The sequence below is a fragment of the Agelaius tricolor genome, unplaced genomic scaffold (genome assembly GCF_023055355.1).
Source record: "Agelaius tricolor isolate 1412-34295 unplaced genomic scaffold, bAgeTri1.0.p SCAF_12, whole genome shotgun sequence".
NCBI lineage: Eukaryota > Metazoa > Chordata > Aves > Passeriformes > Icteridae > Agelaius > Agelaius tricolor.
The window spans coordinates 19428025-19682862 of NW_027269272.1; the positions used below are offsets into that span (position 1 = coordinate 19428025).

At 41.2% G+C, this 254838-nt stretch overlaps 5 protein-coding genes across 22 annotated transcripts; 2 read left to right on the top strand and 3 right to left on the bottom strand.

Annotated features, from left to right (window-relative positions):
• Window positions 1-54462: 54462 nt before the first annotated feature.
• On the top strand, window positions 54463-156223 carry PEX5L (peroxisomal biogenesis factor 5 like). Of its 14 annotated transcripts, none has more exons than XM_071438001.1 (18): window positions 54463-54697; window positions 55596-55681; window positions 115302-115367; window positions 117128-117232; window positions 118534-118572; window positions 129074-129185; window positions 131018-131227; window positions 132291-132417; window positions 132931-133027; window positions 133453-133527; window positions 138522-138617; window positions 144053-144169; window positions 145064-145207; window positions 146066-146136; window positions 146940-147137; window positions 148468-148633; window positions 149020-149177; window positions 149814-156223. In XM_071438001.1, the coding sequence occupies exons 2-18, from the start codon at window positions 55661-55663 to the stop codon at window positions 150016-150018; spliced, it is 2007 nt and encodes a 668-aa protein (XP_071294102.1). In that variant the 5' UTR covers window positions 54463-54697; window positions 55596-55660; the 3' UTR covers window positions 150019-156223. The 14 variants fall into 14 exon arrangements, with proteins under 14 accessions (XP_071294102.1, XP_071294105.1, XP_071294101.1 ...); XM_071438000.1 differs by lacking the exon at window positions 54463-54697 and adding an exon at window positions 54768-54921; XM_071438004.1 differs by lacking the exon at window positions 115302-115367.
• Window positions 156224-158430: 2207 nt separating this feature from the next.
• USP13 (ubiquitin specific peptidase 13) lies at window positions 158431-208707 on the bottom strand. 5 transcript variants are annotated; one of them, XM_071437996.1, is made up of 21 exons: window positions 208188-208696; window positions 199220-199345; window positions 195171-195231; window positions 186119-186240; window positions 185554-185696; window positions 185169-185353; window positions 180104-180198; window positions 178313-178500; window positions 176757-176828; window positions 176393-176486; window positions 173129-173254; window positions 171083-171236; window positions 169643-169817; window positions 169174-169262; window positions 168692-168814; window positions 167269-167295; window positions 166404-166547; window positions 165273-165439; window positions 164614-164776; window positions 162952-163036; window positions 158431-162319 (listed from the first exon to the last, which is right to left on the bottom strand). In XM_071437996.1, exons 1-21 carry the CDS (start codon window positions 208338-208340, stop codon window positions 162226-162228), a joined length of 2586 nt encoding a protein of 861 aa, XP_071294097.1. In that variant the 5' UTR covers window positions 208341-208696; the 3' UTR covers window positions 158431-162225. The 5 variants fall into 5 exon arrangements, 4 of the variants coding, with proteins under 4 accessions (XP_071294097.1, XP_071294098.1, XP_071294099.1 ...); XM_071437999.1 differs by lacking the exons at window positions 158431-162319; window positions 162952-163036; window positions 164614-164776 and adding an exon at window positions 166088-166126 and having other exon boundaries at window positions 165300-165439; window positions 208188-208706; XR_011680858.1 differs by lacking the exons at window positions 158431-162319; window positions 162952-163036; window positions 164614-164776 and adding an exon at window positions 166088-166320 and having other exon boundaries at window positions 165330-165439; window positions 208188-208707.
• A 1898-nt stretch (window positions 208708-210605) lies between these two features.
• Window positions 210606-214951, bottom strand: NDUFB5 (NADH:ubiquinone oxidoreductase subunit B5). The gene is made up of 7 exons (XM_071438017.1): window positions 214776-214951; window positions 214229-214317; window positions 213263-213329; window positions 212524-212585; window positions 211442-211548; window positions 210689-210881; window positions 210606-210648 (listed from the first exon to the last, which is right to left on the bottom strand). The coding sequence occupies exons 1-6, from the start codon at window positions 214915-214917 to the stop codon at window positions 210761-210763; spliced, it is 588 nt and encodes a 195-aa protein (XP_071294118.1). The 5' UTR covers window positions 214918-214951; the 3' UTR covers window positions 210606-210648; window positions 210689-210760.
• Window positions 214952-215126: 175 nt separating this feature from the next.
• Window positions 215127-219290, top strand: MRPL47 (mitochondrial ribosomal protein L47). Its single transcript, XM_071438016.1, has 7 exons — window positions 215127-215280; window positions 215970-216115; window positions 216692-216752; window positions 217390-217486; window positions 218072-218202; window positions 218475-218570; window positions 218995-219290. Exons 1-7 carry the CDS (start codon window positions 215195-215197, stop codon window positions 219110-219112), a joined length of 735 nt encoding a protein of 244 aa, XP_071294117.1. The 5' UTR covers window positions 215127-215194; the 3' UTR covers window positions 219113-219290.
• Window positions 219291-220466: 1176 nt separating this feature from the next.
• ACTL6A (actin like 6A) lies at window positions 220467-230117 on the bottom strand. The gene is made up of 14 exons (XM_071438015.1): window positions 229920-230117; window positions 229041-229117; window positions 228668-228842; window positions 228198-228298; window positions 226860-226957; window positions 226079-226173; window positions 225746-225852; window positions 225571-225660; window positions 225323-225384; window positions 224863-224977; window positions 224435-224515; window positions 223399-223494; window positions 222304-222390; window positions 220467-221737 (listed from the first exon to the last, which is right to left on the bottom strand). Exons 1-14 carry the CDS (start codon window positions 229942-229944, stop codon window positions 221657-221659), a joined length of 1290 nt encoding a protein of 429 aa, XP_071294116.1. The 5' UTR covers window positions 229945-230117; the 3' UTR covers window positions 220467-221656.
• Window positions 230118-254838: the final 24721 nt, after the last annotated feature.

Sequence of the window (254838 nt, forward strand, 5' to 3'; positions counted from 1 at the left end):
AAAAGGACTGCAGGTAGTGATGAAGCAAGAAGATTCAGTTTAAAGTAGGGAAGATGAGGAGATGTTCACAGAGACAAAGGAAGGAGAAAGGAAAGAGGACAGCAGGGTTTGGGGAATGCAGCCACTGCATTTCCCTCCTTGTGGCCAGCTCAGCACCAGGGTTTCATCTGTCTCACAGAATGGATGAAGGCAACAGGGTAGGGAGCAGGGAGACCAGAGGCAGGTTTGGCAGGAAGATGTCTGTGCACAGAGGTGTGGAAATGGCTGAGAAAGCTGAGCCTGGACTGCTCTGGGCTCTGGGGGCATTGCCCTCTGCTCTGCCTGGCAGGTTCATTGTGCTGTGGCAGGGCTGAGGGCACAAAGGGTTAAAACAGGGGTGCACCCCCTTAGAGCCCTGCACATTAAATGTCTGCTGTGCCCTGTAAGCAGCCTCTCCTCAAAGAGAAAACCAACCTCAGCTTCAAATAAAAAGACTTGAAAGAAGCTGGAATCTTCTTTTTTAAATATACCAGGACTAAACTATTCAATTATTCTCCAGAAAATAATCCTATTTTTTCTGTTATCAGGAATTATATTAAATCCTAACTTTAATTAAACTAAAAATACTTTTTTTTGGTGAGCAAGTGATTTGGTTAATGGCACCCAGCTTCATCTGTCACCTGTTATTGTAGTTAAGAAATGGTATATACCAGCAAACACTCAGCAGGGAGATTCATTAGATGGGGCTCGAAGATTTAACAGAGTTTCTCCTGTTTGTAGGAATAAAAAACCCTATGAATTGCTGCTGTGCACAGAAGAGCCAGCTAGGAGAGGCTCCCTATTATTTTCTGCCCTGGACCTCCAAGAAGAGCCTGAGGAAATGCACACACAGCCAGCAGTGTGAGAATGGGAACTTTCCCTGATTTACAGAGGTTTATTAATGGGCCCAGACGGGAGGAGAACACAAGAGACAAGAATAGGATCTAGCAGTGGATGGGGAGCCCTGTTAGCAGAGCCAAGAGAGGCTTTCCAAGGCTGTGAGGAGGAGGAACAAAGCTGTGATCACAGTGAGTGTGCAGTGCCTGTGGCTCTCAGGAACACCTTCCTTGGAAAAGCTCATTTCCAGCACAGGGTTAAACCCAGAGCAGGGATCAGCAGCCACCCCAAATGTTTCCTCAGTGTGATACAGCTCATGACAGCCACTGCATATCCACAGAGGAGACTGAGTGTGAGCTTTCAACAGATCTAACAGCCAGCCTCCAAAGGCAGGGACAGAGCAAAGAGAACACAACAAAATTACACACCAAAAAAAGAAGGTACAAACCCACTAAATGTAGTAGAACAGTAGCGGATATCAAAGTAGCCAGCCCTTGTATGTTTAGCTGTTTTAGGATAAGTGAAAAGTCATCCTACATCGTGGTGAATCATTAAGAAAATACATGGACACAATATATCCTAACCCCCTCTATTACTGTTTGTTTATAGTGATGTGTCAATATAGATTTCCATTTTATATTCTTCTGGCTAAAGTCTGAAGGGACATCGTGTTCCTGAAGGGGTTGACAGAGCTGTAGTTTCAAAATAACTTTTTAGACATTCTTTCCATGGTAAAAGTTGTGAAGGTTGTTGTTTTAAAAAAAATCAAGATAGTTTAGTAAAGTACAGATAAATAATAGATGCTAAGCATAAAAAATGTCTGTATTTTTCTCTCAAACATGTTAGCCAAATGCAGAAAAGTAAACCCTAAGGAGACTGGGTCATAGTTAATTTGGTTGTCAAGGGAGAATATTAAATGATGAAATCACCTTTTCACCTCCATAAAAAATGCAGGAAGGATATTTACTTTGCATGTATAAATTACACAATTTATTGTTCTATTTTAACATTTCTTCAGACCACCTCCAAGAAGGTTTCCATAGAAACCTAAGAAGAAAAGCAAAGAGGAACATAATTTTGCTCAGTTTATATTGATTTTAAATACCACTGCACTTACACCAGCTATGTGTCTTCTGCACACATTTTTTATCAGCTGACAATCTAAGTGTTATAGTTGATTAAAATAGCAATTTAGATTTAGCAGTTATCAAAAACACTGTTTTCAGTTCAGTCTATCACCTACCCAAATTATGGCATTGTAGAACATCAAAGATGAGTAATTTTTCAAGCAACTGTGATGAGCTTGATCGAGATGAAAACTGCTTGGGAACAGCTCTAGTCCTCCATTCTGTCTGCTCCTGCCTAGGGCTGATTTAAGGTGCTATAGGCAATGTATTAAATCTATAAATTAATCTCCAATTTCTGAGCCTGCCTGGCACTGGTGATTAACAGGATGATTTCTCCTGAGAGCCTGACCGCTGTTCTTTCCAAGAGATGTGACCTGGCCACCGGCTGGGGGTGGCTCTGATAGTGCTGGGGCAGAGCCTTTTTGCAACTTTAATGTCTTGATTTCTTTCCATGGGTTTTATTCATTGCACGGGCTTTTGTTGCTGTTGCTTTGTTGGTTTTTCCTTTCTCATTTTAAAATCTTCTTGCCAAAGCCAGAAAAGAAGGAAAAGTGAAGAAATCAGCGTGTTTTAAACAATTCCCAAAGGATCCAAGGCTGCCTCTTTCCTGCATGCAATTACTTATTCCTGCTGTTCACTCCTGACTCATTTCTATGTGCCTGAAACCATTTTAGGATCACCTGTCCAACAACAACTGAAAGTTGTATTCTGAGAAGGAGCCTCATGCTGAGGTGGCTGAAGATTCTGCATCTGAGCCTACAGGAGCCCTCAGGAGCTTTCACTCAGAGACCTCACTGGCTTCTCAAGAAGCTGCAAATTAGCAAACCCTTTCAGGATTCCAATTTCAATACATTTTTTTCCTGTTTACAGAGAGAGAGCTGGAACCTGGGGACCTCTCACACTGTTTATCCAAAATGGCAATTGCTGGAAGTCAGAGATGTCTCAGTGGCTTTTACTTCTGGGCAGACCTAGCTTTGATATTCATTAAAAAAAAGAAAAAAAAAAAGGAAAAGAAAGAAAAATAATAAACCTGTTGTGGTATGAGGCTAAAAAAATAAATTACTTCAGTTTTTCTCTCTGGGATCCATTATTTCATTATTTTCACTTTTATCAGGTCTGGATGAGCGAGCGCTATGTATGCAAATACAGCTCCACACACTTGTGCAGACTGACCATGGGGAGATGAAATTCTGTGCTCCCTTTGGATTGCCAGGTGATCAGCAGAGATGACCCGTGACATGGAGCTTTTGCTCTTAATTTATTTTTCATCATAGCCACCTTAGGAATGGCAGGGTCTTTGGGTCTTTTCCAGTCTGCTTCAATGAAAAGCTTTTTTTTTTTCCCTCAGAACATCCAGAGGATGACAGAACTTTCCTTGAAGAGCAAACACAGGGGATTAAACCTTGTTCCCTTTCTTTACTCACAAAAAACAAGATACAGGCAAGAAAACAGAAAAAACAGCAATGTGATAAGCTTCAGCACCATTTCTTGGAAAGTTTCAAGCTTGATTTCCAAATTGTAACCCATTCTAAGATTGTATACCACATTATTTTCATAGTGGAGCAGTTTCAGATTTTCTGTGTATGGGGTTTTTTTAGGTCAGGTCTGCTAATGAGCTCAAAGTGAGCGACAAAAATCCCCCTGATGAAATGACATAACCAAAACGAGCTCTGAGTGTGTCCCCCACAATGGGTAACGATGCTGGCACTTGAATGAGGGCCAGAACAGGCCAAATTTCTGTTCCTGCCATTTTAAAAAAAGAAACACATTAGCCTATCTTTCCTCATTCTCCAATAGTGAAATGTAAAAATAGAACTATGCACTCCAGAGGGCTCCAAGGGCTCTTTTCATTAATGTGAAAAATCCATAATTTATAGCTCTGCGGCGTGAATAGGTTTGGAAGACATTTAATCACTAGTGAAAATGCCATAACCCCAACCCCACTCCCACAAAAATATAGAGAGCTCCCAGCTTCTCATCTGGGCTGCCTGGGAGCTGCTCCAGGGCTCCATGCATTCTCCCTGGTGGCTGAGAGCAAAGGAGCACCTCGTGAGAACTGCTGGTCCAAAACACAGCTCAGGCTGAAAATACACAAAGAATCATTTCAAAAGGCAGACAAGTGATATCAGTTGCTTTCTAAATAGAATACATTTTGCCTAAGTACTCTCCAATGGGGATCAGGTCACACTTTTGATGCTGTCACACTTCTAGGTGTGATATGTGGCCAATGGGAATGCAGCTTCAGGAAAATCTGCCTTGGTATTAAGGATGGGAAGGGTTGCATTCCAAGGATTAATCTGTATTAAACTTCAGACCCCTCCAAAACCTGATTTGAAGGCTCTATGTAGCTTTTTCCTTTCCAGGTAAGGAAGATAGAAAATATTTTGCTGTGAAAATCATCTGTTTTGAAATGTCTCTTATGTTTCCAGAGTGATCACAATTAAATTAATCTACCTTATTGTCTGATTACACTCATAGATGGATCTACTTTTGCTATAAAGCAGTTTAGATTTCTACAATTTCTCCAGATCTACTCTCCCCTTACAGTGGAGTTCAAAGGTGGGTTAGATACTGGTGAGATTTACATGATTCTCATGATGTTCAAAGCCACCACAGATGCTCAAAAACTGCTTCCATTTAACAAAATTTTATAGAAATCCAAGTCCTCTTTTCAAGACCTGTATCACTGAAAGGCTAGGTATTGATTTTGAAAATAATATGAGTGATATGAAATGTGTGCTTCTTAAAATTGATGAAGGGGACAGTAGTTAGTGCAAGTATTTAACATAATGGACAGCAGCTTCTATTCCATAACTCAAAAATTACTCATCTGATTGCATGAAATGAAAGAATGCAGCTTAGAGAATATAAAAATAAAATCAACCCAAACCAGAACTAAAATGTGGGGCAGGAATTAAGATGATATCCTGGGTCATTAAATCCAAATCTCACACAACCATATGCTATTTTAAAGAGACTAATTTTCCAGGCTTTCCATTTCAACAAACCCAAAGAAGGATAATTGTGGTGTCTCATCCAGACAATGCATTAATCCCTCTTTAGATCCCCCAGCACCAAATCAGAAATCCTGTCAGCACATGAGAAACAGTGGATATGTTAGAACCAGCTATTGCTTTTTAAAATTAGTTGCAAAAATCTCTTTGGCTTCTGTTGCATTGGCAGGCTCTGTGCTGGAGCTGGTGTTACCTGGCTGTGGCATTCCAGCTTCATCTGGCCCTGCCTGTGAAGCAGAAAGCAGAAAAGCCTCATTAGCTCAACCCTGTGCCAGTATTAATTGGGTACAAATTCACTGTCTGTGATTTCTGCACGGTTTTCTCTGTTGCACTGAAAATTGTTGCCATCCTGGTTTGAGATGCAGCAAAGGGCACAGGGCTGGGATGGCTCCTGTCCCTCTCCTCTTCCCACCTTTCTGCAGTACAGGCAGCTGGGGAAGGGAAGATGCCCTTGGATGCAGGTCCAGACTCCCAGGGTGGAGCTCCACAACCACCTCAGCTGGAGCACATCTGCCTGAGGAGGCACAAACACATCTCACACACACCATCTCACACACATCCTCTCACACACACCATCTCACACACATCCTCTCACACACACCATCTCACACAAACACATCCTCTCCCATAGCCCTTTTTATCTATCTATACAGAGTACACCTCAGTGAAATATACCAGCTGCTTCTAAAAAGAAAGTAAGGATCACAGAATCATGGAATGGCCTGGTTTGGAAGGGACCTGAAAGATCACTTAGTTCCAACCCTCCTGCTGTGAGCAGGAACACCTTTCACTGGGCCATGTTTCTCAGAGCCTCATCCAATCTGGCATTGAACACTTCCAGGGATGGGGCATCCACAATCTCAGCCTCCCTGGACAACCTATTCCACTGTCTCACCACTCTCACAGTGAAAAATTTCCTGCCCATATCTAATCTAAACCTACTCTCACTCAGTCTGAAGCCATTCCCCCTTGTTCTGTCACTACATGCTCTTTTAAAAAGTCCCTCTCCATCTTTCTTGTAGGTTTCCTTCAGGTACTGAAAGGCTGCAATTAGGATACCCCAAAACCTTCTCTTCTCCAGTATGGAAAATCCCAATTCTCCCAGCTTTTCCTCTCAGGAGAGGTGTTCCATCCCTCTGATCATCCTGGTGGCCTCCCCTGCACTTGCTCCAACAGGTCAATGTTCTCTTTGTGCTGGGAACCCCAGAGCTGGATGCAGTCTTCAAGGTGAGTTGCTGTTGTTTTTCTATCACTTTTACCATACTGAACTTCTGATTTCAGATCTATTTATTATTGTGGTCATGCCAAAACCAGCCCAAACAGCTGAACACTTCACTGGATGTTGCACACACGCATGGTCCCACTATCTGGGCACACATAATCTCACACACATCATCTCAAATACATAATCTCAAATATATCATCTCAAATATATCATCTCAAATACACCATCTCTCACACACCATCTCTCACACACATCCTCTCAGTGTATCTAATTCTGACCCCTTCCAGCTGAGCTTTCACTGCCTTCATCAGGGCAGGAACACAACGTGTTCCATAGAGCCCATTGAGAGTCTGCAAAATTTAGAGGCTGGCATAATGAGGGAAGAATCTTCCTGAATCTGGCAGCATTCATCCCTTTGTTAGCTCCCAGATATGTCAAGGACACTCAGGAAAAGAAGCTGAATTAACCAAAAAGGTGTCAATTTAAGGCAAATTGCACAGATCAGCTCTGCTGAGGGGATGGATTTTCCTTCACAAATAGAGATGGTACAACTTGGTTTCACTCATTTCAAAGTGAATTGCACTAAAGCAAATTGAGGCCATTTAAATTCTGACTGTGTGTACATAAAACGATTTATTATGGTTTCACTAATACAGTTCAAATCCAAATTCATTTGGTTTAATTTTATTGAACATCCCTGAGAAGAGAAGATATAATCTATCTCTAAACATCTGTCCTGGGATTTTTTGATTTTTGCATTCTCTCCTTTTTCATCTTCTTTCTTTTGCATATCTACCACTGCAATTTTAACTTCAAGATGAGTGTCCCATGGGTGGTGTTAGTTTTTTTCCTTTCAAAAGGAACCATATGGAGAAAAACAGCATTATTGCCAACACTAGCATTAAAAATGTGAGTCAGGCCTTAAAAAATGATGAGATTTATTTAAAAGTTTGAATCCTTTCCCCACAAACAATGTATTTACTTTTTTTTTTTTTTTAGCATGCATCTGATATTTTCAATGTACACCAGCCACTTTTTCAAGCTGTGATACAGCAAAATCTGGCTTGGCCAGGGAACCCCTGGACTGCAAAACCAAGGTTAGAATAAAACTCCCAAACAGGAGGGGTATAGAGCTCTGAGAATTTAAATTCTTGCAGTCAGGAGCCAGGTCAGCACTAGAGAAGTTGATGCCATGGATCAGTTAAAATGAAATGGGAGACAGACAAGACAGAGATTGGCCAGCTCAAACCTGGCACCTGGGAGTTCAAATCCCAGCACAGAAATGCCCCATTTTCTCATTTTTTGCATTAAACTGAAGTCCTGCTTGCTGGAGGGATGCAAGTGAAATACAATGCTTGGGGCATCTCACTGAATTATGATCAAGTAATCTTAACCTACTACCCACATCATCAAATTTTTCTTTCTGTCTGGTATCCAGATTTTCCCCTACAATTAAGTGTTTTGATCATATTTTGGCTTAGAAGCTTTTATTTCTTAAAATCAGTTTATTTTTTAGTTTACAGACAGTCTTAGGGGTGATGAGCTTAACTTCTCTAGCAATAGGAACTTCACAATATCCAGTGTTCTGCAGCTGGGCCAAACAGACCAGACAGTCCTTGAATGAATTTCTGAAAAAACCAAAAACTGCTGCTTGAAATGATGGATTTTTAATCAAAATAAAATTCTTAAACAAGTTAATGCACTCAGGAAATATTTCTAACTTGTAACTGGCTTCATTCAACAGATGTGAGCTCACTGTGCATCCACAGATGATGTGTTTAAAGCATGAGCAGCATCACAGAAATGTCTTTTCACAGGAGATAAGCTCACAGCTAGTGCTATGCAACACTCACAGGCCCTGATTAAAGAAGGAATAAAACTGTGATGCTTGCTCCAAAAAGCCTGGGAGCAAAGCAGTTCCTACAGGTTTACTCATAAATATGCTGAGAATTGGTCCAAACCTTGAGAGGAGCCTCTCCCAGCCCTGCAGCACAGCACCTGAGCTTTTCCCCAGGCAGGGGAAGGATGGGGAGAAGAGCTCCTTCCTGTCACATCCACAATTCCTGCAAGCATGACAGCCCCAAACCTCAGCCTCCAGCCCACTCAGCAGCACACACAGCCTGGAGAGCCAAAGGGATTTTTTTTTCATAGCCCCACTCAACAGAATTCTTTTCTCCCAAGTTGTGCTGTGAATGCATTAGCAGCCCTTCAGTGTTCAGCACTGCATGGGAGCTTTATCCTACACACAATACAAGTTATATAAGAATAATTGCTGGCCTGCACGCTGCGAGGCTTGATGAAGGACATGTCTACTTCTGTATTTTATTTTTTTTTTTGAAGGCATAAGTGTACCATAAACAAAGAACATTAATTATAAAGCAGCTCCCTGGAGAAATAGAAATGACTTGAGGAGTAAGAATGATTGCTCTGTCCAGGCCATGTCCCACTGAGATGCAATTTGTTTCCATTTACATCACACATCTTTTTCCTACGGCATCCTGTATTTTCCTGACTTTTCACTACAACCCACAGTACATAAGGCTCAGTGATTTCACATCTGTTCTTCACAAAACATGTACAAAATACAGCAAAAACATTTATATGGTGTATTTAGAGCTGCAAGTTACAAATATGCAGTTTTTTACTTTAAGTCAGATCAGAATTTTAAGGCAGACATATAATCCTCCTTTTCCCCTGAATGAGTGTCCTGTAGACACAGCAGCATATCTTGTGTTTCCATCAGATTCTTTTTGCAAGAAGGCTTTGTTTTCAATATGAACATTTCTAATAAATTACACGAGGGCAAATGAAGGGGAACTGTCAAATATGATTATTAACCATTAAACAACAGATTCCTGTGTCTGCAAGATTGCCTCATGCCTGTTACAGGTTGGAGTGAAAGAACAACTATTTGTCTTCCAGTCCAACATGCATTTTATTTCTAAAATACAGACTGATCTGCCTCGAGGTAAGCAGAGGGGTGTACAACAAAAATCCCGAGGTTTCTTCAAACTCATGGCTCTCATGATCCCCATGACAAAAACAAAGGGTAAACCTCATAGAAAAATCAGTGTTTACTGAGGGTGCTTCAAAGACAGAGCAGAGCAGCAGACTGGAGGGGAACGAGCTGGCTGGACACACTCATCCTGCTGGAGCCCCAGTCCCAGCAATGGAATGAACCTGGAAGAATAACACAGGATACACTCACAGCTGGATGCTCAAATCTTTTCTCCAAAATTCAATCTGTGCGCAGGTTTTCCTTAAGCCGAAGTACAGGCCGGATTCACAGAATCATTCAGGTTAGGAAATATCTTCAGGCAGTGAAAATGAGCATTTAGGTGTGATATGAAGCCTTGGGGAGCACTGAAGAGGCTGTAAAAGTCAACTGATATTCTTTGGAAATTAAAAAATGGAAATAATTAATTAATAATGATTCCCTTGCAGAAATGACACAAGGGACAGGTTGCAGGCCAAGTGAAACCAATGGAGAGTAATTAAATTTGCATTTATCACTACAAATAGCCAGTACAGAAAAACCAGTGTATTTTTGTCTCAACACCTATCTGATAAAGACCTTTTAGCTGTAATACTGACATTTTTGTGACTAATAACTCACTGGAGAGTCACCCACAGTAAAATAAAATAAAAACCCTCTAATTTTAAGTACCAAAATCTCTTCACCAAAGCAAGTGTTTTACTGCTGTGTATTTGGGCATACTGGGCATCTTATTTTAATTCAGAAAAATAAAATAATCTTTCCCAGTACAAAAACCCTGTCCAGCAGCAGAGGATATGCTGGCAGTAGTGTAATTAGAGAGGTCTGGAATCAGGTAACACCACCACCATTGCTTTATCCTTACCAACTGAAAAAAAGTTCAGTAAATGCCCTTAAAAATGAAAGTTGCCAAGGTTAATGCATTGTGGGGGGTTGAGTGTGCTGTACGTGTGCAGTAAATTTATTTGCCAGGTACAGCAAGAGCACAGCAAAATGTGAAGTTTGCCTGGAATTCATGAATATTCAGTTATGGGCAGCTCTAAGCACCAGACTGAATTGGGACACAGTACATGGTAGTATAATTTATTGGATTAAAGTGGTCTGCTGGGAAAAACAAAAGTTTTGAAAGATTTTAGATGTTGGGGTAAAGAGCTGGCAAAGTCTGCAATCCAATTCCCATCATGAGGAACCTATCATCAAGCACTGGCTTCCAAAACAAAATCTGCAGAAAACAAACCACAGCCTGATGCCACCTCGCTGGGGAGGGGGACAAGCTGGGCTCTGGCAGATAGAAATTCAAGCTTCTCTTTCATTTTTCCTGGGACACATCCCCTGGGCCCAGGGATTCCACTGAGAACTTCCGTCCGCATGAAAATGCAGCCATCTGGGAAAACACCAAAAAACCCCCAATGGAACAAAAAGAAGCCAACAGTTTAATGGTCATTTACTCACAGGACTGTAGTCCTAATATCTCAAAAGACAAAGTAACTGTGTCTTGATTACAGGACCACAAATTACCTCCAGAGCCTTTCCCTCTAATTGTGAACGCAGAGTTGAGTTGTTTCTGTCCTAAATTGTTGTGTGGTACCACAAACCACATTTCAGAGATTTCTGTGTTCTGCTGCAGCAGAGAATGATGTTATCCCAGTTGGGGTGCAAGGATTTACTTGTTTAAAACATGACTCTTATTTTGGAGCCACATAAATACAATTTATTTTATAGGCCATTTATTGATGTGGTACATAAAACAACTGTGGAGCCAGTTCTGCAATCTCTGCAATCTCTCAACACTGGAGGAGCAGCACTGAACTGAGGCTTCTCCACTACACAAATTATATCTCTATATCCTGAATTTGTGGGAAGGGGAAACCTGGGCAGCCAGATACTCTCAGAGGCCTCACTCCATGGTACTGAAAGCAGGAGCTGAGGAGTCCATCCCAAAAACATTGGGCTAAAGCACAGAACAAATTATTTGATTCAGACTTTGGTTTATACCCAACTGAGTTCCAAATTGGTCTGGCCTTCCATGATCCTTGAAGAGGAAAAGTAAGTTATATGCAATGAAATTAAAGTGAGTCTAGTCCAGTATTTAAAATCAAATATTCTGGAATAGGTATTAAAGTGTGAAGGAGCTGAAGGTGAATTGTTCTCTGGAGCTAATTGAAGAGCTGGCTCTAAGGGCAGGGAAACCTGTTTTGATACTTATTTTGCTAATGAGATGCAACATAAAATGACTTCCTAGTTATTATGCTGAAATATGTCATGCATATTCAAAAACTATCTCTGAGGAACTGAAACAATTTAGGCAAGATGAGCTACTAAATACATGAAAGGAATTGACTTCACGATCCAGCTAATGATTAGATAGGCTTCACTGTTAAAAATAATGATTGAACCAAAAAAAAATGTACATTCACATTAACTGCAACCACTAGAAGTTGCTGTGAGCATGCAGGCTGAATGGCAGTTTAATTTTGTTTCAACTGTTTGCTTTTCATTTGTCTTAAAAAAACCCAAGAGTCAATTTATGTTATTTGCATATGTGGAAGCTCAGCATCAGTTTTCTTGGAGTTGTCTGATGACTAAAGTATTACCAGTTATTCATTAAGGTAGTGCAAAAGTGCTTTAACTGTCAAAATTAAGGGGTTTGACACTCTTATGGTGCATATTCACCCAATAAATTTAAGCCAAACATCAGGAAAAAATATTACCCAAGTGGCATCTACTTGAGACAACCATGCAGTACTTTCCTGCCTTTAGCAAAGATTTTAACTCATTCAAAGGAGAGATGCCCTGCAGTTTGTTAGGCTACACCTAGAACAAGTTTCTAAACTAAAATTGATAAATTCTCAGCAGATTTACCATTAATTGAAAACCAGAGATGTTTGTCATCTTCGTGATTCTTAATGTTTTTCAGCATCCTCCACGAACAAAAGATAAATCAAGGTGTCCAGGAAAATCTCCAGAATCAGCACCCAGATATGAAAATTTGATCCACCCTCCTGATTAAATCCCACAGAGCCCAGAAGCAGCTGAGGAGGGGTCTGTGCACCCTGAAGGGTGGGCAGGAGGTGGGATGTGCTCTGCAGTGCTCAAAGATGGTCCAGCACAGGCTTTGGCTGCTGCTGCTGACAGGTTTTAACCTTGGGAGCAAGGCTGCAAGGACAGGGGTCAGGGAGCCTGATTCATTCCCAAGCTCATTATTAAATCTGTCTCACCCAGGATATTTAATCTCTCTCTGTTTACAGAATTAATATCTGGTTTATGATCTTCTAACATAACATTTGGGTAATTTGGAGCCTGTATATTATTTTATATGATCTCAAGGCTGTGACTAACTCAAAACCCTTTCACCCAGCCTTCCCCTGGCATCCCATCCCATCCCATCCCATCCCATCCCATCCCATCCCATCCCATCCCATCCCATCCCATCCTTTAGAATTACTGGGGTTGCAAATGGGCACTGGTTTACTTCTGCACAGAATCACTTGCAGTATTGAGCCCTAAATTCTGTACATAATAATGAAAAAAACAAAAACATGTCAGAACTTACCCAACAAACAAAGGCATGAAAAGCCCTTAGGAGAGAATTTTTGAAAAAAATGTTGACATACTGAGTACATACTCCATGTGCACCTCCTGTGAGGAGGCAGAAGGGAGACAGTGGCAGTTTTTGATTGGAACAGACAAAATAGGCAAGTTGAAGTAAAAGATGTTTTAAGCAGAATTTTTAGAAGCACCTAGCCCCAGGTAAAGAGAGGCTGAATGCTTTCACTCCAGGTTCCCTAATCAAGTCAGACAGATTTGCTGGGTACAGAGTATTTCTTGCTTGGGGAAACTGATAATTGACCAAATTTCAATTGGAGGAACCTGTGATTTTGCTGACTAGGGCAGTTTAAACACAGAAGTCACCTACTGTAGCCTCAAGCTCCCAGAAAAGTAGAAAAAAATTACCTAAACATCCCAATTTTCTTTCGTAAGGAAAACTTAAAAAAAATTAAATCTGTCTTTTAAAATTAAGTTACCAAGCCAACAGTCTGTCTCTAAACTGACACTTCACCTTGCTAAGGAATCCTGCACATTGCAATAGCTGGAGCTGATGCAGCTCAAAAGGCACAAAAAGTGACAGAAAGAATCATTTCAGAACTATAGAAATGTACGGGGCATCCACAGCTTCTCTGGGCAACCTGGCCCTACTGGGAGATTTAAAGTTTCATAAATCTAACAGAGGCTTGTTATCCTTGTTGCTCTGATGAAAATGCCAAACTGTGGGAGAATCCTGCCCATTTGTGAAAGAGGCTGCAAGGAAAGGTGCACAAAGCCATCCCCCAGCTGGAATGTCTGTGACAGGAACTCCTGTGCTGGATGCTGCAAGCCAGAACAAGCCTGGTGGCAGCACAGCTGCTTTAGCAGATAAAATTGGTCTTGATGGCTTGGACACATTTGTGTGCCTGTGCTCCATGCCTGGAATGTGCCACACCAAACTGCAGTGTTCAGCTTTACTGCCTCAAATTCATATCAAATTAATGCTGGGCAAAGACCTGTCAACGGACCACTGCCACCCTCAAAGTGGGGCATATTTATGGTGTCTCTGAGGCTAAATCAGTTTACTATTAACATGCAAGCTGAAATCTAAACCCCTGCACTGCAAGCTCAAATGAAGCATTAATAATCCAGGTGGATTTTTTCATGCTCCACACTACAGATTTGGACTAGAGCCTAACTCATTCACCTGCAGCTGCAGCATCATTACCATCATACACACACCCACAGTGAGAATGTGCCATTTGATCAATAAAGCAAATACATCTGATTAACAGCCACAAATAGCTGATGTATTGACTAAAACAGTGCCAATATCTCCTTACACTCATCTTGTTTTCTTTTTCTTTCCTTTCATTTCACTACTGTCTTTTACAATGAAAATATCTTTTGCTGAGAGAAAGAAAGCTCCATATTTTTTTTATAAAGGTCCTTTGTAAACACAAAGGGCATGTAACTGCTCAAGAAAAGACATGGGAATTTAAAAATATTAAACCTATGTTTCTCATATCTATATCTTTAGAAAGATAGCTGTTTGTGCATCCTGAAGATGAAATGTTTTAATCGAAAAATTTCCTGAGGTTTACAAATAGCTTGTTCATTCAATCTACACATCTCTTATTTATTAATATATGATATAACAGGTTTGGAAGTGATGGCCTTGCTAAAACTGAATTTGGCAGAACACTGATATTCTTTCAGCTGGTAAGAAAGGTACAATAAAATTATAAAACTAGAGGGAATTCATTTTGACGGGGGAAGGAAAGTGTCTTTATTATGGTGCTATCAGGATCTGCTTTTTCCTTAAGAGGTGCTCATAACTCAGACTTGCTCATCTCACACCATTAGCACATCAAAGCTTGTTTGGTCTGGTAACAAAAACTGGAAATATTATTCACAAACAATTGCTGCAAGGCAATCTCTGCACTTTCAACACAGCAAACTGAAAGTACTGTCCATAAAGTCACTCTGATTAACACATCAGCCCTTTTACCAAGAGGTAAACAAAAATGAATGAACAGGTTAATTCAATATGGATTCAGAAAATAAGGACTCAAAATACGTTCTCATTACCTTTCTCAGTCATTCCCTACTTTTAGTGGAGAGCAGTTTTTGCTGTTGCCCTGACAGCTTGCTCTCCTTTTATTTATTTTTTTTTTTTGCTGTGGCTCAGACAAGCGAATACAGAAATATGGGGAAATGAATCTACAAAGGAGGATGGAAAACAGCTTCAGAAAAAATAACTCAGTATTTTTCAGATGCTTGCTTGCCCACCTCTTGCAGGGAAGCAGCAACCTGGTATTTATACACTTGTGAGGCTGAAGCAGCTCCCACACAGCCGAGGAATGGGGCTCCCTCTGCTCGCCAGCCCTTCCAGGGAGGGGAGGGATCAGGACTCGTGGCTGAGTCACAGCACTCACACCACAGAGCCCCTTCCCTGCTCACTTGAGCCGTTCCCTCCTACTCTGCTCACTGCCCTGCTTGTTCTGATCCACCTCAATGAACAAAATTCCTGTCAGTGAGCTCCAAGCTCCAGAATGCTGCCTGGGAAACGGGTGACAATCCATCTTCATCTTCACTAGCACAGGGATTCCAGCATCAGCACAGAGGGACTTGGAGCCAAACCTCAGGCACAACCTTTATTGCTTTCTGTTCAGGAATGTGGCCACAAGACCCCAGGTGCTTTTAAGAAAGGAGAAAAACAAATCCCTGAGGATTTCATCCCAGAGACAGTTGAGATACTGCATTTACAAAGCCATGAGGGTACAGGTGAACTACTTCACTCTCATCCTTCTGGGAAAGAGGTTTATTGGCAATGATGCCAAGCTTTCAGCCCTGATAGACATGAAAGTGGTAGGAACTACAAAGTATGCAGAGAGTTTCAGCTTTAAATGCTGAAAACAAAGGGTGGATATTCAGCTCATAGTTCTATGTCAACTAAAAATCAATCTATGCCACATAGGATAATTTACACATCACTAGCAGACACAACTGAGAAGACAAACTATCACTTTCTAATCATTCACAAGGAAGTTCTGATATGAAAAGCCTGTTAGAGAACTGGATTTAGGATCACTACTTAAATGCAGAATTTCTATTAATGGATAGGTGTTTGTCAGCCTGCCTACTCAGATGCCAGGAAGTGTTGCTCTCCAGTTTCAGAAAATCTTTGTAACTTATTCTGCAATTAACGAGCATCATGGTCAACAACAGTTATGAACACCTGAAATTCCAGAAGCTAATTTAGCTTGTCTGAATTAAATTCAGAAAGAAGTCAAGAAGAGAAAATTGACCATAAATAACAGGTTATCTTCAGTTATCTTCCCAGATTGGAGAAGATAGTGACATTTAAAAGAAAAAAGTTCTGGAAATACATTTTGTGGAAATCATATTGGGGACTATTTCAAAGCAATTCATCAGGGTGACATAAATGTGTGATACAATTATGGTTTACACATTCTGGATGTTCTTTCCACTTCCACCTGAATGGAACCTTCTAAACATGAAAGACTTAACTGATCTGTCTAGAGAATATATAACGGAGCAGGCATTTTGAGTCACAGATTTTGCAAAATTATCAATGCAAACTTGTTTATTCTTCATCAAAAATCTTTTTTTTTTTTTTTTTTTAATGCAGAAGGAACTGGCTACTGAAGTAAAGACAATTTAAAGATACTTCAGAAAAAATTGGGGAAAAAAAGCTTTGACTATGTATCTTTAGAAATAACTTTGAATACAGAGCAGGACGGAAGCAGCTGAGTTACAGAGCACAGTGGATTGTCTGAGTTTTTCATGAATCAAAAATGAGATGCACAAGTTAAGAGAATGAAAGATTTCCCTCCTCCAGATGGTAAGCTGCCTAGGCAGTAATTGATTTTAATCACAGATTCCTGACAACATTCTTTGCTTGGGGAGGGCTCAGTAGTGATGTCTGAAGCTGAAAGAATATGGAACCTATTTTCAGTCACTTTATGGTCTAGCTCCCAAAAATCACAATGAACTTTCAGTAGCATGGTAAAAAACATTATTATTCCTGCTTGTTCTGTACTTCACTGCTTACTTTCAATTCCAGGTGCACTTTAAAGTGAATTTCCAAAAATTCCATATATTTTTCCAAGCCACTGATGAAGCTACCAGATATAGATATATATTACCTAATGCACGTGGTTTAGTAGGTCACAGGTTCATATTTTCTATTCACTCTTGCATAAGATGTAACAAGAGCTCCTTGACCTCTATTTTTATAAACTTGCTTCAGTACTTTTGCCAGAAACTGTCACCAAAGTTCAACCCAGTCCATTTAATTTTACTATACTTTAATGTGAGCATAATTAAAAGCATTTCTCTAGACTTCTATCTTTCCCATTTGCCTCCAGTAATTTTTAATGACACCAGCTATTTTTCACCTTCACTTAAGTATTCCTGGTTATCCCACAAAGTTATGTGAGACAGCCACACAGCCACCATGTGCTGAATTAAGGACTCTTCATATTTTCTTCTTCTGTTCATTCCATGTTTCTTTTAACTGGCTATTGGGTCCCAAAAATCTTGAAGCCTTTGTGTATTCCTTTAATACAATAATGGGCTGTCCCTAAATTGCCTCTGAAAGCAGTCACAGAAGTCCAAGGACTTTAAACAGTGCAAGTGCCTCAGTCTCCAGGGTTTCAGATTGTTTCCCTGACCATGAAATATTGAACAGCATTCTCTGATGATACCCTTCAGAAATTACTCTCTGAAAGTCCTAACACTGACAGACTGCTGCAAAGGATTAAATAATCACCATCAGCCCATGAGCCTCTCCCCTGTTTTATGTCTTACCAGACAAAAGAGAGAGAGAGAGAGGAGATTTCTTGCACCTCAAGATCATCTGTACTTCAGAAGGAAGTGATATAAAACAGTTCTACTACTGGGCCTTTGTGGAGGACTTGAACCAGCTACAAATCAAACAATTTTATTTTTGAAATAGATTTCAACATTCCAAAGGAAGAAATGCTCAGATATGCGGAGGTAACACAAATACAAGAAGCTCTCTAACCTTCACAGAATAATTTCTTTTGTTTGGGCTTTACAGTTGCTACAGCAAAAGAGTTAAGTACATCATGTACTGAAAACTATCACACTTTTCCTTTATTTCAGCTGCACTAGAGGCATCTCTCAGATTAAATACCATGTAGAGTCCTCTCATTTGGTTGATACAATAATAGCACACTGTGTGTAGCCACAGATGTTCTTCACTGGGTTGTACTGAAACCAATCTAATTTTGGGAGATAAATGAATTGTTCTGATTCCAGGACTTGATTTCCCTGCATAACAAAAGCAGCAAAAGAAGTGAAGGCTCTTACCACTCAGAGTTCAGATAGAAAAGCTAATTTCCCTTTCCTGAATTCCAGGAAGGTGTCTGTGAGGGGAACATCCCCCAGCTATTTGGATGGTGTCTGGAAAATAGAAGAAGTTGTCATTGACTCACAAATTACATTAATTGAAATAATAACTAAGTATGCAAAATATTGATTTATCATCAGTGGCAAGACAGAGGATCAGCATCAAAAAATGAACAAAGACAGAGACCCAGAGAATTCTTTTAACTGAGCCTAAGTACGTCAGGAATTAAGTATTGTGATATGGCACAGAGTGCAAGATCAGCTCTGCCATGGCTTGACAAAGTTGTCAAATTTTAAAGCCATCCAAAGGTATTTGATGTGAGCTGGTGACTTCCATACAGTTCTCAGTCAACTGATGTCCCTGTCTTACCCACTGACACCACCCAGCAATCTCAGCTGAGGATTGAATTTTAGAGGGGAATACAGCACCCTGTCCTTACATGGCAGTGGCAGAAAAAAAATCTGCCTATCAAAACCCACCCCCCCAAAAATGATTGAAACTCTTGGAGACCACAGCTTACACCTCTGAGTATCAAGAATACCACTTTGTTAAATGACATGGAAGGATTCTGGGCCCACACCTTGTGATGGGAGGCAGCTTGCATCCCCCAAACCTGGGACGTTTTTGTCACTGACACTGAGCAAACACAAGACAGTCACTTCCCCCAAATGCAGAAGAGGGGGACAAAGCCATGCAATTCTCATTTAATAGAAAATGGAAGAACAGGGGATCTTTAGATGTTTTTGATCTAAATTCTGCCATAGTTGGTGGCAGAAACAGGAGTCAAGTCCAACTCACCCTAGAGCCAACCCTAGTACCAGGACCAAAAAAAGCACCTTTTCCCTCTATAGCTCATCATACATCTTTAGGAGGAAAAAAAAGTCAAGGAATAATTTGCAGGACTGGGGTTTAATGACTTGTCACTGCAGTTAAATAATTCAGTGTCAAATGCTGATGATTTTTTAATGATTCACTGACATGGGCGGGTTCCATACACACAGAGGTGTCTGGTTACTGCACTGCCTCCATGGAAGTTGTAAAAAGTAGAATTCAAACATCCTTCACCACTTCATTAATGAAACAAATTTATCTTCTAATAGAAAATAAGTCCTTCAGTGTTCTAGAACTCCATTTTACATTCAAATATAGCCTGTGCCTTGTCTGTTAGCATTAAAAGGAAATCCTTTTGATCAATGCTCTGGCAATGAAATTGCACTCCCCTGAATACAGTTCTCAGCCAGCCTGCAGTGTAAATGATACTTAATAGATAAAGAGACATGCTGTCAGGATCAGCTATGCATGTGTAAAAGCTCAATTGTCCCTGAGGTAGGAAGGAATAAAAGCCTTTCAGATAACACATTGCAGTCTGGTCTCATCTGTAATACATGCAGAACAAGCAACAGGGCTTCCTTCCTCCTCTTCACTCATTTCCCTCTGCACAAGGGCTCCACCAGGGGAAATGAGGAACCTTCATGACTTGCAAACTGGGAGATTGAGATGAAGGAAACCAAGATTATCACCTGAGCAAGATTATGTTTCTTCTTGGTGTCACAGGTGGCACTAGAAATCAGGAATCTACAGATTCCAACCCATTTCCAGTTCATCAAACAACATCCCTGCCTCTGCCATCCAAATGGCACACCAGAGGTTTATTCTGCAAGGAGATTTACTCAAAGCCTTAATAGCATTTTACTCTCCCTCATTAGGATCAGCCAGTGAGGAATAATCTCCTTAGTGTGTGGTGCAGAAATGACCAGAGCCACACTGATCCTTCTCCATTCAGTTGGACAACATCCACTCCTGATCCGTGCCCTAACATGAAACCAAAACAACCTAAAAAATCAATAACTGAGTCCTGGGAGTCCTTACATGAACACAGCACAGTGGGGAATGAGATACTTCCAGCCCAGGTTTGTGCTGAGGACTGCTTGTGCTCCTAGCACATAAACTTTTATTTGGAATCAAAAATTTTGAGATTTAAAATAAAATATACAATTGTACCTTTGTTTTTGTCATATTTACTAGTCAGCTACAAAGTTTTCTGAAATTCTTGACAGCCAGTCAAGAATTTAAATAAATTTAAATAAAAAGTTATCAATATTTGGAATCTTTTTTCACCAAGACAAAACCACGGTACATAAAGAAAAAAAAATATTTTGGTTGACCAAAAGAAAGTTTCAGCCCATGTAAGACTGTGGGTTTCTCTCCCTTGCATTGTAAAGGGAGTAGGCTTGAGTTACTTGTTTATAGGTATCATAAAATCAGGCCTATGAAGAGCCATGAAGAAAAAAAAAAATCAATCCAAAGAGAGGCATTTGATATGATTGGTTAGAAAAGAAAGTCTGAGGACAAGTGGATACTCTTTACTTTATCAGATTACTATGAGAACAACACGGGGGTTTTTTTGTTTTGTTTTGGATTTCTTTTTTTGGATAAAACAAGAAGCAGAAGGCAACAGTATTATTAACAATTGCTTCAGTCTCCAAATATATTGCAAATGTTCCCAAAAGTTACTGCACAAAGCATTTCAGCCTGAGAGCAAATCGAATTTATTTGGAAAGTTCTTATGCAGCTACTGACCATAAAAATTATTTCAAAGCACTGTCTTCATCTCCAGCATTGTTTCCAGCTGTGTTTAAACAAATCTGATTTCCTTTGTCATCATCTGCAGCTGTATTTCCCTTGTATTTGCTTTCTTTTGAAAGCAGTCTTCTGTGAAAAATTCAAAGGGAAAGCACCTTCATTCCATCATTTTTCCATTTCTTCCCCACTCTGATCACTGATCCCAGACACATATTATCAAAAAGAAGCTGAGTCTGAAATGATACTAAAGGAGAATTATTTTAATACACACAAGGACTGATGAGGTCTGCCCTTAAAACGAAGTGTATCAGTGTCAGGGCACTGATGGACCCTGCTCCCCTCTGCTCAGACAAACCATGAATTACTCCAGAGCTGCCCTCTGGAGCAGGAATGTACAGAACACAAGAAAATCTGTGCATCAAAACAAGAAAATTAAACACACCCCAAAGGCTTCACTGAACAGGCAGGATGAAAGAATAAATGCACATTGCCACGTGTCAGTGCTTTTTTAGGAAATATTTAGAGTAGGGAGGATAAAAGGGAGGGGAGGGAGAAGACAGGAATTACCTCATTATCAGCCACCCCTGTCGTGCCCTCTCATTTACACGCTCATGCACATCCAGGCACACCAACAGCACGGAGGGAAGGAGCAGGGCAGGGGAAGGCAGGAGGGAAAAAGGCTGCATAGAAACCTGAACTAAGAATAAAAATTCTCCCTGAATCCAGATAACAATGCCTGCTTTCCCAAGATATGTCAAAACACTGAGGAGATAAATGGAGGTGAGAAATTTGCCCTCTGTACAGGACAAGTCATAGCAGGGGGCTGTGGTGCCACAGACCCAGCTTCATTCACAAATACCCCTGAAAGCCTGAATTAAGCTGCTTATTATCCTAGGACATAATATGACCAGATTTACAGAAATCAATGTCTTCTCTGCAGACTCCTGCTCACCAGTTGAGAAATCAATCAGCTAAGTCTCAATGGCTGCCAGAGGAGCAGCCAAGGGCATTTAGCCATAATACTAAATTTAAACAGAGATTACAGCACCTGTCTCCCCAGCAAAATGTTTCTGCATCAAACTGTGGGAACTATCACTCAGGGCTGCTGCCACAAATGCAGGGAAGAGGAGAAACAGGATCTCACCAGTGTGTGTGAAGTATCACAGCTGAACAGAACAAGGTTTTTCCTTGCTCTGTGTCCCTCTCTCTTTTGTGGAATATCCTCAGAGCACCTGACCTAGGCACAGAAGAGCTTTCAGTGCACAGAATGCCTTCACCTGTCTGCTGAGAACTTTCAGCACTTGTCTTCCTTATACTGGAATGTGAAAAAAATCCACCAGGGTTTGGTGGCCACAGTTACTGAATGAAGGTCTTTGATAGCTACCCATGACTAAAGAAAGAGGGAATTTTCATAAAGGCTGATGGGCTTTTAATGCAATCTGAAAGAGAAAGAAATCTGAAAGAAAAGGAAAATACCCAGCTATGCCATGCAGAGCTCTGCTTTCCCTCTTTGGACCTGATTTTGCAGAGAATGAGAGAGGAGAGAGGAATAGAGTAAGAGAAATACACAAGAATTCAGCTGGGTGAAATCCATTCTTTCAGAAATGAAGAAAACCTTAATTTTTGCATAAAACTGCTTTTCAAATGCTGTGATGCCCAAAGCAGAGCACTGAGGATGGTTCTCACTCAATTCTTAGCTCCCTCTTTCAAGGCTTGGGAAGAGCTGCTGTAACCTTGGCAGCTGCCATGCCCTGATCATAAAGACTGCAAGCCTGGGTCTTCCTTTTGGACTCTCTGAGAGTTGAAGAATTGAGATTTAAAGATGACCATCTGCATGCTGCACTGCAGGAGAGATACATGCATGGAGGACACCCTTTTTTGTTCTAATACTCTTCAATCTGTTGTGAGAGTTACTTCTGATTAATTGAGTTAAACAATCTGGTGTGATTTTCTGTTCTTATAAGTTAATGAACTTTTCAGCTGTGTTAGTCATCAGCATGCAAATCAAACTCCAACATGATTTAGATTAGAAAAAAACCCAGACAGTGAAGGGGGTGCTGGGGTTCCTATGTACAGCAGGTTCAAGCTCAGTCAGTTTTTTGTGTCCTGCTTTGCAAAGCCTGTGTCCAGGTGCAGTGAGAGATGCTGAGTGCCCACCTGACCTCCCTGCTGGGCCAGTGAGCAGCAGAGCCCAGCCCCAGTGAGGTTCTCCAAATGAGGAGCTTGTGAGAGCTGAGCCAGGCTCCCAAAGTTCATGTTAAAAATAACTCTGAATTGTTTTTAGAGATGAATTGCCTGGGTAGAATTCCAACAAATAAAGAAATATGTCTATTGTTTTAAATCCATCTAGAGATTTATATTCACAATGTTCAATTTCCCATCAAGAATGTACAACACATTTCAAAGTCATGCCATTAAATGCATTGTTAAGAAAGCACACACAGGCAATAAACCAACCACAATATATCCTTGTGATAAATTGGTCCTTATGGGTCCCTTCCAGCTCGAGCCATTCTATGGCTCTCTGATATTTGCAAAATCTCAGAGCACAAGCTCCCTGCACATTTCTCCATGAACTAATCCAGTGATCAGAGCTTTTGCACAATTACCAGTAAATCACAGCACAAGTAACCCAAAGAAGTGGAAACAAAGGGGTTCCTGGTTAAGTGTTGTGTCCTCACACTGAACAGATGGATTTGCTGAGGGACAGCATCCCCCATGTCATAGGGGTGGGGAAAGGATACACTGGATGGGATGCTCTCATGTCCCAAAGAATAAAAATCTCTGGGGAAGGAAAAGCAGCTGATCAAAATGATCCCCTCCTCTGTAATGTTGTAATTTCAGTCCCTCCTGCAAAACATCTGAGACTGAAACAGGGTGTGAGGAGGCTGGGTTAGTGCTCAGTGCTGCTAAACACAACTCCCTGCCTTAAACAGGGATTTGAATAAACAAACAAGAGGAGAAGAAAACCATACCAGAGACAAAAAAAAATTAAAAAGCCAAAACTAAATCCTCAAAACAACAACATAAAAGAGGGAGAAAATAGTTAGAGATAGAAGAAGGGAAGGTATGACTGGACTACAAATTAAAATTAAAAATCTGGGGGTTTGGTTGCCTGTCTCTCACTAATTACAAAGAAAAATTGTCAGATGATCAAGGAAAATACTATTTCACAGCTCAGATATAGGATTTTTCTCCCCTAAATTTTAAACTCTACAGGAAAATAATCTATCAAAGCTGATACAAACTAACCAAATAATTCTTCAAATTTCATTCTTTTCTTCAGCTTTTCATCAGCTACATGTCCAAGACTTTGAGATAGCTAATGATGTTTTGGCTGATTGCAGATTCAAAGTCAGCCATAAAAAAGCTACTCTATTTTTATATATTGTATAATAATTCACTGGGTTTAATATTTTTAGATGTGCATTGTGCAGATATGTCTCCAAGATAGACCTCGTTTAGAAAATGGATTAAATAATTTCACAGTCCTTGTATTCAAGACATGCTATAAATAAAAATATTTAAAGGGAAGATAATATTTACTGTGAACTATTTCTTCTCTTTGAAGTGGAAAGTGAAGTATTCTGTAGCTAAATGGAAAATGACTCATTTTCAGAACATAAATCAGTGTTTTAACCAAATTGAATTAATTGACATTTGGTATATCAAGGAGTAGATTGTGATTTTTCAGCAACATCTAAGTCTAAATGCCTTGTTTATAAAATGTGGGAAATGAAGGTTCATAAAAGGGGGGAAAATAAAAAAAACTCCTTTTTAATCTTTCTTGCAAATGTTTCTTCCAGGAATATATATCTTCTCTGCTAATGGATGCAATCACTCACAGGGATGTTCAGGGGCCTGGAGCAACCCCCTGTGACCCCAAACTGCAAACAAACCCATCTCCATCATGGAATGAACCAAAGCTTCTGTATTAAAATAGAGCCATCCACAGAGTGGGAAACCATGCTTGAGTAGGGAGAACACATTTCCTTAGTCCTGAAATGGATGAAGTGTTTGGGTTTCAGTTCCACAATGAAAAGGAGCTTGGATCACCTGGATACTCTGTGCAGTTCTACAGAAATAACAGGGAACAGGATCCTGAATGAATTAAAAGTATTGGCAAAAGTGTCTGTAGTTTTAATTGAGCAAGGATTTTACTCAGCATTTCAACTGGATGAAGACAGATTTAAAATATACTGTTGTAAATACAGTTGTAATTTACTCCTGTGAATCCAGTAGGAGAAATCTGAAACCACAGAGGCAGAACTAAGGTAAGAACATGTTCTATTATATTTAATAATAACAATTTCCAAAGCAGGAGAATAATATCTGTTGGCTGGAGACAGAGCTAAAAAGTCATGCCAGAAAGAATTTCTCTTACAGTCTCTCTCACAATCAGCTCAAATCAAAAGCTTGATTTTACTCTTCTATAAAACAGCCCCATTCCTTCCCTCCAATGAAAGATTTCTGGAATACAAGGTTCAGGATTAGATTTTGTAATGATAGCAATTATTGCCCTTTGGAACACTCCTCTTCTGAAAACCTCTCACCTTCTTTCAGCACAGTTCACACAACTAAACACCTCTTGCTCTTCCAGCTGAAATCTAAATATTTTGATTATATTTCTGCATTGTATCTCTACATGACCTGAATCAGGAAGACACTTAGTCACATCCCTGATTATACATGTTGGGGTAGTTCCCTTGCAATCAGGTTCCTGAAGTTCTTAAAATACAGCATTGTCTCAAGAATAATTTGATTTTCTTGGCTGATTTTGCAACCTGAATAGATTTTCATGTGGGCATTCTCCTGTTTTGACCCTTTTGAATTTGAATAACTGTCCATAATTAACTTCCTGTTTATTTTCACAACATCATTATGAGAGTAATTAGTTTATGGGCTGCTGAACTGAATGTGATGCATTAAAAAAGCAGCAATGGCCCAAACCATGACTTCCTTTCATCTCTTATAAATACATCTCCTATGTTCTTAACTACGTTGTTTGTTTTTTATTAAATACCTCTGAGAAGGGAAATGTTAGAGCTCTACAGCTAGTGATTAAAATATCCCCTACTGAAATTTCCTTGGCCTGGTCTTTCCTGAATCCTTGCCCAGGTTTCAGGAATTAAAACCATGCTGCCTCTCAGGGAGGAAACAGGAGTAGTTTTAAAGCTACCCCTGGGCTTGGATAACCTCTGGCTGTTATTGTTTGGATGTCTGAGAGTCTGCCTGAAGCTACAGTAAAGATTGTACAGCACAGCTTGAATTACTGCAGCACTGTACTCTGCATTAACCAGCAGGGATGTCTTATCTTAAATCATCCCAAAATCTGCCTGGTATTCACAAGAGGGTTGTTTCTCCTCTTTGTAACTCAAGCCATGTCAGATCTCTTTCATGTATGGCTTCATCAAATTCAACATATGTATTTTATTTCATTTACTTACATTTTCTAGCTGTCTTTCTTTGTGCCTCTAACTAGGAAATCATTAAATTTAATTTGCAAACTCATCTGGTGACAGAGAAAGAAAGAAAGAAAGAAAGAAAGAAAGAAAGAAAGAAAGAAAGAAAGAAAGAAAGAAAGAAAGAAAGAAAGAAAGAAAGAAAATGAATTACATTCTTCTGGGTTTTATTTTTATTTTCACTGCTTGGAAAATAAGTCTGATGATAATTCACTGGAAATGGAACCATTAATTTATCCACTGGTAATTCTTGAGAGAAATTTTAGGGTGGCCAGACCTATTAATCTGGAAGTATTAATAGGTCTGGCCACCCTAAAATTTTTCTCTATTTTTAATGATTTGCTTTTGCTTTTAGCATACTGCTATCAGGAATTGAAGAAGTTATTTGGACATTTTTGAAAATAGGGCTTTTTTTTTTCCAGAAAGCCTTCATCTGCTCATTTATTATTTGCCTTGAAGCTCTCATCAAAGGTAGATGACAGAACGTTTTTCCAGCTACCTACCCCAAATCCTTTGAAGAGGCTTATTTATGTCATTATTACAGTATAAATGTATTGAAATTAAAAGGGTTTTACCATTTGCAAACTTTCCACCCCTTACGACAGGAATTTAAATGCATGCAGCTGTCACTTTTTCTCAGTTCCAGGAACTAAAAGAAGGTTGGTTTCCAGAACCTCCCTAATGGAGGTTTCACTGCCCTGGAAATGCCTTTGGAAGTCTGTGTGGTGAGTCTGCACGTGAGGGCTGCACTGAGAGCTGCTGAACAACAGGAAAGGTTTCTCAGCTCCCTCTGCGGGAATTCCTACCTGACGCTCTGGAAGCAACTGCTGCAGGAACAGAGAGGGGCTCTCACACAATTCCCACAAGGAGCAGCCTTCATTTGATCCCTCACTGATCCTCTTCATTTGTCTGGCACTGTGCAACCTTGGATCCCCTCCAGTCGCTGCCTCCCTCACTCCCTTGCACAGGGGAAGGGAAGGAGTTGCTGTCCAAGGTACCTCTGCTGAGTCCACGCACAATTTTATTGGGCAGCCCCATCAAGGATGCTTTTAACTCTTTTCATTTAATCTTCTACCACCAAAATCTACTGCAAAAGGTTAGTGACAAACTTTGCATTGCATTCATGTGGAATCCAGAAAAGGCAGACAGATTTGTCTGCTCCCAGCAGCAGGGAGAGAGCGCAAGGGCAGCGCCCAAAGACACCTCACTGCTGGCAGCACGGACTGTCACACTTGTGATCACTGAGGCCAGGCTTCAGGAGGAATCTATTACACCTGATATCAGTTTTTCAGGTGCTCATCAGTTTTCCTGTGCAATATATTTTGTAAAACGTCACTAAGTACATGGGGTGGTTCAGTCAGCTTTCTTCAACCAGAAATCGCTTTTCTGATAATTCATTATGTTTTGCTTGTGCTTGGGTCTATTAAACCTACCAGGAACTGAAGATAAAACTCAGGGGGTTTTTCACAGTTATTAGTCCCAGATCTGTGCACTGGTGATCCATTTCCCATGACACAAAGTGCTTGAGGTAAATGTGTGGAAAAGGAACCCTTCATTTCTTTGCATGACAGGGAAAAATGGATGATTTAAAATTTGGACAGGTTTGTGGTCTGCCTAATTTGAGTGCTTTTTCTCTGTACCATGGTAAAGCTTAAAAGTATTGTACAGCTTGGGGGAAAATATCAACTGTGTAGTAATTGCAGTTCTGTGCTTACTTTTTGTTTACACATTATTATCTGACTGCCCATTTAGGAGAACTAATTAGAACTCAGCTAATTATAAATAAGACAGATTTGTTCTTTCTGGCAAATTCCTTAATGTAACTTATTACCCTTGGCAGAGAAGCTGCCATGGCATGAACCTCTTAAATAAAACCTGCATGGTGACCTTTCCATCTGTCAAACTATCATAAATTAAGAGATCAGCAGCAAAGAGGAGGAGAGCTTAAAGTCTGGTTCTCAAGCATGGATAGGATGTGTTATTTATTTGACAGACAGGCTGATTTGCCTTCATTTCACCATTTTAAATGTTTTTCCTGTCATACCAGGACACCTGTGGGGGACCAAGGAGTCCACTGGACAGCTCCTGCTTTCAGCTACACCTGCAGAACAATGGAAAACATTGAAAAACAGTTGTGCCAATGTTCAACAAAAGGTAAATGTTGCTCATGGGGTGCTGACAGATCTAGAGGTTTTGAGTGAGATATATGATTGTGGGAGACATAAGGGAAATAAACATTCCTTCCATATAATGGAAATAAAATCCTTGAGTTCTGTCCAGTTTCAGATCATATTGGACCAATGCAAAGGGACCTGTTGGTATAGGAACTTGAAGGGACTGATGTTTCTGGGACTTTCACCCCAGCTACAGTAATTAGTCACATAATGAATGAAAATTGACCTGTGATAACAGGTTCCAGTTGCAGGTCTATGCACCCATGTATTTCATTCAACAGATTTTTCACGCCCTTGTTGAAGTTTCAAGTCTACTTTCACCCACTTTTAAGGTTTTCTCCTTGCCCTGCCCTCTGTCTCTTATACGTGTCTTGCAGCAGTTAAAGCAAAAAGACAGAGAAACCATTCTGCTACAGTGATCCATCACATCAGAAATATATTTGATGTCTTGACTCAAGGGAAGCAAAAAAGATCCTTCTTCATAACAGAATCTATTGGGTCCTGGCTGAGGTTCAGAGCACACAGAGCACCTACTCTCCACTGAAAGCATAAATTCAGTTGTTTCATAAAAAGTCACTATCTCTAAGATATTGGAATTTGAAACTAAAAACCTGCAGTTGCATAACTCATTTAGAAATTCTGTCACTTTATTCAGACACTGTCCATATTACGAAGACTCAAGTAAACAACTTAGTCTTTAAATGTGATCCCAGCTTTGTTAACTGCAGAGATTAGAATATGAGATTGGGTATTAGAGAACAAGATATCAAAGAAGCACCTACCCACACACCTTTCTGGAAGGAGAGGCAGTCTGAGGGCAGAAGTTGTGTATGTGAGCACCATCTAAGTGGGTTGGCAAGGAAGGGTCCTGTGGGGAGGCAGTGCCTCCTGTGGCTGGGATGTGACTCAGAGCAGCCTTTCCCTGCTGGGATGAGCTGACTTGGAGCAGGCTGCTGCTCACCAGCCTTGCCCACCCTCCTGCAGATGCTCCCAGCCCTGCTGGCTCTTCCTGCTGCCAACAGGGAACCTCCCACAGCCCAAACCACACAGGCACAGGCACTGCAAATGTCATGGGCTGCAGAAGATGGCAGCTCTGATCCTGCTCAAAAACACCCAGCTGAGAACTGGCAAACTGATCTGCAGCCTACAGAAAATCTCACACAGGGAAACCTTTTCTGATTGGATGTGGCCTCTTGTTTACACAGAATTTTGAGCCTAAATTCCCCTATTTGAAGCATGAAACAGAAGGAAAGCGAACATTTAGAAATGTGGTATTTCTTTTTTCTCTCCTCACTCTAGTAAACATGTAACTCCTACCACACAATTACCTCACAGAAAAGTATTTTTGTGTACCAATATTAAAAAACTTATCTGCGCAAAGTTTTTGTTTTCAATTTTCTTGTTTTGTCAGATGTATGTTATTCTAGCAACTGAACTACAGTCAATCTCAACTGGAGAGCCAATAATCAATTTGGAAGCAGTAATGACTAAATTCATTAAGTACAGAATTCTCATTTATTTTATATTTCCTTAATATTTTCCTAGGGCTTCAGGTCAACTAATACACAAGTCAGACTGGAATAGTTTCCTTACATCAGAGATTAAACACAGATCTCTTCCTCTTCATCAAACTGTTTCTAAATTATCCTTGTGCAGACCACTGAGCCCCTCATACAGCAGCATTTTCATAAATACAAATTATACTGCAGCAGTTTTGTCCTTATTTAGCACTTCAAAAGAGAAAACCTCCAAACCTGAGGAGAAACAGTGAGAAGAGAGAGTATGTAGTAGCAAAAATTTCCTAAGCAGAGAGCAGAAAGATAAAAATGGAACATGCATGTAGCAGGAAACCAATCCTCAAAAAAGCCAATCTTCAGATTCCATGGGTGAATCCAAAGGAAGCTGCTGTGATCCTCCAGACATCTCTGACACAAACATATGTGTGAGAGCTTTCCCATACAAGCCCTTGTTCTCCTTTCTCAATTCTGGTAAAATTGTTCCAAAACCTTCAAGATTATGTATCTCCCTTCTCTTTAGCCAAGCCAAGGTGTGTGGCTGAGGCACATCCACCCTGCCCTTCCTGGCTTCTCCAGAGGAACAAGCTGCTCAGTGGGAGAGAGGAGAAGGACAGAACAAGAACAGTTTTCTAGAAGAAAACTATTCTTGCTTTTAAACAAGTCTATGACAAATAGACTTCATTAATTCCAACATTAAATGCAGAATCAAATGTGTTACAACCCATATAATTCTCTAGGAGCAACAGGAAAGGCCAGGACAATTCTCAGTAGGACCTTACTGGAATCTCACTGTCACAGTTACCTATTGCAATTAAAGCTCAGTTGTAAAGCACGGCACCAATCTATTTCCACACATACAAATACCTCCCACTTAAATACGGTCTTGAGGCAGGAATTTCTGTGAATGAAACAGAAACATGCTTCTAGAGCTAAAGAAAATAATGTAATAACACACTCCAGTTCATGTCTGATGGGACAGCATCAAATGTAGAAACTTCATCTAGAAAACAACGTTTTCCATGTTGCTTGATGTCCTTTAGAGCCCAGTTTCTGTGTGATGGATAAATAACATTGCTGAAGAGACCAAGCATAGGAAGGATCCTGGATTTGCAGATAACCTTGTACATGAGGCATTAAATTTCCTTTTGACAGCCACAATTACAACATCACCAAGTGCATGCATGCATGTGCACATGTTGGTGTCCTGGGCCTCCTCAGCAAGGCTGGCAATTTAGAACAAAGACTATTTAGGATACAGTTTCAGTAGCAGGAAATGGAGACGTCTGTGTTGATGCATACATTTCCAAAGCTGAAAGGACAAGACTTCAGCCCACAGCTGTAAATTATTCATAGCATATTCTGACACACTGGGGAAAAGCCCTGAATATTCATATGCCACACAACTGGTAAAGTCCCTATAAATTTGGGAAATGATGAGGTTGTGGAAACTTTTCTTATTTTTCATTACACAAAACTGATGGGACAAGCTGTGCCCCAGTGGATTTCACCAATACAAGACATGCAAGCAGATGAATTTCTGGAAGACCTGAGCCTTGACTTATAGCTCCTATATTTTTAGGCAATTTTCCCCAGAACAACTGGGGTTGCCAGGAATTTGAGAATTGTATTCTGAAACCACAGACACTCATAAAATATTACTCATTGTATTGCACTCATTTGTAAATCAGATGGGAAATTGTTTTCATAATCCGTCCATATTCAATAATGTAAACATCTGATCCATGATTCTCTGTTCTCATAAATCTTATTTAGCTGGACAAAATGAGTGCAAAATATAACTATTCCAATTTGGTTACATCTATTGTGCATTAATAAAATTGACTACTTAGTGCCCTTGATGATAAAGAATATTAGTGCCCAATGATTGCCTCTGAATAAAAAAAAAAATCACTATTTATGCAATTTTAGTAATTTTTATTACAGAAATACACTACAGTGCCAGCCAAGCACTGGAAAATCAAGAATATGGTGCTCTTTTTCCTTAGAAAAATCATTTGATTTAACCTAGCAGATCTCTGACCATACGTGTTGTGTGAGTGTCAGATACTTCATATGAGCTGAGATGTGATTCTCTTACATAGCTTTAAACATCTTTAGACCTTAGCTAAAGCACCCTTTTATTTCTGTGAGGAATCAGTGGGACTCAGATATCTGCTTCAGGGAGAAGTGAATTCTGCCCCAAACCCAGTGCCTGCACTGGCTCAGTCTGTACTGGGAGTCAGGATCACTGGTTCAGATGAATGCACTCACTTGGGTCTGATGCTGGGTGTCTTCTCTGGAGTCACAGCAGCAAATCAGTGACAGAGCCAGGATGGAAATGCAATTTTCTGGCCCTTCCTATGATGCCTCTGCTTCCATGTATTACTGCCTTGCTTTTGAAACTCATGCAGAACAAATTTTAACTTTGTCCACGAATAAAACATCAGGTTTAAAAATGCCAAAAACCAGAAGCCCACACTGAAAAGCCACATGTGTAGCACTGACTTCTCCTTGCTGCACACATAATTCCCACTGACATGAGCACTAATGTGGCATTTCAGGCTGGTGCACTGGGAATTCAGCTGCTCAAGGAGTGCAAGCACACAGTCCTCAGGTGAACCAGCCTCAGGTAGATTTCAATTACTCTTTGCTCTTTCAAAATGACAGATTCTGATCTTGGATTTCCACTGGCTACTGAGCTTCAGGAACAAGCATATTGTACATGGCAAACAGTTATTGTATACACTGGGTCACCAGCCAGATTGTCACCAGCCTGCCTTTAGTGACACACACCTACTGTCTGCAGCAGTTCAGGACCCACCCAGATATCCTGAAATTCAGCTTCAGAAAGGCACAGTAGGGTGTGGATGTTGTTCTGGTGAAAGAAAACAATCCTAAAATTCTGCAGGATTTCCCCATGTAGAAAAAGAGTTCCTGGAAAGCTTGGAGCTGTTCAGCATTTCTCAAGATTTCCATCCTTTCTTGGGCACCTCTCTTTGCTTCAGGGTATGTGGTTAAGAAATGCATGTGGGGCACTCCTCAGGAGGAAATTACAAATGATAAAAAGCCTCTCTGAGGAGAAAGAATGATGCATAAACCAGAGCAGCTTCTGACTTGCATTTTTTATGCATGCAAACCAACCAATTACATAGATCTATGCCCATTTCATGGTCCTTAAGCCAGGAGCAATCTTTTACCCAGACCCCTGAACTGCACCGTGCACCCATCCACAGAGACCCTGTTACCGCTATAAAAGAGTGAAAGCATAAAAAATCCTTTCATATTCCAATCAGTTCTGTGCAGATGCACCAAGAGAGATACAGACTGGCAAACAGAGTGAAAGCATTGAGCAGTTATGTAACATCCTCCCTAAAACTCTGTAGAGCAATATAACCTTTTAATTTCTGCAAAGGCTGTAATGATACTGGCAACTTGTTTACAAAATAGTGATCCCTCTTTAATCATTCTGTATTTCTCATATGTTGTACTGCATATTAAAAGATTTTAGCCTTTCTAAAATAGATCTTGCTTATATAACATCAGGCACATGAAATAGAGTTTTCACTTTACAGCAGTTCACACCAAGAAGTACCTCTGTGATTCCTACATGGCTTCAAGCAATGCAGTCTTCACTGGAAAAGTTTTTTTTCCAATTAATTCTGAAAGTTTTCAAAGAGACTTCTGAAAATGAAGGAAGCAGTTTATTGTCCCATAAATATACAACTCTATAAAGTTAATTCTTTGAATTTGGTAGCATTTCAGATTATATTATCCATGCATAAACAGAGAATTCACAAGAAAAGAATCCAGACACACATTCTCCTCCCATAAAATCAGATATATCACACCAAAAGCAAGCTTCTACAAATTATAATTTTGTGTAAAATAAACAATAAACTGTGGCACTTTTTTCTGCTAAAACTGACAAAAAAGTTATCAGATGTCAACTGAGAGCTTAACTGATTGCTGAGCCAGTTCCCCTTGCTGCTCAAAATGCCAGCTTTTTGCACTGAAAATATATTATATTTTGCAGAACTGAACGTTCCTTCATACATGCATGCACAGACACAAAGAGACAAAAGCAAGCAGAGATTTTTATTCCACAGTGTGATGCAACTAATTTGAACTTGTTCACGGTGGCGCTCAGGAAAGATAATGCGCTCCCAAATTGGACTCTGGAGGTTTGGTCCTGCTCTCATTAGAGGCATTAGCAGAACTCTCTGTGATTTTACCAAGAGCCAGGGTTTGGTCCTTAGGAAGATAAGAAAACTTAATATCAAGTGTTGCAATCTTCTTAAAAGATATTGCCACTATTGGTTGATTTTCAGAACTAGCATCTCGTAAGTAGTTGGAGCATTTGTTGCGATAAGAAGTTCTGCTCATGCCTCTGGCTTTTCTGAGTTTCTTTTTACTTTATATTCTTGTCTAGTATAAAGATAAATGCTCAATGAACAAGGCTGTTTTAAAGTAATTTTCTTTCATTTTAATTTTCAGGGGTTTGTAAGATTGCAGTGGCTGTGTGTAATTTCCAAAAACACAATAATTTGCATACATTAAGAAGGTATGTGTGTGAAGTATGTCATTACCTCTGTCTCCTGCAAAGCTTTTCTATATGAAAAGAGATTCTGATTCAGAATTATGAAACATGTCTATAAATACTGTCGAGAAATTAAATTAATAATACTTGGCAATTATTTCTTTTCTTGAAACATTAATCATTGGGTCTTGTTCAGAACCTGTTTAATTCTGAGTAAAAGTGAAGACCCACTGGAGCCAGAAAATTTGTCATAAATTGTAACTCCATTTAAGTGACAAGGAAACTAAGAACTGGAAAGTTTAAGAGACTTGCAGAAGCTTTTCAATTTTTTTTTTAACACCAACAAGTCTGTATTCAGAGAAATATAAGCTTTTTAGAAGTCTTCAAACCTCATACCATGTTATTTTTGTTACAAAAAGGAGTTACTGAGTATTGAACAGCTTTAAAGTCCTGCCAATGCCAAGTCTCCTAGTGGAGAGCTGCTGCATACTCTGGTCTGTGTGTGAGCCTACTTAGTGCATATTCAGTTGCATGAAAAAATAATGAAGCAAATTGCATTTATTTAAGGACTAATTCCATCCAATAAGTGGTTGAAGGTAAATCAGAGATTTAGAAGGGAACAGTAATTACAGCCAGCGATCTAGATCTCCACTATAACTCAAAGAAACACAGCAAAGTGTATTTGTATGTGGCTCACATCCCTGTATGTGGTGTTTTCTGGCCTGGCTGGCCACGCTGCTGAGTTTAGTGGAGGACAGTTCTTTCATGGTGCTTTAATGCTGCAACCCCAAGATGAAGGGCAGACCAGAGCAGCTCCAGTTATAACCATAGCAACACTTCATCTTCATTTTGGCAGCTCAATTCCTTTTGCCCTCCTTTTGAAGACAAAGATGTCTATATTGCCTACAAGTCATTTTTTTTAACCTGAGTGATAAGAATTGCTCTTGATTTTCCAAATCAAATCTCTCTAATGCCTTATAAAATGACATTTCAGTCACAGTTCTACTGGAGATTTCTTGCCTGACATACATCTCAAATAGTTCTTAATTTTATTCCATGGATGGCTTACAGCAATCCTGTGAGTCAAGGATTGCAGTTGGCTTCTTCCTCCTCCTGTTATTTTCAAAGAGCTACTTTCAGGCTTTAATCATGTATGTTTATACTTTCACTGTTGTAGGCAGCATACAGGAGTTATTAAATGAGGTTTTCTAGCATGTGTTAAACAGGTTGTCTGATTTCTCATGCCTCCTGGCTTCGAAAACAAAACCATATAAAGCAGGGCCTTAGTCTACCTCTAACAGAGCTGATTAGGAGAGGGCTTGCTTTGATTGAGTTACTCCATAATTAGCTGCAGAAATGTTCCTTGGCCCCTTTGCTAAAGCATCTCAGCACAGCATTTTCAGAACCACAATGCTGGGTTAACAATGACAACAACAACTCCTGCCCTTGCCTGAGTCTCCTGCTCGTGGCACAGGATTTGTACTGCTTGGAATTCCTGCTTCTGCAGAAACAAGTAAACACTGAGGCAGATGAGAAAACAGAATTGGCCTCACAATCTTAATCATTTCAAGTAACATCTTTGTTACTGTATTAGTCACATCCTTCACAGAGAAAAGGACTGTGAAACCTACTGCAATTTCCAGACTCTCCTCCCAGATTTTGTTTAGTTCAGAACCATTATACGATTGACTATGTTTGCTTATTTTCACTTTTCATTTGTGTTCCATTGTGTTTCATTCCAGTTTTTCAATCTGGTTCATCTCTAATTCTATTTCCTGTCTTCCATGGTTGAACTCTTCCATCTCTCATTGTTCTATTTGCATGAAAGAACAGGTCTAGCACTTAGATTTGGTTTTGTACTTGTCATATCACAGAGCAGGATCTTCCCATTAATTACATTCACTCCTCTGCAATTTTAGTCTTTGTTTTGCTTTGAACACTTGTTTTAGTTACTTAACAAAAATTTGTGCTTTTCATTCACATCTTCTGGTATTTGCTACCAGGAAGAGCCTCTATACCACTGTACATCTTAGAGGAATGTATATGAAGCCCTCAAGGTGTGACATTTCAGAAACCTCAGGGACACATCTCATTCCACTTCCCTTGCTCACCTTCAAAAGAAACCCCCAAAAGAGAGATTTTTCTGTATTATGCAATGGAAAATTAGATCAGCTAAAACTGTTGGCTTTAACCTTCATTAATTTAACATCTAGTTCATATCTGATTTCTGTGTCCCTGCACTGTAAGAAGGAGAGTAATACAAGTTAGCTCCCTAATAAGCTCCCAAATATTTAATTCTAGGTCTTTTGGCCAGAACTGCCCCAAAGATAAAATTTTTATTTCAATTACCTTTTTCAGCCTCTTTTTTATTACTCATTTCCTTAGCATGGGAATTATCACCAATTATCACCAGGATGGGGACTGGGAGGGACACTGCCAGAGCCATGTGCATACCAGGACTCATCCCTCTGCAGCAGAAAATCAGAGAAACAGACAAAACCCACAGCCTTTCACCTTTCCCCTCATCACCAAACTGAAATGTGTTTCCTGCCTGGAACATGCAAATAGCTATTTTGGATACAGCTCTGGGGCTGTAAGGTGTAAAGAGCAAGCCTGTCTATGACTGAAATAGCTGTCATAGTGATTCTTGCTCATTAAGCTTTCTAAAATCCACCAGCACATCCAGACAGACCCTTGAAACTTTCCTACAGTCCAAGGCAAGCTTCTGTTTAAGCTTTTAGGGTCTCTCCTGCCAGTTTTCTCAACAGTGAGAAGAGCCATACCCTGGCTCTGTGGGTAAAATAAAAAAAAAATGGTTAAAATAAAATAGAAAAACCAACTGTGGCCAAGGACTGGACTGAAAATCAACCCCATCACTTTTCAGGACCATTTCCCTGTCTGACACTGCTCATCTCTACCATGACCATCACACACCCAAATCAAGCACCCTCCTGTCAGAGGGCAGCAGCTGCCAAGGGGTTTGCACATTCTCTGTCTGCCCAGTTTTAGGTGGGAGACAGTGAAATACCTAAATACCTCCCAGAGTCAGACATTTCAAACTCAGAAGAAAAAGTCATGCTCTGGAATATTAAATATAGCCTGGTGGAAAAATACTTGACTCCTCTCTAAAATGCTGTGCTGTTAAAAGAATGTGGAGCACCATTTTCTAGTTCTCCATGGGTAGGTGACCTCTGTGTCACTTACACACTGCTCCATTAGTCAACTCTGCTTTTTCTGGTTCCAACCCTCGGTGAGGAATTCTGCAGACTCCAGCTAATTGTTGCAAAAAAAAAAAAAAAAAAAAAAAAAATTACAGTCCTGAGAATTATTTCTGGATCATCATAACTGCCTGTCACTGTGAGTAAAGCCATTACCTGCAAGTACTTTTCATGGAACAAAGCAGCTCTCTCCCATTAGTATGGTCTTGTAGGAGCATACAAATATAGTGAATTTGTTGGCAATATTCTTAAAGATGTTGCTCCAAAACTTGCACAGGGAACTTCTACAGGGAAAAGAGCATCACTGCACTGTTCCCTGCCTTCAAAATAATCAGGTGTTATGCAGTATGGGTCACTTTGTGGGTATCAATTACAGGAAATTCTGCTGACACATCCCTCTGTCAAGATTTAATGGGATAGATTTGCCTATAAGTAATGTGCTGAAGTTTGTCACAAAAAAAAGAATTATTCCCAATGCAAATCACTCTCCTCTTTACCCATTCTCTCCTCCTTTCATGGATAGATAGATAGATAGATAGATAGGTAGATAGATGATAGACAGACAGACAGACAGATAGATAGATAGATGATAGATAGATGATGATGATAGATAGATAGATAGATAGATAGATAGACAGACAGATTGATTTCCAGCCAGAGATGGCCTCTTGCTACACATGTGACCCACATGTCACCAGATTTTGAAGATAAATATTTAAAGTATCAATAGGATGTAGCAGAATAATAAAAGCTAAATTTTCTTTCTGGTGAAGAAAACAACAATAAAAGGAAGCACGTGGAGCTCACTTGAGATAAGATAGATAAGGTGTTACTGATAGAGCAGGAAGCCATATTCATTCTCTTGAATTCTTATGCTATTTTTCTAAAATATAGGGAAATGAACAGTGGAAACACTGAAGTGACACCTGAAATTCTATCACAGCAGTGTCTCTGCAGCTCTGTGCCTCCTGGGATCACTCAGAGCCAGCAACTCAGAGACGGACTTGGAAAAGCAAGCTAGATTTATTAAAGATATTTTTCTAAGAAATCAATAATTTTTTTATCATGACATTATTATAATATGTTCCTGAAAATATATATTTCATACCATCATGAGAAGGAAATAATGGTTAATGTGACTACTGAAAGAAGCAAGTGGTGAATTTGGTATTCTTGGGCAGGATCAGTTTTGTCCTAAGGTTATATAAAATATTTACAGGACAGGAGTCTCTGAATTTCATTTTGAAGTTGCAATAAAAGATGCCAGTTCTACAGAGAACTCTGTTCTTTGTGAAGAATCAAAAAAATTTAAATCCTTGAACACAAAAATAGTTTTATTTTAGAGATAAAATTTTAAACATTACAATTCCTGAATTGTATGACTTTGACTGAAATACGTCCTTAACGTGTAAAAATTTCTCATGATTCTGCTGTCATATAAGCCTGACCTGCCAGAAAATACTTTATAAAGTTAATTTCTTAATTTAAAAAACAAAAAAAATTTAAAAATAATATTTATAAAATATGTATTGACTAAAATTGTTCTTTTCTCATCCCTATGCCACCCCTGGCAAGCCCTAACAACAGCTCAAAACATCATTTTACTCTGTGGAAAAAGTTTAATTAAATGCATGTCCTATGACAGAGACATTCAGTACTACTCAGAAGATTATCTGAGCATTCCACATCCCACAAAATTCATTTATTTTACTGATAAGCTGTAAGTAGAAAGAACTCAAACTTTGTTCTTTTGTTCAACCTGTATTTTATCGCATTTTGTATTTTTCTCATTATCCTCTTTCTAATTGTTTCTAGTTTTTGACAAATCCTACCTGAAGTTCCATACTTTAATCTTTTGAAAACTAATTTTGTAGAAGTCCTTCATTTAGTAATTAAGTAGTTAAGTTTAGGAGTTAAAGCTCTAAAGTTAAATGACAAATAATAAATTACAGCTCATTAGATAATCCTGGCCCTGCAGTTGATATTTCTCAATGCATTTGCTGCTCTCTTTTTACAGCATGGTTACTCATGCTTTATTTTTATCATTTATTATTTACAAAGAACCATGTGTTCCTCGTTCTTCACAAAACAGCAAATGTTCCAGGTCTCTGCTCAGAAAAGCTCAGGATTTATGATCAAAAGGATGTGGATTCTTCTGCTTTGAAATGTTCTTGAATGTTACATCACAGAACAACCAGCAGGAGAGTGAACAGCCCATCCCACCCCAACCCACCCCTTATTTGTTACCATAAAGCCCCAATCCTTTTCCTTTCCATGATTTCCATTCTTTCAGCACTTCAGAGCTGATGTTTCCATCATATTTTGGTAGCCATCTCTAATATGTGTTTGGGTGCTGGTTTGTCCTTACAGCTGTTCACTGAAATCTGGATTGATGAAGGGCTTGAAAAGCGACCACGACCCCAAGCTGCATTGCAGAGCACACATTGAATTTCCTTGTTCTTTTCAGTGTAACTCACCAGCACTCACTGGGTATCTGGCTCATGTGAATGATAGGTCTATAAATATAACTTATAGCTCTTTAAACTTGTTCATTCCATCCATGTCTGAGTGCCAGAGACATCTCATTAAAGTTCCTGATATGCCAATGAACACGATGAAGAATTGCAGGAACATGCAGAATTGATTTTTACCCTTCTTTTTACATTTGTTCCTGAACAGTTCATCCTGTGATAACAGAAGTTAAATCCTTTACCAGCTTTCTAAACTGTCTTGCTCTTTGCTTAACCATTTCAGGTTTTCAATGAGCTCCAATTTCATAACTTCTGAGATGTGGAAAACCCACATATTTGAACTTCTCAACGTTAAAAGAGACAAACCAGTGGTAAATACTGTTACAGCCACAATCAAAAACTGAGCTGCCTCTTTTTCTCAGGCCAAGGAGAGTAGCTGCCAAAACAACAGGGGCTTTCAGGTGTGCCAACTTTTCTTGAGGTCTGAAATAGGAGTTAAATTTAAAGGCACATCAAGGCCCTCTTAGAAAGGGAGTTTCAAGTTTATAAATCAGGCAAGTGTTACTAGTAAGAGGGAAAGGCAATTTCCCAACCTCCCAAATTTATTCTCAGATGTGATGTAATTGTGCTCTTCTTTCTGGAGAAAAAATTGTTTTCTTCTGAAACATCTGGTTCAGTTGCACAGCACTACATGAACCTCATCACTCATTTAGATAACCACATTATTGTATTTTATTTTCCCTATTTTTTCTCCAAGACCATATGTATCTCAGTGTCAGCTTTGCTTGGTGACCCCAGCAGGACATTGTGGTGCCTTATAGAAGAACCACTTGAAAATGTGAATTTCTGTAGCATGTTAATAGAGTGAATAAAGCTAAAATATGGGCAAGAAGAGAACAAAGAGGTGACCTATGAGAAGAAATTCACTTTGTGACAGAGTTATGGCTACAGAGCAAAGATGAGGAAAAGTCTGTTCTGGAAATACAGTCTTGTCTCCCCAACTGCATCCTTCCCTTTGTGACTAACATTTAAAAATTCAACATTGATGGAGGAATAAATGCAGTTTACATGATGCTGAAGTTAAATTCAACATTTTTACTGCTCTGTTAAGTTCCTGACTGAACCAAAAAGTCCCTTTGGTTTGAGGTAAGGTGTATTTCTTCTGTCAGTCATTAAGCTTTGCATTTTTGGGCAAACAAAACCAGAAATGTTTCTCTCCAGATTAAGAGACTTAGTTATAGGTCAGAAACATATTATGCTAATCTGGTTTAAAAAAAAAGCAAAGGAAAAAAGGCCTGAAGAGGTAACAATACTGATTCGACTTATCTCTACTCATGTTTTTAAAGGAAGTAGTCAATTACCTTTTATTTTTATTAATAACAGTTTCTACAGTATGGCCAAATAAAGATTGGTTGCAACTGTGGATTGCAGAAAGTGATTAAGTGATCACTTCTCAGTCCAAAGAAATGGCTTCAGTCATACCTAAGACATTTAGGTATTTTTAGGCTTATATAAACACTCTTCTGACTCCCTTTCAGAAATACCAAGTCATATTTTGGGAAGAATTTTTCTTCAATGACAAATAATTTTACATTTCAGGAAAAAGATGATTTCAAAACTGAAGTTGTCAGTACTTCAAAGTTTCCAATTCATTTAACTTTCCTCTGAGATTCAGAACATTCTCCTCTCAAATGAAGATAATGATATTCCATAACTTCTAAAACTTCTAAAAGGTTTTGCAGTGCTTAAGAGAAAAATGTTACAAAAATTGAAAGCATTTTTGCTTTATTAGTTAGAATAGAGGAGTGACACCTCGGTTGAACTGCAGGTCACACTTTAATACAGGTGGTTTTGTTATGTTATTTTGTAAATGTTTTTAGCTTTGGAAACATTTAGTTTCTCTACTGTGAATGACACACATATAAAAGCATACCAAATGCACAGTGCCAGAACAGGTCCCAGAAACATTCACTTATCTGGCCTTAGTTCTTCATATTTTTATCTGACATTGTACAGTTGTATTGGAAAGAAATAACTCAAGTGTTGCCTTTTCTCCTAAGAAAGTGCTGTGAAAATGAACTTGTAGATTGGATGGAGGAATCATGACCAGAGCTCCATAGCCTGACAGCTCCAGGAACTGCTCAACAGGTTGGAGCAGAATAAAGGATGAGTAGGGCAGCTGAAGAAATGCTGAGTGCTTTGGAAGGAGCTACAATTAAGTTGGGCAGAACATAATTTTTTTTTACCTGGAATTTAAGGAAGACAGCAGAGCCAACATGCCAGTAATGTAAGGAAATTGAGATGCAGGCACAGTAGATATTTTGATCACTATTAACTCACTTCACAGTTCTCTTAGGGTGATAGCACAATCTGTTACCACTGGAAGAATTGTGAAGCTTTAATTGAACACATTAAAGTCTCTTTATCCATTATTGGAGGAAAGACTTCAATATTATACAGCTGAAGTGCATTTTCTGAATCCTAAATGGAAACACCACTCAGTTTCTGAACCAAAGTTTGCATAAACAGTGCTTAAGCAGCAATTTCCTTGATCTGATTTATGAAGAGGCACTGAGACTGGAGCATCAGTATTCCAGAACCAGCTTCTGGAAGGATTTTTAGCACATCAGTAAGAAACACCCTGTCACAAGGAGTGGATACACGCTGGGCAAGGTATCTTTAGCAAAAGCAAATGGCAGACAAGCAGTAATACAGAAAATAAAGCACAAATTCAGATTAAATCCTCCATACTTCAGAGAAGGACAAGGGACTTGAGAGCTTTGAAAGTAGAGAGAGACAAGACCCAAACTTTTCTCTGAAGTGCCTCCATCTATTCATTTGGTTACAGAGCAAAGCAGGATGATGTGCAGCAATCCAAATAAAGTGAGTAAAGGGGGATGCATTAAAAAAATTAGGCTGCTGCCTCCTCCTTGGACCTATCAAGTAGTTCTTTTGCCAAAGTACAAATTCTCTACTTGCCCTCCAGCTTCCCCACGTCAGCAGCATTTTTGCTCCTCATCAGCCAGACACTTCCCAAGTCAATTCTTTTGCCATGAGCTGGACTAAACAAATCTCCCAGCACACACTGCATCTTCCTCCCTGCCTCATGAAACAGGGATCTCACTCAATCCCTATTTTCTCCCTTGTATCTAAGCAAATGCATATGTCTACTACACATGATATCTTAATCACTAGTACCTCCTGAAGAAAAGTTTCAACATCTGCTGTATCTTAATTATAGCATCTCAAGGGACACCAGCTGACTCTGACATTAGTTAGCAAAGCCTTTCCTATTAGGGATTCTTTGGAGGCCAAATTGTTCATCTGAACAATGCAACAACACAGCAGGTGAAATACCCTGATGCAGCAAAGCAGCCCAAGATCTATTTGCCAACCCCTCACGCAGGATTTACTTGCTGAGCCTACACCAGGGAACGTAAATACCTCACTGCTAAAAGATGAATTCCACTCTGAAAGAGGTGGAGTTGTTCTGTAAAGAGCAGGCCTTTGTCAGGTATAAATTATCACAATGCTGTTGTCATGGAGCTGGGAGAATTTATCCCTGCTGAGGATGTGCTCCAGGATTTTCCAGCTTTTATTGCTGTGTATGTATTGTTGTAGTGAAAGGTTGTCTGTCATGGTGAAAACGAGCACAGCACAATGATTTGTTTGTTTTTATAGTTATAGCTCTGTGGCTTTGTGTCTGTTAGTCATTGGTTTTTTTGTTTTTTCCTAATCACATCTGCTCATGCTACTTTCTGAATCTGAAATCCCCCATTAAGATGAGCTGTCAGTAACAGCTTTTTATCAGAGTTTATAACTCTCTGCTGGCCCTGGGACATGTGCAGCTAATGCCATGACTGCAACTGAGAAAGCAGAAGTAGGGAGGCTGTGCTAGTGACAAGTCTAAAGAGAAACAGTGCTAGGAAAGTTTAGATAAATTCCTGGTAACATCCCTGACAAAGTGAGGAAGTGTCTCTTTTTGAAAATTATGAAAAAATTATTTAAAAGTCAACAAAAAGTGAACAATTAAAACTTGTGACAACTGTCCTGTAAAGATTTATTTTTATGCTTTATTCAGTTGCACAGCTGTTCAGAATCTCTCTTACATAGCTGGTTGTAATGAGAAGGGCTTATTTTTGGGATTAGATTTACAAAGAGATCTGTAAGTGCAAATCTCATGTCTTTCTCTGAGTCTTGTGTTATTGTATCAGTCACATTTGCTTTGAAAATAACCTCTTCTTATTCCAGTGGGGTTTTTACTCTGTTCTTCACAATCAGGACAGGTAGTCAAACTGGCCCAAAGCCAAAGTAAAAATATTTCCCCTGCACTGGAATCGTATATTATCATATAGATATGAAAGAATTCCTAAAATGAAGCCACTTTCCCTGGCACTGACAAACTAGAAGGCAGCTTTCAAAGAATCAGTTTTTCAAAAGACAGACTTCAGAGCCCAGTGTTGCACTTTAATCACTTGTTTTACAGAGATATTTCTCACACAAGCATAAGATGCAAATTATTATTCTCACCCTATCTCAGCCTGTTAGACCTGATTGCTGCTGATGTATGTTCTTTAAAGAACTTTAAAACCCAGAGTGAGCTTTTTATTCCCTCTTTGTCAAAGAACCCCAGCCAAATTTTGTCTGCTACCATCTATGCATCCCAAAATGCTAATATTTTGTTAGCAACTGAAAAATGATGCCTTTTTTCCCTCTCTGTAGTCAAAATGAATATATGTTATGAATATGCCTAGAACCATTCAATAATGAGCCTGAAACACAGGTTATTTGTGAATGACAAAAAACCCAAAAAGAGAAAAGCAGCAGAATTTGTTTGTGGCAGACCAGTCTGACACGCTGAGTCTGACATTTACAAACTCCTGCTATTTAAAAGTTACTTCCTTGCTATTAATCCTGTCTTGCCATTTTTGTAACAGCAGAAGAAAAGATGAACTGAAGCTGTGCATTACCATAACTGGTGACCCAGCAGCTTTTCCCTTGGCAGGTGTCCCCCAGCTCCCTCCACCAGCCTGTGCTGGAATCCAATGAGGATCTGTTCTCTTCTCAACGAGCTGATGTACACAATTCTCTGCATGGCTGCCTCTCTTGCTGTGAAATGCTGTAAGATACAGAGATCCTTGTGCTGCCTCTCCACATGACACCACATCAAACATAAAGAATACCAAATGACTTCAGGGGTGACACTGAATCACTCCAGAACTGGCCCAGCTGGACTGAAAAATTTCAGAGCACCTCTCATTTTGAAGCAGCTGAGCAAGGGCACAAGGATTTGGCCTTTGGAGCTGGTGGGACAGACACACGTTCAGGATCCCACAAAAACAGGTCTCAGAAGAGTGCTTCCTCATATCCTCCCTTTTGGGCAGTACACCTTTTCTGTCTGTCAGCAAACAACTCCTGATCTGAGTTATAGGAACTATTTAACCAACACAGGTATTTCAGTTTTAAAAAAAAAGGGGGGGGGGAAAGAAAAATTACTAAAATTACTAAAAAAATACTAAAAATTATTGTTAGGAGTTGAAATTGAACAACTGAACATGCATTATGAAAAAGGAGCATCTGAAACACAAACTTCCTGCTCAGCAGAGGAAAGTAATGACTTGGGAGCCAGTGCAGTAGAGGAAAGCCAAAAACTGTAATGAAAAAAGCTTTGATGGCTCCAAGGGAACTGAGAAAAGCACATTCTTCATCTGATATGGGGTGTATGAGGGAGATCAGCCCTGACTTCCAAGAAGAGCCTTCCCAGGGTGACATCAGCTGTCTAGATGCCACAGACTGAGGTTCAGCTTGGCCCTGGCTGGGGTTCCACAATTCTGCACTCCCCCAGCACAAAGTGCAGCTTGAGAGCTGCTCCTGGGCAAGGGGCACAGATGGGCAAAGAGCTCCCTCTCAGCTCCCCCACTGAGCAGGGAAGAAGGACTCTCACACATATACACATGTGTAAAAACCATATATTGAAGAAATTCCAGCCTTTTCTTAATCAGTAGGAAGTGGTGTGGTATAGAGGATAACACCCCAGGCTGGGAATCAGTAGGAACAGGTGCTATCCTGTCAGTGTCCCACTGGGGAGTCTCGAGTAAATCAGTTTAGAAATTCTAAAAACTGTTCTAAAATGATCAGTAACACAATGATCAATAACATGACACAGTGTTCCCATAACACAACTACAGGTTCAGTCTAAATCAATTCCTACTTGAAGTAGAATATATTTTCCAGGAAAAAAAACCCAAGGAATCTTGATTTTAAAATCTCCAGGCAGAGGACCCATAATGATCCTTTAAAAAAAATTTAAATGGTTTATTACCATTATTACAGAAATTTGCACCTAGAGTTTAACTTTGCCTAACTTCCAAATTTACACCGTTTTATTTCTTTATAACTGCTATGTTGAAGGTTTTCAGCCTCATATTCTGTGCCTCGTATAGACACAGGCTGGGACAAATTACCTCTGCCTAAACTAAATATGTTCAAGTCCTTGAGTATCTTGATGCAAAGAATCATTCTCTAAGCCCTCACCAACTCTTTATTCCTGTGTGACACATGAACCTGTATCTTCCCGTGGACTCAGCTGCTGGGGAATTATCACATCACGACTGACACAGGATGCTCCATCATCCCTGCTGGGAGATTCTCTTTAGGCCACCTCTAGGCTTTGGTGGGACAGAGAAACCCTATATTCCCCCAATTATCCATCATGATCCCCCACACACCTTTCAGTTATTGTTTCACAGGTCAGTCATTCATCCTGCAATCATAATTTAGAATCACAGATCTATATAATGGCCTGAGTTGGAAGGGATCCATAAAGATCATCAAAGTCCAGTTCCTTGCCCTTCAAAAGACAGGGGTATACCTTCAGTTTTACTGAACTGCATATGATTCATTAATCACTTCATACATTAAATTTATTTCCAAAGATCCAAAATGTATTCTATCTACATAAATTTACCATTTATTATTTTTAAAATAATTTCCCAGTCTTTAAAAGAAATGGGAAACAGAGCATGACCCAACAATCCCTAAGGGAGCCTATTAGATAATAATTCCCACTTTGCATATTAAGACTACCAGATAAGCAGTTTTAGGTTTTTGTAATATGTTGCCCAGTTTCATTTGCATTATTTTCATTCCTTAATCAAAGGTTGTGTGGTACCATGACAAATGCCCCAGGAAAGTCCATTACATCAGCACCAGAACATTCATCAACCAAACCTCGTATATCAGAAGAAAGTTACTGAGTTAGTCCAACAAGATATATTTTCCATAAACCAATAAGAACTGCCATATATTACGTTATTCCTGATTATTTTGCTAATAATATCGCATATCAGTCTTCCATTATTTTGCCAGAGATTGGCACCAGGCTGAAAGGCCTGTAATTATGAAGCCATCCCATTTAAAATTCTGGCACAGTATTTGCCTTCCCAGTGCTGTATCAATTAATAAAAACCAACATTAACAGTCCAGAGACATTCTTAAGCAGTTCCTTGAATACTCCCTGATGAATGTTTTTGGAACTGCTCATCATAAAATGTCTCAACTTTCTGAGCTGTTTAACAGCCTCCTCAGTCAGTGATGGAATTTCCCAATCCCTTTCTCTGCCTGCATGAAATGCTGATATGCACTTACACCCAAAATGCCTTGAGATCTGCAGTTTAAAGACTGTTCTTAAGACCCAGGTATTTGGGTTTTCTAACTCCTCTGTGTTGCAGTACCTCTCCAGTGAGTAAGAATATTCCTACTTCAATAAAAATATTTCTTTCTTTTATATTGAGCAGGATCTGAGGAACAAAGTACTCTCATATCTTTTTCATGCTGCCTACCATGGATTTATATGGAAACATTAAACCTTTTGCTGCCAGGAAGTCCCTCATGTCAGTAACCATGTGGAGTGGCTCTAAATGGATGCTCTGATGATTCCAGTAATTTCTGAAGGTTTGTTAAGTACAACAAACAGAAAAGCAGTTTAATATAGTAAGAGGACTATGTCTCATCTATATCACCAGCAATCACTAGTGGATAAAATCTAATTAGAGCCAAATTTTCACTTTGAGATCTGAAGAGAGCTTTTCTACTCAAGAAAAAAATGATCAGAAGAAAAACCTTTCAAATCTTCCTTTCATTTCAGGGCCATCACGTTGTAGGTACTAGTACAGCAGAAAAATTTTTAGCAATACTCAACCATTTAAGCCAGACTTTCACGAGCTCTATAAGCAAGTTTTCTGCCTAAGCAATTTTTCCCAATTTAGGGTAAATTTATGTGTTTAAATTGCACTCATTTATGTAATGGCAATGCAGTGCAGGTATACCAAAGCTGGGTGTAATCACAGCCAGGCTGGATATGTCATCCATACAGCACAGACACCAGGAGCCTGGAGTAGATAAATGCCTGCACACTTATGCAGCTTCTAAAACATGTTTTAGAACTTCCAGTGAGCTATATGAAACTTAAATCCTACTGGTATCTGAAAAAAAGGTAGATTTAAATTACCTAAGATGGTCAGGTGTGAAGGGAAGCACAACAGACCTAACAGTAGTGATGGGAAAACACAGACTTGAAAGTATTTAGGCAAGTCAGTTGTCTTCAGAATACTCCACCTGATCAAAATTGCCCTCAGATAATCTGAGCATAAATAGAAGCAATCTCAGAAGCATTAAACAGAACTTATAAAGAGGTACAAACACAGTGCTTATCATTAAAATAGGGCAAAAAGAGCTAGGAAGCTTATTTCTAGTTACAGCAGAAATACTGTAACAAATAATTGTTTTAATACCTAGATTAAAATAAGAGAGGAGTAATCAGCATTGCAGACTGATTTCTCTCTATTGTACTGCCAGGTATTACAGGCAGGCAAAACACAGTAGGTATATTTAATAAGAACTTTACAATCTAGTCATAAAGAGCTGGGGGAAAAACATAGTCCAGAAAAATCCCACTTACATGATTGCTTAGCTTTACTCAGAAAATAGTTCCTGATGATGCACTGTCAAACTAGAGGGCTTTCCTGAGTGGCATTCCAGCATGTAATCCAGTATTTTGATTAATGATTTGGCTGAAGGAATAGAAGGCATATTAGTTAAATTTACAGGGAACATAAATCTAGAAAAAAATTAAGTGAATTAGACAAGGATGTGCTCAAAATGTAAAAACATCTAAATAAAGGTGGAAAATGGTTTTGAAGAAGCAGAATACAAGTGGTTAAGTACAGCATCAAAATTCTAAAGTTAGGTAGGACTTATCAGCCACAAAAGCCACAGTGGCTAAGAAAATGATTCAGTAACGTCACCAGAGGTAGCAGGATCACAAGCTTAACACCACTCAGCAGGATCCTGGTGTTGCAATACCACAGAGAGATGTAGAAACAGAAATACTGCATGTAACACACATGAAGAATTTCTTCTGGTACTTGTCCAGTTTGGGTCATTACCAAAGTAAACCAGTCTAAGGGAAGTAACAAAAGAGATGATCAATATCTAGAAAACCCAACCTGTGTGACAAGGTTTAAAGAACTGCCATTGCTTACTCTTTCAGAAAAGAGAAAATCACAGGAAGATGCAATAATTTTCTTAAAATGTGTACAGAGCAGCCACAAAAGAAAATGGAATATATCCTTCTTCACATCAATTTTGTCTAAAGCAAACAGAACAAAGGGCATAAACTTCATCAGTGCCTGTTTAAATAAGGTCAATATTAAAAACTCAAATAGTAGGACAGTTAAGAACTAGAGCTGATTATCTGTTGGGTTGTGGACTTCCCACATTGTGAGACTTTCAGTGGGGTTGCAGAATCAACACCAACACATCTGTGCTACACTGCAGTCACACCAGCTGCAGGACCAGCGTATCTCTGGAGGTTCTAAATCTTCCATGAAACCTGTTCCTACTCCATAAATGAGGAATGGTGGGGTTACAAGTCTGCAGCACTTGTAGATGAGGTCCCTATCCATGCATTGTTCAATGGAGTCAGTGAAAGGTTTGTATTCACTTCAGCAGACACACACTGGGGTCCAAATTCAGGAAAACTTCCAAGAATGGCCATTTGGCCATTGACATGGAGCTTTCCTGGGATCTGCAATCAGGTGCCTGGTAAGAGTGGAAAGCCATGATTTCTCCTCTTTTCTTTGTCTACACTGGCAGATGATCCTTCCTGCATGAGGCATTTCTGTGTGGGGAACAGTGTCCCTACACATCCAGACCAGCTCCTCTGCAAACAAAGAAAACCTCCTGTGCTGGGAGCTGTGTGGCTGCACAAACAGAAACTCTGGTGCTAAGAAACACAACCATGCAGGGTAAAGGCAGGACAGACCCACTGGGAGGCAATTTCCTGCTCTCCTGGTTGATGATTTGATGGGGATGATGTGTTACTCCCTGCCCATGGCTTGTATCCTCTCTCAGCGGCTGCTCACCGATTCCATCACAGATACAGAGCTGCACGTGGATAAAAGTGCTGTATTTACTAACAGATACAGAGCTGCACGTGGATAAAAGTGCTGTATTTACTAACAGATACAGAGCTGCAGGTGAACAAAACTGGTGTATTTACTAACAGAGCTGCAGGTGAATAAAAGTGGTGTGGCTCCAACATAATGAAGACTTACTCTGTTAGTATTCTACTGGCACTATCTCTAACCTAATTGCCATTTGTTACTGTGGCTGGTGGTTTCTACACTGAGTCTCTTTAATTAAACATTGTATATGCATCATTAGCAAAACTTTCAGAATTTTAAAATTAATTTTGGATTGCATCTTGTTCACATTTATTATTCATTAAAGCACATAAAGGATCTCAAAAACTTTCTTTATATGTATTCCCTAAACATATATAAACACATTAGCATAGGAAAGGAATGTGTAAATACACATAATATAATTAGCACTTTCACTAATGTGTGGTTGTACCTTTCATACCTTATAACTGCCACTAGAAAACAAAGTGTAATTAGAATCTGTCAGAACTAACAATATTACAAATCCTAATTGTATGTTATTGATAAAGTTTAACACTATAAACATATTAATATATTAATTTTGACAGTTTTTTGCAACTTCACTTGAGTCTAAGAATAAGCTAGGTTATTTTCAGTAGTTAATTTTTAATCAGCTCCATGTTTTCACCAATTAGGCCAATTATTCTCAGTTAGCAGAAAACAGCATTAACGAAAATATTTATTAATAATAATGTTTGTAAAGATCTATTTCTTAACAAAATATAGGCACTAGGCATAAATTAACCCAAAGAGTTTCCATGTATGCAAATTACTTATCTCCATGGTTACATGAGCTAATAGACTGATGTTTCATACAATGTATATGCACCAGAACATTAATTTATTATTGAAAAAAGCAGTAAATATGTGTCTTTATGACCAAACATGTGCTATTGTTGGATGCTGGCAGCACAACCTGTTGTCACACCTGAGAAACACCAGAGGTTCAGAGGCATCTGAGAAGCCCCCTTGAGTGATGGGTGCAGCACCTGCTGGGCATCCAGAGGCACAAATTCCCCAAAGTGGCCCCTCCAAATCTCCAGTGCTACAACTCATCCTCCTCAAATTGCATTTCAAATTCTTCCATTGAACACTTCATTGCACACAACACATTGAGGATATTTTCACTTTTCTACATGAAGTGTGCAGGCCTGTTTATCTGTTCATGTTTAAGATTTTCCTAATAAAAATTGTGACTTACCCTTGCCATGTGGTTTCTTGGAGTGGAAATCCCAGACCCTGCCATTCCCATCACTGTGTTAATGAAGAATGTTAGAATAAGTGTTCTGAACTTGGAATCAATAGAAATGGTTGCGTGCAGTTTCACAGTCAGTGATTTTAGAGTATTTTAAGTTTACAGGATGACAGAAATATCAGTAAGGTCTAAAGGAATGAAAACTCTACCACCTCCCAGGGTAGTTAAGTGTCAGGATTTTGACAGTAGCTAGGTAGCTGCCAGCTTCTCCAAAATCACCTTATGCACTTTGTATTTCTGAGAATGCCCTCCTGTTACTGTCTTTAGGCTTCACAATGGTCCCAATTGCCCCAGCAATGTATTCAAAAACAAAATCCGAGCATTTATTTGCAAAATAAAGGATTTTTATTTGACTTCTCTCAAAATTTCCCCTGGAAATTTAATATTAATTAAAATCTGCTGAGCCATATGGTGACTTTTCTTTTTCTTAACAAACATTATGACTTTCATATTCTCTACCATGATTTTTTCCATTTTTGCCATAACAAACAACAAAGCTTAGAGAGATCATAGCACACGGACATCACTGGTTCAAATATTAATGCAGCCACAGAGACAGACCAAAAGGGAACACAAAAGAAAAATGTTTTCAAAGCATTTAAAGCAAGTGAACCTTGTGCGATTATCTATGCCCTGCAACAAAACAGATTTTCACACTCATAAACAGAGCAGAGTGAGAGAAGATTGTGGATCCTGGCACTCACCTGTTTCTAAGCTGTAAAGAACTTGCCTTTATATGCATGGTACAGAATTACACATTAATGCTTTCTGTGCAACCCAGCACTGCCTTTTTTAAGTTGCAGGATAACTGAGCTATAAGGATCATACACTGATTGCAGGTTAGGACTAGATGGAGAGAGAAACAACCTCACTGAAGCTTCTTCTTGTGAAGAGCAAGAGCAGAGGCAGAGTTTACACCTGTGGAAGCAGAGCACTTGTGAATGTGCCTGGGGCTGAACCACATTTGAGGAGCAGTTCCTGAAGCAGGAGGAGCCCCTGGCAGCCCCTCTGTCCCTGCACAGCTCTCCCTCCATCTCTGCTCTGCACCGACTGCTGCCCTGCCAGCTTCCTCCCTGACCACTGCCAAGAGATTTAGCCCTGCTAAGGAAAAAGGCAAAAGCTGGATCTATCTGGCTTTACTGGATCGCTCAAATCCTGCCAAAATGTGACATCAACATGCCATTGCATCAACAAATTGTGCAACAAATTGTGCTTCAGATGCATTAGGAAAAATGCCTGTAACACACTACGCTGTTAATCTCTAGCATTTGGATCTTGACAAATTCTACCAATGTTTGTCCTGCACTCACAAATAACACAGCATGAATAACCATTGCTAAATTAACAACTCTTCTACTATAAGTGTGATTTTCATACCCTGTAGAAAAAATTTAAGTTACAATGCAAATACTTAGATTTAGAGAAAGGAGATATTGCTACGCACTGGCATTGACAAATTTCCCGCAGTTTTACCCCTGAGAAAAACACAAGAGCCTCAGACTTAAAGCAACAATAACAATAAAAAAAAAACAGTAAGGAAAAGGTATTTTCAAGTGCCTTAGAAACATTCAGCTACTCTAGAAAACCTGCACACTGACACAGGAATGGACACTCTGGATCTACTGTAGTCAGAGTGAAAAATTGCACCTTTGAGATTACTAAAAGCTTAAGAGTCTAATAAATCTCAACAAACAGCAAAGACATCAGGGCTCCAAGTTTAAATAGGACTTGGTTGTTTTCATCTGGATCTGAACTTATAAATTGAGCACAAAAGCAGCCAAATATTTACATCTGGAAAATCTGTTCTCCATATCATGTAATTTAAATGAAACCATGCTAATTCAAATCTGGTATTTTCACCTAAGTGCAGTCACCTTTTGTGAAATTTTACAGTAATATATGTCTAACACGTATGGACAATCCCAAAGATGTATTTTAAGCTCATCAGCTCCTAATTGAGGTTTTCAAAGCAGCTTAAGGGATTTAGACAAAAAAAAAATATTCATTTCTTCTTTCCTTTTGTCACCAATACATGGCTAAACTCCTCGGCTGCTCTGAAAATCTCAGTGAGCTGGGTACGTATTCACTGGATGTAAGAGAACTGTCACTTTTGCTATTTATCTAAAAGATAAAACTCTTAAGCCTAAGTGAAAAAAATAATTGGATAGATTTTGCTTATGCCATCACTGAAGACTTTATGAACTCATGTTCTGCAAAACCCCATTTTTTTAGCTGAATGGGAACACTTCAAAAAGGCTTTTTTAGTCAGCTGAAATGAGAGCTGTGATGATACAAATGTGCTGCTTTCAGGAATAAGAAATCTATTTTGCATTGCTCTAGTACAGGAGCACATTTAATGTTGGATTGCTCTGGTCTATCAAAAGCATCATAAAGTTTTGTGTAGTTTAATAGTGAAACTTGAGAGCTCAGAGCCAAGAAATTACACAATCTAGCAAATTCCAGGCGCTGGAGGGTTTCTGTGCTACTGAATATAGACACACTGGGTAGGACAGAAATTTACGATGAAATTGAAGCAGCTGCTCCTTTTAGCAGATGGGGAGTTTCGGGTTTGAGGTGGCGAAGTAGAGAAAAAAGCTGGATCCAAGATGATGCAGGTGTCTCCTTCAGGATTTAGCCAGGCCTGTTGTGCCAGTTTACAAGGTCAGAATTTTGCACGTACGGGCCGGTGCCAGATTTTTGCCTATATAACAAGCGTCTTTGGCAAGCGTTGAAAAACGCTACTAAGCGCTACTACCACGCCAGAACAGGAGTCTCCTGACATTTTCTGGGAATCACAAGAGATCACGTTCGCTCTTCATACGCAGAGCAGAAGGTAGGGCCCGGTCCTTTTGCTGAAACCCGGTTAATTGCGGCCGGGAGCGCGGCGCTGCCGCTCCCGCTCCGCGGGCAGCGACCGCTCCCGGGATGCGCCCGCGCCGGAGCCGCTCCCTGCGCGCCCCCTCCGCTTCCACACGGGGAGCGAAAGTCGCGACCACATCCAGGTTTTGCCGGCTCCTGCCTCCGGGACTCTCCGATTTTTGCTGTTATGCTTAGCAGGTTTTTTGTGGGTTTTTTTTTTTTCGCGTTGTTTTATATTTTTTTTTCTTTTAATGACTGCAGCGGGAGCCGCCAGCCCTGGCGGGGTGGTGGGGCCGGGGCAGCGCGGCTGCAGCGGGACCCGCCCGGTGGCCGCGGGGCTCCGCGCGTTCCCTGGATGCTGCGCGCTCCCCCTGCGGAGGGAGAGAGGGAGGGAAGAAGGGAGGAGAGAAGGAAGGAGGAGGAGGGAAGGGGGGCGGGAAGGAGGCCGGGGCTGCCGGCGGGAGGCGGGGGAGGGCGGCCGGGGCCGGGGCCGCCAGGCCGGGGCGGCTGCAGCGGGACGAGGCGCGGCGCGGGCGGGCGGGCGAGGCCCGGCAGCAGCGGCGGCCCCGCTCCGCCCCGCGGCTCTCCCCGCCCGGCCGCCCGCAGCCCTGCCCGGGTCCGCCCGCCTGCCCAGCGCCCCCGAGCACTGCCCTGGGCAGCGCCGGCACCGCCTCACGGGGGGAAGCGCAGGCAGCGAGGCGAGAGGAGGGCGCCGAACAGCTCTGGCTTACTGAAACCAGCACAGGAGCTGCCAGGACAAATTTTGCTCTTTAGCCAAAAATAGCTCGTTCAGGGTTAGGCTTTTTTTTTTTTTTTTGTCCTTTTTGCTTTTTTTTTTTTTTCCCTTTTTTTTTTTTTTTCCTTTCTTGTAGTGGAGCGGCCGGAGCAGTGCCCCCCGCGCAGCGCCGGCCTGAGGGCAGCCGGGCGGCCGGGCAGGATGTACCAGGGACACATGCAGGTAAGCAGCCGCGCTCGGGCAGCTCCGGGCGGGCTCCGGGAAACGCGGCGCCGGGAAGTTTCGGTGGGCTGAGCGGAGGGGAGATGCCACCCTGGCACTGTGCAACAAGTGACCTGGTGCGGTGTGACCGTGGCGCTCCGGCTCGGGGCCGAAGGGAGCGGCGTGCCCGGGGCTGGCGCTGCTCGGCGGGGGAGGATGGCAGAGGGGTTCTGTCAACTTTGTTACTAGGTGAAGTTCTCCGTGTATTTTTCCGTGTGCGATGCCTGCTTGTTCAAACAGATTCAAGGGAGTATTCCAGGGCAAACATTGTTATGGCATGCTTTAAGTGACACATGTCTCCTGCCATCCTCTTGATGCATCTCTTCCTGTATGTCAAGTGAAGGGCAAACAATAAGGGAAAAGACAGAGCACTTGCTTTGCAAAATCTGCAAAGGTTTCACAACACACTCAAACTGTCGATTTGCTCAGTGTGTTGTGTTTAAAGGGGATGGATTTCTATTCCTCCCTCCCCACACGGGATGAGGATTAATTTTGCTAAGCCACGGAATGACTTTGTAGAATGAATTCAAACACCTGGCAAAGAGACTTCAACATTTTAGGCAGAAATCTTGTCTGATGATCCTACTGATCTGTTGCCTTGGCAGAGTACACCCCTCCCTGATAAAAACATTCCACTGCCTTGGACCTGATGGCTTTAACCTTGACTCCCACTCTCCTTCACAAGGCTCTTCCTTGGAAAGCCAAGTCTGTTTTGAAGGAGGAAGTATCAAAGTGGAGTAAAGGTTTTCATTGATCTCCCAGATTCATTCCTTTGCTTTGACCCAACAATCTGGCTTGGTGTTCACCGCCAGGAACAATCAAATGCTTTTATCAGGCACCAGCCTTGTGTGTGGTGTTAGCACCGAGGCTGTTCAGAGGGGAGCTGCAGCCTCGGGAGGTGCGAGCTGACCACTTGTGTTTGGTTTGCACAGCATTCAAACCCCGGCTGGGTGCTCATGGGGACCGCAGGAGTGTCAGAAGCCCGGGTTGTGCACGATGCAGATGAGTTAAGGCAGGACTCTGATCCAGCACTGCCTTCCAGAGCTGAATGACACCGGTTACTCTTTCACGTTTGTGTTATCTGGTAGCAGCAGTGATAAATAATGTGACATAACACTGCTTGTAACAGAAGAGCAAACAGGTTTTAACATGAGATGAAATCAATGGAGAGAGTATGCATGTTACCCTTTATTTCTGATAATAAGGTTAAAACACAAAACCAATCCTATAAATAATGCGGCTGAATGGGACGTTGCCAAATAGGTATTTACATCCTTAAGAAAGCAGAAGTTCTTTGCTGTGAGTGACATCTTGCAAGATTTCAACAGACATACAGCACTTTATAAAAGGGAATCTAATGGAATCTTGAGGTGTCTCACAGCACTGTAAATTTTCTGAGTCATTCAAAGATTGAAGTCAAACTTGCAATAGGAAATAAGGTCAAAACATGCAAATATGTAGTGACTGGTGTACTTCTTTAATTTTTTCTTTCAAAATACTTCTATTTTTCCAGCTCAAATATAAATAAATTATAACTAAATTATCTTAAAAGGCATGCTGAGATAAAAATACTATTCCTGTTGAGTACACTTATAATTTTTAAATACAAAAGCCCACCTCAGTTCATCATCCAAACTTTTGAATACATTTTTGTCCTAACAGGAAGCATTAATGAGCTTCAGATAACATCTACAAAGCTTAAAGCCTTAGGAGAGATTTTCATGTTTAGTATATCCTTAATTAGATCCTTTAAGTGAGTCAGGCAAAGACAATAAAAAGCTAATTTCTTTGCAATGAGATGATCTACTGTAATGTTGATTAAACCATGTTGGGACATAGGCCAAGTTACCATACAAATACAATGAAAAAAAAAAAAAATGTCAGCACATTTTAAGCATTATAGGTTCTTTCTTGCTATCCAAGACTACTTCTGAGACTTTTACTAATTTAGGAAGAGCTATTTGCTATTACCTAAAATAAGGTGAACCATAAACCCATCCCAGTTTGGGTGGATCAAGTCAGGCACATAGGTCAGCACCCTGGACTCCTAAGCAAAAATGATCTGATTTTTAAAGCACTGAGCCCTTAATAGAACTTACACTTCTTGAAGAGAAGGTGGTGTTTAGCTGGGTAAACTGCACTGGGTACATCCAAATGCAAAATGATGGGTCAATATCTAACACCTGATCCTGCGCGCCTTAGAGCAATCGTGCTTCTGAACTTATTGGGGTCAAATGTAGGATCTGATTTAGAATTCCAGTAATCATTTCCTTTTTTCCTACTGTTCTGTTCTCAGATATAAAAGTAAAATCTGCAGAATTAATTCCATAGTCCCCTTATTTTGAAAGATGCTTGCAGAGCCCTGTTTCACTAATAACCTGCTGTAACTCAGCTAATTCTTGGAATACTTCTAAAAGGGGAGAACCTTAACAACCGTAACAAGGTAATAAGCATAATTACAGAGATTGGGGTTTTACCTATCTTGAGAGGCATCAATCATTATCAGCTTCAGTGGGGAATTTCTGACTAAGCTCAGTAAATTGTGCAAGTGTAGATGAAATATACTTTGCATTTAAGCTCTGCTGAAGTCCACCACTGAAAATACTTTACCACATCAGGCCATAATGTGTGCATCTCTTCTTAATTTTTTGTTTATAGTACAGATTAGGTTTGTTGGTTTTGTTTTGTTTTTTTTTTTTTCCCCAAAAACCAGAAAATCACTTTGTTTATTCCAAAGACCTAGGTTTAGATTTTCTCCTTACTGGTTTCTAAGTGAAGCCTCACAACACAGAAATACTGAAGAGGTCCTAAGCTAAAATTCCAAAGTCAGTTTAAAACATTTGACAAGAAGGTATGTCCTGCCTTCACATTTCCAGGTGCCTTTCTGTAGGATTTGCTTTTGCCATCACTTGTGCAGCACATGCTTTCAGGTGAAACACCAGGAGAGAGGTGAAGTGCCCTTCCACAGAGCCAGCACCACGAGCAGCACGAGGATGCAGAGAAGCGCAGTGCCACAGGAGCTCTTTCAAAGCTGTCTCACCATCCTCATGAGATTAAACCTTTGATTTCTCCATGTTTGCTGGTTGGGTTTGCACAGTGACCACAGGGACTGCCCTGGGTCCTGAGGCAGCAGCTGCCCCTCCTGAGCCATGGGGGTGAGGCTTCTGCAGGAGAGAGAGAACTTCAGAGGAGATGCACGGGTTGTTTGTCCACAAATGTACAACCTCAGTTATGTAAGAAGTCCTGTTTAATTCAGTAGATGTAGGCTCTGACAGGATGGAGCCTGATGGATACAGGAGCACACCCTGGGATTCACAGATAAGGCAGAAGAGCCAAGTCTAAATGCTAGACTGTACAGGTGAAAGAGAGTGTTTGTCTCCTAGGATAATGTGTGCAGTCCTGTGTGTGTGGTTTTCCATCTTCAACAGAACAGTAGCCGACCAGATGGAAGCAGAACATAAGCTGAGTTCAACCCCCAATCACTGCTCTCAAATTGCTGTAATTTTAACAATCAATTATAAAATGTTTTAAAGTTTTTACAGTATATTATAGACCTGATACCAGTCCTCCTGTTGACTTCTATGAAAGTACTATAAATGAGCAGGGGGCAAATTTCAGTCACAGAATGAGATTTGCACAGCATTTGGCTTCCTATGAAATTCAAAATAAATGCCTTCAAAACTGTTTGCCCTGATGCTGTATTTAGTCAGCCTTCCCCAGCACAAATGCTTGAACAGAAGAAGTGCTTTGCCAAATGTTGGCATGGGATTTTATATATGGCAGTGTTATGTTTTGAGATGGCTTAATTTAGACAAAGCAGAAATCTTGACCACACAGGGGTACCAGAATTCCTCTGGCACTTTTTTGCAGGAGCAGCCTTATTAGTCAAGATGCCTTGGCCAAGTTCCAGATCAGATAGTTGTCTCCCAAACTTTTAATTGCATAGGCAGTCAGCTTCATGCCCTTAATTCTTGTGTTGTGATATTTAACATTGTGCCATTGGCATTTCCTATTTACATGGAATGATCCATATTAATCATTCCTGTTTCATTTCAGTTTGTCAAACACACACCTATATGCTCGTAGAGGGTCTACAAAAAAATAAGTATGTGTACATGAAAATTCTTGCAAGTTGGAACCTCAAGGGCTTCACATCTTTTAGTGGGCATGAAAAATATTGCTAAATATTTTATAAAAGGCATTTTTTGCACTGGTTTGTCAACATTTAAGACACAGCTAACTCACTGAGGAAAGGGAAGCAGAACAGTTTCAATATGAACTGCAGAGGCAAAGCCCATTTTGGTTTACTTGGAAACCTATTAAAAATATTGCAACAGTGTTGGTGACACTGCTACCTAAAGTAAATAAACCCAAAGCTATTAAAAAGTTATGAATTAAAAAAAAAATAAGTAATTTGCATTTTTACATTAATAAAACAGCCCACAAAGAATATGCACAATGTAAAATTCCATTCAATACTAAGTTGAATCTCTGCTCAGCTGTTAATACCAACATAAACTTAATAACTTTAAGCTACAAAATTTTAAAAATCTGGGCACATGGCTGGAATCCTAACTGATCTCTAGTGGTGTCTATGAATCATAACTCCTATCCTACATAAAATTACATTATGATAAGCTGATAATATTTTATTATTACAACTCTTTTCTAAAAAAGTACTCACAACACTAGGGTAGTCTTTTTGATGGTAGGTGTTCCAATTTGCCTTGATATTTTCCTGTATTTCAGTAGCAGCCCTACCAAGTTTTGAACAGCAGATTATGAACTGCTTGTAAATTGAAAAAAGGTAAAACTAATGAGCTCACTTTCATAGAATGAAGTTAATTCAAAGAAAGTAGATGATGAATTGCATTTGGCAAAGGCACAGACTGAAACTGTAAAAATTGTGAGCATTTGCAATGCCGGTAGAGGAAGCGTTGCTTGAAGCTGTTGAGCAGTTTTATAAGAGCCTGGTAGAAAATCTTGCAAAGGCTCAGAAATTCTTGGCTCATGCTGTATTTTTACTGGATGTAAATTAGGAAGAATTTTACTAACTAACTAAGGATCCACCCCTCTATTCTGGAATTAAATTCATTCAAAAAATAGAAAAACAACAGCCCCGAGTGTAGTCCCTGTCATATATTAATATAAATGTTAGTCTAAACCCAGTGTATAACTTTCACCAAAGAGGCACTGCTTACTCAAGAACCCTGCTGTACTTTATTTTTTAATCTACCACTATTGTCACAATTTACTATGCAAAGCAGGAGGATAAAAAGTTGGGATACAAGTCCACCAGCTGTATCAGGATGAATTGTTCAAATAGAACTGATAGTGGAGCCCTGGAAAATGTTAAAGATAGACTTTGAAAACGTTAGGCTTTGTGTTTTCTCAGATCACTGCACCTGCGTAAGCAGTATGAGAAATGATATAATTGTTAGATGTGATGATTGTTTAGTAACTAAATATAATTATTGTATAGTCATAAGAAGAATCATGAGAAACTATGTTAGAAATTGAAGGGGGAACCATGAGAAGCCATGCTTGACTGAAATCTATGTATGCAATAGAACAATATGAGTTTAATAATTAACATGAAAGTTCTATAACTACAGAATATAAAAACACGATCATCTCGAATGTGTGGCCGGAGTCAGATTTGAGTTGGATACTCCTGACACCCAGAGCTCTTAATAAAAGCACCTGCATATAATCACTTATGTGATTATGTGTTTCTGAATGCTAACAGAACAACAGGCATGAAATGATGGAAAAAATAATTCATGCAGAAATTTAGACTTTAGAAAATGCAGTCTCATAACTTGGCTGTAGATTATTTTGTAATTTATAATAATCTTGTTTCTAAGCAAGCTTTAAAAAAAGGAGTGTTGATGTACAAACCAGGTCCATTTAAAAGCCTCTATCTAGCTTAATTTGCTATTTTTTTTGCAAATGTTGAAAATGAAAAAGGTAAAAGCATTGAAATAGTACTTAGAATTAATCTACCCAGCACACAAAGTATGTATTAGTTGTTTGTATCACGGAATCTAATTTTGCAGTCTGTTTCAGAAACAGGTGATGCAAAACTGAGAGAAATACTTGTCTACCAAATTAGAGTAATGGCATGTAAACTAGAAGGTGACTTACTGTAGCTATGGATTTTCATCATTGTCCAGTAATATTTCTAATAAAATGCCTAAGGATCATAAAGACCAAATTCAGCAAATTTTTCTGTCAGGTTAGAATTATTATAAACAGTCTAGCATTTCATTGCTCTGCTCTCAGGCTTTTGAAGTTCTGAGTCATTGGTACATTAGTTTTACTTCCAGTGGTTTATTTGCATATAAATAAAGTAAATTCTAAAATATCAAGTAAGTGAAACTCATTATACGCAATGGAAAAAAAAAAATCCATATCTCATCAGTTTACCCATGCCCAAAAATACAAATTGCAAGACAAAGTTTCATGTTAGCCCCTGAATGGATTTTCCCAAATTTTGCACAATTGATCATGTATCAGCATTGCTGCAGCTCCTCTCAAAAAAACATTTTGTGCCAAACTTCTGCAGGTTGGCATAGCAGATGTAAGAATTAAGTTTTCTTCCTCTACTTCTCCATTGCCTACCATGACACTTTGATTTGCCACTGCTGCTCCTCTCACTGTCCTGTTTGCTGATTTTCTCCTCCTTGCTGGAGTTTGAAGGCTTTCATGGGATGTTTTGTCTCCTGCCACGTTTGTGGTGTTTTCCCTCCTGCTGCCCAGGGCAGGGCAGCCAGGTCACCCACCCATGGGTGACCCCCTGCACCAGGGGCTGAGTCCCCCCTCAGCACCCCTTGGGCACAAAACAAAAGTGTTCCCCAGCCCAGTTCTACTCCCTGAGCACTGGTTCACTCACATCATTAGAGGGAGGTGAACTGGTGGGGGAGGATTTCTTACCAGCAGAGCTCCCTCTTCACAAGCTGGGTGAGGATTAGGAAGCAATAGGGGACTCCCATGAGAAGGGAAGTAGCCAGCTTCAAAAAAACAACACCTGAATTTTATCTACAATGTTTGCAGGATAGACCTGTACACATAAACTCACTCTTCTCACATGCTTCTCTATTTTGGCAATCCCTAGGGGAAAAGAGCCACACTAAATAAAGTGTTTGTGAGTTTCTCTGTAAAACATGGAGCACTCTCCTCATTCATGTTCACTTGTCTTAGAGCAGCCTGCTGGCTTCTGGTTCATTTGTGTTCATGTTCATCTCATATCATTTCCTTTTTACACCTCTTACCCCAATATGGGGAAATACAAGTTACCAATGCTTTTGGACAGCATTTTTTAATAAAATATGCATTTAGAACAGAATAACATCTGTGCATTTAGAACAACAACAGAAGCATATGTGATAAGGAAAGTGCAGTGCAATTAATTTAGACAAATTACTTTCCTTGATTACATTAGGGCTTTGCTGTTATGAGATATATAAAAGAAATTCAGATGCTCTTGTCCACTGACATTTAAAAATGAGAGCTTCAGAATTATTTTGACATGCATTTACTATCAATCATTTGGCTTTATAGACTTTAATAGTTTTCAAAAGCTGAGGAAACAAACTTTGAAATTTGCCTCACCAACATTAGAGCCAGCAGTATCTTAACCTTTATATCAGTGTATCTACTTTGAAATTACACAGTTGTAAAAAATGCAGTCATTTGCTTCCATGTCTTTTTCATGTTAATTTCTGTCTTCCCAATGTCACCAGTCGGGTTCCAAAGCTACGGTGTCAAGTAGTGAATACAGCATTTCCTGGATAGGGGTAGGGAAGCTGACACAAAAGACCTTTTCAAGTTCTGCATTTTCTGACTAGTAGGTGTATCAATAAAAGGTCCAGGAACTCTTCTTCACTGTTAATTAAAAATCAGTTGAGGGGAAATACTTGCCCATTTAAGCTTAGCCTGAAATACAGAAATATGGTTCTCAATAAGTAATGCTAAATATTAGAGTTTAACTTCACAGAATTTCCTGTGGTCAATTTTGCTAATATTAATGTAGGAATAAACAAAGACTATAATCATAAATAGAAGCTTTTTGAGTATTTTTGAGTATTTCTGAGTATTATGTAAAACTGAGAGTAAACGTCACATTTTGATAGGTTAATAATCTGTCAGAACCTCTTAAAACTGAAAAAAATAATATTTTAAACAAAAGTACAGATTCATATTATTTATGCTAGGTAGGAGGTGGCCTTAGTCCTCAATATGGCCTTGGACACCATTGTTATAGGAGTAATGACAGAAATGTGACAGAAATGATTAATAAAATAAAAAACACAGCTTGACATGTGTCTCATCAAAGTGACAGGTTATTTCTGCTGTCATTCATGAAGTTTAACAAGGAATGTAATTTTCCAGTTGCAGGCTTGAGATGCAGATGATATCTTTCATCTTTTGCTATTTGTTGTCTAACACTCCTTTTAAGAACAAGGACAATTTTAAGAAGGCTTTGAAAAAGGAACACAAGAAAGAATGTATAATAAAAGAAGTGGGGGGGAAATTATGATGTATAACAGAGAAAACAATGCAAAAGTATGGAAACTAGGAAATAAGTGATTGGTGGTTTTGTTCTGAACAGTTGATATTACCACTTTACCCAATCCAGGTAATGTACACAACATGACAAGTTATATACAGCTAGAAGAGATGCATAGGATTGCCTGAACCTGTGCAAACAAAAGAAATTGTAATTATTAGAAGATAGGTAGATACTACATGGAAATAGTGAAAGAACAATGATCCATGTAATACTCACAAAAAAGGATTCCATGCTGTTCAGGAAAGGCAGGAAAACAAAGGTGTTGGTTACGTTAAGAACTTGGACCCAAAGAAAATGAGCAAAAAATTTTTAAGAAGCTTCACAACTAGTACTTTCAATTTTTATATTGTTGAGGTTATGCCTTAATACAGAGTATGGAGAGCACACAGAGGATGAAGATAGTCCCTCATAGGCAGAAGGAAAATATGCAATTGCCTAAAGTAAAGCTTATTTGGATCTTAGAAATATATTAAAGTATATTAAAACAATCATTGGAGGTTTTTTGTTTTCTCATGAAAAAGTGGGAGGAGAAGTAAAACATACTCAAAGTGGCATCTGTATTATGGATAACCTAATTTATGGTGCAAAACCAAAATGTTTAAGAGGGTATGAATTCTTCAGCTATTATAAATGTGTTATATTAAATTGAAGACTTGGTAGAAAATATATTATAGTCTAGTTACAAATGTGAACAGAACAACAGAAAATAGACCAGATTTAAGATAAGGTGAGAAAAAAGGTAAGACAACAGCCCAGATACCCATATGGCTATCTGTAATCTTCAAGGTTTTAGGGAACAGATTTCAAAGAGAACTAAACAAACCTAGACCCAAAAAAAAAAAAAAATTGAATTTGCCAGGAAAACATAATGTCAGACTAACCTGACAGCATTTTCTGTTATCATAGCTGGGGTTTTAGGCAAGAGAACTATAATGGGCGTGATCTATATGATCTTTGGTAAGCATTTGTTATGGTGTTACAAAAGAAATTATTATTGAAGTTGGAGAAAGTAAAGAATAGCACTAAATCTGTAAAGAAGGCAGGAAACTTATTCATGGGGAAAAGAAAAATGGAGCACTAAAGGAAGGACTGTCAGACTCAGGAAAGTTTAAGAGGGAAGGATTTTGTGGATCACTGTTGGAAGCGGTTGTTTCTGATGTTTCATCCACAAACACACAAGAAGCAGGAAGATGGTGACTGCATTTGTTGATTACTCAGTGCTGCAAAACATTTTCAATATTGGGAAACATTCAGTACTGCTGAGCTCCAGTCACCACACAGAGGGACCTGTCTGTACCTCAGCAATAAAAATACAATTTCATTTAACACTATCATCAATAACAGAAAGCCGACCCTAAGCCATGGACTATCATTTAGGAATTACTGAGAAGAACGACTTGCACACACATAATGACTGCAAGTTGTCAATAAAATACATCCATAAAAAAGACAGATGCAGATCTAGCTTTAGAAGAGTTTTTTCCAGAATAGTCAGGAAAATATCAGTGCCAGTTGACAATGCCAGCAGCAGATTTTCAGTTGAGAATCTTGTACAGAAGAGAGGCATGGAAACAGCTCCAAAGAAGGATGATCAAGGAGAAGGGAAAGTCTGTCTTGCAAGAAGAGACCAAAAGATTTTGGCTTATTTCATTGAGCAGAATGACAGCTCAGCAGGACCATAATCACAGCATGTAAATGCATCAGGGAGATAAACACCAGATATGGAAAAAACTAAATTAGCTAAGAACAAAACTGGCATGGAAACAAATGGATATTAACCAGCTGTGAATAAATTTAGGTTGGAAATTAGAAGAAAGTTTCTGATCATTAGAGCAATCAAGACTTCCAGTAGCCTTCCAGCTGGAATAGTGGATGCAAAAAACCAAATTACTTTTAAGATGAAACACAGTCAGTTTCTGAGAGATTTGGTGTGACATGCTGCCTATGAGACCAGAAGATTGAAGCTCCAAGGAAGGAACAGTACCTTCCTTGTCAGAACAGAATCAAAGAATGGTTCAGGAGTGGACCACAGTGGATCTCACCTGGTGCTACTTCCCAGCTCCAGCAGGGTCATCCAGAGCACATGGCACAGGGTTGTGTGCAGATGGTTCTGGGGTGTCTCCAGTGAGGGAGACTCCCCATCCTCTCTGGGCAATCTGTTCCAATGCACAGGAAATTTCTTTCTCATGTTCAGGTGGAACTTCCTGTGCATCCATTTCTGCTCATTGCCTCTTGTTCTGTTGTTTGGCACCATCAAACAGAATGATGAGCCTGGTGCATCCTCCTGACCCCCTCCCTCTAGATATTTATACAAATGAATGAGGCCCCCTCTCCGTTGCCCCTCTGAGTCCTCTTCAGAAGTCTTTCAGAAATTGCATTCTCAAATTTCTGTGACTTCAGCAGATACACACCCCGAGTCTGGTTCAGAAAAACCAAAATACTCAACATCAAGAGGTCAAAAGTCTTCCTGTTACAGCTGTGGAAGGTTTGACTGTATTCACAGTTTGAGTAACCTCCTGCTAGGAGACCCACACAGGCAGTGACAAATTTGTACCACTTTGCCAAGTCCAAAACATTATTTTGAGTAGAGCTGAGCTTTAAAGTTTGAATATTCTCTCTGCCAGCTTTCTTATCAAGTCTCCCACTCTGCTGAACTCATGTTTTTGCTTCATCTAAAACCTTTACAATCAGAGAAAATGTATTTCCCCCATACAGCTAAACTCAATGGCTCATGTTGGAGACATTGAAGCCTTTCACCACCTTGTATTCATGTGGGCACTGCAGGCTGGAAATCCCCAGCTGTGTCAACATTGTGTAACAAGAAGCTTAAATTTATTTCAATAATAACCAAATTTTGTGTGCATGAGGATATAAACTAGAACCCATCAGAACCAGCAGGGATATTTTCCTGACGTTGGCTGAGTCAGGAGTAAGCTCTTTTTCCATACTACCACCAGCTCACTTTTCTCTCCTGAGCTCCAGAAACAAATGCATTGGTTATTATTTAGAGTATATGGTCTTAAATAAGAGAACTCTGTTTTGCAGTCCTAGTCAGGAAAAACTGCTGAACTCACTTTGGACAGTTCTTTTGGAAGGGATCACAAAGCCACATCTTAGTGTCACTGCTCCTTCCCTGTACTGAGTCAGAAAATCACTTCTGGATTGATTCAGGCTCATAAAAGTATCTCAGGATCTGATTTCTGGAGTTCCTGTCCCATCTCATTTCTGTGATTTGCATCCCACGATGTATCAGGGAGACAGAGTCCCTGAACACTCCATCACAATCTGATAACATCACTGCAGCCTTGCAGCTCTTGGTCATTATCAGTTCTGTGCTGTAGTAACTGAGCACCACTCTGCTACTCAGATCTTAGAATTTCAAGACTCACACCAGCAAAAGAGTTTCCAGGTAGGTGAGGTCACTGGATATTGGCTAGACAAAGATATGCAAAAGCATATCACTAAATTTACTGAGCAGGGGAGTAAGTTTTTTTTCCTGCCATTACACAAAAAAAGAATGTTTTTTTCCAAAGTGTTTTATAGCTGTCAAAGAGAAAGCAAATTTCACTGCCTTTTTCTCAAGTAGTCACTGACCAATACCAGAAATAAAAATTCAAATAGAACTTCAAATAATTTAAGACTAATTCCTTTATTTTACTTGGGACAAATCCTTACCCATGTGATTCTCAGTTTATTACAGTGTCAAAAAGCAGCTGTGAGAGGGGCCAGGCAGTTGACACACATGGCCCCAGGTGCTGGAGCACTTCTATGGGAAGAGGAATCTGCCAAAGGCATCCTGAATATCACTGTGGTCACCAGCTGCTTTAACAGCTGGTATAAATCTCAGCCTGCCCCGTGGGCAGGGCATGTGTACATTCACTTCACCCTCTTTTCTCAAGCTGTGTTAGGAATGACAGTTTCAACAAAACCTGCTGTTAAAGACCACAGTATTTGCTTTAAGTTGCTCTCAGCTCTGACCACAGTTCTTTGTCATTAGACTGTGTGAGATGTAGGCTACTGCTTGTAGAATCCCAGACCAGCTCTCCAGGGAGCACCAGCAATCTCTCAACAAAGGTAATAAGGAAAGATGTGATCCTCGGACCTCAATTCCCTAGAGATTCTTGTTTAGGAGGAGAAAGGAGTCCCAAGTTCCTTCTTCCTCTTTAGGCTGCACTGCCTCTAGAGCTATTACTACTAATGATACCAAAAATTATCTGTGGTGGATCTTAGAGATGGAAAATAGAATCAAATCAAATAGATCCTGAGTGGAATAGAACCCTGCAAGCTGCTTAGCTTTACCCCATCCTGACATCTGCACAGTCCCTTTTAGTTCAAGGGATGATACAGATGTAATTAGAAGAGAACCTGATGGAAGATATCAATAACAAAAGCTAAATAAAATAATGTCACGGATTTATATTGAGAAGCTATTTAGGAATAAAGGAATTTTTTCACAAAATGCTGAAATAAAGGAACCATTAAATCAAATCATTTTAAGAGAAAGCTACATTGCTTTTTTAGGAAAAAGAGAATGAACAGAGGGCACTGCTGCTGGCTAGGTGTTTGTTAATTTTTCATGTGAATTTATTGCATATGTAAGTGATTGAATTAGTAGCACTGACAGGAACCCAGGCACGGTAAAAGCTTCCTGCTACTGACACAGCAGTGCTCAAGCTGTGCACTCCTGACCATTAGCAGCCCTGCTGTGGGAGCCTGAGCCTGGCTCAGCCCGGGCTGCAGAGCTGCCTGGAACGGGACCGAGCCCTCCGGAACCAGGGCTAGCATGAGACCACTCCACTCCTTTAGATTAATGACCTCATTTGGACTCTGATGCCAGGCTCCAGGGAAGAAAGTCCAGTGCAAGCTAATATGCTGCCAAAATACTGCAAGGTAAGTTTGGGGGGGAAAAAATTGTTACGAGGATTTTGTGTTTTGAGGTAAAGAGACTGAATGCGGAAGGGAGTCAGAAACGGGCGGCTCGCAGGAGAGAGCGTAAGGGGCAGGAATCAGAATGTTTTCTCACCTTTGAAAAAAGAGGGTCATTTCCAAACACTCAGAGGCTGAGCAACGAGATCTGGATCTTCTGTCACCCAGCAGTAGATTGCTTCAGAACAGCGAGGCTTTGAGAGCAAACTGGGGGAATATAAATTGCATATATAATAATTTAAGCATGCCAGTGTGTTGCCAAATATTACCATCTAAAAGGAATATAAGTATCATGGCTGCTGTGAAGTCCTTAGGGAGGCTCATAACCTTTTGGGAACCCTTTCCTCCTCCCCTGCAATGTATTAACCTTTTGACCACGTCGGTGCTTAGATGTACATAACGAAATGGTACATGCAGGCAGATACAGTTGGGGAGTGGTAGGAACAAAACATCAGGGATGCAGGATGTTGTGTGAATTCTTTATCAATATCTCATAGCCAAGAATAGATACAGAGCTAAAAAAAAAAAAGGTATTTCTGATGTATTATGAATGTGCAGATGAGCAGCGATGGAAAAACATTTCATGGCTGTCCTACAAACTCTATTCCTGTAGCGTCAGATTGTGGCAACTTAAAGGAACGAAAATGAGCTTTTTGTACAAGTAGCACTGCTGGATTTAATGGTGCTGCTAATGGAGCAAGATTTTTCTTGGAGTAAGGGTGCCATAAACCAGCCCTCAGCCACCACTTCCTGTTTACTTGTGGTTTATTCTCTAGAGCAAACCCAAGTTTCTCTCACTGCAAATTTCTCAAATTCTTCTCGTTACTAAAAAAAAAATTCTTGTTTAGTATTTTCCTTTGTATACCGTTCATCCTCATGGAGTGTTTTCTTTTCTAGTCAGTCATTTGACATGTAGAAGAATGAATGAATGAACTGTTCTTTGATTTAAAGAGATACTCTGCTTTACTCTGCTAAGAGGTAGAGCTTTACTTAACATGTTCTTTTCAGTAGATCTAGACAGCCACTTCTAAAATTTCATTTAGGTATCATTTGTAATTAATTTGAACAATCCTAGTCACTTAGTAAAGTTGCTTCAATTCTTTCCTTTTTATTGAAAGTTATTTCACTGCTGCAAGCAAGGTATTTTATTTTATGATTTTCCATATGGTTGGTCCCAAAGGAGAAAACACAAAAGAGTTCCAAATTAAATTCTAATCCAATTTAACAACAGCTGTAAGGGAAATGAAGACATATTAGCTACTCTAGAACCTCAGCCTCCTGGAAAAATGAAAAATGAAGCTGATCATCCCAAAATTTTTATTAGTATAAGTCTTCACCTATATAAAAATGTATAGAGGGCAGCTGGAAACAAAACTAGGCAGAAGCTCCCATTGAACTATGACATTGTACTGATTAAAAGACTATAAACATACACTGTGGTGCATGACTAATAGCAGAACTAGCAAATGTTTTTGACATTTGGATCGCACTTGAAGTTACAAAAAAAAAATTGTGTTCCAACACCTTGAGAGATTTTGAGGCTGGGAGGATCCGTTTATTGACCTTTCATGTGAACTGTAAGGTAATACAGGCTGATCACACACGTGACACAATTGATCTTCAACATCATCCTTTGAATGGGAGCAGCCCATGCTCTGGAAAAGCATTTATTTTCAAGCTTAAAGATTTAAGTGATGCAAAAATCCACCATCACTTGCTCAAGATACTCCTGCAGTGATTCTCCAGACTATTCTAAGTATTCTTAGCATCAACAAAATATTTGTTTCGTACACACACAAAATACGTTAGAAACTACCTTAGAGTAATGTAATAAAGCAGATAATATTTTTAGAATTCTCAGGTAAGCTGTATTGGAATGAAAAGGCTTGAAATTACATTTACAGCCATGAAGCATGCAGCTCGCTCAGGAGCTGTGCAAACAAGCACACAAAGAATCAGTCAGAAGAGCCTTCTTGTTCCCACTCAGTTTTCCAGTTCACTTGCAGTGGTTAAAGTGGCACTTGGAGGAGTTGGAGGAAAAACCCTCAAGGCATCAGCAGCCTCCTGCTGTACATGGCACAAAATGAGCTTACAGTGTAAAAGTGTCCACTGCCTCTAGAGGAGCCAGGATTTCACCTCTAGCCGTGTGGGAGGCACTTCTGATCACCTCTTAGAAAACAGCTGGGTCACGAAACAGGAGAGCTGCTCTGCAGAGGAAATAGAAAATCTATTCACATGTGTATCAGGAGTGTGCATATCTATATTACAGTAAGCAAAAGGTAGTCTTACCTCCTCTGAGGTGTTTGATATCTATTTTAGCATTTTCTCAGAAAGTTCTTGCCAATGAGGGGTTTTACAGTCCAATTAACACAACAGGGAGTGACAGTCTCTAAGCCTGGAAATAGTTCTCCTTAACAGTGATGTGGGCAAGGCTGCAGATAAGAAACTCCTCTCTTATGCATGGAGAGGTAATAAGGTTATTTAACCAGTTGCAAAACATGGAAGAACCATTTTTACCCACACTAAGAATGGAAGAAAAAGACAAGGAAGTTTGTACTTGTCAGGGAAAGAAATAGGTTAGCATGTGTCCTGATTTGGGAAGAATAATCAATATTTAAAGACACTGAACAGACTACAGTTGGAGACACTCCTCTCTCCAGGAGAATGTTAGAAGCCAAGAAAAGACCAGAGGGAGACTGAAAGGGGAAATTGCACTGTGCTGGTAAATCAAGGTAATGATAAAAACAGGTCAGAATAGCAGAAGCATTGACTCCACCACCAAGTTATCATTTCCCTGTTCAGTGGAAATTACATACAATATCCCCTACTGCTCTGCTTTATTTATGATAACCAAGCCAATACTCCTAGAACTTAAAACAATATTTCATGCTTTCCAGTTGCATTCTGTGGACTCATTTCTATCCTGTTAACTCCATCAAGACACCAGTTTCTTGGGTTAATTCCCTTCTCATTTCTTGGCATAAATAGTAGTAATTTCTGTGAAACTAATACCAAAATGCAGTGCACTGATTTGGAAATGTTTTGTGTACACATAAAACAGAAATAGAGTGACCTTGCCTGAAAAGTACATTACTAAATGCTTGAATATTTATCAGGACTAATCAGATAAGAAATACTGAATTTCAGAAGCTTATATATTTCAGACAGTATATTTACTTCCTTTCACAGAAATTATTCAGTATCATTAATTCAAACCAAAATACATCTACCATATCTTTTTAATGCTGGATTAGGACTTAAGGGATGTTTTTATTATATCTTCATGACAGTATAAAGGCCAAAAAAAATTCCTTTTCAGAGACTCAGTAGATGAATCCACTTGTTTATGAAGCAAAGCCTACTTGTTTTATTTAGAACAGGCTCAGCAGAGTGAAATGAATCTCTGCCTGGATGCTGTCAGCCTGACTAAGCTAAATCTGTGCCTTACCTTGAATTTCTAACATTTTGACCAACAACATTTTTTTTCCCTCCCAGGTATTTTATTTGTATTTATCCAGCAGCAAAAGTTGATACTTAATAATTCACCAACAAGACTGTGTGCCTGCACCTTTCCCTTGCAGCTGTATTTACTCAAAACAAAGCTATTCAAATGAGCCTTAATCAAGACACATCATTCTGCTCAGTGTGTGAGCAAATCCACCCAGATCCCCTCAGCTGGGAATGCCAGCAGTGAAGCCCCAGACAGGAATTCTGGCCCCTTATCTGGCAGGGCAGACTGGATCCACTGGGATGTGGCATTAATGCCACATGGAGCTGATTTAGGATTCACCTGGGTTCCCTGAGTACTCAGCAGAAATGTTGGTCCTTCTGTGCCTGTTGAGCCATTGTTGGAAGGTGATGGAGGAGCTCCTTCCTGCTTGACCCTTTGCTCTGGCAGCACAGCTCTTCCAGAGTGTCCCCCCGGGTCAGTCTGTGTCCTGCCCTGTGACCAGCGCCACAGTTCCACGTGGAGAGCAGTGTCACTTGTTACCTGGAAATTCCCAGGGAAAGATAATCTCTTTTAAAGGCTTACTTTAAATACAATTAGGGTTGAAATTACAGTTTAAAAATACTATGATAAAATAAAAGCTTTATCAATGGCTTCAGAGTGTCAGGTGTTTTGCTTAAGGGAGGCCTGTCTCCTACATGCCATCCATCAGTGTTATTTAAATAACATTTTGACAGCTCAGCATAGCAGGTTATACTGGAGAGTTTTCACAGAGACTGAATGGGATATGTCAATAACCCAGACAGCCTGTGAGGTGTTTGTGATTCCCAATATGTCAGATTTGTTGGATTCTGCCAGGTTGCCCCGTGTAACTCAGTCAGAGTTAACTGCTGTGAGTTAACAAACACAGATGTTCTTAAAAAAAATCACTTTACTGAGCAATAGTGCATGTTCTTTTAAACACACTCCACTTTCACTCCATCACCTCCCACAAAAAATAGTGTCTAAAGTGCTTTCTGTATGGAGTGGCTGTGAGCTGGAGTTAATTCAGTGCCTGAGACTTAGCAATACATCAAACAGCGTGGAAAGAAATAGCAAATTTCCAATGGCTCCAACAAAATAGCTTGAACACCCTGCCATGAGACACAACCTTTTATCTTTTCACTTGGAGCTATGGATCCTTTATATATTGTGCTGTAAGCACTAAGGAAAAATTAGAATGGCAGATGCCAGAAGGAAGACAACCATTTTTTGAGACATCCCAACCCTGAGCAGCAGCTCTCTGTGCCAGCCTGCAGCTGGGGGAACTTTCTGCTCCTTGGCATCCATCTGCACATGGAGCTCGTGGCAATGAGTGGGCAAGGCCACAACTGCTGCAGTTCACACTGCAGAGGCTGCACTCTTCTCAAACTTCTTAAAATAAATCCCTATCTATTTTATCAGTGCAGCAATCTGAAGTGCAAGTGTCTTGAAAGATTTCTGGCTTTATCTAAAATATGAAATGTATTTAAAGAATAAAGTTTTCGTGTAGAGCTGGGAAGATAATGTGAGCCTTGTGGGAAATAAAGCTATTTGTGTAAGGAACCTTTTCCAGCCTCAGTGCTTCTGAAAATACTCAGCTCTATAGCCATAGGTACTTGGGAAATGGGGCTTTAACTCTGTGACTAATCTCCAATGGCAGATTTAAGAATGAACTAGAGAAATCAATCAAAATCTGTTTCCACATGAAGTTTAGGTCATTTGTAAATAAAAGAAGTAAAGAACTTTTCTAAATAGGCTACCTGTATGACTAATGCTTCGAGCAGATAAATGCAGGATTTAACAGAATCATTTGGAAGGTCACAGAAAGAGACTGCAAAAAAATTTCCATTCTCCCTTCCTACCAGACCTATAATGGATAAGTATTTTGTGTTGTTATGAAAATTTGTAGGACTGTAACCTCTACATAATAAGAGTACTCTTGTCCCCAGAAAATCAATAGCTGTATCTTCACTAGAGGTAATCACTAAGGCCAAAATTCTAAGTGCATTTTTGAAAAGCAAGCTTTTATTTCTATATGTACTTTTATATATGTAACCAGAAGAGTAAAATTAAAGATCTATGATATCAGTCTAAAACTACCAGCAAACACCAGAATATCATCTCCAAAACAATTCTAAAAGTTATTCTTCTCTATGTGTGGACTTCAATATTTTCTTATCAACCCCTCTGCCTTGAACATGAACTTTTGGTGTCATGCTGGACGTACAGACCACAGAGCTGGCAAATCAACAGTAAATCCACATTTCATACCAATATTTATTGGTGTGCTGTCAGCTTGGCAAAGACCTTTTATTGGGTCCCCAAGGTGTTTGAAGAGTGAGTCTCACTGGACACAAGGTTCACTGTGCCTGTAAATGCAATCCCCTGTTCTCTGTGCCTTGGTTCCTCTCTTTCTAAAAACACCTCAGGGACAGTACCAACCCATCTGAGATCAATCATGAGGGTAAATTCACTGATGCCTGTCAAGTTCTTCTCTTAGATCCTTTGATATAATCTGAAATAATATCTCAAAATAGTGGGAATTATTAGCTACTACAATATAGCCAGTTATTTAGTTTTTAAGGCATAGGACAGGAAATACTTAATCCAGCACCATTAAAAATTATTTGGTACACCCATAGCTTCAGTCCAACATGCACATACATTCCCAGACTAAAAAAAAAATCTATTGTTTCAGCACATCCAGAGGGTTATGTGGGAAAATAACAGCTCAACCTGTTAAGAAACAGCTGACATCAGCACTTTCTGCAGTGACCCAGCTACTTCATCATAGTGAGCTTCAGCCTGTTTTTCTGGCTGGCAGTAGTGAGCAAAGAGATACTGAGAGAAAAAAAAACAAAATGAAAGTTGGGGTGAGACATTAGCTTGAGAAAGCTGCAGAGGGAATGTCTCTAACTCCATTATTCCCAAGTTTGCAGGCACTCACCAGTGGACTGCAAAGACTTGCTTGTTTTCTACACATGCAGTAAAAACTGAAATCACCAAAGATTTAGTGTCTTTTGAAAAATACATGGGGAACCTCAAGCTACATTGTACCTAATAGGAAAATTATTGCAAAATTTCACCACAGCTGATAGATTTGTAGACAGATGGCCTGTATACACTACCCTGTGGTCTCCTCCAAGTTGTTTTGGGACTCAGGCCCTTGGATCAGGAGAAAGAAGAAAGAGCTCTCTGGTTTTGTTGGTCTGTGAGTATGTTATAAATATGAGTGCCTTTAATTCTTCTATTTATCACCATGATAACTTAGCAAAAAATCGAAAAATACTCACTAAATACACACAGCTTCTCATTCATACACGTGCAGAGCAGGGTAGGTGTGACAGTGGTGAAAGAGTTCTGCCTTAAAATGCTGATGGGAGTAAGGAGTGGGTGGCAGAGGGGGGAGCCCAGGTGTGGGTAGAGGCTGGTGGACAATCTCCAGGGTCACTGAGGTGCTGCAGAGACAGGTGTTGTACCTGCTGCCCTCCTGACACGTGTGAGGCTTTGTCAGTAAAGTATCTTAGACAATTCTCACTTATTTCCAGAATGTCATTGGAAATCAGGTCAGTAGTTTTATCTCCATCTTGTAAATGGTGAAAGCTACTGAAGGAAGTCACTTTTCAGTTCTACACAGCAGACTGAGAGGTAAAACACATCAGAACTTGTAGACCTAAGTTTCAGCACCTAAATTAGCTCCCTAGGTGCCCTGGAAATCAGCAGGCTCCCTGTGAGAGCAAATGCAGACTATTCCCCTTCCCAACAGTGAAGTGCCTGTTGCTGGGTTCTACAAACAGCCATCCCCTGCCTCCAGAATCCCACTCCATAATGCTGCCTTCTTCCTTCAGTCTGTTCCTTCCCTCTTCCAAACACCAGTGCCTGCAGGAAACATGGCATTTGCAGCTCCAGAAAGTCCATGCCATGTGTGAATGAGGCTGATCTACAGAACACTCCAGCAGTCCCCCATGGGGAAACTATCTGACAAATCCATGCTTTTGGAACAAAAGCCAGTTTTTGGTCAGCAATTTAATCAAATGTACAAGTTAAATTTTCCATTGCAAATCCTAACATTGCTGCCTCCTCATTCTGATGCTCCAGTATTCTGCAATTGTACCATAAATCTTCCTGAACTACATTGTCTGCCTGCTTTAGAAGTGGTGTTCAAAAACACCAAGTCATGGAGAGCAATCCTGAGCTGGGAGCAGAGAAAGCAGCATAGCATGCAGGGTTTTCCCACCTCTCAGGTTTAGGAAGCAGTTATTTTAAAGAAGCCTCAAAGAGCTTTCAAGCTTCATTTTTCCAAATCTAGCCTCTTTTTAAAATAATAACTCATACATGGCTAACAACCTCCAGGCAGTAATCCTGAGCAGAGAGTCAGAGAAATTAGGCTAAATGCTGTTGCCCTACAGGTTTTATTTATGCTGGTAAAAGGTCAGGGGAAGGGCCTGGATGCTGGACTGTAACAATCTCTGCTGGGCTGCCATAATGGTCCCTGACAGGCTTTCACCCTCTGTTAGCCCCGTGCTCTCTTCCAAGCAATTCCCAGGCAGGATTCAGAAGGTGGCAGAGGACAGTGACCACTTCCAGTGGCAGCAGCACAAATCAAAGAATGAGACTCCAGTTCCTCAGCTGAGACCAAGAGAATCTGTTCAGAATGCATCTTTCAGAAAGCCAAGCAGTCTTGACAGAAACAAGAGGAAGACAAGCTGCATTCCCCAGTGCACTCCCAGCTAAACAGGATGCATCATTCACTTCAAATGCACATGGCTGGGGTGTTTTTAGCACTGTTACCTGCCTTGTCTAATTAGTTATTCCTAATTGTATAACCCAGCACTAACTTCGTGGTAATGACAGCTTTGGAAGAAGATTTTCATGGCTGAGAGAGAGGTTTGCTTTAAAATCTCTAAACTGAAAATGTACTCATAGAAATTATAGCATGCCCATTATGCAAAAATATGCAGAATTATGTGAAAACAAGCAGTCAGCAGAGGGCAGGTAGGCTGTGCTGATGTCTCTGGGTGATATGTGTGTTTTGCTGTCTTAGCCATTCTCAGCAGTTTCTTTTGTGAAATAGAAGGGATGCTGTCTGGAAAAATCAGAGGCAGTCTAGTGCTTGTTGCAGATTTGTCACTAAGAATTTATTTGACATACATTTTCCTCAGCCTAGGACACAGGGTTTATTCCCTATGTAATATTGATATGATTGATATTGATATTCCCTACAAAAACACTGATACTGTAGTGATTTTATGTCTCAAAATATCTGCTTAAGTTATACCAGTCAACTAAAGACACTGCTACTAGTCAGCATCAGCTTCTGCTTTGTGCCCAACTCCTGTTACCAACAAACAAATCTTCTTTAAGATTACCTCCTTGCAAGACTGAATCTCACTCTTAATAATTAGATAATCATTAATCTACCCAGTTGTCTCCTAAAAACAAATAGACAAACAACAGAAGCAGCTGGGGTCCAAGGGGTCCAATCTAATTTAACATTGTAGGGAACATTGCTGCTCTCAAAGCTATTCCTGTCTTCCCTACTGATGGAAGTGCTTGGGATCTCTCAGTGCCAGCAGCATGAAGTAATGTAACTACTCCAGCATAGAGCATGACATCAGATCTGTCACTGCAAGCCAGAAAATCCATCACATTGAGGCTTTCTTCCCTCAAACAGTCATTTACTGCATATCATCGAGCTGCTTATTTAATATTTATGCAAATTTTTCAAGACATTGCACTGGGCCATGCATCAGAGACAATCTGTTACAGAGGACCAGAGGAAGCAGAGGGAAGTCCTCTCCCTTTACATTCTTCCCAAACACAAACAGTCACCTTAACTGTGGTTTCTCAATTACAGTTTTCTCTCCAGCACAATTCATGAATTGGAAGCCCAGTACAAACCCAATTGCCTTTCAAATTGGCCTACTCAGCACAGCAATAAAAATAAAATCTCAGATGCCACACTGTCAATCAACCTGGCCCTTACACAACTGTGAGCTCCACTCTTACATAAATGTCACAAATGCCATAATTAGTACCAGCTCATGCCATAGGAGTGGATCAGAATCTGTGTTATTTGATCATTTGGTTTTGATCAAAACTCACTTTTGGAAAAGCAAAAAAAGATAAAAGTAAAAAAATCCACTTTGATCAGGACTTATTTTGCATCATTTTGATTATGAGACTTCATCTGTGTTTGCAAACTCTAACAGTGGTGTCTGACTTACACCTTACAGTACCAAGTAATTCCTAAAATAAACATAAAATTAAGATCTCCTTGACTCTTGAAGTTTTAAAAGTATTTGGGATAAAGACAGTGTTTAACTAACACCTTCTCCCTTGGAGTTATTACATTAACATTATTATTCCTGTCATGTTCTGTCAGTTTAATTGGATAATAGCTGCAGTCAGATTATTGCCTTGTAAGTGCATACAAGCACCTACCAATGTTTATGCAAAGAAGCCCAAATGCCTTGTTGGTTAAATGGGAGCATCAGATTTTGGGTGTGCAGCAAGGGCTGGTGACTTCATTCATGAGTGCAAATCACAGAGGGGTGAGAGGACAAAGGGTGAATTAATGAGGATGCTGAGATCTGACCACTGCTCACTGCTGCAAATGACAGCATGAAAATGGTGCTTTGCAGCACAAGGGCTGCTCCTGGCCATGGCCATCCATGATCTTCCATGATTTTCCTTCTTGCCTTGTGCTTGGTGGATCCACAGAGCAGAGGAAACTCGAGTACAGGCACTGGCAGTTTGGGGTTTCCCCTCCACAAACTGTGCCTGTGTTATATTTGACAGCACAACAGGTTTCCATGTGCCAAGGAAGAACCATCAGAGATTTTTGCTCCCTAGTGTGGCAGAAATCCCACAAAACAGGTGAAGTGCAGTGACCTCAGTCCAGCTTCTGGGTATAGGTCAGACCCAAATCAGTCAAAATTCTCAACAACTGCATGGATTCATGTAGCTTATTATTAACACACAAAGCAGATTATACACATTTCTTTTATGGTAGCATCCTAGATTCTGAAGACACTGGGTAAAACCCATGACAGCACTTTGCCATCATTTATATTAAAGTTAAGCACAATCTGAGAGCAATAGCACTGAAAGCTCCCACAGAGGAGTTATCAAATGCTCACTTCATGTTCATATAGTGCTTGATTTGCATCAGTTTAATATTTTATATGTAGGGGAACACTTTCCAGAGGGTTCTAGATAGTTTCTCACAGAGAAATTGGGAGAGCTATAATTTTAATTACAATGTCAATATAAATACTCTTTTTATCTCATTTTAGGGAAAAGTTTTCCTCCTACTGTACACTGAGATAGATTTGAAAGAAAAAAGGTTCAGTTGACACTCTCTAAACATATGTTCTCCCCAAATGAGCTCATTCTACTTCACACAAGTCAGAATGCTGGTGGAGAAAACTGAAAATGCAGCCCAATCTCCAAGCACAAATGGAAATGATTGGTTCTGACACCAGTAAAGGCATGTTGTTTTCCCTCCAGGTTGCCTACTTTTCACATAGGCGAGAAGGATTAAAGACATAAGATTTCTCTTCATGTGGGGAGTTGATAACCTGCCTTCTCAGAGGGGTTTGTTTATCTCAGAACATGTGCAAAGGGAAAAAAGCACACACAGCTTCAAGAAACAGACTGTTTTGTAAAAAGTTTTTTGCCTTTTAGCTGAATTGTTGTTAGGGGAAACAGTGTTTCAGTATTTTTTTGAGGATAAAGGTTGATTTTTAATTCCTAGTAACCAAGTGGCTTCAGTGGTCAATGCAAAATGAAAAAGTCCTCGTTCTTTGGTTTAAATCCTGACCAATTGCACTCAAATAATAAATCTAGTTGTGAGTTCTAAGTACCAACCAGTGAAGAAAAAGTAAAAATTTCAGAACCTCACACAGTACATGTAAAGTCCATCTGTATATCCAGTCCATCTGTATATCTCAATCGACATCTCTGGAACAGGACAATGCCTGCTAGGGAGGTTCAATAGAAGAATATCTTCTAAGATATGTTCTGCCAAATATCTGTCAGTGTGATTTGGTGGGCTTTTCTCATGCTCCACCAGGCTGTCAGTACATGACCCAAAGAAATTTCGGGTTTCTGAAGTTCTTTGCAGTTCCTGGTGTTTAGGAGCATCCTCAGTACCACACTGGGCTCACGTTCCTGGAAGTGCTTTGATTTCAAATAATGGGCACTAAATTAACAATTGGGGATGAACCATTTCAAGGACTTATAGAAACTTCTGATTCCCTTACAAGGTTCCACTTAAGAAGCTGAAGAAGGGAGAGAGGGGGAAAAAAAGAGTAAAATATTGTGAATTTGTGATTTCCGTGCATATAATTACAGAATAAGCATTTGTAAGGTTATAATCACATCTCCGAATCCTACATGTTCAGATGAGGAGTGAAAGTTTAGATACAAGCATGAATATTTTCATTACATTGTATGTCATTCAAGGGAATAGTGCCTTACTAACTGCAGGACTGTGGATTAGTCAACACATCATTAAGAGATATTTGCTTGAAAGCCTCTGGCATACACTGAAGAAATGTGCTTATAATCTCTTTACCTGCCATGTATTTCATTTATTTACAGCAATACTGAAATGTTCAGTACCAGTCAAGCCTACAAGAATGAAATACATCTGCAGTATCAGGCAGTGTGTGAAATTGTACTGCTCTAAACAGTTATGCTCTTAGGGCAGGAATCAGTAAACAATTTACCATGCCATTTCACATGGCTCTAGGATTCACTGTCTGTACATAAATAAGTCTTTTATGCAAAGTGAGAAAATTACATTCTGAAAAAGAAAAAATACAGGTCCTTGATTCTGCCTTGGTTTTCTTCCTAGCAGTGGCTCCCAGATAAAACAGTGCTGAGCAGATGTATAGCCAGATTCTAAAGGTATTTTGCATGGTGTGCCTGGGAACCTGCCACAAAACAAGCCTGGTTTATTTTTAGATACCCTTAACTTTATTTATTGATTTAGGAGGATATGAGGAATGGGTATAAGCAAAGAGAGTTTTTTGAAAATGGTGTCTTTTATTAGATTAGCTGATACAGCTTGAAAAAAGCAAGTATGCTTTTGGGTACAAGCTGCTTTCTTCAGCAAAATCTAAGTCAATACAGGCAATTTCAATTTAATCTTATTACATTGATAACAATGCTGTTATGATATAAGTGTGGAAACGAGTAAAAAGAGGGGCATTTTGAAAGTTTTTTATTTATTCTGAAATGTCAGATTTCCATATAAAGCCAAATGAAATTCCTTGGTCAAGATTATGGAAGGAAAAGAACAAGATTTGTTCAGCCCCTCCCATTCTCCTCTCCTCCAAGAGCTGACTGTGGCTGTTGCTGGGAGTGGTAACTCTTAGAAAAGCAATATTTACTCTAAAGTTTCCGTGCAACAGCAAGGATTCTGTTTCCAGTATGTGTTTTTGCTGAACACATAAAATAACCAGTGGAGTCCCATTGCCTTGCATGGTCCTGCTCCTTTTGCAGATCCTGATGGGAAAAGGCTGTGGGAACAGGAGGTGGGAGATATCCAAGCCTGGATTGCTGGTGTGACTGTGCCAGACTGAGGAACAAAGTGCAGGGAATAAAAGGCCATTGCTATTGAGAGATCAAATGGTGATAAGAGAGCCTGCACTTAAAATGAGGAGAAGGAGAAGGAGCCAAGGAAGAATAGAGAGAAACTGCTGAGGCCAGTAGGGAAAGGTCAGGAGAGGAATAAAGGCAGATTGCCTGAAAGCTAAGAGGTGTAAAGAAAGACTTATAAATTGATGAGAGGATAGAAAAATGATGAGGGTAGAAAAATACCAGATAGCAATCCCATTAATAAGTGGAGACCGGCCTCCATGGTGATTCCTGGCAGTGCCACTAATAGCTGACAATTAGATTTTTCCACAGCAAAACATAACTGAACATCTAAGCAAAAATAAACAATTTTTTGTAAGTCAGCAGAAAAACAACACAGCAGTGTCAGTCAAAATTATCCTAATTAATTTACATCTAACTAGATGTGAGAATCCAAAGAACCAGGTATTTATTAGACAAACTACAGCAAGCAAATTAAGTGCAGCACTGATTATTGCACCAGCACGATGTTTTTATCCATCTTCATCAAGCACAAGACTTTGCTGTCTTCTAATTCTTTCTGACTCTGCTGCTAGATAACTCCTTCCTGAAAGGAGGACCATGAAAGTGGCATTTAGGCTAAGAAAGGCAAGAAGCCTATCTCACAAAGATCATCCTAAGCACACAAGGCTTCAGAAGAAGATGATGCAGGTGAAAGGACCCAAAGGAGCATCAAAGCTGACAATTTTAGGACTACATGGGAGGATGTGTCACTGTGTACAGAGGCTGACACTGTTCTCTATTTTCTTTCCATCCTGTCCAGGCTTCAGCTTCCACCAAAGTTCATTAATAGGAAATATTTCCAATCCCTATTCATTAAGTTGAAAATGAATAGGGAGAAGAATTTTGGCTGGCTTTATTTCTGTCCCTGGTATTAGCGAGCTGCAGAAACCGCGGGCGAGTTATTTATCACCTTGTAATGAGACACTGCCTGAAGGGCTGAGGGAGGAGGGAGTGCATCCCACGTGCCTCTAGAGGCTTCCAAGGAGAAAGAACAGCATTGCATCCAGATGGGAGCAGAGGCAGGTTCCCTCAGCTCACACAGGCCTGGTCTTACCTGGTTTTACTGTAAAACAGGATCAGCAATGGGTGTGGCAGCACATCCCAGCTCTTCTCTGCCCTTGTTGTTTTACACCGAGTGGGATTCATGGTTTGCCTCTAGGCTAAAAGAAACAAAGGATATTTCTGTATGTCCTCTGCTTTTGTACTTTTACTTCTCTTTGCTTTGAATTATCTCCTCTGTAAAAGAGGACCAAAATAGTTCTTTACTGTACCTGCAAGTGTTGCTGTGGCTGTGCAGCTCGAGCACTGCAGAAGGTCACGTGAAATGCTGCTTACCAAGACAGAAGTCAGAGCTCTTTATTTACAACCTTTCATCCAGCACTGTTGTGCACTGCTACCCTTACTGGTGTGATCTTTGTAAGGCATTTCGTGTGTGTTTTGACATGTACTTTTCAAATTGCATCAGTAAAGCACAGCTTGTTTGCTCCATGGACTATTGCCAGTGATTTTGATAATTTGAGCAACAATTTTATTTTATTATCGTGAATATATATTATTTTAATATTCTGAAAATTATTGTGGATAGAACAATGCTTTAAGCTGAAAAATAAAAAAAAAAAAAGGAGGAAAGAGATTAAATCCTTGGAAAAGTCTTTCTCATTAGGATTCTAAGCTTTCCATGAAGAACCTGGTCAGGGCAGGAGAAGCACAGAGGCACAGTGGTGCTGAACAGGGCATCATCCAACACAGAAGTGCTGCACTGTGCCCTGAAATCCTCAGCTCAAGCTGTGCCCCAGACACCTGAGGTGAATGCATGCCTGAAATCACCATTCACAGCCTTTCAGAGCTGGAGCTGGAGCTGCTCAGGAATCCACTGCTCAGAAAAGGCAGGTTTGGCTTTTTACTGAGACAGAGGAAAGATTTCTTCTGACCCCTCCAGGGAATCCAACATGTCCCTGTCAAACTGAGGAGGTCCAGGTGCCCCTCCCCAGCACCTTGGGGTCCAGGGGAGAGCTCCCCTCTTCCAGAGGGTGTCTGTGGAATCCACAACAACATCTGCCACCTTCAAGGTGTCCCCAAGCCAGCAGATGTAGGACAATCTGCTGTATTTATGGAATTTTCATTCCTTCCTGCCGAATCTGCTCCACTGCATGGAGCTGATGAAATATTCATAGCACCAGTCAGAAGAGGGATAAAAGCAAACTTGGATATAACCCAGAGGCCAAAGTAGTTATGCTGGGCAGAAAAACACCTCAGTTTTAGTCTTTCTTTTGCTGATTATTTGAAAATAAAAAATGAAGTGTTCAGTAAAGCAAGGGTCTGAAACTCAGGGTATTCTCCTCTTAGTTTTTCTCCCACTAGGTTTTCTCTATATTCATAAACAGGGCTTTCTACAGTCCACTGAAAAACAGCTATTCCACACAAAGAGATGCTACAATAAAAAAGTAGTAAGAATGGCTTCCACTACGCCAGGGTGTCCTGCAGTTGGGCATGTGAGTACTCTGATGGAGTGAGGAAAATTAAATAATTTTAGAAAATGGACAGAATGGGGTAGAAGATGATTATTCTAACCATGGCACTCCTGGGTGAAATAGAAGGATGTTGTGTGAACATGATATGCTCCCCAAAGGCCTCCCAGATTAAACCAAGCAGGCAAAAGAGACACAGGAACATTTATTTGTTAATTTTACGGACACAGAATGAGACCTATCAAGATGGGAGTGTCCAGCAGTAAAAGATAAGTAATCGAGAAACTGCAAAATAATTGATTTTAGTGTTGGGCCTCCTTTCTCCATGAAAAAACCCAAAAACTTTTGAAACAAAGAGCCTTTACCTCATTTAGAAGCTCTTTGGGCAAGACAGCATTTGTTTAGAGAAATTAAAATTAGAACTTACATGACTGGAGTAGAAATTTTCTATCTAAAATCTGCCCAGCTAAGGAAATTGCCACAGCAAAAGAAAGGAGGTGCATAGAAGAGGACATGTAAACAATATATAATTAATATTTAAGACATTTGAAAAATAACCGATGCATTTTGGAGACTGTGTAAAGTTTAAGGGATATGGACTGTCTTGCACACTCTGGACTTTAGTATTGTATTAATTGCCCTCATTTGTCAGTGTTTAACACACAAAAGTGCAGAACAAAATCATTTTGCCAATTCAGTCCAAGTAATTAGCTATTTTACATCCTTTTTATGTGAAAGGATCTGGTCCTTCATTTTGTGACTTGGAAAACCGTTCACTATCAATTTAGTGATAATATATTAATAATTGTGTGATGTTCTGAGCAGTTTCAATGGATGATGTCACATCCACAGAACAGCTTATTATCAAGAGAACAAATCTGAGATGGAAATCTGAGTGAGAATTTAATTATGTTTAAAAAGACAGATGCTTTGCCATTCACCAAGCCATCTACTGACAGCATTCAATAAAACACAAATTGAATGCACATTTTTACACACAACTGTCACTTCCTCATCTGCATCAGTTGTCCCCTTCCTGTACACGTGCTCCTGGCTTAATAAACAAAATATCCACACACAATGGATGCCAGCTGACTTCCATCCACAACTGTGTGCCACACAAAGGAGCTTTCTTCCATAAATTTCATTTTTAATGTTATTGCAGCCTTTTCCATTTTCACCAATTTGCTTTTTGGTCTCATTCTGTTCTTTTTTAAACAGCAAGCCTCTAGAGTCACACGTCTTTTGATTCTGGAAAAATGTGTTTAGCTTTTCTTGGTTGTGGAGAGGAACTTTAAGATGTAGACTTAACAAGTCACAAAGCAAGCAGAATAATTGACAGTTTTATTTTTACTATCTCATTATTTTTAATGAGTTACTTTGTATTCCTAAAGAATTCAGGAATTCTTGACTTTCAGTGCCACTTTAGGACAACACTGAATCTAAATCTGCAATGTTCTTTTCAGAGAGCAAATTTTCAGAAGATACAGACCTGCAAGTCGGACTAGTTCAGGAATTTGAAAGTATGAAACTCCTCATATTGAAAATAATTGTGTGTGCAAAGGGAATCACAGACATACTCCTAGAGTGCTTGAGAACATACAAAGAATTATTTATTTGTTTCCACATATGTTAAAAAAAAGAGCCATGTTTAAGCTGATTTGATTTTGCTTCACATGGAACTACAAATAAAGCACACTGAAAAAACAGAACTTAATTTCTTTTAAAACCAAGAGTGGAAGTAAACTCTAAACTTAGTGACTGAAGAGAGAGTTACTAAAGGAACAAAATATTTTGATAGTGAGAATGTTCATTGAAACCTGACTGCTGCCACATAAATCCAAGTAATAGCAAGCTGAAAAAAATCCCTTCTGATCTTTTCCACTGTAAATGGGCTTTTCCATATCCCCATCTCACTCAGCTGAAAATTGCCTTCACAGAGCTGAATACAGCATTCATTCCTGCCCTGACCCAACAGGACAGATTAATCAGGTTACTTCCTCCCTCCCTGGAATTGCCTGGATCATTCTTTCCACTGATCTCTCCTAGCCCCCAGTTCCAGCACTGAAAAGCACCTTACAGTAAGCAGCCCTGCTGTACTTAAGTCCAAAGCAGTCAGATGTGAATCACTGTTCAAGGCTTTTCTGCAGCTTCTCTCAGCTGTTCCAACAGCATTTGGCTTTGAAAGATGCCTCAATGTACATTAAGCTGGGAAAATATCTGGGGATTGATTATTATCAGCAAGATGTAGATGCTTATTCCTATTCATCCTGTTTAGTTATCTTCATAACCTGAAAGACTGTGTAAAATATTGGCTACATAAACTAATTAGCTGTTACCAAATCTGCATTCCAAAGAGGGATCTGCTTCTTAATGAAAGCTGCAAGGAGCAGGTGACTGGTGGTGTCTTTGAGCAAGTTAATTTATACTGGGCTTTAATCTAGAACAGTCTTTCAAGTTCTCACCTCTTTCTTGTGATGGGTACATAAAGCAAGACACCCCTTGTTGAAGGGGACAGGAATGCCAATAAATGCAAATTACTGTGCTGTGGAAAGCTGTATCAGATTTATTTTAATACAGGAAGCATGTATGTTGAGATTTGTATGTAATATGCAGAACAGTTTCTATTAGTACAGGCTGAGCACAGATAAATCAGTGTGGCTTTTGGATATTTCTCTTTAAACATTTTTCAGCCATTAGTGTCTCATCATGATCATCCCCTGACTTTCAGCTTCAATCTGTGCTTTTCTGACCCTGCCCATGGCACCAAGATCCGAAGTTTCCAGCCCCTACACTGTTCAATTCCTGACCAGACACCTGCACGTGTGCAGCAGACATCTCCTTTAATGCTGCCTTTGCTGTTCTTCTCTCTCATTGTGCTGAAATCAATACCTAGCCTTAATGTGAATCAAAAAAAAAGCAGCATTTGAATCTGACATCGACTGCTTTAATTAGGACTGGAGTACAACAGTTTTGCCAAACTGTTCTCTCAGTTTCAACTCCTCCAAGCTAAATCCTCATGGACAAGCCTGTATGACCAAACTTTGTATTCTATGCATTAGGAGGATTCACATGAACAATCATTTGGCTGAAAATTAATGTAAATTAGAAAGTTTGGTGTATCATATATATTTTTTTTTTAATTATTATTTTTTTAGCAGAGTGGATATATTCCAGTATGTAGACTTCAACTGGCTTAGAATCATAAATTCCACAACTGTGGAAAATATGTATTTGTGCTATGCTTTCTCCAACATCATAGTGGTAGTCTCAACTATTTCATGTCCTCTTTGGTAAGGCTCAATGTATTGTAATCTACTGTGAATTCAGCATCTGTTTGTGATATTCTCAGCAGGAAAATTTGTTTCTTTTCATCACCTGCAGATGCAATTATACCAGCAAGGCCTGCAAAGTGCTCAGATATGAGATGTGTAAGCTTGGCAAAAACCCTGGAATGAAACGTTACTTTTGTCATAAAAAAGATCCTTTGTGTTCTCCTGTTCAGAGCCCTTTAGCCTGAGAGTAAATATCATGTAACTGTAATACTTTGCACCTTTGTTTCACCTCCCATCCAAGCCTCTCAGCTGGCTTGGCAAACATAGCTGGATTAGGTATTTCAGCAGGGAGAAGCATCCTGCCAAAGCAGAACGCCCCAGAGGTCACACTCACACGTTGAGCTCTGCATGTCTACCACTGTTCACACACCAATATGCTAACACTCTACATAAAAATATAGAAACTTAAACTTTTCAAAGCTAGCATGCCTATTTTCAAAATAAATGTGAGAGTACATGGAGATTTGGACCTGCTCATCACAATAAGATCTGAGAGTTTGTCAGGAAGTGTCAATGAATGGCTCTGGGAGGGTTCAGAACCATATTCCCTACAAATAAAAAACACATTCTCACATCCAAGACTTTACATAAATCTGTCAAAATTAGCTGTAAAATAAGGACACTGTGAGCTTAGACACATGAAAGTGCCATGAGTGAGTTAACACACCAGGCTACAAGGATTCACTCTCCTATACTGCACCAAATAGAAAACAACCCCAGTTAATTCAGCCTTTTTTCATCACTTCCACAGGATCATGGAAGTGTTGATGTTGGAGGAACCTCTAGAGATTGTGTAGATCTCTGCTGGGAGAAGAGTTAACAAAAGCAAGTTGCCAAGGACAGTGTCCATTGGGATTTTGAGTATCTCCAAGAATGGGAGTCTGCAGCCTCTCTAGGCAACGTGTTCTGGTGCTCTCATATTTGAGATTGATGATGACATCCCTCATATTTAAGATTCTCCAGTTCTCTTCATCATCTTCACTGCCCTTTTTTGGACTCAATCTGGTGCCCACCAGGAGTCCCCAGGCCCTTTTCTGCCAAGCTCCTTTCTACCCAGGCACGCCATGGCCTGTACTGGTGCAGGGGTCATTCCCCACCAGGCCCAGCACTTTGCTGAGCTCAGGAGCCCATTTAGCCCATTTTCCCAGCCTCCTGAGATCCCCCTAAACAGCAGCACAACCATTTGGTGACCCAGCCACTCCCAGTTCAGTGTCTGCAGCCCTGCTGGGCTCGCTGTGGCCCATCAGGCTGGTCATTAATGAAGAGGTTTAACAGTGTTCATCCACTATTGATCCCTGGGGTAGACAAGCAGACATGGACTGTTTTCCTACAGCTCAAGCAATTTATTTTTGTCTGAGTCTTAGTCCCACTTCATTAAGTGCCTAACGATGAGGCTTTGCAGTAGTCAGAGAATCACCAAACAACTATCTTCCCAACTTTATTTAGGATCAGCAACCTAATCTTTGTAAATAACTTTAAAATATCAAAAACTTCTTATCTGCATCTTTTGGTAGATTTGGGGAAAATCTAACAGGAATTGTGTTTAAATAAAATGTCCACTGCCAAAAAGTCTGCCACTTTTGAAATTTTTATTCTTACTTCGTAAATGGGCAAATAGTTACCACTGTGCATTTAGTGGTGACAAATGGAAACAATAAAAATCTGGGCAAAGTTTCACAAAAAGATTGTAGCAGAGCCAGGAGCTGAACCTAATCACATTGATTTAAGCATCATTCCTCTCAGAATTAAGTTGTGGGTAAATGACTGAAGATATATGAAGGTTATGCAGATTCTATATATCCATTCTTGTTACAAGAAACAGGCAGCTTGGTTTTGATTGAAATTAGGTTTGTACTTTATCTTTGGACATCTCCTTGCTGCTGATTTTCTCCAGCTCTGTCCTCCTGCCTCATGTCTGGTTCAGAAGTCTGCCACAGCCTGGAGCAGGACAGCGACAGAAGGAGCAAGCAGAGGAAGATGAGCAGAAAAGCAGGAGAAATTTGCTTGGTTTTTCACTTGCTTGGTGCTGAGTTCATGTGGTTCCAGACAGGAAGTTCAGCCCAAACAAGACCTCTGAGAGCACAAAGGCAAGTGAGTGAAGGAGAGATTTTAAAGAGGTGAACTGGGGGAAATTCTTGTGTGTAAGACAGATGACTGTTGCACACCCCCAGATTATGCAATCTTAGTAGATCCTAAGAAAGTTTTTTCTATCACTAATTAAAACTACCCCAAATTCTCCTGTCAGTTTTCAGTGGGTTGATTCTGGAAAGATGAGTAAGTGTGAAGTTACAGGAAGCAGTGTGGTTTCTGATCAGATGGCAGATAGTTACTCTCAAAGACAGACATTTTACTGGAGAAGACCTCATCTCATTTCTTACCATGCAGTAGTGGTCAAATTTAGCTAAAAAATTGCATAAAGAAATTAAACTTTACCATAAGGGTAGTAAAGGTAAAGGTTTAAGTAACCATTTATTGTGAAGGAGCACATGAGCCAGGGGCAATGATCCAGAATGTCCAAGCAACTACAGAACCATCCAGGCAGCAGTAGCAAAATACAAAACAGAGACAGAAATACCACCTTTATTTCTTATTCCACACCAGTGGTTTTCTACCTGTGGCTCAGAGAGAGGGAAAATTCACGATGAAGGAAAATCCATGGATATCCTGAGAGACTTAGAAATGCAGTTAATAAAAGCAATGTCACAGCTGTTAGGCCTAAATTCCCTCTGCAAAGGTTCCAACCTCCACTAGCAACACACACACACACATCTACAAGTGAAAATTATTTACAAACAGTGCCCACACTTCCCACCCAGGGAAACAATTCATTGTTCAGAAAGCGAGCTCATGAGCTGGAGAAAAAATATTCAAACCCCTGCCTTGCTGTGCACTTCCCTCACCTTTAGAAAATCAATCCCTCTGCTCCTCAGCCCATGCCTGCAGAACAGGGCATGCACTGCTCTGTCTCTCCAGATCCTTGTGAATGGCACTGAAGGTGTGCACTTCAATTGAGTTGTTGTCAATAGGCGTCACAGGGTGGAGGAAGAGCTGTCGATGGAATTATTTTAGAAACATTTGTAAAGGAAGCTGCCTGTAATTACCAGTGGATTTATTGGCCACACTGTGGAAGAAGGAATATTAGAAACAGCATCTAGTCATCTGTGTAGTCATTTATGAGACAGCTATGAATAAATGAAAGGTTTTTGTGGGAAAAATATGGGGGAAAAAAGCCAGAAGTATCCCTCAACTGTCATATATGAGATTAATCACAGGATAAAATCAGTCGCTCTGCATTCCACTGCTCAAACCCTTTATTAAACCAAAGAGCCTACAGGAAGAAAGAGAAAATCAATCAGTAGCTTAAAAAGATTTGGGATATGCTCAGTCACATCATAAAAGAATTTCATTTTGCACTTGCAAGGAAGATGGAACTTCTACAGGAACTTGTTTCTAGACACTAAAATATGATAATAAAATGCTTTTCATAACTATTTATAAGTTCAAAGACAGTCAAAGCCTCCAGTATTTAAGCAGTACTGCATGGCCAATTCTAGGATACTCTGTATTTCCTCCTTCAGCAGAAATGTTGATGCCCAAAGTGTCAAAAGATCTCCCCTATTTTTTGCATTCACCTGTCAGTCAGGGGATACAAGCTAAAAAGGGGTATAAACTGAAAGATGCTGTCAGTGGAGGTATTCCAGGTAGTAACAATCAAGGATTCTTATTCCCAGATGCCCAAGATGAAACATACTTCTACCAAGTGCACAAAAATAAAAAACATAAAAAATATTAAATAGGGGCAGAAGAAGTAACATAAGGTAAAATGTTTTGCAATGCACTAAATAATGCTGAGGATTCTGGCAGTTTTGGTCAACTCAGATGCTTGAGAAATGCAACTACTCACTGAGTCATTTCAGGCTGCTAAAGACCTGAGTATTTATCAAATATCTTTGTGCAGGCTGCCTCTGCCTCGTGGCTATGCTGTGAATTCAGAAATCTGTGTTTGAACAGGCAGCACTGGATTTCAGAGGTGTAACATAGCCAGGCCAGAGCATTAAAATTCAGTTTGTGTGAATTTTATACCAGTGCCCAGGCAGGATGACTTCCAGTGCCAGCATTCATGTGCTGACACAGGCAGGGTTAATGCTGTCCTTGGCAGGGCCCAGACAGATCAGGTAAGGGAATGCAAAGATAAATATTTGGGAAGCATTCACAAACTGCAGGGATAAACACAACTAACAGAAGGGTGGGCACAAGAATAACCTCACTCAGAAAACACCTTTAGAAGCAATAAAAATCTCACTAGGGCTTATCCTGATTTATTCAAAGAAAAATATGTGAGTGGTATTCCATAAAACACACAAAATGAAAAACAGCATACAAACAGCTTCAGACTGGTCGGAACCGGTTCAAACTGGTCGGAACCGGTCGGAACCGGTCGGAACCGGTCGGAACCGGATCAAACCGGTCGGAACCGGTCGGAACCGGTTCAAACCGGTCGGAACCGGTCGGAACCGGTCGGAACCGGTTCAAACCGGTCGGAACCGGTCGGAACCGGTTCAAACCGGTCGGAACCGGTCGGAACCGGTCGGAACCGGTTCAAACCGGTCGGAACCGGTTCAAACCAGTCGGAACCGGTCGGAACCGGTCGGAACCGGTCGGAACCGGTCGGAACCGGTTCAAACCGGTCGGAACCGGTCGGAACCGGTCGGAACCGGTTCAAACCGGTTCAAACCGGTCGGAACCGGTCGGAACCGGTCGGAAGCGGTCGGAACCGGTCGGAACCACTCGGAACCGGTCGGAACCGGTTCAAACCGGTCGGAACCGGTCGGAACCGGTCGGAACCGGATCAAACCGGTCGGAACCGGTCGGAACCGGTTCAAACCGGTCGGAACCGGTTCAAACCGGTCGGAACCGGTCGGAACCGGATCAAACCGGTCGGAACCGGTCGGAACCGGTTCGAACCGGTCGGAACCGGTCGGAACCGGATCAAACCGGTCGGAACCGGTTCAAACCGGTTCAAACCGGTCGGAACCGGTCGGAACCGGTTCAAACCGGTCGGAACCGGTCGGAACCGGTTCAAACCGGTCGGAACCGGTCGGAACCGGTTCAAACCGGTCGGAACCGGTCGGAACCGGTCGGAACCGGTCGGAACCGGTCGGAACCGGTTCAAACCGGTTCAAACCGGTCGGAACCGGTCGGAACCGGTCGGAACCGGATCAAACCGGTCGGAACCGGTTCAAACCGATCGGAACCGGTCGGAACCGGATCAAACCGGTCGGAACCGGTCGGAACCGGTCGGAACCGGTCGGAACCGGATCAAACCGGTCGGAACCGGTCGGAACCGGTTCAAACCGGTCGGAACCGGTCGGAACCGGTCGGAACCGGTTCAAACCGGTCGGAACCGGTCGGAACCGGTTCAAACCGGTCGGAACCGGTCGGAACCGGTCGGAACCGGTTCAAACCGGTCGGAACCGGTTCAAACCAGTCGGAACCGGTCGGAACCGGTCGGAACCGGTCGGAACCGGTCGGAACCGGTTCAAACCGGTCGGAACCGGTCGGAACCGGTCGGAACCGGTTCAAACCGGTTCAAACCGGTCGGAACCGGTTCAAACCGGTTCAAACCGGTCGGAACCGGTCGGAACCGGTCGGAAGCGGTCGGAACCGGTCGGAACCACTCGGAACCGGTCGGAACCGGTTCAAACCGGTCGGAACCGGTCGGAACCGGTCGGAACCGGTTCAAACCGGTTCAAACCGGTCGGAACCGGTTCAAACCGGTTCAAACCGGTCGGAACCGGTCGGAACCGGTCGGAACCGGTCGGAACCACTCGGAACCGGTCGGAACCGGTCGGAACCGGTCGGAACCGGTTCAAACCGGTCGGAACCGGTTCAAACCGGTCGGAACCGGTCGGAACCGGATCAAACCGGTCGGAACCGGTCGGAACCGGTTCGAACCGGTCGGAACCGGTCGGAACCGGATCAAACCGGTCGGAACCGGTTCAAACCGGTTCAAACCGGTCGGAACCGGTCGGAACCGGTTCAAACCGGTCGGAACCGGTCGGAACCGGTTCAAACCGGTCGGAACCGGTCGGAACCGGTTCAAACCGGTCGGAACCGGTCGGAACCGGTTCAAACCGGTCGGAACCGGTCGGAACCGGTCGGAACCGGTCGGAACCGGTCGGAACCGGTTCAAACCGGTTCAAACCGGTCGGAACCGGTCGGAACCGGTCGGAACCGGATCAAACCGGTCGGAACCGGTTCAAACCGGTCGGAACCGGTCGGAACCGGTCGGAACCGGATCAAACCGGTCGGAACCGGTTCAAACCGGTCGGAACCGGTCGGAACCGGTCGGAACCGGTCGGAACCGGTTCAAACCGGTCGGAACCGGTCGGAACCGGTTCAAACCGGTCGGAACCGGTCGGAACCGGTCGGAACCGGTTCAAACCGGTCGGAACCGGTTCAAACCGGTCGGAACCGGTCGGAACCGGATCAAACCGGTCGGAACCGGTCGGAACCGGTCGGAACCACTCGGAACCGGTCGGAACCGGATCAAACCGGTCGGAACCGGTCGGAACCGGTTCAAACCGGTCGGAACCGGTCGGAACCGGTCGGAACCGGATCAAACCGGTCGGAACCGGTCGGAACCGGTTCAAACCGGTCGGAACCGGTCGGAACCGGTTCAAACCGGTCGGAACCGGTCGGAACCGGTTCAAACCGGTCGGAACCGGTCGGAACCGGTTCAAACCGGTCGGAACCGGTCGGAACCGGTCGGAACCGGTCGGAACCGGATCAAACCGGTCGGAACCGGTTCAAACCGGTCGGAACCGGTCGGAACCGGTCGGAACCGGATCAAACCGGTCGGAACCGGTTCAAACCGGTCGGAACCGGTCGGAACCGGTCGGAACCGGTCGGAACCGGTTCAAACCGGTCGGAACCGGTCGGAACCGGTTCAAACCGGTCGGAACCGGTCGGAACCGGTCGGAACCGGTTCAAACCGGTCGGAACCGGTTCAAACCGGTCGGAACCGGTCGGAACCGGATCAAACCGGTCGGAACCGGTCGGAACCGGTCGGAACCACTCGGAACCGGTCGGAACCGGATCAAACCGGTCGGAACCGGTCGGAACCGGTCGGAACCGGATCAAACCGGTCGGAACCGGTCGGAACCGGTTCAAACCGGTCGGAACCGGTTCAAACCGGTTCAAACCGGTCGGAACCGGTTCAAACCGGTCGGAACCGGTCGGAACCGGATCAAACCGGTCGGAACCGGTCGGAACCGGTTCGAACCGGTCGGAACCGGTCGGAACCGGATCAAACCGGTCGGAACCGGTTCAAACCGGTTCAAACCGGTCGGAACCGGTCGGAACCGGATCAAACCGGTCGGAACCGGTTCAAACCGGTTCAAACCGGTCGGAACCGGTCGGAACCGGTTCAAACCGGTCGGAACCGGTCGGAACCGGTTCAAACCGGTCGGAACCGGTCGGAACCGGTCGGAACCGGTCGGAACCGGTTCAAACCGGTCGGAACCGGTCGGAACCGGTCGGAACCGGTTCAAACCGGTCGGAACCGGTCGGAACCGGTCGGAACCGGTTCAAACCGGTCGGAACCGGTCGGAAACCGGTCGGAACCGGATCAAACCGGTCGGAACCGGTTCAAACCGGTCGGAACCGGTCGGAACCGGTCGGAACCGGTCGGAACCGGTCGGAACCGGTTCACACCGGTCGGAACCGGTCGGAACCGGTCGGAACCGGATCAAACCGGTCGGAACCGGTCAGAACCGGTCAGAACCGGTCGGAACCGGTCGGAACCGGATCAAACCGGTCAGAACCGATCCGGTTCCGACCGGTTCCGACCGGTTTGATCCGGTTCCGACCGGTTCTGACCGGTTCTGACCGGTTTGAACCGGTTCCGACCGGTTTGAACCGGTTCCGACCGGTTTGAACCGGTTCCGACCGGTTCCGACCGGTTCCGACCGGTTCCGACCGGTTCCGACCGGTTCCGACCGGTTCCGACCGGTTTGAACCAGTTTGAACCGGTTCCGACCGGTTTGATCCGGTTCCGACCGGTTCCGACCGGTTTGATCCGGTTCCGACCGGTTCCGACCGGTTTGAACCGGTTCCGACCAGTTCCGACCGGTTCCGACCGGTTTGAACCGGTCCCGACCGGTTTGAACCGGTTCCGACCGGTTCCGACCGGTTCCGACCGGTTCCGACCGGTTCCGACCGGTTTGAACCGGTTTGAACCGGTTCCGACCGGTTTGATCCGGTTCCGACCGGTTCCGACCGGTTCCGACCGGTTCCGACCGGTTCCGACCGGTTCCGACCAGTTCCGACCGGTTCCGACCGGTTTGAACCGGTTCCGACCGGTTCCGACCGGTTTGATCCGGTTCCGACCGGTTCCGACCGGTTTGATCCGGTTCCGACCGGTTCCGACCGGTTTGATCCGGTTCCGACCGGTTCCGACCGGTTTGATCCGGTTCCGACCGGTTCCGACCGGTTTGAACCGGTTCCGACCGGTTCCGACCGGTTCCGACCGGTTTGAACCGGTTCCGACCGGTTCCGGCCGGTTCCGACCGGTTTGAACCGGTTCCGACCGGTTCCGACCGGTTTGAACCGGTTCCAACCGGTTCCGACCGGTTCCGACCGGTTCCGACCGGTTCCGACCGGTTTGAACCGGTTCCGACCGGTTTGAACCGGTTCCGACCGGTTCCGACCGGTTTGATCCGGTTCCGACCGGTTCCGACCGGTTTGAACCGGTTCCGACCGGTTCCAACCGGTTTGAACCGGTTCCGACCGGTTCCGACCGGTTTGAACCGGTTCCGACCGGTTTGAACCGGTTCCGACCGGTTCCAACCGGTTCCGACCGGTTCCGACCGGTTTGAACCGGTTCCGACCGGTTTGAACCGGTTCCGACCGGTTTGAACCGGTTCCGACCGGTTCCGACCGGTTCCGACCGGTTTGAACCGGTTCCGACCGGTTTGAACCGGTTTGAACCGGTTCCGACCGGTTCCGACCGGTTTGAACCGGTTCCGACCGGTTCCGACCGGTTTGATCCGGTTCCGACCGGTTCCGACCGGTTTGAACCGGTTCCGACCAGTTCCGACCGGTTCCGACCGGTTTGAACCGGTTCCGACCGGTTTGAACCGGTTCCGACCGGTTCCGACCGGTTCCGACCGGTTCCGACCGGTTCCGACCGGTTTGAACCGGTTTGAACCGGTTCCGACCGGTTTGATCCGGTTCCGACCGGTTCCGACCGGTTCCGACCGGTTCCGACCGGTTCCGACCGGTTCCGACCGGTTTGAACCGGTTTGAACCGGTTCCGACCGGTTTGATCCGGTTCCGACCGGTTCCGACCGGTTTGAACCGGTTCCGACCAGTTCCGACCGGTTCCGACCAGTTCCGACCGGTTCCGACCGGTTTGAACCGGTTCCGACCGGTTTGAACCGGTTCCGACCGGTTCCGACCGGTTTGAACCGGTTCCGACCGGTTTGAACCGGTTCCGACCGGTTCCGACCGGTTTGAACCGGTTCCGACTGGTTCCGACCGGTTTGATCCGGTTCCGACCGGTTCCGACCGGTTTGATCCGGTTCCGACCGGTTCCGACCGGTTTGAACCGGTTCCGACCGGTTCCGACCGGTTCCGACCGGTTTGAACCGGTTCCGACCGGTTCCGACCGGTTTGAACCGGTTCCGACCGGTTCCGACCGGTTCCGACCGGTTCCGACCGGTTTGAACCGGTTCCGACCGGTTTGAACCGGTTCCGACCGGTTCCGACCGGTTTGATCCGGTTCCGACCGGTTCCGACCGGTTCCGACCGGTTTGAACCGGTTCCGACCGGTTTGAACCGGTTCCGACCGGTTCCGACCGGTTTGAACCGGTTCCGACCGGTTTGAACCGGTTCCGACCGGTTCCGACCGGTTCCGACCGGTTTGAACCGGTTCCGACCGGTTCCGACCGGTTTGAACCGGTTCCGACCGGTTTGAACCGGTTCCGACCGGTTCCGACCGGTTTGAACCGGTTCCGACCGGTTCCGACCGGTTTGAACCGGTTCCGACCGGTTCCGACCGGTTCCGACCGGTTTGAACCGGTTCCGACCGGTTCCGACCGGTTTGAACCGGTTCCGACCGGTTTGAACCGGTTTGAACCGGTTCCGACCGGTTCCGACCGGTTTGAACCGGTTCCGACCGGTTCCGACCAGTTTGAACCGGTTCCGACCGGTTCCGACCGGTTCCGACCGGTTCCGACCGGTTCCGACTGGTTCCGACCGGTTTGAACCGGTTCCGACCGGTTCCGACCGGTTCCGACCGGTTCCGACAGGTCCGGGTACAAACCGGTCGGAACCGGTTCAAACCGGTCGGAACCGGTCGGAACCGGTCGGAACCGGTCGGAACCGGTCCGAACTGGTTCAAACCAGTCGAAAACGGTAGAAACTGGTTGGAACTGGTCGAAACCGGTTCAAACCGTGGTCGGAACTGGTCGAAACCGGTCGGCACCGGTCGGAACCGGTTGAAACCGGCTTGTCTCTATGTGGTATTTTTACATGGTAAAATAACATGGCCGCATAAATCTTGCAAAATTTTGCAAATAATGGAACTCTCCAGTTGAAGTGTTCATACCTATTTACATCCTTGTGTCCATGTAGGAAAGCATGATGGAGAATGTGATTTATTGCAAATGTGTGCATGTGAAACACGGTCATGCAATAGTTCGAAGCTTTGAAACTCTGATATTCATATTTCTGCAGATATTGAATTTTCTCCCAACTGGTCTTTTAAAAATATTTCACTCTACAAAAATTAAGTGTCTCACTTCACTGTGTCTTTTCAATAATTTAAGCAGGATAAGAAGTTCATTATAGAAGGTAGTTCACAAATGTTTAAAAGCTTAATTCTCTAGATTATGACTTCTGACAGGCTATATATATAAATTCAGCTAATGTATCCCTACAGAGAAATGTTGTGCCTCAGAATAGAAAGTCTTTTGCAGGCAGCAGCTGCAGACAATATTTTCTTACCACGTGCAGTGCATGGAGATGCAGAGCTGTAGGATTACTGCAGGCCATATTTGTGCTGTGGAGCTCTGGAGTTTAGGACAATCAGTTTCCACTGTTTACTACCAATCTGAACTTTCTCAAAGTGGAAGTTCAGGTTGATTTGTGGTCCAGAAACTGCCAAAGACTGGACACAGGGTGTTTTTGAACTTTAGCAAATCACAGCAACGCTTCTATTGAGAATGAACTGATAGGAGAACTTGCAAAGGTACTTTTAGCTATTATAATTCATGGATGGTTGGGAACAAACACCATCCCTCCTCCCTTGTGACAGGGTCCTCATGGAGCACAACTCCATATCCTTGCACATGTCTCATAAGACTGCCAAACAGGAGATTTACCTCCGTGAGAATACAAAAATACAATTAAAAATAACATAAGAAAGACTAAAAATGGCAACACATGGACTAGGAGACAAAATAGAAATTGCACAAGCATATGTCAATTACCTGTCCACTTTAATAGGATTATTAGTTATTAAAAATACATTCTCACCAAAAAGATCACACCAGGGAAACAGAGGCAGATGCAGCTAGAACAAGTAGCTATAGCAATAGGTGGACACAGAACAAGTCCAGCTCTATTTCCCCTTCCCTCAAAGTCCATAGGACAAGTTGCAGGTGTGAGGTGCTAAGTTAGAGCTGGAATGTGCTGTGCTGGTATTCCAATTTCACAGCTGCTCTCAGACTGCCCTAACTTGAGTTCTGAAATCCACAGGTTTTAATCATTACCTGTAACTGTAAATAAAATTAAAAGTGCACCGCCATGATGAATTCCTTATAACACAGCTGAATTTGCTGACCTTCACTTGTTGTAGGTTCTTGGTTGCTCCCAATGCCTTTAAAACTCTCTATGCTGCAAGTTCTGTGGCAGACTTTTTGGAAAGTTTAGACTGAATAAATCCATGGGAAAAGTGGTTTTTTTTCCCTCTGAGCCTTTAATCACAAACACTGAGGACAGCCCTGCAGAGAAGGGCTTGGGAGTGCTGGAAATTCTTTGCTCAGAGGGTGGTGAGGCAGTGGCTGCCCAGAGAAGCTGTGGGTGCCCCATCCTTGCAGGTGATGAAGGCCAGACTGGATGGGACCCTGGCCAACCTGAGCTAGTGGGTGGCATGCTGGCTCATGGCAGAAGGGTTGGAATTAGATAATCCTTAAGGTCCCTTCCAACTCCAGCCATTCTATGAAAAATGCTTTAAAAATAGTAAAATTGTGCTGCAGATATGCAAGTATATAAGCAGAGATACTTTCAGTGTGTGGTGTGTGTTTGTTATCTCACCTCATCATGTCAGCCACCTTTGACATGACACACTTCATGAGGGCTGATGATCTCATCACTCTTCTCCTCCTCTTCACTTGTGACATTTTCCATTATCCCTGGTCTCTCTTCCTCTGTCTGTCGTTGGCAGTTTTCACAGCTGTCTCTGTTCTCCTGAAACCAGGAGACAAGCACTTCTCTGTAAGTGCACACAATCCCTGATGCTATTTGCAACAGGGAGGTGTGGTGAAACTGATAATAGGATTGTGAACTTCATCAACTACTCTTTTTTTTATTTTTTTAAACCTGTACCAAGAACTGATAAGGAGTATTTACCACCCAGGAGCTCTGGCTTGCTGCAGCTGTGCACACTGACTGGTGCTGCCTCCAGGCTCTCCCAGTCCTAAATATTCCAGATGTTTCATTAGCATATTTCCCCATCATTCACAATACAATTATGAGCTTCATTTGTCACCAGAAACCAAGCAAAGTCTAAAGTTGGAAATTTCAGTCACAAATGGGTTTGTGCTGACTGAATACAAACTTCAGGCTGCTTTTCGATGTTTATTTTTAATGGATTCTGAATGCTCCCACTAATTCAGGAACTCAAGTGATTAAAACAAGAGAAGGAGGACTTATTTTGCTAAATGTAATTCCTGCTTAGGGGATTTGCTGATCCCCCCTTGTAGCTGGAGGAGGCAAGGGGATTGGGAGCATTTAACTTCTTACAGTGTCAAACAACAGCCACTGCCTGAATGCCTGCAGGTTAATGCTCTGAGGGCAGATAACAAGGCTGGCCTGGGTCCCACCCCTAACTACAGACAGGGAGTTATATTTAGGTTTAAATATATGAGATTTAGTCCTTACACACATCAAAATAGGCTGTTATATCTTAGACACGTTTGTGTCTTTATACGAGAGTCACATGTAACTACAACTACAATCCAGGGTACAGTTTCTGGTTCAGTAATTGCATTACTCAGACTTAGGAAATACTTCCAGAAAACACCATATTCATGTTCTCAGGGGCTTGTAAAACAGCAGTACCAGCTGTAGATAGGCAGCACTATAAAACCTCACAACAGGAGAATCTGTAATATTTTAAACTGGCTTCTAGCCATTTTGATAACTGCTAGTTGATAACTGAATATTAAAGATACTGTTCTGGATTTCTCTGAGCAAAAAATGCTATTATTTTTCTATAGCTTGTTTTACATCATAATTTCCCAGCATCCTAGGTGAGACAAAGCATCTCCATGATGCTTGTGGCTCTTCACTCCTTTTCCAATCATTTTATACATGAAAGAAGTAAAAGAATACAGACACAGTTATTGCAAAAGGACAGTCTAATCTTTGATTTCACTTTAATAGCTGAAATTAGTTTAAAAAATAAAATGCTGTGGAAAAATATTTGCTCTTTGAAGTGGTGAGGGACAGCTGTGCTTATTCATTACTCTTTGTGCCACATTCCCTGATTTCTTTCAATTTGTCTTTCTCACTGGAATCCTCTTAGGCAGTATGTTGCTGTATTGGCTCTGACCTTCACTGTTCTGAACAACTCTTAAGAAGCTAATAGTCCTTTTTAGATGTGTTTCCTCACATCCATCCCCCATCAGGACCCCAGGGAGAAAAACATCAAGCTCTCAAAAGTTGTTCTGTTCTACTCTAGAGATGACAACTGCATTGCAAAGATTTCCTGTTGAGCTCTGAATGTTGCCATAAAATTCAGAAATTCCTTTACATCCATCTAGTCCTGAAGGTTTTATTCCACTTCCTGCCAACTTTAGGTCGTTTTTACAAAATGAGCAATTGAGAAAGGAGATACAAGTTTTTCATTTGGAATTCATCCATAGAAGCAGCAAGCCAGCAAAGGAAGAAAGATGAATCCAATGCAGCAAACACTGAAATGGCATTGTTAAAAAAAAAAAGCAACAAACCAAGAAAGTCCTTTTGTTTTAATATATAAAAGTTTGTTTTAAATGTCCATATTTCTTTTCACTGAGAGGGCTTGTTCAGCATGACTATAATTTTAATAAACATTTGATGTACAGAGATTTTTCAGGAAAAATATAGCACAAATTAGGTTTATAACATCTCCAGCTTTTGGTGACAGTCTTCTGTGGAAAATATCTTGAGATATCAGTTCCAAGTGTTCAGTTACTGATTTCTTTCTAAGCTATATATTGTTCTGTCACCTCTGTAACAGGATAACTTGGACTTAGGAAAACATCCCATTTGATTCAAAGCTAACTGCTTTCATAACTTTGCATTGCATTGATAGCCACTTTAGCTCTGGGTCAAAAACCCAATTTTTTCATTGTGATTTTTCCAGTCAGACAATGAGCCAAAGACTCACAAGCCAGAACAGGCAGATGCAGTCTGGATAGGAACATTTACAAGGATATTGTCATAGCATTTACACTGGTGCTGGTGCCAAATGAGCAGAAGTTCCAGCAGTTCTCCTGATAAATCCACGTTTCAACACTGCTTTATTCAGAACATCTTGTAAGGTGATCATTATTCCAGACCACTCTTGTATGTTTTTCTAAATAATGATATTAAATCAATGTGTAAACATGGTAGGAGAAATGTCAACACTGTACTGTAGCTCCTGCAGCAGGATGTGTGTCCTGAGAGGCCACAGCTGAGATTTATTGGTCCACACTGTAACTCCAACTCAGCAGTTTCAATAGAGAATGCCTCCCATCCCTCTATACAAAGAGAACCTATTGTTTCTAGGCATGATATTCTGTATAAGAAACAGAATAGGGGCAATAGACATCAGGGCAAGCATCCTGGTAGCCACAAAGTGAAACAGAAATATCTCATTTTAGTTCTGTAACAGCATTTCTGATTCACTGAACATGTAATTCTCAGAGGATGAATTTCAAGTGTTGATAGATTTATTGCAAAGTAAAATTAAGGATCAAAAACCAGCCTTCATTGCTATTTTATAGATTACCTCCTAGGAGGATTTATAGAAATCATACTTGAAGCAGACAGCAAGTGATTATCTGGAGTTCAACTACTGCATTCAACAGAGCACTCCTGTGATAGCAGGGGCTCTGCTGCCTTTGGGGCTGCACTACAAAGACCAGAAAAGCAGCAGCAAAATAAAAAAGAGGACATCCAGCAGAGAATCCTAAGGACACTGAAGGGACATGCAAACTGAAAATTCATTAAATGCTCTCAGCACAACATCACACCTGCCCTGAAGTGTGAACCCAGGAGAAGAAAGGTAGCAGTTTCCCAAAATAAAACCTTCCCCTCCAGATCAGTTGAGATCCTTTCTCCAGGCTGCTGAAATCCCTGCCTGTGGGAGTGTTCAGCACCATCTACTCCCAGTGCAGAAGTGAAGTGCTGACAAGTTGATGTGAACAGCAGAAGGATTTTGGGGATGTATCTCTTGAGGAAGGTGGAGGAAGCAAACCAGTGTCTCCATCTGAGCTTGGTTTTCTCCAAGCTGAATGGTCTGAGAGACAAAGACGTTCCTCTGACATGAGAGCACTTCACAAGCAGAATAATACAAATTCCACAAAAATTATATATATATATATACATATATATATATGTATGTCTTAGAGGATATTCCCTGCAAGACACAAGCGATGTACAAAACAAAGAAAGGCTTTTTCTACCTGTAATATATGAGGCCAGCTAAGGTGAGCACAAAGCATATCATAACCTCAAAATCTAGGAATTACTAAGGGTTACTATATCACATGGTATCACACAACCCAGAAATTTAAAGCCACTTTCTCAATGGTACAAAAAAAAACTTGGAAAGGAAGTCCTTCTTCTTGTGGCTCCCACAGTATTTGTAACAATTTAAAATGTCACCAGTAATTTGCTGATCTGGTGATATCTGTAATACTCCTCATTAGAGTTAAAGGGCTAACCTGATATAGTCTAAACAAGGCATGCTCAGTAATAGCAGCTACAAGATAAACAAAAGACCATCTTTTGTTCTTGATCCTTCTCTGGTGCACAGAAAACCAATCATGCCCAGAGCTTTGGGTTCCTAAATTAACCAGCAAAATTCAGACTGAAATTTCAAATTTACTCAAATGCAAGCACTCAATGCATTCATTGTCTGTGTCTATTTTCTGCATTTAGTCTTAAAGAGCTCACATTTGCACAGAAGAAAATGCCTTGTTTTAATTAACAATTGATTTCTAGCTATCTTTGTGTCTGGAACATGTATTTTTACATTTGCAAGCAGATCTTTGAGTTTCTAGAAACTCACAGCCTTTGGTAATGTAAGGATATTTACAGGGTGCAAAAAAAAATGTAAAGCCTTTATATGGAAATAATGCACAGTTAAACAATAAGGTCACAGACAATGGAGAAATAAAAGGTCAGCATTTAAGAAAAACAACACAAAAAAAACCCTTTGGAGAAAACAGAAACAGCCTCAGCAGGTATATGAGGAGGCATTCCTCTACTACTCAGGAAACAGGAGCATGAAAAAGAGAGGGTTTTTCCCAACACTTTCAGGATAACATGGTAATATTTGAAAGGAGATGGCCTTTCATGTACTGAGATAAAAGTTCTCAGTCTTCCATAGCCAAACTCTCTCCAACCACTGGCACTGTTACTGACCAAAAAACTTACTCTGTTAATGAAATGAGGCAAAACATGTGTAAAAACTCAAGTGTGGCTGGTGAGTGGACAGTGCAATTCAGAAAGGAGTGTGTGGAATCTGCTCTAAGCTATCCTTTCCACTTCACTGACCAGGAACCAACTGCTGGGGTTTTTTTCAGCTGCCAATGACTCCACAGGCACTTCACGTTAAGGTGTGAACAGGAGGGGGAAAAAAGATCCTGGTCTTGCTGTAGACATTCTTAGTTCAGCTTTTAGACCAACCACAGCTTGGTAGGGTTTCAAGCAAGGCTACCTTGTGACCCAGGTGACACCGTCCCTCCATCCCTCCCTCCCTTCCAGGGAAGCACCGGCATTTCCCGATCCCACTGGGCAGCTGACACAATCGCAGGTAATCCTTCCTCCCCTGCCCAGGCAGTGCCTACACAGCCCCAGCACCACAGGCTGCCTCTCTCTTGGAAATCCTCCTTCCCTCCTCTTTGCCAGATGCTCTCTGGCACCGATCTCTTGGGACAGACACACGTTTCTCACTTCTCTTTTCATCTCCTGAACACCTCCCCATAGGAAGGAGGGATTCGATTCACTCTCTTCATGAATATGCAACTCTAATTAGCTAATAAGCATGTTTCTTGGAGCCTGAGATTCTGGCAGTAGCTCTGGTGTGTTATCCTACCTCAGTAACTCCCCTGTAGCAAACTTGGAGTTGAAGCACATGTCACTGGGCCTCTCACTGCTATCACCATCTGCGGCAGCTCCTTTTATTCCTCAATTATGCTTGTGCTATCTGGGCTGAAAAAAACTTCCAGTCCTTGCCAGTCTAAGCATATGCCTGTGTATTTATTCAAGTAATTTTTAACGATCTGAGTTGACAATGCCATCTTTCATATCATTTCACTGCAGTTTCATTAATACGAAGTGTCTCATGCTTAATGGGAAAGAGTGAAGTTGGGATGAAACTTCCTTATTTACAAGATTTTCAGAATGAAATGAAGCAGCAGAGTGTTTCAGTGAATACAAAATCCAGAGTACTGGCTGATAGACTGATTTCAGTCAGTCATAACACTGCCATTAGAGAAGCTATCTAAGGCCACTCTCTGTTCCTAAATACAAAACCAGACAGGATAGTGAATTACTGCAGCACTACAACAGCAAAACGACCTTTCTTTCCCTGTGCTGGCTCAGTTGCTCTCCTCAGTGAGTAAAAAGCAAATATATATATATATATATATAGATAAACATATTTTATACATACAAAAATATATATTTCATACAAATATGTATGTTTGAAGCTCTACAATTTATCCTCTACACCTCACAGAGCCCGGGGTGCCAGAAACACCCGACCCCTCTCCAGGTGTTTGTCAGCCACATCCTGGGCTAGTCCTTGGTACAATGAGACATGAGTGAGCTGCTGCACCCCTTTCCCTCAGCTGCAAGCCTGCTAATTCTCTGATAAAAGCACATTTATTGAGATGCCTGCAAGCCATTCAGAAGATGGTTAACTCATCCCTGCTCTTTCACTTGAGCAAGATCGATTTTGATGTTCAAGAACGGTCTGTGGTAAATGAATGTGATCTTGTGGAAGGAGGCACCAGCAGAGTACAGGACTGCACTGCACAATTGAGACAGATTTTTTTTTTTTTTTGTGGAACCTCTGAGGAGAAATATTTCTGACAATAGCTGTCGTGCGATTGTCAGGCCACTTAACCTTCGCAGCGTTGGGTTACCGTGCCCTGGGGTGTAGGGGAGATTCAGTTTGGCTTTAACTGCACAGGACAGACTGGTGCTAGATTTGACATCCCAGCTGAAGAGGCACAATCCTTTAGCTGGAGAAACTGTACCTCCACAGGGTTTTGTATCTGCCAGAACCCAGTTTTGAAATACAAGTAGCACCATTTACCTCCCGAGAAAGTAATCGCAATGGAAGCCTCTTGGAAAATGTAACTGATGATTTAGCAATTGTTTTGCATATGAAATCTTAATTAAGATGTTTTGAGGATTAAGAATTTCTCCATAAGAGCCATTTGCTGTTACCAGCTGCTTTTACTACTTGGTCACGGATATCATCTTGTAGATACCCCACAGAGTTTTTATTAAACAAAATTGCTACACTACCAGCCAAACTAAGCTGCTGTAAAAAGTGTGGACTCACCACCTTTTTAATTACACTGCAGACATCCTCAAACTACTAGCTAACAACTGAATTTTGTGATACTGTTGAATTACAGGAAAAAAACAGAAAACTTGCTTCCCTAGTGAGGAACCTGCCAACCTAAGCACAAGTGGACCACAAAACACTGCACTCTATAAACATTATACACTGATAAAACACACGTTTTAAAAGTGTGTATAAAGTGAGTGAATAAGCACATAATTTTCTTGACTTTTCTTCAATAGATACTTTTTACCATATAAGTATGCAAAAATAATTAAAATAGGTGAAAAAATTTCGATAGGAGAGGCTAAATGCCTATTCAAGCAGAACAGTACAGAGAATATCCGATATCAGTGATGTGCTGGCTATCAGAAATAGAGATGTTGCTTTCAGCTCCTTGTAGAGCAGGCCAGGTGCTAATTACTGTCATTGATATGAAAATGAAGTTAAATCCACCAAAGCAAAAAAGAGTATAGAGTACTTGCAAATATATGCAAAAGAGCAGATTTATACAAATGTAACTGATGTGGCCCATTATGCTAAAAAATTATCTTAAAACAGTAAAGAGAGATAACCAGGCCAGATGGGACTCTGTGCAACCTGATCTAGTAGAAGGTGTCCCTGTCCATGGCAGGGAATTGGAAATAGATGGTCTTTAAGATCCCTTCCAACTCCAATCATTCTATGATTTTTTGCTTAGAACAAACTTTTAGTTGTCCAAGGCAGCTGAACTTATGATTAGGTCTCAAAGTAATTATCTACTAATGCACCTACTTTTTTTTTTTTCATTTTCATGTCTGTAATTACAATGTATTTGCAATAATAGAGTAGAAAAATCCATTCTCCACACTAACAGTGCACGTCAGAGAATTAGGAACATCTTTTAAGAGCGCAATCATAATACCTCAATTTTAAGAATTTCTCCCTGAAGCTTTCCAAACTGTGTAAATGAAGGGACAGTAGCATAATCCTCTCTAAATAGGTTTATATGATGCTGCTAATGCTGCTTTTATATGATGCTGTTAATGCTGCATTTGCAGCATTTGCTGCATTAACATACTTTGGAACATCAGATGAGATCATTGTGAAGCTGAAAGTGCATGCAGAGGCCGTGTCTAGGTCAGGGACATGAAGTTATTTTGCAGCCACACTGTTATTCAAATTCCTCATCTGTATTGCCACTGTCTGATAAGTGATAATTTACTCTTTTTAGGGAATAAAAATAAGAGGGTAAATATACTCTACTATACAGGTTAAAAATAGGGTTTTATTCTGGAGGTAAGTACACTCAGGTTCTGAACCCTTTGTTGCAAAGAACACACAGCACAAGAGAGACAGAATGAATTTTGGGTCAAGGATACAGCATAAAGACCCTTTATGACCAAAGTGCTAAAAGAGTTCTACTTTGACACCATTCACTGTAGAAAGGACTCAAATCTTAAGGTTGTGGCAAAAAAATTACATAATAAATTCAAGGGTATCAAGAATTTATATTATGGTGGGAATCAAATGTTTGTATTACAGGAAGGGCTAAATTTATCTTTGCAGCATTTAGAACCACGGCAGGAGACAACTCTTGTTTTTCAGAAAATAAGTCTTAAAAGTATTTTTCAATCACAAACTATCCTGATCAGTTTTTTTCAAACCTGCCATCCAGTATGATATGTTTTCCTTATTCAATAAGTACAGTTTTAATCACAGATGATGAGAAAGTAACATCAATCTGCTTCAAAACAAACCCGATCACAACCTTCCATCTACCCTTTGATACTTCTTTGTTCCATTAATTCTCTGCCTCATCATCTTTCTATCCTTTTACATGGTAGAATCACATATATTGTTATGTTTGGATTAAATCTATTTTAGCTTTTCATGTTTATAAAAGCTTTCATTGTTTGTAATAGTCTTTGAGCAAGGTGTTCAACAAGCAATCCAAAGAAAAACAAAAATCCTAAACAGAATTAAATCTTGTATGGCTATACACAAACCATGAAAGAATCTGTATGAAAACATTGAACTGAGGACATGAATTTTGATCACATAATGTTTACCAAATATTTATAGAACTCAAATCCTGAGATTTTCATTCTAATCTTCAATAAAAGTTAATAGTGACAATGCATTACAAACTGTCTTCAGTGCCTAAGCTGTCATCCTTCATAAACAAAACCAGAACAATCAAAATAAGTAATTTAAGAACTAATACTATTTTTAAATGGTTCTGAGATTAGGTACCTAGCAAGAGACATATACCAATCCACTTATTTAAATACATACCTCATTTTTCAAAACAATATGCAGAATTTTATAACAGGTCACCTGAGGTGTCACCCTCATTCAACATAACTCCACCTTTCCTAAACAACACCTTCCTTAAGGACTTCCAAAATAAGAGTAAAACCTTGACTATGAAAATAAGCAATTTGGACTCTTAATCTGGTAATGTAAAACAAGAGGAAACAACAGGCAACTGTTATGCTCCTCCAACAGTTTTGACAAACATTTCTGTTATATTCTTTAGAGGAGTACCAGTTCCCTTCTGTGCAGAAAATCACAGTTTCAGGACTTGAAAATTATCTTATAACTCTCACAGAATTGTATCTGTAGGATATGATCAGATTATTATGCATTCAGATCTTTTTTCTAGATCTGTCAGAGATTTCTTTCTTTTAAATTTTGTTTATTCCTTTGCCTGTCTTTTTCTCATTCTAAATGTCTGATAAGTGTCTGCCCAATCTAGAAAAAGTCTACACTAACAAAATTATGGGGCTAATGGGACTTAATTCATTTTCTGGCTACACAGGTTTACAACTGTGAAGTGCAGGATTTAATAATGATATCTGGAACAAGAACAACAAAGTCTGTAAACACTGGAAAAGATGCATATTCCTTCTATGTTCCAGGCTGGCAGAGGGCAGATTATACCATTTAAACATCAGAACCTGCATAACTTTCTTTCAAAAATATCTTGCATCGTATTCCAGACACAGTTATACTTCCAGTTGTCTTTTACACATAAAGTATAAAATAAACAGCTGCTTTCCAGTTAACTTGGAACAATGTTTTATATTCTGCATTTCCTACAAAGACTATCCTGGATTCATGCTCACTAATAAGCTGCTGATTTTTCCACATAGAATACCACCACCACTTCTCAGTTTATGTCATTGCTTTTCCTAAACAGACTGCAGAGTTAGTCTGAGTTCTCTGAATGTTTCATGAAACACAACCATAAAAATTGTGTAGCAGGAGGTAAGGAACCCCTACCAGTTCAAAGAACAATACATCATGTGCTGGGAGGAAATGAGGGAGCAAAATCCATCATTTACACATCATGTGTGCAATAAACATTTAAACAACAGACAGCATTTTAGTCACAATTGTTTATTTTGAAAGTGACCTGATCTCCTGGAATTTCACTGGCACTGGTACCAGAGGAATCTCTTATTCTAATTCAGCACATGCATCATCATGGCAATATAGCAAATAATAGCAAGTAATTCTGTTGCAATGTGCATGTTATGACTGAGGATCATGATACTGAAGTCAACATAAAAGGAACTCAAATTATGGGAGAGAAAATACCTCAGCATTAATTCTCTGCTGAAGACTACCAAACAAATTTAAAATTGCCAATTGCTAAACCCAGTGGTTTCACAAAGTTCCTTGACACAGACTAAGCAGAGATGAAAGAAACCCTGCAGCTATTCCCTAAGATTTTTGAAGTCATATACCAGTGTGCAGTCAAAGGACTCATCCCTTTGGCAAAGCAATTTCAAATTATTAAGAAGTCAATCAAATAAGTGCTAAAAAATAGTTTCTACGTATTCACAATGGTCTTATTAAAAGATGACAATTGCAGAGAAAGAAAAGACTTGAAAACGTCTCATCCAAGCCTTCTATCACAAGGAGATTTATTATATAACTCGTTCGTAAAAGGAGCAGAACCTTAAACAACCTCTAAATATTGGTTCTGTCCCAGACCTCCTTCTTCTTACCAACTCTGCTCTATATTCCCAGCTGGATTTACTATTTACAGTTAAATCATCATTATTGTTTCAACATTACAGTGTTATTATCTTCTTGTTATCTCAAACTGTGCACTCCCTATTATACCCCAAATAAAACTCTTTGACTTAAGAGGGAAAAAAACCCCTATTTTACATCCTCCTCTTAGCCTGCAGGAATCATACTAACTTATAGAGAATGAGTTAGATTGGCAGAATTGTTTATTAATTCCCAGTCATAGTTTGTGCTCAGATGTGTTAAGTCAGGTAACTTTGTACAAGTTCTTGAGAGCAAAATGGGTCTTGCAGAACTTCCACCAGAGGTGTTTGGAGCCTGTCCCACTTGGCTCTGGGAATGGATCTATAGGCTTCAGACTGAGACAGCCTCTCAAGGGAGCACAGTGGTGCATCAGTTACTGAGTCAATACACAGAAACCCTTCCAGTGCCATTTCCATGCAAATGCTTCTCAAACTGGAACTCAATTTAACCACCCTATTGACATTTAAATGGGAACAAGACACAACCCAGAGAGGGGAAACGTGAATATTTATGCTTATTGCCTTTTATAAGCTTTTGTCCATTTCTTTGCCATTTTTCCTGAATGCAGTAAAGTCTTCCCATATCAACTCTGAAATCTGTTATTCCATCAGCATAAGAATGAAAATATGGGGAAAGGGATGAAAGAGGAGTAGAACATTGTGAACTCAGCCAATATGGATTTATCTGATTTACTATAAATTACTTCTTGGGCAAGTCTTCCTATAGCTGCTTCCTTGTCTGTAAGCAGCTCTGTCTGTGTTTCATCATAATCTTGTAAGAATGAGCTACTGAAAGTTCTGAGTCAGAAGAGTTTGGATAATCACAGAGAACTTGATAAGAGGTTCCAAATTATCCAAATACAAGATCAAAATAGAAACTCAGGTTCTGAAACCTAGTCTGAACCCTGAAAATGCTGTTTCCAGTTCAGGACTGAGAGCTTGTTTATGTTTCCTCACCATGGCCAACCAGGCACCGCCTAAAGGAATTGTGTTCTCATTTATCTTAGATATATACTTGACTTTATTAGGCTTGTAATAAAAATACTACCACGAGCTCTGATGAAACAGAATTTTCTGTTTAAATATCAATCTTGTATTCATCCATAAAACTGCCTCACAATATGTTTCTTCATTATTTTTAATTATATATAAAATGCAAAACAAAACCTCACTAGAAAAAAGTAAAAAAGTATAGATGAGAAGAAAGACATATGCAGAAAACATGAACATAAAAGCCTGAGAAGGGAAAAATTTGAAGTCATAAACAGATCCTGTGTAAATCAAGAGCTTCAGTTGTATTGTGGGGACTAGAACTCTCATGGTGCCATTGCATAGCTCTGTGTGCTCATTTTGAGAGGTAAAAAACCTTAGCGCTGCGTGATTTAAAAAAATAAAGCTAAGTTTTTCCCCTTCATTTTTATTTTTAAGTTGCTCAAAACAGGAAGATTTGTGGAGCATGAAGCCATTTGGAATAGGCTGCTTAGCTGGTACTCTAATACATCAGCTGCTGGGGGATCTGGAGGGCAGCCAAGCCTCCCAACACGTTCTGCAGCTCTCCCTGCTCCTTCTCCCAGCACAGGAGGACAACAGCTCCTCAAACTCCAAGTTCTCACCAATCATCTTTCATAAAGTTTGCTTTACAAAGGCCCTCTCAGCCTATTAAGGATATTTAAAGTGCAGATTGGTACTTCAAGATGTCCTGAACTGGTGGGTTTTGGTTTTGTTTTGTTTTCAAACACTTCAATTCAACAGCCCAGTGGGAAAGGTCAGGACATCTGGCCATATTTTTTGGCATTACATTTATAAATGTTGTTCTATTTCTCCTCAGCTAGAAAGGGAGATGCCCATGAAAGCATAATCCTGCCATACCTGTACCAGCACTGCCTGAAGATAAATTTTTTATCTATCAAATTTCTTTATAAGGAAAGCTGTCTTAAAACTTCTGTTTTACAGAAGCTTAAATTTAAACATGCCTGTGCTGAGATGATTTCTGTGAACAGGGATGCATTGTAGTGTGTCAATTAAAGCTGAAACAGCTTGGTAGGATCCTTGAAAAATAAATCACACAGACACAGGTCTGTGTAATGAAGGAAAACTTTCTTCATGTATGCATGTTAAAAAAAAAGAAAATCTGATCACTCCATTTCTTTCTGCTCACTTTCTCACAAGAGCAGATGTTATAAATATTCCTGAAAAGTGAATTTGGGATTCAAGTAAATAAATATTTGTCAAAAGCAAACTTATAATTATGAAATGGTTTCAGATAAAATCCTTTTATTGCATAGATGACAACAAAGAATTTCTGCAATTAATTATTATAGGTTAAATACTGTTGTCAAAATGTTAAACATTTACAAAGCACTGGCTATTGGCTTTTCATGCACAAGAACAAATTTGCAAATCGCTGTAATGAAGAAAATAATTGCAGAATTATAGAGTATTGCACTAAATAGTAATGTTTCAAGTGTGAACATGTGTTTATTCTGATCTGCCCATCAGGACCTGCAGGTGATCTGTTGGTCCCAAGTACTTAAAGCTTTATCCTGGATGAGCATGGTTGCAAAGCTATATGCATCACTTATTTTAAAAACTCAACTTTATGCTGCACTAGAAATTTATATTAAGATGCTCTTACAGTAATTTAATTAAATACTCATTACTAAGTACCACATCTAAATAGTGTGACTTGTACAAAATTGAATTTGGAACTATTTAGAAACAGCAGCAGAATAAAAGTATTTCCTTACAAAATCCTGCTAAATCAGCATACTCCTATGGAAATGTCTATTACTACCCATTATCTGATCCCAAAGGAAAAGCTTAGAGAAATTGTTATTAAGTTTTGAACCCAATGCTGTTATAAATATTTAGCATCAGGGGAATACTCTGAACTCCAGTCCTTATTTTGCTATGGAGATATTACCTAAAGGAACTGCTGCATTTTCTAAATGTATCAAATAACGAAGCACTGACACCTTTCTCAGTTTCTCTTAAGCAGTATGTTCCATTAAAACAAATAATACATTTTTTCCTTCATCAATTCACATTTGTCATAATTTGCACATGGGTGGTCCTGTTCTACATCACAATTGTTTCCATTTCTATATTGCAAACCAATAGGGAATGATGAAATTTATTTACTAAATTGTTAAACTGTGGTTTACATGAGAAAGTAACTGACCTTGCAAACCTCCACTACCAACAAACTGTTTGTTTTGAAGTTCTGGCATGTTACAGAATTACAGGGTTTGAGCAATAAACTGCTGTGCCAGGTAAATTTATATAGCACTTTGGCTTGCTAAGAAACAACACTTAATATCAAAAGAGGCTAAGTAAATAGCACCTTAAAAAATAATTCTTTAATGGTTATTGTAATAAATGTGCTGGAGATTTTAATTTCAGCTGCAGCTGACAACGGTAACAAGGTCATCCTGACCACAGAAAAACTGGTTTTATCTCTCTCCAATTCTTTGGCCTAATGGCTTCATAGGCAAGAACTGCCTACACAGTGGTCACTGCAGGGAAGAGAGACCAACATTTTCAAGGTTACCTTCCTTACATAGGACAGCAATTTAATTTCTAGTCAACAGAATAAAAAGCTGCATTTCCAGTGAATTGTTCCCCTGTGTACCTCTCCAGCAGAATCTGACAATTTAAACTATTCCACTGCATTGGCTTTCTCTTTGGCATCCAGGAAATTGTTACCAACTTCTAGTTTCAAAATGTTTCACACAGCATAGGCTAAACAGCCAGCAATGTCAACCTGACTTTCATACAGGAAAGTATGTTTTTCTTTTAGGAAAGTTAAAAAGCTAACTTAAAAAAAAAAAAAAGGTAGCATCAAACCACTTGCTTTGCCCAGCAAATAAACTAAGTCTGCTCATTAAAAATAGCACAGAGGTATCCTTTGGGTTGCTTTTCTCCATTGTAGCATGGCCACTTTAAACTGGTGAGACAGATTTTGTATTTGGTGTCAGCCACTCCCAGGGCTTTGCAGTTACGTGTGTGGAGGATGAACAGCAGGCACTAATATGAGTATCATGACTCTTTTCAGGCAGTAGGTGAAACCTTGAAGAAAAAGTGGCTCTGTCTTCAAAAAAGTGACCTGACCTTTGCTTTGGTGGGTTTTTACTCTGCAAGAAATAAAAAGCACTGCATGCTTTCCAATGCATCCTTCCTAGCTGATAAACGATTTTGTTCTAGCACTCAGCACAAAAGGACTACATTTTATAAAGACCAATAGCATGCTATTAGTGCTAGCTAATGATAGCTCATGTGTCATACTGGAAACAAGCTTCATAGACCTGGAATATGTCATGTGAATCATGAACAAACACGTAATTGGCCCAGAACCTTTGATATGCTTACCAATTAAATGTAATTCTCGTTGAATTTAATATATTTAATTTTACAATGACTTTGCAGTTCTTTGGATATCAAAGGCATCACAAGTCCAGCATGCTTATCATTTATGACACTTCTGCTCTGAGAATTTCTTGCAGCATGCAAAGAACTCTCTGTAGGGTATCTGTGATGTGTTGCACAAGCAAGCTAATCTAATATTGACCTGACCAGTAATAAAACCCATTTAGAACCTGCAATAGTACGTATTGGTTTTACCTGCAATTGATGAAATGTTCCTGAAATCATCTGTAGTTTGGTATAAGCAATAGTGGGGGTTTACTTGACTACAGAATATACTGCTAGTGAAGACAATTCTTGTATATGATGTCTTAGCAAAGAACCCCTTCTGTTAATAGACTTTTAAGGATTTAAATATATTTAAGTCCAGTGTAAAATACTTCTTTTATGGAGCCAGATCCTGCAGTCTTTGCACAGCTAAAACTTCCATGGAAACCAATGGGAGCTTTTTAAGTATAATAATAAGGACCTGCCCAGGGTCACTGGTATAATGCAGCTCTGCTGTGATACTTTATGTGTAAGCTCCAACCTTCTCTATCACTTGCAAGAGGCAGAGATTAAAATAAGACCAAAGATCAAGATACAGAAATCCATGTGAACTCAAGATGATAAAGACCCTCATTAAATAAAAAGAATGGCATTAAACAGCATGGCACATAATATTGGTGCACTTTTTGCTTGGTTATTTTATATTAAATAATGTTAAAATATCTTCACCTTGTCCAGAATATTTACAATGTGTTAAGAGAAGTTTAAGAAAAGTGTAGCTTAAAAAAAAATTCTTACAGTAATTATCATTTTAGGGAGAGCTGTAGCAATGCCTACGATGGCAGAATTTGGCTCCGTATGTTCTGTTAGCAAAAACCCAGACTGTTTATGTGATGTAAATTGCTTTTTAAAATGTTACTAGAGCTATAAACTCTGTGGGTCCAGATTATACATTCAAATTTCAGGGAGAGTTTGCCTCAGTGAACAACAAGGAACTGTGCTTTACTTGAAAATTCCGCTTGACGCTATTTTTAAGAAAAAAACAGAAAAAAAACACAAAGAGGTATTTTGGGTATAAACTTGGATAACTAAAATTAAATCAACGGGCTGATCCTCCAGCCCCTGCTGCTCTGGGGATCCTATCCAGCAGAAGGTTGGCACGCGGGAACTTCCAGCAGGCCTTGGCCCAGAAGGAAAGCGCCAGATTCCTGTTGACTTCATTGGGGCAACTCGAACAAGCCACCAGACCACGGCTAGACCCCAACCACTGGGTTGATGGACCACTTGTTACATTATTATCATTATTTTTCCTATTTTTAACCAGTATATGTGTGTGTGTGTTCTGCTTCCAACCGAGCTTTGCTTCCAGGCGCAGGCGCGGCCGGGTCCCGCGGGCCGGGTCGGGAGCGCGCGTGAGGGCGGTCGGAGCCCGCTGCTGACCTGGCGCCGTTGTTGGTTTCGCTGTTGTAGGGCAAAGGCGCTAGGGCGGCCGATAAGGCTGTGGCCATGGTGATGAAGGAGATTCCGAGGGAGGAGTCTGCAGAAGAAAAGCCCCTCCTCACTGTGGCATCCCAGGTGGGCAGAGCGCGGGGCTCTGAGGGGGCCGCGGGCGCCGCGCGAGTCCCCGGCCCCGCTGGGTGACCCGTCCCGCTGCTTCACTGAGGGGGGAAAAGAGCCTGGGGTGAATATTGGGGGCGTAGATGGTTTGACGTGAAAATTTAAACAAAAATGCATTTTTTTCTCCCCAGTTCAGTTACCAGAAAGTTGTTTAAAGCTAGTGTAAAATCTCGGTTCTAATTCATGTCATCAATTGTCACGCCATAAATACTCATTTGCAATTCATATATAAAATATTCCCATTCCGTGCATATATAAAATAAGAAACGACCTGTTCACAGTAATGTCATTTCCAATATCTCAGATCCCATTCTTAAGCTCTCACTGGGATTCTGCTCCTGGTCTGGATCAGAATATGTGACTTGGCACATCTCATTGCTTTCATTTCTACACCTCCAGTCAAAGGAAGGACGTACGTCCCCACACTAAACCTTACACCTACCTTGGAGTAGCCACCAAGCATTTGGTGGTTCCATTAGGTCCTTAAAGACAGTGACTGAACGCTACTGTAAACCACAGCACTCTTTCTATAAGAGTGGATTTTATTCCCTCATGTTGCTCACATGAATTTGTTCCCCAGGCAAGTGCATTTAGTTTACTGCCGATATTTACTGCACATAAATGCTTCCAGCTCATCAGGAATGGAAATTGCTGGAAGGTGGTTTTACATGAGAGCCTTAAACGAAATCCACAGTCCTGTTTTATTCCTCTCATGATTTAGGATAAGAGCTACTGTACTTTAGAAAGTTCCAAGATGCACATGCACCAGCACGTACTTCTCTAGCACAGCATCGCAGATATGCTGCACTAATACACATTCTAGAAATACCATCTACTAATTTGGAAACCAGGTCTGGCACCTCCTCCTCAGCCCCTGTTGAACACCAAGTTTTGTTCATGGTGAACTCCTCTGTCTGTGAAGAAATTGCACAGAGGAAAAAGATGCTCTGTTTAAGGCATCATTTCTAATTTTCCATTAAGTGATTAACAAACAATTAGAAACACAAATAAAATGCCGCCCCCTCTAAAGCTTCACTGCACCCCAAAAAAGATTGACATGCAAAAACTTCCATGGCTTCAACAGGGCCAGGAGTTCAGCCTGGGTTCATTAAATGTTTAACACACCATTTGTAGTGGCTGTCTGTCAGTCTCCTCAGCAATAGTCTATGATAAATTTATGAGTAAAATGCTTGTGTCTGTTAGTCAGTGTAATTTCTTCCACTAAACACAAATACCTACTTCCCTGCTATGCACCAAAGGGGTGCAGAAGCCAAAAGGAAGCAGAATCAAGTGAAAAAGTGAGTATTTTCCATGGCCATCTCTGCATCATGTATGTGTGATGTGCAGTTGTACGACCACGTTGCATCCATCGTTTGTCCCTGACTGTGGCTGAAGTGTTGGTTTGAGATGCTGTCCCTGCAGTGTGTCCGTGTGAGCCCCCCATCCCCACCATTCATGCAGAACATGCTCTGCTGTGCCAGCCATCCCCATCCCAGTGTCTGTCTCTGCTCCCTACGTGGTGAAACAGATGGATGTGGTTGCTGCTCATGGGGTGGAACCAGTTCCAGACTGACTGCAAACTTCCCAAGCCAGATGGGTCAGGAGGATAAAGCCTGGTCTTTCCAAAAGTCCCACTGCCACCAAAGCCAGGGTGGGCAGGTCCACGTCTTAGGGAGTCATTTAATGCATTAATTGTCCATGCTGCTCCAACCTTCCAGCTACCTGAGCAAAACACCTGCAACTGAAGTGAAAGGATCAAGCCCAGACAGAGCACTGGCTTTCCCAAGAGAACAAACAAGTGAAATCTCCCATTTCCAAAATCCTTGATGAAAGAATGATTAATCATGTCTGACTGTGGAGACAGACTCCACAGGAAGCATAATTGGAATCTGATACACAAAGAAGAGTCTTTAAATCTGCTTTTTGATAATGTACATATGCCCCCGAATTTGCAATTTAAAATACGTGTCTTTGCTCTGTTCCTCTGGAAAGTGGTAAAAACATATCCAGCACAGAACAAGACAGATAAATAGTCCCATTTCATTGTAATGCTCCTAGCAAAGCCCAGCTTTTAAAAGATGACACCTACTTTTTGAATAAGTGCTGTGAATTAAATTTAAATTATGTTTCCAATTCACAGATTATTTTATACCATCAGATATGGTTTTATATCATCAAAACTGAAGGCAAATCTTCAAATAACATGAACCAGAAATGTACTGCAGACTCCTGTGGGGCTGTGGCAGTATATGGCAACTGGGAATCTCAATCACCATTCCAGCAGTAATGAGTGTACTACAATAGGCAGAGGAGTGTTCCTGGTAATTGAATGGACCTTTCAGCATCTATTTTTTGAAATCCTCTCTTCCTGTCTCAATTACCTTCTATAAAAGTCACTTTCTTCACACTTACTGGTGTGAAAAAGGATTCAGTAGTTGCCAAATTTAATACTTTAAGCATCAAGAGAGTGATCTTTCAGTTCTAATAAGATTTTGTAGAATATAACTCTATCCATGTTGCTGTCTCCCTTTATCTTTTAAAAGTTAATTCATAAGAGACTGGGACAAATGAAAAAAAGATATTTATTTCATATGAATTAAACCTAGAAAACATGTAAGAAAGCTTGCTGAAGGTTGAAAGATTACCTGGATATTAAGCTATGAACCAATTACTTCTACCAGAAGCAGATAAATAAATTAGAAAATCATGCATAAATTTGGTTTTAATTGTAAAATAAAACTTTTGTTTAACCTCTTCACAGCTACTTTGCATTTGTCAGGAGAAAAAAATCTTGCTTCAGAATTACTTCCTAATGAGAAATTTAAACCTAAATATGCCCTGAAGTCAAAGTTTAATTGTGCAGTCAGCTATGAAATTCCCAATTTACTACAGGTCAGTGAACTTCAAAGGATCTGATTCTGTCACACACTTTGACCCAGACTTATACTTTAAAATATGATTAACTGCTTTATTGAGCAGTGAAAAAGTTCATGCTTAAATGCTTTGCCGGCAAAAACAAAAGAAATCTCACAGTGCCACTGGAGTTATTTGTCCCAGATCCATCACACCTAATTTAGGTTCCTTACCAGAGTACACAGGTTGGAAAGATACTCATGGCAGGATCCCTATAAAGCCAACAGAAAGACAGAACTGCAGTGGAGGGATTCATGTCCATGAAAGTCCTGTGGCCAATATGCTCTGGGATTATACAGAACAGAAATGGGAGTCCATGAAAACTTCACCAACAGCAGAAAGAAAAGCAAAGTTTATCTTGAAAGCCATTCCCCACTTTTGCTTTTATCTGAAAAATATTGGAGCTGCCTACTTGGAGTTTATGGGACCCACACAGACATTGCTCAGAGCACAGTTTTGATCTCAAGCACTAATAATTTAAAAAGTTAGCCCACAAAACACTTAGAGTTTAGAATTTGAATTGGAAAGAAGAAATTTTAAAAGCTGGAATTACATTATAAGAAACACCCTGAAGTTCATCCTCCCCTGTGAAAAATGCAGGCTACAGCACACGTCAGAAAAAGAGATATGTTTCATGACTACCCCCCAATTAACTCCACCACATGCTTAAGGCTTTTTTAGGGTCTATAAGGTATTAGTTAGTATTCAAAGTAGGAACTATTATTTTTTTTAAGGAAACTTCATTTGCATGCCAATACTTAGTTGATCTAATCACATTTATATTTGCTTAAGGGCTTGTCAATAAAATACTCCGACATTTCCACTGCCTAAATTCCACTGTTTTGGTGTTTTGGTTTTCATTTGCTTTTTTTGTATGTTTGTATGTATGTATATGTGTATGTATGCATTTATTTACTTATTTTGGCAGTGGTGGTATATTTCTGCTTAGGTCTAGTTGGTTTTTTTTTTCTTGCTTGCTTTGTTAGGCTTTTCTTATATTTGTTTTGTTCTGGTGCTTTTTTGTGGGTTTTGGTGGGTTGTTTGGGGTTTTTAAGTCTCTAACAGGAGATTTTTAAATGCTTCTATTCAATTTTATAAAGGAAACAGATTAAAGATAGCTAATATTCAGCTCCCAATGTTGTTAGTAGATTTTCTGATGTGTGTATCAAGGGCTCACTACATGGATTTGATTGCATAATCACAGTTTTCCATATAAACTTAACAGTCCCATTTGAATCAATCATGTTCATTCTAAGCTTCTTAGCATTAGGCTTGCACTGACTTCCAGCCCACTGCATAAATGTGTTCTCAATAAGATTAAAACAGAATGGTGGGAGGTTCCTGTGGATGCAATTAGCTTCCCTTCTCCTTTACACCAACCTAAACCAGAACTCTCTCTGTTTTAACCAAGTGAGATATGTTCAGGTAAAAAGGCAAAAATCATCCCAGTTTTAATTATTGTCATTATCAAAGTCTGGAGTGCGAGGATTCATTGTACATTCCAATCTGCCTTCTGAGAACAGTGGCAATTCCCCCACTGATCTTAGGATAACTAGGCTTGAGATCCTATTTTTTGGATTCTTTTTAAAGGATTAATGATAAATTTATTAGCAGTATGTTCTATACATCTCAAATCTGATTTATTACAGAAGCTTTGAGTAGTTTATCAGGGGACACATCCTCAGTCCTTTTGATAACTCTTTTTCATCTATTATTAGGACAGGGTAAATACATGAAGAGCAAAGAAATACAAGAAATACAAAAATGAATAAATGCATGCTTAGCAGTACAAATATTAATTGATTCTTTACCTCTAAGTTAAATATTGCTCAACATTTATTGCTTTTAGGGCCATATGCATAATTTCAGCAGGAATATTCTCATGAGTACAATAAAATTGCCTTGACAATATCCTTAAGAGTCATAAATTGGCTGCTTTCCTGAAGTTATGTAGATCTCTCTGTCACATAAATTAAATACATTTTTCACAAAATTACAATTTTAGTTTGAAATTACCATGAGAATTGATGATGTGGTTTTTTTAATAAAGTAAAAAAAATAACCATACCATTTCATAACTGCAAAATTCCTTACAATTCCTTAAGGACAAAAAAACTGGACAAACTTTTTTTTGTGAATAATATAATATGTACATTTAGCTCTGGTTTTTATATTAATTAATAGGAATTACTTTTCAGAAACTTCTTGGCTCTTCATTCATTAGTACTCCAAGTATGAATACACTGTGCTGTTAAAGAGTTGCAAACCATGTGCTACGTTTCTAGATTCACTGAACTTGCTGTTTTTTCAGTGAAATGCTCTGCTGAATTGCAATTCACTAACAGCTTATGAATTTCAAGCTCTCCAATCTGCTGAAAACATCCCAAAGCAACCAGACGTGCCATGACAGGGAAAGGCCATTTAACAAGCACTGATGATTTGGTTCCTATGACCAGACACAGTAACACATCCAAAACCACAGCCTAACTCTAGATATGCTGCAGAACTTTGTTTGAGAAGAAAAATCCACAGAGAGGACAACAAAAAAAAAATCCATGTGGTTTTCAAGCAATTACAGCCCATATGCAAAAATACAGCAGGGATCTCAAATTATCTATGGTGATGACAAAATGTTGTCTTTGATCACTGCTGTACATCTTCAGCCTAGATAATGATATAGGGCAGGGGAGAGGCTAAAACAGAAATCACCAGGTATCACCACAAAGAAAACTCATGGCTAAATGAGAAATAAAATCTTCTACCACCCAGGAGGGAGAGGCACTCCATTTTTGATAACAGCTTCCTTTAACTTAAAGAAGTGCATGGAGCATGGAGTCATGAATGCAACTGGCAGATTTACAATAAATCTGTGTGGGTAAAGGCCAAAATGTCAGTCACAGTTAAAGTATGACAAGAGTGACTTTCCTCCTCCTCTTCCCCCATGGCTCTGATCCAGCAGCACAGTTAAGCACGTGCTTAACCTTGAGTTTTGCAGGGCAAGTTTAAGTGCTCAGCTGGAGCCAGGCCAAAATGCAGGAGCCAGACACAACTGCCATGTTAAACCTCCTTTCAGCAGACCAGGTTGAACAGAGGGAAGGAGACACTGAGCTGTGAGATGTTTAATTTTACAACAGTACAACAGAACTTGCACAGGTCAGCACATAGAAACACAAGCAGGCTGTTGGTGTGAGCACAAGAGTTTTCACCCAGCAGAGCAACTGCTCTTTATGGAGATGCAACATAAACAAAGGTTTTAAACAACCCAGCTGGATCCAAATATCCAATGCAGTGTCTACAGCCGCCCTCCCACAGCTTCTCTGGCCTCACACAAGCCCTGGCAGCTGGGGTGACTTGGCTTGTGTGATTTCAGGTAAGAAATTGTCACCTCTGGCTCACACCCCACACCTCCTGCTGCCTGGCCAGAGAGCTTTGGTTATCCCCTGGGAGCAGGGCTGGCCTCCAGACAGGCAGCAGCCCCTGAGTGCTCTGTGAGGAGGATGCAAAGGACTCATCTCAGTTTTAGAGCTTCCCCCAGCTCAGGTGAGGCAGAAGTCAGTTATTCCATGTGCCATGTGAATTGATTCTCTCTTCTGGTGGAAAGCAGATATCTGGCTCTCATGCCAGCTATATTGGGACATACATTCATGGTAGAGTGACAGAGAAGAAAAATAAATGTATCACTGGCACAAGGATGGGGCAAAAAGCCAAGAATAATTGTAATCATAATAATGTAGTAATCACACTTACTACACAAGAGTAAATAAAGTGTGTGAAGCAGTAATTTTGTTTGTGAAATCTTTATAAGCATACTATAAAAGTGAGAAAAGAAGAAAAACGAAACTCCTGCAATTTAACTATTATCATAAAACTACCCAGTTTTTCAGGAGTTCCCTCTCCAAACACCCTCTGCAACCAGGAAAGGAGTTCTTCCACTTCTTATCCTGCCAAGACAATGATCCACAGACATGACTGTCAGGCCAATACTTCCAGTCATGCTCTAGAAAACAATAACCTACATTCTTCGTTGGGGTTCCCATTTATCAGTTTTTAGAAAGAGCCAGGTAGTAGAAATCAATTTATTTGTTTCCTCCTATCCCAGTAAGTGCCACCAAAGTGCCAGGTGTGTGCAGGGAGCCTGTCTGTCAGGAAACCATCACTGTGTATCATCAAAATAATCAGTGATTGAAATTAGCTGGTGTTTTTACCTAAGCACAACACTCAGAAGCTGCTGGAATCAACCTGACCCTTGTAGCTGTTTTTCCAGTGTCACCCAAAGGGCAGACAAGTTTCTCAGAGCAAAGTTCAAATACAACATTTTTCCAGTAGGAAATGTGAGTTCAGTGTTTCCTGCCTTCCCCCATGCTCATTTTCACTCTGAGCCTTCTGGAGCAGCTGATGTCCCTGGGGCAGCCCTGCCACCCTCTCACACACTGAGGGGGCAGCACAGGAAAAAGCCTCAGTGCCCAGGAGGAGCTTTAATGCTGAACTGCACAGGGGATTACCCAGTAGTAGTTTGGGGTTTCCTAAATTAGTGCCATGAGTAATTCAATCAGGCTCAGGCAACAAAATGGATCCAATCCAAAATTCAATCCAACTCACTTCAGTAGCAAATTACATCTAAATTTTAGATGCTTTTTGAGCCAGTCCTTCTAAAATAAATCCCATATATAGCAGGGGGAAAGCTAGGTGCCTTTGAGAGCCTCCTGAGGAACAGCCTAAATTGGGCAGGCACAATCTCCCTCTGGAGTAGCTTTTCTAGGCATTTATCTCTCCCTATTGAACATGGAGGGAATTCAGGCACTTAATTTAAGAGAACTAGTTCACTCTGTGCTCAAAACATAGGTGCTAATTAGCTGCCCATGCCTGACTGGAAACCCTCCCAATTTAGAGTCTAAATAATTTATCTTAAAGACTAGCATTATGTTATGCCCTAGTAAAATTTTAAAAAAGAAACAAACCAGCATGCTTTGTGCACTGCAAACAGATCAAGATCAGGAATGCAGTAAGAGAGAATATGAAATGGGAGGGAAGGAACATACCTTAGTTACTGCTAAATCCTCCTTGCTTTGCATATTTGGAAGCTGTGGGGCTGATATCAGACACTTTTGACTCTCCCAGTCTCTCTCCCAAACCACCCAAAAGCCCCACTTAATTTCATTCCAAAAAGAACTTTCATGCTTTTTGGAATGAAAAATTACAGTAGCAGTACTGGGGTAGGAAAACCACCTTTTTCAGCTGTGCTGTTCCCAGAAGACTCATTTGAATTTAGGAGTATCTTGTACTATGGATGAGTGTCTTCAGATGTGTTGGTAGTAGGAAATATCAGCCTCCACAGATTTCACAAATCCCTCAATTAAAGGAGTGTGTGGGCTTCTTCTTTAATTAAAGTGAATCTTATTTTAGTTCCTAGAGACATTATGAGAATTTATGGCACCCACTGGCTAAATTACTACTGAGATTCCCCATTTTCCCAGGCTGAGTCTGCACCACTTGGTGTGTGTGCAGATATTGGGCACATAAATCCAGTGTGGGGTCAGCTCCTGCCCCCAGTGCTCCTTCTCCAACACCCAGGGATGCTGGGTCACTTCCCTAATTTCACTTTGCTCCCCTCATCTGCAACCCAGAGATAATACTCCTCAGCTCTGTGGTGGTGCCAGGCTTGATTTATTAATGTTTTAAGGCATTCTGTGATTTTCAGCCTGAAAGGTGCTTGAGAACCATAAATTATTGGTTTAATATAGATCATAGTTTTCATCTCATAAATCTTTTATGTACTACTCCAAATTCATGCCTAATATAACTCTAATAACTTGTGCAGTATTAAGCAAGGGATAAATTTGGTGCAGTATATGAGGTAGCAAAATAAAATTCTAAGTTTGAGACCAAGGGCTTAACAAGTGACATTTCTTACAGAGTAATGTCAGAAACCTCCCCCGCTGCCCACTTCTCTGCAGAAAAAATATCATCTATGGCACTCTATCTTAAGTCTTAATTCATCATTAAATGTCTGCTTCATGTCAAAATAATGTTTTTCTGATATTTTCTATTGCTATACATAGGTAGTCTGTGTTTATTGATAATTAGTAGACATGGTCATGTTTTGCAATCTGTTTTGACAAAAATGTTTGAATTGAAAGCAGATTATTTTTCACAGACATGAAATGTCTTTAAATAAGGCATTCCTACAGCTTTTGGTCCTTAGCCATGGGAGCACAGGACCCAGGACTAGGAGGGTCCACTGGGTCACAGTCACATCATAAACAGTGATGTAGAAGGCTTGGCAAAAGCCATTTTAAATAGGTGGGCATTTTGTCCCCCTACAGTAAGAAAAAAACCACTGTTCATACAGTTCAGTGCTGTGATAGTTCAGCTCTTTTAATTCCCAGACCAGATGTTCTCATGGCCAGTTTAGAACTCTGTTATTGGGCCAGCATTTCTCTATAGCTGAAATAACTTTGCTCCTCCAGTGTCATCTGACCACTCCCCCTTTATGTGTACATGAAGAATAACTGCAACCCTACTCAATCTTCATTTTGTTGGCCTAAGTCAAGTTCCTTTAAAATGTAATAAATCTAATAAACACAATAAAGAAAATTCTAAGGACATGATAGCCATCTTTGAAAAGGAAAAAAAATTGTCAGACCTCATATTTCAGTTAGGCCTTGGTAAAATTCAGCTCTTTATTGAGTCTTATCTCCTTCCCCTCCATGACTCTGATTCTTAACATTATTTCTGGTCTTCCCAGAGTCTACCTTCTGACCTCTGCAGCAGGTTTGGCCAATAAACTGCTTTTCCAGCTGTCTTCAGATTTTCTATTCTTCACTGGCTGCAATGAGTGGGCTTGGGTACTTTGGTTCTCATAATCTTTCTTCATTTCATCCCTCCCCCATTCTTTCCTACTGAAGAAAATTTCCATGGAATGTAATGGAAAACCTGAGAAGCATCTGAATCTTATGTGACAATGTACCCTATTGATAGGCTTACAGATAAAGAAACAGAGTTATTTCCTAAGAAGTTCTTATATTTTCAATGATTCTTCTTTCTTCCTTCCTGTCCCTCTCCAAATGATCTATGCTGTGTAAATGCAAAAAGAAAAATATATACAAGCAGCTTTTGCTGATATCAGGATAAAATTTTAAAATACTAAAAGTAGTTTGGAAAAGACTCAACTCTGAACTTAAGGCACCCACATTTTTCAAAATAGTAGTGAGTAAGGATGGTCACCAAACCATAGAAAGAAAATATAGGTCTGCTTAATTCCTAAACATAATCATTAGGTAAATTTGTAGACCAGAGGATAATGGAAATCAAAGGTGTGCAGTTGATATAAATGCAATTTCCAATGAAGTGCTGAGATTGACCAAATTAAGCAGGAATTCTGTGCATTGAATTCTGAGACAGCAACCTGGACATGCAACCCAGAGTTAACCCCCCATGATTAATTCCCTGGTGAGGTGCATCTGCTGCCTGGGTTTAGCACACCTGGAGCTGGGACAGCATCACTGCCAGATTTCTAAATTCAGATGCCACATCTGCACTCAGCTGGGCAGGCAATCACTCCTCTGTGTTCCATGGAAACTTCCACGGTGTTTCAGTGCAGAGCTCTGAGGTCCTGGGCAGATGCATTTGGGCAAGACTTGCAGCACAGCAAGTCAGTGCTGGATGTCAGATTGAAGGTTTGATCCATTGAAATAGTGGGGTTGTTATTGCAAGAGCTCAAGAATTTTGCTGCAGATTTGCACTAGAGAAATCAAGTACTGAACAGTAGTGAATCTAATCTGGTTTGCTGTAATAACTTTAGAGATAATCCTGCTGCTGGAGTAGCTCAGAGCCAGTATTTAACAAACATGAGGGTGAGTAAATACCCTTTTTGGCCAGTTTTAGTCCGTGTAAGCATCCTAAATTTAAAAATTCTAACATGTCTGAGAGAAAACTTTGAAAATTCAACAATGGAAAAAGAGTTAGAACAGAAGGTTGAGAAGAAGATGGAGAGGATAAAATAAAGCTGATACACCTCCAGACAAAAGCAACAGTGGGAAAGCATTTTTTCAGATAAAGAAATTAAGATATTGAGATAATGTAAGTGCAGGGCACACCACCAGACATCCCTCCAGCTCAGCTGAGGTCTTAATCCTCTAATCAGTGATAGATGGCAAAGAGGAGACTTTTATTTCTGAGATTTGTACAGATTTATCTTTTTAATTCTGATACATTAAATAGCCTGTAACACAGAGATTTCTCTCAGGTAGCAGAACACCAGTGCATTCATCCAATTAAAAATGGAAAACTGCTCATAAATAAAAGGCATTTTATCAGTCTTCCCACAGTCAGAAGTCATGCAGGAAGTTCATACACTCACCAGGCTCCATCCACTGTCACTCACACATCATTCATGGCAGAGAATTCCTGTCTCAGCAGGTTATTGTTTAGTGGGCTAATGCTTATTTGCAAGATGAAATGCTATTGTGGAAGTTCTGTGGGGAAGCACGTTACTTGTGGGGGGAAAAAGGCCACTTCAAAAAAGAGAAAAAAAGCCCTGCTCATCATCCTGGTGACAGAGAAGGGCAACTCCACCATGGATTTGAAGGGAGCTGCATCAGGCCCTGTAACTTTAGCCCTATAAGCAATAGTATGCAACAACTGCTAAGGAAAAATCATCTTGCTGCTTTAGTTTTTGTGTGATTTGTTAAACTGCAATATAATTTTGCCCCAAAAGAGTAACTAAAGCTTATTTTATTTTAATCCCAGTGCTATTTGTGCATCATCTAATTGCAATATCTTACTCTCACAATTAAAAATAAAGCACATGATATTGTGAGAATATGTTCTATTTCTGTGAACTCTGAATTCAAGAACACTCTGTGACCTGGGGTTCTTTGTTGCTAGCTGGTGAATGAGCAACAGGAGAGCAGACCCCTCCTGAGCCCCTCCATTGATGACTTTCTCTGTGAAACTAAGCCAGAAGCTGTTGCCAGGCCTGTAACATCAAATACTGCAGGTAAACAACATTTTTTATTATCCCTCACTAGAGAAAAATAGTTTTAGTTTTAGCTTAATTATGGTAAGTTTTTGTCAAGTGACTTCTCAGTTTGTTACTGTGTGCACAAAATCACAAGCTGGCGTTAAATTGTAATTGCCTGACCTGTTAGAAGAAAAACTTTGTTCATTACATTTGAGGGGAAATCTGGTGTGATTCAAATCACATCAGTTCTAGCAGATTGATATGGAATTAATGACATCTTTGGGGCTGAAATTAATGCAATGTGTTTAAGTCTCACAGGATGTACATATGAGTCTGAATCAATTCTCTGTATTTGGTTGTGCAAAATTTTAACCTGTGGGAAAACCCACATTTATTCTGGTTTTAATCAAACTCATTCCTTACTCTAGGAAGATTTTTTTTTTAGTGAAATCTTGGATGTGTTGTTAGAGAGAACAAAGGGGGAGGTATCAGAACACTTTAACCAGGCTGAGTTCAGACACTTTATTAGTGAAAAGATTTGATATATTTCTTACCTCCTTTGTGTTGAAATGAGGTAGTAGAGAAGGTAATACAATCTAATAGTGAATCCTGAAAACCTTTTGAATTTTACTGAATTCTATTTGAAGTATATTGTCATTTGGAAGTATTTTTAGAAATCATCCCATTCCTACTTGGTGTCTGTGCAGAGGTAATCAATGCTGGTGAGAGATCAGCTGAGACAATAACATCAGCACAGCACTACTGGGCTCTCTTCCTGCCTCAGAAAAGGACTTGGCTTGTTAGAAGCCGTTTAATTAAAATTTACACCCATGCAAATTATTAAATGAATAATTGACAGCTGAGTGATTATCTGCACATCTAATTAATGTGTCTGTAGTAACAAAAGCTCAAATACTGAATTAGATAACAAATGTAAGTAATAATTTTTCCCTTTTAAAAATATAGCTGAAGATATTACAGGGATGAATAGAGCTATTTTAGATTGTTTAAGAATGGTGGGTTTTTTAAATTTACCTGTAACATTTACACCTGTCTTGAATATCTATCAGATTGGAGTGGGGATGTCAATTAGATTTATTTAATAATAAAATAAAAAAATATTCTATGAAGACTGATGAAATTCAGTGATTTCCAAAAACACAGATAAAGCACTGCAAGAGGTAATGCAAATTGATTTGTCAAAAACACCTGCCCTGTAACATGATGATAAAAAAGGAGTTTTTCTACCTTTTACATGCTAAAAAATTGTGAATGTTACTCTTTAGGCAGATTTTAAAAGAAGAGCTGAAATTGAACATTTCTTCCATACTTATACAGTCCTTAATAGAAATGGCAATGGACTTTAAATTCAGTATTTATGGCCCAAAGGACAAACACCAACAACAGTAGAAAACATTATTGAACATCTTCTTCCCTTTTTGCCCCAGATCCACCCTGGGAGCTGTTCCCAAATGGATTGGGGCACAACAGCACTGCCCTAAGCAGCTGTTACCAGGACTTGAAAAATCTAATATCAAACCAAATCTTATCCAAAAGCTGAATTGAATGGGGAACCCTCACAAAAGGGGAAAACCTGTGAAGGCCCCAGCCATAAATCCTCAGATGTCTTTAAGATTTTCAGAGGAAAAGCCTTTTTTGCAAATCCAGTAAACAGCATTCAGTTAAGCACTTGAAATCCCCAGGCAGATTTTAATGTACGTGCTGGTCATCATCTTTAGCCAGGAAATACACCCTTACTCTGGCCAAATGCAAACACATCAGTAATATTTTTCCCCAATTAAAACAAATCCTAAAAAGTGAGCTATTTGAATTCAAACAACACTGAATTTTAACATTTTGTCTCTAAGTATTATCAACAGGTCTGGATCTCTTGGATCTTAGTGAACCTGTCTTACAAACCCAAAACAAAGCAAAGAAATCAGAGAATCCTTCACGACCTGAAGGCACAAAAGCTTCAACCCTCAGAAAGAAGACAGAGAATCCTGACCTGATCAGTGTGGATTCTGAGCAGAAAGTCCAGGCTGCCAGAGTTGCAGACAAGTCTTCTCTAGATTTAGGTAAGAGTGCAGCTGTTTTATCAGTGCTCCCTTGCCCTGATTAGCACAAGTTTCTCCTGGCTACTTTCACAAAATAATGAGCAACGCCAGAATTTTTGCTGCACCCCATTTCAGCCTTTTCTCCCCATTATAAACTACCTGAAGTACTTCAAACCTTAAACACTGTGAACACATTTTACATTTTGCCTCTGCCATTATACCTATTAAGTTGACCCTAAGTGTGCTAATAAAGTTTTGAAATTTCTTTGGAAAAAGGAATTTAGTTAGGGTGTGTAAAATGGTAGAAAAATCTGTAGGGGTGTGATGAGAAATTGGTAAAGGACACAAATGAGAGACACCCATAGTGATGTCCTATTCAGAGCTGCAGGTGTCAGAAATGCACATTTATATTTGTAAATACTGCTTTATCTATGCATAGGAGAGAAAAAAAACATCCATTCTTGACAAGAGAGATATATTTATACAGACTGAAAAAAAAAATCCCCAAAACACCTGAATTTCCTGCCAAGCCTGATCTATCGACAAGCTTTGGAAAAGGTGAATTTGATTTAGTTCCATCCAAACTAAATTACTTGCAGTGCAACTGAGAAATTTGCAAGGTAAATGTAATTTATACCAAGGCAGCAAATTTTCCATTCATCATCACAGAAATTCTTTTAGAGACCTTTATCTTCAAATAGGAGCTGAACATCTGATCTTTGCAAAGGGAGTCTGACATGACTGAATAATATCAGTTGCCTACATAGTCATTTTTACATGTTAGTCTCTAAAAGAAGCTTCATTTTCCCAATTTGTCTAAATTACATACAAATTACTGATTTGAAGTCAAGAATTACACTGACATTCTGACCATGAATGCTGACAGATTTAGAAAAGTGTTGTGAATTTCCAAATATTTTCTCACCGTATCAACTAGAAAGCTGCACAATATTTCTTTATGTTGGACCTTTTATAAAAATAGAGGCTTTGGTGGCATTATTTTCTCTATAACACACATTTTATAGAGATAAAATTCCCAGCAGTAGTTTCTTTAAAAGATTCATATTTACTCTTTGTTTTTCAGTTGATATTCAGACACAGATAGAGAAATGGGATGATGTCAGTTTTCATGGAGACAGGAGTAGCAAGGCCCACCCTTCTGCAGAGAGAACATCAGCATCATCCAGAGCTCCATCAAAAGAGATTTTATGGTATAACTTTTTGCTTTCCTCAAAAAAAATATTTCCAGCCCAGCTTTCTTAATTCACAGAAATGCTTGCTTGATAACAAACCATATTATTAAACCTGTTTTGGTGACATTAAATGTGTCCAAGCACATATTTTGGACAATGTATCACAAACAAGTGCACAATAAAATGCCATTTTGCCAGAAATTTTTAATGGTGTGGAAAGTAGCAGGTGCAGTTACTTAATAAATGGTGGTGAGAATTCTACAGAGACATGCAGGGAAATCCTTTATTGTGGTGATTGATTTTTAGACACTGACTGAGGGAAGAATTGTGTCTTTGTCTAGCCTCAGTTTCCCTGTCTATGAAATGGAAGAGTGAGAACACAAAGAAAGGCCCAGGCACTTTTGATTAAGTGTGAGTGCAAGTTAAAAAGCTCAGTTGAAGGAAATAACCTGATTATGATTGTGTGCTTGTGAACCTGGAGACACAGGGCAGGGTGTCCTGGTGCTGAGTGTGTAAATGCATTATTTCCAGGTCCACAGAAAACAGATCACAGTCTGAGCTGGCTAATGTCAAGAGTGCCTTGGACTCTGATTCAGCATCAGAATTAGAACTTGCACCTGCAATACAGGTAAGAGGGTCTGGTGGATTTATTACCATAAAAAGGCAAGGAGGAACTTCCCACTGGCTAACCACTGACACTCTGGGAGAATTGTTCAAGGGATATTTTCAGGATCATCAAGGAAAATATCTTCACACACCTCTGAAATGAATAGGTTATGAAATTGAATATGTCAGCACCTGAAACATTCAGAGTTTAATACTGCAGTGAACTGTGATCTTCCTGTACAGGGGGAAAAACTTCAAACTGCAATTTGCAGCACCATCCTTTCTCCCCTCCCTCCAGCTGTGACATTCAGACTTGTAGTGGTTCCCTACCCATGTTAAATTCTATCCTTCAGCTCTCTTGGTCAGGCAGGAACCCCCAGAAGTGGGAAATTGCTGAGGAAAGCAGGAAACATTGCACCAATGTTCATTAGCAGTTTATCTCCACAGGTGGGGGAGCAGTGTGGTCACAGGACTTTTTCCTGCTGGAAAAGGAACTCTAATACCGAGGGCTCTGGGCTGAAGGTTTGTAGATTTGCCCAATTCCACTGTTGTATTGTGTCTTGGACAGGTCTTGTTGGAAATGATTGCTGAGGGTTGCATGCATGTGTGCACACACAGGTGCAAATACATACAAATACATTTATGTATGCATTCTGACAGATCAGGTTCTTCACACACCTTCTTTGCTCTTCTTACTTTTTAACTGAAAGACTTCAGCCATTGCCACTGGAAGGGGGAAGAAAGAGTTTTCTGGTGGATTGGCTTGTAGCTGAAAATCATTTTCTCACCTCCCACAGCTATTTTTAGGCCTGAGCTTCAAAAAAACCTTCTGCCAGATAGAAAATCTGGAAATTAATGAAAAATAATTGCCTCATTTAAAAATGGAAAAATGAAAAAATGAGACATTACTTGCCAAATGTGTATCCTGAGATTATACATATATATATATTTTTCCCAGAAAGTAGAAACAGAACCCAGTTATCAGATCCATTTTTGGGTTTTTCTTAGGCAAAGCATGTTCTTTACTTCCCTGCTGTCTCTACAGTACAAACAGGGATATTTTTTTCCCCTCTGGGAAGCCTCTCACTAGTTGTAATGCATGACACCTTCCCTTTCTTTACAATAGATTTGTACATCTCAGTAATGGAAAACACCTTTTACACAGTGCCATCCACTTGAAATGGATGCTGTGTTCTCACTTGCTTTGAGCTCATATTGAAGCACCTCTGGCCCTCTTTTAGGAAGCTGTTCCTCAGCCCAGCAGATCCAAATTCCAGGACATTTGTGCTCAACCAAGATGTGTGCAAGCCAGGTAGACAGTCAGATTTAAATGCTGTGGCTTTTGTAAAAGCAATTACAAATGCAGTGTATCTCTACTTTATAAGGTTTATTTCCTTTTTATCTTCCACTAGAATAACTGCAGAAACAGAAATCCACATTTTTCATTCAGTTTGTGTTCGATCAGTTGAGGCTCCATAATATTTTGTAAAATGACTGCTACTTCAAAGTGAAAAACCGTGAAGTTGAATAAGCCAACTTGGAAAAAAAAAAAACCCAGAGACTAAATTTCTTATCTGTTGTCTTGGTACATTTCATGTTTTGTTTTGTTTTGTCGTAACCTGCTTGTTTCAAACCTGTCGTCCATTTGAGCAACAAAATATGAAATTAATAGTGCAGAGAAAGGAGCTGAAGTGAGAATGTGCTCTTATTCTAGGTAGGTTACAGGGAAATGTGCTTTTGTTCACTGCCTGTTCCATCCTGCTCACACTTGGGCTCTCAGAGTTGTCAGCTCCCAGCACTCAGGCTCATCTGTCTTGACCGAGTTCTTAATCTGCTTGCAGAAGAAATCACGTTAGGGCTTTTATCAAAGCATATGTTTTCCATACTTTGTCCTCTATAGGTCTTGTCTATCTCATTTAAGGGTAACCTTTGCAAATGCAACACATTCTGCCATACCCTAAAGATTTCATCTTGTCAAACTTGCTGCAGTTTTCCACCAGCAGTTTCCCAATCACCTCATCACTCATCTTTGACATGTTAGATTTAGCTCCTCAAAGTGAAATGCTAAGTAACTAGGTCATATTTTCATTAAAATTATGCAATCTTCTTAAGAAAATCCTTTATTTACCAGCATTTGTGCCAATACAAAATCCAAAAGACAAGCTTTGAGCTACAAGGGAGAAATGTGTTTAAAGGCTGTAGTGGGCAGTGGCCACTGGTGGCAGTCACTGGATGTGGCTTCTCAGCATTTACTCACATCATATTTTATATATTATTAACTTTCAAACAGCATTGTCCCAAAGTATCCTTGTTCTTTCTTTTATCTGCCATTCTGAAAAGCTCCTTGTTATGTACTGAGACATCCTACAGTGTTTGGGGGGAAAGGAGGATTTTGAAGGGTCATTTTTAATCTTAAAATTATAAACTGCAGAGGAAGATAATATGTTCTATTTTCTATGCATAAAGTCTGTTCATGTTTTAACTTTTTAAATATTTTCCTGGGCATTTAAAATATTTCAGCTCTCCAGGGCTGCCTCATCCCATCACCTGCTGGGGCTGTGGAGCTCTCCAGGGCTGCCCTTCCACTCCCATCCCCTCTGCCTGGACCAGCAAAAAGCAGCAAATTTGGGGCTTTTCAAGGGGCTCTCCGTTTCTGGGTGTCAGAGCCCACAACTCTGTATTGTCCTGTGTGCAAATGCAGCTTATGTGGGTGTTTTAACGTTCATTTAACGAAGGGGAAAGTCTGTTTCTGTGGGTTTGATGTGGGGACACGTTGCCATGTGGCAGAGGAGGGCACCTCTGTGCTTCTTGTCCTCTTTCCCCTCTGTGCTGCCCTAGAAGCTCACTCTGCCCTCCTGCAGTACAGCTCAGTCTAAACATCCTCATCTACAGCATTGTCCTTGACCCAAGGAATGGCAGTCACTGGAAACAAATGGGTAAAAAGCAGAAGTAATCAAACTGTTTGCAGGAGCCAAGTCATAAATAATGAAAAGGCCAGGAACATAATTAGAGCCTATCAATAGAGTCCTGTGTCAAGAAAAACAAATTTAATTCCTTGATCGGATTACAGGTCGAGTTGATAAATCTTGATGTGTGATACTCTACAAGAGTTTTGAATTAATATGTCATATTCTGCTTGTAAATTTGGCACGACACAATGTGAAATAAAGCAGTTGTTAAACAGATTAAAACTGGCCAACCTGAGGGCTCAGGAGCAGTAGTTATTTACTAGGAATTGTAATCACACAGGGATTGTTCTGGGATTCCAAAGACAAACAATGTTCTTCAGTTGTATTGAGCTGAAAATAAACATGCAAGCAAATTCCTCAGAGAATATCCATATGATGCAACAGTGGAATAAAAAAAAAATAAAGTAAGGGATATGTAAAAAGGAGCTGGTGATCAAGGCAACTGTATAAATAGGTATTGCAATACAGCCCCTTGGAAAATCACACATTTCAGAGCAAAAACACAGGCTCTGCTTACAACACTGTGCTGGAAAGCAGTTTGAAACAACAGGAGTGTTCCCTGAGCAGTACTGGGGGAAGAGGAGTGTGTAGAAGCAAACAGAATTACTGGGAGACAGGAGATCACCTGGTTTCTGCATGGAGAAGCAGCAAGACAGGTCCTGGAATAAAGGGTTCACTTGGTTGTCTGTAGGGCTATAGAAAATTGAGAGGGAGAGTAAAAGTGACACCAAAAGGTTAAATCTGAGTGTTTCATGTTGAGAATATTCAATATTTTAATGCTTTTATATCATTAAATGTCTTTATATCACTAAAACCTGATAAAAATCATCAGTATCTTTCTGCAGAGAAAATAAGGAGTATTAAAAGGTACAAAAAAAAAAAAAGAAACAATAGAGGAAAACTGAAATTAAAATTAATAAGAGAAACAAGGAGGGCTGTTAAACAAATTACAGAGTGATGACATTAAGGTCTCTTAATAACTTTAATTAAACCCCATCAGCTTCCTCAAAGACATTTACTCCAGACAACCTCAGTTTATTCTCTGAAAAACATAATTTTGGTTCCATGGGTGTTGAGAGACAAATGCCATCATATATGTCAGTGATACACTGACAAATGAATTATCTGAACCAGTTATCTCTTCTGCCCTAAGTTCTATTAATCAGTAAAGGAACTGTTTTATGTATTGGGTTTTGATTTGTTGTCTATGACAACCTGAAATCTCTTCCTGGCCTCACCAAAGGAAAATGGTATTTTCTAAACATGGACTAGAGGAAGAAGAGGTGAAAGCAGAAACAATAGATCCTCAGTGTGGACATTCCCTCACACTCTGAGTTTCCTGTCAGAGCAGAGTCCAGAGCCCAGCACAGGAGAACACTCACAGTGCCCACCACGAGCTTCTCACAGAAATTGTGTTGTATTCTTGTTTTCTTACCCTATGTGTTTCATCCACTCAATGTGCATTTCACTCATCACTCTCTAAGTGAGAGACCAAAGCCTCAGGAACAAACCAGAAAGCCTAGGGCTCATTTGACAAATGAATGTCATCTTTCTAGGGAAAAAAGCCATGTGTGTAGAACCACAGAGAAATGTGTTTGACCATACATCACACGTGACATGTGAGTGTCAGATGTTCCATCCCAGCAGAGCCCATTTCAACTTTTGCAGAGACAGCTCAATGAGTCTGATGTGATCAAAATTAGTCTTTTAGCAGTGTGGTTCACAGAAATTTAATATTACAAGTACAGTCATCAGAAATATAATCAGGGAAATGTATGCAATTGGAAGCATGGGCACACAAGTGGCTAATGAATTTAACCTCTTGACAAACACTGGGGAAAGGATTAGCAGTCAGAGCCTTGTTTAGCAAGATTAGGCCATTTTGTGCTTTTTCTGCCATCCTTAAATATTGTTTGGTTTTGTACAGTGCTTTGTGTAAAATAAACCAAAAACAAACAAAACATTGTTTTTAGAAAAAGAACAGGGAAAAAGTTATTATGTGCTTCCAGTGGGAGTCAATTCCAGTGGGACTGAGCAATAGTATGGTACATAAGAGAGATGCTGACTGTAAAAAGGATTTGCCCTTCCAATGGTGTCCAGGGCAAACCTGGCCCTCCAATGTGATCCCAAAAGAAAACCTGAAAGAAAACCACAAAATGTGCAGGGGAAAAAATGTTTTCTTCCTGACTCTTAGTGGAAAGCATCACCACAGTCATAGTGCAGAAGGAGCAAGGAAGGTAAAATTCTTATACAACACAGTCAGCTCTCTCCTTTTGTAGTCCAACCTTGCATTGCCTTTTCTCATATGTCTCTTTATCTTTCACACATCTTGAGTGGAATGAAAAATCTGGAAAAGATAAATTACTCTGCTTCCCATGAGAAGTGGTCTCTGCTACAGCATAAGAGAATTCAGAGGAATTCATGCAGGGAAAGGAGTAGTTTTCCCCAAGAAAAAGGTCATTTGGAGCTCTAGACAATTAAGGAAATAACTCAGAAGTGTGACAGAGAGTCTATCATCCCTTTCTGATTTATTCTTCTATTTTTTAGGCACGGTCAAGTAAGGAGCAGCGTTGGGGAACACCTCTTCTCTCCAGAAATCACTCCTTGGAGGAGGAATTTGAAAGAGCAAAGGCAGCTGTTGAGGTATTATTTCATTTACTGTTTTCATTTTCAGCTGATGTTCTACAGATTTCTTTTTTATCTTGCAGCACAAGCAGAGGAGAGAGTTGGAATTGGATTATTTAAAACAGAGAAAAGATGCAATTCCTGGAGATATTGATTTAAAATAGCAGCTTGTCTCTTTAAAAAAAGGAAATCCAAAACACTGAGCTATAAAAAACATTAGAGAGAACCAAGTTTTTAAGATGGATTTTTATTGGTAGAGCAAATGGGTAAATGCCCCATAAATGTAGCTAATTCCAAACCACAAGTAAAAGAGGGAATTGTGTGCCATCAGTTCTTTACACCCAGACACAAACCCTGTGAAACCAGAGCCCAGAATCACTGATGAGCAGCACAATCACCTGCTGTAAAGCAGAGCTGTGCAGAAGCACCAACCAATGCACCATTTTCACATTTTTACAAAAGTGGCAGAATGCTTAGCACAGGAGTATTCTTGTTTCCTGATAAATCTATTTGGTTTGAGAAGATAGAGGTATTTGGATAGTTCTCCTATTGCACTTCTGGGGTTTTTTCACTGACTTCTACATTTCCAACATGTAAAACATCTCTTGTATGTTGTCCTATACCACTAATCCAAATTGATCCTGTCTAGACACAAAGTAGAACAGAGTTTTTTTTTGCAGTACTCCATGAAAAATTAGATATAAGCATTGGTCTGAAGCATCACTACCTTCATTATCTTTTCAGGGGTTCCCATCACCCCAAAGAGCCAAGACAGCCCCATTCCAGCAAGGACAGAATTTCAGGCTAAATTATGTAACAGCCACTGAAATGAGTTCTTAGAGTGCAGAGGATGAAGCTGTGAAACTAGTTCTACCAAACTGGTTATTTTTAGCATTTTTAACACTGCAGGCTCATTAGTCTCCAAACCATCTAGAACACTTTAGGGATGTTTGAGTTTAGATTTAAATTTTAGTCATGTATTTTAACACTCTTCTAACTCAAGTTATAGACCATTCTAATTCCAGAGTTGACAGTTGAACTATTCTAGATTAATACTGGCTGATGAGAAACAAAACTATGCCTAAGTCTGATACTGGCTTCTAGCTAGAAAGGGAATTTCTTCTTGAAGTAATTAATCTGATTTGTAGGGTTTTTTTCATTATATGCTATGGTAAAATGCAGGGTTTCTACCATATAATGGTTTCTACCATTTCTTGGGATTTTATTGCACACACAAAAAAGTCTGTTCTCAGCACACAAGGCTAAAATGGACAAAATCAGTAAATTAGCTCTTTCATAAACCAAGCACAGAAGGCTTTTTTTTTCCACATCAAATAAATTCTTCATCAACAGCTGCTGGTGAGGCACAGGAGATGTTTCTGGTGTCATACATCACACACACATTTGCTCCTGGCAGGAAAGGAGGGAACTGCTTTCAAATTGCCACTGCTGGAAATGCTTTAGATGTTCCTTCTTGCTGATCCTCAGGGTGGGATGTGCTGGGCTGTGACTTGGGGAGGCAGCACAGGGAATCTCATGTTGAACATCTCAGTGCTGGTGGTTAAGCAAATGATGTCAGAACTCCTGCAGTTGCCAGAAACTTGTGTGATGGGGAGTTTCCAGACACTCAGCAGTAAGAAAAATGAGTTGAGTCCAACAACAGATTACAAGGCATTATTGAATTACTGCGCAGAGTAAAGTAAGGAGGAGAATATATTGTAAAAAAAAACCCAAAACCCTACAGACTAAAAGGTCATTCTGAGCCAACGGAGACAGATTGTTAAATACTTTAAAATACTCTCAGAAATGGCTATTAAAAAGAATCAAATTAAATGTTTCCCCAACTGTAGCTGGCAGCCTTAAGTTATTCTTTCTGCTTAAAATAGAACCTTGGGCCAGGTAGTTAAAATGTAAAGGAAAGGATTCTTCAAGAACTTACAGAGCAGTTATTTCCATTTGCATCTGAAAAGAGCTGAATTTCCATCCTAGCTAAAATGAAGTTGTAAGAAAGCTGGAGTGATTGAAATAAATTGAAGCCCATCTCAGAAAGATTAGTGCTTTCTTAAGCAGAGAATAGATACAGGTCAAAAATTCATTTTTTAGGCTTTGGATGTTTCCGTGTAATATTCTTCAGTTGGGAAAGCTCCAAGTGGAAAGATTAGCCCAGAAAACTGATCAAGAAAAGGAAGTAAATCTCGGGTTCTTGGTGGCCTAGTTCGAAAGGAATTAATTAACAATTCAGTAAATGAAGACACCAAACTTTATCCTCCACCCAGTATTCACCTCAGCGCTTGGGGAATGGTTTTAAGATGTCAAACTTTGAGATTAATGAAGATTTGTGAGGTAATTCTTTCTTAAGAAGGTTTAAAGATGTCTATACCATTGGGGAATCTTTTAAGAATAAGTGGTGAGTAAAATAGCTTTTTTACTAGAGAGGGGGCAGATTCCCTTGCAGTGTTTGGGTGCTTGCAGACCTTGCTACCTTTTCTGTTATTCTGGAAATTGGATTTGATTTTTGCCTCATGCCTTTTGTCTCAATATTTTCCAAGTGCCATAAGAACTATATTTTAACACAATCCTTCTGATAATTAGCTCTGTTTCACCAAAAATATGTACTTTTGATTTTTTTTTTAAATGCCAGCATGGGGATTGAGATCCATCCTGTACTTATATTCCATTAAAACAATTGTTTTATCAACCACCATCCTACCAGTGGTGAGTTAAAATAAATAAAAAGAAAAGCAAGAAGATGCAAAAACTTCCAACTGAGAAGTCTCAGAGATGCAAAAAAAGCTGGTTTGTTATTTTCTTCTTCCACATTTCTCTGATTAGACTGCAGATGCCACACTGTTTTGTGAGCTTATGCAGAAGAAATTTTGAGCTGTCCTTCCCAGCATCACTTTATTTACAACACAATGTCACATGGACCATCTGCTGTATAATGTACTGCTCTGAAGCATCAGAGCACATTACAGCTAAATTATGTGACAATAGGAGGAAAAAGATGACATTCATTTGTTCTAGCCTAGGAAAACATATTCCAGGACCATCAGCTTTGTGGTTCCCATGAGTACTGGTTGGATCCTTTCTGTAGCTACAATATCCCTGTCTCACTATTTAGACATTTCTTTGGATGGGCCTAAAACTGGCCAAACCATATGTTAAATTAGGAACAAGGAACTTGAGTCATTCAGATGCATTTCATTTGATACTCTTTCAAAACACAGTGGGAATCTTTGCCTCGATAAACATTTTTTATCTCTAAACCTCAGTAAAATTTCCAGATTTTGTTTCAAGAAGATATCAGCTAAGGAAATTTTACCTATTTAAGCACACAAGTTTAATTGACTGTGCTTTTCACATCAAAGAGTATGGTAATGCAGTGATTCAAAGAACAATGACAGAACCTTGCTTATGCATTGGTCAATGAGGAATGTTTCAAATTAATTTTTGGCAATACAGGACAGGCAAAATTCTAGAAATTATGACATTGGGTAAATTTATAAATACTTCCCCTGCCCCCTTTCATTGGATCATAGGAAATAAAGAGCCTGGGAATATTTTGCCTCCCATTTGTTTAACTGCTTCAGCATATTTTTAAATACTAAGAGTAAAAATAGCCTTTTTGACAAAATGCAGAATTTTCTGCTTGGAAGAAGTCAGATGGTATGAACATTTTTCCTGGTTGTCATTCCTCTTAACTGCTGCAGATGATCTGAGAATGTGTTAAATGTGTTCAACTGGGCTGAAAACTCTTGGTTTATCCAAAGCACTTTGCCAGCCTTAAGGTGGCAAAAACATTGAAATGAGGTTAATTGGCACTGGTGGTGTAGCAAATGGAGCTAAAATTAGACCTAGGAGCCTTGATCCAAAGCCAGGTTTCAGAAAGGCTCAATATTAATTTAACCCTCCTGCCACTGAAGTCAATGAAAAACTTGCTACTAAGGGCAGCTGAAATAGACTTAGGCAAAGACTGTGATATTTCAAATATTTAAATGTGTGTAATATTTACAAATCTAGCAAATTCTGAAGTGGTGTAACAGAGTGGTCAGGGGCAGTTCACGGGTATTACCTGGAGTGAAATCTCCTCTCCAAGAGTGAATGATTCCCAGTTTATTTCCTTTTGCACAGAGGAACATAGCAGATACCTTCACAGATCCAATAATTGCATGATTCAGACAATCCTGAATTTCTCCCTGAATGGAGGACAGTTTGCTTTCCTTTTCCCCAGCACCCAAGGAGGTTTACAGCAAGCCATACAATCACATTTTAAGCTCTATTTTTCCAATCATGCCTGGCTGTGGAGCTGCACCAAAGCTGTCAGCCTTATAACAAAGGCTCACACAAAACTACCTGGACCAGTTCACAAAACCTTCAATTAATTTTGATTAGCACCTTGCTCTCAAATGGTTCTGTCTAAATCTCAATAGATTTGTTTGGGCTGTTGTCTTTGACATAAATAAGCTGAGAAACTGTGCCCCCAGTGCTGTCAGCTCCCTGAAACCCCGGCCATGTCCTTGTAGGAACTGGAGAATTTTGGAAAGGCTGGTAGTGCTCTGCAAATACTCTGCTATGGATCTCCTTCTCAGAGTCCCATGACTAGTGTGTGGAGGCTGAAAAAGTAGCACCTTAATTTGGCTTCTCCCCTTCCATAATTCTATTTCTGTTTCTTGGCATCATTTCCTAGTAGCCACAGTTGTTCCCTCCTTCTGGTCGTTGCTAATCTCATTCCTTGTCCTAAATCTCATCTGTTTTTCATCATTTCTCCTTCCCTTGTATGAGCATTTTCCCCTCATCTTTGAGCTGAATATTAATCTTACTGTATGATTCTATAATCTCTTGTAGATTCCTCTCACAGCAGAGTATACAATGCAGTATTAAGATTTCTTCACTATGTCAAAAAGCCCAATTTGTATTACATCCCTTGCACAAACACCCTCTGTCCAAGCTTTGGCATTTCTCTTTCTCACAGCTGAAAATTATGCTGAATATACCAAAGTAAGCAATGCTTGCTCTCTTTCAAGCTGTTTTATCTATTGTTATTTTGCATATGCACTTAGTTGATTTTTCTTTTTTTTTTCCTTTCTTTTCTTTGTCCAGGCACTTGCAGCATTGATTGCCTTCAAATTTTGTGTAACAATTTGCTGTTAGCATCAATAAGATGCAGTGTAAGCTACAAATCCTGCTTCAAACAGGACATACACTGCCTCTGAGACAGAGTGTTCTGTTGACAAAATGCATTCCAATATAAGAGATGAGATTTAATTATCTGGAACTCCAAACAGGAGCTGTAGCATTTCAGTCCATGTGATTATTAATACAACTAATACTGCTCAGCAAAATTGACACTCAGACCACTGGTAGAAAGAAATTCAAAAGTTGTTTAAAAAAAAGCAGAAACCTTTATTCTAGAGTTTTGTTGTTCATTTTCTCTTTTCCTCCTTTTCTTCTAGTCTGACACAGAGTTTTGGGATAAAATGCAAGCAGAGTGGGAAGAAATGGCTCGCAGAAACTGGATTTCAGAGAACCAGGAAGCACCAGGGCAAGTCACCATCTCAACCATCGAGAAGGTAACCCCAGGTTTTTTGTTTCAGTACATCCCCCCTGTGCTGCTTTAGATGAGCCTCAGCTCTTCCAGGCAACCCAAGGAAGCTCTTTGGACATGGAATTGTACCCCAAAGAGCTCATCCTCTTTAATTGCCTGTGGATGGGGCAGATTTGGAAGCCCTTGCCACAGTGAGAATATGTTTAGGCTTGCACACAGCCTAAATTCAGCTGAAGGATCACAAAGCTGGATTTATGAGCACTTTTGAAATCAGGCACTTAAGGAAAAGCACCAAATAAAAATACCTGGGCTAGCACATTCGAAGTGTTTGGTATAGAAATTATGGAGATTCCTTCTCTGTTCTTCATTCCTTCCACTCCATATTTAATTTGATTTCTATTATGTAGCTGATGTTACCACACACCCTTTACACTGCAGTGACAAGAGAAAAAGGCAAAACTTCAAGGAATACTCAAACAAACTCAGGTGCTTTCAGCACTGTTGTGTCTCTGGAGGGTTAATTGAGGATTTCAGGATTTTAGCTGAGCAGCTGTGAGGTTATGAGCACTGCAGGGATTCAGCTGCTTGGTGTGTTCTTTACCACCACTTTGGGTGTCCTGGGCTCAGAGGTTCAGCTCTGCTCTTGGGCACTGTGAGCTGTTGACATTACCTTTGATGGAGAGCCCAGCATAAGCACCACTAGGTACAACTTCAGAGCTAAATTAAAAATAAAGAGCAGAAACATAAATGTGACTTTTTACACTTTTTGTCATTGAACTCCCATGGGGGTAGCTTGTGCCATTTCCACAGAGCACAGGTTGTTTACACCATTTGGAAAACAGTGAGTCACTGCATTTTTTAGACTTGTCATTCCCTGCAACTTGCCATTCACCACGGGTCCATTATCTCTCTGCTCCAGGGTTATTATTTCCACACTGACAATCCCTTCAAAGACTGGCCTGGTGCTTTTGAGGAAGGACTGAAAAAAATGAAAGAAGGTGACCTGCCTGTTACAATCCTGTACCTGGAGGCTGCAATTCTCCAGGAGCCCAACGATGCTGAGGTATTCACTGCTCTGCCTTCTCCTGGCTAAGGGAAAGGGAGCTCCCTGCAGCACAGAGTGAGGGAATGAAATCTGGGCTCAAACCTCTGCCAGGCATGACTGCCTGAAACATTGGGTTCTAAGGGTTATGAGTTAGTATGTGCCTTTAAATAGGTAACAATGAGTTCTTCACAGGATGAGAACCTGGTTTTGAAATACTGTTGTTTGAAGTATTTCAAACATTCCCTTCGCATCCTGATATTTTCAAGCTATCTTGTAAACACTTCTATCAAAAGGTGAATATTTTTGATTTAATAGGACTGTTGAAAAATTTTTCAAGTTATTTTTAAAGTTGCTGTTTTCAACTAGTTTGTATTTAAATCTGTTTTATGTGAAATGTTAAAAATATTTATGCTGTATCTAGGGCTCCTTAAATCTCCTCCTACATTAAATTAAAGAGTGTACTTCAAAAAATCAGAGAATCCCAAGCTCCCTAGAAACCTTTAATATATAATATACATATAACATATATAGAATAACCTCCTATATATAATATACAACTAAATATTTCTTCTTCTATATTTTCCATAAAATTGTAGCAAAATTTAAAATGCACAGTAACTCAAATTTAAGAAATCAGCATGTGATTATACACTGATAGAATACCCATGCATTCATTGACTATAAATATTTATTAGTCCCAAAGATATTCAGAACTGCATTGATTGGGACTGTTGGTGTGCACACTGTAGAAAAATCTGTGGTTAGTGCTGGACATATCTGCTGCTTTTCCTCACCCCTGTGTTTAACAGTGATATTGGTTGTCTGTTTGCAGTTGGATATATGTAACAAACTAAATGATTATTATTATTTTTGCAGGCCTGGCAGTTCCTGGGTATAACACAGGCAGAAAATGAAAATGAGCAGGCAGCCATCGTGGCCCTCCAAAGGTAGAGGGAGATCTGTCCTAAACGTGGGGTCTGATGAGTGCTGGGTAATGGAGACCTGGGGACCTTTAATGCCATTCCTACCTTGGAATGAGAAGCATTTCTTCAGCAGAGTAGAGCATTGACACAGCTATAGAAACTCACAGTGACTTCAGAGGGATGTCTAGTGATTAAGAGTTCTGTTTTATTAAATAAGTGAAGTATTTCATGGAGTAATTTAAGTACATGCACAAAAGAAAAGTTACATTGCCTAATAAATATGAGTTAGGCATGATGCAAATGAAGTGCCTTTTTTACATTCCAGCCACTTGGCATATTTTCTGTAGTCTGTCCTCTAATGAAGAGGTTTTCTTAATTAAGAGGGAGTGAGCTCCCTTCAGCTGCTGAATGCTAAACTGCCAACAGCTTTAGGTTGATGGAGATGTGAAGATCACAGAATTCTTGTACATAAAATGTGAGCTCCAAAATATCAGCATTATTATTATTATTATTATTATCTTTCTGTAATGGGTTTTTATGTTTCCATTTGAAGCAATATTCAATTGCATCAGCACTGATAACCATGAAGTTATTTCACTTAAGGATACTCAAACTTGTTTATATGTCCCTTATTAGCTTACCTGGATAGAAATCCAAGGAGTTGCCTGATTTAGGAGTAAAAAAACCCAAAACCTGCTCATCCCCATTTTTTTTTCAAAAAAGCAACAGTGATGATTGTGATTTTCTTCACATGGATTACTTTGGAACATTCAAGCATTGTGCTTGGCTGGAGAAATATCTCAATATATTTTTTATTTTCTGCCTAGGTGCTTGGAACTGCAGCCAAACAACCTGAAAGCTCTGATGGCCCTGGCTGTGAGTTACACCAACACTGGCCATCAACAAGAAGCCTATCAAGCCCTGAGAAACTGGATAAAGCAAAATCCAAAATACAAGTACATAGTGAGAAGCAAAAAAGGGTCCCCAGCACTGACAAGGAGGATGTCTAAGACAGCAGATGAAAGGTAAATGAAGTGGAAATACCAATGACAGCCCTAGAACTGGTGGTGCCTGCTGTGTGCCCTTGTTCTGTAGAAGTCCAGCCTGTTCCCTATGATGGAAGAGCATGTCTCTAATAGCAGGAGAGGGAGGCCAACAGAGACCATTTGATTTAATGACTGAAGGCTTTATCTTTTATGCCATCCCTGGAAGTTAAAAAAGCCAGAAAAAAAGAAAAAAACAAACCCAAAAAAAGCCAAACAAACAAACAAACAACAACAAAATAACCAGCTTAAAAAGGATGTTTCTCCTCAACTCCCATCACTTTCCTCATCCCTGTCTCCTGCCTTTCTATTCCCACATCCTGCACCCTCAGCTGCTTCCACATCCATACTGAGCCTTTATCCAGCTCTCCTTGGGTGTGCTTTTCCTACTGTTCACTGTTCCTGCTGTTTTCCATATCCCAGCCCAGCAGAATCCAGGAATGAGCCATTCTCCAGTGTGACAGGAGTTCTCTGAGAATACTGGGAGGTGGCACCTGCTTGTTTTAAAGCTGTTCTCGTTCTTAACAAGAGACAAGACAGCCATTTGATTTATCTTGGCCATCTTAAATAACAAAAAAATCATGATTTGGCAGCCCTTCATCATGATTTCATGAGGACAATAAACAAGTACCTCTGGACTGTGAGATGCATAATAAAGTCATTAAAGGCATAAACATGATTTAGAGAACCAAACCACTCAGGCTATCTCACACTGCTTGTCATTTTGAAGACAGGCCTTATGTTTTACCCTCATCACTTACAAGTCCTGGGTTGACAAGATAATTTCCTATGAGTAAAAATAAAATATGCAGGTTCTGCTTAATTGCTAAGTGTGTTATTCTACTTTGGCTTCATCCTGCTGACATCTGGTGCTGTCATGCAAAGGTTTTAAGAAGTTACAGTGGGCACAGAAGTCTTATGTTTTGGCATCTTTCTTCAAGGGTCTTGGTTGTCCCCTTATGCATTCCTCCTAAAAATACTACTATTTTTGCCAGTAAAGAACTGTTTTATGTCTGAGAAACTCATCTAATTTGAATAATTTTAATAAACCTTCATGTCATTCCACTTGGGTTCCCAGCTGTACTTTCACCTCATTTCATAGATGAACTTTTCTTATTTCAGACATGAGTTTACAACAGCACCCTGAAGTAAACTTTTGCCATGATGAAGAAGCTCATTCACAAATTTTAGGAATTTAACACTTCTGATAAATCCACTACAAAGATTTTAATTTCAGGCTATGCAATCAACATTGAAATGTTTGTAAATAACTGTGTGATGGATCTTTAAGTGATTTTTCTCCCTTGTCTAGCTCATTACTCGAAGAAGTAAAGGATTTGTACCTGGAGGCTGCTCACCAGAATGGTGATATGATAGACCCTGACCTGCAGACAGGACTTGGGGTTCTTTTTCACCTGAATGGAGAATTTAACAGAGCAATAGATGCCTTTAGTGCTGCTTTAACTGTTCGACCAGAGGTACATTTTAAACTTTTATATTTTTTTTAAATTTAGCTCTACAGACCATTTCCTCTTTCCTGCCAGGATCAGGCTATTATTAATGACATGCCACTTCTGCTATTAAAATTTTAAAACCCAAAATAGAAATGTAAATTACAAGACATAATTAACATGGCCATTCTTCTGTTTAGGAGCAGATTTATGCATGTCCAATTCCTACCTGTGTGCTGATTAATGGCATTAAACACATAAAGTTGCCTTTGATCACGAGTCAGAACCTCACATTCCTTGTCAATTAAGATACAATACTACTATTTTATGCAGTCCTCTTTCCTTTGCAAGCAAAAATGAGACATTATATCTGGTTTTTGACACCTGCAGTAGAAAAGCCATTTTCTCCCCAGGACTATACCTTGTGGAACCGCCTTGGGGCAACCTTGGCAAACGGGGACCGCAGTGAAGAGGCTGTGGAAGCCTACACAAGAGCTCTGGAACTCCAGCCTGGCTTCATCAGGTCCAGGTACAACCTGGGCATAAGCTGCATCAACCTAGGGGCATACAGGTGAGCATAAAAGATGTGTAAACAAAAAGTCAGGCATCACAACTGCCATGTGGAGATTCATTTTCAGGCTGGAGGCATCTAAGAATAAAATGATCAGAATATAGCCACATAATCTCAGCTATGGTAAAATGTTGTCATAACTTTTTACAAAGGACTAAAAAGCAGTTTTGTAGCTGTATGTGTAAGTACTCTTATAATCAGTGGGATTGTTCTTGCACTTAAAACAGTCCTGCTCTTAAGAGCCTCTGTAAAAGAAAATGTAAGAGCCTGTCTTTGAAAGGGAAACTTGAGTTAAACTGCTTCTAGTAGTTCATGCCATCAAAAAGATCCTTCAGGGATGAAGGTGATATTCAAGGTGATATTCCAGGATCCTATCTGTCAGGCTGAGACATGAAGATGAAGGGGAACTTTGCTGCAATGCAGACAGTACCCCCACATGTTTGGGCAGACTGAGTTTTGTGTTACCCCAAGCCAGGCCCTCCTGTTTGATGAAAATCAAGCAAGAACAACACACTGCAGTATTTTACATTGTAAAATAGTATATTTAAGCTTGGCATGGAACTTTAGAAAGTTTGCCTGTAGTTGTTAAGCAAATTATAATGCTTGTTTCTTTTTTCTTTTTCTTCTTCCCTACAGAGAGGCTGTCAGCAACTTCCTCACTGCTCTCAGTTTGCAAAGGAAAAGCAGGAATCAGCAGAATGTTCCCCACCCTGCTCTATCAGGCAATATTTGGGCAGCACTTCGGATTGCTCTGTCTATGATGGACCAGCCAGAACTATTTCAAGCTGCCAATGTGGGTGATCTAGACATTCTCTTAAGAGCTTTTAATCTAGAGCCCTAATAAAAAGGATTCACAAATTTATTAAATTGTATTAGGAAACAGAAAACTTTTTTATTACTCATCCCCAAATGACCACATTTTTCAAAAGATCATGACTGTAGATCAGTAGGGGAATTCCTTCAGACATTATTCATAAAGGGAAAGTTCAAAAGCACAAAAATAGTGTAAATAAATTCAAAGTCAAAGGGTTGAAATGAGCTGTGGCTAATCGGACAAAGCCCTGAACTAGATGAAATAGCAATTTCTAAAGAATCTCCATCCCATGCAAGCTATATCTCTCTATATACATACAGCTGTAAAAAGAAAAGTATCTTAAGAAGAAACCTAGATAATGGTTATTGCACCTTAGAATGGCAAGCAGTGCATCCAAGGAACCTGCTTAGTAGCTCATTGCACTATGCTGACACCACTTTGCTCCACAGTGGGGATTCCCTGTCCTTTGGTTTCTTTGATGAAAAATCTTCCCAAGATCCATTTTTAACACAGCTCTGAAAATAGATGCATGTAAAAGGGATGTGTTTTGTTTTGAATGTATTTATTAGCTGGCAATCAATGTTCTGCTTCCAAAGGTACCTGGATTAATTTGGGCCCAGTTCTGCAGGCTCATAAGCCATGTGCAATGTCAGGAGGAACATGGTCCATGCAGGGCTGTGGGGTGAGGCCAGGTACATTTGGGGAAGCCAAGTGCTGCCAGCAGAAGAGGCAATTTGCACTGGAATTGTTGCTGTTCCAACCAGCTGTCCTTGATCTGGGACAGTCTGAAGGAGCTCATGGCAGGGTCTGCACCTTTCTGTGTACTTATGCACTTTAATCTTTCTTTTTGTAAAATAGTGCTATGCTTTTCTTTTAGTCACCAAAAACGGAATGTACAGGATGGCCTTGTTGGCAGAGAGGACCAAATATAATTTCCTGAAATGTAATGAGAGGGTTTTCAATATTTTTATGTTTAAAAATGCAAATACAGTATGAACTGCATTAACAGCTAGAAAGATTATTATATGCATCCATCAGGTACTGCACATATACATGCATGTGCATGCACATACATGTTGTATGCAAATGATGTCATTTCAGAACATAACAGGCTACAGATCTTCGTTGCAAATGAAGAAAAATATTTGTAGGAGTTACTGCCCACAGACCATGCTCAAGGGAAAACTTTCCCTGAAGAAATTGGTCTGTACAATGCTTGTAGGATTGAGAGCAAGGCTTGATCCTGCTGTTATGGCAAACAGCAGCAAAAGTCTCCACGGCCTCCATGATACCAGAGAAAATCCTCAGATAACACCAGTATGTGTAGCTGCTCACAAATGTGTGCATAAACACACAATTTTCATTTTCCCTGGCTGGATGAATGGGGAGCAGGGTTGGGGCAGTACCAATCCCTGATGAATGGATTGATTCAGCTACAATCAAACACATTTAGTTCAGGATGAATGTGTCAATCAAAGAAGGAAGAGAAATTTTTAGGAGGTGATTTTCAGTTGCTGATATTTTAAATATTTTTCCTGAATAGTGAAAGATAAAAAGTGTTATTGGATGTGTTGATCTGTGGTCAGGAATTCAATTTGCAGAGTAGCTATGGGAATGTGTTAAAGTGGGACAAATAGCACATTTCCTATAAACAACATATGAAGAAAATTCCAGCTCAGAGGGATAAAAAAAGAAAAGAAATCCAACTGCACAGATCACAGAGAAAGATGCTCTGTGGGAGTTGGACAGTTTCACCAGTACAAACCTAAAGTTTCTTGCAGCTGTCTGTTATTTTGAGCCACCACTTAAAGGAAAATTCCATGTTAAGACAGTGTAATCACTGCATCTAATCACCATCTATAGGTTGTTAAATACAAATAATTGTCATTAGGAAAATAAAAGTCTTACTCCTCACTCTCTCCCACTCAGTAGAGACAACAAAACAGCCACCAAAATTTTTTAAGAGTGCTGTATTAATTCCTTGTTTACACATATATTCCTGTTTACCTGTCAGGTGTTTCATAACTGATTCCTGCAGCTTTCTCTAAGGATGGGAGTGCCTGGGAATGTCACTTTGGCTCAGTGGGCTGCTGTGTGCATATCTGCTGACAACAGTTTGCTCTTTTGCTTTGACAGCGATGTGTGATGACAGCTCTTTATTGATAAGGCAGAGCAGAAGGTGCAGTGCAATTGAATCTGGGAAGTGATAAGAGAGAAGGGAGGCAGCTTTGAGAAGAGGCTGTAAAGCAAAGGCATATGTGCTTAGGTTTTGCTTGATGCCCTGCCATCACACAAGTTCTTCCAGGATATCCTTTGTGCTGTGGTGTAGGATAATCAGTGCTTATGCAGAGGAATTAGCTGTTCAGGGACTTATTTTTGTATCTTTCAAATTAACAACAACAACAACAAAAAATTATTTCTTAGAGTCAGAATGACAAGGGGTATTTGATTCTTGTGGCAGTTCAGTAAACATCTCCTCCAGCCTGTGGATGAGTAACACAGAAATCCTTAGGAAAATGTTATGCAAGTCCAAGCCTCTCCAAAAAGAACAGACTAAGTAGGTAGCTCTTGGTTTATCCTGGGATGCACTGCTGAAAACTGCATTTATCTGCTGACATATGTCCACAGCCATGGGGCTGGCAGGAGCTCAAGGTGTGCAACCTTGAGAAAACTCAGCAGGGCTGGACTCTGCCCTCCCAGGCAGGCAGAGCCCCCAGCCCAGCCCAGCTCTGCTGCACAGGACCTGGCTCCAAAGCCTGTCCAGAGAGCTGCACAGCCTTGGAGATGATCCCAGCTGCTCTCTCTGCTGGACCTAGCCTATGTGCCACTGACAGAGGCTGAAGCAGGGCAGATGACAGGGGACAGGGCACATCTCACCCAGCTCTGGACTGGTCAGGGTCGGGGAGTGGCTGGAGACTGAGCTCACCTCACTCCAACAGGTCAGGCCCTGCAACTCTTGGGAATTCTGGGCGCTTCCTTAGGATCCTGGGCTTTATCATCCTCCTTTAGCCCTCTCTGCCAAGCACTGCCAGTGCAGCAGGCAGGATTAGAGACAGCTTTGAGCTGACCTCCTCTTGGCTTTCCTTAAATATTCAGGACAAGTTTGTATATTTGCCTGAAACAGCAAGAGGAAACGTGAGGAGGCTGCAGCATATTAACAACCTGAACAGAAAATTCATCTACTTGTGCTTCTAACCAAGCATGAGGCAGGATAAAGATAAATAAGGCGGGTGCTGAACAGTAGCAGATTGAGCCTGAGAGTGAGAGACAGCAAATCTGGGTCCTGTTCTCAGCACTCCCCGGGAGCTCGACCAAGCCAAAGCTCCTGCCATCCCTGACCTGCCCAGGTGTGCAAGCAGGGAAGGAAGATGGGAACAGCATTCCTGGCACTACCTGGGAGCAGGGGGGAATCACTGCCTCCCACTGCAGGGGCCAGGTCACCCTCCCCTGGGCAGGGAGGTGACACAAACACAAGGTTGCTCTGGTCTAGGGAAGCAGTTTCACACAGAAACTACTGATTTCAGCAGAGGAGAGACTCAGCCATTTCAGGATGCTGTGGAGCACCTGTGAGGTGAGGCCCAGTTAGAGTGCTGCAATGGTGTATCACCATGTCCAACTCCTGTTTCCCTTTCTTGTTACTCCTCTCTTTTTCCAGAGGTGATTTATCACTGCCAGGCAACTGCTTCCAAATTTTTGAACCTTTTTTTTTTTTTTCCTATTTTATATTTCATGCAATTTAAAAAAATAGTTTTCCTAACCCCAGCTTGGGACTGTCCTTGTCCTCTGCAAAGCTTTAGGAATAGTTATGACCTAGGAGCCTGATCCATCAAGCTGCTGAACCTGTAAGCCTGGAGTCTGCACAGGAGTGCTCAGCACTGTGCATGACCAGTTCACATGCAGGGGTTGCAGGAGAGGGCAGGCCCTGCAGTCCCAGGAATTGTTTAGAGAGTGAGGCTTTGCCATGAAGGCAAAAGGCTCATGGCTGCCTGACCTCTTTAAACTGGGATGACCACAGGAGCCTGGTGGCCACAGACTGGTTTATGTCAGCTTGAAGAACCAATCTGACTTTTAGGCACACACATAAACATACCTGTGTCTAGTGGTGTTTCCTTATGATCTGATAAATCACAGCACTTGTAAAAATATCGAGGGGGAGGTTCAAATGACACAAAACCTCATGTGACAATATTGCATGCAACTGCATTAACCAGTAACCACTATGCAATATTAACCCCCAGCATGCAGCAATGCTACCTGAGCATGTGTTTAGAGAATGCATGCAGAAGGCTCACACATAGGCTGTTCTTAAACTATTGATTCATATCATCTGTGGAACATTTTACAAGTCCTTTGCATCTGCCAGACTCAAATTTGAGTTGTTCATATTACCTGGAACAGGCCAGACCAAACACAGAGCCCTTTTAAAATCCCATCCTTAGAATTCACTTTGTGTTGTGGGTTTCACGTTTGCTCCAAGTGTTTAATTAATAACAGACATCTGTAGAACAGCTCTTGCAGACATGTTTTAGTCCTGCTTTTTAGTCCTGAGAGAAGGACCCTCTCAAGAATGAAAAAGCTAAATCTGCACAGCTTTCACAGTGAAACTGGGTTGTTTGGATTTTCACATTTTCATCTCTAGTCTCAACCACAGAACAGCCAGGTATCCTAGGAATATCCACAGAGCACTCCATGGCAGAAATAACAACTGCTGTCCTCACTAGTACAGCCAGAGCCTGAGGCCTAAACCATTGTCTGCTGGAGCCAGTGAGAAATGGAGCAGAGCATAAATTGGTTGTAGATCTCTTTTGCCCAAACTTGCATCTGCAAAACGAGACACATTAGTTATTTTCGCATGAATTACCTGCACAGTTGAAAAAATGTGATTTCTGGTCACCAGTGTTGTCAGCTTAGCAGTTGTACAGTGAATCTATGTAATAAATGTTAATAATATACCAAGTATTCACAAAAATGGTAAGACAAAATGCACTGCACGTTGTGAAAAAAATGGTGGATATGCAATACAGTATTATCTACTATTCAAACCTTACCTAGGCTAGAATCAGATTCCTTCATTATGGTTCTACTGATTTTTGGACTGGTGAAATAAATCAGAGAACAGGAGTGCCATGCATGAAGAGATCACTGACACTTTGAACAAAGGTAGGAAAAATGAAAAACAGGCATGTCAGAGAATCCATGGGAAGTTTCAGAGCCTCAGCCCACAAAGTAACAGGCATTAGGCAAGGTAAAGAGACAGAAGGAATCTAAATTTTCCTAAAATATGCTGTAACTTTACAAATGCTTGCAATGTGTGACAGCCCATTGAGCAAGCTTGCATGGTCAAGACTTGATGTGCTTTGATCTCTTTTCCCCTTCTACATTTACAGAATGCCATTGACATTGGCTGAACCTTTAATTTAAATAGCCTTTTTAATATCAGTAAGCTATTGTAAATTCAGAAAAATAAAAAAAATTTATAAATATATTTTATATATCAGAGTATAACATATCTAGAGTAAAATAAAACTATATAGTTTTGAGAGGCATTCTGTGTGGCTTCTTCTATATGCTGTTTGAAAACCTTTGCAATCTTGCATCAGTTCTTTTGGCTTTATTTTTAAGCCAACATAGAGGAAAGAAGTGATTCCAGGGTTGGCAGGTACTTTCACCTGGGCCATCTGAAGAGCCCTGCTGCTGCTGCACAGCCTTGCAGAGCTCCCTGACCTCCCGGTGTCCATGGGGAAGTGCAGGGCAGGGCTGGGCAGCAGTGCCCAGGTGGGAGCTCAGCCCCACACCTGAATGTTTACATTCCCTTACAAAGGCTCACACTGACCCAGATTCAGAATCTGAATGTAAGAACATACTGGGTACAAGGTCAGTTTCTTACTACAGGTAACTCTGCCTCTGTCTGCTTAGTGCATTATCAGCTGTGTACAATATTAAACACAGACTATAGTTTACTGATGCTTTAATTTGGTGTTTCCCTGCACTGCTGTTTAAAATAATATATTTCCTCAAAAGAGAATGATGTGCATACTGGATGTGTTAAATTTATTAAGGTCATAGATGACTATTTGCAAAGCACCACATTTAATGTAGTATTTTTGTACTGTAATGGAAGCATGCCTTCCTTGGGTTCTTTTCCACATATTAAATTGTATTTATTAATTGTATTTATAACTGTGCAATTTTTAAATATGTTTTAAAAATAAACTTTGTCTGTGGCTTCAAATATTTCAAAATCTCTTTTCAACTTGAAAGGGTCTTGACTTCAATTACTTAAACTGAAAGGAGGGATCTAAGTCTCCAACTGAAAGGATTTTTTCAATGAGGTACTCTATTCTATTGTTTACCAATTGAACATGCTTCTCTGCTTAAAAGTTAAGTCCAGAATATGCTTTTGTTCTCATTTTTCCTAAATTCATTGTTTCTCTGAGGCAGAGTTATTTTTAGAATTGATTTTTATTTCAACATGTTGCTCAATTATACTTACAATTGAAATTTATACCAGCTGAGGCCTGGCCCAAAGGGTTCTGCACATACAGCCCATATGAGGAAAATGGGAAAAAAGTAGATAAGAATTTTTCCTGAAGACTGTGCAATAATTAAAACAGAACTAATAATACTTCAAACCAACCTTCATGAAAAGCAAAGCCAACATGCAGTGACTGAAATCACTACTCAAGCAATTTCCCACATACCACCATAGGAGTTGGCTCTCAGCATTTTCCAGTTCTGTCCTTCATGGGATGAGGTGAAAGTGCTGACAAGGCTGGTGTCATTCCTACTCTGTGCTTCTGCTGTGAGACACCAACACAAGCACAGACACGAGGGATAAAAATTCCTGTGTGCTGCTGTGGACAGAAGAGCTGACAGCCAAGAGGGGCTGGGACAGTGACAGCACAGGGCCATGGAAAAAGCAGGACTCTCTCCATGGACATGGGGCTGCTCCAGAAAAACAAACAGAATACACAGCCATGGTTTCCCTGCACAAGGAAAGCTGTGTCAGAAAAAAACAACTGGCTAAAGCCTATGGCTTTAACCAGAACCTTCCACCAAGGAACAAAAGGGAACAGACACAAGAACCACACTAACCCTTAGGTTAGGATGAAGGTAACTGTGGGCTCTGGACACTGGTGTGTTTTTCTTGGACATGTTAAGGCTAGTTTAGTTCTTTTTGCTCAAATGCACTGACAAAGCAGCAGCAGGAAAATCCTTTGGTTATGTGCTCCAGATCAGGAACACAGCACTGCTGTCCTAAAGCCAAAGACAGTGGGAGAAAAGCATCAGTACCAAATCCACATGCAAAACTGCTCAAAAATCACTGCTAAAGACATCTGAAAACATAATCACCCACTCCAAACAGCTGTCAGTCATGCAGTAACTGTTTTCAATAATTTTACAGCATTTCAGTAATTTTACAGGCTGTCAGTGCTGCCCTTATTTGGGTTAGGCTTGTAGTACACCTGAGGGACACAAAGGTGCAACTTCCCACATCAGTGAGGGGGAGCAGAGGGTGGGAACTCATCAGGTATCCAACACTGCCTCCCACAAACAGCCTGCAACAGTCAGGCACAAATCCTATCCAGGAAACTCCTGGAAATTGTGAACAGAGCTGGTTAGCTTCTACAGGGAGCCACTCTCCCACCTCTTCCAGTTGCCACAAGTGGTGTGAACAGCGTGGCTTGGGTTGCCATGGTGACAAAGGACATCTGTGATAGAAGAGAAACCAAAACACATCATTATTAAGTTTAGACTTCAGAAGCTGAACCATCTCTACATTTCTTATCACTCAGCATGGCACATGTCCTCTACTTCTGTGTCAAGAAGTGTCACTGACCACAGCAGATTTACCTCCTACCTCTCCTCCAGTTGCTGGTCCTGTGATCCTATAAAAAGTTGTCACCCCTCAGTCTTCTTTTTCAGCCTATTGCATCTACCAGAGTCCCAAAAGTCATATTTCCATGTAAAGTCCTTACACGTGAGGAAAACAGAGTTCTTTCTCCTTTACTGAGCAGCAGAAGAAATTTCTGAGTGTGAGGAATTACAGACCATGATAAAGCAGAAATTTGGAGTGAAATGACAGCACTATTCCACACAAACATTGCCAACTCTTGTGATCAAAGAACATCAACAGGCCTAATAGTTCAAAACAAACAAGCCAGTCTAACTTAAAACCTGTTTTCTATTTTTTGCCATGTTGTGTATCCACTCAGGGCTTGGGGATTTTACTTGTTTGGGTTTTTTTTTAAATCCACAGAAATGCCAGGAGTCACAAGAAATCGAGAGTCTCACAAACCCCTCTGTTCCCTATGCAGAGTCTTTTTAAGTAAAACACCAAATGTGAACACAAAGAGTGAGAGGCAGCATCAAAACACATTCTGTCTATTCCTCTCCAGTTCAGACAGGAATAAAGCAAGAATCCACACAGTCACCAGATGTGAGAATATTTCTTTTTAATTTAAAACGGTTGCAACAACGTCATTCACAGCCTTTCTCATCTCAGACAAATACTCTCCAGAAAGTTAACAGTGCTTCAAGCAAACAACTCTGAATGGTGCAAAGTAAACCAGGACAGACACTTCCAGGATACAACAGTAAAACCACTGAAGACTGAGTAGAAATCAGACACCAATCTCAGCCATTAAGGTAGGAAGGGCGACAGAGAAAACAATAAAATGTCCAGTTCCATATTTTGCATAGACTTCCAATGCATGAGAACAGCAAAGAGGATAAAAATGGCTGCTGCCAGGATGGAGAACAAAAGGAATCAGTTGGAGAGGTTTCTAAGGAAATCTAATGAGCTCTGGATGCATCCACATTCTGAATGTGTTCTGTGACCTGGTGGAGGCTGTCTGAATCAAAGAACTGGGCTGATGTTGGTTTCACTTACACCAAAGTCAGTCAGAGGTAATGGCACTGAACCCAGTGGACTTACAAGTGATTGGGAGTTCAGAAACATCTACACTTATTTTAAAACTACAGGTCTGAATAAATTAATTTTTACCCTAATTATATTTTAGCTAGGAAGATTAAATAGGAGTTTGAGTCTACATGTGTTTTGGAGACAGGAGATTGTGACTCAGAATGAGGAGTCTACTGGATCCAGCATGCTGCTAGGAATAAGAGAAGAGGAAATCAAGGAGAAGTTATTGAGTTTTTCTTCCTTCCTTTCTCCTAACCTAAATGTACCATACAAAAAAGTAAAAATAAGTCTGAGAAATAAGAGCATTATTTACTGCCAGGTCCTGGCTTGCCGTGATTCTCAGGTCAGATTGTCTCTAACAGCTCACAGGGATTTTTCTTCCTCCATTTTTTTTAGTCAAGAAGCTCCCAGCTCACAGAGCCCCCAGCACCCAGCCAGGGAGTGTGCCCAGGCTGTGCCCTGGCACACTCAGCACATTCAGACTGCAGCAGGCACAGCCTGGCAGATCAGTCATCGCCTCAGGACAGTCTGTTTGAGTGGAGCTTCTGCAATGCTGGAGTTTAAAAAAACCCAAAACTCCTCTGCCCCCCATTAGGGTGAGGAGTCAGGAGTTTACAGCCTGCTCCTCCAGGTTCTTGATGTTCTTCACACAAAACCCATCACAAAAGGGAGACAACCAGCCACTTGAAAAAAGGAGGGAGGCCACTGTTTTGGGAGAGAATAAAGTAATTCCTCAAGCACCTGACTGAAGAACTTCTAACATATTTTTAACTGCTAAATTTTAGAAAACCTGAAATCCTTTCCCCTAAACTGCTCCCTGAATTCCTGACTAACTTTGGTTTGGGCAGGCAAAACACAAAAGTGATGAACTGAGAAGAACTCCAGGACCTGAGCTGCTCCAATTCACTCACCACAGCCATCACAGCTCTGGGATGCACCAAGCACTTTGCAAGATTCCAGCTCCATCCTTGATCCTACAAGACCAGCCATGCTTCCAGTTGGGTAATGAACGTGGGGGTCACTCAGCTGGCCTTTATTTACCCAATATTTCTAAATAAAAAGGCAGCAGTCACCAGATCTTGGTGGTTTCTAAATAGCCCTTTAAGTTCATGAGGCAAGAGGGAAGCTGTTGTGTTGAACTTTGGAATATACATGGGAATTTTAAAAAAATAATTAAAAATTAAAGGAAGGGGGGGCAAAAAGGCCTTTTCTCCTTTTTCTACTGCCAGAATGAAGAAACACACATACATACAGAAGTTTTGCTCTTTCACTTTAAATAGAATATGTATCACTGCATAATTTGCTGATCCCATTTTCAAACCTGTCACTTTCTGGTGAAGTCCTCAAATATCCAAAATCTGGAAGAAGCAAAGACATTACTGGCAGCTTTTATTTCATCCAGAACTGGTGGCTCAATAAGCTGAATGTCACAGGGGCCACTCATTAATGTGCCAGGACACTGCACTTATGTGTCCATAAGAGCTCTAAGTGCAGGGAGCTCTCCCAGCAGTGAGACACCTTTACACTCTACAGAATTATTGCACTGGAATTTCTCTCACAATCTTTTATGATCAAAACCTGATTAAAATACTAACAGTGTTTTTTGACAATGCAAAAACTAAAATTCCCTTCTCATAAGCAGATGTTTAATTTGGGTTCTCTTCTGTAGAGTGTAGCTGCCTGAATTTTGCTATTAAAACTTGCAGGCACTAACAGCAGAGAAAATGTAATGATACCTCTCTGGCTGTCCTGCACTCTGCAAAAAAAGGTTGGGTTTTTTGGGTTTTTTTTGGTTTGGTTTTGGTTTTTTTTTTTCTGCTGCAATTTATTTTGAGGGCTTGGTAACATTGTACAAGGCAACTCCAGCAACAGCCTCTAAGCAGTGTCCAACACTGTGAACCTTTGGGTTTGTTCTTTTTTCTGAATCATGAGGTTTTGCACTCACCATTGTAATTTCTCTAGAATCAGTGTTTCCAAATATAATTTAAAAACCCACATATGCATTCTCACCTGTGAAAAACACTTAAATAACACCATAAAAATTAAAAAAGCAGACAGGAAAGGCCAGCCCCTGCCTACCCACCCCATCATCCGTGCCAGAGATATCAGACCCCTTTTAGAAGGTGTCTGTTGAAGAGATCAGATTATTGATGCATTTGCAAGTTTAAAGTAAGTGAGAATATCAATTCAAGGGGGGTTTTACTGTGGGTTTTTTTTTTGTTCCTGTTGGTTGTTGTTGTTGTTTTGGTTTGGTTTTTTAACGGAGGAAGAGAGGGGTAAATCAATAAATCAGAAAACTCACCAAGCAATTTCCCGCACTCAGATATGAAAGTCAATATTTAAGCAATCTTTAGCAGAAAGCAGGATTGCACTGCAAGTACTTTGTCAGGGGGTTGATTTCAGATAGAATATGAATGGTCTAGATACAAATTTCCCTGACATAAATATAGTGGGGCATTAAACCCTTCTTTACCTCCTCCATATGAAAACAAAATTTAAATAACAGCATTGCCTTTCCTGAGGGTGTGCATTTAATTTCATAGTCAGAAAGTCTGCTGCTTTTAGCCATCTGTAATCCTGAATCTGTTGGTAGAACTTAGAAAATAAACATTCAAGTGAAGATGAAGAAACCTATGCCTGCAAAAACAAAATTTCTCTTTGGCAAAAAAAAATGTACAGGGCATGACAGGAGATTGCTCCTGTCTCCATTAGTCTCTTAGGCTTAAGCCTGGAAAAGTCAAATCAAGATACTGTACCACTGAATCCCAACAGATACAACTGCAGCTGACTTTTCTCACTGCACTGAAAATAATCTCTGAAAAAGGACATTCTGCTTTGAAGAACAGCCACAAACCCCCTCCTTACAAATGATTTCTCTACATGATCTGGACTCTGGATGAAAACACAGGCTCCCAGTCACCAAAGACACAAATATCTGTTTGTGGTCTTCAAAGGATGCATGGGCAGGACAGGCAGGAGCTGGGCTGAACTGTTTTTGTTCAACACTGAAGCTTCCACATTCTCCACACACTAGCTGCAAACTCCACCAGAAATCCACATGGCCTGTAAGGTGTATAAATTTAAAACAATGTCCTATACAGCACCTAATAGAAATCTTCCATCTAACACTTAAGGCGGCATCAAATGATTGTTTTTAAATACACTATAAACATCCCATGGTTTCCTTTGCTTTTTGGCAGTCCAAGGGTTAAGGGGTCTTTTGTTGGTTTTAGATTTTTATTGTAGGCTTTTTTTGGGCAGGTTAAAAAGGCTTATGGCTTCTTAAGGCCAGGTGATAGATTTGAGGCCTAACTTGGTATCCTGTGGTAAAAATAAATGTAGCCCAGGTCTTTGGGAGGTCGTTCTGAGGCACAGACCCTAAGGTCGTTGTAGATCACCCATCTGAAAGGAAAACAAGATTGATTACATTCCATGAGTATAAAAATCACCACAGATTTATCAGAGACTTCTCAGACTCAAACCTCAAAGGGTTTAAAATCTAAAATTAGGCATTGCAATGAGAACAAAGGATCAGAGAAACAGCTGAACCAGCTGCCAGAGTCAGGAATTGAAAAGGAGGAGGGATGTGCAGAGGAATGTGTAGTTACAGCTCAAATGAAGGAAAATCAGGGATTCCCAATGTCAAATAATGGGAGCATATGAGAATCACAGCCAAGATCAGCACCACAGTACCAGCAGCACCAGTATCAGCCCATGGTTCCATGGCTTTCTATTCGTGGGCAGCAAAAGGAAGTTGGGAAGAGCTCAGACAAACTCAGCCAGATACAGAACCAATTCCCCAAACTGAACAGAGATTTGGAATGGTGAGCACAGGAGAGCCAGTGGTACATTTCACCATACACTCCAGTGGGATCAGAACTGACTCGTCACATCTGTGACAATTTTCATTTTTTTGGTGGAAAACCTACAGATGGTACCAGCCCATGTTGTCTGCCTTGAGTACACCCTGCTCTGTGCAGATGCTTCAGATCAAACATTTGCTCATCCCATGTGTCTCTCCCAGCTGCACTCACCTTCCTTCCTTTCTGAGGTGACAAACGTAGTGGCCACTCATTGTGGATGTTCCCATGTGGCTGATGAACCCAAACAGCTCATACCCTGTTTTAAGAAATACAAATGGCACCCTAAGTCTGTCACTGCTACCACTGCAAGATGACTCCAGGGGAAATGTTCTAATACTGGAGAAGCAGCTAAGCACTCCCAACACAGACTCTACATCCCCAAACTCAGTTTCTGACTTCACACTGCAGCATGTTCCCAACTTAACCAGTGGCTCAGATTCACTGTCAAACATCAAACCAATCCAAATCAAACCCACAGAGACCTGTGCACATACAGCAGGGCTGTGATCACAGCCCCTGCTAGGAAAGAAAACAGCAGATTCATTCCCAGTTCACAGAGAGCACCACAGAAAGTGCCAAGCAGGGAGCTCATTCTGCACACAAATTAGCTATGTCTATATGTGTGATCACAGATCTCCTATAAATCAAAAAACACAGAAGTCTATATTTCAGCATAGAAGAGAGGACAGGAAAGAAAGCTCTTCCTTTAACACAAGGACAATTTTTATGCTTAAAGTGTCTGGAGAGTTCAGCACTGGTTCTTGATCCCCACCCATTCATGCCATTCACCTGAATTACCACTAAAACTAAAAGGGTACCTTCTTTCAGGGTATTGCATAAGGACATGGGCCTGGATTTTGCTGGAGAGGAGCTATTTCACAGAATCATGTTTGTTATCAGGATTTCAGGCACTCAGTAAAGGGTCTCAGTCTATAAAGGCTAAGTACCACAAAAATAATTATTCCAAGTTTGGAGGTGGGGGGTTTAACTTAGCAAAAATCAATGTTTCCCATGCCTCCAAAAGACTTAAGGTTGATATTTATAATGTTAATATAACAGTAGCAACTACAGACACAAAAATCAAATTGTCTGGCAATTTTTTTTTCTTAGACCTTTACATTCAAGATCAGAAGTAGAAGTTTAGAACATCCTACAGTTATTAGAACTCATCACTAAAGACCCTTCAAAAAACTTCCTGTGACATCCTTAGCACCACCACTGAGCTTTTGTACTCCAGTGCTGTGACACCTCCAGGAGGTTCTTCTCAACTTTGCCTGCTGTACATTAGCCCCATCTTGTGGTTTATTTAGCAGCAGTGTGACAGAGAATCTCAACCAAAAGAACACAAAACATGCAGGACACCAGCTGTACTTGTGACATTGTGAATAAGGAACTTGGCTGAAGGGATTATCAAACTGCCCAGCAGACCACAGGAGGACAGAAACTCAGGTGGTCTGTAGCAGCAGTGCTGTCTTTAGGATGCTCAGCCTCTGAGCATTTAAACACTCTAGATTTTCTTTGTCTTTTTATCTTATAGCAATGGAACAAAAAGTAAACCTAGGCCAGGAGAGACTTGTGTGCTCTGGTAGCAAAAAAATTTGGGCTCTTGCTATTCAGTGAGTCCAAGCAGAGTTTTCTGAGCAAACACAGCCCACAGAACTCAGCGGCCCACAGAGCTGTATCAGCCCCAGAAACAAGACTGTATCCCCAGAAACAAGTAAATTGTCTGGATCTTGTCCAAAAGAACCCACAATAACTACTTTCAAAAGTAGCTCTTTCTGTGGGTGTGACACAACAGAATGGCAGCCAGGTCTAAGCTGAAGCAGAACTTACTTCCAGGGCCATCTTTGATCCTGGGTCCCTCTGACCCTGTGTCTGCAAGGATATTGGCATTAGCATTGTTCTCCATATCCATCGTGTCCAAAGCAGGGTCACTTTCTTCCTCAGGGTCAGGGTGGCTGAAGATCCACTCCAGTGCACGCTCCAAGTTGTTGTTCTGCCAGTCAAACAATCAAAAGAGCAGCCTTTAATACTCTCTAACATCACACTGCCACTCACCAGCCTTTGAACAGAGTAAGGATCATGTTTACTTAAAAATTGCACTTAAAAATTGTAAGATACCTCTACCTCCCTGGAAAACAGTATTCAGCAAGCACTCTGCAAAAGCTTGACATATGGAAAAGAAATAATCCCACAATTAAGACCCACAGCCCCCTGCTCTTATCTTGCAGACACAGTCTCCAGGCATCCAGGTTATTTTTCAACAGGTATGTTTCCCTCACTGCCTTCCACACTGCCATTCCAGTGAAGCACACAAAGCACCTTCCCCACTCCAGAGAAGCAAGGCATCCCACACTTTGCCAGGACAGTTCCAGGCTCACCATCCACTAACTGGGTTTCTGCACACATTTCAAAGGCATCTGAGCACCCACAAGCACAAAGCACAGAACATGAAACAAAGCCCCAGTGCTACCAATAACCCATGAACTCACTGTCGCCTTCAGCGCCTGAATTGCCACATTCCTTTGGAATCCCATGGAAATGATGATTGCAACCATCTCTTCAGGAGGCTGGTTATCTAACCCTACAGCTCCTAAAGCAGCTGCCCCACTGGAAGCAACTTCTCCAAATGCAGGTATGACCAATGGCTCAGCAAAGTCTGGAACAAACAAACATTCATCAGTTCCTTCTTTTGCCTCACTTAACTAGAAAATCAACAACAAACACAAACCAACAACACACAGGACCTCAAAAGCAGTCCTGAAATCAATGTAAGTTCATTTTGCTGGCATCTAAATTCAGACTTAGATGTGTGGAAAGCCTTAAAAACAACAAAATGAATGTGCACTTTACAAAATATCTAGGTGCATGTGCTCATTCTGAGCAGACTGGAATAACTCAGCACATTGCAGAAGTGAAACAACTGCAGGAAAGCAGCAAAGATTGGTATGGAAGCAATGATGGCATCAGGATAATAGACAACCAGGGCAGAGATGTAAAATGAACTGATTCCATATCTAGAAATGTCTGCTAAGCCCAAGTGAAACTCATTCCCCCTTTACACAAGCAACACAAAAGCTCATGGTGAAGCGTGAACTCAACCAAATCTGGAGTTTCCTGGCAAGGGAGTACTCAGTGCTGAATCATGAGTCCAAACTTTGCACAGATGAAACACAAGGAAGTGGAGAACATCTAGCAGCCCTGTCCATCACTAGACAGCCCAAGTATGGCATGAATGCTCCAGCCTGAGCTAGAGAAGGCTGATATGGAAGGAAAGCATCCAGACCACAGGATTCTTTGTACTTACACTTGGTCACAAGTCAGCTTCCCCCTTAGGAGCACGGACCTAGCCAAAAAGTGGAAACAGAGCTGGCCCACACCAGTGGTGAGGACAGGACTTCTGGTGTAGCTTAGTTTGTTGTCTTCTTCTAGGCAGAGGACACCACATAATGGTCAAGATCTGCACATCCCAGGAGCAGCTTAGGAAAATTCACTCACACCTCCAGGTTTCCCAGGTGGGGAAGGGGGGTCGTTGTTTCTCTGTCACACATTATAAAATTTCTACTAACTGCCAAAATCCACAACCAGGAGCTGAGTTTAACTTACACCCTCCAGTGACTGACCTGGTTCTTCCATGTGTGCAATGATCCAGTTGAAAGCAACTTCAGCACCCAGGTTGCCCGTATAGTACACGGCCTTCCGACATGCCTCCAAAGGAAAGCCCATCTCTGCCAGCTGCATAACTGAAGACTCATCAATATCTAGGGCTGCAAGAAAGGACCTTCTAAAATATAAAAGTCTCATTTCATCCATTGCATAATATTTCTTATTGTTACTCACGGTGCCATATATTACAGTACATATTGCTTGGAATTGGTTTAGTACTTCAATAAACCCACAGCCATCAGAAAACAGCCTTGTACAAAGCATTACAGTTGTTGTTATGGACTTTCTGATAATCTTTTGTCTCAGCAGGGACACAGATCCTCACATAGATCATTAAATCTTAATGAATTCCTACAGGATTCTATTTATTTTAAAATACCTCAGCACTGGATTTTAAGGGGTGAGGAAGTCAGGTGCTGAGCTCAGCTAGAGATGGCAGCCAAAACCAAGCCCCTCTCAAAGGCAGGATGTTGCAGGTTAGAGAAATAACAGCTGCCAGATCTGGCAGCCTCTGGATGACAGGGTCAGACAGCTTTATGTGAGATCAGAGTGCAGAGAGAGCCAGGATAAAGTGGCTGTGACCTCCAGGACTGCAAGATCCTCCCGAGGAGCAGCAGGCAGAGGAGCAGTTCATATTCTGGCTATACCAACCCTCAAAGAGAGTACTGCACACAGGGAAGCAAACACTGAACAAGCACAGAAATCAGCTTTTATTTGGAAGCATGCAGGGCAAGGCTTCATGCATCTCTGTGAGGAGAGAGAAGCCATCAGCTGAGCAAAAGCATAGCAATTTTTTAAGCAGTAGAAAAATGAGATACGTACACTCCACGAAATGGTTTGTCATGTGATCTGAAAATTAACAATGGAAAAAAACAGGGAAAAGGCTAAGTAGATCCATATGGGTAAAACAATTCTATATTTTTAAACTCATAGAAATATTTGACCTCATGGAGACAGGGCAGTTTCATCCTTATTTCCCTGATATTTTTGCCATGAATAGAGCAAGGATATTTCTGCTCACTAATTGTTTTCCCTAACTCAGTTCAGAGCAAAGTGTCACTGATACCATAAACCAGTAGGAAATAAAGCTGATGGCTGACCTAAGCAAGAATCTTTTAAAAAAAGCACCATCACCCATGCATTTACACTAAAACTAGGTCAGTCCATTCAGCAAGAGGGTAAGAAGGTACAGGCCTTTGTGAGGAACTTACACAGATAAGGGATGGAATTAAAACCTTTAGGGAATTGAAGTTTGTCATATCCTTGCTCTGCACACAATTTCAGGTACTAGCTTTCTTTCACATACATACAGCATGGTATTCTGCCACCATTATTATAAATATCCAAGCAAATGGGGGCACTCATGTCATGAGAGCAGCTGCATTACTGGCTTCATATTAAATACTGAGGCACTCAAACTTCAGTCATCTGGGGGGAAGTGCAGCCACCTGGGTCTAAGGTCACACCATAAAAACATGATTTTACTTGCTATAAACCACTTATTCTCCAGGGAAACCCAGGGAATAAAGAAGGAGGATATTTAATATTCTTGTTTCTGAACTTCAGCACAAAAGAAACAGTATTAGAAAAAAAAAAAAAAACAGCACAGCATTTTAATCACTTCTCTTTCTTTCTTCTCCACAAACATTATAATTAGCTGTTTGCCATCTTCTCCTTGAGACAGAGCTTTTTTTAATGGCAGCCCATATACATCCAGAGAAGAGGACTGTGCATGCAGGCACAGCTACTAGGGTCTAACAATTCTTGTATTTTTAAAGTGAGCAAAATTTAGAGTCTTAGCCTATGCCTGGAAAGCTGTTCTCTTAAACTGTAGTCCTTTGTGTATTAAGTATTGCTGTTCTGTGCTGGACCTGGGAAGTGCACAGTGGCTTTACTCCAAGGGAGTCACGGGGATGCATTGAAAGTTCTCTGGAGAGAGTCAAGGAAGCAACATCAATTATTAAATCTTCTAGGGAAAAGTGTCCCTACCCATGGCAAGGGGTTTGGAACTAGATGATCTTTAAGATCCCTTCCAACCCAAAAAACTCTGTGATTCTATAATAAATCCCCAAAACAGGAAAGCTGGAAAAACTAGAGTTGTTCAGTAGGGAGGAAAAAAGGCTGTGGGGTGTTTTGAGAGTCTTCAATGACAGAAGCACAGAGCTGGGTTTTTGTTCATAGTTCAAGAGAATCCCCATGTGCTAGAAGGAAAGGGTAAAACAGGAGAGAGTAGGTCAGTAAATACCTTTTGGGTCATCAGGAATGACAATGGGAGGAGCAATGTCTGGGAGTTCCTCTTCTCCTGGCTGGAGCCCCCTGGCCCGAAGGTGAGTGATATCCAGGAAATCTGGCATGTCTATAGAAACATCTACAAGAGCAGAGAAATGGGCTAAGCTTCTGCAGCCAGCAAAATGACCTTATGGTGCAACCTACCCCTTCAGAGAGAGAACTCTGGTACTCAAGGTACAGGAACAGCCAGGACTCTCCTTCTGCAAAGAGCTCTTAGAGAAATTTGGAATGCCAAAGCACAATTTAACCAGCTCAGATTACATGAAACTGTGTTTTAACTCCACAGACCTGATGGATTGGTTAGATTTGTTGTAAAAGGGAAAAAGATTCAATTAGGACCTTCACAGCACAAACTTATTACTTGAGTCAGGTCCTCACTACAGTGTGCACATCTTATTAATTATCTGGGATAGAAAGGTAAATAAAACAAGCACATACCAAGCTTTTTGGGTATCCAGTCAAGGCCAAAGGTGAATTTCTTTATCTGCACCACTAAGTACTCAGGAAAGGAAGCAAAACGGGAAGTCCTGGGAAGGACAAGAAACAGAATTCATTTAAATCAGGCAACAGAATCCCCAGCAGCACAGATCCCAGTACCTCATGCACACTGAGATGAGCTACTGCTGCTTGATACAAAGGATACAACCCTACAAGCATTTAAAGTTCAAGTTCTCAACAACCAGACTGCATCACTTCTTGGACTCTGACCATTGAGAACAATTAATTTCCTGCTCAGTTCATCTTTACAACTCTTGCAAGGCTTGATCTGCACATCCCATTGATGAGCCCCGACACTAATGTGATGCCAGAGCTCACTGTGCATTTGTGTATTTCTCTCTGCACCACGTCCAGGTAGCAAGATAAGCACAGAGCACAGTTTTTAACAGGCAGGCAGACACACACTTACTTAACTCCTGCAGATTTTGCTTGAAGGGCACTGCTCCAGAAATCCTCTACATTGCTTGGTTCAGAAAAGGCCTGCAGACAAGCACTAAATGGGATCTTGGCACGGACCAGCTCTGGCAGAGGTCTCCTTGCAGCTTCTGCTTCTCGCCTCTTCAGTTCATAGGCGATTAATTCATCTGCAAAATACACACAACACTAGAAGCTAATGAACATTGTCAGGGTTATGTGTTCCTCATCAGGCTTATTTCTGCAAGTTTTAGAAATGCAAAAACCTACTTAGCAATAAAAGTTTTACGTACTTTTAACTAGGCATGAAATCTTTTTGTCTGCATTGGGGTCAGGAGCTACACTTACAGCCACATCTCTAAGGTTTCTCTAAGGTTCACGGTGAAAACACAGAACTGGAAATACCAGGACACAGGAAATTAAAACTTTGCCATGACAGCCAAGATCCTGTGTGAAGAGTAATGCCACACATCCACTTTATCAGAGCTCAATCTGAGCTGGAAAGTCATTGCTATCTATCTGTGTCATCTGACTTTTTAGACAGGCCAGGATTATGTATGATCTAGAAAAAGTCTTGACACTGGTAAGCTGAGCAGTGCCATATGGTAAATTCACAAACTAATCTGTCTCCTCAGTCATTACCTGGAAATAATATGTTCTTTTAAAAGCAACAGAGTCATCACTGAAACAGATGAACAAAGAATGAAAAGGTCTCTTAAACTTCTTGTCCAGTGCAAGGAGTTGCAGCCTAGGTAAAGAGGAGGTAGAATTCTCCTCCTTGTGGTATTTCGTAGGATCTCATCAAACAATCAAAATAGAACCTTCTGGTTTTAAAATACTTTAAATGTTCAGATTATGTAGGAAATCTCCCTTCATGTTCCTGAGATATCCCCTTCACTTCTACCTCAAGCATACATTTATTATGTTATTCTGCAAGGCTTTTCACCACTGACTGCAGATCCAACCACATCTTGTCAGTGCCTTTCTCCTGCTCCCAGGTGTTCAAGCCTCCTCAGCCATTTTCTCCTTTAAAAATAAGGGTGCTTTTCACAGGCATGAGAAAAACACTCCTGCTTATTAAATCAACATCCAACACTTCATCCTCCTTCCCTCCTCCCCTAAAGCCCGGAACATCCAAATTGTGTATTTTAGATTTATAGATTACAAAGTACCTTATACTCCTATTCTCTATGACCACATTAGATCTTATAACCTGCTGCTAAAGAACAGAAAGCAGATTTGGGTTTTCGGTGGTTCTTTGTGAGTGTGTGTTTTTAAAAGATATTCATTAGCTGGTATGTTCAGTTCATTTTGATAATGAAGATGTGTTCACAAACTGTTTCACTGTCCAGGACGAAGGAGATTCAGTGCTGGTGGGGATCTCTGGGCACAAAGTGGCACATCCCTGGGTCAAGCAGAGCAGTCTGCCCTTTACCTTTGTTGGTGGCTGCCTCCATGGCCACAGGGAGCTGCATGATGTAGTCCACCCTGTGGGTGTAGCGCACCTTCCTGGACTGGCAGCACTGCGTGCGCTCCTCCACCAGGAACCGGAAAACATCGCTGGGGTTCTCCGAGCCCACGGGGTTCCTCTGAAAGGAACAGCACACCAAGTCACTTCTGTGCCTCTTGGAACCCTGGCTGCTGGGGATTTCAGACTTTCTGTGCTGACAGACACTGACCCCCAAGAGAACACTGCATTTGACCTGAAGCCGTAGAGGAAACTTCCAAAATTGAATGATAGGACTGAGATTATGAATGTGTAGTTTGGATAGAAGTGTGTCACATCACATAGTAGAAAACCCAGAGTTTAAGGTTTTATAATGTAGTAATATATATAAAGCAAAATGAAAGTTTTAAAGCAGAAGCTAGTCCTTCTTCTTTACCTTCTTCTTCACCTTCTTCTTCTTCACCCTCTTCTTCTCCATAGGTTTAAGTAGTATTGTGTAATAAGATAAAAAAGTCCACATTGCAGAGCATGAGTAGTTAGTTATTAGCTTAAAAGTAAAAATAATTTAGGTGCCATTTCTTAATTAGACAGCTTATCCTTAAAAAGCCTTGTAGAGAAAAAGATACAACTTCATTTTTACCTTGCTGGAGAGAAGTACTGTAATACTCACAACTTGTAAGAATATAATATAGGTAACAACTAATAAACATCTGAGTCCAAACAAGAAATACCATCTCCCAATTTAATCCCAATCTTAGCAGAGAAAAGAAGCAAAAGAATCCACATGTGGTGATCACTAAAATGACCAGAAAACCCAAAGGCTGCTGGTTGTTTTAAGGCAAGCACAAAGACACTGATCTGGCAGCTCGGCTCACACTGGACTGTGTGCAGAGCTCTGTCCCCTACAGAGAAAACCAACAAAATCCACAAGTTCTGCACTCACAGCAGCATCTTTCTACCCACAGAACTTGCAGGGTATGTTCCTGAGAACATACAAGAACCTGACTGATTCAAGGTGAACAGAAGGTAGGAAGGTGGCAAGTTACAGTAAAGTCAGAAAGCTCAGATAAATAACATGGAGCATCCTCTCAGCAAATACAGTTGCTCCTACCACTCTGAATATGCACTGAAACAGAACAAGCAACTTGTAGTTCATTATCCAGATGGGAATGTCATGCAAATAATATACCTCCTCTTTGTTGTTCATGTTAATGCCTGTTATCAGGCAAGAAACAGAAAAGTCTCTTCTAACCACCCCTATAATCAGTACATGCATTTAGGGATGTGGAACATTATGCATACAAATGTGAGTAACTTCATCCAGAGACTGAACACATGAATAAATAGCCTTGGTTCTTGGGGAAAATGGGAAATGAGGGAGGAAGGGTAGACAAGAAATGCTTTACATCCAAACTGCATGTATTTGTAAATTCCTTTTCAGAAAGATAGCATTAAAATTCACACTATGACTCCTTCAAACACAGCACTGAGCTGGAGCTTGGTGGAACTAAAGCTTTATACAGAAATATTCCACTGACAAACAGCCACTCTGCTTTCAGCAGGGGAATCCTTCCTCCCATGATTCAGTAACACACAGCTGGGATTTGTAAAACAGCTGGACAGGGTAATTAATTTGCTCCCAAAAATTATATTAATTTGGAACAATAACAATAATAATCATAATACCCAATTCATTGATATTCCATGGCACACTTCAATATGATAAACAGGAACAGCAATTTAAAAGGTCACATATGTTCATGAATCTTATAGCCTGTACAGTGAAGCTTGGCCTCTTTATATTTGTTAGCAGCACCACTGGCCCTGTTCATGGTCATGCAAGAGTCTGAAGTAAAGAAGAGGAAGCACTAAGGAAGCAAATGTTTCTGTAACAAAATACATTGTAATTAGTCCCACCTTCTACATATCTAAGGCTAAAAATAATATAACTAAAATATGAGCCACTCATGTAACAGTTTTGGCTTCACTGTCTAATATAACCAGAAAAAGGAGCAGCAATTCAGGTTTTCTCACCTCTACTAGATTTATCAGATGTAGGAAAAATTCCTGTGCATCTTGTTGTCTATTAGAGGAAAATTCTGGGTGGCCTTTACTTATAAAAGCCTTGAACATTCGAGGAGATATTCCATTGTGTTGAGGCTAAATGAAAGAGAGAAAAACCATTTAAAAAGGGATTTTTATTCAATCACAAACCAAATATCTCAAAGTTACTCCACTAAATCAATCTATGGCCCATTTCTGGCACTGGAGGAATGATAGCTTCCATTTCATCTATTTTTCCATTTTAATAAAAATGGGAAGAGTCCTGAAACAAGATTTGAGGGGATTTTAGAATATGTTTTATGGCTTAGCTCCTACAGAACTCACTCTACCTGTCCTTTGGCAATTGGCATTTTAAAAAGACTACTGGAGGTTTTTAAAGGTTAGTAGTTTTCAGAAAGGCTGAAAGCCTACATTGTTACATAAAATTTGATATTGCTTTCAGAAACTTGTGCCAGAGCATTGAAGCACTTTGGTGTATCAGCTGGCAGCTTTCCTCAGGACAAAACCTTTCCAGAGAGCTGTGCAGAACCAAGCAGAGAACATCTAATATGTGCAGCATGCATTCCCAGGCGAGTTGTTAAGAGCAGACATGAATTTGCAATTTGCAGGTGATGGTCATGTTGAAAAACCATAACTCACTGCCTTTGGCCATTAATTTACACCTGAGCAAACTGCCCTAAATTAGAAAACCTCTGGCTTCCAAGACAGTCCTGGTTTTGACTTTCTAATCCTTTTTACCACTTTAAGAACCTCTCCAACCATTCCAGATCCTCAAGACAACACTAGCTATTAGCCTTTCAAATAACATTTTTGAAGGGGTCAGAATCTATTACTGAGATTTGCCCTCACCATCCAAAAAAACAAATAATTTTCTTGACAATCCAAGCAAAAGTATAACCTTTAGGAACTCTCAGAGGCTGTTAAAAACTCAGCCAATTTCATTCCTTACTACACTTACACTGTCATATAAATATAAAATTAGAAAAAGCAGCATGAAATGGAGGCCACATAAAATACACACTGGAAGAGTAATTTTTTTTCTTTGTTTTACCAGGGTGCAGTATTCCTAGGTACCCACTGAAATCAGAAGCAGATTCTCATTTTTAAATGCTTTTTTCAATTCTTGGCAGTAGACCACCAACCACATCAGGCTAAGATGATCCCTAAATGCTCCCATGAAGAGACAGAGTCTCTGTACTGCTTGGGCAGAGAGATGCTCTGGGGATTTCTGCATCCTGGGTTATGTGCTGCTTCAGTGTCCTCAAGTGCCTTTCATCCAAACTGGGACTGGGGAGATAAGTGCATGAAGCAGCTCCCATTGCAACTTCTTCCTGTGCCAGAGGCAGGAATGTGGCACACTGCTGTACAATGCTCTTTAATGCACTGAGTTTGGAACCAAGCCTTGCTTCCACCTATACACTTTGTACTCAGCCCCTTGAGCAGGAAGAAGAGGAGCGTGCCATGTGTGACAGTCTGCAAAAAAAGGATTGAATCTTGCAATCTCACCTCAAGGAAAATAAAAGGGGAAAAAAAAAACAAAACAACTGAACTCAGAAGAAATGTTAAAGCTCAAAGCAGAAAATCAAGCCCTGGCTGATGACCCTTTAGGTATTCAGCCTCTTTTTAATCCTAAAGTGGGTCCAAGGAAAATGCTGCCATTTCCAGGCTAAACTTCTGTGGTGAAAAATTTCAGCTCCACAGCACCACGAATATTTACTGAATACCTGGCATACTTTCCCCATCAAGAGTTGCAAAACAGTTTAGCTAAATATAGATTGTTCTGGACCACTGCAGATCTCATATGAATGCTTTTACAGGCAACAACTCCTAAAAATTTGGATGAATTCCAAAGGCTCAGAAAGATTGGGAACTTCTTTGCATGTAGAAGGGGGAAAAAATAAAGGAATAAAAGCTAAATGAATAATTGATATTATAGACACAAAGCAGAAGCACTTGAAAGCATTTAAGGCATAAAATGCTAAGCAAACAAAAGGAAAAAAAAAAGCATCCTCAACCTGAAAAAAATCATTGATTTGTATTCCAAGAGTGAATGAATAGAGAAAATATCTATATTTGACTTTTTCTGTAAATAAATCATCAATAAAACAAGCGAAATGCTGTAAAAGCTGTTTCAAATCCTAAATGCTCTGAATTACTTGATAAGGATGCTTCATGCATGCAACTTCAGCTTCATTAAACTGAACTAATGAACACAAGTACTGTTAAATGTCAGTAAATGCCTACTACAACCTGACAGAGCTTCATCCCATCTGTCATTAAAGAGTTCTCAAAATCTCATCTAATAGTGGCTGCTGAGCTAAACATGGAGGGGCAGCTTTATTCCAAGGATTCAGATCCCTGAACTTCCAGCACAATATTTTCCAGTCACATTCCTGTTTAGGAAAGCAGGTCAGTCAATACACATAACTCAAGATATGGAGTTTGCTGAAATCTGTCCCACTATTCTTTTGCCCCAGTGTTGATAAGGCTTGAACTTTATTCAATGGGAACAAGCAGGATTCATTTGCTGTTCCAAAACATTGAATTGCCACTGTACAAAGCAATTACTTAGAGACACATGACTTCCAGGTTGTGCAAACTACTCTGGACCAGATGCTCTGTCTGTCCAAAATCTTATTGGCATTCTGATTTCAGGAGAAATTCCTATATCAATAATTGATAAATGAAGGTAGAGGAAAATATCTGTTTCTGTGGCAACCACCACCATCCCTCAGTGGCAGAAGCATGCATTACTCCTGTGGCTCTGCATGGCCCCTCCACCTCCAAAGCCCCCAGCACCACCTAATCTTGCATTAGCTTCTCCTGAAATCAAGTGGAGTATTGTCAGACACTCCCTGGAAACAATTCTTTAGCTATTTATACTTTCAGTAATTTAAAGAGGGTTTAGAAGTTTGCTTCCAGGACTCTCTGCATAACATTGTTTGTTGTTGTTCCTCAGAGAAGATAAACACTGGTTGCAAGTTGTGAGAACATTTGCACTCATCACTGGAGCAGCAGAGCACTTTATCAGCAGAACCAGTGCTTGCTTTGATGCACTGCACAAATAGTGCCTGACTAACTTATCCCTGACTTAGTAATCTTCACATTCCACCTTGCTAAGCATCCCATCCATGCTGGACCCACACGTGTTCCTCAAAGCCCAGCACCTGTTCCCTTTGCTCAGGATATCACTTTTACCTAGTTACCAGTGGCTGTACAAACTCAGGCAAATACCTTGTGTTCTTCTTTCATCACCTGCTCAATGAGCTCAGATTTCATGGGTGGCTTAGAGTATTGGCCTGAAAGGAGGCCGTGTCCCAGTTTAGCCCTGTAAGGAAGAAAGTGGAGGGGTGGAAACAAACATGTGAGAAAAACAGAAGACACTTACTTCAAGCAAAAAAAAAAAAAAAAATTAAGCTTACTGCTTTTGACTCCTTGATGAACCATCATTACCAGCATTGCAACTAAGTGGTCAAATCTCAATCTCCCTGTGCCATATCTCACTTCTAAGCTCATGAAAAGGTGTTCTTTTGCTCTGCCATTAAATCATTTAGATTCTATTTAACCTGATCAAGTAAATAACAGAAATGTCACTTACATCTGAGTATTGAAATCTTGTGTTGGATCAAGAGGGGAGTAGTCAAATATTCGTGGAAGGTTTCCCACATACCTGGGCAGCAAGAACAAAGCAGAAGCATTCAAATATTGCAGCTTAATGATTCAATCTACCCTCAATGAGTGCTTCAGTCATGCAAAAATAATAGTAAAGAAATTAAGAAATGGACATTGAGGTTTTATCTGGAAGCTTCCAGCTATAAAAATACTGCTGTGTTGTTCATCTGGAATTTACATTCTGTTCCTTAATCTTGCAAAAGCTGCAGGATGGTGTTGGTCAAAACCACAGAGCTGAGTTAAGAACCAGTGCACTTTTTACTCCCAACCAACATAACCAAGTAAATTCAGGTTTGTACCAGGACAAAAATATGTAAAAAGAACATTTCTATTGAGTTTCACAAGAGAAGCAATTCTGATAACACTGAGGGAAACATTGCTCTAGCCAGCCTGTTGGAAAGTGAAGCATTCAGCAGCACTCTCTGAGCATTGGCTACCCTTGAGCACAGGAAAAAACAGGCTGGTAGGTATGGCCATGGTGCTGGTCCCTCTCTCATCAAGATCTCCACTATTTTGATGACACTAAGTCCTCCAGGTAACTCCATGACCATGCTGTGGAAAATGATCTTCCCTAATAAAGTCCATTTTGATATTTTTCAACAGTGGAGGTAGAAGAGCTGGCACTTAATGAACCCACAGATTGTACTCCATATGGCTAACAAAGAAAATAAACACAAGTTTTCTCCCTCTTCCTCTCCAGAAGGCAATTTCTAACATGAAAACCTGGGAGGTTTTCCAAAATCTAAAAGCTTCACTTCCAGCACATACAGTAGTGCTGCTTTGGAAGGAATGGGCACTCTGAATTTTATTTCAAACCATGGACTGTCCTTTATAAAAAGGCTTCTCTCCTTGGAATGATGTGTTCAGCTTTGATCAGTCAGGAGTATTTCATATCTTTCTGTTGTGCTTTGGTCCTTTTACTCTCTTAATTATTCAGTGGAAGAATACATTTACACTATTCTTGCCACTATTTTTTTTTTAATTTTAATTAAAATGTGCCTCTGATAGCTTCCCCCCTTAGCCAGACCTGCATGCAAGAGGTGCAGTGTTTTTCACTAGCATGGATCAATATCAACATGTTGTCCCAGTTTTTGGCACAAATCACACAGAATGACTCTATGGGCCAGTACAAACCCCCTAATGTGACACATCATGTGTAATGATGTGCATATTAGCAGAGATATATGTGCATCTGTATATAAAAAAGCAGAGACTCAGACATCAAATATCCAAGGTGGCAAATGATTTCTCACCACTAATGTTAAGATAGTTTGTTTTTATTTTGAAGGCAGATTGGATTTTGTGTTCCAGCCTTTTCCAGAACAGACCAAAACAACCACTAAATCCTTCAAGCAGCCACTGAACTGACTGAAAGAGACCTGTTTGCAAGTGAGACAAAAATTAAACCACCATTTTTCTTAGAAAAACAACAAATTGATGAATGCAGCAGCTAGTGACAAGAGGTAGTTTGGAGCTACTTACGCTCGCTGGAACTCTGGGATGCTGAAAATGGCTTGCATGACAGCATTGAGGTAGCAGCTATTCCCCAGGTTCTTCATGCCTGTGTATCCTGGGCCATACATGGGCTTGAGTTTCACACCAGCTTCCTGAATCACTTCCCATTCTGAGACTCTTGGCTTTATGTCATTATCTCTTAGCCCGTTGTCTGTCTGAAAGCAACAAGATTTTCACCTTAGTCTCTTCTGCCATAATTATGCTGCTGCCACTTACTTTGTGAGCTATACTCCAAGAAATGAAGAGCCAAATCAATGGGCAAGGGGAGGCAAATCCTGCATGTAGGGGAAGATGAGGGTCAGAAAGCCAGCAGTTTGCTCCTCCAATACACCCTTAGCTCTTTAGCACAGCCACTGGCACTGAGTGCTCCCAGTCGTGACCCCAGTCCCAGCTGGGAGCTTCACTTCTCTCAGGCCTGTGACCTCAGCCTCAGCATCAAACACTGCATTTTTTCAGGGTTCCTATTCCATTTGTAATGGTCAGGAATAGCTGCTGCTGTAGAAGCTGCTCGTAACAAACAAACCACATGAAAAGCAGCAGATCCAAGAACTCTTCCCTTCTTTCAAATGGTAAAAGCCAATAATTTGTGACACTGAAGTTTCTCCCCTTTACACTCAGCCTTCAGCCTGTAGGTGCAGGTCACCATAGTGTCATTTACTGCTGGCACTGCTCTGTCTCTTCTCAAAGAATTGTACAGACCAAAGACCAGAGGTGAAACCTTTGCAACAGCTAAGATAGGTTTTCAAGGCTCCTGAGTAAAGGCAGGCTTTTCAGAATGATTTGGATAAAAGAAACTTCTTATTCGTGATCCTGGCAAGGACATTAGTACACCAAAATCATTCTTAGTATCATGAAGACTTTTGAAAACACAGTTTAACTCTTCTCCATCATTTAAATTAATATCATTTTCTCACCACTTGGACAATGAAATACACTTAACCAGGAGCAAGTTTTTTCCTTTTTAACATTTTCATGTTCTCCAGGTAATGACACTAGGTTATATGCTTGGGTTAAAAAAATAAAACCAAAAAACAACAAACCAAACCAAACAAAAAACCAACACAACCATAAAAACCACACCTGGCTTTATAAGCATATCCTATTCTGATTTCCTACACCATTTAAAGAGAACTGGAATCAACATCCACTAAAACACAAGTTATTAAAAGCACTTCTTTACTAATACAGACACATAGAGAGAAACCTTTTCTTCCCCAGTCCCTTTCTAGCATGTCACACTTTTGACCATGCTGTTTTCTAGACTTGAGAGAAAGTATTTTTCTCATTTTCTAATTATTTATTGACAAAACCTAAACTGAAATTTACATAAATAACTTTCAGCCACTTTTTAACTTATCCATTGCTTAGCTTCTTTTTGCTTATGAATTGTATCTGTTTACACATTCAATAGGCTTTCCTTCACTCTAATTAAATGTTCCAGGCATTTTTCTCTAATTCAATAAGGTTTTTCATCTTGAAGTCAAAGGGTACATCACACAGAAAAAGTGAAAAATGCAAACTAAAGACCACAAGGTACCTCTGCCAGAAGGCAATTTTTTGATTTGAGAGCAATGATTTACTCAGAGCTCTGACAGTAACTCCCAAATTAGCTGTCTGAATTTTACAAAACTGAATACTGCCGTAACAGTCTGAAGGAATCACAAATAAGCTACAGGTGTCATTCTTCTCCTGTTTCTCTCCCACCCCCAAGTGAACAAAGAAGTGAACAACAAGCTAAATAAAAGATGGATTTCCTACCACTTGCATCTGCAGCATATCAATTCCAAAGTGTGCCAAGTGTTTTGCTATATGTGGATCTAAAACCGGCTCCTCTTCATCAAAGGAATAGACATCTGCAAAAGCAGAGAGAAACCAGTGAGCCCCAGTATCAAAAGTGATCCCTTCTTTGTTACCAACACTGCATTCTCAGCACAGGGCTGCCCATACAAAATGCCTTGTTCATATTCTCCAAGTTTGGTTCTGGCCAGCAGAGAAGTGCACAGACAAACACACAGCTCAGTAAATATCTTAACACAATCACCTCAAAAGAAATTATATGCCTCCACAGTATTAAAATCTAAAAACATTTATAGGGATTATAGTATTTCCTCTCCCTGAAATAAGCAATTTGCAGGGGATGCAAGGAACAGGGCATGCAAAGCCAGCCCACATTTTGAACATGACAACAAGAGATTATGAATTTTTGTAGAGCTACGAGATACAGACAGATCCATTAAAGCTGTGAGTGTATCACACCAACTCACTACTGACAATAGTATTTTAATTTTTGGTACAGTTTACAAAATCCACTTTTGCCCTTTTCACACAGAGATGCAGGAAGAACAAAGAAATTCTTTATTAGAATAAGGAGGAGTTTTTTTGATTATGCACCACTGGATTGGACTCCCAAGATTAATCTAACCTTGTGGTTAGGGAGAAAGGCTGATTTTCTGAGTGAGGTGTCTTGCTTTATTGTATGGGAGATTTAGATTTCAGTTCTCTATGATAGACCTTTATAGCCTTAAGTAAAAGCTCATAAATATTCTGGCAGGGCAAAGTTCAGATTGTGAAGGGAAGCAGCATGCCTAATGATGATATTTTCAATATGAAACCAAGTTTAATAAATCCAAAAGAAGGACAAAAAAAAAATCGAGAGTAAAAACATTCTCTTTTAGAGTTTACCCATCAACTCCTATAATGACACTGAGTTCAGAGCAGGTTTCACCTACATGAACAAATAACAATAAAGCTGTAGGCATCATACAAGGCTAGAAGTTGTAAGAGATGCGCTGGTAAGACTTGAACAGGCTTTCTGTACCTCTGTAGTCAATGACTGCTTTGGTGTCTCCTCATACCAAAATCCAGAACCCCTGTGCCAGCCTCCCTGCATTTCCCTCAGGCACGTTCCCTCCATGCCCAGCAGCTTCTCACAGTGACCTTGCTCCATAAGACCAGACCTAGGCTGGCAGGGAAAGCTTAGCCAGGAGAAGGGAAAAGAAGCAAACTCAGGAGGAGATAGCAGGAGCACAGATGAAGGCTGTTCACAGCACAAATATCACTTCTGGAAGCTCCTCACCCTGGCCTCTCCTGGCAGCTGCAGTCCCTGGCTCTGACTCAGCCCACCCCTTTAACAAAAGTCAATGGTCTTTTTAACCCAAAAGACCTCTCCTTGAGGTGTGCTAGTAGCAAACCCCCACTGAAATGACAGACTGAAGGTTAGCCAAGAACTCAAACATTAACTTCTAACATTGACCAGTGCTATGGAAAACCTCTCTGAGCAGGGAGCTGTGCTTTGAGCTGTGCTGCCAGCTGCTGACCAGCCAGCAGATGCCCCACTAACATTGGTGCCCGTGACCTTTGTGGCATTTGCGTGGCTGTGGCTGCCCATCTGCTGGGATTCCACTGTGTGGTAGCAAATGCACCCAGAAGACATGACTGTTCATGCACACACATGGCATCACAACGTTCCCATAGCTTTCTGCTGAGGTCACAGCACAGCCAGAGGATCCCAGAAAGTTCAAACCCCTCATGGAGTGAGATTACACAGCAACAGAGCTTGGGTGACTGCTTGCAGTGTGGAAGCTTTGGATATTGTTTACCCTCTGCTCTGGCAACCGCAGAGAGCAAATCACCTGGGACTACTGGCCCAGAGCAGCAGGAGTAGAGCATGAGACTGACATTGTGCTCAAGCCCAGCTCATGCCTTACTTCAGTGCTTTCTGCTGTGTAGCTTAAATTCATGGGAAAAGGACAGAATTCACTTGTTTCAAAAATCAAAGGTAGAAGATAAGAGCTGCAAACACAGGTGTGCAATGCTGTCATACAGACTCTGGTAGGTGAGGAATGTAGACAAGTCAGCAAATGTGACACACGAGAACCTGGTGTCATTGGAGTGAGAAAGGGGAAAAAGGGAGGAGTGGAAGGGGGAAAAACCCACCAAGATAAATCTGAGACAGGCAACACAGAATATTATTAAACAGAGAAAAAAGTCATAGAATGTGCTGAGTTGGAAGGACCCATCAGTATCATCCAGTCCAGCTCCTGACCCTACGCAGGATGCACAAAGAGTCCCACCATGTGCCTGAGAGTGGTGCCCAAACACATCTTGAACTCAGGCTTGGTGCTGTAACCAGTTCCCTGGGGAGATTTTTCCAGTACCCAACCATCCCCTGGGTGGAAAACTTTTTCCTGATAATAGTATTTTCCTGGTAATAGTCTTTATGATCCATATTATTTTAAGAAAATAAAAATGTCCATGCTGCTTGACTTCATTCTCTTCCACAGCTCAAGACTTACACGTGTTCTGGCTGTTCAGACATCTCTCCTTCCTACTTAGATGGTAACAGGCAATGGTAACAGTGTCCCTAAAGAAAGAAGTGGCTCAGGATATCCCCAAAAGTACCTGACAACTGCTAAGATAGATCAGCATCCACAAAGCAGCTCCTTCAAGGAACAGTCACAAGGGGTTTGCCACTGCCAGTGCCCAATTCCATGCTCCAATCTATTCCAAACAAGCAACCTCACAGTGACTGGAAATAAAATCCAGTGGCACTGTCAGAGAGGCAGCAGGCAGCACAGCCTGCCCAGTGCTCAGCCTACTGAGGAAAACAACCTTTATGACTCCCTGGTGTGTCCTGTCCAAGGTACAAGAGTGGAAGAGAAGCTTGGTTCAGTCTCTGCCCTGATCCCAGATGTGTGTGCTGACAGAGTGCTACAAAATGGGGCTAAGCTCAGGAACCTTTCACAGTGTACACAGCACAGATTTCTCAGGGCAAGACAAAGAGCTCTCCTCTGTGTACACATGAGGTGAGTGGCAGTGGAACAGTGGCACCACCTCCGTCTCCTTCCTACTGCTGTGAAAAAGGAATAAATTATGTCAGGAGAGGGACCAGTGCTTATTACTCCTGTACCATCACCTCTTCACCTTTAACCCAGGGAAGCAAAACCAGACAGATTTTGTATCACCATCAGCCACAGATGAGCTTTCCTGAAGCTCATCTATCACCCAGCCCCATCAAGGGGTTATGAGTACTACAGAAATATAGATCAGAGACAGAATAATTACTGAGAAGGAACAAGGAAGGCTGGGGGAGGGAAGACTTTTCTATAGGGAAACCAAGTAAACATCATCCAGAAGAACAAAGGTCTGTGGAGAACAGCTGGTGCCTCTCATTCAGAGGGAAGGATGACAGCCTGTCCTTTGTTATCCCAAAGGCCACATAAGAGAGGAAGCAGCTGATCAGTGGGAGGCACAAGGACAGAAGCCATAAGGAAGCAAGTATTGCTGCTAAAGATGGGAAAGAAAAGAAAAAATTCTGAAAAAAAACCGCATTACAGAATATGCTGTTTGTTTTGTAGATGCAAGAAAGCTACAGCTGGGCAAATCCTAAACACCTTCAATAACTGAGAGATTTGGAGAGAAATCATCCAAGGCCAGGCTCATGCAAGGAAATAAGATTCCATCTGGGAAAGAAAAAAAAATGGTTTTTGCTTAGTGTTTTTGTGGCACAGCTGGTTGAATCTGACTACAGTTGCCTTTCCTCAACACTGAATAGGACTCAGAAAAGCTCTCAACTGATGCTTGTTAAAAAAAGGGGCTGCTCTAAACAGCAATTTTTCATTTCTGTAGTCATAAGCACTAAAGCCAAAATATAATCATGCTATGTGTTCTTCCATTTTTACTTCTCCATGCAGCTGCAACAAAAGATCTCTTTGCTTATGACTTTTTCAGCTCCTCATGTTTTTATTCCATCTAATCCTCACACACCATAATCCCCTCTGCAACAGCACTGCAGAACATCACACTTGGAGAATATGCAAACAAGGATACAGCTACAGCTTTTTTCCCCCTCTCAAGATCATCACACATTTTACAAACGAGCATCACAGCAGCCCCACGAAGATGAGTGTTCATTAGACTGTTTCAGCAACATTTTGTTCAACAAGGAAAAAGAGGAGTTTCCACTATGATTAAAAAACCCATACATGCTGTTACAAACAGACTTTTAAATTTAAAAAGCTCATTACCCTGCTGTTGTTTCTTTGTTACAAAAAAATGAACCATTTGTCCTAGGAAATGTAGCAGAACTAAAAAATATTGTTTCTGTAGAGTCTGTTCTTTCAGACTAACACCATTGTTATGTTATAAGCCTAGTATTATGCAAATACTCCAAAAATATTTATGGAAAATATAAAATAAGCAGATAAAAGAGGTATGGGCTTTCTCAGAATGGAGTGTGTGTCACTCCCCTCAACCCTGATCAACATTCACAGACTCGCAGAGCTTCCTTCCATATTGCAAATCAACGGTGACTCCGACATTGGTGAGGGAGAGAGAATGATGCATCTGACTCCATGGTTATCAGAAGGCCAATTAATTACTTTATTATACTACATTGTTCTATACATCTAAAACTGAATGGGCCAAGCACTCAACCCTGAACACAACTGCACACACTGCACAGAATCTCGTGACTGTCAGCTGACAGTCCCGACTCACACACACACTCTTGGCCCTGGTCGGCCAAGGAAACAAAACACCATCACTGTGGGTAAACAATCTCCATATTGCATTCTGCTTTTGCACAAACACAGGCACAGCAAATGATGAGAATTGTCTTTTCTTTCTCTGAGGTTCAGAGAATGTGAATCCCAGAAATATTCTTGGGAAGATGTGCCTTACGTTCCTCTGTGAAGAGAAACGTGGGGCTACACTTCCACACCCAAACACTTGCACTAGAAGCACAAACCCCCTTGGTAATAGACACACACAGTCAGCCTCATGCACAGGAGGTACCTCATGTCAGAGCATGCCTGAGGCTGACCTGCTCCATCAGGAGTGATGGTTCCCAGCTTCACTGCCAGGGGATAGCCTGTGTCCCTGTAGTGCTCCACGGCGTGCCCGTTGCCCCCGCTGCCATCGAAGAACCACTTCCCGCAGAGCACGGAGCCGTCGCTCAGGTTCAGCCACAGGTTCTCCCGCAGGTCACACCTGGAGCACTTCCAACCACTGCCACACACAACAGGGAGAAACAGCAGCAGTCTGTAAGGCAGGAGCCAGCTCTGTGTCTCCCATGATGGCAGGTCAAACCAACCCACATGCCCAGGCCAGAGTCACGCAAGGGAACCGTGGGCTGAGTTCCTGCCTTTAGTTCAGTTACCCTCGACTGAATTAGAGAGCCTACAGTGAACAAACTTTGTTGCCCTCACCTGGGGGGAATTCTAACACCATTGTCTAACTGTACAAGTGTTTTAGCATGTTTAGATGCCTGCAGCTCTTCTTCCCAGGAGTCAGGTTCCTGCTTCCTGTAGGGTGATTTTGCACTGAGCAGTGCATCACAAGCTATCGTCACCTGGAAGACAAATGGATGTCAGTCAAAGCCTGACACAAACTCAGTGACTGCACAGAACCTGGCATTCAGCCTATTGCTAACCACATACAGAACTGCTTATCAGTAGGACTATTTATATACTCAAATATGCATCTAATCTTTTAGACTGTCGTCATTATTTTAGCAGGAGAGTAAGCACGTGTGCTATGTGAGTTTTCCTAGGACAAGCTGGCACCATAGTAAGGGAAGGAATACAGGAGATAGAAGGAAATTCAAGAAACAAAGGCAAAGATCACTTTTTTAAATGACTGAGACTCTATTATACCTGGTAAAGAATAATCTTTATGTCCAAACAAGCACTGCACATAAGAAAACAAGGCACCATCTTGACAAAAACAGAAACAGGAGACAATTCCTACAACCACTTCCACACACCCACTGACCAGTGCTGGTAGCTCTTCTATGTTGGGTAATGCGATTTCATAGTGATCAGGAAAGATAACAAGTTTTGCTTCATCCTCATATTCAAAGTCATCACTGTTGAGATCACTGCTTATCTCCAGATCTGGAAAACAAGATGGGCAATGTTAGGAGATTGTCCCATGATCCAGGTTCCAAAACTGTGACAGGGGTACCACTACAAACATTGCTTGCCTGCCATCAGCCAGTGGTTTCTCTAGCTAGAAATATTTGTGAAACCCTGATCTAAACTGAAATCTCACCATCCTTCAAGAGAATGTTTTGGCCTCTCTGCAAGCAGTGCACTGTTGAAGACATTGCATTCTGCAAAGCAGCAAACAAAATTCTGCTCCTTTTAGACAAAATCAGGATGCCATACTGCTGTGCCTTTTACCCAGAATCTTGAAATGCTATAAAGCATGGAGACCAGGTGGCACTGCACATGCCCAAACTGCAGAGGACAAATAAAAAGAGCACCCCATATTTTCCAGATCACAGACCTGTCTGAAACGTGCTGTGGCTCCCATCCATCTTGGACCTATGGCCTTTCCTCCCAGAAAGATGTCCATGGCTGGAAGTACTCCTGTGTCTCATCCATAGTCTCAAGTAGCTACAGCATGTACACTAACACCAACAGTATCCCTCTCCTGCTAACTCCACTCCTTAATCAGGGTAACTATTGTTTAAAAAGCACTCGTTAGCTCTAAAGCTTTCCTTTGAAGATCAAGCCTTCCACAGTGTTTGTGTACATTTTCCTTACAGTGTAAGAATGACCTCTTTTCTTAAATATGAGCCTTGACCAAGCAACATCAGCTAAAATGTTTGCCCAGAAATATGTGGACCCATAGAGAAGCAGAAGGGTATATTGGGAATTCAATGGTTAGTGTTTGTGTGTCTAGCTGCATGAAAAATATAATTATTAATTAATTATCACATAGTGACAAGACTGAGTAAAACCTTGTTCTGTTCTTCCTAGGACAAATGAAAAATGGAAAACCAAACATGCACATGTCAGAAATTTTGCAAGATTCGACTGCAAGAATTGCCCAGCCAACAACGGGATTTTCTGGATCCTTCTCCCACTGGACATGTGTGGGATCCACAGACCCACTGTATTCTGATGTACCAGTCACTGACAGGATAAGGTTCAACCAAAAAAAGAGATGTGTGAGCAGTAGCCAAAGCTGGCTCTTAATTCCCCCCCTAGTACAAGCAGATGCTTAATGAGTCACTCGATCCTAAACGAGCATTGGCAGCAACCACTGCACCCTGGGAATGCCTGAAATCTCAAATGTATGTTTGGGATAGAGGTGAGGATGACAGAAGCCAGATTCAGAAAATTGAGCTCCCAGAGAGCAGTAACAGACTGAGCAAGCCAAATGATAAAACAAGTATCAAAATATATTTTAGCTTGACCTGGAAAGAACAGCTCTTGAGAAGAACATCAACTCTTGGCTCACCTGCTGCACCAGCCAGTCCTGAGGTGACAGCACCCACTGTCAGTGACTTCCAGCACCATGAACTCTCTCTCACCAGCAACCAAAAAAGCCCTTTCTCATCAGCTCAACATAGAGACAAAAGCAAGAACATTTTCTCACACTGAAAGCGTGACATTTTTAGAGACATTCTTTCATTACTAATTCCCCAAATCACACCATTTTCATAATGATCCCTCACTTTACTCCAGGCTTCTTTCTCAGTTTGTATTACAGTCCTGTGTTTGATACAGGAGTGAATCTCCACAGCTGCAGTTTTTAACAGCTCTTTTGCTCTGTGGAACAAGGAAACTGAAGATCCCCAAGCTGATGGTGCACACGACAACACATCTCAGGGGATTTTCACTTAATGCCAGACATTTGATGGTGGCCAGCACAACAAAGCCAAAAGTACTGACCACCTCCTAAACGGGAGAGAGGTTCCTCAGAGAGGATAAAAGCTCAGGTTTGGAGGCAGTGAACTGTGGTCACACAGTACCTCAGCCACCAGAGGGAACCTGGCACCACCTCACAGCAGCCACCGGGCTCTGGGGACTTGTGTGACACCCGCTGATCTTCATTGCCTTGTGCTCTGGACATTAACTTAAAGTACCTGCAAGCCCCTTATAGAACAGTGCCCTGTGTTCAAAATTCAGACACACGCTGCAGCTCACGTGCCCAGCCAGACAGCAGCCAAACAGCAGAGACTCAGTGCTGCTGGCCTGACCTGCATCTGAACCAGTGATCCAGGGATGAAAGGCAGAGGATCCTATTAGCAATCATCTGCTGTCATCTAAGGACTCCACATGCTTAGGAGCACCAGCCTCCTGTGGCAATGGGCAGGGAAGGGAATTTCCTTTTTACTGCTCAGGCTTCATGCCATTCATACCAGCAGAAAAGCAGAAAACAATGTCCCATCAGCATGGGACTCCTTCTGCCTGACATACCGATATGGCAGCACCCACTTGTTATTTTACAGGATGCACAAAGCTTCATAACAGTCCTGGGAAACACCATGAGGATTTAAAACTCCCCTTTTGAAGGTGAGCACCTAAAACTGGTACACTTCCACCCAACACCTACTCCCTCTGACTAGGAATTAGAAGGCACTGCCTTATCACTCTGAAGACAGTTTCTCAGAGTCCAGATCCAGTACATAAGAGTGGAATGGACTTCTAAGGTCACAGGCTGAAATCCCTCCATACAGAGCAGGTGACCATATAAACTAATCCCTTTTAGGCACAGAGGGACCCCTTAATGATGTCACCTGAAAACTCCCAGATCACCACTCATATATTTAAATCTTGGCTTGAGAAACATAGCTGTTAAGTTTGGTAAGAAACTGCAGCTGCATTATATTTTCTGTGCCTGTGCAAGGGCCAGCAAGGCTGAGATAGCATGAGGGCAGAAGTAATAAAAACAGATGACTGTGACTTTAGAAGGCAATGGAGCCCACACTAAATGTGGACAGAATTTGACCCTGAAGCCACTGGGCATCATGTGCAATATGCAGGTAGTTTCTAGTGCAGAATTTTAGGGAGGACTAAGAGTAACTACAGGAAAGAGGACTAGGGTGAAATCTACTTGCAAAAGGAGCATATTTGATTAAAAATTACCACTAAAGACATGGAAAAGCATGAACTTTCAAGCACTATACTTCATTCAAAGTTGTTTCTTGATCAAGGATGATCTTCCAAGATGCACTGTGAGTAGAAGGCAAAAGAAAAGGCTTTACTCAGTTCTGAGACTGAGCCACAAGACAACCAGCCAGTCTGTAATCCTTCCAAGGAGTGACAGCTTGATGGTCAAGGCCCACAGGACATTGTTTCCCTTCCAGTGGAGTAACACAATTCTGGTGCCTCCTGAGAGCCTCAGCTCAGCACTTTGGCCACCAAAACCAAATATCCACAGGTTGCCAGTGTTGTGTTGGGAGGGCAGGCAAAGCAAAGCAGCAGACATCTCAAAGCAGAGGCTCAACTGAAGCTGATATTTTGGGTGAGTGGTCAGTAGAGTAAATTTACTGCACCTCACAAGGCATCACTGAGTGACGCTGAGAATGTGCTGCTGCTGAACTGACTGAAAACAGCAGCTGGGAGAGACACTACTGTAATGTAAACCAACCCAGCAGAGGGGAAGAGGAGGAGTGGATGTGTCCAGATCAGATTTAGACAAGTTACCAACTGACTGCACTAATAATAGGGGCATAAAAGACTCCAGACAGGACCCCCAAAGAGGATTTCCTGCTCATGTGGATGTGTCTGTGTGCGTGTGAAAGGGAATGCAAACGTGAAAATTGAATGAGGGTGTTGACTAGCAAGTCTACAACTAATTTTGAAACCCTAGAAAGACATCTTAGGAATCTGGGCTAGATCCTGCTCTTGCTGAAAGCAATGGACAAATTCGTATTGAGCTGGGAAACCTGGGTCTTTAAATCAAACTATTTCTTCCTGCCTCTAAAGAATAGTGAATTGCAGCAGCAGCACTTCACAAAGTATAAGCTACTCAGTTAATTTGTTTTCATGCACTTGTTTTGTTTCACTCAGTTAATTTGTTTTGAATTTTAGCTTCATCAGATAAATTATAAAACCGAAGAATTTTTAAATTTTTTTTTCCAGTCATAACATTTTCCTTTGCAGAAAAATAAAAAGTAAAACTTTCTACAAGGATCATTTGGCTGATTCACTACTTGTAAAAGAACATTCAAATTGCTTGCTACATCTCCAAAGCATTTTTATGTTGTTTCTACTACTAGGTAAGACCTCGTCCCTTGCATTTCTAGGATAGTCACATGTTAAGCAAGCAAAATTAAACCATAAAAATTCAAATTCAGAATTGTTTTTGACAGCAGCATTAGCCTGTGTTAATCTAGTCTAATTTTCACAGTTCTACCCAAAACAGCAAACTATTAAGAATCTGTTAGTGTAAGTATCTGCTCACCATCCTGTACTCAATTCAAGCACACATGGCAAAGCTACAAAGCAACAGCCAATCAGTTCTACTGCTGCTGCTGGGGAACATGCACTATTTTACTGGGCTAAATTGCAGAAATATTGTCAGGAAACGCTTAAGTTCCCCTACATCACAACTTTTCATTCACAGATACAGATACTCTATTTCTGCTTACTCACATAAATATAAACTTTAAGCACTCATGGTAAAAGCCCTCTTCAGAAGCTCTCCAAACAAAAACATCCTTACTGCAAACAGCGTTCTGCTCCTGGGAGAACAAAGTGAAGCTGTGGTCAAATCCAGTACAGCCACTCTTAGGAGTGGTCTTTACACTTGGAAACTGTAGCTGTGAGTCCATCCTCTGCCATCAGCAGGGAGGTGCCATCCAGGAAAAGCTCAGCAAGTTTGCAAGTTCTCCCAGACTCTCCAAGTGGAAGTTTTCCTTTCCAAGGTGTCCTGAGACCTGCTGAGTGTCACAGATACTCTCCCCAGCAGCAATCACAGATCTGCTGACAGAGCTGTTCATCTGAGGACTTCAAAACACTTTTAATTGATGGTCTGAGTTAGCTCTGACTCTGCTCAAAACAGAGCTGCCACAGCTTGCTGCAGTGGCAGATGATGCTCTGGCAACCAATCTGAGACAGGACATCTGTCTAGGGACAAGTTTTATGACAGTCACTCTGCCAGGTCTGTATAGTCAGGAGTCCAGGCTCTGGCATGGACCAACAGATGCTCAGGAATAGGGCACCAGAGCCAGGCAAAAATGGGGTGATTCCTCCCTCAATGCAGAGTTCAAATATCTACTTGAGGTGTTTGCTGGGGGTGAGGGGGAATGGTGTTTGCTGGTTGGTTTTGGAGAAGGAAATAGGGGGAGATACTGTGTGTAGATGCAGTTTTGCTACTCAAAAGAGAGGTTTGATTTACATTTATAAAGCAAAATGATAGAGAACAAAATATAAAGTGTTGCTTTACTGGTGTTCCACTTAAACCTCCCACTGCTGCTGACAACTGAGCTGACATTTCAGAGAATCATCTGCCCCATCTCTCTCTCAGAACCACCTCTCTGAGCAGCAACAGCAACTGGGACCACATCTCTGTGCACACACACTCCAAGCACCTCTCTTGTACTCTTTGCATCTTTCGACTACTTCATCTATTGTTTAGTTACTCAGTAACACCTTAAAATCACTTTTAGACTTAACTCTAGGTAATTTTAAATAAACCAGCAAACTCAGTTTCTCCAATTTTCAATCCCTTTCCAGACTATTTACATTTCATTAATTCTTCATCATTAGAACATTCTGAAAGGCTCTAACTCCTGGGATAGTATGTTCAGGGGGACTCTGCTGGTAATTATGGTAAAAATTGGACCTCCAATCCCTTCAGCACAAGAATCTTCCCCCTAATTCTGCCACCCCTTTTGACCAGAAGCTCATAAGGATGATCACAGTACACCCCATTGACTGAGTTTTTCTTATTCACACAAAAGGCACTGAGATAGACAGTCTGCTTTAAATATCACCCCAAATTCCCTGAAACACTGCACAGCCTGAGCTGAAGTTGTCATGTCCACACTGTCTAGCAACACCTAAACTAGCCAGATTAAAGGCAGCTCATACATTTCAATAAACAATGCTGTTATGCTTCCTGATTACACAGAACACTCACAGCCAACACCCTCCAGCCTTCTCCAAAGAAAACCAAACCACAACATGCCCAGAATCTGATGCACATGTGCAAGGCACACACACTTTGCTGTGAATCTTTCCATGTTTAGGGAAAGATAAACATTGCAGCTGACAGGCCTGTTGCAGCCTGTGTTTCTATTGCATTTACTAGATAGCAGCAGTGCTAGAAAGTAATCAGTGAGCATCCAAAAGATGTTTTCCTAATACTAAGGAGATTGAAAAGGGTTTAGTATCTTTAATAGTTTTACATCAAAGAGGATTATAACAAGCAATGTAACAAATGCTCAAACTGGATTGACTTTGTACACAAAGCTTAAAGCTCTGGGCCTTCAGAGAATTATTGATAGACATGAGGAACAGAGAGATGCTGGAGTTAGCCACTGATCCTTGTCTGGTTTTGTCTGCCAGGGTAAGCCCTACCTGGCAGGTCACATAACCTGGGTTGTACCAGCCAGGATAAATTCAGCATGGGCCAGCAAAGTGCCTTTGTGTCCTCTAAGAAGGCCAGAGGTATCCTGGGGGCATTAAGAACAGTGTGGCCAGCAGATCAAAAGGGAGATCATCCTCCTCCTCCTCCTCCTCTACTCTGCCCTGGTGGGGCTGCACCTGGAGTATTCCATCAGTTCTGGGCTCCCCAGCCCAAGAAAGACAGGGAACTGATGCAGAGGGTCCACTGAAAGGCTACAAAGATAATTAGGGGACTGAAGCATCTCTCTGATGGGGACAAGCTGGGCCTGTTCAGCCTGGAAAAGAGACTGAGAGGGATCTTATCAGGGCACAGAATATCTTCAGGACAGCTGTCAAGAAGATGGGGCCAGATTCTCTCCAGCAGTGCCCAGAAATATGGGAAGTTACATCTAAATATGAAAAAATCTTCCCTACTTTGAGGGTGACAGAGCACTGGAACAGGCTGCCAGGAGAGCTCATGGAGTGTCCTTCTCTGGAGATATTAAATATGCCTGGATAGGATTGTGTGCAGCCTGTTCTACATGAACCTGCTCCAGCAGGGGATTGGACTTGATGATCTCCAGAGGTCCCTTCCAATCCCAACCATTCTGTGATAGTGCCCAAGGTCACAAGGAGAAAGACAGAATTAAAACAATTTGTTTAGATGAGATCAGCAGTTCTGAACCAATGAAAAATATGTTGGATTAAGAGATAAGACACCAAATTTTGCTAACCACCTCTGCTGCTGTCACATGCAAAATGATCAAATCAGACACGTCTCTGTGCTTTTGTTTCCTCAGCTGTGAAGAAGGACAGGAATAATCTTTGTTCTTTGCTTTAAGCATGGCCAAAACCAGTGATATGTGCTGATCCAAAGAAGTGGACACAATGCATGTGGAAGCATGGAAGTACTGCCTCCAGGAACAGAGCAGACCTGGTAGCAGTTCACTGCCAGCCAGCAGGGGCTGCAATGAAGGCTGCATAGAACAATAGACCAGAGGAGACACATTTTCAAAAGTGCATTAGATTCCAGAAGTGCTGGATGAAATGGGATAGATCCACGTCCTAAACCCACCCCAGTGAAACTGCACTGCCCTCAAGAGCTCCCTTGGAACTGCTGCTCAAGACCTACTCAGAGGGAACAAAATGCTCATGCACAAGGGTGGAATTTGAGGATTTCAATGTGGCACATCAGAGACAGTACCCTCTGCTGGTACCCTTTGTGCTGGCACACCTCAGGGACAGGGGCCTTCAGGTGTATGCAGAAGATCAGCAAGAACAAAATTTGAATGTGCTTTTGTACTTTGTATTTACACTCACATTGCTAACACTGTACAACCACTGCTGCACTGCAGCCAGCTTTGTTTCTGAACCAGTTATTCTGTAAGCATCCAGTGACAATCATGATTTTCAATGTAAACTGGCAGTAAATGGCATTTAGAGCAGCATCTCTGATCTAACAGTCTCTTCCTACAAGTTTAACTTTTTTATGACTCATTTTCAGTCTTTTTTCTTTCTCAGCCCTCTTTGCAAGACTTATTTACATTAACAACAACAATTTAATCAATCACAATCTGCAAAGACCTCTTAGGGACACATTCCACAGATCAAAGCAATCCCAGCAGAAGGTCATTCTATTGTTTCTCTTTAGCCATAAGAGCTGGCAATTGTAAAAAAAACATTCCACCTTTTCGTTACCTGAAGAAAAATTCACTATTCACTATTAATACAGAGACAATAAATAATAGATGAATTGGAGAAACACCACAAGCTGTGGGAGAAGAGAGAATCCAGGCTTTTCATCACATTCTCCTCATCCATATTTATGAGTCACTCAGGTTTTCTGGGTAATCTGAATAAATGGATTTTGGATGACATGGGTATGGTAAGAAAACTGCTTTCCATGAAGCAAGGGAATAGAACTGTGGACATAACAGAATTAGAGATGGTCATGGTGTATGTGCAGTTGTATTCATTACAGGGGAGACCACAACATCACTGAAGAACATCTACCTGTGTAACAAGTTTAAAATGGTAACAACCCTTCCTATGACCAGCTGCTGAGCAGAACAGAGCCACACTGAGGCCCTAACAAATCTAAACATTAAGTATGGGCCAACATTCTTATAAAAGAGTGCTTTTTGGAAATTCCTGAGAGAGAGAATGGACAGAATTAGTAAAAAAGTGCCTTTCAAAGCCTAGGCTGTTTTAGAATAGTTGAGGATCTATTTTACATTAAAATGTTTCATGTATATATAAACACATCTTTCAGTATGCACCAAAATGGTTAAGAAACACTTATTTGCCTGGAAAACCTTTAAAATCTACAACCAGAAGTTAAAAAGAAAACCAAAACAAACAGCAGGAAATGAAAACCCAAAAGGAGCCCCAGAGCCAGACACAATGGTGGGCAGAACCCAAGTCCACATGCAGACAGGGTCAGAAAAGGACTGTGTGAAAGCAGCTGCTCACAATACCTAAAAATAGCTTAGCATTCCTCCTTTTTGGTAAAGCTCCACCAGATGCTCCTGGTACCTTCTGGAAAGAGAGAAAGAAACAATTAAAAATCCATCAAGTGAGACAAGAGTAAATCTGCATCAACCCCTCCCATCAAACCAGTCCTTGGTGAGCAAGGATGCAAATGCTCTTTGCTCCCCTCTGACTCTGGGACTCATCAGTGCCCAGCACCCCATGGACAGAGGGAGCCTCCGCCTGGGTCCCTCACTCTTGGCTTGCTGGCAAATTGATCAGAGGGTGTCCCACAGCCACCAGGGGTGGCAGCTGTTCTGCCACCAAGGCAGAGACACCCAGAGACACCACTCAAACCTCTCTCCACTAGATCCCCAACAGTATTTCTCAATGACTAAAGCCTAGTTGGAGAGAAGAAAAGGCAATTATCTGCATAAAGGATCCAACCCTTCACAACTGATTCCAGTAGGACGACTTTGCTTTGATGTGTTAGTTGGGTTCATTTTCTTCTATCCACAAAAAAAGGTCTTTTCCATCAGGATCTACACCTAATTCCATTAATCCAAATTACCACCACATTTTCTAAATATTAGAAAGTATGGAGGAAATTCGACAACACTCAAGCAATTGTTAGTAGGGGATTTGATTGTATTTTTTAATTTAAGCACCATAGCAAAAAGCAGTAACTTCCAAATGAGATTAAGTTTCACTACTTTTGCAGTTCAGAATACCTCAGACTACAAGGGAAAACCCAACTAACTGTGGAAATGTCAAAGCCAGTGCACTCACTCCTTAAGCTGTTTATTAAACAGCACCATTAAATCAAATTAAATCAAAAAAGCCTCTGTGGCTATTTGGTGCCAACATGATGCATGATGTAGTGTGTAATGTTAGTGTAACTGGCAAGGTTGTTAGGCAACTTTTTTTTTTTTTTTAATAATAATATTGAGATACAACAGGTGGAGAGGAAGCGGCCAAGAACCTGTCAGCCCACAGGGAAAGTTCATGCTTGCCTCTGCCCCTTCACAGGCAAAAGGGTCACATATTTTGGGTGGTTCCCTTCACCATGTAAATTAAAGCTTTGGCCTCAGCAAACTGCTTTAATCATCAGTGGGGTCTTATACATCATAGGAAAATTTTCCATTCTTAGAAAGAGCAGATGCTGACAAACACCCCTTGGCTGCATTTAAGAACAGAATCCATTATCCACATAGAAAAGCCCTAGGGAAAAGTCAGGGTTGCAACTCCAGCAGTTCAAATAAAAATAAAAATTCCTCAATGAACTGGAAAAAGCATGCAGAATATTTCTTTCTTTAATGCTACTGGAATTTAACAAGTGGGAAGGAAGTAACCAGGAATCTATTTTAAATGTATTTTAAATCTTTTTTAAAAAGCAGCAGCAAGAAACAACATAACCCAATTGCAAATACATTATGAATAAATTACACATTCTAAGAGAACTATATTTCCAGAACTAAAAAAAATGTTTTTTTCCAATACTAGGAAACTCCAGTTGAATTCTGATGTCACCAAGTGTGATATTGTGAAAGTTATGAACACTAGAGATTGCAAAGAAGAAAGAATTCACATGGAATGCTTATATTTAACTCAGGCTAACAATGATTTCAGCTTGATTTTTCCAAATAAAAATACATCAGAATCAAAGCTGCTCAATGCTCCTGAAACACCCACGACCTGACAGTCTTTTTCTTCCCTTGTCAGAAATCACTGAAAACATTCTCCATTCACAAACTCTTTTTTTGTTTCTAACAGATGTGACACACCCAACAAATGGGAGTGACATGAGGCATCAGCAGTGACACTAAATTCCATTTGTGATGCTCCTTGGACAAGGTGACAGTGCAGCCTGTTCTGCTGTCTCTCACTTTTTGTAACAGCATCATCCCTGGATAGCATCCAGAAACCTATCCCTGCAGGAAATCTTTGTGCTTCTCTGCCCAGGGTTTTCAACAGGGCTGAGGTATCACTACAAGCTGAAGCTCTGCCTGGAAATGAACAGCACCCAGGCAGTTGTATAAAGTCATACACTACAGAGAAGAGGCTGAGTTAAAAATTCTGATGAATGTAACACTGTGGAAAAGGAAAAATAAAAATCAATTTCCTTTATTTAGCTAAGAATTTTACCAGGGGGTGCTCCATAACTTGTGCCCACCTCTGATGATTCAGCAGAGGCCTCTGGTACTGAGCTGCCATGGGCAGATGCTCCAGCTCTACTTGAGCCAGCAGGCTGAAGATGTGACCCTTATTTTCTAATTGAATTGTGACAAGATACACAAATGACATTTATTCCAAACTTCTTGGGAAGCAACCTGGGATTTCTGCAGCAATGCAGTGCATTCTGCAAGGATGATGCCAAGGGAACCATAGGCAGGAATAGCAGCCTCACTATAAGAATCTTAAGATAGCACATCCAATGCCTTTGGCTTTACTGTATCCTACACCATTAAAAGCTTGGCTTCCAAAACCAAAACCACAATGCAGCATGTGCCAGACACTTCATAAAACACTTGATGTTTCACATTGCTCAAAGGAAAACATGGATGGCACTTAAGAAGAAAATAGTCATGGCAAAAAAAAGAAATCCACAGCTAATATATGAGGAATCCTGGCTATGAGCCCTATTAGATGATGCAATATTCACCTGCACTGTGTATCAAACCCTGTTTCCTGCCACATGACCCAGAGAACCAGTGAGTTGCCACCTTCCAGCACAGAGCCAGCCCCTCTGCTACATCATGATACACCCAGAGAAAAACAGGAACCACTGAACTTCTTCAGTCAAAGGGATTTGCAACACCAAACAACAGTTGGGATATTTGTTTCTCCATTTTGGGGTTCTTCAGCCTAACCTTTATCAGGAAAGGAATTTTTGAGGCCTCATTTTAACCCCAGTTTACCTGAACTTATGGAAGAAAGTTATATACAAGGAAAGCTGACAGGATTTTTGCCCACCTGTCTCTAGATAGCATCTTTCAGGAGTGTTAAATTCAGTCAGAAGAACCACTGCTAAAACCAGAGTAGGCTCTGCAAAAACTCAGTTAACAGAGTGAAGGAAAATGTTGGTATTGCCCTTAGAAGCAAGGCAATTCTAAAGTATAACAAACATCATTTACCATCTCATCCTGGAAGATATGCAATCCACCTCACTGTAACTCTGATAAAATATGAACATTCCTCTACTGGAAATAAGGTAAGTGGTGAGGGCACTTTATATAACTCAAGGCCTTTATCACCCAGGGGAAGCCTTGCTGTAGAATGAGAAACAAGGATTTTAACCCACTCCAAACAGTTATTGTTCTAAGCCCTCTAACTTGCCAACAGAGACAAAGCTTATGGCAGAGTGAGCTATAAGCAAACCCAGTGCCTTCCTTATAGCTCAGGTCAGAAGTAATTAAAAATCTTCTAAAGATGCCAGACAAACCACAGACAAGCAGAGCTTATAAAGCACAGGCTATTTGTGACTATATGATGGTATGGAAGAGCAGTGAACATGCACACCCATGTGTGGGGAAAGGCTAAATGAGGGCCAGCATTAATTTAAGCTAAGCTTGAGATCTCAGACCTGGTCAGGGTTTAACTGCACAGGAATCTTAGGATGAAAAGGAGTCCTGTCACCCTGAGATGAAACCTCCTATGAAAAATAGAAATCAGCAGCTTCCAGTCAAATCTGAGCCAAACCCAGTAACTGTACACTTAAAAGGCAGGTTTCAGAAAATATTTAGCTATGTATAATGTGCACATAACATGCAGACAATATGTGCATGATACACAGAAATGAGAAGTGAAAAACATCACTAAAAGTCAGGAAGGAGCTGCCTTTAAGGTCTGACTCTTTAGGGCTTTTGATTCATCTCAGAACTGAAGCTGTAGGATTGCTTGGGATCCAAGCACCTGGATTTGATATCCAGCCCCAAATCTGAACGTGTGCATTTCAGTCACTCAGGACTTGGTCTGTGTGTCTGAAATGCATTACCCAAATGAGCACAAGAGACAGGAGCAGTGCTGGGGTGGCTCCCTGGCAAGGCACAGGTCTCACCTGTCTCAGGTGCCGTTTCAGGTGCAGGTAGACACACTGTCCCGTTTTCCGGTAATGCCGCTCGATGTGCTCCCTTCCAAATCCCAGAAAGGTGTTCATGCACACGTAGAGACCTCCTTCTGAGTCCTGCAAGGAATGGCACAAACACTTACAGCAGGGAAGGACAGGAAGGGCTCAGAACACAGACAAAAGAACCCCAAGAATTACAGACCATTTCAGTTATCAGGCACACACTTAAAATACGGCTTTCATAGCATATTATGGTGTTTACACTATCAGTCCTCTAAGAAACTTCCCCATCATATCATAACACATATCCCAAAACCTATAGAAACTCTTTGAAATTAGTTACTTTGCAACTATAGATTAGTGAGTGTCCAAATTGGAAGTCTAGAAGTTAGTCTTGAAAAATTCCACTTGAGTGTCCAACCCACAGAGGTTCATAGACACAGAAATTTGTAAAGCATAGAAATAAGCATGAGCATTTATTTGAAATAGCAGAATTTCTTGTGGGCATTTGATTGCAAGAACATCATTCCAAACCAGAGAGGCACAGCAGAGTTTATGGTCCAGGGACTCTGCCACAACTTCTACAACTGATCACAATTTTGTCTGAGAAAAAAGATCTCAAGCCACCTCACAGCCCTCAAAACTGGTGAACAAAAACTTGACAAATGTTTTGTGTTCATTCTTCAGTATCGATCAGGGAACCTCTCCATTCATGCAATACAGAGCTTGGAGACAAGGGCATTACAAAAGGAATATAAAGATATATACTCCTGGTGCTGATCACAAATGCTGACATTTCAGTAACGTAAGCTGGCATCACTTTTTGCTCTCTCTAAAACTGATGCTGGCTGTTACCAGAGTCTTGCTCAATTTTAGCACCACTCCAAGACCTCTCCTACATCAGACTGCCAGGAGGACTTTCAGTCATCTGCTCTTTGGTGTTGGATCAATTTTTCCAAGCCTCTAACATGTATTGTTTTGCGTAGGTGGTGCAGAACAAAGATTGAGCCTTTCAGAAGCTCTGTGACCTTCCTTCTATTGTGAGCATGTTTGTGCCCTTGCACAGCACAGAACATCTTGTGTTAAATTCCTCAAAGAACAACATGAACTGCACTCATTCATGGGCACCTCAGAAGTAAACGATAAATATATATATGAAATTAAGGATCATTATCTCCAGAAGCAAATCATATTAGACACATACACGCTCCCTGCTCTTCTATCCCGCATTCCAAATCCTTCTGCATTACCTCCTTCTGTGAGAAAGTCATGGATGTGTCCTCTACAAGATCCTAGAGGTACCCAGTCTAAATAAAAATATACAGTGTTGTCACTCTAGGTCTCAGGAACTTTGTTTAAAGTTTTGTTTTCCTGGAGATCATTCTCTCATTTTTTGGAGGGAATCCAAGAGACCACTGAACCATTTCTGAGGCAGCCTATGACAACAATCTGACACTTTCAGTATAGGAGCTAAATGTAGAGTCTGAGTAAGTTGGTTGTGGTTACTAACAAAACAGATGTTTCCCCAAGAGAGCACAGGCAGAGTGTTCTCTCCCACAGCTTGGAAAGAAGTGGACAGACTGTTCAAAAGCCCAAAAGGTCAAAGTAAAACAGAAGCCTGTGTGAAAAAGACACCTTTGTAGATGGCTGAGTAAAGGATTAGGCCCCTGTTTGGTGCTCAAAAAACACTCGACTGTGATCTAAGACAAACATTGTGCTGGTTAATTTAACCCCACTGAGCAGACAAACAGTTCTGGAAGGAATGATATTTTACATTGCCTGTGGCATGTAAATCTTTGTATTTGACAATCATCTTAGATGTGTGTGAAAGTTTATGCTGGAGGAAGGCAGCTTATCTGAAGCACTGGAGAGACTATTCTACACCAGAAAAGCATAACTTCTCCTGACAGACAAAACCTTAGGAACTTTAGCTGGATATTTTTCCCCTTCATTCTTGCTTGAGGCTGCAACAGACATGTAGTGTGAAGTTCAGGATCAAGCAATGCATAAACATTCTCTTCCCTTATCACTCCAGTCTAAAGGCACTGCTGGGGCAGAAGCTTGTACTTGGTCAGGCTCCATCAAGGCCCACTCACAAGAGCAGGTTCAGCCCTCTCACCTTCTAAGCAGAAAGAAAAGGGATTGCTCCTCACTGTATTTCTGCTTGTGCTTTGCTGCTAAGGTGCTCATGGCATGCCAGGTGCTTAATTCAGATAGGGAAACAAACATACAGCCCACATCAGGGAGAAAAGTATTTTAAAAAAAGAAAAAAGAGCTGCTTTTACTTATTTAGACAGCAATTCATGTTTGGAGGAAGGAAAGAGGCAGAGAACCCCCAGGAAAAGAGAGGTAAAATGCACCAGTTGCTCCCTCTCAGACTCAAAAGCAGAGCAAGGAAGCTGGTGGGTGAGAGGCACACACAAGTGTCAGCCATGGGGACAGAGAGAGAGGGAGATGGCACCCCTGATTCCTGCTCACCCCTGATTCCTGCTCATCTCTGATTCCTGCTCACCCCCTGATTCCTGCTCATCTCTGATTCCTGCTCACCCCCTGATTCCTGCTCACTCCTCATTCCTGCTCACCCCTGATTCCTGCTCACCCCTGATTCCTGCTCATCTCTGATTCCTGCTCACCCCTGATTCCTGCTCATCTCTGATTCCTGCTCATCCCTCATTCCTGCTCATCTCTGATTCCTGCTCATCTCTGATTCCTGCTCACCCCTGACTCCTGCTCACCCCCTGATTCCTGCTCACCCCTCATTCCTGCTCACCCCTCATTCCTGCTCACCCCTGATTCCTGCTCACCCCCTGATTCCTGCTCACCCCTGATTCCTGCTCACCCCTCATTCCTGCTCACCCCTGATTCCTGCTCACCCCTCATTCCTGCTCACCCCTCATTCCTTCTCACCCCTCATTCCTGCTCACCCCTCATTCCTGCTCACCCCCTCGTTCCTGCTCACCCCTGATTCCTGCTCACCCCTGATTCCTGCTCACCCCTCATTCCTGCTCACCCCTCATTCCACACTGCTCGTGGCACCAGACACCAACAGCTTCCAAGCACCCCTAACCTGATCAGGACTGAACTAATGACCTCCATCCCATTATCAGCCCTCACAAACCATTTAGATCCCTCAGGGAAATTTAAGGTTTAGCAATTTCAGCTCCTGCAATGGCTCAGACAACAATGACTTTGTACAAACACAAGGGCTGTGGTGATCTCCTAACATGGCAAACAGTTGCAGACTCAGGGACAGTGTCTCATGCACAGGTACTTGCTTTAGATCCTCTGGAACAATGGCAAAATTTGCAAAGAGAGTATCAAGAAGAGAGTAAAATGGCACCTGGAGTTTCCACATGTCTCCACATCCAAATGTGAAGAATAAAAAGGTGATCCATCCTGTCATATATAAATAAAATGTACCTGTTATGAGACAGGATCACTGTCCTTGTGCATTCTACCATGGTTTCCATGAGAATTTCCATACAAAATTCATGCCCATATAGGCTGCTACAGGCTCTGCTCAGGCTGTCTGTTCACCAGGAATCACCACAAATTAATCTGGCTGTGGTCACAAGAGTCTTGCTGTATAATTCCAATCCAATCTTTAATATATTTGAAAAGTTACAGGACCATCCCTAACATACACACATTGCACTGGATCCCACAATAGTCTAACTAAATTACACATATTTTATTTCAGGACAGGCTGAAAAAGAACAACAGATGTTTTGGCACTTAATATTCATCTCAACAACACATAATAATTTACAATGAGGAACAAAAAGAAAGCCTGTCTCTCTGTCATGTACCAATATTACCTACATTGAAACAAGGAGAAAAAAACCACAGCAAACCACAGACAACCAGCTGAACAGAACAGGCCAAAGAGATGGCTCCTGCAAACAAAAAGTTCATTTTTAAGTTTCCACTGCAGTAAATGTAGTTACTTCTGGGGTGGGTTGGGGGAACCAACACAAAAAATGTGTGCTAAGGCCAAGAATATATCTAGTCACATTCAAAAGAAATGTGGGATATGAGCAGTGGTGTGAGTCTGCCTTTTAGAGAACTGCCCTCTGTCACCCAAAGGTGACAGGAAAGTAATGGAGACTAAAGGAAAGCAGAAAAGGAATAATAAGAGGGTAAAATTGGGGATCGGGTAAAAAAATGATGAGAGGGAGAAGCAACAGAATCAGAATAAGGAATGGAAGGACACTGACATATGCAAAACATTGAAGTCAAAATACACATGAGCAGTGAAGAGGAGCCAGGTACTACTGGAACTGGTGAGAGATGAGAGATGGGAAAAGAAGAGCTGGGTTGGGCAGAGAAAGGACAAAGGATGTGGAAGTAGGAAATAAATTACAGGCCCAGTAACTGGGCTGTTAACTTGAAGTGCAAAAGAAATCCTTCCCCTGCTCTTCCTTTACAAAAGCACGGGATAGCAGTGGAATTTTCCCTAGAAGCAAATTAATTCACAATTGCTTAACAAAGATTCCTGGTACCTCTGTTGTAGCTTCTGAAAGGGCACATGCACAAGGCCAATCCAGTACAGCACTTAAAACATTTCCTGGGAAGAAAAAAGCTGTATGGGCCAGTCAGCCACTAAACCAAACCCAAACCTCCACTCCAAGAGGTGCATGGACTGCTCACACCCACCTATAAATCACAGCTGGACTCCAGAGCAGTGCTATGAATTCCAAAGCAGTGTCTTGGACAAGTGACACGCACAGGCAGGATCAAAGCTTCACAGTTAGTGAGCAAATACAATGGCAAAACTAATGCTGGGTCAGGAGTGCTTCTAACCTGCAGGAATACTTCCACCCATCCCTCCCCACTGTTTGGGGCAGCTTATCCAGGTGAGGCTGTGTGAGCCCCTGGCAGAGGTGTCTGAGATCCACCAGGGCTGATTGCCAAGCTCCAGCCCAGTTCTGCAGCCCCAGCAGCGCCACCTGAGATGTGGGGATTCTGCTTTGTGCAGAAACCTGGCTGTACAGCTCTGTTGGTCACAAAAAGAGTGCTGTCCTTCCAGAACAGAAAAGCTGGGGAGAAGAGCTGAGAGGAAAATTGATGGTTCCACAGCAGAGCTCCAGCACTTGTCTGCATCTCTGTATTTATCCTGACACTCTGGGTACCTCAGAATTCGGGTCTCTCTGCTGCCCAAAATACTCCTGTCCAGCACCACTCTGGGTAACAGGATGGTCAGTGACACATAAAGAGGAAAAGGCTAGTAAGATCCAAATTTAAATCAACTCCAAGGAAATGAACAATGCACATACACCCTGGTTGTTCTCCCAAGCACCACAGTTATTTCTCATGTGTGAACCACTGCAGGCACAACTTGTGCTGATATTACCACTCACCAACTTCAGAAGAGCAGTGAGTTAACTGATGTGAACCAGCTGAGTGGCCTGGTGCACTTCCAGCCAGCAAAACACCTCCCCATGTGACAGCTTTGGCATGTCCTGTCAAGCAGCAGTACCACACTGCTCTGACTTTTCAGGTGATCACCCACCGCCAAGCAATTGACTGCCTCCCTAACTGGAGGTCATTTTGCAGCTAGGCCAACATCCTCATCTGGAGTACTCCCTTTGTCTTGGTGTGTTCAGTCCTCTTGTTTCTCCTCTGCTGCTCTCATTCCATCAATAGAGACAAGATCCAAGCCTACCCCTCACAGACACAGGCCTCAGTGACTTCCTGATTTTCCTCAAGGAATATTGACCAAAGGAGCTGCCAGACAGGAGGTGCTTATTTCTAGAATGTTTTATGCAACACAATCACCAACACCCCTTACACACTCCAGTCTCTCAAGGATTTCAGTCTCAACTGCACAACCAACAGCAGAGCATCAGCTCAGCTCAGACTTTGGGAATTGTCCCAACATAACCATTACAGAGTTCCCAAGCCACAAAAATGAAGTCAGCAAGATTCACAAAGGAAGCTGTTGTCAGCAGCAAGGTTTTCCAGCAGCAAAGCCAAACTTTCAGCTGCTCAAACAAACACAGTCCTGCACTCTACAGAGCCAGCCTGCCCGGTCCTGTCACCATGTCAGGCTCATGGGCTGTGCTGGGGTTGTCACCATTGCCCTTTGTGGGGAAGGTTTCAGGGCACATCCACGTGCAGCATCCACAGCTCACATTAAGCCATTTTTATGCCCCAGTTTGCATCCCTTTGCCAGCTGTTGTCTCTTCCCCAGATGTGTCACTCTCACAGCCAGTGACAGGAATGGAGAGAATGGCATGGAGCTGTCTCAGGGGAGGTTTAGGTTGGATATGGAAAGGTTTTCACCCAGAGGGCGGTTGGACACTGAAGCAGGCTCTCCAGAGAAGTGGTCACAGCACCAAGCCTGATGGAGCTGAAGAAGTGCTTGGACATAGTGGGATTGTTGGGGTGTCCTGTGCAGGGCCAGGAGTTGGCTCAATGACCCTCATGGGTCTTTTCCAACTCAGCATATTCTATGACTCTACAATTCTGTGATAAATGATCAGATGTTTTTGAGACCAGGGAACATTAAAAGGTGGAATTTCCAAAGCTGAGTATTATCCTTCTAAAAAAATAATAGTACAACAAAAGATTATTTAACGCAACCTTCATATCTTCTGCATTTCACTGAACACAAAGTCAGGCTCATCCACCAAAAGAGGAAGAGAAGTCACAGTGGACAAAATAGAAGAGAAGAAACCTACAGCACAGGTTGGAGATGTGGAAAAAGTCACCAGGAGGCATGACTGCACCTCAGACCTGAATAATGAGAGGTGCAGGACTTTGTCAGCCAAGTTGCAGGGAGGTGGTTGGCTCAAATAGCTGCTGGGTCAATCCCTGGAGGAAGCAATACTCAACACTAGGCCAGGTTTGTGTTCTGCAGGCAGCCTGCCTTCCCTCCTCAATTCCTGTACAAAGGAATGGCTACTTGGAGTAGGAGCCCTCATCAGAGAAACACAGTTTTTCTAGAAGACATCAAAAAATCTCAAAAAATTAATTAAAATGTAAATAATAAATGACATATTTTCCTCATCCAATAAGCCAAGCAAACTAAAAAGTGTCACTAGGTCTCTTAAGTGCAAAGAAATTTGCCTCCTGCTCCTGCCAACTTTCCAGGGACCAACCCCAGTATGTTCCATTGGAAGAAGGCCAAATCTAAAGACATTAATTTCTCATCTGTTTGTATTTCTAACAATACCACCTCTCTGACAAGATCACCACGATACAGTTAATCCACGTGGAACAAACACACTAAATAGCCACTTGTACTTCCAGCTCTCACTTCTGAAGTCTCTCAGCTAATGACTCTCACTGTGTGAGAGCACAAAGGTGACATTGTTCTCAGATCTTCATCCAAGAAAGATTTAAACCTCATGGAAAAGGAACCTCCACCAGTTTTGAGAACAATCAGTGAAGCTGCCTCTATCCACTGGAAGATGCACTACACAAACCCAGAGAAGATGACACAACTGACAGAGGGACAAACAGGGCTGCAAAAACCACGTTAAGCTTTGGAAGTAGAAGAGCTTTTGCTGTGTTCAGTTGAGGCTTGTTGCACACGGTGGTGATTGATTGCTCTTTAATCTGTAGCAGTATTTTACATCCCTCCCTCCCTGTTAACAGAAATTTTTATAAACCATAATATCGAATAAGCCTGAAAGTGTTACTAAAAGCAACAACCATGTGCTCACCCAAGCAGAAATCTGAAGGAAAGAATGTGGTGTATTGATTTTCCCCCGCCAAAACCTCCTTAAGTATATAATGCAATTATCGCCTCTGCGGTGGAGTCCGATTTGGCAGTTCTAATCAGCCCAGCTCCCAGTACAGTCAGGGCTGCTGGGTGACACTTGAGATCTGAAGAGTGTGGGTAAAAATAACCTCTGTTCAACAAGACATGACAAACACCAGACAGCTGAGTCACCTTTAAATTCAAGTCTGATTTTCTGTATTAAAAGGAATTATCAAAAAGAGGGGGAATTATCAAATAGAAGGGGATAAAGGATTCCAAAAATGTCTCTGAAAGGTAACTTTTAATGAATATTCTGTAATGCAATGAGCTTCCTTCTGATTGCTGCCATTGACATTAACATCAACAAAGAGTGCTCAATCACCTTTGGGAAACCTCAGTTTCCTGTGGAGAAGCAACTTTTAATAAAATTTTCAACCTCTTTTGATAAAGTCTAATTTCTAAGCACCTGTTTCTTACAAAGCACTGCCCATTTATGAAGGCTTCCAGTATTAGCAGTGAAGTTAAAAACTGAGTCAGGCCCCAGATCTGCCATGGAACACATGCAATCTGTGGATGCTGGTGGAAATAACGCCACAGAAAGTTTACTGCACATGAAATATTCATCTAACAGCAAACCAACCAAGCTGGTGGGGAAATACTACAAATCCATTGAAGTTCAGTGATGTAACTGAAACCCTTGGGGAGAAAGTGTTTCAGGGGAACTTCCACGCTGATTTTCAGGATGAGCCTTCACCTTGAAAGCTTTCTATGAAGATTTTGAATAGAACGAGCACGGAGGCAGTAGAAAAGCAAATTAATTGACATCTGCTCGCCGAAATAAACCAAGGAGAAGGCCATTACTCTCCCTTTTTAACTACCTCGGTGTGAAAGCAAAAGCAGGGCTCCGGGTGGAGCAGACAGACCCCGACAAGCAGAGCAAGCAGGGAAGCTTCCCCAAAACCACAAAATCCCCGTGTCCAAGCAACCACTTCAGAACGCCTCGAAGGAGGAAAACAAACGAACAAACGCAGGAAGGACGAGCCGGCGGCGATGTGCGGGAGCGCCGCGACCCGGGCCGGGCAGCGGCGGCGGGGCGAGGGCCCGCGGCAGGTGGAGGAAGGGCTGGGGACGGCTCGGCAGCCTGAGGGGAGGCAGTGGCCCGGGCAGGGTGCGAGGGGCTGCGGCGGGGAGGGGAAGGGGCCGCGGCGGGCGGGGGCGCGGAGGCAGCCGGGGGTGGATCGCTGCACTCACGGGCGAGTCGTAGGAGAAGGCACATTCCGTCTTGAAGACCCGGTCCCCTGACTTGGGCACCCGGATCGTGGGCATGTAGGGGACGAGCAGCTCGCCCAGGTCCCCGGAGGCCATCTGCGCATCGCCGCCGCGGAAGAGCGCGGCCCGCTGCATCCTCCTTCCCTCCCTTCCCTTCCCTTCCCTTCCCTCCCGGCTGCCCTCCCGCCCTCGCTCCCGGCCGCCCGCCCTCCCTGCCGAGCCGCTCTGCGCGGGCGATGGAGGCGGCGGGCAGCCGGGCCCGGGGCAGGGCGGCGGCGGGAGCCGGGCCCGAGGGAGGGCAGGGGGAGGGAAGATGCTATTTTTAATCCAATGGCAGCGGCAGCGGCACCAGCTGCGGCGGCGGCACTCGGGGGTCCCGGCGGGGGCGGGCGAGGGGCAGGGCAGTGGGGCGGGATCGCCGCCGGGGCCCCGCGTCTCGCCCGAAAACCTTCGCTCCCAGCGGGGCGGCACGGAGGCTTGGCTCCTGGGCTCTCCGGGTAGCCCGGGGAAGGTTTCCCTCTGACCGCTAATACTCTGTTATACGCTCTGTTATTTAGTTTTAAGCTTTTAAAGACTACATAAATATATATATATGTGTGTGCATGTATGTATGTATATACATATATATACATAGATATGTATATATATTTACATATATATATGTATATGGAAGTATATGGAAGTATATAACTGTATATGTACATATATATATATATGTATGTATATACATCTGTCTATGTATCTATGTTTGTATGAAATACACGCAGTAAAGAATCTCTCCTCTGTATTTTCATTCTCAGCCCCTCATTGTGGCACAGATGTCTCACATGGCTCTGGCAGGTCCCACCTGGCCTGTGCTGACAGGTGGGATGTCCCCACCTTCCAGAAGAGCAGGTCGGTGTGGGGGGATACAGGCTGGGAATGGCCAGCGTGGGATGCTCGAGAACCCTGTGGCAGTGCCAGGAGCCAACTCCCAATTTCATGGCTTCAGGGGCAGTGCCTTTACCTTAAAATGCCCTTTTTTGGCCTTTGCTGTGTTTCTCTCTGCTCTTCACTTTGCAAGAGTAACGTCAGAGGAGAAATAAGAGTGATCTTTGTAGGGAAAAAAATATTGCTGCTGTTTTCAAGCAGTAGCCAATAACTACTACATATGCCTGGCAGCAACAGCATTAAAGAAAGGACCAGTCCATGTAAAATGAAGATGCATAGAACAGATGAGTTGCCTTCCACCCATCATCCACAATATATCCAAGGACTCATTGATCACTTTCAAGGAGGTGATGTGACCTTTGCTAGAACCACCTTTTACCTCAAAATTAAAATTTTCAAAAAGTGGTTCTAGGAAAATCTCAAAAACAGAATTGAAAAATGTTTGTACCCAGCTATGAGCAGGCTGTGAGGATGAGCAGGGTAGCACAGTGTTCTCAGCAATTTTCACAACTGAAAAATCCAGTGTTGGGAACAATGTGAAACACTGTGGGCAGAATGTGATGTCCATGGAGACTTACTGAAAAACAGACATTACATCAGACTTGCAAGCATCATTGGATGTTGGATAAAAAACACTAATGCAGGGTCAGACAGGTTTATTTTACCTGAGGAGACTTTGTGCTTTTTTAATGGCCTCTCTTATTAATAACTCAGCATTTATAAACAATGAGAGCCATAAGACATATGAGCCATCTAACCTGAAAGACTGATTCTATCAGAAAGGGCAAGCAAAGCACTGATAGAAAATCAATGTCTTTCTAATGTTTGGCAGTGCCAGGAAACAGCAAACAAGGCAGTTTTTGCTTAAAATAGTCCATGCAGTCTTGCCTAATATAAAAAAATAGTTTTATGTTTCAAATCACTAGATTATATGGGTTTAATTTGGGCTTATTTCCTTTAAAAAGTGAGAATATTGAATATGGACAGATAATTTAGAGTCACAAACCGTAAGAGGCACTTTCCATCACTCGAGAAATTTATAAGAGTACCACGGCCTGTAGACCCTGAGGAAACACATCCCTCTAGTGGCAAAAACCTGCCAGGTGATGAGAGAACTCTTTGTATTCCCTAAGGAGTTGCCAGAAGTGGTGTGGAAGAACAGCTGCACAGTTCTGAAAATGCATGGCAGGTATGTGTGAAGGTACTTTTCCTACTTCCTTCATCTCCCACCAATTACCTGACACAAAGCACTGAGAAAGAAAAAACTCTTAGCTTCTTGTATCTTTCACTTAAAACTATAAACACTAGAAATCACAAAATGGAAACTCATAGTACCAATGTGTTTCATGTACATATGTTCTGAAGGAAAGGAGCACTGGTTGGCAATTGACATAAAGCATTTTCATTGATTAACAGCTTTAATAGCTGTATGAGCTTAACTGCCACACAGTTTCTTTCAAGATACTGGAATCAACACAAACATCATTTATTCATTTCCATCAGCAAACAGCCTGTGCTGACAGGTGGGATGTCCCCACCTTCCAGATCAGCAGGATGTCTGTTCCACAGCACAGTCACAATTTGTCAGTATGCACTGAAGACCTTGCACACTGCCCTAGAATTGTTTAATTGTCAGGTGTGGCTTTCATAGAATTGTCAACAAGATTTTTGTCAGGTGTTTCGTAATGGTACCAAGGCCCATCTCCCCGGTGTCTCATCAGTCTGCGTGCCTCCAACTCCAGCAGCCTAAAAAAAAGCAACAGACACCCTCAACATGAAGTTTGTTGATGTTGAACATTACTGACAAAGCAATGATTTTAGCATCAATGGTTTATAAATACTGCTAAAGCATAGGTAGGACCAAAATATGAAGGGTTCAGCTAAGACATGAGCTATTAAATCTTTTAATTTTGTTGTGGTTTTTTTCCAGCAAGTCATTCCACAAAGGAGTAATAAAAATACTGGCAGTTTTGTCACAGGTTCTTCTCTAAGAACATTAGAGCATTAGCAGGGGCAAAAAGAGCTCCATTTGCTGATTCAGGAAGACAAAGACAGAGCTACACCTTCATAAATACCAAGTGTTTTGAAGACCCCCCCCGCCCTTGGATTGTTCTGGTAACCTGAATGCTGAGAGGGCAGCGATAACAGATCCTGTGACTCCCACTCTGGCAGCAGCCAGGGCAGGCAGCACTCAGGGGACACATGAAAGCACTTTATGTCAGCATCCAGCTCAGTATGTCATGCAAAATCAAAGAGTCAGCTCCAGTATGGATCAGGATTTTAACCCCCCCAACTACAGAGCATACCTCAGCTCAGATTTCCTCACTTCCACATCAAGCAGGGCCATGTCCTTCTCATAGTTCTTCTCAGGGGGGTCAAGTACATAACGAGCTATCCAGCGGGTTATGGGGTGCTGGAAAACATAACAGCAGAAATTGTCTGAGCAATTTCCAAAAAGAAATGTCACCTTGTGTATCCACAGTCCTGAAAAGATGGCATGGACACCATGAGTGCTGCCATTCATATCATAACAGTAAAGTTACAAACATGCACGACTACTTGTGAGATCAGAACCCTAAAAAGTTGTATTTCTTTTGCAATCCTTAATGCCAAGATAACCTGCAGATGACTGTTCTACAGCAAAAATAAAGTTTAACAGAATATATAGTTTATTTTCTTTCTGTTAAAGTTCCTTAAACTGCCACTGTAATCACAGAAGTGGAATCCAAATCTTACTGTAATCAGAAACATTTCAAAATTCTGCTTCTACATAGAGGACATTTCACTAGGAACAAGTCTAAATGAGTTGGAACAGTCACAATAATATTGCTGAATTCAATTACTTCCTATGAGAAACAAAACAGTGCTAGCAGCAAGAAGCCAGGGACTAATTTTAAGAAAATACAATTAAATTGAAACCACACAACCTTGAGTTTGTGACTATAAAAATCTTCAATTCTAGATCCAAAAGTGTGTGTGATACGGGACTTTAAAACAATACTGGCAAACAACACAAAAGAAAGAAATGTCACTTTAAACTCCAGTTTCTTAAGACATTGTAGAAAAAAAAATAAAGACAAAACCTGCATGGTATGATGCAGAGGACTTTTCTTACTATTTAGGAATATTATAGAAAAATTCTTGGCATACAGTGTCAGCAGTTTACTGCATACAGAACATTTTCATCCGCTTGTATCACTAAAGAGATTTCCAACAGCATTTTACATGTTCCATAAAGCCACAAAAAGTTTACCAAAATCAGAACTGCACTATTTGAGTTTTACTACACTGACAGACATCATCATACTCCATTCATTTTACTCCCAAAAGTATCAGTCAAGAGAAAGGCTGTCCATAACATGCCCACCCTTTTACATGTTACACTCACTTTGTAGTATTCCCAGTGCTCTGGAACATAACCTTCAGGAATCTCTGCAAGTTCAGCTTCACCTGACAAGGAAAGGAGGGAAGGAATATTTAACTCTATGATTATTTTCCCAAGCTACCTTATATTCTGCTTTTCAGATAAGGAAAAGATCTAAATCCCTCAGTGTGAGCTCTATTCAGAAAAATTGAACTTGCAATTTTTGCAGATACATCACACTGCAAATACATATTCACAGATTTTAACTGACACACCAAAATGGTAAAATTAGCAGCTGTATAGAAGAAACAACTTGGATCAAGTCCACAGAAATACCCTTAAAATACAAGAGCTGAAAGCATGGACTTTTCCTGATTTCTCTATTAAATGAATTGCAATTAATTGCATATCATTACAGCAGGACATTTAACACATGTATTGCCAGGCAGAATTTTGGTATCTTTGCTAGATAAAAAGCCAGAGTTGCAGTCTTGTTAAAGCAAGTTACTAAACTTCACTGATGTTTGAAAGACTGCTAGAAGAGAGAATGGTTTTTTGTTTGTTTTTTTTTAACGTGAGAAACTACAGCAAATATACTGGGAACATTTTCTATGTACTTATACAATATCACTGTATTTGTTAGGCCTATTCCATGGTCTTCCAAGGAGACAGCCCTAAAAGAGTGCTTTTTCTCTATCCAGCATGCTTAATTATCATTTAGTAACTCTGACTGTACTTTGCTTGGCCCTGACAGAGCACTCACCGATGAAGATGTTGATGTATGTTAAGAGCACAGCCACTGGTATTCCCGTCAGGAATAAATAGTATCTCTGTAGAGAGGATAAAAACAGTCCGTGTGGGAAACTCAGAACCCTGACAAAATTTACACGAGATCTGAAAATATCTGAAAACAGTCAACAGCCAATAACTCTGAGATTTGCACTTCTAGGCTGGAAAGGGATGTTGTGTGTAAACACTGCTGATTGCAATGAGTTCATTAATGAACAGAACACACAAAAGTGATGCTGTGTCAGCCCTGAGCCTGTTCAGGTCAGTTCCCATCTCCCAGTCTGTGCAGCAGCAAGCAGCAACACCTCCCTGAAATCCCTCAGCATCTTGGCATGGCTGGCTCCAGCTGCAATCAGCACTGACAGCAAAGCAAGAATCCAACACCAGTGCAGCCACTGTGGGCTCTGTAGCTGAAGAAAGCAGAGAAATGAGTCCTGATCACATGAAGGGAGTTGTATCAAATCGGCTCTTGCTGCTTATAAAAGGATTTATCCAAAACCTGACTTTGGAGGGGTCAAACTCAGGTCAGGCTTCCAAAATCTCACCTCTGTTGTTAGTGGTGTAGATAAGTGAAGGCAAACCCTGCAGCAGAGTAACTGATATGTTTCAAAAAGCAGGATGGAGCAGAAAGCATTTGTGGGTCATGCATATATGAACACAGACATGTAATTTAAGAATGCTACTACAGCAGTAATTTAAGTACCTATCACAGCCTTTGCTATACAGCCAGTCTTTGAACTTCATCTGGCCCTGATTTTACAGCATTTCACCAAAAAAATTCTTAAAGAGAACCTGAAATTCTTGTTTATGTAAATAGTGCCAGTCACATTTTAGACACTATCACATAAACAACAGAGGAAATTGTATTTTAGACACTCTTACACCATTTGCAAGTGATGTGCTACACTGAATGCAATAATACATTTGATTTTTAACTCACCAACAAGCTCAGAAATCGAGAATCATAAAAACTTGTTGCCTTGATGATAAACATTCTCTTCCCATGGTCACCACTGTGCCGTACAGGAACTGAAAATTGAACCAGAGTATTATGGTTTTGTACTCCATTGGTGCTTATGCCAGGACAAGGTCAAACATACGTGGGAAAGGAAAATAAAAAGAAGAGTCTACAACAGCAGCTGAGTTTTTTGCAGTTTGCCTGAAGGAATTTCGTATTTTGTTAGCATTAACCAATTTTTCTTCTAACTATAAACAGAGGTCTATGCCCACCTGTAAGCGCCGACACGTGAATCAGTGAATGTCACCATACAGGGCCGAGTAAATGGACAATTGCAGTGCCAGGAGGGTCAGCCTCCCGCCCGTTTCCATCCATTTTTTACCCAAACCTGGCAGTTTTCCATAGGAACGGGGGCACAACGAGAAGCTGCTCAGCCCCGGGCGCTCCCGCGGCCTCCGGGAGGGCACCTCTGCCCCGCTCCGCAAGGTCACCCGGCCCCCGCCCCGCCGCTCCCCCGCCGGGGCCGTACCGAGGGTGCCGGGGAGGCGGGGGCCGATGCCGGTGATCCCAGTGACCCCGGTGGTCCCGGTGATCCCGGCGGTCCCGGCGCTGCCCGCCCGCCGCGCCGCCCAAGCCGCGGCCGCCCGCAGCACCCGGCTCATGGCCGCCATGGCTGGGACTGGCACGGGGCGGGGCCGGCCGCGCCGCTTTCCGTCGCGGGGTGAAGCCGGCGGCTGCCATCATGGGAAAGGGCAAAGCCTTCCCAGTGTCCCCGGCGCAGAGGGACCGCATGGAGGTGAAGCCGCGCGGACGCCATGCTGGAAAAGGGCAGAGCCTTCCCTGTGCTCCATGTAGAGCTGGAGAGCGCGGGTGAGGCTGGGCAAGCGCCATCTTGGGAAAGGGCAGCTCCCGCCCCGTGCCCCCGGCGCTGTGGGAGGACGCGGGGCGATGGCGGCGGCCGCGGCCATGGCCGCGCTGGGCCGGAGCCTCACGGCCGCGCTCCGCCTGCCCCGGGCTCGGCCGGGACTCCCCGGGTACGCACCGCACCGGGCGGACTCGGGCTCAGGCACGGAGGGGCGGGCGCGGTTCTCGGGAGGAAGGAGAGCCTGTGGCGGGAGGCGGGTGTCCGTGCGTCCCGGTGTCCGTGTGTCCCGGCTCCGCCAGCCTGAGGGCTGCAGTGTGGAGTGTGGCCGCAGGCAGCGTGTAAGGGCAGCACCAAGCGGTTCCCTGGGCCTGTAGAATCCTGCAGGGAATTTGCTGGTGCGTTTTGTGCTTTCCCGGGTGTCCACAGCTTTTGCATTAAGGCCACGGGTGATTAGGGCGTGGATTCTCCCCCTCTGGAGCCACCCCAAACCCACCTGGACGCGCCCGTGTCACCTTCTCCAGGTGACCCTGCTTTGGCAGGGGTGTTGCACGGCCTGATCTCCAGAGGTCCTTTCCAATGCTAAAAGTTCCGTGCGTCCATGATGTACTCTTGTACAGCATAGCTCAGATTTATTCCTTAATTTTTAATTGCTTATTATCTCTAAGTCTAGAAAATTGATAATTAGATGAGATGACGGGGAGGAGAAAACACCAAGATGACATCTTTGTGACTAACCAAAACTCTGCTTTTTCCCCACATGCTGTAAGACCTGTGCCTTTGTGAATGAAACAAACATTCTCATTTAGCAGAATATTATTTTTCCTATCATACATAGTTTTCCTTCTAACTTTTATGCAGGATGGCACTCAATCTGTACCACAAGAATCCACCAAAAATTGAGACCCTCCATCAGGTGAAGTTCCTGCACACAACTGTGTCTCGGAGAGGTCTGGAGGAGTTTTTTGATGATCCAGGAAACTGGGGGGAAAAAACTGTAAAGTCTGGTGAGTTATATTTAGCATTTCTGATAGTGATCATTGAGCTGAAATCTGACCTGGGATTTTTTGCATTATAGGGAGCATTCATAGCTACGTAAAACTTATTTTCCTATGTATATCATATTATTTTTCTATGCACATACATCCACTTGTGCATCTTTATGCCTGTTAATTTTTGCTGTGTGTATTCAGTGTCTATGAAAGCAAATAGCAACTCTGCAGCAAAATGTTTTGCTGTAAATCCTCTGCCTTGCTCTGAAGTGAGTGTGTCACGGAAGAGATGTGCTTTGATGAAATGTAAGTACTATGGAAGAAAACTAGTTCAGTGTCAAGATTCATCTGACAGCTTTCTGTGTTTCCAGCCTTCTACAAGCACAAATAAACACTACTTATAATGGACTTTTTGTATTTTATTTTAAATGCAAAGCTGAATATCCTCAAGGATGGCTGTCCAAGCAGTAGTATTTTAAAAGTGGTCTTTATACTGTTGTGTCAGCTGAGCCTGATAGATGCATTTTTTATTTTCCAGAATAAGAGAACTTTGTTTCATTAAATTAATGGTGGTTTTTTTATCTCTTACAGGGGATTCATGGAATATAAAGCAGCTAAGGGGCAAGAGTAGTGAAGACTTGCATAAACTTTGGTAAGTAAGTTTTAGTGAAGAAGCTTCTTTCAGAGCAGCTCTGCACATCAATAAAATGTGGCTGGTGAACTCACGATCCAGTAGCTTTAGTCTGGCACAGAGCCAGCTTTGGGCTGGGAGCAGCCCTGATCCTGGCCCTGCTCAGAGCACAGAAGCTGCACTGCAGGTGGCTGTGGGACAGCTGTGTCAAGTTCAGAGGGCTCAGGTTTTGTACAAAACCCTCTGGGGTTGTTTGAGTGGGACCCACTTGGTTTTCAGTCCCTTCTGGTGGGTGGGCACTTCATTCCATCAGGGTGCTCAGGTCTGCATTTATTCTGATTTTAGAAGTTTCTGAAGCTGTAATAAGTTCAGGCTGAACTAAATCATTACCGTGAACAGCTTTTTCCTTGCTTTGTCTTGTCCTTTTCCTGTGTACATGTGAGAAGAATCTGGCTTTGTCCAGGTAATCGAAAACAACTTAATGTTAAACTCTTCCCTCCTAAGTCCTCTTTATTCCAGACTAAGTAAACCTGTCTCCCTCATTCTCCTCTTTTGTTTCATTATATGAAGCCAGCAGGATTTGGGATTGCAGATAGTAAGTGAATAACTGCTTAGCTATCCCAAAATCATTTTTGAATTACTGTGCTTTCTGCTCCAGGTATGTCCTGCTGAAAGAAAAGAACATGCTCTTAACTTTAGAGCAAGAGTCCAAACGACAGCGCAAGCCTATGCCAAGTCCAGAGCGCTTAGAAAAGGTACCTTTCTCATGCTACATAAAAACTGTAACTCTTAAGTAAAACTGCTGAAAGATCAAGTGTTTGTAAATTTGTTAAAAGACCTTTTTTTTTTTTTTTTAATTATTTCCCTGATTTTAGTGTATGCACTAACTGCTCAAGTCATAATTTGGTCAAGGCAGCTTTCTCAGTGTCCAGTGGGCATTGCTGGGGCTGTGACCAGACTCCAGTGAAAACTAAAATAACCAACAGCCACTACAAACCATAAGCAAATCTTCTGTTTGCTTCTCCTGCTTCCTTCTGACCCTTGCCTCAGAGCTTCCTACACTTCTGCATCAGCATTGGATCTGGTTTGATGCATCACCCAGCTGGTCTTTAATCAAGTATCAGACTGTCAGTTATTTCATATCTGTCCTGCTGTCAAATTAGATTTTTGAAGCACCCATTCCTTACTGTTCTAATACACAGGCCCTGCTGAGAGAGAACTCATGATCAAACTCCAGCATGTTTTACCTTTGTTTTCCCTTTAAATTTTGTCTTTGAGATCCTTTAAATTTTCAGCATTGTTTTTTGTTGGTGCATCCTGAAACTTTTTACCATTTCCAGGTAGAAACATCTATGAAAAATATAGATTTGGTTGTCAGAGAAAGAGAAATTGCTTTGAGGCTTTTACAGACGGGCCATGAAAAGCCAGTCCCTGGCGAGTGGAGACACGACTTCCTGGGACGCACCTTCTGGTATGGATCTAACCTTTGCTTTAATGGGGGAGTTTTTCTTGTGTCTCTCTCCCAGAAAATCCTTATCTAATCAAGGAAGGATGCATAGACTGTACAGAACACAGGAGACACAGTTACAAACCAAGCCAGCAAGAGCTGGAAAAAAATACCCACATAGAAATCCTGCCATCTCCCAGACCACTTTATCACTGTACTTGAAACCAAGAGAAACTGGTAAAATCCTAGAATTAAGACATGTACATTCTGTAATCACTTTTATCTGTCTCCAACAGGTACAGTTACAAGGAATGGCCAATACCATGGCACTTGAACAAAAAACACAAAAAGAAGAGATTCTATTACTTACCTCATGTGAATCACTTCATCAGGTAAAAGGATTATTTTGACATTGAAAGTTATCTTCTGATCTGTTTGTGTCCTTATTCCACTTTAAGAGGAAAAAATAGCTGTAATCTTTCAGTTTTCAGCTACTAGACTGAAAATTAGGCTTTTTTAAATTACAGCTTGCTCTTTCTTTTTTTCTGTTCCCACCTTAGTTACTAAGGTACATGGTTATGCAGTGGCACTGTAAAAGTAACTTCAAGTGCAGAATATCAGAAATCCTCCCAGAGGCTGAACTTCCATAGAATTCAGAACCAGAGTAAAAATATTACTCTGCAGGCTTTTTTACTTATCAGAAGCAAATGAACACTGAAGTTATTAATCGCTGAGAGCCTCTATCTGACTGGGGGGAGCTCATTAAAGTGGTCTCAAGCTGGCTGAAAATGAACCACACCAACTTCTCTGTTTCAGGCTCAGACTTGAAAAAACCTTACGGAAAAGGGCAAGGCAGCAAAGCCTGGAGAGGACGAGGCGGAAGGTCTTGGAAAGGAAGTTCCCTGACCTTGCTGTGAAATCCCAGAGCCAGTAGCAGGCTGGAAGAGCACTGCAAGCAACTGGTCAAGTGTCTGTGGAACATGAATCATGTTCTGGAACCACAAACAACTCCACTGAGCATTCCTGAGTCTCCATCTTTTTCTGTTTTTAATACAACATTTGACTTTAATTAAACTTGTGATCTGGAATTAAAAAGCAGCTTTGGTACCTAACCCAAATCATCTGATCTCATTTGCAGGAACAAATGTTGTGTTAGCCAGCTGTTACAAGAGAGATACATTAGAACAGTGAAGAGCAGCCACTGAGTGCCAGCTGACAGTAACAAGTGTAGGGGTAATATTTACCTGGTATAGTTTAACAAATGTGTATTAAAACCAGACAGAAACATGAGAGCATCTGAAGCTCACATAGGAGCCTTTTCCCTGATCATATTTTTCCTGCTACTTTCCTGAATATTTTCCCTGAGTTAAGGTAAGCTATGCAAGGTGTATTTGCTCTCTGCATAAATGCACTGGTAAATGGGCTCTTCAGTCTGCTGTGAGGAATTTTTTCCACTGCTTTAGGTCTGGCTTCTTAGAAAGTATGAAATACTCAGCATGGGAACTTCTAATACAGTTGTGCTACCTTGATTTCTGTTACAATTCAAACACTTGTACAATGCTTTTTTGCACAGTGCAAAGTGTTTGAAAGAAGGCTGCAATAGTCTTCTATGAAATTGAAGTAGGTACTGCTGTTGCTCTCAGTTGATGGAAACACCTTCACCTTTCACTTCAGGAAGGCTTTTAACTCCATATGTGGTCATCTAGAAATCTAGATTAAAGTCACAAATAGCAGTCTTTCAGGAAGCAAATGTGCTCAGCAGTATAATCTGGTAAAACACTGCAAGGGAACCAGTACTGTTTCCTGTATCTATCTCCAGCACTTGGACCTTCACCTTCTCTGCATCATACAAAATTCCCACTGTTTAAACTCAGAATCTTTAGTGTGAGAAAACCTCCAGCAGTGTTTTACTCTCCCTCTGCTGCTGGAATATTAGCAGATATTACTACTGTACTGCAATTCTTTGAAGAGAAACAGAAGATAAAAGCTGATTTGGCATAATGAAATCTAAGCATGCCACAGGAAGAAAACTTAGAAACACCACCCCACTGCAATGCACTGAGGTAGCAGTTCAGCTGTGTTCCATGTTCCATCTAAATGGAAGCTGGACTGACTCTTTTTCTTCCACAATGACAACAGCTGGTGACATTGACAACAGTCAATGACAATGACTTTGCAGTTTGCCTCATTTTGCAAGAGAAATATGGTTTGTCAATAGCTTTGAAAATCTGATCAAGCAACTTTGTCTAAAGAGCAAATCAAGATTCTCATGATAAGACAAAAGCAGATTGGTTTGATAAATTACTTTATTATTTGGAGGTAATGTGAAACTTTTCAAATACAGGCCTCATAATTATTTACCCACAAGATCTTTTAGGATACAAAAATGTAGCAGTACTGTTAATTTTTTTAGATCAGTTAAATGCTATTTGGTTTTCCACAGCTTTTGAGATAAGGAGCAAAACTTCATTATGTCCCAAAACAGATCACCACACCATTGTAAATTAAGCTTAAAAGCAACATTGAGCTGCATCTTGACAGCCGATTCCTGCTGAAAAAAAAAAGTCATCCCCATTCCTGTGACCCTGAGTGCACGTTCCCCCTGCAAACACAGGCACTTACAGACCCTGCTGGGAGGCACAGGCGGAGGCACACACCACTTGGGGCTCCCTGCAGAGGGTCAAGCCACACACTGAAAGCTTCTGACTCTGCTCCCAGTCTTGGAGAGGCAATTCTTTGTCTCAGTTTCCCTGTCCTGAACAGGCTTTGCTTCTCACCAACATCACAAAGGCATTAAATACATTCTTAGACATCAGGTGGAAAGCATTGCTTGCTTACTGAAATGAAAATGCTCCGTGATAAAAAAATTAACAAACCAGTGCTTAATATAACATTCACTCCATGGAATGTAACACTTCTGTGATACAGTAAAAGTTTACACTAAAATAGATTGCTGAATACAAACTTTCAACTTTTAGAACAGCAGAGTAACTTTCTCTGCAAGTACTCGCAAGCTTGCTCAAATATAAAAGACCAAATTTTATTTTTTAAGAGAAAACTAAGAGCAATTTAAGGCCAAAGTACCAGCAAGGAAGACTAGTATGTGAAAGTAGACAAGAAATTAGACAAGAGATAATTAATAAATAAGCACAGGCATTTGCAAGGTTATGCCTCTATCTATTAGCTAACCTGTAAAGCTGTTCCCAGGAAAAGATACTAGAGAAAATAGACATTTATACAAAATTATAAAATGCTTGTTACAGGAATTATTGCTTTACAAGGGACGTAAACATCCTTTTTCTATTATAGTACCAATTAGGTCTCTGAAAATTTCTAACTTTGTTAAAATGGAACTTGAATTATGCAAAAAACCCAATATAAACTTCCTACAAAAAGGAGTCCATCCCATTCCTGAGTATGCTAAAGCTATAAAACAGAAGGAGCACCAAGCAGGCAGCAGTTTTCACAGTAAAGAGGTCTAAGGACATTTTCTTTCTACACACTGTTTCCCTCCTTCTTCATACTCTTGTTTAGAAATCCACATCTGCTGGAAAGTACCCTACAAAAATAAACAAAAGCGACACACAATGAAAAAATATCAGAACACAAATGATGGTTAATTGAAACATGATTAGCAGGTTTTCCTAGGAGGGAAAACAAGCAAGCCCTTACATTAAATTAAGTATTAGGACTTGACTGCTTAACTGTCTTTTCCTTGAGTTTTATTGCTAAGGGATTAAACTCCAGACAGGAAAGGCAGCACCAAATGCTGATTCCAGTCTCCCTTTCCCATGATGATAAATTAACCCCCAAAACGCATTTCAGTGCTCAGTAACTTGTAGAATTAACCTCAGGAATATGATGCAGAAACAGGTTTGCTACTTTCATGAAAGTACATGTATTTCAAGGTTTTACCTTGCCACTAAAAACAGGAGAACATGGCAGGATATGTTGTCACTGGAAACACTCACACCTCTTTTTAAAACAGATTCTCTTCCCCTTACCATGAGGATAGCCAAGATTATGATTATGTAGCACAGACTCTGCAATGCACACTTCTGGTCAATCAGATGTCTGGTGGCAGTGCTGCTCAGCACAGCAATGCAGTAACACAGGTTTACTAACCAAAGAAGCCAGAATGGAGCCCCCAATCCAGGAGCTGAACCTCCTCTCCACAGTGGTGTTGTTGGCTATCAACTTCAGGCGCATGCTCTGCACAGAAAGGGAGCAAATGTCACACACATGTCAGCTGGTGACCTTCAGGGACAAGCAGCACAAGGAACCTGCTGTCTATACCAATATCAGCTGAAAAAGGTCCATTTTAGTACATCTGCAATACTGCTCATCTGCCCTGCATTTACAATTCAAAACAGCCACAGTGGAACAGGAAATATGGTTTTTACCTTGTCTATAAACAGCAGATGGTTAAGGCAAGGAATGGGGCAGGTGGAGAGCAATAATATCACAGTGTAGTGTCATCTCCAACACTGCACTGGGACTAAAATGACTTCTATTGCTAGACTTAAGTCATCTAGTCTTACTTGGATCCATTCATTCCTTTTGCTTTCAAAATGCCTTACAGCAATAAAATCTTTGAATTTCAATGGGCTCCTCCTCAGCTATTATAATCAGTGAATACATTTCTCAGTTTCTCCTAACATTAATCATGACAGAGTTGTCCCAAGCAGAACATTTTTGCTTGAATACTACAATTCAAGAAATATCATAATCTGTATCTACTCTCAGATGCAAGGTACCAATACTTTCTTCGACATCAAGTGATTTAAAAATATGTAAATATGTAACTCATAGACAAAACCTGATTTAGGTTGTCTGCAGAATCAAGGAAAAATAATTGCCACAACAAAGTGACCTCAGTCAGAATGACTGAATGTGCCTCAAGTTAGTCAGCAACACTGCAAAAGAGAGACCATCAAGAGAAATACTGGCTGTTGCTTGGGGACAATTACAGAACTTAGGATCACAATCTGAGAGCCAGAGTGGAGCAGTAAAATACTCAAGGAATATTGGAGTTTATTCTGTATGAAACTCCTCAAGAATTCTTTCTTTTCTTTAGAGAGGGAGGTTTCTTAACCCTGCAGAAATCTATTCAGCTGTCAGGTTCCTAAGAATATCAAAGCCACAATATCCTTGTGTACTTATATGGCAGAAAAATAAAATGTTAAGTACTCAATGCAGGAATGGAAGGAGTTGTTTTACCGGTGGGGTTTTCTGAGACAGTTCCCTGTTCAATCTGTCTGTGAAACTCTGTATTAGAGTGTTTCCTCCTGCTACAATCACACTGCCATAGAGACCCTAAAAAGAGAAAAAAAAAACAAACCTAGAGCTTTAACTTGGAAATCATTCTGGAAACAGCTCTTTCTCACAATAGAGAGGGGTGGTGCGAGAATGTAAAGTCAACAACAACAACAATACATCACTTGATGCCAACAATATTACCTCTCCCAATTCAATTTATTATTTCATCACTTAAAATATTGCAAGGCAGCTTAATAATAAACTTCAAAAGGAAGGCAGAAGCCATATGTTCTACATGATTTCACTGAACAATTTCTACTATGGAGAATCCTCAACCTGTAGATCTCCTCTGTATGCAAATTGTTGAGCTTTTTACAGCTGAATGCAACCTCAAAAGAAAACCCACAGGCCTGCAGCAATTTTCTATCTCACTACTGCTGCAGTTGGTGAACACACACCATGGCCCAGCCCACTAAGCCCTCCTCACACACTGGTTAACAGAACAAAATCGTTGCAAGAACTCTCATGCAATCTGCATCTAACTGACACCTGAGAAAGACAGCACATTAAAAATAATGTTTTCCTTTAGAACTTCTCGTCTTTATAAATTCCATGTTTGTTCTAAACATAACGATGTTTAGAACATACATGGAATCTGAAGATAAAAAATCTAAAGATAACACTCCAAGTTAGAAACATAAATGCTTATCTGAAGCCAGTCCAATCCAAATTATGCAGTGCCAGCCACAAAATCTGTGCATCAGATTTTTAAATATGGGTAGAAACAGTAAGTAAAAGGTCCTGATTTAGCATTTTGTAAGACAAAACACTAATGGTACATATCCCTATATAGAAATACATAATACTCACAGAATTATTCTAACATATCTATCATTATTCTAGGAAATCTCTTCACTTTGCTGTTCTAGTCCTAAAAACATGTATTGGCACAGAAATAGCTATGCCTTAAAATACTGCCTGGCTGAGTGGCACTTACCGGCCTGATATCTATATCACACATTCCAACGCTTGTTGTGACAACGTGGCTCACACCCAGCATCGTGTTACCAGATAAACCCTGCAGGGAAATTAGGAATCCACACATCACTGCTTCAAGAGAGCAAGGCATAGAAAGGCCCTGAATGAGCTGAATTTTACAAGTATTACTGGAGAGGGAGCTAAGCATTTTGTTAGGGAAGGAACAAAAATATCCCTGTTTTTCCAGTCAGCTCATGACCACCCAACTTGAACATTTCATCCTTCCTTTCCCCAGCCATAATTCAAGACAGGCAAATTCTACCCCCAGGAGAACCCCACAGTGCAAATACATCCAAATCACAAGATTAAAGACGTTATACAAAAGAAAGCCATGTGATAGCCCAGTCATGCAGAGCCCTCCAATCACAGCTGTCACAGTGGTTTTACCTTTACATTGGAAGGGTCAAACAATCCCTCAGGAATTTTCAGACGCTCAGCACCGAAGTCACAGTTGTAGCCATTGGGGAACTCGTAATGAACTGTTGGCATCTGTGCTGCCACCCTGGAGCATCAGACAGAAAGCAACACATTAAAGTGCTCTCTAAACAGGATGTCAAGTTATCTAAGCAGTGTTATAAACTACAGTTCCAATGGGAATACAGTTCCCATTGGAATACAATTCCAATGGGAATAAGACTTACACTTCCAATAATATTTATTATGATCTCATCTTGGAATATTCAACAAAAAACTATCACCTGGATATATGCAGTACTCTACTTTCATAAATCATCTATTTTTAGATAAAACCTTCTTCCATAACAAAACCAGCCAACAGCAGTGAACAGGCTGAGCACCACACACACAACTGGTAACTGATTTTAAAAGAAAGAAGAAAGTAACATACTGTTCATCATAGGTTGAATCTGATACTTGGAGGACAGAAGCCTGGAAGTCCTGAATGACACACTGTGGAGTTAAAAATAACAAGAATTTATATGAATTTTAGTCTTCAATTTTATAAAATTTATAGAATTGGTACTAACTTTTCAAAGATTTTTCTCATTCTTCAAGAGAAAATGCTGATATACTTGCAAACAAAACTTATTTATGGAACACTCAGGGAGGTGAGAGCAGGAGGAATGACCTACTTACATTACACATGTAGTTGTGCCAAGACCTGGTGACCTGAGGCAACTTCTCTTTTCTCTTCCAATTTGCTGGCGACCCCTCACGGACTGCCTCCTGAGATTGTAGGGTACAAAGTCATTAGGTAAACATTTAAGCCTCTCCCCAAGACATTACTTACTAAATAAAGTCATTTTCCCACCTTTGAAGCAATCATATATGGAGGAATTATCTCTACGTTCATTTCCTGAAACAACTCCCGGCACTGCATAGTGATAAAGTCTCCTGCAAGTGGTGATTTTACAATACCTGGAAGGCAAAGAGAAGAGAGGATCCAAAATAAAAACCAAAACAACTAACCTGGAAAGTATCCAAATGATGAACAGACTCTCCCAGCTACTTGTCAGTGAACACTATTAGGATATTTTTCCTTTTTAAGGGGGCACAGAGATGTAAAAGCAGTAACAAAACTGTGCAAACAGAAATCACTGTAATCACTTGATACTGCAGTGCTGATATCCATCAAAGTTTATACCTTGCTGAAGTACATATCCATCATGCACTGGAATAGCAGTGGTGTGTGTTGCTCCACTATCCAAGATGAGACCTGTAGATCTCCCATTAGCAAAACTAGTCAAAGTGATTAAGGAAAACATTGTAATTTTCACTTTAGAAAAAAAGTGCTGCCATACAATTAAAACATAACTAGGAATGAGGACTCCAACATGCTATTCCTTTCCTCTACAAGGGGATTTGTGATTTTCCAGTGTGAACCATCTTTCTGTGAAGTGCAAAATCTCATAGAGAGAGCAGCATTTAACTTCCACCTGTGAACTAACTCAAGCTTTGGAGACACAAGGGTGAGACTTCATGCCACTACTATGCAGCAAACTCTAAGTACATCCAACTCATTTAGACTCGAAGCTGGAAACATATTATTAGTTAAAATAATCACAGGTATTCTTCTTAAGGCTATGAAAACGTCAAGCTCTAATTACTGTATTTAGCAATGTGGACACCACCATTTCAGGTCTGTAATATTCTTATCCATGGTATACAATGGAAAAAAACCATAATAAAAAAAAAAGACTTTTACCCCAAGGACAGAGTCAGATTGGGAGAACTTCAAAAATAAGATCTAATGCCTTAAAGTTCAGAAAATGCATTTGTTTACTTCCTCCCTGGATCTTTATGGAAAAAATCAATTTTAAGAAAGTTAGGCAGGCTGTCATACTTGGAATTGCCTGGAAAAAGCTTACCATAATTTCCTGGGGGGAGGAAAATAAAACCATGCAGTGAAACATTTCAAAGGATACGCTGTCAGAACAGCAGTTTTACACAAGAAAAAGGCCGGGATGTTGTAGTGTTCAAACATCAATTCCGTCAGTTTCTCACGCTTTGCCCTGGTATTCCACTAAAAAATAATAAACCCAAACCACAAGGAAGTGACCAAAAGGAAGCTGTGTTTGCACACTAATAGATTGCTAACACAAAAAAGAAGTTATTAGAAAAACTGCAGCCACAGTTTCCAATCATACCAAAATTCTACATAAATGTGTTTCTAGTAATTTACTTCTTTAGAACGTTTTTCATTCCATTTATACTACAACACATCAATGTTTATCTGAACACAAAAGTGCTACACACCTTTCATGTTACAATCCATTTCTACACTTCTGCAGCTCTTTCAGTGTCAGGTTCCCAAAGAACTCTCTAAAGCAAGCACCCTGCCTTTTACAAGGGGGAAGATACATGAAGGAACTTGCCCAGTGGGGAGAAAAATAAATCCAGACTTTCCAGTTCCCAAAGTACCTTTCCACAGTTCTACAGTAGTTGTGATTAAGCCAGGATATATCTGAAATATTCAGCACATTACTGAAAATGTGAAGTTTTTTCCAAGTCAATGCAAGAAAGTAAGATGAGGTTTTTAAGGAGAATTTCAATGGGAATGTGTCTATTCAGACACCCACTGAGCCATCAAACAGCCACTGCAAATTCATCCACACTCCACAAGCTCTGATTCAACACAGGGAACAATGAAATTCAACAAAATCCTTTTCACAAGGTTTTATTAAAGAAAGGCATCACTTGTGTATGGCATGTCTACCTTTTCTACTCTGACTTCAAGATCTGCCTTCAAATGCTGAGCATTTTAAAATGACTGAAGACTTGTCCAGATTTTCTCAGAAATTTGTATTCATCCACTTCAGCTGCCTTACAGGACAACTTACAGAAAGTAACACAGGAAAATTAAAACTTCTCCATCACAAATATTATTCTGTGTCACTTAATATTACTTGTAAAACTGAATGAAGCAAGATTTTTTATGGCTTTTTATTAAGTGTAACTTAATATATAAGACATCCAAACATCTTTCTTCCTTTTATTCTAGGCAGTAAAATTTATTTTTTTAACTTTTGGCTTCTTTTCAGTAAGTGAAAAACAATAGCATATTGTAAACACTTTCTAATACAACTCCTATGAACTATTTCAAATTGAAGGTTTTCCAGAAGCTGTCCAAGTATTGTAAAATTGTCATTTCTGTAGCTAAGTTTTAGCACTTGTCACCTACCAGCCATTGTCAGACTTCTCCAGGACTAATGTTTACAGAGTTATCAAAAAGATTTTCAAAATGCACAGCTGCTTTTACTCACTGGTGCTTCAGACATAAGGACAGGATGCAAACTTGCTTCAGACTTAATATGCATCTTGTAAGTGTGATCCAAAATTGCCTGGAAACTATCCCAGTCTTCAACTATAACAACATTGAGACAAACAGGTTAATGACTTCTAAGTTTTGTTCCATTTCATAAACACATAAAGGCTTTCCAATTTAGTTTTTTGCATAGAGCTCTTCAATCAAAAGCTGTCCTCAGCAGACACACACCTCCTCTAACAGATCTGCAGAACACTCTTCCTCCACAATCACCATGGCTTCAACAATTAAGCTGAAAGCCCACTAACACTGAAAACCAACCACATCTCCATGCAATTTGTAAAACAGGAATCCTGTTCTTACAGCCTCTGTTGTTGTATATAACATCTGTCAACACAACCATAACTTCCTGCAGCGTGGCAATGCTATTTTTCTAAAATCAGGTAGAAAAAGACAAGAGCACCATACTCATTCCATTTTTTAAAGGTGAAATGGCTTCCATATTCTCCCTTGGAACTCTCAGGGCATTAGTGTCTATGTAGTAAGTCGGGCCCCCTTGTTTGCCTTTGTCACCATCTATCTCCATGAGAGTGCTGCCATTGTCCCTTTCTAGCACCACACCAATGGCTGTTGGAAAATCCACCTGCAAAGCAAGAGGCAAGCAGCACATAAGGATAAGTAATGTTCTGCAAGTTGGTGTTTTTCTCATAAATTCAGAAGTTTCTTTACACAATACAGTCAGAACAAACCCCAGTGCATTCAGAAGGGTTGTGACTCGCAAAAAAGACTTTTTAAGGCATAAATTCATGTTGAATTTCCATCGAGGCACAGATTCTCTCACCTTTGGGCAGTCCTCGCCTGCATAGCCTGCTCTCACTGTGTACGAGCCAATGTCAAAAACCAGAGCCCCAACTTCATCTGAAAAGATTGTTAATTAAGAATGGTTATTACACTCTTCTGCAAGCCTGACCTTTCCCTGCCCACTGCCTGCTTTAACGGGAAAGCAAGACAAGCAAACCAAGGGATCTTTTACAAAGCAAGGACAAACTTCTCCATTCAGAACTCCCGCTGCCAGAGCTATCGGAAAGCTGCAGACAGGCTTTAACTGGGGCATTGCAATCCCTCCGTTTGGCGTAAGGAAGAGAATTTTAGTAGAAAAGGGAAAACGTAGTAGCAGCTAAACGGATCGCGAGATAAAAACTTTCAAGAAGTTCTAATTTAACAGTCACACGAAGCCAGGCGAGCGCAGAGCCCCCGCGGGTGATGAGGATGAGGAAGGTGGGACTGAAAACATCACCCGTGTGAGGGAAGGGGTCAGAGCGCCCATCCCTACGGGCCCGATCCCTGCAGATCTACGCACATCCTAAAGGAAACCTGTCGGAAAGGATCGGATGTCACAGGGGGTGTGCACAGGGGGTGTGCACAGGGGCTCGGGGCAACCACACCCGGCTCCTAAAGTGCGGGAACCTTCTCCGGACCTTGGCACGGCGGATCCTGCCCAAGGCCGCGGTGCGAGCGGTCCCCGGCGGAGGCACCTCGGGGCCGCCAAGGACATAAACAACATAAACAAGGCCCGCCGCCTCCTCCTCCTCCTCCTCACGCGTGGGACACGGAGGGGCCGCGGCAGCGCCGGGCCGGGCCGAGGGAGGCGGGAAGCGCCCGCCGGGGCCGCACGCGCCGCCTCGCGGGGCGGGGGAGGGGAGGGCGGCGCCGGACTCACCTCCCCCGTACACGCCGCCGCTCATGGCTGCCGCTGGGCCCGGCCCCGCCGTCCGCCGTGCCCGCGCCGCTGGGCCCGGCCCCGCTCCCCGCCTGCCCCGGTGTCCGCGGGCCCCGCGCTCCCCGCCCGCTCCTCTCGCCGCCGACCCAGCAACAAAAGCGCCCCGGCCACGCTCCCCGCCCGCGGCGCGGCCCGGCCCGCAGCGCCGTCGCCCGCCCGCCAATGGCAGCGCCGCGCGGGCAGAACCGGCCAATCGTGGCCGGCGGGAGGCGGGGCCTTGCCGCGGACAGCCAATCCTGAAGCCGGACGCGGAGGGCGGGCTAGGCGAGGGAGTGCAGGGCGGGGGGGGGCGGTGTGAGGGGAACGGTGGCGGTGGCGGCGGGAGGGGTCGGGGAGAGGGCAGAGGAGGCGGGCGGTGAGAGGAGTGGGGCAGGTGAGCTGGGGACCGTGAGAGGACTCACAGAATGGTTCAGACGGAAAGGGACCACAGTGGATCCTCTGGTCGCACTTCCCTGCGCCAGCAGGGTCGTCCCAGAGCACGTGGCACAGGATTGTCCAGAGGGTTCTGGGGTATCTCCAGTACGGGCGACTCCACATCTTCTATGGGCAGTCCGTTCTAGTGAGTGGTCATTGCACAGGAAAGTTCTCTCTCATGTTCGGGTGGAACTTCCTGTACATTAGTTTCTGCCCGTTGTCTCTTGTTCTGTTGCTCAGCTCCACCTGAGAAGGGCCTGATCCATCCTTTGCCGACATTGTTGAGGTCACCCCCTCCCGAGGCTGAAGAGGCTCTGCTCCCTCAGCTTCTCGTGAAACACTCCAGTCCCTTTGTCATCCTCTGCCAAGCGGCTCCCTGTCCTCTTGTATTGAGCCCAGAACTGGACATGGGGAAGGCTGCTGGGTTTGCTGGAGTGGGGAGAGGTGGCTTGTGAATCCTGAGGGCTCGCAGGGTGAACTCGCTGCCACATGAGGAGTGCGATGACTCCAGAGCATCGGCGCTGTGGAAAGGAGCTGCTGCTCCTGGGCCCTCCCCAGTTCCACCTGACAGGAGGCTGTAACCTGCTGGGATCAGCCTCTTCTCCTGGGCAACCAGCCACAGGAGCAGAGGATATAATCTCAAACTGTGCCAGGCACAGGCTGGACTCGGTCACATAGATCTTTTCTAACCTAACTGATTCTGTGATTCCCCTGCTGCTGTCACTGCTGTGTTGGGCTCTTCCACTGAAATAAAAAGCTTTTGAAGCTTATCTTGATAACCCTGCCTCATCTTCCTTTCTTGCTTGGGGCAGAGCCCTTGGTCCCGGGGCTGGTGTGTTGGAGCTGGGCAGTTCAGCTGCCAGTTTTCCAGCTGAACTTGTAGTTAGGATTTCACATCGCCTTGTTTGGTGTCAGAGCACCCAGCCAAACCTGGTGTTCAGCCAGGACAGCCAGAGATGGGTAACTGTAAAGCTGTAGGAATTACAGAAAACAAAAGAAAGACCTTAGGCCTAACCAGCAGTTAGCATTAGAGAAAACTAAAATTTTAACTGGAGAACAAGGGAATTGGCTTAAAGAGCAAGTGTTCCTGGTGTGCACCTTTTTGAATTTTTTTGTGAGGTGGGTGTTTTTGGAGGGGATGGGAAGCTGTGTGTTCTTTTAAAGTTTACCTAAGATATGTAGCTTATTTTTGTAATACTGTAGCAAGAATCTTCAAGTGATTAGACTTAGCCCGCCTAATACAATATTTTACTTATTACATTTACGTTTGACTATAAAGTTTTGGATAGCATAATGAGCAATCTCAATAGCACCTAATTATTGGACTATAAATGATAAAAAGAAGTGTTTCTTGTATTTTCACCATAAAACAAAAATTTATGGTGTGTCATTTTGTCTTACTTGGATGGGGAGTTCAGAACTTCCTACAAAACCTGAAGGATTTTTCCTAACCTGTGACTAAAGTTCCAGTTATGCCTCCCTAAGCACTCTGAATTTTATCAGGGAGGTAAGAAGAGAGATAAAACTGACGTTTGGTGTACCCAGTAGTTCTGGAAGCTGAATAAGTTAGCTTGTTAAAGCTGTTGAGAATTTAGCAAATCACTACAAATCTCAGGAAACTTTCTGCTGGTGAAGAGGAAAAGCAGCCTAGATGTGTGTTTGTACTGCAGCTCCTAAGATACTGCAGTTAACATTGGGCTGGTGAACAGCAATCCCCCTTTAAGGGGGAGGGTGTCAAAACACAGGGAAAGTAGTAAAATCCAGCAGTTCCAAGGGACAACCACTTGGGTTGGTTTTTTTTAAGCACAATTATGACAGCACAAGGAGGTTATTTGATTTACTGACTCTCAAGGGTAAGGAACTTAGTTTGACACACAGTTTGAGTCTCTGTTTCTTTAAGAAGCAAACATCATAATTTTATCATGCAATTAAGAAATTATTTTATAATTTATAGTACAACTACAACATATAGATGCTAGCATTAGAAAGATAAATCCTGCTGTTTCATTAACTATGCATCCTATCCTTCATTAACTATACAAGCCAGTGCACCTTCATTTTGTGCTATGAAATATTTTCAAGTGAGTATGTTACCATGATTTCCAGTATGTGGCACTAATACTCAAGGCATAGTTCTTTGAGGAGGAGGAATTAATTGCAGATGGGAAAAGCAGTTCAGAAAATTTGGAATTACCATGCCAGAGGTTCTTCATTTAGCTCCTTCTTGTACTTTATTTTGCAGTGATGATTCCTTGTATTCATGTGCTAAGTGACACTTTAAGCCAGACACTGCTCTCTGCACAGCAGCTGCTTGTGACTGATCTGCAAGACAGAAACCAGCACAGCATTCTGCTGCTTTAGTTTTCTTCAATATTTCTTCAACACAAGAAGAAAGAAGATTTCCACACCTTGGAAATCATGTTGGTATCTAGAAGCCTCAGGATTTGATAGCCATAAGGAACAAAGCCAAATCCATGCAATTCACAAGAAGTCTGGAGTATAAGGGTAAGGAAATATAGACTGACAACTCTCTAGGTCCCTCTTTTGTCTTCCTTGTACTGTTCCAGGTGTTTCCATCACTGGAAAGTGGGCAGAGCATCATCACTGTGGTTTGACAAGGTTCTGCAGTGACTTTGCTTTGCAGCAGGTGGATAACCCTACACTGTTCTATGCACAAGAGAAATGGACTTGAGGCATCTGCTTTCAGCAGAGTCTAACCTGACTTACAGAGTTGCAAATTTCAGATTAATTCAGTGAACTCCTGCACATCATCCTATGTTTGCATAAGAGCAGGTGAAACCTGTAATTTTGCTGCCACTTTCTGTCATGAACCCAAATACTTGGGGGTCTTTTAATAATTTTTGCTTAGTTTCATCAGAAGCAAGAATTATAAAATCAAGGTAGGTAGGAACAATAACTGTATTTTATCTAGGTTCCCATACTGGTACAAATAGCCATAATATCTTGGCAGGAGTTGTGGATGCAGATGTAACACAAACCATGTGCTATTCTTGGGAGTATCACATACTGATTTACTGTATCTGACATTATATAGTAATCCTAGAGCCAGCCACTGGCATAAATTGTCCATGGGAATAAAGAGAAGAACCATTTAAAAGTGAGGCATGAACCAAGGCATCAAATTATGATGTTAACTCATAGGCAAAAATTAATTCCATCAGTGATAATCTGGAGAAACAGAAGTTTCCTAATTATTGCTTTGAGATTTTTAAGACTTTATTATTTCAAGCAAGTTCATTCACCTTTTTGGTGACCTAAAGCAATGTAGAAAGTAATGTACATGTCAAGCCAAAACTGAAGAGAATGATTTTTTGTTTCTCAACAAGCAGCACTTCCCCATGGGGTGGCTCATGGCCTGTTGCTTTTGAGCTGTGCCATACAAGTGCCAGCCAGGCTCCCAGGCTGCAGTGCCAGCAGACTGCCTGGGACAATGGCTTATTCATCATGGCTGGGTTCCTCCTTGTTTCTTCATTGCAAAATGCATGTTAAAGGTTTTATTTTTCCTACTTACAGATGAGGTCTTAAATGTTTATGTGAACTAGGAAAGCATCTGTAGATGAAAAAGCAAAATAATCATTAATATTTATTCACTCAATAACTTTGTATGACCTCTCAGCTTTCCACTTTCTTTGCTAAAGTACTTGGGTGCTTTGTCAATTTAAGTACTCCCCTTCCTCACAGGGATGCTGAATATCATTCTCCTGCAGAAAATGAGCAAGAACAGAAATTAAATGCTGAGCCTCACTAAGGAGCCTCAACACTGCCACAATGACTTTTAGGTTCTTATCTCAAACTGAATCCAAGCACTGAATTCTGTTTCATATAAAATGGACTAAAGACAGACACACCTTAAACTTGGATGACCACTATAGAGGCTGTTTGGTTCTTAGCAATTGAAAATTCTGAGGAAAGGAGATGTGTCTGAAATCTCTCTGTGACTCCAGCAAGGCAGTCCCTGAGGCTGTATGTTCCAGAATCTTCTTCTGGAGCTGGTGTGTTTAACTGGTTCTGCAAAAGACCCATGACTCACTCTTGTTGTAGAACATGACTGAAGGAAGAGGTGATGGTGCTGGCCATTAATGCACAGGCAACTTTCCCTCACCAATGGATGGCCTGACTCAATTTCAGAGAGCATGCTGAGCTTCCATCTGACTGCCTGGAGTGATAGTGACTGGGATATGCTGCAGAATAGGGGAAAAACCATGTAATAACAGAACTACTTTATAGTTCTGTACCGTAAGTGGTTCCTCAGAAACCACATTAGAGGCCTCCAGACCCTTTCATTGTTTAGATCAGGCAGAGTAAGGAATCACAGAGCCAGATTTGATCAGCAATGTACAGTAATGCTTGCCTGGAACTGGTTCTGAGGTAATTGGTCTTCTGAGCTGAGCTGGCCCTGGCCAGAACTGAAGTGTGCCTGTGTTGCCCTTCTCAAATGAGTCTCTTGTGCACATATGTCTCACTTGGCTCAGCCCTGTCAGAACTCACTGTTTCAGCCTTACTGCTTGCTCTGTAGTCGCTTTGGATTCTTGCAGGGCTTATTTTCTTGGCAGCTGGGCCAACCCTGACCTGGCTCAGTACCTCTCATCTGCAGAAACAAAGCTCCTTACAGCTGGGAACCAGCTTAGCCTGACAAACAGAAGATCTTTGTGTCACCTGAGCCCTGCCATTAATGAGGGCATTGATCCCCTGCACTCCCCAGCGTGGCAGTGGCAATGTGGTTGTGAGAGCTGAGCAGGTAGCACTGATCTGCCTCCTGGCCAGATGCAGCATGGCAAGGCTCACATCCCTGCTCCTGCCTTGCCTCAGGAGCATTTTCAAACCCTGGTGCTGTCTGGAGACTGTGTGGGTGAAATGAGGCACTGTGGGGAGCAGAGCTGTAGGGGTGTGCTCACCACTGACCCTACAGACCTGGTGACACCTTTTGTGTCACCATTCAGTCTGGAATCTTGGTCTGCTTTACTTTAGAAAGCTGTTTGCACTTGGCATCAGGAAATGTTTGTTGTGCAGGGGAGGTGTTGGTGTAGCCACATTTGTCCTGTGTGCTCTGCCACCAGGAGAGGGCACAGGCAAAGCAGGGGCAGGGACACTGAAATCAGGGTTTGGAATACAAATGAGGGCAGCATTATTTCTGCTGGGCTTCAAGAACCAAAATATTGGCTTGGGGGTTAAGATTTATGTATTACTGTGTCATCAAATAGATATTTATATTGTTGTAAACTAAATTATTAAACAGCAGTGAGGAAAAACAGCAGTGTATTTGCTGGATGGGCATGTTTGCAAAGTGATTGTCCCTTCTTTCTTGAATTCATTCATGTCATTACTGTGACAAGTAGGTACTCTGTCATCCAAAATGAGCATGTAGAGCAATGCAGTTGCAGTGCAGCAAGAAGTCTGATGAGAAAAGGGTTTGTTTCTATTAAGAATTACCAGTTTATAGAGGGAAGCTTCAGACTGCAGTGCTTTATCTGAATATTTATTCACAAAAGATCTATGGTAGGGCAGTCATGCTACAGCTGCTCAAAAGTGTCAGCTGCTGATTTACAGCATCAACATACATCTGCATTATCATGCTCCATTTTAAAAAGTATTGGGATCATATACATAAGATCTTTGCATTTGTTGATGTTTATTGTTTGATGATTTGAAATTGTTTTAACAGATACATTCATGGCATATTTTATGACTAATGTAAGAATTCTGACTTTTATATCACATGCACATTTGTAATCCCTTTGTCTTCTGCTTAGGTGGTTATCTTGGAGACTGATTCTTCTCTCTCACCACACTGACACAGTGTCTTTTATTTCAGTACAGCAAAACTCTGTGCATCAGGCTCAAGACATCTTCCTTGCAAGGGAAATGGAGAGGAATGAGTGCTTCCAAGTGTTATCAGAAAAAGATGTGGTACAGTGGAGAATCTGATCAGATTTGCTGATGATGGATTTTCCTTGAGTCCTGATATATCAGCTTACATGGGTGGGCAGTCTTCATTATTTACTCCTATATATGAGAATTAGGTGTGGCATAGAGAATCCTGGCTAGGAGGGTGGTCAGGGATGTTCTTTCTCAGAGGCCATAAACAGCATATAAAAGCACCAAGCCATGAAAATCTTGGTATTTTGTATGTATTAATTGCTTGATTTCTTTGACCAGTCAAGAAAAATCGATATGGAAAACAGTCTAGCACTGTGGGATGCTTTACAGTAAGAAGAATTGATGTAAGCAAGTCTCAGGTATTTTTAAACCAGTGCTTTAGGAAACTGGGCTCATGCTACCTTTTTGATTGCTTCCACAAATGATAAGGCTGCAGCATAAGCTGCATTATATTAGCTGGCAACAGATCATCCATGTAGAACACAGACTGCATGAGCATCTTTATCCTAGTAAAAGCTTTGATCAGAAAATTTTGCTTTTTTGGGACACACAAAAGAATCTAAACATGAAACAAAACTGGAGGAAGCCAGGCCTTTTAAGCTGTATTTCCCAGAAGCTGCTTATTTTCAATGGCTTGTTTAGATCTGCCTTAATCAAAGCTGCAGACACAGTTTCTCTACGTGTGTACAAGTGCTCTTAGGCTCACCAGTGCCAGCACAGGGAGAGCCAGTGCTGGGCACCTCAGATCTGCTGCTCTCTGTGAGCTGCAGTGCAAGCTGTGAGGATCCTGAGGCTGCAGCACCCCCCAGGACTGTGGTTTGGTTGGCTGGGTTGGTCAGTCTGAGCCAGCAGCCCTGAGAGTGAGTCAGCAAAGACTCTGCAGGTGTCCCCTGCACAGGTGACCTTGCCCCTGTGCTGTGTTGGGATGATGGGACTTGCTGTTGTCCCCTCTGGTCAGGACTGCTCCAGTGTTCCTGCCCCAGCATTGCCCCTCACAGTGATTGTCACCCACTGGAGTATTTTAGCACAGGGTTTATGGGGTCAGCAGGGGCAGGTCTGGGTCACAAGGTGCTGGATGACAAATGCAGGAACTGGGAAAAATATGGAGTCATCCTGTGTTTGAATGGACCTGTTTTAAAATGCAAACTGTGTCCATGGATTTGATTAAAATGGGGTGGTGAAGCATACTGCTTTACAGCAGTGTGTTCCTCTTCAGATGTTTGCATTTTCTGAAAGTTAGTACTTGCTATTCCTTCGTTTATCTCACTGAATTTCACTGTAATAATGTTCCCAGATAAAGCTAAATTGTGGGAAAGCCAGAGAATGCTAAAAGGCTGTAATTTCTCCTCCTAAGGAGTGCTGTTATCTTTCAGCATGAACACCCTTGACATCAGCTGGCCTTGCTGCAATATTGCTAATGGAGAAGTGCAAGGACACTAATAATGGGTTTGGCATCATCTGGCAGGGCACACGTGTGTCCTTCTTCTAGAAGGACAGAGAAGGAAAAAGAATATATTGTCCTTACTCAAGAGGGCATTGTTCAGAATCATATCTATAGCCTGGGAAACAAACATCATCATTCTCCCCTTTGATGTTTACATGACATGACAGTGTAAGGGCTTCTGGACAGATAATATGTTCTGATAGATTTGGGATTTTTTCTGTAACTCTGTGGCATAAAGGACATTGGGCCTGCAAAGCCTGAGCTAATTTTTTTTCCAGCTAAAAACCAGACTGGAGTAGACACACCTAAGAGAAAAGCCAGAATTTGGAAAGCATGGAGAAGGTGTGAGTGTCCTTTACACCAGGTCACTACAGGCATAGTTAAGTGAATGGATTCTGCAATAGGATACATGTGACAAGCATTTAAACAGTTGAGCCACAAAAATGCTGAAAACTTTTAATTCCCACTCACTTGAGTGAGCTGATCCTTTTCTGTGATGAATCACTTAAAATCAGTAATAATTTACTTACAGTGTGATTCCTGTCTCCAGTCTTTTTTAACATACTGATGAATTTTTAATTTAATTTGCTAATGTGTTGGCAAATTATACCAGTGTATAGAAAGGGTCCTTTAAGGACTGGCAACCCTTTTTTCATTTGTGCCTCTTCCTAAGACTCCATTAAAAACTCTTTTTTCCTCCCCATCTCCCCAGTTATTGGCTGGATTTGTCCCTGTTGTGCTGCCCAGAACATTTACATAAGTCAATCTGACATGCTCCGACAAAGGCAAGTTGACAGGCCTGGATATGATCTGAAAATATGAAGATTTGTTAAGACCATGAAATACAGAAATCTCTGTGCAATCTGTGTTGCAAAAACACACAAAATTTTTGTATATTTCAGTACTTTTGGTCTCACATCTACTAACATTTCATACTACATATTTCCATGGCAGACCACATTTGTTCTTACAGAAGCAACTTTGGCAACACCAATGGTAGGAGGGAGTTTTGTTTGGTTTTGGTAATGAGTGGAAGGTTGGTGGAAAGTTTATAGTTGGATCTCAATTTCAGCAAAGAGTAATTGTAAAAAGATGAGAAGCTTAGATTTGGACCATCAGGGTGAAGATTTATGGGAACATAGAGCTTTCATTGGCCCTGCACAAATGGCTAAACTTTGCTTTCTGTGGTTTCTAAAGACAAAGTAATCCTTGTCCTCCTGTCAGGAAAAAGATATAATATCAGAGGTAATGTTACACTGAGATTTGGCTTTGCTCAGACCAAGATATTTGTCAATTACAACCCAGCAGAACATTTGCTAGTATGATGTTGCTGGAGTTTAAATAATTAAAAATGAGTTGTCTTCAGCAAATAAATAAAGTACACCTAATGGATCATTATGGAATATCCTTTCTGTTCATTGCTTCTTTGGTCATAAAACTCAGTCACTTCCAATGGCTCATTCAGGCTTTTTGGAAAATTGTCATGATACAAGTGTAACACCTTCCTCCTGATTACAATGGAGTAGTAGCTTTGGAAAATAATAACAGTCTGAATTGCAGTGAGTGCTAACTTTTACTCCATAAAACTGTAACTAATTGAATTTAGGCAGCTAGAACTATCCTCGTGGAAGCTGCTGGTTACTTCCATTTCAATTCAGGTTTGGAGTGGGACAGAGTTCAAATACATCTAATGTGTTTTCATCAATTCAACAGGAAACTCAGTTGTCATGGTAGAGCCATTTCCATCCAACTTTTACATAATAGCTAAGTGGTTCGAGCAGCCACCTCACCTCACTTACTTCTTCAGTTCTTATTTCAGAGAATTGTGCCCTTTCCTTTAGGTTATGAAATTATCTGAGTGCTAATGCTCTCCAGTATGCTCTTGGAAAGTTGTTTTTTGCAGATTTAGGAATGCAGAAATCTGAGGTCTAAAGAAGAGCAAGGGGAAGGATGCCTGATCCTGGATTGTAATTGGTAACACATTCAAGCAGGGGTGGAAGATGCTTTTCTTGGGTTTTGTACCCAGAATTCCTTCAGTTTTACTGAATTGTAGAGTGATGCAGATGCTAAACAATCTCAAAGCAGATTTCTTTTTTATCTTACTTGTGCTTTTTAAAATCTAATTGTGGAAGAAGTAACCACACCCAAATTCATCTTGCTGTGTGACAGACAGCTCATAGTATGATCAAATTCACTGTAACCATTCAGTGCAAAAATAGCAAAATGCTTTTTATTTTGTCCCCTGGTGTTTGGCTAGAGCTACATCTTCTTTAGGCACAATTATCAGTAACTCTGAATGCAATGGCTAATGTTTTAATGACATAAACATGGGAACTCTTGTACAATTTGTACAAATGAATTGTTAGGGAAAAATGAGGGTATGAGACATAAAGGAAATAAATATTATAATAGGTAACTTTATGTAGCAACAAATAAGGTGAAAAGGAATAATGAAAAATACATCCACCCTTGTCTGAATATGACTGTGAGCTATTTTAATGGGAAATTTAAACAGAATTGAAAAAATAAAAGAGAATAAACCCAGTGTCTGAATTATTAAAATAATCAACCCCCAATTTGCTTCAATTAAATACTTAGAGATGCTCCCAATGTTTTGATTAAGAAAAAAATTAGAAAGTTTCTTATTCACCTCAGCAGGCAGCTCTGCAAAATGGAAGGTCCCTGTGCTCCTCTGAAGCCATTTAATGCATATGTGAGCATGGATTCCCAGAACTATCTATAATGCATATAGTGCTTTCTTCTCTCAGTGGCTTTTTTTCCCACTCTCTTTACGTCATTTGCCATTTGTGAGGGTTGCCAGGGTAATGACCAATCATCCCTGGAGAGATGCCTGCTAGTAAGGACAACATAGGCTTTCTCTTTTTTGGTATTCTGCAGTATGTATTTGAGAGCTATTCTAGCATCGAGATTGCAGAACTTTTGTTTAGTTAGCAGGGAGGGAAAGTTTACAGAGTATGAAATAACAGCTTACAACTATTGAGGTAAGTGAGGAATTTTCTATTTTATTAACTGTCCTGTCTGGGTTTATTCAAAGCATTGAGCATCATTACTTTATTTTGATGTTGTTGTTTTTGTTGTGGTTGTTATACATGTAGCTGACCTTGAAATTAGAGAGGTTTTGCCTAATGTGAACAATGAAATCTTAGTATTGCTGCATATACAGGAGGGCAGGATTTTATTCTCTTTGTAATTATGAACCCCACTGCCTCTCTCAGCACTGCAATCACCATATACATCCAATCAGCCCCAAAATATTTTCTGAAGAATTAATTAAAAATAGGAAACTCACAGAGTGTTGTAATGCAGATTTCAGAGCATGAAGTGTGGTTGCCTCTCAGGCAAATGGGAAGTTCTGGATACTCTTCATTGTGCTGTATGTGTGTATTAGGCCACATCAGCTGGGAACTGAAAATCCAGAAAGGACCCTGTCCCAGAGGGTGCTGAAGATGTTGAACTCCTGTTTGTTTTTAAATGTTGTCTGTTGAGTAGCCACTTGCAGGCTCCCAGGTGACTCTTTGCTCAGCTGTGGACAATGAGAAAATAGAGCCTTCAGGCTGCAAACCTTTTTTCTGACACTGGAATGAGTAGTGTAAGCTGCTGGTGGTCATTGCCTCACAGAATGGGCCCCGATTTTGTTCTTTTGCATGAGAGAGCACTGAAACAATACATGAGAAAGGAGGCAAAAAAAAAAAAAATCTATTCAGATGTTCCCAATGACCTCAGAAGTTCCTGTGAAGTGTTTATGTGTAATCTGGGTTGTGAGGGATGTGACTGAAGTGGTTGGTTTGGGATGGTTTCATTTGGTTTTTGTTGTTGCTGTTTTAAATGACCCCCCTTAGAATTCCTCTGGCACAGTTCCTTGTTTGTGTGATGGCTTCCTGGGAGAGAAGGACAATTGATGAGGTGATTGTATTGTTTTTCTGTAGAATTGCCAATATATCAAAGTTCAAATTAGTAACTGTCTCATCAGAATTACTGTTTGCTGCTTAACATATGTGCACCTACCCATGTGCTTCACATCCTGGCAATCTCACCTGTCCTGATGAGCTTGGTGTATATAAACCAGAATAAAGCATATATTTATTTTACTCTATTTTCTGCTTACTGCACATATATAAAGAGTGTCATTTTGGGTCACACTTTTCCCCAGTAGAAAAATATATTGGGGCACTTAATTTAGCATGATAAATTCCAGTTGCTAAATCTTAGGGTGTTGCTATGTGTTCAGATGTGTTGGTGATAGCTTTGCATTATCAAAACAACTGGAGTGCAGCAGTGAGTCTGGATGTGGATATGTGAGAGAGAGAAGAGAATTCAGAGGGACAATTTTAAAAGTCTGAGATGAAAATGATCTTTTCATCAGGCTGTTGAGAAAATGTGTTTGTTCAGAAAGTTTCCCCTTTCTAAAAATTGTTGCTGTTTTTTGACATCTGTGTGCTGGGTATCACTTTTAGGCAGTTTAGGATATGAATAATATTAAATGCTTGCACTGCAGAGGAAAAATTCAGTAAGCTCAAAGAAAATGTATTGTCATCTAATGTTTATCAGCATTCCATATGATTCCACTATTTATAGGAATCTGGGAAGCAGAGCCTCAAAATTATAGTTTTGTATTATTCTAAGTGGTGTCTTTTGACAGAGAAATAACATGATGACATTTAGATAAGGCAGGTAATTAGGAAAGTAGGTTTTCAAATGAGAGATTCAGAGGTAAACCTTCCTGGAGAAGATGGTGGGTAACAAGCCTCAGTCTTTATCTTTCTGTCCACCTTTTCTCTGTCTATCTACTTCACCATCTCTCTTTCCAACCTGAAAATGCTCCATAGCTGTATTGTGCAGAGAATAACTGCCAATAATTCAGGCAAGGTATCTGTGGCCTTGAGGAGAGGAATAATTAACAGCACAAACTGATCCACTGACAAAAAGTCAGGCTTCAGACCAGGATGGGAAAGTATTTGCTGAAAACCAAGGAGATGCTCATGAAAGGGGGGACATGTCAGGATGGCAAAAGAGAAGCCAAAAGGAGAAATCTCTCCAGGAGAGACAGAGACAGGCTGGATAAGTTCAAGAATGTCTAAAAACGTTCAGTAGCCCAAACTCCTTATCCCTTGAGAAACAGAAGGCAAAGAATAAATGAAGGTGGATAGTCATTGAGGGAACAATAGTTCCTAAACACAGAGTATGACAAAGCAAATCACTATTGATAACAGGACTGGAGCTATCTCTGCTCTGGACAACTCAGCCTGAACTGCGGCCTTTGCTGTTGGAGGTCAGTTCTCCTGACCTGATGGATTATTTAATCTGGTAGACAGCATCTATCCATGATCTGGAATAGATTACATTTTTGATTGGTTGGTTTGTAGGTTTTTTTAATGAACAGTATCTCTCTGGATCTATATCTCACAGGAATACTGTGAGTTTTAATTTGTGACTGTAGTGGTTAATGAGAACATCAGATGAAAAATTTACTAATTCATTTTTATCAAACCAAAGCCTTATGGTTTTGCATTTTGTTATCACTTTTTGGAATCCACGTTCTTATTTCATTACCTGGGCCTGACTGTCCACTGCTATGAGTAAGCACAGCTCTGTTGCTTCTGGGATCTGGTGATGTAACTCCAAAACCCGTGTGAAATCATGGTATGTGTGTTTTCAGAGCATTAGAGAATAGTTTAATTGCATGAACTTAGTTAAAGTGGCCCCAGAAGGCACAGAAGAGTTGCAATGTAAATGTCTCGTTTTAAACTGTCAGTTAGTGGCATTTTTGAAAAAAGAGTGGTGAAAATGTGCTTCATCATCCCAAACTGCAATTCAGGAGCACAACAAAGGCATGCAGAAGGAAAGTGGCTGCTGTTTGCCCAGCAATATGCATAGTTAGGAAAGGCTGAAATTTGGAAAGTGTTACAGCATTTCCAATGTGTCTTTTAAAGTGTGTGCTAAGGTTCACTTTGAGCAAGTACTGAGAGAGAAAATGTCTTGTGGTTTAAAACAGGAGTGGTTGATAGATGATGGGCATTTTAGAGCACTTTACTCAAAGCTTCCAATTTATCATTTTAGTCCTTTTTTCAAAGTATTTAACTTGAGTTTCATTGCACATCCATAGGCTCTAAGTTTCAGAGAGATGCTTTTGAACATGACATCACTTATTGCTGAATGGTTATGTAGCTGCTGTGTGATGCCAGGCAAGTCCATTAAACATCTCAGGGCTTGTTTCCTCCCCTGTGTGAACTGTATAGTACTGTAGTAGTATTTACCTTATAAGACTATGGGTGTTCCACTTATTCTTTTTGTAGTGTTTTGAGTAGCCATGTTGTTCAAGGCCTGGTTACTTAGATATGCAAAGCACTGCAGCACACAGCCCTCTGAGACCCCCCAGTTCATCCTGTTTTTCTCTTGTAGTTACAAGGTCAAGTTGAAATAATCCCCATGATTATAAGAGCTTGTATGAAAAAACTTTCCTGGAGAGCAACATCTGTTATCTGGTGGTAATAGTGATTCAAAGGAGCTCTTTGGGAGGAGAATTCAGTCTGTCTCACATGAAGAGGATGACTCAGTAATTCACATTGGGAAAGAGAAACATTCTGCAGGCCTCACAAATGTGATTCTGGAGACTCATTACATGCATTATTGTGTGCTTTTGTGAAGCTCTTGACACAGAGCAATGTGAATGGCTTCTGGCAGCCACAGCCCTGTCTCCAGCAGCAGCAGAGATCCTAAAGCACCCTCAGTGCCAGGGCTGCACACAAACCCTCCTTCCCCTGCCACTCCTCAAAGCAGCACGTGTGGCTCTCATTTCTCACAGCTGGGATAAAGCAGAGTTAGGGTGTGCCAGCAAAGGACATTATGAACTGTTCTGTCCATGGCAGGACTCACCACACACCTACCTATTTACTGGCAAGTAATTAACAGCTCTGAATACAGCTTGGGTTCACTTGGTCAGAGAAATTGCATTCCTCTGATGGGCTCTGGGCACACACATCAGATTTCATGAGGATTTAATTTTATTTACCAATTCACCTAAAATTTGAGCCAAATTCAGCCCTCATCCATCCAATTGCCCTTGCTGCTTGATGCCTTCAGGTGAAAGCAGCCTCATATTCTCTTATTCTGGATAAGTGAACTGGGGCCCTGCCAGAAGGTGGTGGGAGTTGGTGACCCCACACCTGGCTTTGTGTGCCTGCCCCAGCCCTGTCTGCTCCACAGAGGCTTCTGAGCATCATTACCCTGCACAGATGAAAGTACTCAGAGATTCCATGCAGTAACATTATGTAAAAAGCTCAGGACCTGAAATATTTACAGCTTAATTGACTGCAATTCCTATTGACTTCCATGGGTGTTTTATTCAATTAGGGGCTGCAGAATTTACATCACTGCCTCTGGCTTACATCATTGCAAATATTATTGATGCTTATAAAGCTTTTGGGGATCTTTCAGGCTTTTAGTCCACAAAGTGACTAATGTGAAAGTCTTGCTCAGGGGTTAGAGGAGTATTTATATCCATCTCATCTTTCATTTACTTATTCCTGAGTCTCTCTGTGTTATTCCTTTGGGAATGCCCATATAAAATCTGCAATTTAACAAAGAGGGGGAAAGCAGAATTGTCTCAATACAGCAAGATTCAAGTTTCACTTTGAAGATTAGAAATGTATCCTTCTTATTTTCTTGCCTAAAAGGTAAAAGTGAATCTGATTGATTTTAATCTCATAAAACGATGGAATTAAGGCACAGTAAATTTAGAATGAATCTTGAGGAAAATTAACAGTTTCCCAAGGGTGAGCATGAATACAGGGACTGGAATTTAAAACTATGCAGATTGGAGCACCAGAAATTCTGACAAAAAGAACTGACTCAAACTGGTGAGATGGGTCAGGGTAGCTTGAAAGAATTTTTACCTTTCCAATCTTCATGTGCTGTAAACCAATGTTGGAGTTACTATGTGAGTAGCACTAGCAGGCCCTGTGTAGCTTAATTGTGACCTCTCAGCCTCTGACTACAGTAGGAGTATGGATAATATGGAAATCCTTATGCTGGCTCTGTGTTAGGCCTGGAGAGAAAAGGGATACAGCTTCTCCTCCTTTTCATTCAGTGCTTTGGAGAAAAGTGGTGAGTAAACCATTTCACATGTACTGTGTGCAATTGCATTTCATACCTCTTTTTATCCAGAAACAGCAATGAAGCATCTATAAATATGTATAATTTATATATTTTTATACTTTTATAGATATATATGTGTGTGTGTATGTGTATGCAAGTAAATGAAAACAAAAGATGGCACAAGCAGTTTTAGGATGTGTGGTAGAAACCTGATTGCATTTCAGACAATATTCTTACTACAGACCTTCCCAGAAAATTCTGTAGGAAGAGCTGGGAAAGGTCACACAAATATAACATGCATTGTTTTAGGTCTGTTTTAACAAATTTGGAGAAATGCACCTGTGGCAAAATGGATACAATTCCCAGGTAGAATACTGACTTTCTTTAATTCTGTCATGGTAGGTAAAGTGAAATTAGACATGAAAATAAAGGTAGCCTCCTTATAGAAGGCTTTTTTTTTGCAGCAGAGAACACAATAAATGTTATCTGTCAGGGAAAGAAGCAGGCTATTTAAATTCAGGCAGCACAGCATCTTCAGTTGGAAGGTCTATTTTTAACTTCACATGTAGCTTAATTTAGAAACTGAGCAGTCCAAGTCCCTTTTTTTTCCCCCACTTCTCCGACTGGAGATTTTTTATAATGATTGTAGATACCCTTGTGTGATGATGCTGAATAGAATGAGAAATACATTATCCTGAGCTTCAAGGTCATGAAAATGCACATCTAAACAAAGCAGCTTTGTGGCAATATTGGCATACACGTGTAAACACAGAGACCAGATGAGATCAATGCACTGTTTTCTAAGCACAAGGGCCACTTTGGCAATTTGCCACGAGGTTGCATAGAATTTTCATATCCATTTATGCAAGATCTTACCCAGATCTGTATTATTTTGTGTAGGAAGTGCTGTAATTGCATATAGTCCTATACAATGTGTGATAAAGAGAGTGTAAATTCCAGTGGTTTCTAAGGCAGAAATATTTATGAGAAATCTGGCAGTGATTTCCTGCATTGATTTTTCTGAGCCAGCTTCTTGTATTTGGCTTTGTTTGCAAGTTAATCACAAGAATTGAGGAGCTCATTTCGTTATAGAAGATATTCAGAATTAAGAATTGCAGATTTGACTCTATTAAGTGATTACAGGCTTTTTAATGTATTCAGATTCAGAATATGAAAAAATCCTCTCACAAATGGAAGTACTTCCAAGATGGCTTGTTGCAAACACTCTTCTTGCATAATTGCATACTCTATGTCACTCAGCATTCATCGGGTGAATTGCAGCAGCATTTCAGCATGAAGCTCAATTCAAGCTGGATTTTACAGTTTACCTGTTCAAGCTGAGCCAGGAGAGATTCTGAAAGCTCTTCCAGTTGCATAACAAAAACAGGGAGTGGAGAGACATGTGCCATTGCGACAGAAATGATGGGTTATTAATAAGCTGGATGTGACATGGGGAAGTTGGCTCTATTTCTGAGCACAGTGACACCTTCACCATTAACTCCTGAGCACACACAACTTTGCACTGAAATTTTGCTTGAGGGGTTCAGCATTTGTGCACGTACAGAAAAGAGAAATTTTTCTGTAGTCACCTAAAATCCTGCAATTATATGTGAAAGCTGCTGCTGCCATTTATTCTTTAACTTATGACAGCTAAAATTAGAGGCTTTCATTCCATTGTTTTTATACACCGGGTAGTGTGATGTAATGTAGAAAGATCATCATAAAACAAGTTAGAAATGTAGAGTTGTAATCATGAATGTTCAATGGAGGCTAAAAGGAAGTGCCATTTAGAGGCTGGACTACTTCTGAATTGCCTACTTTGGATAGGGATTCTTTCATCTTCCTCTGAAACATTTGTTTTTGAGGAATGCTCCTTTCCCTGGCTCTGTTCTATGTGGAGGGAATCTGGGAGTTAGCACAGAAGCTGTTAGAGCCATTAGACCCTGCTGTGGGGTTTCCTCAATCCTCTGCTGGCCACACAAACCTGAAGCAAGGCTGAATTTAGTCTCTGGGAGGCATTTTGCTGGTGCTATCAGACCAGGAAATTCAGAGTGTGACGCACAGTTTGGATTGGGAATGTGAATTCACAGCCCTTTCTTAAAGAGGCTTTTCTTTACAGTAAAGCAGATATATTGCAGCAGCATTTGCTGACGTGTTTCAGCTTTCAAAAAAGAATGTGTTTTTCTCATCAGAGACTTGATCTGAGGCTTGCAGCAAAAGAAGCATTCAGCACATGCACTTTCTTGTTTTAGGTATGTTGGTATGCTGTCAAGAGGCAGGATTCGGTTTGCCTGTTAAAGAAGTTTAAAAAAAGACTAAAAACCATCCAAAAGGAGCAGGGGGGTTGTCAAGAAAAAGCTGAAATCTTACAGAATTGAGGGCAATATTTTTGGTCTTACAGAAGTGCAGGGTATACTCAAAATAAATTTCTGAATGACTTTATACAATCTAATCAGCTTGACAATAAAACTGTCCATTTGTATCTGCTTTGTTTTTATTCAGTTTGTAGTACAGAGGAAAACTGGTGTGAGAGCAAATAGTAATTCTATTTTCAGGCATTCAGACTCTTAAATAGCAAGTATCTTTGAAGAAATATGGTAACACAGATGATGAGGTAGGTTTCAAGTAAAGCTTGGATTTGTCCCAGAGCAGCACTAAAAGTACTCAGTGACAAAAAAGAGGTTGTAGCAAGGTAGGTGTTGGTCTCTTCTCCCAAATAATAAGTGATAATAAAAGAGGAAACGGCCTCAAGGTGCACCAGGGGAGGTTTAAACTGGATATTTGGAAGAGTTTCTTCATGGAAAGGATTGTCACATCCTGGCACAGGTGCCCAGGATGAGTCACCACCCCTGGATAACACATGGATGTGGAGATGTGGCACCTGGGGACAGGGGTTAGGGTGGACTTGGCAGTGAGAAGTTAAAGGTTGGACTCAATGATCTTAGAGGTTTTTTCCAACCCAAAAGATAATAATTAGTTTTTATGCAGTAGAGATCTCAATGTGTTTTATAATGAAGGTCAATCACATGCACAATGTACTGACTCGTTCATAAGGATTTTGTTAGAATTTTTCTGTTCAAAAAGTTTAAACCACTCTTCTGTGTCACTTGTTACAGAAAAATGTGTCAATGTGTTCTATGCCCACATATCACAGTAGGAAGGACAAGCAGTGGACTGGAGTTTTTATTAATCAGTGTGCTGTCTTCTCAGAAATAGGAAATTATTTTATCAAAGTGTGACAAATTACAAGTAAATAAATTGATACTCAGGTGAAATCCAGGAGACTAACAGTCACTTTGAGTCTATAAAAATGCAGTGTGCTATTCCTGTAAAAGGATTTTCACGAATCAGGATGAAAGGAATCCACAAACCTACGTAGGCATTGTCATCCCATGCTCTTTGATCTTGGAGGAGATGGTCACAGACACAGAACTAAAACCAGTCACATTTGAGAGTGCATGCTCTCCAGAGGGGATCAAAGGCTGAGGTGCTGCTTAGGCATGCAAACAACCAGAAGTGTCAGAGCAGGAAGAGTGTGGTTGAACCAGTTACTGCTCTGATAAAATCTGCTGCTTCAGCTTCAGCCAAATTGGTGATAGCGACAGAGATGGGGTGCAGGGGAAAGAGATGTGAAAGGCAATTCCTATTGCCTGACCTTGCATGCCTGACACAGGTGCCTAAATAGGGAAGACAATTTTTCCTGGAGTACTGAAAGATTAAATACAGAGGATGTTATTTCAGAAATTCAGAGTACGTATGGCTTCTGCTCTGAAGCACCTCTGGAGGAGCTGGACACCCCTCAGTGATTTTGTGGGAATCTTGGGTGAAATGCCTGCCCTGGGCTGGTGTTAAACACAGCCCCAGCAGGGCCACTCCAAAGGCAACTTTGTACCCAAACTGAAAATCTTCTTTCCTTGGGAAACTAACTTCCTTTTTCCCCTCAGGCTTCTCTTTCTGCTTTGTATGACACACAGACCTCGTGTGGGGAGGCTGAATCACTTGTCTGAAGGACAGAGCTGATCTTAGGTCTGTGCATTGCACTTTGAATAAGTCAGATACTCTCCTCTATGTTCCTATCTAGACATGGAGGTTATTTCTCTAATCAGGATTAGCTTTCATAAAAGCCCCTGGCAAAATCATAATTTGTGTTTTTTAGTTCAATAACATCTCTGAAAAACAGAGCAAGGTTCATAGCCAAACCAAGAGCAATAGTTTTTGTGCCATGTCCTATTTAAGAAAGCAGTATTTTTACTTGGAAAGGAGGATATGTAAAATTTGGCTTTTCACTAAAACAGATAGCTTTTTTTAATTGAAAAAGAATTTTTAAAATTTATTGTTAAAAATACAGTTTTCAATTTAATTGCTGAAAATTTTGCATCCAGGGCTTAGCTTTGGAAGTTCTTTGCAGCTGACTTGCAGCACTATTAACACTTCTCATGTTTCTCTGTTGCACTTGTCTTGTTTAATACCAGACAAGGAGCCGTGTGGGTGACAGCTCTATACCAACAAATCCTAACAGACAGATGCTATGATTTGATCCTGATATTCACTCTATGTTTTACTTAGTGCTGCAACCAGGAATTTAAAATATAAGCACATGCTTTTTTCCTGTGTATTTGTCCATAAAAAAGCCTGACCTGGTGAAACATAATAGTAATAGGAAGCTATTTTTAGACCAAATGAAGCAGGGAAACAATGACAATAATATGGTTCATGGTACAAGAAAGCTGACATTGGCTGACATTCATCACCAGATCTTGCATCAGCATCCACCATCCCTAAATAAAGCAGTAAGAAGAAACTTCCTCCTCATATTAAGAGGCCCTTTACAGAGAGGAGATCCAGTTGAGCTGATAATGTCACCAGGAAGTGTGTGCAGTATTTACACTCTGGGTGACAAGGTAAATACTCACTCCTGGAGGAGCTGGGGCAGGGGCACCTCCTGTGCCTGAGCCCTGGTGAGGTGCCAGGGGGAATCCCAGAGCCAGGCAAATCCAAGGAAGAGCAGAGAGCTCTCCTGAGCAATCCTGGGAGTGACCAGGAATGCTGGGCACAGGGACCAAGGGGCACCCTCAGAGCAGGGCAGTGCTCACAGGGCCCCAGCCCTGGGGCTGCTCTGGCTCTCACACAGTGCTGGGCACTGCCCCACAGCTGAAACCACTTTTCCTTCCTTATGAAGTTCAGCAAGGACAAATTTGTGCTCTTGCACCTGGGAAAACATAATGCAGAGTGGGCTTCCTCCACTTACCCAGCAGTTGGTACCCCTTAGGAAGTTGGTTTTGAATGTGGAAGTGGAGGTGGTGAACACAAGAACTGTGAGCTGGCTAAAGTTCTATTCCAAAGGAAGTGGCAAGGCTGGAGAAATGTTGCTAGTGGTGTTTCTCTGGTCTATTTAATATATTCACCAGTGTGGTGAGGTGAAATTCCTGAGTAGGACACATTGGGAGGCATTGCCAGTGTTGAGGAAGACTGAGTTGATGTTCAAAAAGGGTTAGGCTAACTTTTTTACCAGCTTTCTGGTGATGTCATATAAATGAGTCTCATACTGTACAAACCAGATCTCTGGGTTCAATAATAACCTGTAACCTGGGGCTTTGTGAACTGGAAGTAGCAGAGGTGGGAGCAAACCTGAGTGCACTTATCAGTGGAAGGATGAATGTGATAAAACATTGGAATATAATGGGGTAGAAAACATAATGCAGTCCTGGAAGGTGAGAGGTTTTTAACAATCTGAAGGAAACATTGATACTATCTTACAAGGAGTTACCATCTTAACTTCTCTAGAGTTCTACTGTTGGGTGTAGCTATTTTCAGAAAAATTAACTTAAATGTGAGAGGTGTAAAGTAGAGCTATATGATAAGCAAGGGAATGGAGCTTCATCTTTTGAAGGGGAATTAGAAATGCCTCATGTACCAACCAAATGGAGGTTTCTAGGCTGATGAATCATGAAGTCCACTGGAAGCAAACACTGGTGAGTGGAAAGGTTCAGTGTCCATGACCACTGTAGCCTCTCTGCTGAGATCACTAACAAAGCTGGGCTGCTATTTGTTGCCTGTCCTGTAGCTTTCCTTGTGATGTGTATAGTGGACTAGTATTAATTCCAAAAGTGCACAAAACTTTTGCACTGACAGGAAGATGGCCAGCAAGGCTGTGCTTTTATTAGGACTGCACAAAGTACTCAGCAGCCTCAAAAAACAAACACCATTTTTCAAATCTTGCCTGCAGATTACTTAAGAGAGAAAGAGATTTCTTTAACTGAGATGAGCTTGCTGCTGTTTGGTGTGTCAGAGCTGGGCTGTGGTGGTGTCAGCCCCTGGCCCTGCCTGAGGAGCCAGCTCTGTGTGCTGAGCTCTGGTTTGGCTGGGAGAGCTCCGTGGGTGCGGGGCGTGCTGACATCACAGCCCCGAGGGTGGCAGCTATTAGCTGCTAGGAATAGGTACAGGCAAACACTGAATAGAAAAATCAAATGTCTGCTTAAACCACCAGTGCATGGGGAGGCAAGGAGCTTGAGCTCAGCTGAGGGGCTTTCTGTTCAAATGCAAGGGCAGCAACGTTGGGCATCACCCTGGTGCAGGTGATGCTTTAGGATTTGTGAGCTGGGAGAGCCCACAGAGACAAGTTCATCCCTGGTGTAATTCCAGAACTGTCATGGTAAGTGAGCTTTTTATGTTTATTTCCCACTGTTTAGGTTGTCTGATCTGACTGATCTGTGTTTTGCAGTCCTTACTGTAACTGTGGGATTCACGAGAACCATGTCAGTGTTACTGCCAGTATAATCACAGCTCTTTTAAAAGATACAACACAATAAAGCAATACTAATTTTGCAAAATGAACCGTTCAAGGTTAAGAAATAATGTACAGTAAAAACTACATGTGGACATAGATGGTGCCTCCAGTCTCCAAGTTCAGGAAAGCATCCTGCTCATCCTGTGCTTTGTAGCTATTTGGCATAAATGTTACAACCTTTAGGCCCTGATTACAGATTTATGAGCTAAGGCAGGCTTGAAGACAGAGGTCACATTTTCAGGTTTTACTTACTTCCAGAAGTAATGCAAACTTCTATTTAATGTTTCCGTGGTATTAATAAGGTTTTTCAGATATTAAACTGTTCCAAATTAAAGTTGATCTAATTAAAAGAAAGCCCATATAAATACAGAAGCAATATAAGGTGAATGTTAAGATTAACACAGGACTGGGTGTCTCACCCCTTTTGAAAATCTCCTCTTGGTTTTTTATACTAATTAGGCCATGCACAGAAATATTCAACTAGGTTACCAATGCTCTTAGGAGTTCTTCTAACCTGAGCTACTCCTAACAATATTTTTTACACTTCTTAACTTACTATATAAAGGCAGGCAGGGGTAGAAATATAAAGCTGTGTCTGTCCCAGACAAACACCAGAGATTCTCATTACAGTTACAATCTGACCTGAAGCTCCTTGGCCCAAGTGCAATCTTTGTCTTGCCCCTTTGTACTCACCCACACCGGCTTCATGGTGACTCAAAGCCATCAGAAATCACTTGTGACTATCCCTGGTCCCCTTAGCAGAGAGGACAACCTGTTCTCCCTCCAAATCTGGCACCCTGGCCCCAGCCTCCCTGGTTTGCAGCCAGGGCACAGCAAAACCCCCAGGTCTGCTGATGCTGCAGAGCCTGACTCCCATCTGAGGCAGCCCCTGAGCCTTCCCAGGGGGAATGAGGAGCCTGATGGATGTGCTGCTGCAGGATGTCAGAGTGTGCTAATGAAGCAACAGATCCATTACAGCATTTAGTCATTTTGCAAGATCCAATTACAGCAACTTTGTGAAGTATAAAATAGTTTGATTTTACCCTGTGCTTTGCCTGTAAAAGACAATGTCTATAAAAGATGCTGCCATCCTATCGTTATTTCTGTGTGCTGATTCATCTGTGTTCAGATTTGTCTAGAACTAGGATTTGATTCTGCCCTATTGCTTATCAGTTTTTTGTAAATCTGTTTGATAATTGTTATGGGTAAAGATGAAGAATCCCTGGGTATTCTGCTTGCAGGGTGTGCCATATAAAGTAGAAGTTTTTCTTTCAGATCAGAAGGCAGGACTGACGTAGGAATTGTTGTTTAAAATTACCTTGTCTCTGTTATGTAGGAATTCAGACAGTGATTGTGATAGTCCCTTTTGTCCCTTAAAAATGAGAATTTATGACTCAAAAGGTGCTATGCTGTCAGTCAGAAAATTTTTCCATTATACTGAATCTTATTTTTAATGGTGTAATATCCTGTTCTTTTAGGTGCAAGTGTGGTGTTTTGAATGCAAACTGATTTACAGTCATTTTCTTCAGCCTGCGAAACAGGCACCAAAAAAAAAAAAGAAAAATAAGATGTAAGAAATTCTATATACAGTGTTAGTGTCCAGAGGGGTAAAATATAATATAATAATAATAATAATAATAGAGGAATATTTCCTCATTCCAAGGGTTTGTGAGTTTTATTTATTTTTAGGAAGAGGACCATGTTTAGGTGACTCTTACCTGAAGGAGCAGCACCTTTAAAAAGAATTATAATAAGAAATAGACAGGGAAGCTTTTATGAAATAAAGTGCATATGGCTCTTAGCATGTGGCCAACTTCTTATTTAGAAAGATTTCCTGCTGCATTCATTGTTCCTTGCTGTTTCCCCCGAGGGCTGAACGTCGCTGTCTCCTGCAGACAATGCAGCAACGCCCTGGTTTTGTACTGGTGAATGACTTTTACATTCACAAGCTGTTGCAGTGTTCCAGAGCATTTTGCATTGTTCTAGCACGGATTTATCTGAATTTCCTCATAAAAGGATGATTCTCTCTGCTCTGGGGGATGCCATCAGGGATAGAGGCTCATGCAGTAGCACAAACAGCTGAGATCTTGTGGCAGACTTTGCGTCTGCTTGATGCTTTCCCTGATGGCCTTGACACTGATTTTAATGTCAGTGGGGGAAAATGGCCTTTGCAAAATGTGATTTTCTGTTGGAATGCTGGC

What these genes read in the sequence shown, in the direction of transcription:
- NDUFB5 (XM_071438017.1), bottom strand. Translation starts at nt 214,917, where the DNA reads ATGGCGGCCATGAGCCGGGTGCTGCGGGCGGCCGCGGCTTGGGCGGCG. An exon ending in AGCACTGGGAATACTACAAA is followed by an intron (nt 211,549 to 212,523) that starts GTGAGTGTAACA and finishes TATGTTTTCCAG; the next exon opens with CACCCCATAACCCGCTGGAT. An exon ending in GTGAGGAAATCTGAGCTGAG is followed by an intron (nt 210,882 to 211,441) that starts GTATGCTCTGTA and finishes GCTTTTTTTTAG; the next exon opens with GCTGCTGGAGTTGGAGGCAC.
- ACTL6A (XM_071438015.1), bottom strand. Translation starts at nt 229,944, where the DNA reads ATGAGCGGCGGCGTGTACGGGGGAG. An exon ending in TGGATATGTACTTCAGCAAG is followed by an intron (nt 225,853 to 226,078) that starts GTATAAACTTTG and finishes TTTGCCTTCCAG; the next exon opens with GTATTGTAAAATCACCACTT. An exon ending in GCTCCATTCTGGCTTCTTTG is followed by an intron (nt 221,738 to 222,303) that starts GTTAGTAAACCT and finishes TTATTTTTGTAG; the next exon opens with GGTACTTTCCAGCAGATGTG.
- USP13 (XM_071437996.1), bottom strand. Translation starts at nt 208,340, where the DNA reads ATGCAGCGGGCCGCGCTCTTCCGCGGCGGCGATGCGCAGATGGCCTCC. An exon ending in GGTGTTAGAATTCCCCCCAG is followed by an intron (nt 185,354 to 185,553) that starts GTGAGGGCAACA and finishes TGTGTGTGGCAG; the next exon opens with TGGTTGGAAGTGCTCCAGGT. An exon ending in TTCAGGCGCTGAAGGCGACA is followed by an intron (nt 164,777 to 165,272) that starts GTGAGTTCATGG and finishes TTTGACTGGCAG; the next exon opens with AACAACAACTTGGAGCGTGC.
- PEX5L (XM_071438001.1), top strand. Translation starts at nt 55,661, where the DNA reads ATGTACCAGGGACACATGCAG. An exon ending in AACTTGCACCTGCAATACAG is followed by an intron (nt 133,028 to 133,452) that starts GTAAGAGGGTCT and finishes TTATCTCCACAG; the next exon opens with GTGGGGGAGCAGTGTGGTCA. An exon ending in CCGAGGGCTCTGGGCTGAAG is followed by an intron (nt 133,528 to 138,521) that starts GTTTGTAGATTT and finishes TCTATTTTTTAG; the next exon opens with GCACGGTCAAGTAAGGAGCA.
- MRPL47 (XM_071438016.1), top strand. Translation starts at nt 215,195, where the DNA reads ATGGCGGCGGCCGCGGCCATGGCCGCGCTGGGCCGGAGCCTCACGGCC. An exon ending in GCTCGGCCGGGACTCCCCGG is followed by an intron (nt 215,281 to 215,969) that starts GTACGCACCGCA and finishes ACTTTTATGCAG; the next exon opens with GATGGCACTCAATCTGTACC. An exon ending in GGAAAAAACTGTAAAGTCTG is followed by an intron (nt 216,116 to 216,691) that starts GTGAGTTATATT and finishes TATCTCTTACAG; the next exon opens with GGGATTCATGGAATATAAAG.